At 32.6% G+C, this 272,700-nt stretch overlaps 13 protein-coding genes and 1 pseudogene across 16 annotated transcripts; 9 read left to right on the top strand and 5 right to left on the bottom strand.

Moving 5' to 3' along the window:
• Nucleotides 1-82,723: 82,723 nt before the first annotated feature.
• Nucleotides 82,724-87,473, top strand: LOC123710613. Its single transcript, XM_045662632.1, has 6 exons — nucleotides 82,724-82,774; nucleotides 82,973-83,092; nucleotides 84,267-84,417; nucleotides 84,814-84,935; nucleotides 85,264-85,442; nucleotides 87,470-87,473. The coding sequence occupies exons 1-6, from the start codon at nucleotides 82,724-82,726 to the stop codon at nucleotides 87,471-87,473; spliced, it is 627 nt and encodes a 208-aa protein (XP_045518588.1).
• Nucleotides 87,474-96,952: 9,479 nt separating this feature from the next.
• Nucleotides 96,953-105,285, bottom strand: LOC123711032. The gene is made up of 12 exons (XM_045663422.1): nucleotides 105,157-105,285; nucleotides 104,693-104,818; nucleotides 104,228-104,336; nucleotides 103,246-103,382; nucleotides 102,805-102,879; nucleotides 102,405-102,487; nucleotides 101,581-101,706; nucleotides 101,124-101,271; nucleotides 100,749-100,876; nucleotides 99,582-99,714; nucleotides 97,875-98,174; nucleotides 96,953-97,233 (listed from the first exon to the last, which is right to left on the bottom strand). Exons 1-12 carry the CDS (start codon nucleotides 105,200-105,202, stop codon nucleotides 96,983-96,985), a joined length of 1,662 nt encoding a protein of 553 aa, XP_045519378.1. The 5' UTR covers nucleotides 105,203-105,285; the 3' UTR covers nucleotides 96,953-96,982.
• Nucleotides 105,286-105,500: 215 nt separating this feature from the next.
• On the bottom strand, nucleotides 105,501-107,164 carry LOC123711180 (mediator of RNA polymerase II transcription subunit 20). Its single transcript, XM_045663629.1, has 4 exons — nucleotides 106,909-107,164; nucleotides 106,694-106,836; nucleotides 106,165-106,430; nucleotides 105,501-105,765 (listed from the first exon to the last, which is right to left on the bottom strand). The coding sequence occupies exons 1-4, from the start codon at nucleotides 106,920-106,922 to the stop codon at nucleotides 105,556-105,558; spliced, it is 633 nt and encodes a 210-aa protein (XP_045519585.1). The 5' UTR covers nucleotides 106,923-107,164; the 3' UTR covers nucleotides 105,501-105,555.
• Nucleotides 107,165-107,310: 146 nt separating this feature from the next.
• LOC123711179 (DNA polymerase epsilon subunit 2) lies at nucleotides 107,311-109,309 on the top strand. The gene has a single exon (XM_045663627.1). It carries the CDS (start codon nucleotides 107,591-107,593, stop codon nucleotides 109,163-109,165), a length of 1,575 nt encoding a protein of 524 aa, XP_045519583.1. The 5' UTR covers nucleotides 107,311-107,590; the 3' UTR covers nucleotides 109,166-109,309.
• Nucleotides 109,310-109,351: 42 nt separating this feature from the next.
• LOC123711071 (putative ferric-chelate reductase 1 homolog) lies at nucleotides 109,352-128,747 on the bottom strand. Of its 2 annotated transcripts, XM_045663475.1 has the most exons (13): nucleotides 128,488-128,747; nucleotides 118,679-118,779; nucleotides 117,888-118,070; nucleotides 117,636-117,808; nucleotides 116,886-117,039; nucleotides 115,594-116,068; nucleotides 115,126-115,297; nucleotides 114,468-114,525; nucleotides 113,777-113,930; nucleotides 112,446-112,538; nucleotides 111,797-111,909; nucleotides 111,361-111,480; nucleotides 109,352-110,648 (listed from the first exon to the last, which is right to left on the bottom strand). In XM_045663475.1, exons 2-13 carry the CDS (start codon nucleotides 118,772-118,774, stop codon nucleotides 110,541-110,543), a joined length of 1,899 nt encoding a protein of 632 aa, XP_045519431.1. In that variant the 5' UTR covers nucleotides 118,775-118,779; nucleotides 128,488-128,747; the 3' UTR covers nucleotides 109,352-110,540. The 2 variants fall into 2 exon arrangements, with proteins under 2 accessions (XP_045519431.1, XP_045519432.1); XM_045663476.1 differs by lacking the exon at nucleotides 111,361-111,480.
• Nucleotides 128,748-129,716: 969 nt separating this feature from the next.
• LOC123711127 (pikachurin-like) lies at nucleotides 129,717-218,154 on the bottom strand. The gene is made up of 18 exons (XM_045663543.1): nucleotides 218,007-218,154; nucleotides 181,461-181,602; nucleotides 165,178-165,294; nucleotides 161,764-162,089; nucleotides 161,036-161,144; nucleotides 154,513-154,714; nucleotides 151,132-151,276; nucleotides 148,967-149,144; nucleotides 141,190-141,569; nucleotides 138,615-138,692; nucleotides 136,682-136,827; nucleotides 136,297-136,537; nucleotides 135,490-135,584; nucleotides 134,684-135,025; nucleotides 133,933-134,076; nucleotides 133,539-133,625; nucleotides 132,532-132,635; nucleotides 129,717-132,106 (listed from the first exon to the last, which is right to left on the bottom strand). The coding sequence occupies exons 2-18, from the start codon at nucleotides 181,573-181,575 to the stop codon at nucleotides 131,946-131,948; spliced, it is 2,970 nt and encodes a 989-aa protein (XP_045519499.1). The 5' UTR covers nucleotides 181,576-181,602; nucleotides 218,007-218,154; the 3' UTR covers nucleotides 129,717-131,945.
• On the top strand, nucleotides 184,404-186,673 carry LOC123710612 (annotated as a pseudogene).
• Nucleotides 187,465-194,041, top strand: LOC123711128 (alpha-N-acetylgalactosaminidase-like). Of its 2 annotated transcripts, XM_045663544.1 has the most exons (9): nucleotides 187,469-188,059; nucleotides 188,424-188,598; nucleotides 189,315-189,489; nucleotides 190,107-190,204; nucleotides 191,329-191,490; nucleotides 191,872-192,066; nucleotides 192,644-192,808; nucleotides 193,118-193,190; nucleotides 193,974-194,041. In XM_045663544.1, the coding sequence occupies exons 1-9, from the start codon at nucleotides 187,902-187,904 to the stop codon at nucleotides 194,003-194,005; spliced, it is 1,233 nt and encodes a 410-aa protein (XP_045519500.1). In that variant the 5' UTR covers nucleotides 187,469-187,901; the 3' UTR covers nucleotides 194,006-194,041. The 2 variants fall into 2 exon arrangements, with proteins under 2 accessions (XP_045519501.1, XP_045519500.1); XM_045663545.1 differs by lacking the exon at nucleotides 191,872-192,066 and having other exon boundaries at nucleotides 187,465-188,059.
• Nucleotides 218,155-221,999: 3,845 nt separating the features above from the next.
• On the top strand, nucleotides 222,000-227,182 carry LOC123710611 (trichohyalin-like). The gene is made up of 10 exons (XM_045662631.1): nucleotides 222,000-222,076; nucleotides 222,318-222,345; nucleotides 222,388-222,575; nucleotides 222,782-222,932; nucleotides 223,204-223,387; nucleotides 223,579-223,757; nucleotides 224,031-224,207; nucleotides 224,592-224,804; nucleotides 225,115-225,218; nucleotides 227,113-227,182. Exons 1-10 carry the CDS (start codon nucleotides 222,000-222,002, stop codon nucleotides 227,180-227,182), a joined length of 1,371 nt encoding a protein of 456 aa, XP_045518587.1.
• LOC123711367 lies at nucleotides 227,140-236,656 on the top strand. Its single transcript, XM_045663923.1, has 11 exons — nucleotides 227,140-227,425; nucleotides 227,647-227,778; nucleotides 228,416-228,757; nucleotides 229,589-230,048; nucleotides 230,496-230,652; nucleotides 232,031-232,077; nucleotides 232,738-232,845; nucleotides 233,302-233,387; nucleotides 234,168-234,263; nucleotides 234,897-235,070; nucleotides 235,538-236,656. The coding sequence occupies exons 1-11, from the start codon at nucleotides 227,324-227,326 to the stop codon at nucleotides 235,781-235,783; spliced, it is 1,950 nt and encodes a 649-aa protein (XP_045519879.1). The 5' UTR covers nucleotides 227,140-227,323; the 3' UTR covers nucleotides 235,784-236,656.
• Nucleotides 236,657-238,053: 1,397 nt separating this feature from the next.
• LOC123710999 (meiosis-specific nuclear structural protein 1-like) lies at nucleotides 238,054-245,742 on the top strand. Its single transcript, XM_045663375.1, has 11 exons — nucleotides 238,054-238,192; nucleotides 240,136-240,287; nucleotides 240,374-240,454; nucleotides 240,861-241,025; nucleotides 241,383-241,545; nucleotides 241,743-241,923; nucleotides 242,041-242,228; nucleotides 242,543-242,707; nucleotides 243,399-243,611; nucleotides 244,647-244,738; nucleotides 245,596-245,742. Exons 1-11 carry the CDS (start codon nucleotides 238,124-238,126, stop codon nucleotides 245,696-245,698), a joined length of 1,572 nt encoding a protein of 523 aa, XP_045519331.1. The 5' UTR covers nucleotides 238,054-238,123; the 3' UTR covers nucleotides 245,699-245,742.
• Nucleotides 245,743-246,730: 988 nt separating this feature from the next.
• LOC123711055 lies at nucleotides 246,731-248,180 on the top strand. Its single transcript, XM_045663453.1, has one exon. It carries the CDS (start codon nucleotides 246,773-246,775, stop codon nucleotides 247,643-247,645), a length of 873 nt encoding a protein of 290 aa, XP_045519409.1. The 5' UTR covers nucleotides 246,731-246,772; the 3' UTR covers nucleotides 247,646-248,180.
• Nucleotides 248,181-248,277: 97 nt separating this feature from the next.
• Nucleotides 248,278-251,674, bottom strand: LOC123711056 (adenine phosphoribosyltransferase). The gene is made up of 3 exons (XM_045663455.1): nucleotides 251,297-251,674; nucleotides 250,445-250,682; nucleotides 248,278-249,976 (listed from the first exon to the last, which is right to left on the bottom strand). Exons 1-3 carry the CDS (start codon nucleotides 251,389-251,391, stop codon nucleotides 249,752-249,754), a joined length of 558 nt encoding a protein of 185 aa, XP_045519411.1. The 5' UTR covers nucleotides 251,392-251,674; the 3' UTR covers nucleotides 248,278-249,751.
• A 367-nt stretch (nucleotides 251,675-252,041) lies between these two features.
• LOC123711228 (trichohyalin-like) lies at nucleotides 252,042-271,468 on the top strand. 2 transcript variants are annotated; one of them, XM_045663715.1, is made up of 10 exons: nucleotides 252,042-252,290; nucleotides 253,512-253,652; nucleotides 262,203-262,376; nucleotides 263,849-264,045; nucleotides 265,183-265,282; nucleotides 266,682-266,820; nucleotides 267,236-267,327; nucleotides 268,635-268,729; nucleotides 269,175-269,277; nucleotides 269,551-271,468. In XM_045663715.1, the coding sequence occupies exons 1-10, from the start codon at nucleotides 252,183-252,185 to the stop codon at nucleotides 270,229-270,231; spliced, it is 1,830 nt and encodes a 609-aa protein (XP_045519671.1). In that variant the 5' UTR covers nucleotides 252,042-252,182; the 3' UTR covers nucleotides 270,232-271,468. The 2 variants fall into 2 exon arrangements, with proteins under 2 accessions (XP_045519671.1, XP_045519672.1); XM_045663716.1 differs by lacking the exon at nucleotides 252,042-252,290 and adding an exon at nucleotides 252,592-252,734.
• The last annotated feature ends 1,232 nt before the right edge of the window (nucleotides 271,469-272,700 follow it).

Below are 272,700 nucleotides of genomic sequence, written 5' to 3'. Positions count from 1 at the left end.
GTAAATTAATCAATAAAGCTTTTTATATTTTTGACGAAAATTTAAATTGGGATTGATTTGCTCTAGTTCAAACGATTAGTATGACTCAAAACTTAGCGATTAAAAAAAATGTCGTACAGAGAGTGTGTTCAGTTGCAAACTGGTAGTAAATGTAAATTTAGAATTAATTTAACGTCTTTTCGGACGTTCATAAGTGTAACTGTTTATATGAATGAAGTTATTTTGACTTTGACTAAGGTTTTTGTAAATTTGTTATCTTTACCAAATTAATAATATTTCAGAGTATAAAATATATGTATATATGTGTAGATAGACACTAGACGTAAATCATCATTCTTCATTTTGTTTTTATATCTTAGGACAAAAATGTCATTCGATTGTAAATTTAGTGCGTTAAACAATTTTGATTATCATTACTTATAAATATCTACAATTACATTAACTAAAATAAATTTTATTATTTTAACCTATTTATACTCCTATATATATATTAAAATTATAGTTTTCTAATAACCGACCTTATAATACAAAACAGATTTCAAATATTGTACCCAAATACCATTTACGATTGTATTGTATGACCCAGATTTCTCACAAATGTGGTTACAAAAAGACGTCCCGATATACATATTTTATCTCCCATAATAAGGGAATAGGAATCGTCGTATAATGCAAACATGAATATTACATTTTATATACCTTTATTTTATGTTTAAAGAAAATCGTTGTCTAACTATATTTTTTGTTTGAAGTCCCGTAGACAATTAAACATTAAGCTGTCCGTAGGAAAAGCTACTACTCTAAAATAGGTGCTCTTTTTCAGTCATTAGGCTTTCGAATGTTCCCGATACTTACTTACTTGGTATCAGATGTGTATTTATAGTCATTTACAAATGTAAGGGAATTGAGTATTTAACAGTGTTAGGTAACCGTATTTATACACTAGCTAAACATCAGCTATGGGTGCTATTCAATAAGGTGCCAATTGTCAGGACTATAAAACGCCGAAAGTCTATGGGGATCCAAGTCACATAGCTAAACAAAATCTACTGGAATCCGCAAGGAAGGAAGGAAAGAAAAGGAAATAGACCTGTCAACGAAGTATTATTGCATAGGCGAAAGAAGCAATGACCTGAAGTGAAATTAAGAGAGCTGGCTGCATATGCTAGTTGTTGCTATCTACTTTCTGGGGAACATGGTACCTTTAGTCGGTAAATGCGTCGAGCTTCGGTAAATTAAACACTCAATAATAAATACCCAAGACTGTAGCAAATGTTAACAATAAACCGCTTTGAAAGTGTGTTCAAGAGAGCAATTACGTGGTCGATAGACACAGGCTTAAACGTACCACAACCACACACAGCTTTATAACACTTACTGCTTATGACTGATTGTTTATGCTTCTTCCAACTACTACGTTCGTCTGTTAACGAACGATCTTTGAATAGTAATAATCCATACATATTATATCTAAAGAACGGTGCACAGCTTAGAATTTAATGCCGGATTAGTTAACGACTGATTTTTGGATGCAAGGGCCAATGAGCAGCAGACGTTTACCTATTTGCAGGTCGATTGGATAGCTTAATGAATTTTTGAGTAATGTTATTTTTCTGTTTGCACGAATAATATCACAATGCATACACTTTTAAGAACAATTTTCGTTCACTTTGCGTTATTTACTGTAATTTCATAAATAAATATAATAATAATTTTGCTGGTAATGTCTTGACATCTTTATGTGAAAAATTAAAAACCAATACTACATATTTGAATATTTTGAAAAACTTATTTATGTTTTCTTTTATCGTAGGAGCAGATATTAAATAGACTCAACAAATACATTAGTGAAAAGCTAGACTTAATACGCCCGACATTAGAAGTGTTGAGAGTCACCAAATCACTAGACTTTTTTTTAAATAACCCTAGCAATAGAATTTTCTTATTGCAGGCTGTTAATAAAATTGTGCCTTTTGTGATATGTAAATTGAATACTACAATAATAAAGGACTTAGTATAGGAAACGAATAAAAAACCCAAAGACATTTCCTAAAGCCGTATATAAAAGAACAAATGAAGAGCTGCAATAACACGACGAAACATCTTTATAAGCCTTCACTCACACTCGCGAGACCAATTTAATTTACATAAAATAAACCTTTTCTAAAGCACGTTCTCACAGTACCCACTGTGCACATGCTTCTATTATATCAATATATACTCGATTTCATTTTATGCATCACCAGCTTTTTTATAAATTATTCTGCACAAAGACATCATTTAACTAATATTAACTCGATCGATAACTTAAGACTAATAACTAATTTAATGCTCGTAGTTTACTTAAAAGGATATTTAATGTAAGAAAGTGTCAAATAACACCATTTCTTTTCACCAGTCTCTATTAAGGGGAAGACGCTCTGTTCTTGTGTACTATTTTTCACTCTTCAGATTCGGAAGTGCTAAATATTTTTTTTAATGCTCTTTATATAATATTTATTATAAGTATTTATAGTTTTATTAACCAATATAAACCTCGTTTCGAACGGGCATATATTTTTAAAAGGTTTTTATTCCAACTATATGACTACATCATTTTCCTCATTATACATATATATTAATTATATGTTATCTATGTCATGTTAATAATGATAGTTTAGTGTATTTTTTTGTGTTATTCTGTATGTTACTTTTGTTTTAGATTGTTCTTAAATTATCTTATTTTCGCCACATTCCTCGAATAATTTTATATAAACTACCGACACGAACAACCAAAAGTGTATGAAGTAGACGAAAAGTTTAAAGGTTAACTGGAAAAAGCTTAGTGTGTAAGCTCATCTTAAATAATTTATTATACTGTTTCCAGTTATAAAGGCGTTGACAGACATTTTTGTACAGTATTATTATATCAAATGTGTGATTGATTTCTTCGAAAATACATTTTTATTTGTATAAAATTTAAATTCTTCCCTTGATATAAAAGTAAATGGATCAAATACTTAATTGATTCCCTTACAATACTTTTTTGTTGTAAAAAGTATAATATTCTACGATGACAGTATTATTTTAATGGAAGGATATTTTTATTTTGGCTATATGAATAATAATATCATAATATAGAATGAAAATGTAGGAGAAAATTCTTGGAGGTTTCCTAATGAATTCATTCAACCAATTGGTTATAATTTATTTGAGTAGACGCAAGTGAAAGATAGATGGATGGATGGTGGCAATGTACTACATTGAAAATAATCATATAAAATTTGAAGCTTAAGAACAATTTGACTAAAATGACAAAAGAGCTGATTTAGTTTAGATAACAAATAGGAAAGTTTTTTAAAACTATACAGGAGTAAATCAATACATAGGACAGTGAATAGTATTTTGTCCTTATCACTCTTATTTCTCTTTACAAATGAATAAAACTGACATAACAAAACAATTAATGTTACTTTTGCGAGTATATTCCTTATATCAATTATATATTTTATACAGATTATATTATATCGACTCATGAAGTATGTATAACTATAATTTAATACGCAATATCAAAATATACGTAACTAATGTATTTCTCCTAATGAGGTGATTAATTTATGGGGTCTTCAATTAGGGGCGAAGGAAAGATCGATGGTGATAGGAAATGGCGTTGTAAATAGCCGTTTAATGTTAAATATAACTTTTCATTTCATTTACGAATGTGTTCCTGTGATTGGTTGTGTCATAGTTATTAAATAAACAAAACCTTTATTTACCTTGAAAGTAGCATTTTATGACGAATAAATGTGTACGTCTAGACATATATTAATTACGTATATTTTGATATTGCGTATTAAATTATAGTTATACTTAAAAGCCTTTTTTTAAATTTCAATATATTATTTATTTATAAAATTATTATACAATTTAACACTATTTACATTTTTTTTCACATACAAAGTAATAATTAAAATAATATTAAAAAGAAAATAAAAGCTTTGATTCCTGTAGCAGTGTACCTTTAACGCTATCAGCATTTCCAAGCTGTATTGCGATACTTATTCGTTGAGCTAGGAAAGCACCAGCTCTGGGGTCACCCGTACCATCTACCAGGCGCCAACTTAAAGCTTTAAAAATTAGCAATTAAATGAGTTATTTTGTCATATCACTATGTTAGTATCACAGAACTATCTAAAATCTACCTCACATCTTAGAAGCTCCATAAGAAGTTTTTTTTATGATTATTTTGATTGACCCAGTAGCTGTTGAACACAGTGATTTTTCTATTAAAGCACGACAAACTTCTTTAAAAAGAAAAAAAATAGACTTCGTTGAAATTTTAAATAGTAAACATACATACATAATTACAGGTCGCATTTTGATACATAAACCGTCGAATAAACCTTCACACGTACACGCATTTTCAATTATAAAAATAATAATAAAGAAAAGTCATCCCTTTAAAGATTCTGGGCAAAAAGCCTTATTAGCTTGTAAACTTAAAGACATTTGGAATAAAAGCTAGGCTTATCTTATCTTTTGGATTATCATATGCCTTCGCTATTCATTCCTAAAATGGCCTAATCACACACAAAGAGGTAGGTATGTATGAATTATACAATGTATCTTAAATTATTCTATAAGAACAAATAGTATTAAGCAATTAGGCTCAACTAGACTACAATTTTATACTATAATCGATACGATGTCCTTTAACTGCCCATAAACTTTTACAGCTCTTACAAACGTAATTCGGCTGGTACACAGGATGTCCTCCTTTGTTACATACAAGTTAAGACATCACCATCTCTAATCGTTCAAACAATACGAATAATTTACATCTTTTTTTCTCTATACATTTTATCCGTTCACTATTTATAAGTTAAATTGGATCAAGCTACCAAGTTAATAAAATATGGGAAAATATGTCCTGTCTTAAATGTACATGTAATTACAATATTAGGTCCTTAAATATGAAATTAGCGTTACAGTAGGAACAAAAAGTAGACTTAAAAAAAATCTAATGTATTTAATTAATAAAAGTATGTACCATTCCTATCCATGCACTGTTGTCATCTTACAGGTAGTTCATTGATCACTTTACTAAAGAAAAATTCGGACAGGAATAAGTAATTACACTTTATAAATATATTCACTATTCTTTCGAAAGCATTTCTTAAGACCTTTTGACCCTAATAATAACCAAGTCTTGCGGTTAGTCAAGGGCTGTAACTAGCCTGGACTTTAAGAGCTACACGGCTATATGATGTGTAATAAGGAAAGGTTGAGTTAGCAATAGCATTTAATGAGAATGGGTTTAACATTTATTCAAGATAAGATATGTTTCGTGTAACAAACAAAACAAACATATATCAAAATTGCCTTATTTAAAATTTATTTCAGTTATCGTTCTATAAACATTAACCTATTGACTTAATAAAATCAACCTGTATGCTAAAAGGACACCAGTGACCATAAAATAGTCCGGTAATGAAATTGGATCGGTCAAGTTTTTCATCTTACGATCGCTCTGTAGGTCTGTTCCTCGAAGATTTACCTATGGGCGATGGTCTAAGTGATAACAGAAGTATAAAAGTGCTGAATCATATCAAGATCTAAATTAATGCCGTTAATAGAAGGCTAGAGATCGGGCTATTCTTAAATTATTGATTGCAAATGCAGAAGAATCTCTTGGATCTGTCATATTATATCAAAATTATTACAAAGTAATTTCGATACTTCAATATAGCTGAATTTTAAACTATAGTCTGAGTTACTAAGGTTCCTTCAAGAAAAGAGCTTACCGATTCTTATAAAGCCGGCAACGCCCTTGCGACCCCTCTGGCAATGTCTATGGGCGGCGGTATTACTTAACTGCAGGTGAGTTACGTTCGTTTGTACCTGAGATATAAAACAAAAGAAGAAATAAAATGTCAGTACGGTACTTATGTACTTCTATGATTTTCAATCAAAATTTAAAACAAATAATTTTAATAAAAATTAACTTAAAGGAATAGAAATTTGACAACAATTATATAAATTCCTTGGACCACAACACAAAAGTGCCCGTAGTGGACGGCGCTTCTAAAAACTAAATTTTAACATAAATATTAACATATAGATGTGTTTTATAGCGTTGTGCATCTTCTTTGAGATTTGAGAAACTGGACCTGTTTATTAACTACCACCGTGAATGTTCTACCCCTCTTTACTTAGATAAATTTATTAAAATAGATATATTACACTAGAATTAAGGGTTAGTAAGTTATAGCTTTGGCGATTTTTGATAGATTATTGCAATATCATTACATAATAAAAATATTAGTATTTATTTTCAAAAATAGAACTCTGTCCGCTGAAAGTAAAAGAGTCTTAAACACAATTAAAACATGATCTTTTTATTAATTTAATAATTAAAAACATAATGTTTGTTTTTCTCAATTGTGTGTAGATTTGCGCCAGATTGTGTAACATTATTTTATATAGTCTGATTTAATTGAACGAAAACAGGGACTATAAAATAGAAACCACGAAATTCACATTGAAAAGAACAATTCTGAATTGTGAGGCGAACGCTCAAGTGCTTGATATTTGCCAGAAGGTTTATTCGCACTGAATATCTACTATTAAAAATGAAAAATAAGAATTTTGATACGTTTATAAATATATATGTAAATTTATTGTTTTTATCTCACTGTTTACCTCACTAGGGTCACTGTGCGTTGCGTTTTAGGAATTGCGATGCTTTATTTATGATTGAACCGGAAAGGTTCGGGTCCATGTTCGGTGCGTGGCAGAAAGGGCATTAAAATCGGTCAGGATGTTCCTGACCAGCATGTGCATATGATAAAATTATTTGATTTAATAATACAGTGAAAGAACGCCCTACGATTTTTTGAGAGGTCACTTGACACGGCATTTTGTGATTGTCTACTGTACACCTCGCAAGCCTCGCCCATTCCGAAGATTACATTTGAACATTGGTTTAAATTTTATTTTCATGTTTTCAAAGGTTATTTATTGGGAATCGAATTCATATGTGTTTTTGTACTCAAAATGTTTTTAATTAAAGATAAATAAATAGCATATTAAATTTTAAGATCTGCACTTTTCATTATTACTGCTTCTTTATTATGTTTTATAAATGTTATTATAGATATAAATAATAATGATTAATAATTGATGACTCTTAGTAAGTAATATAAATGTTTAAAAAAAATTAAATTAAATTCTCAAAATTATATATATTTATAACTAGACGATAGAATAGGTAATTAACCTGTCAGTTAGCGTCGCACAATAACGGCAACAAGCCTGACGTCAAAGTCGTTAACTTATCTAATAACTTCAAGGGCTAAGAAATATTCGATTGATTTAAATTTTCCAGGCCAGACTGCTATCGAGAAAACGATCCAACCAGATCATGCACTTACTATATGTTTGTATCGCTTACAGTGATGTAATGTACTCATAAAGTGTATAGTTAGTAAATACTGGACACTTACTGATGATTTATTCTGTCTGAATTAATAAACGGCCATGCAACAGATACAAAAATCTAAGGCCCAGACCTAAAAACCTTTTTTTATATAACATGCGAGCGTGGTCGTGGTCGATACTCGCTTTCCATTTCCATTGATTTCTTAATACATTTCAACTTACACAAAATAAGCACAAAGCAAAAGAACTCAAAGATTTAAAAGGAAAATGACTATAAAATATAAAAATTCCTTTACATATGTATATTGATAGTTGTATAGAAAATTATAATTGTTTAATATTATTAATCTACCTAGTATTATTTGCTCGCTGTATTGCGATACTTATTCGTTGAGCGAGGACCTCTGCCGTCATCGGTACTATCCACCAGGCGCCAACTTAAATCTTCAATTAAAATAATATTTGGACTTAATCACATTGATCAATATCAATATCACGTTTCCAGATAAACATTTAAAAACTTTTTATTATATATAAACGAATTATGCAAGAAAACAATTTTTTACCGGATTAAAGCTATTTGTTGTTGTATTATTATAAACTTATAATTATTTACATAATTTTAAATTTAATTTTTTCAGACGTTTCGCGTGCACAGTGTGTGTGGTCACGGAGCCTGAAGACAAAAGGTGTTGAATGTCAAAAGTATCACAGCTGCAGAGAAAGTTGTGTTATCTGTATTTATTTCCCCGGAGTTGGTATCGACTAAAAGATGACGGGTTTTTGCAGAAAAGCGGTGTCCTCTATTTTCGCGGATTGTTTGTCTTGGGGTTTTTAATTTGATATTATTGGATCCCAGGTGTTTGATAATTTTAGGCCGTATTCTCTATTGAAATTCATATGTAAGACAGGCCACAGTCGCAATCCAGTTTGTATATACCTGCATCTTGCCACGGGTTGTTACTTTTGATTGGTCTTAGGAATTGCTGAATTTTCTTGTGTGGCTAGAAAATTGTATTAATAGAAGCTCGTTTTAGGATCCGGCTAATTCTATCTGTAACTCCCTTGACATATGGCAGGTAGGCTGGCTGGCGGGGAACTGTTTGTGTTTTTGTTTCTGTGATGCAGCCGGAGGATACGCAGCTTGTTTCGGTGTAGCACCTGTTTTTCATGCTGTAGTTCCACCTCGAGGTGGGCAGCATCACAAAGACGTTGGGCAGAAGGCAGAAGAAAGACAGAAAGCAGTTGTGAAGGGTGGTGGTGGGATTCACCATCGGTGTGGGTTGCCTTTCTGTGTATTGTGTGACCTAGTGTGCCATCTGCTTTGCGTATAATTAAAATGTCCAAAAAGAGCAGATAGTTGTTGTTCTCTTGTTCAATAGTAAATTTAATGTTGTTGTGTATTGAATTTAAATGTGCTAGAAATGCAGATATTTTGTCATTGGGGAGTACTACAAATGTGTCATCGACATATCTCTTGACAGTCGAGGTTGAACCGGGGAATTGGCCAGAGCTCTCTTCTCAAAGTCCTCCATGAAGATGTCAGCGACTATAGGTGACACCGGAGAACCCATGGCTACTCCATCAACCTGCACATAGAACTCATCTTTCCACATTAACTATCCTGATGTGAGACAGCGTTTAACAATATCTACATAATCTGGTGATATGTTCTGTTCACTAAGTCTTTTTGCAATTATATCTAGGCAGACAGTATTTAGTGGTAAGTTTGTAAATAATGACTCAATGTCAAAACTCACCATGATTTCATTGTGGAGTAATCTGAGATCTCTCAATGTTTCCACAAAGTGGTAAGAGTCCTTAACATAAGCACTAGTGTGCCCCGTGAGGGGGGATAATATTGATACTAAGTATTTGGCTAATTATTATGTGGGTGAATCGATATGACTGACTATGGGTCTTAAAGGATTGTTGTGTTTGTGTATTTGTGGCAATCCATACATTTTTGGAGGTTTTACGCAGGCTGTTGTTAAAGATTTTAACGTCTAGTGACAGTGTTTTAGAATATTTAGTAAGGAGGCTAGATGTTTGTTTTATTACCTTCTTTGTAAGATTCCACAAATCGTGGTCACCGTGGCTACGCACACCACACACACCACACCACAACGTCGGAGAATTTAAAATTATGTAAATAATTATAAGTTTATAATAATACAAATAGCTTTAATCCGGTTAAAATTGTTTTCTTTCGATGTGTCAAAGCTATGTTAACCATTTTACCACACCACCTTACCTACCTACCTACCACCTACCATTTAATCACATTAGGAACCCTATTTACGATTTTTTTAAAGTAACGAAGCATATGGCCAATTTATCGTCCATTTTATTATCTTTTAGGACTGACGCGAACTCGACGCGGCGGCTTAATCCATGCCGCATTTTACTCTTTAACTTTTTACGTACAAATTTAATTCCCACTTGGATGTACCGTTAGCATACAATTTTTCAAAACAGAGATAATGTACAAGGGTACAGTCAAAAACACCTGGACGACATTTTTGTATTTGTATAAGCGAATGGTGACATTTTTTTCTAGGTTTACTCGGTCTGTAATTACTATAAACGCAGTAATGCCTCCAAGCAATTTCGACAGGATCGCAATATTGGAATTAATATTTATTCAAAATTTTGATGTTGGTCATGTACAATATACAATACACTTCTATTAAATGTCAGGTTAATATTTCATTAGATAGCTTTAAATAAAAATTGATGAATCAGTAAATAGTAATATTCAAAGAACTTATATATACCATCAACATACAATAATGTTCTATCTTTATCACTCTTCTTCTTGTATGAGAGACAAAGCATATTTAAGAGTACGTCAAATTTCGATGATAAATGAATAGTAGGTAATTTAAGATCAAATATATTTATGTTTGCAGCTTGTGTAATATGCTATCGCTACAGTTGTTGTGAGTTCTAAGCGGATAGCTTTAATTGTTCGGAAGACTGACAGCCACGGGCTTGGCCCAAAAAAAAATTACCATGACCGTATATATCAGTAAACAGGATGTTAATGTTTCAGAAAGTATCTACTTACCATAGAAAAATAACTTAATTATATTAAACTTATCAATAAGTATGCTTAATGCGCTTCTGCGCTAGTATTACGTAACAAGGATGGAGGTTCCATCCTCCAAATTTTACAATTATTTAATAAAATCTCGGTAATTACTCTATCGCTAAGGACTCACGAAGCGGTTTTCGACCGCGCCCGCCGTGGTTGTGGACCCGCAGCTTTTGTAGAATACAGATATTTATGTAAAAAAATTAAAGCATATTTCACCACGCGTTTTACGCCCACGGCGTGTTCGATTGTTGGCGGGTCCCGCTGTACCAGCGATCATCTTGTTGCGGCGGGTTCTGCGATCGGCGGAATCTGGCAGGCGATATGCTGTCGTTTTTTTCCATGAGGCGACGGTAAACAATTAACTTTAAGTAAACCGCCTGCTCGGTTGCCTCGGTCTTATAAAAAAGATATCGCAATACTTACCAAATTATACCACTATAACACCTTCAAATTGCTACACTGCAAGTGCTTTTTTATATATCCCAAGTTCACTTCAAACCTTAATATACGGATTAATTTCTTATTACCTTAATAAAGAATCAATTATTCCGAATACCTTATTTAAGATAAGTGCCTTAATTACTGTAATTTAAAATCATCTGGCCTCAAGTTTTTTCATCACTGCGTTAATACAATGAGTCTACAGTAAAAATATGAATTTAACTTGAGATACCATCCTCAAATTACTGTAATATAAGGTTCGTAATAGGTTTTCGTAGACTTGCTTCGTTTTCATTAAATTATCCAATTTAATCCAAATCGCGATTATAATAAACGAAGAACAAATTATCTCAAACGATATAAATTTAATGATATGTTTTTAGTTACTCTAGGTACTAGTTGAAAATTTTACTCAAACTAAATTTATTTTTATAGAATTTAACCGCATTTCTTAAATTTGAAACTTAATAAATACAAATAAATCAACATTTCCTCGTATTAACGTAAAACGTTTATTTTATGTTAAATTTTTTATATAATTGATATTTAAAGAATAATTTGTATTTTAAAGGACTGTTCTTTAGCTCGTGTATGTAAAATAAATGAAATAAATCAATGGCGCTACAACCTTCTTGGGTTTGGGCCTTAGATTTCGGTTTCTGTTTCAAGATCATTTGTTAATCAAATAAGCAAGTTGGTGATCAGCCTCCTGTGCCTGACGCACGCCTTCAACTTTTTGGGTCTGTGGTATGCGGGGTTCCTCACGATGTTTTCCTTCACAGTTTGAGCGAATGTTAAATGCGCACATAGAAGAAAAGTCCATTGGTGCACAGTCCGGGGATGAAACCTACGACCTCAGGGATGAGAGTCGCATGCTGAATCTACTAGGCCAACACTATTCGTGCTCGTGTATGTAAATTGCATAAAACTGTTGTAAACTTTTGAGCTCAAACTTTGCACAACAAATATAAAAAAATAAGAATAAACTATAAATAGAAATTTATACATGACATAATAGTAATAAGTATAAAGACTATATTATCTGTAATATTTTAAAATAAACAATTTAATTAAATTATATATAAATATATTTTAAGGAATGTATAATTAAGTTTGTTATGAAAGTGCTGGAAACCCTGACACAGGTATTTTTTACTTAAAAGACATACATGCATACTACATATGTAATTAAAATGAATAAATACATTTTTTTAAATGTTTTGCAGCTCATTAAAAAATCCCTTCCCCTAACATTTCAAGTTTAAATAAAAACGAAATTACAGACCATGAGAATGTATCAATTAGCTGTCCCCACGACTCAAGTAAATATTTGTTTACAATCATGCGATCATTAATCCGCTTACTTCTAATGCTTTTGAAGCTTTCGGAGCTTAGTTTAAGCCTATTTTATATGTTTTATTTATTGAGGATTTCCAAATACTGTATAATCAATACGAGGTAAATGACCGGCGGATTATTATGAACAGTTCACACAATTGCTTGTCATCTTTATTATTTTATATATTTTTTTATTCGAAACTATTTTTATTATTTCAACAATAGAAACACCAAGTAGCTTAGTTTGCTGAAAAAAATTGAATTTTTAAATCACATTGGTATCATAATAAATTCTAAAAATAAACGGTGTTTAAAAAACAAGCTCTTTGTTAAGAAATACATACAAATTGTAACGTGACGTTGCTTTAACCATTTACTTGCGACAGAATAGGCTTACGAACTATTTCAACCCAGCCTTGCTACGCCGTAATTAAAAAAAAATATCCAAACATTGATAAGAAATTATAGTTCTATTCAATACTAAATATATGAACATCATTCATCAATATATCAGCTGCGAAATTAGAAATAGCGCTGTTATAAATACCAGTTCTATTTCGGTGCACCAACGTACCTGTCTTTACGTGGGAACTGTCACCTGACGCGACCTATATTTTATTTATGAGTTCAGATCTAGCCCTGAGGGCTAGTGATGAGATCGATACGGTAGAATATCGATGATTTTAAATTTTAACAGCCAGAATGAAGTATGAATTGATTTTTGAAATATAGTAGATCAAACTAATTAAAGCCACGAAATAAACTATTATTAAACTAGCAATAATATCACTTTTCATTACAGTATAAACATAGATAGATAGAGATTTATCATTGTTTTAGTTAAAAGCATTGTAAGAATATATTTAAATTGAAATTAATGAGTTAAGTAGCTAAATTAATCTTAAAAAATATATTATTCAAAGAGAATACTGTTTTAATTAATTATTCAAGTTCTTATAATTAAAATATCACTACTTCAAATTGTGTCGGCTTTTTCAATCTTGAGAAGAGCCTAGGCCTTTTGTGTCAAGAAGTTGAATAGCCCAGACATTCTCGTGTTTGGCGTACAATTATACCGGAATTATTTTTATCGATATCGATAACGCTCATCCCTAAGCTACGCCTCTTAATGCTGAAGCGAGAACAACATAACTCCGTTCCAACCATTATTATATATGCATCACTAGATCTTGAAACGTCCAAAACTTTAAACGTGATAACTGAAGAAATATTTGAAATGTGCAGTTTGCTTTGAAATCTCAATTTGAGATTAAGTTTAAAAGCAAGTTTATAACATTATATTATTCCTCTAAATGCAGTATGCTATTAGACGGATGGAATTTCTGGCATTCTACTCACGGCACATAGCGTAGAAGAGTTCGATTTCCAAAGAAAACAAAAATACAAAAAATTGTTCCGTTTCTGATTTTGGTGTATTTGAAATTAAAAAGACATGGCATTTGACATTTTTAATAAAACAAAGGCCTCAAAATTTATTTGCATAACAATATAAGTAACACACATACGCATATAGACACTAAAATTTGGAATAGTGTTAATTTATCGAGTAATTTTATCTTATTTTTTTGAAGTGAAACTTCTTTATCGGCGTTGTTAAAAAAAATTACCGTCACATTTTTCGGTTCCGTGTCACATTATTTCGTTACGCGTCTCATTTTTCCGTTATGCGCCATCTTTTTCTTATCCCTACCACGGTTGATTCGAAGAGATTCGAAGCCTTTAATATCAAAAATATATAATAACGGTAAAAATCATACTAATAATTCTATTACAATTATTGAAATTCTGTAAGTCTTAGTAGTATTAAGGTAAAATGAAATAATTGTAATTATTTGTATAAACACTTAAAAGGTTTTTTGCGTAATGTTTAACTTTTTTTGACCTTGAAGTTTGTGTGTTTCGCCTACATGTTTGCTATTTGTCTTAAATATCTTAAGATAAATAGATAATTTGTTTTTTCGTAGTACAATCTACTTTAACATAACATAAACATATCGAAGAATGGGAAGAGAATGTTTGTTACTCAACGCAATTGTTTGAGTTTCTATCCATATCTTTTATTCACATTTCGTTCATACCTAATTAAAGTCTTAAACAGCTATTTTAAATGTATAGTTTAACTTATGACGCAGTAAGCGTATACTCCGTATCAAAGACCTCGTTTACTTCCCACAATGCAAGCATTTTTTATCCCGTTTCTAATTTTTTTATGAAGTAACTTAATGGAAGCTTCATGTAGTAAATTTATTAAAAAGCTAATGAAAAGTTCATACTGGAACTACTGATTAAGACGTGTGATGGAGAAGACACGATAAAATGTATTTGCATCGTATACTAGCGGCATACCACTTAAGTACTTCCGTATCAATTCCAATGAGGGTCCTTCAAGGAAAGAGCACACCAATTCTTATCTTCTTAACCGGCAACGAGTATCCATAGGCGTCGGTTTCACTTAACATCAGATGACCCTCCTGCCTATTAGCCACCTGTTATATAAAAAAAAACCATTTTCAAGGTTCATTTTGAGTTATCAAAGCTTTTTCTATCAAAAACCTGAATTGAAGCTGGAATCGGGACAGATTTTACGAATGCAAATAGGTGCAGCGAATATACGTACGAATATGAACTACATTTATATTTTGATTTTCATCTATGCTTTTCTAAAAGTTTGTAAGATAAATATTTACATACCTCGTTTCACAATAATTTGTTACATACAAAACAATAATACATCTGAATCGTTGTTTGTTATTAAACGTCAGATTCTGTTTTATGTTGTTTTTAATCAAAATAAAAGGAGAGAATGTTGGTTATTTCAAGGCAAAGAATTGTCACGGATAAAATGAGGTGGCAAAAGATAAGTAATGTCTAGAGGATGACCTGCTCGCCAACGTAGATTCTAATACCAGCGGTGTCCAAGATGCCTCGGTAACCGTCGCCTCGCAAGAAAGTGGGTGTAGGCGGTGGTGGGTGTATCTATTATACTGTAAAAAAGCCTAAACTTACGTGTTTTCATTCTTTCTTTTTAATAGGTCAATTTGCAAATAAAACCTATAATAGTTTTTACAATAAACTCTTTGGCAAAACGGACTCACACGGTAATTCTAAGTTTCAGTTAGCTAAATGAATTTTTTTCTTTGTCGTATACGCAGGAAGTGATTCCTGGATTTTTTTATGAATTCTGTAAAACAATACGAAGTTGTCGGAAATTACGACAAGCAAATTGTATTTAAATAAAGTTACGAATGTTAAATCTAATAACGAGTGTGACTCGCCAAAATCGCAGCTTGAATCCTTCTGCATATGCTTTTCACTATGTTTTAATAGATTTTCTGGAATACGTTCCCACTCTTCTGCAATGACTCTTTTCCCCGAGTCAGTTTCTTTCTTCTTGTGCCCAATTGTTTTGCAAACGAGTTTAAACTTGTTCACATTCACCGGATAATAGTGCTTCACCATTCGTTAAATTAAAATGTCTAGTCCAGCCATAAGTTGTGTTAACAGCATTAACAACCTTTGTAGTTCTCACAGCACCCGGCCGCCCCGATCTTTTCTGGTCTTCGGCAGACGAAGTGTTGTTGTATCGGTTGATAGTAGGGCAAAATTGAAAGAAGTTTTTAGAATAATATACGTGCCCTAAATTAAAAATAATTAAAAAGTTGAAAAAAAAAGTTCTATGAAACAGTATTTATGCCAGACTAGTTATATAAAAACTTCGACGTCATAGGCCGCACATTTAGTAACGATAAAAAAATAAATCAATGGCGCTACAACCTTTTTTAGGTCTGGGCCTCAAATTTTTGTATCTGTTTCATGATCATTGGTATATCGAATAGGCAAGTAGGTGATCAGCTTCTTTACCTGACACACGCCATCGACTTTTTTGGGTCTAAGGCAAGCCGGTTTTCTCACGATGCGCAAATAGAAAGAAAATCCATTGGTGCACAGCCGGGGATCGAACCTACGACCTCAGAGATGAGAGTCGCACGCTGGAGCCACTAGGCCAACACTGTTCTATTTTGTAACGATAATGATTAATAAATAATGAAGAGAAAGTATTTCATGCCACGTTTACAGTACTTTACCTGAAAGTTTGACAAAAAGACAACCAAGTTAGCAAGTTGGTAAGTTCTGCAATTAATCACTGACAAACGACGCTGTGACGCGAGCATCAAAATGTCGCGTGCTCAGTAATAAGTTTGCTTCAAGTGGGAAGTACTTGATAGGGAATTAATAACATATAGCGTCTGACCCGGATACCAATATGATCGTAACGCAACCACATTATTACAAAAGTCGAGGGTCAGCGCTCATGATATTATAATATACCCGTATGTTGTATTGCAAAAGTTCCAAATTGTTTATAGAATACCAAAATCATTAAGTACCTTGTAAGAAGTACTCGGTTTAGAGTGGAAACTTCTTTAATTATCTAATTACGCATGCATTTGGATGTCAACTGTTCCGAAGGACTTAAATTCGACAAGAGTTATTCAAATCATAAATTAGTGTTTATATCCGTGATTAATAGTTACCAGTAAGTAATGAGTGTGCATTTGACGACTAAGTAATCATTAAATTTATAAGTTACCTATATTATTAATATTTATCTAAAAATAGGAGGCTTGCGAGAGCGTTGCCTTTAAACAGTTCATGTACTCTTTTCTTGTAAGGAGTCTGAGTCAAATCCGATATATTATAATGGGCAGTTGGTTGTACAATGTATTAGTGCCCGGCAATTTGTTCCTTAAAAACGCTCAGTCGTGAAACGACGGACGTTGAGATACCGAAGGAATTACATGACTATTGACTTTAAATAAGAGAAAACAACCGCAAGCTACATAAATATTATTTGGAATAAAAATCTTTTTAACGGTTCAAGTTACATAAGAAGTTTTCACAACAAAGCCTAGCTGTTCAGTACAATTCAATTATAAAAGAACCTCATTAAAAAACAAACTGAAAATAGATGGTAAAACAGTGAGTGTCAAGTATTACGCAGGCAATTTATCTTGAATCACGCCAGTAGCCCTCACAATCTTTAGTGTGAAAGCAGAATCTGATCTAAGGAAGCCGCGTTCTTGCATTAATTTTTACAGAGAGTTTTAATATAGAGAAACTTTGTTTTTCCATTTCGAAGACGTTTTAATTAAAGTTTTATTTAAATATAAAGGGCTTTTTAGTAACTGTTTGTATGCGTGGAAACAAGATTTTTTTATTAATCATTAACGATTGATGTTGCTTTTTACTGATGAACTTATTTTCAAGAAACAAATTACAAACTTAGAAATTGTACCTTATACCTTTTTATATATATTTTTCTATAATTATTCAATTAATTAAAATAATTATATAAATGTGATTATGATGTATACATTACGGCTAATTAGACAATTACATAAAGTTATTTTTCAATTTAAAATAAAGTATTTTCATATTACAAACATCTACATTTACCAGTACATATACAACATACCAGTTGCAATGAGCTTTGATAGCGAAGGCTCTAATTTGCACGTTCATCAAACACGCGGCATAGAGATAAGTGCTTGAGTAATTAAATTAATGAGCAAGTTCTTCTAGTTATATTCAGAAGACTTCTCCCTTAATATAATTTGTGTTGAGACTATAGTCAATTTGCTCAATTTATTAGAAACCTTTTAAGACTGTGTAAGATATTTTACATAATAACATGAGTAACTGCTATTGCCTGAGTGCACATGTTGGGCTAATACTAGTTAATTTTAAAGTAAAAATATATTTCCGGGATTATCGAGAATCGCGTTCATTTTTTAATGTCAGTACCTTAGACAAAAGGCGTCAAATTCTAGACAGCATGTTCCTATATGATTTACTTAATAATAATTTGGATTGTACTCAATAACTGCGCTATATAACCTTTAATACGCCTCCAACCAGGCCTGGAAATACCTCCCTTCATTCAGATCCTCCTACACAAAGGCTTTTTGAAGTTATACTTCTTCTGGTGCGTTAGGGTTTTCCCTATCATTTTTATGATGAGAGTAATTTTTTACGATGCGCGCGCACACCCACACCCACACCCACCATACAAAAAGGGACACCCTGAAGTTAGCTATAGAAGACATTTTAGTTTTATTCTATTGATAGTGTCCTTTTTCTGCAAACGTAGAATACAATTGTTACTTCTAACGCATGTACATAAGTATAAACTAGACATATTCAATTCCCTTCGCAACTCTTTCACTGAATTAAGTTACAAACTTACTCTGAACTTACTGATGTAATTTAGTTACATACGCATGAATACACACCCACATATTACACGCATTATATCAGTAAATTATTTTGTATTATATTTAGTAAGTTGTGTTTTCAAAATAAATAAACACAGATTAGGTGTCCCGGCCGAATGGATCTAAAAAAAATTATATCTTACATGAACCTATACCTCATTCAGATATACATTGTCACGGGAGCAGACTATAGATAGTAATTTATAAACTCCAAAAAAGGCAAACCTAACGCTCAATTTAGTCTTACATATCAAATACCACAAGACTCAAATTTCACGCAATTTATCAAAGCGAGGCTCGCGTCTAGACATCTCATCTCTCTAATCTCATTTCTCAAGTATTTTGGCAATAATATAAATGCAAATTGAATTTTTTGCGAAGGGGGTTTTTGCGTTAGCGTGGTAATACATACGGAGCCCAGACTTTAGACAGTCGTTAGAAATTAATAATGATCACGAAACACACTCAAGTTGCGTAGTTCAGAATAATGTTTCAAATGTAATGTTTCAATATCAAATATAGATTTATCAACGAAACATATGATTGATCAGAATCTATATTTAAAGAATTTCAATATTAAACGTGGATAAGATCACAGGATTTTTTTCTTAATAATAATTAGATGGTGCAGACAATATTTTTACAGAATAAATTCTCTATAGTTCACTTGCTCTGTGACAGCTTTTACATTTTAAGTGAATAGCTTTGTATAGAACCTTTGAATGAACTACCCCAATGTTTTATATTATTTATGCAACTCACTCGATCAACGTAATAAAGAAGCTTCAAAAGCTTTTCAATAGCTAGAATCTATTTGAATCATTTCTGAAACTTACCCCTACTTATTAATGAAAAATTTGTATCAACCGTACTCAAAAATCATTATGTTTTTAGCTATTTGGTAAATATTTAAATAATATTACTATAGATTCAACTGAAGGCTTATAGGATAAGATACTTCTTGAGGTTCTTTAAAGCCCTATTTTTACTAACTCACCGTTACTGCTATAGATCCATACATCGCTATGATAATATTAATTTGCGTCTGCTATCCCTGAAAATCCAGCAACGCACTCTCGGATGATAATGCTTTGGGTGCATATTTACTTTATAAAAATTTCAAAGAAAATAATTTCTCTTTTGACTTTGCTTATTGAGATTTTCATTACTTAAAGTATAAACTACTTGATAAGGAAATAATTTCGTTTATATTTTTTGAATGGAATTTTGAGTCTACTGTCGTTGAAGAGCCGTAAACGCACCTACTATCGAATGCTTCAGGCGCCCATGCATTTAATAATAACTATATAAAATCTATTGTGGACCGAGTATGAAAAATATCAAAGAATATAACTTCTCTTTAGACTTTGCCTATTGAAATTTTTGTTACTTAAGTTTTCTCATTAAAAATATTACAACATGAGAAATTATACAAATACACAATATACAAACTAGTAATACATACATTAAGGTTGTATTGTCTTTTCTTAACATAGCTTTTTAAATTATGTAAATAATTATAAGTTTATAATAGTAATACATAGCTTCAATCCGTTTAAAAAGTGTTTTCTTAATACATTAAGGTTGCTTATTAACTATTTATAAAAAACGATAAACTGTAATTGTAGGTGAAAAACAGAAGACTTATTAAAGAGACTCACAATTAAAAAAAAATTAAAGTAAGATTTAGCAATCAGACATATGATGGTATTTTAAAATTTTATTATGCGCAAACAGAATATTATCGCCCACAACGCGACCATAAAATATAATACTTAAATAATATAATTTAAAAAAAATATACATACAATATAAATATTCTTACAAAACAATTATCAAAATTTCAATGTATACGTATAACTTAATATATACACTTGATAAACTTGAACGCACCGCGAATAATGTAGATATACTGAAATAGCCGATAAGTCTGCCGAACACTTTGGAATTATTTAGTACCATAGCTAACTGTTCCGTCTGTGATTGAGGGGGCACTCAGGGTTGTTAATTAAAATAAACCGTTACAAAGTTTACGTTTAATAAATATTCTTTAAGTATACATTTTAATAAATATGCATTTAAATAAATAATACTTAAAGTTCTATTCACTTATTATTACCGTGGGTCTACCAAGAGCTCTTGGAGCCTTCTGCACTGAATGAACTGCGACGCTTATTCATATCATGACGTCAATAAACCAGCCAGTTTAGGTTTCCATGTGACCTCAGCGGTAATCAGATTTCGTTCATTCAATTTTTTTAAAGATTCGTTCCATGAGCTCGCGAAATTGGAACGTTTAGCTGTCAAATTATGACAGAATAAGCAATTCCGAAAAGTTACTTTTTGTTCAAATTTGTTGCATCGAAGTGTCAAAATAATAGTTTAAAACGTATAAAATATATTTTTTTTAATTTAATTCGGATATCTCAGGGATTATTTTTTGTGTTAACTTTAAGTGTAGTAAGTGTGATAAAATTAACAAAAATCGACGTAGATAAGAAACAAGACGACGCCTGTTTGACAAGATGTCGAATTTATAATTAACTACGTTGATGCGTATTAAATTATAAACTAGGTAACAAAGGTACTTTATGGATATTCTGTAAAATAAGTGCCTAATAGTACGTTCGTAGCAATTTTTTATTGGAATAAGAGTTAAATTAAATGATTTGTATAACTAAATTATTAAGCTTCTATCAAAATTTGAAAACGCTCATATCTGTCAACATAGCAGTAACCAGCTTTAGGTATAAAATATATATTAAGTATAATTTTTATGAAATATTTATAGTATCCCAACTGGATCATTTTAATTCCCTAGAGGCCTACCTTTGTGAATGAATATGAATTTGAAGCTATTGGTTGATATTAGGCTCGCAATATGTGCTCATGGCCTACCTGTATATATTTGACTGCCTCATGTCATTGTGTCAGTGTCAGACACGAAACTGACAGTTTTGCTCATTTGATTGACAGAGATCATAGAATGTTTCAAATCATTTTACGGCCCGTAAAAACATCGATACGGGTGAATAATAAAAGATGTATTGGGCTCATAAATATAGTTTCACATTATGACGTCATACTAAAGTTTCACCCACAGAATACTTAATGCAAGGTATCGTGCCTTGCTAATTATTAATAGACTATTCATGAAGTCATGCTACTAGTGATCGTAAACTTCGAACCATCACTTGAAACTACCATAAAGATTACTCTTAACATCTTGTTATGATAGAGTGTTGTCTTTGCTAAGTGGAAGTCATATTTATAAAATCATAATCTTAAAGTAAAAAACGTTTTAACCTATTTATATCACATTATTTTTATTGAATTGTCTTAGTAATGGGTTTTTGTTTATAATTTGATGCCATCACTCTTGTAAAAATACTTGTACGAAATATTGTTTGCTACTAAGTAAATGATTACCTTGTGCTTATGATCTTTCTGTCTGAAAACTCTACAGTTTTTTGCAAGTTAGAATAAGAATACCTAAAGAAAACATCTTCATCTCTCCCATACACTAAAACACCCTGAGTGTGGAAGTCAAACTGTTTAGCCACGCTGTATTCAAAATAAAAGCTATTTGAGGTTGTACATAGAATTGATCCGCTATAACGCCGAAAAGCAGCAACGTTTGGACGGACGAGGAAAGGATCCATTTGGGATACTATAAATATTTCATAAAAATTATACTTAATATATATTTTATACCTAAAGCTGGTTACTGCTATGTTGACAGATATGAGCGTTTTCAAATTTTGATAGAATAATATACGCGAATAATATAATGATAAAACATGTGTTGTAGAGACTTCAGTCGTGGTTACAACGCAAGGAATAAAATCCGTACAAGCCTTGGTACATTTATACACATGAGTGTACACAAAATTACATTATTTACGATGTAGGTAACGTAGTACAATATAATAATGGAATAAAATATAGTACTTATGTACAATATTTTGCTGTTATATTTTGCAGCATAACTTTGTACAGCAGTAAACAATAATCTTGATTTTTCTTCTTTCTTATGATATAGTTTAAAAAAAATCAATGGCACTACAAGCATTTTAGGTCTGGGCCTCAGATTTCTGTATCTGTTTCGTGATCATTTTTGCAACGGAATAGGCAAGTAGGTGATCAGCCTTCTGTGCCTGACGCACGCCGTCGACTTTTTGGGTCTAAGGCAAGCCGGTTTCCTCACGATGTTTTCCTTCACCGTTCAAATGCCGTCGAATGGAACCAAACAATGGAAAGAACGCCGCCGCCGAAACAAAGCTGGAATAAAATGTATTTATTATCTTATTAATCTTATTAAGAAGAACAAAATTAGGGCTGCGTATCGTTAAAGATTGGATGGGTATGGTGACTGTGGATGAGTTGCTGCATTCGGCACAGGACAAGATACGGTTCGCGTGAGTAACTGACTAAGTCTTTTACGCGAGTAACACTATTTATTTATATAAATTATCTCTATATATCAAGCCTATAAAATATATTATTTGAATGATGTGTGTTTAAGCAGCCGTTTAGTTTCAAATCCGAAGCATTCAAGCTTTTCATAGTAAAATTTATCGTTACCTCAATTTCGGAAGGTATTCAAATTTACGTATTTTTCATACTGAAGTATCCGAAAACAAACTCAAACTCAATATGACTTTAACAATATAGTTAACAAGTACACTTATGAACGTCAACAGAAAATATATTAAATTGATTCTAAATTTATATTTACTACCAGTGCGCTACTCATAGAGCGGGCAAGAAGAGCTGACAAAAACTCTACGCCACTCTTTTTAATCGCCACGTTTCGAGTCCTTTATTTGAAGTGGAACATTAATCCCAAGGATTAGAATCATATCGTCAAATTTTTAAAACGCTTTATTGATTAATTAAGGAGAGATCTGAATTTATCCAGTGATAATTTTCTAATTTTGCTGTAAAAACGAAAACAATTTCCTATATATATTATGTTTATCGCCTGGATGGTCGGACCCTTTCATCGTTCTGTTCTGAGTATTATCGCTTGTATGTTTTGTACATGCAACAAGGCTTAAAGAATATATTGACCAGGCACCCTCTGGTATTTAATTCCTCAAACTTTAAGGTGCCTTAAACAAGGTTACACAATAGTATTCTTAATAATTTAAAGTTCCGACATAAGAGCGTAGTAATTTTAATAAGCAATTAAGATTTTTGGCAAAGGGAGTGTCTATGAGTTGTATCATTCAATATCAGCTGAGCTGTCCATTTGCCCCCTGTTTAATGGATTAGAAAAATTAAAAAATACCTGATATTTACCTAAAATTATTTTCCATTTCAAAATTAGTCGCAAAACAACACTTGCTATGTTTAATCATTAATTCCTAATACATAGTTTAATCCTAACCAAACTATATTCAAAGAGAATAAAATTAAGCGATAGAGCGATCAAAACCACAGCAGTATTCAATACGTATCTATTACTGTTGTATTGGTATACATCGCTTTGTGCTGAGCCGGCTTATAATACGTGTTCGGTTACCTTAATTCACTGTAAATGGGTATTTCACGAAATTACTGGCGTCATATTCCATATTGCTAGGGCCTGTCTCAATGTAACGCTAGAGTATCTAAGAAACCTAATTGGTTTGATTATATGGATAGAGTTTTACAAAAAACGATATAATTAAATAATTGATAAAATGAATCATGTGTTTATTAGAGATTTATTTAAGCAATAATGATACGTTTTGAAAGTTCATTTAAATTTTTCAAATTCAAATACAAAATCATTTATTCATTTAGGTAACACAGTGCAGACTTATGAACGTATATAAAGAAATACCTGTTAAATGCTTCTAATTTTACATTTACTGCTAGTTTTCAAATCGTAGGCGTAGAACGGACAAGAAGAACTGGCGATATAGAGTATATTCCCCCTCTTTTAAATCTCCAAGTTTATTGTTTTACACAATGTTTGTAAAGCAACCATTACAACATGTTTCACATGACATCCTAAGTAATTAATATTAAAAAATATATATTTGTCCTCTATCAGTAGTAGGCATGGTGAAATAGGAGCACGCACTTACATTTTCTTGGGAACAACACGCGATATTGTATTGTACCTAATCATAAAAATAATTAGAAACCCGAGTGCTCAAGGCTCAATAGGATATTTTAAATGTGTATTTTCTCCTTGTAAGTTTTGCAAAATAATTAAGAGTAGTCGTGCATTGCTTTATGTTCCTCGTATCAGCACTAACTATCCAAAAGACTTTGTATCGCGCGGCCCGGACTCACGACGAATATGCCTTGACTTGTTTAGCCTATCACGGAATATGGTTAGAATGAGTATTAAGAATATACATACACCCCTTCACGTGAATACTCTCACTTTAACACCACCACACATCATAGTCAAATCAGGTATAACTTAGTTAAACGTATTGGATAATTTTTATTGTTTTTTCCCTTTTGTAAATATTTGAACAATTTTGTAAATATTATGTATTTCATCTTTGGCTATATTTTTAGTTTAATTATTTGTTTTTATATACCTTATTGTAGTCGTAGGATTACGGAATAAATAAGACAGACAATGTGAAAACGATGTCCGTTTTCACAGTATTAGTCGATACATTTATCAGTCTTTATACATAAATATGACTTACTTGACTGACTTAAAGTCCTATCACCTGCTGGATGGGGGAAGTCCATAGTGAGTCTCTATCAACTTGTCTTGAGCCTCGTATTTAACCTCGTTCCAGTTACCGGGTCCGAGTCTTTCCGGCACCTTTGCCTCATCTGCAACTGTACGACGCCAGGTTTGCTAGAGACGGCCACACTTTCGCTTTCCTTGCAGTTTCCATTCAAGCACCTCCTTAGGGATTTTTTTGAAATCTGGCCTACCACTGGTGTCGCTTGATCTGCTAGCTAATCGGATTATCTTAACAGCGCTCACATAATTTCTCATTTGAGATCTTCTGGGGCCTGTGATCTGTGGGGGATACAAAGAATACGGCGAAGACAGCAGTTGACAAAGATATAGAGCCGGTGCGAGATGTCGTTAGTAACCTTCCACGTTTCGCACCCACAGATTTGACATTGGAATCTGATGCTTTAACCTTGATTCGACGCGAAAACTTTTGTGACTGTCATACCTCCATTTTCAGACAAATCATAGGTCAATTGATATTATAAACGCCACTGCAACATTTTGTTGTATTAATCTCTATATTTATATAATTCTGTATATAACATTGTGATGTTTGTTCCCATTGATTTTTTAATACAAATTCAGTAAGTCTGAGAATCGGCTACTGTCTATCTTTCAAACCCCTAAGTGATAAGGGGTGTCCACCCAAAAAAAAATATTTTTATTTTTAAGACATTTTTATTTTATTTTATTTTTTATGATACAACATACAAAATTACATACAACCCTTAATTGTCACCCCTTTACGATCAACCCTTATTTTTTATTGAACTAAAAAAAAATTCCTGGAACACACGCAAAACGACGTTTGCCGGGTCACCAATACATAATTTTGATGTAAATATAATACACTTTTATTTTCAAATATATTAGAATTAAAATTCTATCTGTAGCACAAGCGTAGCTACGAAATAACAACATAATTCATTCATTCGCTTCATTGTCTCGGCTAATTGCTCCACCTTACACGACGACAGTATTTGCTCTTGTGAATAACTTATTTACCAGTCTCCAACTTTGATGGAATCGTGGATTATACGGTGAGGTAAAGATCTGAAATTAAAAAACATATTTGTACTACTGCGTGAAGTTAGATAACCGCAAAATATAATATTAGGTCCTTACATATGAAATTGGCGTTTTGTATGGGAGAAACAAAAAGTCGAATATTTTTAAATATAATATATTTAATTAATCAAAGTATGAACCATTGTTTTCTATGCACTTTTGCCATCTCATAGGTAGTTCATTGATCCCTTTACTAAAAAAACCAGTCGGACGTGAATCAATAAAATCTGTGAAGGCGATTTGGACTGCCCCATCAGAGATAAATTTTTTCCCTTGCAAGAAGTTGTCCAAATTTCGAAAAAAATGGTAATCTGTTGAAGCAAGGTCCGGGGAGTATGGATGATGTCTTAGACATTCCAATTGAAGCTCTTCTAATTTGGTAGCCGTCTGTTGTGCAGTGTGTGGTGTAGCGTTGTCGTGAAGTAGTAGTGGCGTGGAGCGATTGACCAGCCGGTTGTTTAGCCGCTAGCTTTTCCATCATGGTTTGCAATTGCTGACAATAGACATCAGCCGTAATAGTCTGGCCAGATTTGAGAAAACTGCAATGAACAATACCGGCACTAGTCCACCAAACGCTTACAAGTAACTTTTTTGGGGTTCATTTTCGCTTGGGGCAGGATTTCGCTGGCTGGCCAGGATCCTACCATTGCGCTGAGCGCTTCCGATTATTGTAAAGAATCCATTTTTCATCACAGGTAATGATTCGGTTTAAAATACCTTCCTTATTGTGCCGGTTCAGTAATGTAACGCAGCAGTCGACGCGCGTTTGCCGGTTTGCTTCAGTCAATTCGTGAGGTACCCACCTTTCAAGCTTTTTAATCTTCCTAATCTGCTTCAAGTGAATTAAAACAGTTTTATCACTAACACCGCAGTCTGCAGCTAACTAAATAATGCGATACTTTAAGTTTTCCATTTTGTAATATGAGTGACGCAAACAGAAAAAAACAAATGAATGAAGGTCATCGAAGCACAAATAGCTGTACAAATTTGAATTTGAAATTCCTAACCAAAGAGGAGGTATTTGAGGTCAAAGTGGCCAGTACGACGAGACGCCAATTTCATATGTAAGGACCTAATATTTCGATTCAAAAGTCAAATATGTATAACTGTAAATTTTTTTTTGAATTAAAGTTGTTAAAAAGTCATTTAGAAAAATTAAACGGCTTCCAAATGCCCGTTAACATTATACATGTCTCCAAAAACGTTAAAACAGGACTGATTCGAATTTGATGACACTTGGATTGTTCTCTAGGTGTTTCTTCTTATGATTTGGTCCTAAATATGGACTACACGAAAACTAATAACACACACAAATACCCAACCACAGCGACCATAATTTTTAAATTTTTAATGAATACTATTTAGGTTCAGACTGTAGTTAATTTGTATATTTGTGTGTTAGAAATAATCTTTTATATAAAATAAATTGGTGAACATACATAAAAACATACGATATTTAGCATAAATAGGAACTTGATTATAAAATAATATGAACTACCCTAAATACATTACTAAATATGTCCTTAAAATTAATTTTAGACATAAAATACTATAGAAAAAAACAAAACGTTTTCGTATTCATAATATTAGTAAAATATTCAATAAAGGTCATTAGAAGCCTGTCAGACGCACGACAACTACTCGTAGTTGTTTAAATAACAAAATTTCATAAATACATTTATCAAAATAATCACCAGATAGACATTTAATTATATTAACGTAGTTTTACAGTTACATAAAAGATAATATAAATACCCAATTAGTGAATTGGGCTTTAAGCGGATCATCGATTCTGTTATGAAGATTATGAACATTATTACTAATGAATGTTAACTTCAATACATATAAATATAACCATGTAAGCTAATAATCAAAAACACCAATGGTGCTACAAACTTTTTGCATTTTAGGTGATCAGCCAAACGGCTAACTTATACCGTGATTTTTTTACTATGTTTGCCTCCATTACCATATAGCTTCAGCATGTCACTCTCATCGCAAACGTGTTAGATTCGGTACCCGCAACTTGACAGACACAAAAAGTCGACGGCATGTGTTTTTTGCAGAAGATCACTTGCATATAAGTAAACTTGCATTTTAGAAACAGAAATCTGGCCCAGACCTAGAAGGATGTATGTTTGTTTTTTTTTTCAAGTGCAAATATTAATTGCACTCATAGAAAGATCATCCGTAGGATAGGAATGCATTACGCTAGGCTTATACTGCGCAGTAAATTAAATAATGTCTATTTGTATATTACAAAATCATCGAAGTTAAAGTATTCCAAAATTTGCCATTCTTTATAATATTATATAAACAACACTTATGTTTGTGTTTAATGAATTGTTCTACTATTTGTATTATGCAGTGTGCACCTTATTTTAGGGCGTTTCCCTAAGCTAATCATTACAAACTACAACAAATATTCAGAACTTCAAAAATAAACCCTAAGTGAATATTAAAACAGATCAAAATGTCCAGTATGGCATGAAGCGCAACTTTCGCTAATTGGGCTAACTGAAAAACTAAGCTAATGGACAGAGCTATCTAGTGAATCGGAGCATCAACACCGTCATCGACGGAGCATGTTTCTACCTCAAACCCGTGAACACTGGAATCCCTCAAGGCTGTGAGAACTCCCGACCCTGTTTCTTCTGCATATCAATGACATACTACAATTTAGCAACATTCATCATTCACTCTTCATATTGACCGTTGTATTTCTCGGGCAGTTTTCCATCACTAGAGGAACAAAATTATATCTATAGTCGAAACTCTTCTACGTGAAGTCCCGCTCTGGGGTTGACAAATCTTGTCCAATTTAACCATAACTCCAAGAAGAACTATCAGCTAAAAATCACCATTTGCCGCTACTCTTCTTTTTGAAGACAGTCTTCTTAAAGTCACATCCAGCATCGGAATACTTGGCGTTGATATATCGATCGACGTTCAGTTATAGGGAAAGGCTAAATACCTTCCAAGAAGCTTGTTGCGCTCAGTTCCACAACTGAGCTTTTTTATGGCAGTTTCTGCCTCTACTTTGTGGAATCAGCTGCCCATTGAGGTATTTTTGAATTTCCGAATTAACTTGCGAACCTTCTGTAAAAGTTTCCTAGTCTCAGAGGCCAATGCACAATAGGTCGTTGCGTCAAAGAAAGTGTAAGTTAAATGGTTAAAAATTGTTTATTTAACAATATAACTCTAATTTTGCAGCAGTAAAATACGCACGCAATTATATTCAACTTATTAATGCCTCCATCCAAATAATATTGTCAACGTTGTGTGTACTGAAGGATCTATGTTATAATTTATATCCAATTTAGCGGAAGCTTGTAGGAAAAACTTTCCACTCTAAGTCAAAGGGACAAAGTTAATATCCTTATAGCAGGCGCCTCGACAATTCCGCAATAAATTTCATACAAAGACGTTATATGCAAGCGTAGGTACATAGATGAATTATGTGTAGATGCAACATCTTTAAGCGCGCTTGTTATTATGATAATACTATTTTGTATTACGTATTTAAAATTTCAAGTTTGAGTCTATGAATTTCTAATAATAGTAGTCAACAATATCTTATGCATATCGAGGCTAGCAGAGGATGCCCGCCTCTCTAGTAGTATTTAAAATATTACTTTACTAGCAATTAGTAAAATGAAGTCAACTTCATTACATTAGCAATGACGCACATCAACATTACAAGGAATTTCATTAAAAAAAATAGTTTACTTTAACTTGATTATTTATTTTACAAATATTGAGAAGACAATAAGACATTGTTTGTATATTTTTTTCTAAATCAAATTCACAGTAACACAGTTCTTACAAGCACAATCATACTTACTTTAGTGGGAATGTTTTATGTATACGTCGCTTTGTGTTGATTTTTGTTTTTTGCATTCATGTCTGCGCCATAATCTTTGCTTCCGGCTCCATGTGGGCGGCGGTTTCGCTTGAACTAGACATTTTGGGCCGTTTAATGCACAAGTTAGTGCTTTACAAGCAATTGTATTGGTTATGTAGTTAGACCAACTATTGAATTAGCCGCTAAATATAAGTAACAAGTTGTGCTGGGAAACTAGGGTAAATTTAACGAAGCGTAAATCGATTTTAACTTGTATTGGAGCAAAATTTTCCGCTTTATTTGCTGGTACATTTCCTATAAGGTCGTAAAAATTTAAATCTTAAAAACACAGTCTTAAAGTTACAAATGGTAAATTAACATTTCCGGTTGGTTATAATATTATACTTTCCATAAAATACTACCTTAATAGTTCACTTAGTCATGCATAAAGCATAAAAATATTTCCTGCATGTGTTTTAGGTAAACCATGATTCTTTCTTAAGCAAAAAAATATTTCGCTACCAACGTTGGATATTTTGAACCATTCCTGTATATTAACATTTCATGAACAGACAGCCTGTCAGGTACGTTTATTCATTAATTAGTGAATACAAGTTATACATTGTATTCATTATGCATCTTAATGAATCAAGGAATGCTGTTGACGTAGGCGTCTACGACGTAGCTTGGGGCGACAGATCTGTTGTACTTGTTAACGTAATGTGTATTTTTACTATAAATATTAAAAAATATCTATTTGTTTCAAAAATACAGTAATGTTTAAATAGTATTTCGGGATTATGGGCTAATACAGTATTGTAGGCTTGTAATTTTCAAGTGAGTATTCTAAAGATAGCAAAACCCACGTAGAAATATGTTTACCATATTTACCATACCATACCAATTTTCGAAAATTAAACACAAATCGAAAGAAGTATTGGGAGTGACGTGGCAGGTTTGAAAGTTGTCAATCAGAAATCGACCTAATTACTTGGTGAACGATGAAAAACAGGAGATAAGTTATCTATTAGGATTAGTTGATGTTTTTACATTGTACGATTTTTATTTTTTTGTTAGTAGTCATATTCTGTGTATTTTCATCTATTCACTATCACATAGTAAGTAACAACCTAAGTTTAGTTAACAACCGCCATAATAATGAAACATATGAGTAACGATATTATCAAAAAAAATCAATGGCGCTACAACCCTTTTTTTAGGCCTGGGCCTCAGATTTCTGTATCTGTTTCATGATCATTTGTAAATCGAATAGGCAAGTAGGCGATCAGCCTTCTGTGCCTGACACACGCCGTCGACTTTTTTGGGTCTAAGCCAAGCCGGTTTCCTCATGATGTTTTCCTTCATTCCGTTTCCGTTCCATTCAGGAAAATCCATCGGTGCACAGCCGGTGATCGAACCTATGACCTCAGAGATGAGAGTTGCACGATGTAGCCACTAGGTCAACACTGCTCTTAACGTATTATTATCAAAGCAATTTTTATTTTCATTATATTCATGTTATTAAAACACAAAATTACAAAAACCAAACGGTATAACAAACATATATTGTCTTGTAACTAATTACGAGATTAATTCAACTCTCATTATTTTGCAATTGCTAATTTAAAACTGAAGTGGCTTCAGAATTGATCTTTGGCTGTACAATTGACTTTATTTCTATGTTGCAGTTGATATTCGTTCGAACGACGAAGGAAAACATCGAGAGAAAGAAGAAGAAATCTACTTTTTTACCGGTTAGGCTTGGATTAGACCCAAAAAAGTAGACGGCGTGTGTCAGGCACAGAAGGCTTATCACCTACTTGTCTAGTAGATTGAAAAATGATCATGTAACGAATACAGAAATCTGAGGCTTAGATCTAAAAAGGTTGCTTCGATAATGTTTTATCGCATCGTATGTTATAAGGTAGATTTATATAATCTTACGAAAATTGCCTGCAAGACGAAAAACAGAAAAATTACCGACGTCCATTCATATGTCTCTGCTTAGTAATCACTTATGTTATTGCCATGGTCGGTTTGTTTTTCCAGGTATAGATTGTGAAGAGCATTTTCCGCCTGTGGCTTCTGGGGTGTTATTCACTATACGCATTTTTATAGTAAACATATCATTAGCGTTTAGTCCCTATTCCCTAGGCTTCAGTGCTTCGGAACGGCTATATTATTTTATTTTATTTAATCCTATCTGCCACGAATCTCGTTTTGCCTTAATATGATTTTTTTTACTTAGCTTACCTTTTAGTAGCTACATACCAGCATTTGGAATATTTTTCTATGCGACTCCATAGAGACTTTCCGCCTTCACAATAACAGAAAAAGAAAGAAAGGTTTTAAGGGATTTCCGTGGAATATTTCTCAACATATTATACCTTTTTGTAGATATTGATGTTTTCTATAAAACTGTACTACATTACTTTACTCTGTTGTCATTAGTTTCTGCCAGTTTCGCTATATAGGATTTTTTGGTATTATTTTACACCTTAAATACTTATTTTTTTAAATATTCTATAGTCTATGTTAATCAAGGATAACGTAGTAATTCTAATGATGGTTTCAATTTGGTGTTGTAGTCATGGAGCCTATGCTAACAAAAAATAAAATCTTTCCTCTTTATGTGTAGATCCCATAAATTGTCTCTGTACCCATATTATAAATCTAGGCCAGTAATTTTAAATGTAAGCATAGATGTAAAATTAAACTCCAAACTGAACAGTGACAAGGAGTAATAAAAACTTTTGGGTAGGTAATATTTCGCATCACAGAGAAAAAATGGGTGAGTGTACTAGTACATACGTAAGAATTGAAACTTCTTTATGACCTTATTTTTTGAAAAATGATCTACTATATGCAACTTTACAGAAATTGGTTACATAAAGTTATATAGGGTAAAGTAAAACTTTTACTATCATAGACATGAATGCAAATACTACAATAATTTCATTTTACCTTATTACTAGTAAGATTATTACAAAATTTCATTCGTTTTAATATAATTATTAGTATCATTTTCGTCGTTATTATATATTTGTGTTATTAATGGCTTTAAATCTTTCCGAATCAACAGTGGTAGGGACAAGAAAAATACCGATAATGAACTTTCACTTCAGAATATATGTGAGAAAAAACCCAAAAATGGATAAGTTTAATTGCAACCTTACCTGTCAGTTTTTTACTGTCTTGCTGTATGGATAGGAACGTGGACTATGTTGGCTCGAGAAAGGTAAAAGGCATAAACCTTTGAGGTATGGTGCTTGACGCGAATGTTAAGAATAGGTACCGTAGACTGCTAACCGCACCAATACATTGATCATAATTGAGGCGATAAAAACTTAGAGAAACTGATCGTAACACAGAAGGCAAAAGGTAATGTGGCCATTTACCAACCAGATGAACTGATCAAGTCAAAAACTCATGGACCTCAAAACTGTATACTGTAATAAGAGAGACGCTGGATAGATACCGGCAAAAACAGATTATCCGCTCCAGATGTTTTCTTGCGGACCACGATGCTCAGACATGAGCTACCGACTGAACAGAGAGAGAAGTTTTTGACAGTACTCACAAAATAACACACACATCTAGATCTAGATACAATCTAGATTGTAAGTTATTGAAGTATGTCATTACTAATTTCATAAAATCTATGATTAAATTGTTAAAGGCCTATATGAAAACTATTAAATCAGTAAGACGGTTATATAATTAATATTTGCAACAATAGTATCGATCGCGCCTGACTAATTCTACGTGTAGCGCATTTTAATTAGTTCTTCAGCATGCCCAATTAACTTTCTACCTTATGTTCAACAATTAAAGTTCAAAATAATTTGAATTTCGGCATTTCAGAGTGCAAGACATTGACATATATTTCAATCAGGATCTACTAAATGGTTCTAACCAGATGTTAAAGAAACTATTTATTTTGTCAAACCTGCATGGTTAATTATTTGTTTAATTCTTTTTTCTGCCTTTTTATAACAACAAAAAAAGGAAGAAATATATTTCTACCTACTAATTTTGTATGAATTTACATTACTTTACTTGTCCTTGACGGGCCCATGGGACTTTTTCGATACAAAGTCGTCACGAGATTTATATACTGAAATATAGCGATACGATTGTGAATAAGTTACATGCGAGTTGATTAGTGATTTGTAAGGGATTCAAGCTGTTTCTTACTTGAATCGCCAGGATTAATTCATACATTAATAAATTTTAATAATTATAATAATTTATAGCCAGAATATGGTACAAAAAGGTGGTACAATAATAATTTCGCATATTCTGCCACATACAATGGCGCGCAATTTTGTCTTTAAAGGAGTTTTACATTTTACATTATAATATTAAAATTAGTCAATTCTTATATTATTTGTATCGCACATATGTTATTAATTATTTATTGACTACTACATTCGACTTAAAAATTTGTATGTTTCTGTGCACGAATAAGGACTTTTCTAAAATATAAAGACTGTATACAATAATTTAGCTTATTTACTCCTGTACATGTATGATGATATAGTATGGTTTTACTTGACTACACATACATTACTATTACTATTTCATACAATACATAGTTTGAAATAGTAATATTTTAAAGTACCCTTGGGGTGGAAAGAGAAGAAAGGAAAGACAGGTAAGATGTTGGGTCGAAAGACTGAAATGGCGACATTTGGAGTCCAGAGACAAGCTGTTAATTAATTGTAATAATTACCTACATATACCTACGAAAATCTAGAATCATTTATAGTAATAAAAGCTTTATTACTATAACTGATTTTAGATATCTTTATTATTTATAATATTTAAAAAAATAATGTAATAAGAATAAATTCTGTTAATGGTTTTGGCGTTTCAAACATTATTTTCGTAGCTGTCTTTCATGTTAAGAAGCGTGTTTAATTTAGGTTAAAGTAACAATTTTGAAATCAATGGAGAGAATTTTATTCACTCCGAAGAGAGGTTCAGAGCGTGCCAACTGCATGTTTCGTTTTGTACGAATCCCGGGTTTGGCTTACTTTTTTATTCCATTAAAAAAGGAAGTTCTTTTTCCATTTCTAAACTGGTTTTGTCCTTTAGATATTTCACCTCTCTCACTTATGATGTATTTTTTCTTTATTTATAAACTTCCTTCATAAAAAGCAGTCCATTCACACACTTTCGACTATAGTCTATATTTGTCTCATTTCATTGCAGTAAAAAAGCAATTTGAAAGAAATAGACGATAGACTACTCAAGTCAAAATAAGTACAATAAGACTGTGTGTTTTTATGAATAAGAGATTATATATTAGTATTGGATGGACTGGACTTGGTTGTTATTTGTATCTTATCTTTTAGTAATTTTATTTTTGTTTAAGACAATCATTATTGATTTGTTGCCATGTGCAATAAATCGACGCGGCGTCAATACTCTATGCTAGTTATGGTGTATGATTTTCCGCTGCTTAAAAAGTATGTTAATTAATGCTTCTTTCAAGGGTTTCATTTTCAAACACATGTATAATACATTATTAGGTTAGCGACAAACATTAAGCATCTAATAAAACCTAATCTAACAAGCATCGGTTTGCTGGCTGAGAATGTTCTAAGGAAAACGTTTTTTGCTGCACTTTCCCTTTAAAGGCTATATGAAAATGGTATTCAATTATATTTTGAAATCCGAAAAGATTAAGGTGACGGATTTTGAGCGTACGGTATTTTTGCCGTAGTTCGAAATACGTAATTCCAGAAGCAGCCGTCACGGTTAGGTGAAAGTTTTCACCTGATATCGACAACCCGTTAACCGCATAGTATATAAACTTGGTTCCTTTGAATTTAATTATTAAATTACAATCGATTGAGAATTAATGAATAAATTGTTGGAATCGACATTAAAAATAGAAGCGGAAAAGAGTTTCGAATCAGTATTAAGTCAAGTTTGTAAATATATAGCGTAGATAGCAACTAAAACTTGATACATTTCCGACATGATAAAATATAAAAAAATAAAAATTTATTAATTATAAACAACGGAATATAATGTTTAAGATTTTGGTACTCTTTTAAGTAAATAATACCTGAGTCAGGGTTCCCAGCTCTTCCAAAATAAACTTAATAGTTAACTCTATAACAATTATGATCGATAAAAACTATATTTGTTAATCCCTTTACGTAAAAGTTAACATAAGATACAATTTACAATTTCATTTATATAACATTAAATTTAAAGTGTAATATTGATATTTGACTGACGTTCAACATTTTCGTGTCCCCTGAACTGAGACCGGGATAGGAAATTCCCATCGGATCCCGCTCGACGGCTGCCTTTATTATTTATTCTGAACTGATCTGCTCACCAATAAATTATATCAATTTATCGATTTACACTCTATATTTGACAGCTACCTTTGATACTATTTGCTTTGTGTCCTGATTTATTAGGATTAAACTCGATATTATAATCGTATTCTGGCGAAATTCTCCCTTAACTTGTAGAATGATTCATGTTTTAAGGGTTCTTGTTTCTAAGTTATGGTTTTGTAAGCACGTTGTAAGTTTACTTCACAATCCTTTAATCGACTTCAAATAAACCGAAGGTTATTAAAGGGTATTTAATCGACATGTATTTTTTAAATGTATTTTGTAAAATCGTCTGTTGACCAATCTGGATGACCGAGGTGTCAAATGATGGATTTGCAGCAAATAGCCCAATGATAGGGATCCAGCAGTCACCTCGACAGGATTTTGTAGTCAGACTGATAAGATATGTTTGCCGCTTCTTTACTCTATGATAAATCACTTCCGAATTCCAAATGTACTTACATTAAATTATTATGTATAACATTCTTAATACAAGACCAAGAGAATAAATATTGTTTTTTAATAAGTTTTACTCCATTTGGAAGGGCGTAAATATTGTTACAAGAATTGATTTCTCAACGTTAGGAAACCGATTAAAGCTCTTCATATAAAATCTGTTAAGAAGTTGAATATTATTAGAAGATAATTAAAAGGTAGTTAAAGTGTGGCGACCCAGATAAATAGGTCAATAAAGTACCCTTTACGTATACCCTGCTGTTACAAAAAGGTTGGATCTATTTTTTAATAGCTCTTAGGATCACCGCACACAACAATGTTACTCCAACGTAACCCAACTATAAATAAAAAGAGCCTATACTCAAGTACATACATACATACTTACACAGTATACGGATAACATTAAGTTTATATCTTTTGCTGGACCTCCTCTCTTTTTTCTTTCCACTGGGCCTTATCTCCAGTCGGCCCATTTCCACTTTAACTTGTGTGAGTGTGCTACAACGTCCGTTACTTTTGTGAGGCTTCGTGCTACACTGTTTTTTTACTATGTCACCCAAATATAATCTTAATAAGTGATTTAAGTAAGTATTCATAACCTAGATTTTGTGTTACAATTTTGTTACATCTATTCAAGTCTATTAAAATCATAACGGTTAATAGAAAATTAACCGTTTTTCTATGGACTCAAAGCTCTACGCCAATTAGCAGCGGCAACTGATACGCCTCATCAACAGCGTAAGTTACCAATTACTTAAGAAGGTTTTTGATGAATTTCAACGCCTTATATAAGCAGATCGGACTGTTTCGTTACACTGAAAACCCGTTCGTTTTTATTCATTGTTATAAAGTACACTATACATTACGTAAATTATATATACATAATTTACGTAATGTATAGTGAATTTGTTTTTAATTAAAAATTAAATTTTTTGCACGTATGCGGTGAGCCTTCAACTAAATATTTTCAAAGGTTATAGAATATCGAGTTTTGCCTAACGTCGATTAATTAATTTCCACTCTAAAAGGGTTAGGATAAAATCTGGTGAAATTATTAAAAGTAAATAGTTGAGCCGATTTGAAAAGGTAATGAAATACACTCGAATTTCTAAAAGAATTTGTTCGTAAATTTCTGCTATATTCATTTTTAGATCACCAAGTTAAACAAAAAATATATGCAGTAGTCTGTGGATTTGCTGTCTGTGGACCAATCTGAATGAGGTGTCAAATGATTAGGATTTAGATTGAGTTTTAAGGTGCATTTTGATGCTATGGCTAATCACTGGTCTACCTAAAAACATACATAAATTTAAGACCACAAATTGTAGAACCTGTGTTTTAATGGAAGGAGATTTTCATTAAAAAATAGTTATTTCATAAACATACACTGTACGCCTTTATGTATACTATATGTGTTTGTTAAAAAAAATTCACCTGTTGTTGTGTAGTAACCTCAACACAATACTTTTTTCTCTTGTGTAAAGCCCTGTAACAGATAATATGTAATAAATAAATAATAAAAGACATCGTTATTTTAGTTTTATGAAACAGCTTTACTTATTATTTGTATACTTTTGTTAAAGAGAAGTCCTCCGACCCGTCTATTTCTTATTCTGTCTGCGATAAACTCTAAAACTATTCCTCGGTATTTATTAGTTTTCACCAATATCTAAAATCTTTTATGAGGAACAACCAGTGGCGCTACAACCTTTAGGTCCGGGTCTCCAATTGATGAAGACTTATGACGTCAAATTTTAGGCTCTAAGGCATGCCGGTTTCTTAACGTTTTCCTTTACCATACGAGCGAGTGTTAAATGCACACGCACATAGGAATTATGACTTTAGAGATATGTCACACCCTGAAACCACTAGGTCAATACTGCTCTGCGCTTTCATGAAAATGATTTAAGTATATAATTTTTAAGGTTTATAGGTTGCTCGTGTGAAGTCGGAGCAGGCTTATTATTTTATAATAAGTGAAGCACTGATGTAGCGAAAATTTGAATCGCGAATATTAGAACGAATTCACTATACCATTCATTTATAATTAAAGTGAAAAATCTTCCTTTTAAATTACATCCATGCAAACTTCATCACGTCAACTTGACTATAAAGCTAGGTTGTTTGTACGAAACTTCCATAGGTTTGTCCGGAACTGGCAACTAATAACTATAATGACATGAGCCAACTAAACGTTGAACAATCAAACTGTGCACACAAGTTTAATGAGAGCTTGCGGCCGGCAGCGGACTGGGCTAGTCTGACTCAATTAAGTATCGAACCTCATTATATATTGGAACACAAGAGATTTAATCCAGTACAACCACTAACCAAGAACAAACACCTTTATTAAAATCCAGTACAAATTATATAAAACTATTCCAATTTTGAAATTCATTACCTTGGTAATCTATGTACTACAGATATTTGAGTTACGAATCAAAGGAGTTCATTTATTTTCTTGATATGTATTGAGTTGTTTGATTATACCACTACAGGGATGAAAGTCACCAAGACTTGGAGTTACGCTACCCAAGTTGGTAGATGACACGCTATCAATTTACTATACAAACAGAGTAACTCGTGGAAAAGAATGAAAACGTTTGGCGAGTTAAACTTTGTATTGGAATTTGATGACTGCTGTCTTTGAAAAAAGATTTTGTGACATAAATTCCGTTTTGATTAAATTTGAAATGTAATTATTTTACATTTGTAACACTAAATTATATATCGGTCCCTTTAGTTAACTGAAAATCGAACAAAGCAATTATGACAAATTGAGTTGTTTCACTATTAAGAAACCTTTAAACGGAACTGATTAAATATTTCTGTCGCTATCAGACTCTTAGAATATGTATATCGGTCTCGCTCCGTAATTAACCTTATCCCGTCTCCCGTCACTTGACATACGGAACTCACGCCAATTTAACAATACGTGTTTAGTGGTATATTATATATCAATAAAAAACACTACAACAATAATATTCTATATAATAAGCGGTAATAAATAATATTTTTATTTATTTTGTTTTCTGAACGTCTTGCTAATACATAGAAGTTAACATATTGGATTTTCTATCGACAAATAGACGATTAGAAAATTGTACAACATTTACATACATACGATCACCTTATTGCGCATCACGATGAATGCTAACATGGATGCCGACAATAACAAAAGTGCATCGTGAATCCATAGACTGTATTTCTCTTAACAAATAAAACCATCGAAAGAGGTTCCTATATAAATTGATATTAACAAAATACTAAATCATGTAATTATCTGTATAGGTCTGCCACAGACTTGCACAGATTTCATGTTAAAAAATTTAATTTAACTGTATATATTTATTGATGTAAACATAGCTAGTATTTATAAATATTATATCCCAACGACAGTAAATGCTGATTAGTCATTTAATATTTATTAGGCTTATCATTTTTTATTCACAACCTACTTTATTAAACTTCTTTGACTTGTAGTAATCGAGGCGCCATTTTATAATGTCAAGTCGTCAGTTGACAGCAAAGTTCAACAAATGAAACGATTCAATATTTATTTAATAAATATTCCAGACGGCAATCAGACAGCCCCGAGCGACCGCGGGAAACGTTGAGGTGGAAAATATGGATGCGGAAATAAATTCCTTGAAAATGTGGATTTATATTTAAAAAATTTCACTGTTGTCATTGAGTAATCATTACATTTCGACATTGCAAAATATGCGTACATATCACGGGATAGGAATATAAAACAGAATACGTTTTCTATGCTATTGCGAATAAATAATAACATTTTCTCATGAAAAGAATATGAATGTTCTATACTTTTACTTGTACTAAAAGGTGAAAGGACATACCGCTCTGGCACCTGGCAGACGCACGTCATAGGTGAAGAAACTTCAAAGCACCAGCCATGATGTTCGCAAGATTATTTTTATTGTTAAGAAGGAACTATAAGAAGACTTAGGAAGTACTTTTTTATGTTTATAAAGTCCCGTAGACGTAGCGGAGGTGAGAAAGTATATGTTTCCATTTTATTGATTTGTATTTTGCATTAAAGTAAGTTGTTCAGCTTTCTGTAGATACAATACATTTATGGCTTCTGTAGTCGATGCATTTCCGGTTAATATGGTCTATATATTACCGACTAAGACATGTTAATTCTCCTTAGTTCCATAACGAGCACATTAAATAATACATTATAAGTGTTTTAAAATTTCAATTATAATAAAATTAGATTAAAAGTGAAAATGAATGAATATTTATTATATTATATATAAAGGATTCAAAATGATACATCAGACGTTCAATGAAAAAAATAAGTTTGAGCTTAATCATCACGGGTGAACCTTTACTTAAGACAACTCCCTATTTTTTCTCACCGATAAACCGAAGCGTTGAGAAGGGTTTAAGCTTACGCTTGTATCCCAGACTATATTAGTATTATAAACTAGGTTATATATATAGCTTTCATTATTTTTATTTTCATTCGTTTTAGGGAATAGGATAAAGTAAGTCTAATAGTAAGAATCCTATACGTGGGTCCGATACGACAACCAAAATCTTTAAACGTTATTTAGAAGTTTAAATTCGGCAACTATTCTAGGCATTCCAATACTTTAAAGTATCTAATCTTGCTTCCAACTGATGGCCAAGAGCTTTTGAAAGCCCAGTGACGTTAAAATATATCACATCCATAAAAGCAAGAGTTTGAAGGTGAATGAAGAGATTCAAATTAGTAGAAGGCGATGTCTCGGAATCAAAATGCTTTGACAACTCCCTTCGTTCCATCCGGGCCTTTTGCCAAATTTGCAACACTTTAACAACTTATTTTTCTATCTGAGCAAATAGTTTACATTTGCATGATTTGAGAGCATTTTTATACGTATTTGAGTTATTGTTAATGCAAAATTTAACAAGTGTGCGCACATAGAAAGTTCATTGGAGCACAGCTGGGGTTCGAACCTACGACCACAGGAATAAGATTCGCACCCTTAGGCCAACACTACTCCGTTTGATTTGTTATATTTGATATTATTATTACACATTTTTTTTTGCTGGATTAAAACTTTAAATCACTGAATGTTTTCTTAATTTTTTAAAGAAAAAAAGATAGGTTAGCCAGTTATATTTGTATAGTGACCGAGACAAATAATAGTTTTAATATATGCCAACGTGAGTGGATCGCCTGTACCGGAAAATAGTTTAATCTAAAAGACTAGGAACGAAAGCTTCATCCCCGTTCCATAAATGGATGTTATCCAAACATAGAAAATGACTATAATATAACATTTTATTCTATACAAACTAAATATACGTTCTCTAGAAGATTGCCAATATGAAGATAAGAAAATATGTTAACCCAATTGCGATGGTAAAATTCCCAACGTACTCGATAAGTAAAGCCGATGACAAATGTATAGCAATATCTCAAAACAAGCAAAGTATAACTCCTTCTGAAACTTAACGAATGAAACGGGCATGTGTAAGAATTTTTGCCAATTTGTTAGCTTGGAAGAAGTATAGTTTAAGAGATAGTGTATTACAGTATTTTGACTGAACTTTTAAGGAGATGAATTATATTTATTTTGGAACGTGGATTCCGAAATTAATTAGTGCGAAATTGACTACCATACGCGGAAGCTGATGAGATTTATCCCTTTTATCTTATAATTCATTCATTGTTTCATTGTTTTCTGTACGCATTTTCTTTCATCTCATTTTGTTTTAGTTTCCTGTGCTAATTTCATAATACGTATTTAAGATCTTAAGAAGTTTTTCCTTCCTACTGCCTAGCCTAGAAACTTTTATTATAACTATAATTTATATTTTATGAACGTCTGGTATAATAATCAACTAGGTTTCGTATCATCTCGACGTATGCTGTTCCACAGCTGAGCGTTTTTCAAGGCATGTTTTGCCGCTACTGTGTGGTACCAGCTGCCCACTAAAGAATTTCCGAACCAATTCAACTTAGGGTCCTTCAAGAAACGACCGTAACCAAAAGTCGTCTATGAGCGGCGGTATCACTTAACATCAGGTGAGCCTCCTGCCCGTTTGCGATTCTATAAAAAAATTATAATTAAGAACAATTGTAGGAGTTTTATTTAATTTTTGTTATACAGATATATTAATTCGACGAAAAATAGTAGTAATTGATCTTAATAATATATAAATGTAATTTTGTATGTATGAATAATTTAGGCAAAATTTGTGTCTTAATCTTGGTCTATTTGGTGAAGGTTCAAACCCCAATGGGTGGGCTTGTTTCGGCCCGAGAGACTCGGATGTTTTCTGATAAATGCGACTTTATGCTACATTTCTGACACATTTCTTACGGAATGGTGTTTCAGGCAATTTCTTTGATACATCACTTTTACATTTTTATTACTACATATTTATCTAATCACTGTTTGGAATTGAGCAACTTGTTTTTAATACGCTGAGAATTGTTTTTATTTTAATGTAATTTGCTAAAAAATTAATAAATGCGACGATAAATCATTACTAATGACTTCGATTGATTTTAAGCCGGTACTAAATGCATGGACCTCAACATAAACAAAATTAGAAGAATTAATAAAAATATATAGTATAATAATCTATTATTAGATATGTTTATGGTTATACAGTATATGGCAAAACGTTTGTTTACGTGTAATGACGAAAATTTTCCTGAATAATAAATAACGAAGGCTGTCAGAATGATTGAACTTAAAGCTCGCTCAATCGCTAAAAGCTATATGCATTGAAGTATGTTGTACACCGCATGTGTGTTTATCAGAATTATTTTCAAAATGGTCTACCATTCGAAAATAGTTTCAGTACTTTGTTAGTATAGGAAACTCATTTAAGTAACTATACTATATAACTATGCACCGTATTATTACAAAATAATTAAAGTATATTTATAGAACAAATTTTACAATAAAAGAGACATTCAGAAGATAGCGACGTCAGTTGGGTTAAACTTTTAAAGTGAGCTTTGTATTACTCGGTATAAAAACAAAAGGGGATCAGTAACTTCATGTTTATACAGCCAATACAAAGCTGTATTCGAAAAGACTATAAAAAGAAAGAACCACATCCGATGAACGACGGTAAAAGACTTATAAAAACACAAAAAAAAGAAAGTAATCAAAACTACGTACGCTTTCACGATAAACGTATTTTGCAATCGCCTTTGTGATCACACTGCTTTGTTCGTATTTTGTTTTTCCATGGAAAAAAGTGAATTCAATCGCCGCACAGTGCCCTCTTTTACCGGTTTTTTCTGAATTTTTCACCGGTAAAGTCCGGTTTTTCCCTGTCACGTAATGCGGGCTGGCTTAATGAATTCCTGACCAACAAAGAGGTCGTCTTTAAATTGTAAATTTTTGAAGTTATAGGCTTCGCTTCAGTGTTTGCAAAAATCTGCTTACAGTTGAGGGAAATGTAAGATTTTACAGCATTAACATAACATATTTAGCTGCATTCACTTGGAGGTACTGAGTTTGATTCTAGGTGAAACAAAAATCGAATTGGTAAATAAAAGATAGGTAGACGTCAGACGTCATATATACCAAGCGTCTTTGAAAAAATATTAATGAAATAAGGACAAATGTGTCTGACTTATGCTACCATGCATGCTATATGCTTAGGGGATTACAGGACTTAAATACTAGGACAGTAGCATCAGACTGTACATTATGAACTTTCCCGATTCGTTCCGTCCATTTATTCTGAACGAGATCGTAATCGCAGTTATCTCTATGTATAAATGAATTGATGTTTGTTCTCTCTCTTTCTAAAACTCGAGAATGTCGCGAACGATTTGGCTAATTATGATCCTGAAATATTTGTAGATGTTTATGGAATGTTTATTACATTGGAAAACATTAATAATAAGTAAAGAAAAATTCTGAAAACGACAATTGACTTCCTCAATGAAAACTGTTCCTAGCTGGGAAATATTTGATGTCCTTTGTCTATTCAGAAACAAAAAATTGTCACTTGGTTGTCATATATTTATATGTCTTCAGAAATTTGTGTTGTAGCTGTAGAATGTGATGCATTCTCTTCGGTCTGTTTTAAAAATGTTATATTAAGTATTGTATTGTCTTTGGTTAACATAGCTTATACACATTGAAAGAAAACAATTTTTTAACCGGATTTCCTAGTGGGAGTGCCATGCTGTTGCTCCTAGTGGGAGTGCCATGCTGTTGCTTTCGGGCTTCAGCCAATCGGGCAGGCACGACCGGGGCAGTACCACTGTCTCACAGAAAACCGGCGTGAAGTGATGCAATAGGGTCATCTTATTGTACTCGCGTTTCGTGCGGTGAGTGAGACTCCCGGAGCCCATCAATTCCCCCCTCCCCCAGAATATGAAGATGCAGTTTAAACAGAGATTACCCCAGGGGGGTACCACACGTTTCCGCTGTGGAGAATCCCCCTCTGAGCGTCCATCATCGGAACAATCAGTATTCGGTGGTGGATGCACAGGCTGCCCTTCGTATTCTGGGGTGGGCAAAAACTGCTCAAAAAACTATAAGTTTCGATCTCGGGGCAAACGGAAGAATTTACCGAAGGCATCCCCTTCCACGCTCTCAGTGGACTTTACCAATGTTAGGGGGCTCAACTCTAATCTTAACGCGGTTCACTTTCACCTCGAAACTGCGAAGCCGGCCTTATTCTTCCTTACTGAGACTCAAATATCCTTCCCGGCTGATACTTCCTACCTCTCCTACCCGGGGTACAAATTGGAACATTCATTTGTGCCGCGGGCGGGAGTTTGCGTGTACGTCAGAGAGGATATCTGTTCTCGTCGCCTCGGGTCGCTTGAAGGAAGGGACCTATCTAGCCTCTGGCTGCGCGTAGACTGCGATGACCATCCGCGATTCTACGCATGCCTGTATAGGTCCCATAGCGGAAATACCGAAACTGAGCGACTCATTGAGCACATTCAAATGGCTACAGATTCCCTGCTCGAAGGGGTTCCTACCGCTGAAATCGTGATACTTGGCGATTTTAACGCTCACCATGCCATGTGACCTTCTAGTATACCTTACTCATAGATGGGCAGAGGCAATTGAGTCCATAGCGAAAGCCTTCGATCGGGTGTGGCACAGAGCACTGCTCTCGAAGCTACCAGCCTACGGGCTTCCTGAGAAATTATGCGACTGGATCTCCAGCTTTCTAGCCGATCGGAGCATCAAGGTCGTCGTCGACGGAGCATGTTCCGACCTTAAACCCGTGAATGCTGGGGTCCCACAAGGCTGTGTTCTGTCCCCGACCCTGTTTCTTCTGCATATCAATGACATGTTGCAACTTAGCAACATTCATTGCTATGCGGACGACAGCACTGGGGATACTCTTTACACTGGCCGGGCAGGTATTTCTCGGGCAGTTGTCGATGAGTACCGGAACAAACTTGTGTCTGAAGTCGAAACTCTTTTACGTGGAGACTCGGACTGGGGTAGACTAAACCTAGTCCAATTTAACCCCAAGAAGACACAAGTTTGCGCGTTTTCCGCGAAAAAAATACCCTTTGTCGCTACTCCTCTTTTCGAAAACACTCTTCTTGAAGCCACAGCCAGCATCGGAATACTTGGCGTTGACATATCGAACGACGTTCAGTTTCGCGGTCATTTGGAGGGAAAGGCTAAATTAGCCTCCAAAAAGCTTGGTGTGCTCAGCAAGGCGAGACGGTACTTCACTCCGGGCCACCGCTTGCAACTCTATAAAGCGCAAATACGGCCCCACATGGAATACTGTTCTCACCTCTGGGCGGGGGCTCCCCAGTACCAGCTCCTTCCACTTGACCGTATCCAACGAAGAGCGGTTCGAATCGTCGATGACCAATCCCTCTCCGAGCGGCTCGATCCTTTGGCGTTGCGTAGAGATGTGGGGTCACTCTGCATCTTCTACCGCATTTACCATGGAGAGTGTTCAGAGGAGTTGTTCGGATTAATACCTGCAGCTGAGTTTCAGCATCGGACGTCGAGGCAAAATACAAAATTCCACCCGTATCACCTCGACGTCCGACGTTCCACGACTGAGCGTTTCTCAAGGCAATTTTTGCCGCGCACCACCGCTATGTGGAACCAGCTGCCCACTGAAGTATTTCCGAACCAATTCGACTTAGGGTCCTTCAAGAAAAGAGCGTACAAATTCTTAAAAGGCCGGCAACGCACTCGCGAGCCCTCTGGCATTGAGAGTGTCCATGGGCGTCGGTATCACTTAACATCAGGTGAGCCTCCTGCCCGTTTGCCCCCTATTTTATAAAAAAAAAAAAAAAAGCTATTTGTATTATTATAAACTTATAATTATTTACATAATTTTAAATTTAAATTTTTCCGACGTTTCGATATTTTAATACAAATAGCTTTAATCCGGTTAAAAAATTGTTTTCTTTCAATGTTGTATTAAGTTTGGACACAAATATATGTAGGTGGTACGTAGTTGTGGGTGTTCTAGTTACTATAACTACTCAATAAATACATTCCGTGTATTAATATATTTAAAAACATTATAAATCAATGGCGCTACAACCTTTTTAGGTCTGGTCTTCAGATTTCTAAGGGGTCTTGGATCTAACGCTAGCCGGTTTCCTCACGATGTTTTCCTTCACCGTTCAAGCCATGTTAAATGCGCACATAGAAAGAAAATCCGTTGGTGCACAGCCGGGGATCAAACCTACGACCTCAGGGATGAGAGTCGCACGCTAAACCCACTAGGCTAACACTGCTCGATTTTATAATATTAATATATACAGTTATTTAAAAAAAGTAGTACTCATTATGACGCAATTATCTTCTATCAAATTTTACCTTTCAGGTATTCGAGATATTTATTATTTTTTATAAGTTCCAAGTTAAGTTATTTATTCAGAAGGGTATAGCAATGAAAAATATATTCGATGGAGGTAATTGATTATTCTCTATTACAATCTCTTAAACTATGTTTTATATAAGAACTAAATTAACGATTAAAAGTATTTTATTACTTAAATATCTGGAAGCTCTGTGGAATTCCAATCACATGAAATGAAATTAGCAATTAGGGATTTCGGTTAGGTTTAGTTGAATATTATTTGGGGATGCGGCCGCGTCACAGCCCCGTCCGGCTATCGTAATTTCATTATTTATGTCCGGAACGACCTTAATTGAATCATTTAATATACAATTTTCAAATTACACTCCAGTGGCCACTGTGCAGTTGCATAACTGTATAAAACAGTTTGTTAAAACTTAATATGTATTATTTGCGTCCGGTCGGTAGTTTATTTTTATTGGTTGCAAATGTGTGTTTGTTCTTGTGTTTTTTTATACAACTGGTAAAAGGCGGGTGGCTCATTTGAAGTGGTACCGTTACCCATGGATACACATGGTGCCAGAAGGCTCCCGAATCATTTCTTGAAATTTCCATAACACGAGCTTATAAGATAATTTTGGTGTCCCCCCCCCCCCCACTCCTTTAGTTTGGAACAGTGAAGGACTTTAGTGAACCTTAATCGTTCGTAACCCACGATGAGACCTGACACATGTCTGCGTATACATTATTAAGCATTTATTTATAGGCAGGTGATATACGTCATTGCAACTCCATCTAGGAAATACTGGTTACTTTACTAAGATTTCCTTCACCGTTTGAGTAGTTTTCAAGCGAACAGAACATGACCTCAGTATCAAAATCTTTTTTCCCTTCATAGTCTTAATTACTGAAGGTCGTGTCTGTCTTGAAAAGCCCTAACCGATACGTTACTTGCTGCCTTCACTGTACTCTGTCCTCCTTTTCTCTCAGGGTAGGATGTTGAGAACCATAATTGTCCTAATTTTTGAAAATGTTTAGAAAATTAAAAACGGCTTCATGCAGAAAGTTGCGAATACTTTTAATGTTTTTCGATGTAATCTCCGTTCCTCTCTACACATCGTCGCATTCGATGGAACCACTGAGAAAAGCAGTGGGCCCATTTTTCCTTATGGCATTTTCGTACGCTTTCACCGCACCTTCAGGGCTCGTAAAGCCTCGAATTTTATCTATACTTATTGGGAACATATGAAAGCCGCAAGGCGCCAGGTCAGGTCTGTATCGCGAATGACTCATTATCTCGACACCTGCCATAGTCAAATATTCAACAGTCCGTTTGCGGAGTGCCCTGAAGCATTGTCGTGGTGAAGGAAGATCCTGCTTCGAGGGTGCTGCTGCTGATTTTTTTCCAAGACACCAGGCAAACAGCGATTGAATTACTAGTTTGCAGTAACTGTCCTTTCATCTTCTAGCACAACTGTCGCGAACCTCTCCGACCAAAAAATAAGGCAATCATCTTTTTTCCTTGACTTATTCCTTTCTTTAACTTAGTTGGCCGATCCTCGAAAGGAAACGATATCCCACTGAGCTGATTGTCTTTTGTCTTTTCAATATATCAAGCTTTCGTCACCTATGACAATGTCAAATACAGCATTTGAGTCACCGCCGTTGAACTTATCTAACATTTGGCGTCACCAGACCATGCGAAGGTGTTTCTGGTCATCGGTTGAAGTATGGGGAATCCATCTGGTACAAAGCTTCCTGACGCCTAAATGTTCGTGTAAAATTGTTTGAACCTAACTCGCGTTAGGTGCATTTTCACGTGTAACAAGAGTTTTAGATTTGCCGCCAATTCACAAAAACAAATGACATATGAATGCAATATACATTAGGTTACCAAAGAGTTCTAAAATTGAAATTCGAAAAAGTTTTATTAGCAATGCTTTGTAACTGGCCAGTTCTAAACGTTTTCAGTGTTACGTACGTAGAGAATGGTGTTGTTTTTTTTTTGCATTCCATATTATCCGCAACATAGTGCTCTAAAACTACACGTCGAATGCATCAACAGTTTATCAGTCCGCTATATGAATTGACCACTACTCTGATTCTTACAAAAATACTAAAGTTCTAACTAGCCTGATCTTGGAAGATTACGACACGTTTCTGTTTGGTCAATTTGGTCATTGCTGAAGTAGGCACCTTTGCTTACGGATTTTCTTTTCACATCCTGGGTCCTTAATTAACTATTCGAATAACACGGCTCCTGAAACACTTGTATTTTATGTTCTGCAAGAAATATAAAAATCTCATATATAAGTTTTACTTCTGGTGTATACAAAAAATCTCATCACCTTTATGCATTGATGTTCTACAGTTTACTTAAAATTGTATAAATATTTCAGCTATAACACTCTAATTGGCCATTAAACCTTACTCATATTGAATACAACGTACAAGGCAGGTGTACAACTGATTAAGTGTCAGAATAGTGTTGTTGTGCAGTCATAGTTTGAAACAAATTGCTGTCAATTGCATGTTCGTTGACGTAGAGGTACAGTCAGGCAAATAATTTGGTTACCTAATATATTTCACGAAAGAACTTAATATTTAAGCTATATAACAGTATGCGAGGGGTATATTTCGTTTGTACATTAAATGAGGATGTGACGACTTACTATTAAATAAATATTCTGCGAAACACCGACAGGAAATGTCCGGGTGTAACCAAATTTCGAAGTATACCGGACACTTCCTATTAGTTACATAAATGAACACATTAAAGCCGTTCAAGTTGTCAATTATGATAAATGGGCTATTTGACAATTTTATAAACAATCTCAGATTATTTGACAATTTTATAAACAATCTCAGAATATTTGACAATTTTATAGAAATTGTTACTTTTAATTCGCTAAAAGGCAAGATGGCGTCGCAGCAGTCATGCAAGAAATAATTGATCAAAGATCACAAGAAGGTCACACAGAATGTGACCGTCAATTTTTAATATGGCTGTTGTCAAACATTTATTTTGGTTTATTTTGTTCCTATTTATTCATTTACGTGTTTAAATCTTAGTAAAACTATTAAAAGTGAAATTCGAGAGATATTGTTCTGCATGATATCCAAATTCCAAGAAAAAATTGAAGAAAAAGAAGCTGAATTGTACAAAAAACAAGATTGTTTACGTGTGGTGTTGAATTTCTTAGGTTAGTATGATTTATTGTCTTGATACTTCATTCAATTACTCATTTTTATTTCTATTATATATTTTTTCCCAATAGTTAACCGGTATAATAAACTTTACCTAAACTTTGTTGTATTTGATAGAATATTTCGTTTCTTTCGCAGAAAATCTGGAGGATGTAGAAGCAGTCGATGCAATAGTGAGAACTATTGGTAAGCTCACTGATTTAGAGCAGAAAGATAGAATAAAATCCCAGAACCAGTACTTTAAAGAAATCGCTTCCATCACTGGTAAAATTTGCAATACATTTCAAGTAAATTTGAAAAAAAAATTGTGTGGTAATAACCTTTTCATTGTTTTTCCCAGGTGTAAGTGTTATGTCAATACACAAAATAAAAATGGCTGATTATCACCATGATATGAATGCTGCCAACTTCAATAAGTGGTTAAAAGAAAAGCTACTCAATTTAAATGAGCCAAGTGTAATTGTTATGGACAACGCCAGTTACCATTCTGATATAGTAAATAAAGCCCATACGACACAGAATCGCAAACATGAGATAAGAGAATGGCTTACTTTAAATAATATTCAAATTGAAGAGACGATACGAAAGCAGAACTGCTATGTCTAGTAAAACCGTATAAACCAGAGCCAATATATGAAGCCGATGTAATTTGAAAGCACAGTGGTCATGAGGTATTGAGACTACCACTATAATGGTATGGAACCATTGTGATATCGATATCGATATCGAATTAAGTTGTGTTTTATAATAAATATAGTTTATTCGAAATAATCAAAATCAGAATCCAAAAAATCTGATGAATCTATGCAATACGCATTGTTGTTATCATTGTCTCTCACATTGATTATTAAACTTTCTAAATGTTCCTCTGTAGTCCCATCCCTTTCTTTATATTTATTTTTATATATCAGTCATTTTCTTCCACTCTTCTGCTGTTACATTTTCAAATGACTCTTTAATGGTTCTAACTGCTCTGTAGTCAATTTAATATTTTTATTTGCTTAAGTTTTCCATACGATGCTAGTCATTTTAAGTATTGACTTTATTTTACTATTGTAAAATAAAGTCAAGTATCAAGTAAGTTTAATCTACAAAATACATCAAACTTTTAGGGATACCCTACTATTTTTTTTTAATTTGCCGCACTTTTTCGTTATCTTCTTTCATTAGACAGATTTAATCGATTATTTTCTTAAATTACACTAATTCACATACATTATGTTTTGATTTGAAACAGTCTTCGATGAAATTTACCTCCACAATTATATTATGATTAGACAGGCAAAGACATTATTTAGTAGCCATAACGTAGCATACGTTATTATTGATTCGAATAATCACGTTATATGTCACGTGACTGATGTATAAAAATAATACTTTTCATTATAGATTTCTGTTTATTTACAATTTATTTTGCATTATAATACTTTAAAACCATGTTTTATATTGATTACTCTCGATAACACTTAATTTTCCATACTATCAACTAGTCCATTATACACAAATTGTCTATTGTTCTCAATGTACCTACATGTTGATATGCTCTTTCTCTAACAGTTTTTGAAGTCATGTATTTTGGTTATAATATCTGCTGTTGCACCTCATCTCGCTGAGCCTTGCTTGTGACGACGTCCGGTACATCTTTTTACGTGAGGAACTTCGATCTCAACCATGACCTGGAGCTCCCTACCATAGGCCAATGGATGAAGTTCCAGACGCCACTTCAACAAGACTAAACACCATCCCAGCCGGTATCATTGGCTAACTTATCTAGTACAATCTTAATAGAGTTTTCCACCGCAGCCAAATCCATCAGGAACTTATTTAAATATGGACTCCACAAAATTCAATGCAAAACTATAGAAGAAACTATTCAATAGCTACTTGAGACTTACAAATTAGGAGATATGTATAAATATTAAAGTTACCATATATGAACACATTATACCGTAAACGCCTGCGGGTGAAGCTTGTTTGTATTGTGGCTTCATTCTCCAAGTAATTATTTCGCTTTTACAGTACATGCTTTAGTTACAGTAAGTTTACCTAAAAATGTAAGGCTAAACTTATCTTGTAGAGTTGTGAATGTAAGAATTGTTAAAATGCTATAGAAAAAATACAAATGTAATGCTAACCGTGCTACAAAGGTTTATCTAATACCTAACTACAAGACTTCATACATGTTAGTACAAAACTTTTTAGAGTACTTTATCATAAAAAACAAAGAGAACTTCTAACCCTATCTAATAAATGTTATAATAATAGAATTCCTTATAAACTTGAATACGATACAAATACAATATTACAAAAGGTAACATTTAATATCAATGTCTCCCAAGAAATATGAGGGACACGTAGAAAAATATATTACTAATTCAGGTACATGAGTAATGAGTGAGAAAATAATAAATCTTATTGCACGTCACGGGAACGAATATTGATGAGGTGTTGCACAGGCGATAAATCTTTATGAGGTTAAACGTTAGCACGTTTTTTGTGATCATTGATTTTTTAGGTTAGAAATGACAAAGCAACAATAGGGAAATAAAAAGGCATGTATGGGAAAAATAGGCATGACATGGTAACAATTAATGTGTCATCGTTACCCGCTGATGCTAAGCGTGTGTTTCTTTATTATTATGAATATTGTATAAGTGTTAAATGCTATATTTGATAGCGTAATAGTTGCAGTTCCTTACAATTCCCTTTTATCAATACCTGGGGATTAAAAAGTGCTTAGGAGTTTCTTGCCAGTTTTTCGCCCTTGATTTGGTACATGGTAGTAAATATAAATTAGACCTTTGTTTTCTTTAAATATTGACTTTCATAAGTACTACAGTTAGTACATAGTTACTTATATGATTATAATAATAATCGTTTTTATGCAAAGATAGTGGTACAGTGTTTAAATCGATCAATTACAAATAGGCATGCAAATGTCATATGAATTTTTACAATGTCTTATTAATAAAATAAAATAATGTCAATGTTAAATGATTTACAATCGGTGTCAAATCTATGGTCCAAATACTCGCCTACACTATAAAGGCACTTTGTTTTAAAAATTTAATCACCTTCCCCTTGAAAGAATTACATGGCGGTGATTTATAACTTCTAGGATCAAACAGTTTTATAGCCATGGCGTAAGATTTTTTGTATTCATCGTAGTGGAGCATGCAGTCCATACAGCCGTGTTGGATCCCTCGGTGTATAAAGGAAATTGTATGTTTTGAACAATTTTGGATATTTTTTTACAGTCAACTGCTTCAAGAATATATAAACTGTCAAAATACCGAGTTCGTCAAAGAGTGGTCTACAGCTTACAAGGGGTCCAACGCCCATAATAGCCCTAATACATTTTTTTGAGTAATGAAAACTTTATTTACATCTACTGAGGCAACATAAATTTATGAGTAGTTAGTAATATAAATTATGAATGAGATTTATTTACGCTAATCTGTCAAAATTTTTGTTTTACATTTTAGTATGTACTTACGTTTGCCACGCGATTCTATTAAAAAAGGTTGATGAAAAATGTTTGTGGCAGACCCTTGCTGCAGTTGCTGGTACCGTACATTAGGTGGTATACTGTATAGTAGAGCTTTAAACAGCTATCTGGGCCCTTGTATCATTGCAGCCTGCAATTACTGCGACACGGGAAGACGGGTTTACTGCAACGTTTCTATGTTTCTAGATTTTTCCACTACTTAGAAAACTTTTCAGTAGGCTGAAATGTGGTTTCTGATACTAAAAATGTTTAGAACTGGCCAGTTAGAAACATTGCTAATGAAAACTTTTTTTTAATCTCAAATTTAGAAGTCTTTGGTAACCTAATGTAGTGTATTGCATTCATTTGTCATTTGTTTTTGTGAATTGGCGGCAAATCTAAAACTCTTATTACATGTAAAAATTAATCTAACGCGAGCATTGCAGTCTGAAATCATTGCGACACGCTATATGGGTGTCGCTAGTATTAACATATTGTTACGAAGACGGGTTGACTGCAATGTTTATATGTTTCTAGAATTATGCACTACTTAGAAAACTTTTCAGCAGGCTGAAATGTGTTTTCTGACCGTTTTAGAAGCGGGTCAATCACATATTAGAACATTTTAATTTTCATAATGTTACCCTAGTTTTCAGGAGGCTGAAATTTTTTTTACGCAGTTTCAGAGCATGTATATTCGATTGATACAGTTTTCAGGCCTAGGCCCTTTCTAGGCCTATTTATACCCCGTTGATGAAGGAATATTCTAGACCGAATTATATAGGTGTGGGTCAAGGACAGAATGATACGCGAGAAGACCTGAACCTTTTCGAAATCGACTGAGCACTCTAGAATGCCGTATGACAAGGACGGAACAATGTGCAAAAGAGACAATAAGTACAGATGTTCTAGAATTTTGCAATCGCTACTCAGTAGCAATCCTACCTAGAGAGTTCTCGAACATCGTTCATGACTCTTCCCAGGGATATATAACAGCAAATATTGGCTTATCGAATTGTCAGCTTGTCGGCTTGATTCTCTCTCTCTACGCAGAGACATTGCGTCTCTTTTCGTTTTCTATAAAGGGTACTACGGTGAGTGTTCTGAAGAATTGTTTGGGCTAATCTCTCCTGCCTCGTTTCAACACCGTACGAGCCGTATGAATTCCAAAGTTCATCAACATCACCTTGATGGCTGGAAATCTTTGACAGTCCGCTTCACAAGGCATTTTCTTTTGCGAACTTGCGAACTGTGGAATCGACTCCCGATGGGGGTATTCCCTGAGACATACGACCTCCAACTCTTCAAATTTCGAGTGTACTCCTCCCTCAAAGGCTTGCAACGCACCCACTAAAAATAAGAGTTTATGGCCTGTGATGACTGCCCTCTTTGGATGCCCCGCAGGCTCGTGCCCCCTAATATATAAAAAATAGTAAAGTGAAGACAAGTGATAAATTAAGTGTGAAGTGTGCGTAATTCAAGTAATTAGTGACTATATTTTGTGTTTGTAATTAGTGCATTTCTGCGAGTTATTTGTGTTAATACATTCCTCACTGATTTATTGAAAAATAAAGCCTATAAAAATCATGAAGATATCTACGGCATTTTCTATCCGATCCCCTAACTCATAACCATATTAAGAGAGTAGGCTGAAGCATCAGTATAAATTAATTAAATTTAACATGGGCTTCCTTAATATATATTATATTGAAAATTTATATTTTGAGTGCTTAATAAATATCTTAATATCCTTTATAACAATTTCAAGACTTGTTATAATTTAACACAAACAACTTACAATAGACAAAACTCGAGACTAAAGCGCGAAGAAACAAAGCCCTAAAGAAATTAAATCGGGATTTAAATAAGAACAGGCGCTTACGGAGTTTGAGCAATAAATTAATTTAGCATTGAACTGGCGCCATTGTGCTCCCGGTAATCATTTGTCAAATTCGAATTTCGAATGAATTTTCGTGGGAATGCTAATTAAAATGTCAATTGTAACATATCTTTGATATCTAATAACACGTACACATAACGTCACTTCCGCTAGCCCCGACGACATGCCAGATTTCTTAATGTGGTCACCTGCATGTGCAAAATGCGGACGTAAACAGAAATGTTCAAGGTAGCACAGCTGGGGCTGAATGCATTACTTCTGGGTCGGGAATATTCAACCGTACACTAGGAATAAAAGCAATGTTTTCACAAACTCGATCCGGCTGTCCCTCGAATTACCTAGATACCGCGAAACAATTAGATAATATTCTGTGTAATAAAAAAATAATTGCTATTCGAAGTCAAATATACTAAAATGTCAACTATAAACTCAAGAGTAATAGGCAAGGCCAAAAAACAACAATACAATTAGCATATTATGTATTGTAATTTTTTGTGAACGCCTACAGTGTAAATTTTATTTACGCTGTGATGAAAATAGAAGGATTTTAACATTATTAAAATCGATGTACTGCTTAATTATATTAAAAGCCCTCTAAGACAATTTTGTTCTTTTTCCATAGTTTTCGTATATTTAAAAGAAATTGTATTGTTGATTTCATAATGGGATAAGACTGACGATACTCCAGTTAAGACTGACGGAATGACATAACATGTGAGGCTGTATTCATCCCTTGTAGGGTAAGCAAAAATGTTTTGTTTGCGAATATGATTTTCTCAATATGGATAGGAAGAGATACATTACGTTTGCTTATTAGATCTTTTCCTGTACGTAACATTATTAGAGTGAACTTTTAATTCTTCATTTCAATATAGTGATTTGTTTTTACCAATTTTATTATTAAGTAATGTTTCTATCACTAACTAGGGAATGACACAGACACAGTTCTATTCTACTTTACTGATCAGTTTGCTTTAACGGTAAGAAGTGATCGTCCTGTGTAATCCAGAGCCTCCAGCTTAAGCTTATTAACAGGCTACAGGCTTGACAAACTAAAATAAGTAGGCAATATAGTCTGAATGTAATTTGCTGATAGTTTTACGTCATCAAGCATATCAAATGAATTCTGCGGTAACAAATCTTTGGCCTTTGGTAGTATGTATGATTCAACATTATTTAATAATTTATGCAGACCATACGAAGTATAGAAAAGTGCATTCAGCGTAGATACAGGACTGCTCAATAAGCGTACGCCAGCAAAATCATAATACTGCCGGAAACGATGTCTCAGCAGGTAACAAGGCATTGGCTTACAGCGAGATTTTTGTCAATTTTTATATCTATATATTGAAATTAGGAAATTTATATTGTTGTAGAATTTTCAGGAAAACTCTCAATCAAGATAAGGATACCTAGTATCATTTTAAAGTTAGAAAGAGAGAAAAATGTACAATATAAAAATAAGAAAAGAGAATACTTTTTTAAAATGTAACAAAACTTATTCGTCTTTGACCCGAATTTAATACTTTTTTTACATATTTACGTATGTTTAATAAAGTGTTTAAGGTCACAAAAAGATTTTGCACAGCTTCCAGCCTGTGGACTGTGAGATGTGTAATTAAATTTATATGTAATAAGTGTCAGGAGTATATGTATAGTATAAGTAGTGTATGTATTAGCAATCTGCACTAGGCATATGAGAGGGTGAGGACGAAAAACCCAACAACTCTATAGATCTCTTAGCCCTACAGTGGTACCTTAACTCATAAGTAGTGGATATATGAATATATAAATAAGTATGAAGTGTCTCCACCAAAAGACCTAAACAGTAACAGACGGAATCATATGGTTAGGTTCAAGGTGGTGGAATATTTTCCAAACTATAATTGAGGGCTTGAAGGAGTCTTCGTCAATATGCGAGGGTAGAAGAAATGAATAAATTTTCAGTATCCAGTAGTTTTTTATATGCCTTACAAGATAAGCTTTTAAGAATATAGAGTCTTATGTATACAATTTTACTCTAAAACGCTCTAGCTTATACCTGGAACATGTCAAAAGTTGAGCAATTTCACAAGGACCAATATAATGCAGCAAACATGCGGGCATTTGCATCGGAACGATCAACTTAGCAGCAATACCTACCATGTTTGTATGGAACTTAGCCCATTAGAGAGCCTTTTAGGACCTATTTATGAAGTATTTAGTTTCATAACTGCGACGAATAAATGATTATATAAGGAAACAACTTAAATTGGTCTTGTGCAATTTAGTAAATAATACAGACAAAGCGATGATATTTTGCGTTTAAATGTGATTGGTTAATATATCTTGTCCAATGATAAATCGTTTCATCTTTTGAGTTAAATTTATTTTATCAAAGAAGATATTGGTTAAGACTCTGATATTTCCAATTTTCTTTAATAGCCCTGAATCCAAGAGAATGCAAACATTTTAAAGGAGGAATATAAATGGTTTGGAATTGTTGTTGATAAAAGCGGATGCTTAGGATTTCCTGGACAGCTAAGAAAACTAATATGTGTGTGTCTTTTGACACTTTGTTACCAGCCAACCAAGCTTTTTTTGGTTTCTCACACGAAAGGTCCAGAAAATTTTGAAACAAAGAGAGCGACTGGAGAAGTTAGTAATAGTTAGATAGATTAACCAAACTAAAACAATTACAGCCATAATAACACGAAAATGAAAATATACCCCTCCAAGAGTCTCAATTTAATTTGCACATTTTTTAAATTATAATATAGTATTTCAATATCCATGTTTTTGCTTAGTAATTGTTTTGTTTTAAGCGAAACTTGATACTATCTAAGCTATTTTCAGACTTAGGGTTGTACATAAGTTTGAATAGAAGTTTAGAAAATAAAATGTACTTATAGAGAGTATAAATTGATTACATATCTATAAATTATGACTATAACTGAATAGTTCGCGAAACACCGAGTTACCAGTAAAAAGATATAGTTTTATCAAAGGATCATCAAACGATTACAAGATATAATAAATAATAAATATAATAAAAAAAGCCTTTTTATTTCTTGCAAAATAAAATAGTAATCTTAATCCTATTTACTATATGTATATATATTTTTAAGAAAATAAATTACACATTTTTTTCCTATTTTTATATGTATTCCCAATTATTTAGGCCTCCTCCAAGGATTTCCAGGTATCTCGGTTTTGAGTGAGTTGCATCCAACCAGCCGTGTTAGCAATGTCGTCCTCCTCTGTCTCTTGAGCCGTCTTCCTCTGTCTCGTTTCCCAATAGAATAAGATTGTTTAATAGTAATTAGTACCTAAGTACTTGCTTAATGACCTATGACGATATAAATAGGAATAATTAAGTTATTTATTATTTTATTGAGTTAAATACACGAAGGCACTCTCCTTAAAGCCTGAGCAAGCATCGTAATACTGGGCGTTGACATATCGAATGACGTTCAGTTTCGCGGTCATTTGACGGGAAGGTTAAATTAGCCTCTAAGAAGCTTGATGTGGTCAGCAAGGCACCCATTACAACTCTATAAAGCGCAAATTAGAATCCATATGGAGTACTGTTCTCCCGCTCAGTAGAGCTCCTTCCTCTTGACTATATTCTAGCGATTCGTCGACGACCAGTCTCTTACCGAGTGCCTTACACCCTTAGCCGCTTACCGTATAAATGTGGGGTCTCTCTGCATCTTCTACCACATTTACCATATTCAAAGGAGTTGTTCGGATTAATACCTACATCTAAGTATCATCATCGGATGACAAGGCAGAATACGAAATATCACCCGTTTTACCTCAACGTCCTTTGTTCCATAACTGAGCGTTTTTAAGACAGTTTTTGCCACGCACCAGCACTGAGTGGAACACTATATCCGGATCTATTCGATTTCAATAAAAGAGCATACCAATTCTTAAAAACCTGGCATTGCACTTGCGAGCCCTCTGGGATTGTAAGTGTCCATGGGCGGCGGTATCTCTTAACATCAGATGAGCCTCCTTCCCATTTCCCTCCTGTTAACATTGAAACCCGTTTATATCAAAAATTCTTTCCGGCCTCAAAACTCGAACTATTAGATGCACAAGAAATATTATTTAACACCATCGTTTGTGGTAGGACATAAATTAAATCGAATTGGTCGATGATTGAGATTCAAATAAATAGCTCAGATACTTACGGATGATCAAAGATGTATTTCTTTAAATCAAATCTTAATGTTTAATCTAATGGTTTCAAGACTTCTCTAAATATTCTCGTGCTGTCGAGGGATCAATCAATCTCGAGAAATACGTTATCAAATACTGTACATTCCATTCATTTTGATTATAATTCAATTTGTCCCATTTTACAAGTACATTGAGAAAATAAATTTAAATCTAGTAAAACATCAAAAATATTATTCCAAGTGGAAATAATTCGTTCATTCTAGTCTCGCTACTGAATCGCTCACTTCAGTATGCGTCACTTTACACCAAATTTTAATGAAATATTATACAATATTTTATAAATAGTTAACAGCCCTAAAAGTGTATTAAGTGAAGTTGAAGCCGTGCGATGAAGGATGGCGTTGACTACTCCATTTGCATAATTTCATCTTTTTGTTTATCAGTTCCGTTCAAAATTCATAAATTGTACTTTAACCCACGTTTTACTAACAAAAATATATGTAACGGCTTCAATCATTATGTTATGCGTCCGCAATTCGAATTAAAAATCTGAATTGTTAAAAGAAGACCAAATAGTAACCTAATATTCTTTCTCTGTCCAACACCCTGTATGCCCAGTACTGGGCTCCATTAAAGGTGAAATTGAAAGCAGAATCAAACCGTGAGCAACTATTATCCTAATCAGTGAAACATAAAACAGAAAATATTTATGTATTAATAAATAATATTCAACATTCAATTATTTATGAATAATTTTTTGGAAATTATTAACGTTAGAGCTCTGAAAAACCTTATCACTGATGAATTTAAATATGTATTATACCACTAATGTCCGTAACTTGTCATATTGGACACAATTGCCATATATATTAACATTTTATTTAAAAAGAATAAAATTCTCTACGCTTTCATACAAAGAAAGTTTGCATGTAGAATATAAAGCTACTTTAAATATGATTGAACAAGAATTGAGTTTGAAGTTTCTAGTTTTCTCAACACGTGTACATTCTCGCATTGTATCCACGCGATTTAAATATTTCTTTGTATTTTAAGTAGAATATTGTGAGGATATCATCAAACATGCTAAAGAAAAAGGAGGAGCGCCAAGTACTGACCATTGTAGTACACCAAATCTAATAGAAATCTATAGGGACAAGACGCCATAATATGCGAATGGTGAGTACAAAAATGGAGGGAAAAAAGTGTAATATGAACACGGCATGATCCGATTAGAGTATTCTTGTGAGAAAGACGTGTGAAGATCCGATTGGCTGTCTATTTGTGTTTTGATCCTTTGCGATATTTACCGTAAAGGTCTAGGTGTCTAAAGGTATGTTTCACAATGTACGGATAAGTTCTACATAAGGCCCAAATAAGCTATATATTACTTATTGGTAGGATAAATGCTATTGTTGCGTTTCACGACTATCAGATAGCGCTACTCGTCAAATAAAGTCCATCATAAGTTGTGAGTCCGATGACATGCGAAGTTTCTTATTCGGTACTTTTATCTTCCAAATAATTTATGTGTTGCATAGCTATGTGGTACTTTATCCATACATTGTAAAACAGACCCTAAATCTATGTAATAATGTTCCAAATAATAAAGCGTTTATTTTCAAAGAAAGTGGTTAATTCAGATTGATTAATGAAAACACCGTACAAACAGCTTAAATAAATAGGCATACCGATGTCATTTTCATTATCATAATAACAGTTAGGTTATTTTTTTTATGTGTCAAAACTTATGGCATAATTACTTTCCCACTCTATAAAGGCTCTGTAATGTTCAATGTAAGAGAAAATTTATGCGTCTAACTCTTGGAAAATATAAAAATCCTTGTGGTTAAAAGAGTTCGCAATAAGTCAAATCAAATACATAACCCGTTAAACGTACCGCAAAACTGTAGTGAAATCATTGAAATGGCATGAAAAGTACGGCACAAAGTATTGTATAACAAGATGGTGAAGTGGTTCCAGCCCAACTGTCGCGATCTGTTAACGAAGCTAACTCGGCCAGGGTTGTCACTTTTGTATTAATAAATTTGTATTTTAAAAATACGTATCATGATCGAAACCCGTGAGGTTGTTGAACCTTCCTCAATAATATGGCGTTTAAATGTCAGAGGATTCCGGTGATTTCATACTTAACTTACATAAACATTTAAAAAATGCTCTCTTAATCTTAAATATTCCGCTCCGTTCCGTAAAATTTTCAAAATTAACTTGTTTACAACTTCATACTAAGCAAATTTATGTTTTAAATAAAATAATGCATTTGAATTTCTCAGAATATGATTTCACCTTAAGTCTTAACTTAGTATGTTTCCGAGTCCTGTATTGTAGCCCTCCGTGTATAACGCCTATGTTATGCCCATTATTATAATGTTAATGTACATTAATGTATTGAGATACTCTCACGTACTATATATATATCTTTAGATATACTACAATATTTTGTAATGGTTAATTTTTCTCACGGTACAACCATTAAGGTTTCTAGTGGGGTAAATGTAGAACAATAAATCAGTGACAGCCCTGAGTCATTAGCGTGTTGAAAACCCTACCGATAGTTCACGTAACGACATTCCGACAAGGAAATACTTTCCTATCGACATTGATTCTGTCTTCATATAGAATATACCTCACTTTACAATTATATATATATAACAAGAAAAATTTAATATTACAAATGCAGAAATAAAAGAGGCTCTCTTTCGTTTTTGTGCGTGCAACGAATTATAGGTTCGGTTTTATAAGATGATTCAAGTACCGACTAATATATTGGACAACTATGTTTTTATAGAAAGGGAGCAAACAGGCTGAAAGCCCATCTGATATTAGTGCTCATGAACACTCTCAATACCAGGTGTCTGTGAAGTTATTAGTTATTATAGTTTTTCGATTATTTTAGAAAAATTCATTAAAAATTTAACTTTTGGGTCTAGACTTGAGAACTCTGCGGTTTCAATTAGATCCAATAGATTTCTAGGCAAAACAATGAAAGCCTAGGCCAGAACTCTTCGCTTTCTCTCAGCAGAGCATATCTCTATGACGAAAACTGGCAATTTTATCACTAATTTTAGAAAAATTAAAAAAAAACTCGTTTGGGTCTTGACACGGGAACTCTGCGGTTTCAATTAGATCCAATAGATTTCTAGGCAAAACAATGAAAGCCTAGGCCAGAACTCTTCCCTTTCTTTCAGCATAGCATATCTCTATGACGAAAACTGGCAATTTTATCACTAATTTTAAAAAAATTAAAATAAAATCACTTTTGGGTCTAGACTTGAGAACTCCACGGTTTCTATTAGATCTAATAGATTTCTAGGCAAAACAATGAAAGCCTAGGCCAGAACTCTTCGCTTTCTCTCAGCAGAGCATATCTCTATGACGAAAACTGGCAATTTTATCACTAATTTTAGAAAAATTAAAAAAAAACTCGTTTGGGTCTTGACACGGGAACTCTGCGGTTTCAATTAGATCCCATAGATTTCTAGGCAAAACAATGAAAGTCTAGGCCAGAACTCTTCCCTTTCTCTCAGCATAGCATACCTCTATGACGAAAATTGGCAATTTTATCACTAATTTTAGAAAAATTTAAATAAAACACTTTTGGGTCTAGACTTGAGAACTCCCCGGTTTCTATTAGATCTAATAGATTTCTAGGCAAAACAATGAAAGCCTAGGCCAGAACTCTTCGCTTTCTCTCAGCAGAGCATATCTCTATGACGAAAATTGGCAATTTTATCACTAATTTTAGAAAAATTAAAAAAAAAACACTTTTGGGTCTAGACTTGAGAGCTCCACGGTTTCTATTAGATCTAATAGATTTCTAGGCAAAACAATGAAAGCCTAGGCCAGAACTCTTCGCTTTCTCTCAGCAGAGCATATCTCTATGACGAAAACTGGCAATTTTATCACTAATTTTAGAAAAATTAAAAAAAAACTCGTTTGGGTCTTAACACGGGAACTCTGCGGTTTCAATTAGATCCAATAGATTTCTAGGCAAAACAATGAAAGTCTAGCCAGAACTCTTCCCTTTCTCTCAGCATAGCATACCTCTATGACGAAAATTGGCAATTTTATCACTAATTTTAGAAAAATTAAAAAAAAATCACTTTTGGGTCTAGACTTGAGAACTCCACGGTTTCTATTAGATCTAATAGATTTCTAGGCAAAACAATGAAAGCCTAGGCCAGAACTCTTCGCTTTCTCTCAGCAGAGCATATCTCTATGACGAAAACTGGCAATTTTATCACTAATTTTAGAAAAATTAAAAAAAAACTCGTTTGGGTCTTGACACGGGAACTCTGCGGTTTCAATTAGATCCCATAGATTTCTAGGCAAAACAATGAAAGTCTAGGCCAGAACTCTTCCCTTTCTCTCAGCATAGCATACCTCTATGACGAAAATTGGCAATTTTATCACTAATTTTAGAAAAATTAAAAAAAAAACACTTTTGGGTCTAGACTTGAGAACTCCACGGTTTCTATTAGATCTAATAGATTTCTAGGCAAAACAATGAAAGCCTAGGCCAGAACTCTTCGCTTTCTCTCAGCAGAGCATATCTCTATGACGAAAATTGGCAATTTTATCACTAATTTTAGAAAAATTAAAAAAAAAACACTTTTGGGTCTAGACTTGAGAGCTCCACGGTTTCTATTAGATCTAATAGATTTCTAGGCAAAACAATGAAAGCCTAGGCCAGAACTCTTCGCTTTCTCTCAGCAGAGCATATCTCTATGACGAAAACTGGCAATTTTATCACTAATTTTAGAAAAATTAAAAAAAAACTCGTTTGGGTCTTAACACGGGAACTCTGCGGTTTCAATTAGATCCAATAGATTTCTAGGAAAAACAATGAAAGTCTAGGCCAGAACTCTTCCCTTTCTCTCAGCATAGCATACCTCTATGACGAAAATTGGCAATTTTATCACTAATTTTAGAAAAATTAAAAAAAAATCACTTTTGGGTCTTGACACGGGAACTCTGCGGTTTCAATTAGATCCCATAGATTTCTAGGCAAAACAATGAAAGTCTAGGCCAGAACTCTTCCCTTTCTCTCAGCATAGCATACCTCTATGACGAAAATTGGCAATTTTATCACTAATTTTAGAAATATTAAAAAAAAAACACTTTTGGGTCTAGACTTGAGAACTCCACGGTTTCTATTAGATCTAATAGATTTCTAGGCAAAACAATGAAAGCCTAGGCCAGAACTCTTCGCTTTCTCTCAGCAGAGCATATCTCTGTGACGAAAACTGGCAATTTTATCACTAATTTTAGAAAAATTAAAAAAAAACTCGTTTGGGTCTTGACACGGGAACTCTGCGGTTTCAATTAGATCCAATAGATTTCTAGGAAAAACAATGAAAGTCTAGGCCAGAACTCTTCCCTTTCTCTCAGCATAGCATACCTCTATGACGAAAATTGGCAATTTTATCACTAATTTTAGAAAAATTTAAATAAAACACTTTTGGGTCTAGACTTGAGAACTCCCCGGTTTCTATTAGATCTAATAGATTTCTAGGCAAAACAATGAAAGCCTAGGCCAGAACTCTTCGCTTTCTCTCAGCAGAGCATATCTCTATGACGAAAACTGGCAATTTTATCACTAATTTTAGAAAAATTAAAAAAACACACTTTTGGGTCTAGACTTGAGAGCTCCACGGTTTCTATTAGATCTAATAGATTTCTAGGCAAAACAATGAAAGCCTAGGCCAGAACTCTTCGCTTTCTCTCAGCAGAGTATATCTCTATGACGAAAACTGGCAATTTTATCACTAATTTTAGAAAAATTAAAAAAAAATCACTTTTGGGTCTAGACTTGAGAACTCCACGGTTTCTATTAGATCTAATAGATTTCTAGGCAAAACAATGAAAGCCTAGGCCAGAACTCTTCGCTTTCTCTCAGCAGAGCATATCTCTATGACGAAAACTGGCAATTTTATCACTAATTTTAGAAAAATTAAAAAAAAACTCGTTTGGGTCTTGACACGGGAACTCTGCGGTTTCAATTAGATCCAATAGATTTCTAGGCAAAACAATGAAAGCCTAGGCCAGAACTCTTCCCTTTCTCTCAGCATAGCATACCTCTATGACGAAAACTGGCAATTTTATCACTAATTTTAGAAAAATTAAAAAAAAACTCGTTTGGGTCTTGACACGGGAACTCTGCGGTTTCAATTAGATCCAATAGATTTCTAGGCAAAACAATGAAAGTCTAGGCCAGAACTCTTCCCTTTCTCTCAGCATAGCATACCTCTATGACGAAAATTGGCAATTTTATCACTAATTTTAGAAAAATTAAAAAAAAATCACTTTTGGGTCTAGACTTGAGAACTCCACGGTTTCTATTAGATCTAATAGATTTCTAGGCAAAACAATGAAAGCCTAGGCCAGAACTCTTCGCTTTCTCTCAGCAGAGCATATCTCTATGACGAAAACTGGCAATTTTATCACTAATTTTAGAAAAATTAAAAAAAAACTCGTTTGGGTCTTGACACGGGAACTCTGCGGTTTCAATTAGATCCAATAGATTTCTAGGCAAAACAATGAAAGTCTAGCCAGAACTCTTCCCTTTCTCTCAGCATAGCATACCTCTATGACGAAAATTGGCAATTTTATCACTAATTTTAGAAAAATTAAAAAAAAAACACTTTTGGGTCTAGACTTGAGAACTCCACGGTTTCTATTAGATCTAATAGATTTCTAGGCAAAACAATGAAAGCCTAGGCCAGAACTCTTCGCTTTCTCTCAGCAGAGCATATCTCTATGACGACAACTGGCAATTTTATCACTAATTTTAGAAAAATTAAAAAAAAAACTCGTTTGGGTCTTGACACGGGAACTCTGCGGTTTCAATTAGATCCAATAGATTTCTAGGAAAAACAATGAAAGTCTAGGCCAGAACTCTTCCCTTTCTCTCAGCATAGCATACCTCTATGACGAAAATTGGCAATTTTATCACTAATTTTAGAAAAATTAAAAAAAAACTCGTTTGGGTCTTGACACGGGAACTCTGCGGTTTCAATTAGATCCAATAGATTTCTAGGCAAAACAATGAAAGTCTAGCCAGAACTCTTCCCTTTCTCTCAGCATAGCATACCTCTATGACGAAAATTGGCAATTTTATCACTAATTTTAGAAAAATTAAAAAAAAATCACTTTTGGGTCTAGACTTGAGAACTCCACGGTTTCTATTAGATCTAATAGATTTCTAGGCAAAACAATGAAAGTCTAGGCCAGAACTCTTCCCTTTCTCTCAGCATAGCATACCTCTATGACGAAAATTGGCAATTTTATCACTAATTTTAGAAAAATTTAAAAAAAATCACTTTTGGGTCTAGACTTGAGAACTCCACGGTTTCTATTAGATCTAATAGATTTCTAGGCAAAACAATGAAAGTCTAGGCCAGAACTCTTCCCTTTCTCTCAGCATAGCATACCTCTATGACGAAAATTGGCAATTTTATCACTAATTTTAGAAAAATTAAAAAAAAATCACTTTTGGGTCTAGACTTGAGAACTCCACGGTTTCTATTAGATCTAATAGATTTCTAGGCAAAACAATGAAAGCCTAGGCCAGAACTCTTCGCTTTCTCTCAGCAGAGCATATCTCTATGACGAAAATTGGCAATTTTATCACTAATTTTAGAAAAATTTAAAAAAAACACTTTTGGGTCTAGACTTGAGAGCTCCACGGTTTCTGTTAGATCTAATAGATTTCTAGGCAAAACAATGAAAGCCTAGGCCAGAACTCTTCGCTTTCTCTCAGCAGAGCATATCTCTATGACGAAAACTGGCAATTTTATCACTAATTTTAGAAAAATTAAAAAAAAACTCGTTTGGGTCTTGACACGGGAACTCTGCGGTTTCAATTAGATCCAATAGATTTCTAGGAAAAACAATGAAAGTCTAGGCCAGAACTCTTCCCTTTCTCTCAGCATAGCATACCTCTATGACGAAAACTGGCAATTTTATCACTAATTTTAGAAAAATTAAAAAAAAACTCGTTTGGGTCTTGACACGGGAACTCTGCGGTTTCAATTAGATCCAATAGATTTCTAGGCAAAACAATGAAAGCCTAGGCCAGAACTCTTCCCTTTCTCTCAGCATAGCATACCTCTATGACGAAAACTGGCAATTTTATCACTAATTTTAGAAAAATTAAAAAAAAACTCGTTTGGTTCTTGACACCGGAACTCTGCGGTTTCAATTAGATCCAATAGATTTCTAGGCAAAACATTGAAAGTCTAGCCAGAACTCTTCCCTTTCTCTCAGCATAGCATACCTCTATGACGAAAATTGGCAATTTTATCACTAATTTTAGAAAAATTAAAAAAAAAAACACTTTTGGGTCTAGACTTGAGAACTCCACGGTTTCTATTAGATCTAATAGATTTCTAGGCAAAACAATGAAAGCCTAGGCCAGAACTCTTCGCTTTCTCTCAGCAGAGCATATCTCTATGACGAAAACTGGCAATTTTATCACTATTTTAGAAAAATTAAAAAAAAACTCGTTTGGGTCTTGACACGGGAACTCTGCGGTTTCAATTAGATCCAATAGATTTCTAGGCAAAACAATGAAAGCCTAGGCTAGAACTCTCCCCTTTCTCTCAGCATAGCATATCTCTATGACGAAAACTGGCAATTTTATCACTAATTTTAGAAAAATTAAAAAAAAACTCGTTTGGGTCTTGACACGGGAACTCTGCGGTTTCAATTAGATCCAATAGATTTCTAGGCAAAACAATGAAAGCCTAGGCCAGAACTCTTCCCTTTCTCTCAGCATAGCATACCTCTATGACGAAAACTGGCAATTTTATCACTAATTTTAGAAAAATTAAAAAAAAACTCGTTTGGTTCTTGATACGGGAACTCTGCGCTTTCAATTAGATCCAATAGATTTCTAGGCAAAACAATGAAAGTCTAGGCCAGAACTCTTCCCTTTCTCTCAGCATAGCATACCTCTATGACGAAAATTGGCAATTTTATCACTAATTTTAGAAAAATTAAAAAAAAATCACTTTTGGGTCTAGACTTGAGAACTCCACGGTTTCTATTAGATCTAATAGATTTCTAGGCAAAACAATGAAAGCCTAGGCCAGAACTCTTCGCTTTCTCTCAGCAGAGCATATCTCTATGACGAAAACTGGCAATTTTATCACTAATTTTAGAAAAATTAAAAAAAAAACTCGTTTGGGTCTTGACACGGGAACTCTGCGGTTTCAATTAGATCCAATAGATTTCTAGGCAAAACAATGAAAGCCTAGGCCAGAACTCTTCCCTTTCTCTCAGCATAGCATACCTCTATGACGAAAACTGGCAATTTTATCACTAATTTTAGAAAAATTAAAAAAAAACTCGTTTGGTTCTTGACACCGGAACTCTGCGGTTTCAATTAGATCCAATAGATTTCTAGGCAAAACAATGAAAGTCTAGCCAGAACTCTTCCCTTTCTCTCAGCATAGCATACCTCTATGACGAAAATTGGCAATTTTATCACTAATTTTAGAAAAATTTAAATAAAACACTTTTGGGTCTAGACTTGAGAACTCCCCGGTTTCTATTAGATCTAATAGATTTCTAGGCAAAACAATGAAAGCCTAGGCCAGAACTCTTCGCTTTCTCTCAGCAGAGCATATCTCTATGACGAAAATTGGCAATTTTATCACTAATTTTAGAAAAATTAAAAAAAAAACACTTTTGGGTCTAGACTTGAGAGCTCCACGGTTTCTATTAGATCTAATAGATTTCTAGGCAAAACAATGAAAGCCTAGGCCAGAACTCTTCGCTTTCTCTCAGCAGAGCATATCTCTATGACGAAAACTGGCAATTTTATCACTAATTTTAGAAAAATTAAAAAAAAACTCGTTTGGGTCTTAACACGGGAACTCTGCGGTTTCAATTAGATCCAATAGATTTCTAGGCAAAACAATGAAAGTCTAGCCAGAACTCTTCCCTTTCTCTCAGCATAGCATACCTCTATGACGAAAATTGGCAATTTTATCACTAATTTTAGAAAAATTAAAAAAAAATCACTTTTGGGTCTAGACTTGAGAACTCCACGGTTTCTATTAGATCTAATAGATTTCTAGGCAAAACAATGAAAGCCTAGGCCAGAACTCTTCGCTTTCTCTCAGCAGAGCATATCTCTATGACGAAAACTGGCAATTTTATCACTAATTTTAGAAAAATTAAAAAAAAACTCGTTTGGGTCTTGACACGGGAACTCTGCGGTTTCAATTAGATCCCATAGATTTCTAGGCAAAACAATGAAAGTCTAGGCCAGAACTCTTCCCTTTCTCTCAGCATAGCATACCTCTATGACGAAAATTGGCAATTTTATCACTAATTTTAGAAAAATTAAAAAAAAAACACTTTTGGGTCTAGACTTGAGAACTCCACGGTTTCTATTAGATCTAATAGATTTCTAGGCAAAACAATGAAAGCCTAGGCCAGAACTCTTCGCTTTCTCTCAGCAGAGCATATCTCTATGACGAAAATTGGCAATTTTATCACTAATTTTAGAAAAATTAAAAAAAAAACACTTTTGGGTCTAGACTTGAGAGCTCCACGGTTTCTATTAGATCTAATAGATTTCTAGGCAAAACAATGAAAGCCTAGGCCAGAACTCTTCGCTTTCTCTCAGCAGAGCATATCTCTATGACGAAAACTGGCAATTTTATCACTAATTTTAGAAAAATTAAAAAAAAACTCGTTTGGGTCTTGACACGGGAACTCTGCGGTTTCAATTAGATCCAATAGATTTCTAGGCAAAACAATGAAAGCCTAGGCTAGAACTCTCCCCTTTCTCTCAGCATAGCATATCTCTATGACGAAAACTGGCAATTTTATCACTAATTTTAGAAAAATTAAAAAAAAACTCGTTTGGGTCTTGACACGGGAACTCTGCGGTTTCAATTAGATCCAATAGATTTCTAGGCAAAACAATGAAAGCCTAGGCCAGAACTCTTCCCTTTCTCTCAGCATAGCATACCTCTATGACGAAAACTGGCAATTTTATCACTAATTTTAGAAAAATTAAAAAAAAACTCGTTTGGTTCTTGACACGGGAACTCTGCGCTTTCAATTAGATCCAATAGATTTCTAGGCAAAACAATGAAAGTCTAGGCCAGAACTCTTCCCTTTCTCTCAGCATAGCATACCTCTATGACGAAAATTGGCAATTTTATCACTAATTTTAGAAAAATTAAAAAAAAATCACTTTTGGGTCTAGACTTGAGAACTCCACGGTTTCTATTAGATCTAATAGATTTCTAGGCAAAACAATGAAAGCCTAGGCCAGAACTCTTCGCTTTCTCTCAGCAGAGCATATCTCTATGACGAAAACTGGCAATTTTATCACTAATTTTAGAAAAATTAAAAAAAAAACTCGTTTGGGTCTTGACACGGGAACTCTGCGGTTTCAATTAGATCCAATAGATTTCTAGGCAAAACAATGAAAGCCTAGGCCAGAACTCTTCCCTTTCTCTCAGCATAGCATACCTCTATGACGAAAACTGGCAATTTTATCACTAATTTTAGAAAAATTAAAAAAAAACTCGTTTGGTTCTTGACACCGGAACTCTGCGGTTTCAATTAGATCCAATAGATTTCTAGGCAAAACAATGAAAGTCTAGCCAGAACTCTTCCCTTTCTCTCAGCATAGCATACCTCTATGACGAAAATTGGCAATTTTATCACTAATTTTAGAAAAATTTAAATAAAACACTTTTGGGTCTAGACTTGAGAACTCCCCGGTTTCTATTAGATCTAATAGATTTCTAGGCAAAACAATGAAAGCCTAGGCCAGAACTCTTCGCTTTCTCTCAGCAGAGCATATCTCTATGACGAAAATTGGCAATTTTATCACTAATTTTAGAAAAATTAAAAAAAAAACACTTTTGGGTCTAGACTTGAGAGCTCCACGGTTTCTATTAGATCTAATAGATTTCTAGGCAAAACAATGAAAGCCTAGGCCAGAACTCTTCGCTTTCTCTCAGCAGAGCATATCTCTATGACGAAAACTGGCAATTTTATCACTAATTTTAGAAAAATTAAAAAAAAACTCGTTTGGGTCTTAACACGGGAACTCTGCGGTTTCAATTAGATCCAATAGATTTCTAGGCAAAACAATGAAAGTCTAGCCAGAACTCTTCCCTTTCTCTCAGCATAGCATACCTCTATGACGAAAATTGGCAATTTTATCACTAATTTTAGAAAAATTAAAAAAAAATCACTTTTGGGTCTAGACTTGAGAACTCCACGGTTTCTATTAGATCTAATAGATTTCTAGGCAAAACAATGAAAGCCTAGGCCAGAACTCTTCGCTTTCTCTCAGCAGAGCATATCTCTATGACGAAAACTGGCAATTTTATCACTAATTTTAGAAAAATTAAAAAAAAACTCGTTTGGGTCTTGACACGGGAACTCTGCGGTTTCAATTAGATCCCATAGATTTCTAGGCAAAACAATGAAAGTCTAGGCCAGAACTCTTCCCTTTCTCTCAGCATAGCATACCTCTATGACGAAAATTGGCAATTTTATCACTAATTTTAGAAAAATTAAAAAAAAAACACTTTTGGGTCTAGACTTGAGAACTCCACGGTTTCTATTAGATCTAATAGATTTCTAGGCAAAACAATGAAAGCCTAGGCCAGAACTCTTCGCTTTCTCTCAGCAGAGCATATCTCTATGACGAAAATTGGCAATTTTATCACTAATTTTAGAAAAATTAAAAAAAAAACACTTTTGGGTCTAGACTTGAGAGCTCCACGGTTTCTATTAGATCTAATAGATTTCTAGGCAAAACAATGAAAGCCTAGGCCAGAACTCTTCGCTTTCTCTCAGCAGAGCATATCTCTATGACGAAAACTGGCAATTTTATCACTAATTTTAGAAAAATTAAAAAAAAACTCGTTTGGGTCTTAACACGGGAACTCTGCGGTTTCAATTAGATCCAATAGATTTCTAGGAAAAACAATGAAAGTCTAGGCCAGAACTCTTCCCTTTCTCTCAGCATAGCATACCTCTATGACGAAAATTGGCAATTTTATCACTAATTTTAGAAAAATTAAAAAAAAATCACTTTTGGGTCTTGACACGGGAACTCTGCGGTTTCAATTAGATCCCATAGATTTCTAGGCAAAACAATGAAAGTCTAGGCCAGAACTCTTCCCTTTCTCTCAGCATAGCATACCTCTATGACGAAAATTGGCAATTTTATCACTAATTTTAGAAATATTAAAAAAAAAACACTTTTGGGTCTAGACTTGAGAACTCCACGGTTTCTATTAGATCTAATAGATTTCTAGGCAAAACAATGAAAGCCTAGGCCAGAACTCTTCGCTTTCTCTCAGCAGAGCATATCTCTATGACGAAAATTGGCAATTTTATCACTAATTTTAGAAAAATTAAAAAAAAAACACTTTTGGGTCTAGACTTGAGAGCTCCACGGTTTCTGTTAGATCTAATAGATTTCTAGGCAAAACAATGAAAGCCTAGGCCAGAACTCTTCGCTTTCTCTCAGCAGAGCATATCTCTATGACGAAAACTGGCAATTTTATCACTAATTTTAGAAAAATTAAAAAAAAACTCGTTTGGGTCTTGACACGGGAACTCTGCGGTTTCAATTAGATCCAATAGATTTCTAGGCAAAACATTGAAAGTCTAGCCAGAACTCTTCCCTTTCTCTCAGCATAGCATACCTCTATGACGAAAATTGGCAATTTTATCACTAATTTTAGAAAAATTAAAAAAAAAACACTTTTGGGTCTAGACTTGAGAGCTCCACGGTTTCTATTAGATCTAATAGATTTCTAGGCAAAACAATGAAAGCCTAGGCCAGAACTCTTCGCTTTCTCTCAGCAGAGCATATCTCTATGACGAAAACTGGCAATTTTATCACTAATTTTAGAAAAATTAAAAAAAAACTCGTTTGGGTCTTGACACGGGAACTCTGCGGTTTCAATTAGATCCAATAGATTTCTAGGCAAAACAATGAAAGCCTAGGCCAGAACTCTTCCCTTTCTCTCAGCATAGCATACCTCTATGACGAAAACTGGCAATTTTATCACTAATTTTAGAAAAATTAAAAAAAAACTCGTTTGGTTCTTGACACCGGAACTCTGCGGTTTCAATTAGATCCAATAGATTTCTAGGCAAAACAATGAAAGTCTAGCCAGAACTCTTCCCTTTCTCTCAGCATAGCATACCTCTATGACGAAAATTGTCAATTTTATCACTAATTTTAGAAAAATTAAAAAAAAAACACTTTTGGGTCTAGACTTGAGAACTCCACGGTTTCTATTAGATCTAATAGATTTCTAGGCAAAACAATGAAAGCCTAGGCCAGAACTCTTCGCTTTCTCTCAGCAGAGCATATCTCTATGACGAAAACTGGCAATTTTATCACTATTTTAGAAAAATTAAAAAAAACTCGTTTGGGTCTGGACACGGGAACTCTGCGGTTTCAATTAGATCCAATAGATTTCTAGGCAAAACAATGAAAGCCTAGGCTAGAACTCTTCCCTTTCTCTCAGCATAGCATATCTCTATGACGAAAACTGGCAATTTTATCACTAATTTTAGAAAAATTAAAAAAAAACTCGTTTGGGTCTTGACACGGGAGCTCTGCGGTTTCAATTAGATCCAATAGATTTCTAGGCAAAACAATGAAAGCCTAGGCCAGAACTCTTCCCTTTCTCTCAGCATAGCATACCTCTATGACGAAAACTGGCAATTTTATCACTAATTTTAGAAAAATTAAAAAAAACTCGTTTGGGTCTTGACAAGGGAACTCTGCGGTTTCCATTAGATCCAATAGATTTCTAGGCAAAACTATGAAAGTCTAGGCCAAAACTCTTCCCTTTCTCTCAGCATAGCATACCTCTATGACGAAAATTGGCAATTTTATCACTAATTTTAGAAAAATTAAAAAAAAACTCGTTTGGGTCTTGACACGGGAACTCTGCGGTTTCAATTAGATCCAATAGATTTCTAGGCAAAACAATGAAAGCCTAGGCCAGAACTCTTCCCTTTCTTTCAGCATAGCATATCTCTATGAAGAAAACTGGCAATTTTATCACTAATTTTAGAAAAATTAAAAAAAAACACTTTTGGGTCTAGACTTCAGAACTCCACGGTTTCTATTAGATCCAATAGATTTCTAGGCAAAACAATGAAAGTCTAGCCAGAACTCTTCCCTTTCTCTCAGCATAGCATACCTCTATGACGAAAATTGGCAATTTTATCACTAATTTTAGAAAAATTAAAAAAAAATCACTTTTGGGTCTAGACTTGAGAACTCCACGGTTTCTATTAGATCTAATAGATTTCTAGGCAAAACAATGAAAGCCTAGGCCAGAACTCTTCGCTTTCTCTCAGCAGAGCATATCTCTATGACGAAAATTGGCAATTTTATCACTAATTTTAGAAAAATTAAAAAAAAAACACTTTTGGGTCTAGACTTGAGAGCTCCACGGTTTCTATTAGATCTAATAGATTTCTAGGCAAAACAATGAAAGCCTAGGCCAGAACTCTTCGCTTTCTCTCAGCAGAGCATATCTCTATGACGAAAACTGGCAATTTTATCACTAATTTTAGAAAAATTAAAAAAAATCACTTTTGGGTCTAGACTTGAGAACTCCACGGTTTCTATTAGATCTAATAGATTTCTAGGCAAAACAATGAAAGCCTAGGCCAGAACTCTTCGCTTTCTCTCAGCAGAGCATATCTCTATGACGAAAATTGGCAATTTTATCACTAATTTTAGAAAAATTAAAAAAAAAACACTTTTGGGTCTAGACTTGAGAGCTCCACGGTTTCTATTAGATCTAATAGATTTCTAGGCAAAACAATGAAAGCCTAGGCCAGAACTCTTCGCTTTCTCTCAGCAGAGCATATCTCTATGACGAAAACTGGCAATTTTATCACTAATTTTAGAAAAATTAAAAAAAAACTCGTTTGGGTCTTGACACGGGAACTCTGCGGTTTCAATTAGATCCAATAGATTTCTAGGCAAAACAACGAAAGCCTAGGCCAGAACTCTTCCCTTTCTCTCAGCATAGCATACCTCTATGACGAAAACTGGCAATTTTATCACTAATTTTAGAAAAATTAAAAAAAAACTCGTTTGGTTCTTGACACCGGAACTCTGCGGTTTCAATTAGATCCAATAGATTTCTAGGCAAAACAATGAAAGTCTAGCCAGAACTCTTCCCTTTCTCTCAGCATAGCATACCTCTATGACGAAAATTGTCAATTTTATCACTAATTTTAGAAAAATTAAAAAAAAAAACACTTTTGGGTCTAGACTTGAGAACTCCACGGTTTCTATTAGATCTAATAGATTTCTAGGCAAAACAATGAAAGCCTAGGCCAGAACTCTTCGCTTTCTCTCAGCAGAGCATATCTCTATGACGAAAACTGGCAATTTTATCACTATTTTAGAAAAATTAAAAAAAACTCGTTTGGGTCTTGACACGGGAACTCTGCGGTTTCAATTAGATCCAATAGATTTCTAGGCAAAACAATGAAAGCCTAGGCTAGAACTCTTCCCTTTCTCTCAGCATAGCATATCTCTATGACGAAAACTGGCAATTTTATCACTAATTTTAGAAAAATTAAAAAAAAACTCGTTTGGGTCTTGACACGGGAGCTCTGCGGTTTCAATTAGATCCAATAGATTTCTAGGCAAAACAATGAAAGCCTAGGCCAGAACTCTTCCCTTTCTCTCAGCATAGCATACCTCTATGACGAAAACTGGCAATTTTATCACTAATTTTAGAAAAATTAAAAAAAACTCGTTTGGGTCTTGACAAGGGAACTCTGCGGTTTCCATTAGATCCAATAGATTTCTAGGCAAAACTATGAAAGTCTAGGCCAAAACTCTTCCCTTTCTCTCAGCATAGCATACCTCTATGACGAAAATTGGCAATTTTATCACTAATTTTAGAAAAATTAAAAAAAAACTCGTTTGGGTCTTGACACGGGAACTCTGCGGTTTCAATTAGATCCAATAGATTTCTAGGCAAAACAATGAAAGCCTAGGCCAGAACTCTTCCCTTTCTTTCAGCATAGCATATCTCTATGAAGAAAACTGGCAATTTTATCACTAATTTTAGAAAAATTAAAAAAAAACACTTTTGGGTCTAGACTTCAGAACTCCACGGTTTCTATTAGATCTAATAGATTTCTAGGCAAAACAATGAAAGCCTAGGCCAGAACTCTTCGCTTTCTCTCAGCAGAGCATATCTCTATGACGAAAACTGGCAATTTTATCACTAATTTTAGAAAAATTAAAAAAAAATCACTTTTGGGTCTAGACTTGAGAACTCCACGGTTTCTATTAGATCTAATAGATTTCTAGGCAAAACAATGAAAGCCTGATAGATGAATTGCCAATTTTCGTCATACAGGTATGCTCTGCTGAGAGAAAGCGAAGAGTTCTGGCCTAGACTTTAAATGTTTTGCCTAGAAATTTATTGGATTTAATAGAAACCGCGGAGTTTTCATGTCTAGACAACATGCTTTTTTTTTAATTTAGTGAAAAGTTTGAAAAATGCTAATTATTTCGTTTTCTCTCACTCTTCTTTATTTTTTTTTAATAATCAAACCTTTTTATTTTTGTATTTAAATGATTAGGAACTATTACAATTAAATTGGTTGTTTTAATAAGACCTTTTTTTATCGAAATCTATAAGAAATGCTTTGCTGTGCCCGGTAAGCTGGCAGAGCATTTCACGATTTAAAAAAAATATATTTTCTGGACTTAAATGTGCAGAACTCTTTCTAAAAACTATCAGGAACTCTAGAACTATTATGTTTGCTGCCAGAACTCTAATTTTTTGTGCTCTGCTGGTAAGTGCTCTGCTAACTTTACAGACACCAATACCAGAGGGCTCCCGTTGCTGACTTTAAGGAATTACTACATTCTTTTCGTAAAGGATCCAAAGTCTAATTGGTTCGTAAATACTTGAGTGGGTTGCACATACTGTCTTAAATAACGCTCAGTTGTGGAACGACAGACGTTCAAATGATTAGGATGGAATTTCGTATTCCGATGACGTCGGATGACGAAACTCAGCTGCCTGTACTAGTCCAAACAAAATGAAGATGAAAATATAACGACCTGATTTAAGTAGCATTCTTTAATAGTTTACTTTTTACTTAAGAGACCATAAGATACTTGACAAAACCGTTTCCTGCGTATTTACTTGCATTTAAATTAATTTAGTGCTCGATCTGAACTTGTGTACTTTTATATTTTTAAAACGGGTAATTCCGCAGGCAAAGCAGAGAACTCATTTGTTTTACACTCATTCATAAATATTTACTTTGAAACAATAACAGTAATACATTCTTTATTCATTATCATAACCGTGAATGAGTGTAATTCTTAATAAAAACGAATTGCAATACTGAAACAGTAATGATAGCATTAATAATCCTTTCGGCTATAATGGAAACTGTTTCGGGAGGTAAATTAAGATATTTAACATTTATTAACTTCAGAATCCGTAAGTTTTATAATAATGGAATCATATAATCAATACGATTAAGTGTGTTCTATATGTTCCATGGTTTTTGGTTCATGGCCATAGATATTTTCTATGCAGGAATTAGACCTACATACGTAAATCGATGATACAGACACATTTCTTCTTCTATTTTGTTTATATTTTTTACGACTGTGATATCGCCGCGCAGGTATACTCCCAATGTCAAAAGGCTCGCGAGTGTTTTGACGGCCTTTTAAAATTTAGTTTCCTTAAGGAATCTACATTGAATTGGCTTAAAATCGTATACTTCAGTGGGCAGCTGATTCGACATAGTGGTGCTGCAAACTGCCTTGAAAAACGCTCGGTTTATATATTATGTATGTATGTACGAGGCAATAAACTTTCATTGACAGTCCCAAAATTCAACATATCAACTGCTAGACTGCGAGCACAGTGCGGAAAGGACAATTCACCAATATCTGTAGTTTACGAAGGCTTTGGTATAATCGAAACCTATCCCTGGCTGGGAACACTGGTTTATCCTCGAGGTATTTATTATATTTGCTTATATTTTGTTTTCATTGAAAAGAGGGAGGTGTGAAAATACATAAAAATATGATATTGTAATGATTTAAAAACTTTTCACTATGATGTTTTTCTTTGTCTCTTTAATAACTGAACTCTGGATCTTCGGATGCTGCGGAGTACACGCTGGAAGAGTCACTTACTGCTGCAGAATTATCAAAAATGTTATTTTGCGATTTTGTGTGACGAGATGAAATAAGGTCAATAATTATATTATTGCGCTTGAATAAATTTGAAGAAAACAATGAGAAATTAACAAAATCGCAAATAAGAATTCCTTTTGAACATATCATATTATGCTAGTTACGTATTTACAGGTGATAAATTACTATCGATAGCAGTGGTGTTGGTGTCAAAACAAATGGCTGTCGGACCCGCGATGGACATAGACAAAGTGCCTAAGATCGATTTCAGGTGACACACACTCTATTGTCTTTGTACACATGTATTTGATCATTTTAAAATAATGTTCCTATAACTACAATACTTTAGACAAATCATTAATTTTTATTTTTGAAACAAATTTTACTAAGATTTTTCCGAAATTATTTACCCACATTTAAACATGGCTATCTTCAGTTACGACTATTCAATCAATAAAACGGAGTTCTATTATAAAGTGTCCATGAGTTATGAGTTAACAAACTGAATAAAAAGAAGTTAATAGACTGTGGCGGCAGACTTAAGATATAAGCGCGAAAAATGTAAGTTTTGTAGTCAGTTGGAAATATACCACCTCTTAGAGCACACGCATTTAATTTTCAGCCATTCTTTTTTTAGATCAACTCCAAATAAGGTCGACAAAATATCTTAACTTGTAAAATGCATTCGTCACATTTTGAAATACTGTTCACAGATCGCGCTCAAGAGTCATACTGGGTACAAACTGCAGCGGTCCAGCATTTCGGGTAATCAATTATTCGTTTCATCCAGACTATGCTAAGTCTACCTTCAGTGCACCAACCATCATACAATTGGCCTTTAATCGTAGATTGGCAGGTAAATAATGTTACCAGATAATGATTTGAATATCCTTATTTTCTATGTCTTCAAATATCATCTTTATTTGTAAACAATAAGATGTTTTGTGCCTGTGTTTTAAAATTGTAGGGTACAATACTTGATTCATAAGATTTAAGCAAGCATTTGCGCACATCACACACGTAGCCACTAAGCTAGCATATCTTTCATGAGTAGGTAAATACTTCTGTTAAAGAAACTTATCATCTTTCTATACAGCCTTTTTTGGGCCCTCTATTTTTGAGTTTCAAACTTATAAATGTATTCAAACGCCTTATATACAATTCACATACAATCATTATAGTGTATTATGCATTATGCCAGCAGTTATTATCTTACTGCATTTCGGTATGGGGCGAAGCGGCGTCGCCTTCAATGCTGAAAATTTAACGTGCCCATCGCGCTATTCTTGCAATAACTAACTTCAAAACTGTACAATGGAACAAAGCCTCTAATGATTAGACAACTATACTTATAGGCAATATGCCGTTTTTTGGAAACAAACAAAACCACATCATACACAACGCAAACCTATATATAGTGCTAGTGCTCTTTCTCGTTTAATTAGACCCCCTTTTTATTATGTGTAATAAAGATTTTTTTCTATAGCAAAAGAATTTCTCTTTCACTAATTAATGTTCAAATAATATTTTGTATCAACGTTATTTTATTTTTGCATACATGAAGAGAAGTCATTACGGTTCAGTGAATTAATAACCCAAAATTGAAATATATTTTTCTTATAATCCTATAATTTCTTATTATACAAGAGAAATTTCATGTATTTTTCTTTCAAGATTTATATTCCTTTGTATATTTTAAATATTCAATTTAATATAAAGCGCTGTTTCTAATAACAGAATATCTTTAATATTAGGATACCCGTTCACTTCCGCTTTCTTCAACAAACATCGCAACTCATCGAATAACATTAAAATCGCTGAAATAGAGTGTAAAGCCAACAAATTAATGTACGTAATGCTATTTAATGCAAATTATACGTTTAATTCACAGGATTTCGACCAATATGCACACCGCCGGTCGCGTTAAATAATGCACAGTTCTACGCCATGACACTCTCAAATGGTAATTTCGCACCTAATTTTGTTCATACTGCGCTTTTAATCATATAATATATCATTTTGAATGAAGCTCTATTTGTGCTGCTCTAATTTATTATTTAGGGGGAAATGTTTTATAGAGCATAAGCGCTGAATGTAATTTGTATTATAATGATACATTTTTGTAATTAGTTTTGGATTTAATATACAGATACAAATATAGTTTTTCCATGAAATAAAAGTATGTAAATTAAATATACGTTTAGATAAAGATATAACCCTTACATTGAACTACATCATTTCATTATTTGGCGATTCCTTTAAGGTCTCTGCAGTTAGGCTATGGAATTCACTTCCCGTCCCTATTCGCTTAGCTCCTTCTCTATCTTCCTTTCAATTTCTTCTGTCCAAACATTACCTGTCCACATCGTATCCTTTCGTATAACTTTCTTACTAACTACTAACTTACGTGAGACTTATCTTAAATTATCGTGATTTATGTGTCTTTTTACTTTTTACTTTTTCTTTCTATTTTTAATGTATAATCTTTTTAGTTTAGTTTGTTTGTTTTGTTCCTGTTTAGTTTTGTCTTAATAACTGTGTATAATATGTATTTTTGCACTACTTGCCTATCTTATGTAATTTAATACATTGTTATTTATCTTTTTAGTTACTCAATATTTGCCTGGAAGAGATAGCTCGATGTAGTGTAACGAAGTGTTAATAAATAATTTGATATATTATGTAGTTGAATGTAAATTCAACTACAGCTAGTTTACAGATTTCTCGTATTTTTTTTATAAATTATCCGTGTCATTTTCAAGTATTTGTAACTTATCTATGCCATAGAAAAATACGGACTACAAATAAAAAAAATATCCGAAATAAGTGATTAAGAAATAATAATAATAATAGTGCCGAAGTTTTGTTTTAGATTGCCATAAGTCGAGAATAATGGTGTATAATATGGCGTACGTGAAACCGGAAGTATGTCAGGAGTTTTATACTAAATCAGAGGTAAATACCTAAAATAAGGTTTATACCAATCAAATTTTTCAATTGTGTTCTATGTACGACTTGTCATTAAATCGAATCAGTTAGTTATTGTTGGTATTTAAAACCAAAGCTGGTTTCGAGTACAAGCGTATTTTTTTTATCGAATTGTGTTTTAAATTAAGAAGTTATAAATTACGATTTTAATTTATGTCCTTTCAGTTAGACATAGACAGCATGTGGCCAAGTCACGTTCTTTGCGCTAGAGCGATGTCCGGTAAAGACTGCATATGGCATAGTGGCACTATATTGACTGTTCGACAAAACGGCCAATGGAGTTTGGTTAGATTTTTACAGTAAAATATTTGTTAATCTGTTTCGTTTATATCATACCTAGGTAACACTGAAAATGTTTAGAAAATGAAAAACAGTTTAATGTAGAAAGTTGCCAGTACCTTTCGAAGTAATCTCCGTTCCTCTCTACATATCGTCGCATTCGATGGAACTACTGAGAAAAGCAGTGTACCCATTCTTCCTTAGAGGTCTCTTCTATGGCATTTTCGTACGCTTTCACTGCATCTTCATGGCTCATAAAGCGAATACCTCGAATTTCATCTTTAGTTCTTGGTAATAAATGAAAGTCGCAGGGCGTCTGGTCATGACTATATGGCGGATGATCGACAACTGCCATAGTCAAATATTCAACAATCCGTTTTGCGGAGTGTTCTGAAGCATTATCGTGATGAAGGAGATCCTGCTTCGAGGGCACTGCTGTCGAATTTTTTCCAAGTCAACAGGTAAACAGCGATTGATATACCAGTCTTCAGTAACTGTCCTTCCATCTTCACACACATCAACAGAACTGTCGCGAAATGACCTTTCCGACCAAAAAATTAGACAATCATCTGTTTTCCTTCTTCCTTTCTTTTATCTTAGTTGGCCGATCCTCGGAAGGAACCACCACTGAGCTGATTGTCTTTTAGTTACGGGTTCGTAGCAACATATCCAGTTTTCATCCTACGCGGATCATCATTGGGATTGCTACGTCCACGCTTAAACTGGTTAACCAATTGTAAATAGTGGCACGAGATGGACCTTCATTAAGAAATGCTAATCACAGACTATCATAGCTTTGTGGTTGAATAAGCCCACAACGAAAGTCATAATAAATCATTGACCGAAAATTTTCTCGCGTAACAAGAGTTTTAGATTTGCCGCCAATTCACAAAAACAAACAACAAACGAATGAAATCTACTACATTAGGTTACTAAGGAGTTCTAAAATTGAAATTCAAAAAGACTTCATTAGCACTGTTTCTAACTTGCCTTGGGCACCATTTTCAGTGTTACCCACATACTAGCGGCGTGTCATGCCTTCGAGCGAGCGGCATTGTTAAAAATATTAATATTTGTTTTATAATTTGGAAATCAAACAAAATAATCAGCTGATTTCTCACATTCATGTATTAATTTTGTCTCTTTCTATTTTACTTTTGACTATATGTATATTATTTAGGTGGGTATCGGAGTAATGGGACCAGGTTGTACGGCACCATCAAGATTTATTGACTACACAGTGTATCATTTATGGGTAAGGAACAGTATCTTAAGAATCGGGAGACCAGCTGTCACCAAAATAGATGATAACAATATTGTATTAAGACGAAGTAAGTTTAATTTTTTTAATTTATTCATATAGTTGCCAATTCTTATACAGTTTAAATAAGCAGCATTTGTTGTAAACATACTAAACCCACATTCAGTTTAAAAATGTTGAATTGATATAATATATTTCATCACTTTATTTTTTCACAAAGTTAGAGTAATGAGGAAATATTAAATTTGAAGATTACTATTCTTTAGTGAGGTTAAATATATGTCAATAGATTTAGACAAGCATACTATATAATTTTAATAACAAGATGAAAATAAAAATATTTTTTTAATACGCTCGATATATACCACAGAAAATAAGCTATAATATACAGTAAATCTGGCAAGCATGTTTTAGCGTTGGCTAGAACAAGAAGATTTTTTTTTTGTTATCTGTAGAAATTTTCCAGGTGTGTCAAGTGTACAAAGATTCGGACCATGTGATCCAGAAGAAACTAAGGCTGTATTGTTTACTGATAAAACATCAATAGATCAATATATTCCCAGACAACAAAACAGAGTTAGTTATAACGTAAGTAGTTGTTCGTGTATCAAATTGGTTTTTAAACCTAAAAACCAAATCTGTTTTTTAAAGTGAGATGCAAGATAGCTAAGCGGCGGAAAACTTGACATTATAATAACGTTTTTCACTCAACTTCTTATCGATTTTATACGAATACAGTAAGTATATAATCAGGACGAGGTTTTGGTTGCCACGTGTTCATTGCCTAATTTTACTATTTCGTTACTTCGTCATAGAATAATACATCCCAATTTTGGATGTCATCTTTATATTACTAAAATTCACGCTACCTTTACTAACTTTGATGCATTATTTTGTTCTTTACTCGTATTTTCAGTTTACAGTATTCGCAAACGTTGACTATTCGTGCGTCGTGTTCTACGTACGAAACCGCACTCCAAAGAGGAAAGAAATGCCCAAAATATTTCTCCGCCGCTGGTGTACCTCCGAACGAGCAATATGCTACGGCATGAGCTTTTTACAAGTGGACTTTTATCTTGAAATATTTTTTATTGAGTCAATAGTTTATAATATTAAAGTTTATGGAAAGGAACTGAAGTTTTTGAATATAAAACGAACAATGGCGTATTTTAATGAAAAGAAGAAATCACCAGTGATAGCAACCTTAACTCCTGCCACTTCAAAATCACCGACCGTTTATAAATAACTATTTATTTAAGCCCCGTTGTATTACTATTTTTTTGTGAATATATTATAGTTAACCTTAAAGAAAACACTTTTTTACCGGATTGAAGCTATATATTATTATAAACTTATAATTATTTGACATAATTTTAAAATTATGTAAAATAATTATTATAAAATTATTATGAAATTTTGTCTATATAAAAATGTAATATAACAAGATATGTCATTACAAGTAAGTATAAGTTTGTTATGGAACTTTTTAAACCTCTTTACAACACTTAAGACTTTTGAAAATGTGTCTCATGAGCAAACTCAACGCACGTAACATAATTTGATAAGTTTCATGCGCTGCAACGGCTGCACAAAATTAAGGCGGAATTTTACAGAAGAATAAAGTGGTTGCCTGGAAGTGATCGCTCGAAAGCTACAAGGCCGCCAGTTTTCGTTTAATTATATCATTGTATTCTATATTTGTGTGCCACAAAGTGTTAATAAACATATGATTTTATTAATATTTATCAATTTCCAAGCCCTTTAGAAACGTCAAAAGTTCTGTTATAAATTGAGTTATGAAGATAGAAATATACTCCTTACGACATATGAGCTTTTCCTTTAAAGCATTGCCAGTGAAGTGTCATATTTCAAAGTGTATAAATTAGAATTTCTCGTACAAAGTATATTTACGTTTGAATGTCCTAATTTATTTTCCCTTCGCACCTTATGACTCGTGTTCGTTCAAATAAATTAATTTAATATTATTCCGAGTCTCATGTATTTTAATAAAAAAACATTTAAATTAATGTTTTTTAACGAATTCTATTTATATGCGCGGAATTACATTTTCCTATTATTCGATGTGTGCAGTATTAATCGAGGTTAGTCTATAAAAAACTAGTCTTAACTAAATCTAATATCATAATTTTTTATAAATACAAGAGTGAGCGTAAAAAATGCTTAGTAAGATTATAATAGTAATTTAAGTAATCGATTATTGGTTTAAACTTATATAAAATCACATAGCAACCTATTGACAGATAAAATGGTAAAAGTTTGTGTATGTGCATTTTTTTAAATATAGTTCTTGGACTAGGATTATATGGGCGTCATATGAAATTTAAGGGATGTCTACCGGAACTGAGACTTATGATATGTTAGATGATATAAAAAAATGCTCATTGCTCTCTTAAAGCGAACGAAATCTATGCGAATTTTATCACATATATAATATTTGAATTTGTTAAAGCATGTTCTGGGATCACATTTGAAATCCTTCAAACGTTTTATTATTTTCAATGACTTTGTAAAACTAACATTATAAATATATATTTAAAAACCGCTCCGCATCTGCATTCAAACCGGATTACTTTTTAAACAATTTTAAAAACATTTTCTTCTTTTTTGCGCTGGCAACTCCGTTTCTTTTAAACCAACCCTTTAGTTGAACGAAGTTCCGACCCATTTGCATAATTTCACGGACCACAGTTACGCTTCAACCACTACATAATAATTTAATAAGCAAAACTAACGTAAAACTTTGTCTTTGACCGCTTTGCCAATAAATAATTAGTTGGAAATGTTGATTTTAATATACCAATAGTTATTATACTAATAGTATTAGTTAATCAACTTATTTCTGTCTGTGTTGTGTTTATATATTATATATCTAAATTATTTCTACACAACGGCCTTATAAATATGAAAGTGTAAACAATCTTAGTATATAGAGAATATTTCATAATATTTAGGTAAAATATTACCTCAAGATGTAAAGGACGTAAATGAATTAATTTCAATATTTAATTCGACGACGAGAAAGACTGCTACACCATGATGAAATATAAATATCAAACTCAAAATAATTTTATTCATATAGGTAACCATATAAACGTCAACAGATAAGATGTTTAAGACGTTAAGATTTATCTAAAGGGATACCCGCGTAAATCAAATAATAATAATATAATTACTCCATACTAACAGCACGTTCAATATACATGATATTGCAGACGTGGGGTGAGTCGCCACCGAGGAGTAAAAAAAATCTAAAACATTTTATATTACGCGTATTATTATTTTCTATAACGAACAAAGGCTATATAAACCATTTGTTTTTAAAATCACAAAATATTTTTATCAATAATTCTCGGCTTTTAAATTAAATAAACTTGTTAAGCCCATAACTAAAGAAAGCAAAAAAGGTTTCATCTCATAATATTTTTAGTAATGTTTTATGTCAGATACGATGGACATCAGAAACACACATTTGTGAAATGATAGAAGTTAAATTTCTGTGCCTACTAAGCCAATAACCTAATAATTTAAGCCCCGAATAGACCATGTAATCCACAAAGAAGCGGCAAACGTTACAAATAGGAAGAGTTTAGGCCTATTAATAAAACGCAACATTTCACCACAAAGACGGTAGATTTTAAATTATTTATTACATATAAATTAGAACCTTTTCTTACGTATTATTTGACATACAAAATTCAATTACTTTTCAACATATACCTTTTATGTAAGTTTACTTTCAGGTTAACCATTTTGCTTTTATAACGTCGAAGCATGTTATTCAAGTAATTAATATTTTAGATCTGTAGAGTTCATCTATTCATCCTTTCACTTCAATTTGTAACTAACTTCATACATTGCATGAGCAAAACACATGCAAAAAATCTTTAATAAATAATAAAGTTTAAGGCTAGTCAATCAATGTAATATAAAATTATACTGGCTTTGTTATTTACTATAGAACTAACGTTTACACATCTAAATTTTGCATGAAATATCGCATGAATAGCTGAAAAATTCTACAACTTTTAATCAAACATTTTACGTAGATTGCTGAAAAAGGTGCACCAAAAACTAAACTGATAAAATACTCTAACGGACTTCCATTGTCACTAAGCTCTCCGACTTAGTTTAGTGATGTTCAGGTATCGATAAATTTGAAAAAAATAAATGTGTTAAATAAAGATAATTTAACCATTTTTCGCTACATTATATTATAACTTTATGTACGTAAATGTCTATGGTAAAAAAATCATTTTGATATTTTATGCTCTTTCTCACATTTGATTAAGTATCAATATACAATATTAATACAACCATTTTGTTGTTAAACTTTTCATGCGCTACTCAGTGGTTGCGTTCGATTATCGCTTTCAGGTTTTATGGCCCAGAAGACTAATCACCTACTTCCTACTAATTCTTAAACGCTTTCAAAAGGTCCATGGCCTCCCATGACATCCCAAGAAGTATCAGTTAACAACAACAAAGGGTCATGATCGTTTGCTGCAAAATAAATGAAATCAATTAAACAGATATAATAAAATATTTTACTGACAAATAAAAGCTTGAAGCCCTGGAGCGCACATAATATTGTTGTTAACATCTTTCGTTATAAAAATATAACTTTTAACACTCGAAGTTGTTTCCAACTAGACTGGAGTTCTAACCATTTAACACAGAAACTTCTCAAGTTAAGACTCTTGAGAAATGTCACTTACAACATTCAATTATACAGGCGAAGCGACAACGATATTATAACTTCTTGTATTTACGCTTTGAACGACGCCTTGAGTTATATAATTTGTTACATTTTTTCGCCGTTCTAATATTCTAGTTGCATTTAGCTTCTAATCATGTCTGTAATATTTGTTTGTTAGTTAAGATTATAACTTTCATTATAAATGTGTGTACAACAGATAATTAATTTAGATTGAATGACACTTAATTTCTATTACGTAAGTGATGTATTTAAATTTTAAAGTGTAGTATATACCTCCTGTATACTTTGACAAAAATGTTTTAAGTTATCGATATTATGACCGACACTAGTATTAGTAGATTGACTATAGGAAGCATTTCCAATAGATTAACTAGTTCATTCGCACAAGATTTCCCGATCCTATTTCATTCTTTTTAACTAATAACTAAAAATATTTTAAATCTCAAATGATTTTCTGCTGTTCATATGTTCTTTTGATTTGGTGTTTACGATTATTGTATTATTTATTATTAATTAAAAACAAACTTACGCTTATAGTTATTTTATTTATTTATATTATCAAGCCTTTTTTCCAAAGAGCAAAACCTACGGATCTCTATAACTTGGTAAAATATTTTTGAAACAAAAACTTTGCAGGTACATTTAGGTGTATATTTCCATAGATCAGGCATTTCAATTTCTAATCGTTAATTTACTTTCAGGTTTTCGCCCAATTCATTTATCTGATATACCACTCAATTAGTATTAGACAGGGATATAGTGACACAAAATATTGGGTCATATAACAAATAACATATATTAACATTTACTTGGATTTATAGTTATTTAAGCCTTTCCATAATGACAAATTCTCAAATTGAAAAGATTTATTTATTCAGGAAAAAATACTCACTGGTTGTATGTATGTATAGGTATTTTTAATGAAGTTAGTATACAACTTTAATTCATATTTATGTAAAGTTTTTGTCATAATTTCGGTATTTGTAATTATTACTAGTTGATACCTAATTAAGACTTTCAGCGATTAAATTAATAATAAATGCTTTATCAAAAATGCAAAACTGTTTAGCATTCAATGCGCATTGTATTGCGATTTGCCGCCAAATTGGCTCCGGAATAATCGTGAGATATGAGGCAGCAGATAAGCCAGACTTAACCAATATCCAACCTCCGACCAACGAACGATAATTAACGCATTTTCATTAAACTGATCGATTTATGATTCTATTAATCCTTTCTATACTGAAATTGAAGATGCATAAAGGTATTGTTAAAAACAACATATCTCGCATTGCAATGTATGCCCATTACATAGACAAAATTATGTGACAATAAATTGAATTGAATTGAAAGACTGTCGAATAACAAACGACAAGTGAGGCGTATTCTAGTTTTTGTGTTGAACTGAATTCTGACCGTACGCGACGTCTTCGTGGTTAAATATGCAAATCGCTGGCAAATAGGTAACAATTTACGAATGGTAACTAGAATAAACATTTTTTTTCCTCGATGTCATTTCAGCAGTTGCTAATTTAAATTTAAAAAAAATATTTAAAGTCTAGGGTAGATTTAACGAATAGCAGAAAAGGAAAAAAACGATTCATCTCTACTTTATTAAAATTGTTACCGTTACAGTTCGCTGTTCTTTTTATCAAGACTTGATTTCCATGAATAGTGCTATACAGTACTGTATACTTACGAATTTGTAAAATTATTATATCAACCATTTTTAAATATATCATTTTTATCATCGATGAATGATCAGTATCCTATCATGGATATTCTTATAATGCATATATAATGCCTCCGAGGCAACAAACAAATTAATTGAGCAGGCACAAAGCGCTAGACTTGGCATTGTTCGGGCGTGCTATTGTAGGCCTATACAGGGACGTATTATAAATATTGTATTTTAAAGTTAGATATCGACTCAACGTCTAAATCTTTGTCGAGCAGTTAGCCTGATCGTTTTAGTAAGTTCGAATCGTGGCTGTGCAGTAATGAAAGCTTCCATGTGATTAATTGTTGCTTGTACTGTAAAAACGGCCGCGAGGAGATCAGAAGCCAAGTTAAGCCAAGAAATCAAGGATGTTATAACAAATATGTTTACCATAAATATAATAAACACTTTTAAATCATAAACGATCTAGGACCGAGAGGCCCAAACCTATAAATTGTTTTCGTTAGATTATTCTTGTCAGAGTTATTTGTAAAATATTACATCATGTGAACTGATTCAATGAATACAGTGTGTGTTAAAATAATTTAAATAGAAGCCTTTGAATATATGTAAAATACATAATATTGTCTCTTGTTAACATAGCTTTTACACATTAAGAAAAACACTTTTTGAACGGATTAAAGCTATGTATTATTATTAAAAACTAATAATTATTTACATAATTCTAAATTTAAAAATTCCGACGTTTCGCGTGCTTTTCAGCGTGCGTCACCGTAACCGCGTTATTAATATATTTTGGTACTTGAGAAGTCTAACAAAAGATTAACCTTTGTACTGAGTGTAACATAAACGCCTAAGTAAGACTCTTCAATAATAGCTTTTACAGTTTCGATAGATTTGATTGTTGGCCTAGGCCAGATATAATATACAACTGGTATTTTAGGAGATTTCATCCCTGTACATCAAACAGAGCATTTACTAGATTGTGCAATTACTAGAGCTAAACACGTCCGATGTTTTAGGCTAGATTTCATTGAGATAAGGCTCTTTAGATCCCATTAAATTAACAAAGTAAAAACCTTTAAAATTACACTATGTAAAAATAATGTGGATAAATACAGATAGTCCTATTAAAAACATAAAATCTACATCCAACAGTTCCGCACAACTTGTCATATATTTTATTTAAGATCTCCTCATCATTCTAGTGAAAAGTAATTTTGTAAGCAGGTACACTAGGTTTATAAAGCATTTTTATTTTTATGGCAATAGTAACTTTATGCCAGTTTCAAGTAATAGATAGGTAGAGTGGACTCAATTTCCGCACTTAGACGCGTAATTGGTCCGTTGTGCGTATAAACAAGTAAAACATAGGGAAACTACACGCAAAAAATATCAAAGACATCAAATAAACGAAACAAACAAACAAAAAAGACACAAAGAGGTAGTCAAAACAAAATATGAACGTAATATTTTTAATATTAATATTGATTATGAAAGAAGATAATACATTATAATACAATAAAGGATTTATCCTTCCTAAAGCAAAAGACCGGAGATTTTAGTCGGAAACGGAACAAGTAGTAATTGTAAGGAATTCCGAAAGGTACAAGAAAAGAAAATATGATCGAGGTCACCTACATCTTCTCCACAATCCCAAATATATTTTAGATTTTAAAAATAACTAGTTCTAAAGCTTTTAAAAGAACCAAACACTCTTCAGTAAAATCCGAGGATTCAGGAGGAAGTTTAATCTTTTGTATTATTCTTTAGGTTGTTTTGGTTTAAGTTGATTGGTCCTTATTTGGTTAAAATAAAACTTCCTAATAATTCGTTGAGAAGAGGTGAAGATGGAATGTGGAATGTGTTTAATTTTTAAAAACTGTAGATTTATATACAAAAGTTATCCTACACTGGCCACTAGTGGTAACATGTGGTACCAAGATGCGAAGGGTGCGTAGACGATAAAATCGAGGCGCGGCAAAAGTTGTCCTTTTCTGCGCGCAACCGTCGAAGGGTACGAACGTGTTCTTCTCAGAACAGTTCGATATCGTGGTCTAACGATAACGCCAATTAACTGTTCTTTTCAGAACATATTTTTGTTTCATGACGATAACGTTTACAACTGTCCTTGTCAGGACACATCACTGTTTCATTACGACACGTACACGACACGTAATCACCTACAGGATTCCCCCTCTAGCGAAGCGTACCGGCAGGTGTATAACGCGGCCTCGGCGAGTTGTTCTTGTAGGTATTGAGGTGTTCCCAGTGTCTTGTTGTTTCAGGTTGTTGTCATTTTGATGTTTCAGGCTGTTGTCATTTTGATGTTTCAGGCTATTCGATGGTTCATGTAGTTCGCTCGGACTTGATGTGATTTGCTTGTTGCAGGTACTCGTTGTTGTATCAGTAGACACATCTTGCTCGGCGATAGTGTAGGCAGGTTTGAGTCTGTCGATAGAGATATTCATTTCACGGTTAGGTAACTGCAGCGTGAATATCTTGCTGTCTCGTTTCAGCACGCGATAGGGTCCGTCGTAAGGTGTTTGTAATCGCCAGAGACCTTCGCATAGAGGATTTGCACACACACATACAACGCCTGTCCAGGGGCATGTTCGACAGAGCGGACCACTCCCTAGTGACGCACCTAGCCGACATTGCTCCACACCACACCCGTCCACCCGACCACAAGCGCCGTTTCCCGCGGAAAATCTTCAGCGCGGTACCGCAGGCGACCAACACCCAAACCAGCGCCCATCACACCCTACCGGTTGTTTAAAAACACAAAAAAAAATATAAAAGCAACCGGCTCAACCTGGGCCCCGCCCAACCCCGACACCACCTCATCTTAGTGAGGTGCGAAAAAAATGAAACCCCGCGAAAGGAGGCAACTTCCACGCGGCACCCCGTGCAAACTACGACGCGGGATTGATATCCAATAGTAGTTGTCCTTTTCTGCGCGCAACCGTCGAAGGGTACGAACGTTTTCTTCTCAGAACAGTTCGATATCGTGGTCTAACGATAACGCCAATTAACTGTTCTTTTCAGAACTTATTGTTGTTTCATGACGATAACGTTTTCAACTGTCCTTGTCAGGACACATCACTGTTTCATTACGACACGTACTAATCACCTACAATTCTATATTGCCAATGAACTATCAACAGAGATTTTAGAGGCATCTCTAAAAATATAATGCCTCCTAATTTAGTTACTCTACACTACTCATGAAACAATTATTTGTCTCCAGAATATTATCTTGCTTACGTCTATATCATATCTTATATCCGTAGCTAGAATTAAATAATTGAATTGTGTCATAAATCTGTGTAATTATAAGACATGGTAATGATTTGTGACGCCAGTAATGGGATGTTTAAAAAACTGCATATAGTTGAACATGAATCGATCACATAGAAATTTGCCTTCTTTAATCTTAATGGAGGATTGCAGCATTCTACTTGTCTTCTACCTACCATGGAGGAAAAGGAATCTTATTAGATGGATTTCGTTTGACAGAACACATCTGATCGGCCGATTCTATTAAACTGCTTTAAAAAAATTGCCAAAAGAAAAATGTAGAAAGTGACGAAAATCTATAAAACCAAAACACTAAGTGAAATCACGGGCCAACATAAAATTAAACCTTACGAAGCACCTCGACGTTAAATATTCATAGGACGACGTGGCACGCGGCCAATTTAAGATGAATTATTTAGAACTTCGCTCAAACATGGAGAATGGACTAAGCATTTCTTAACCAACTGAAGAGAAAATATACAAAACATTTGATGTTTTTTATTACGAAGTTTGTTTTTTTATTATTGGATTACTTTTATTGTAGAAAAATTAGTACGTGCGTATATTTGGCATGTAACCCGTACAAGAATAACATAATACTTAATAAACAAGAATAATACTTAATGATGTAATAATTATTAAATATATCAACTACGTAATTCATAAATTTACCAAATTATGGCGACAAATTTACACGTCACTTTGGCAGAATAGGCAAGTAAAAAAAATATTGTACCATGTTTTATACGTTATGGCATTCCATTTAAAGGATATTAGTGCCAATATGCATATTAATGTAAAATTAGAAGGTAAATGTAATGAGTTGCGAAACCCATTTTTACATACAAACAAATTTAGGTAAAATGAGTTAATAAAAATAACTCTTGCAAATTTGTTCATATAGACATCAGTGAAAAACGCCAACGCCGCGCATTTGCGTACTAGTAGGATCAAAAGAATACATACAACTGGGACGTAAATATTATAATAGATATACTTCACTACACTTGTGTCGAAATTATATTAGATGTTCAGAAGTTTGATATGAATATTTCTGTATTTCAATGTTCCGTGTAGCCTACAATAAATGTATCTTTGTAATAAATTCAATAGGTTCACGATTGATTAAATGATTAGCATCATATGATTTTGATCTTACATTCCTAGATGTAAAGTGCAAAGCAGGAAGCTGCGCGCAACAAGACGACGGCGACATCAAAGAACTTTGTGCATTGTTCAAAATTTGTTATAACAGTATCATAATAATAAGTCGATCTACTTGATGTTGCATGTACGAAAATTATTTTGTGTATGGAAATTATTATTAAATGGCACACGAGTTCTTGTAAAATGAAACGAAATCGTCTTTAGAATAAAATCAAATAGTAAGGAAGAATCTTACTGGTGTTTCCGAGGTGTTACTTTTTTCGGTAATTCATTTTAACGGTTAATTTTTAGTGATGTCAAAGAAAATTATATTTGTTGTTTGCAAATATTCATTCACATTTATTTGTACCTTACCTAGTTAATTGGTGTTTCTACCAGTTCATTGGTGGTTCTTCTCTTACTAGCCATAATATCTGTTACCAATGAAAATGCTAGTTTTTAAATGTTGTAATGTAATATTATTAACATTTATTACTACATATTTAGTAAAGTCTCAGCAAAAAATATATGGATATATGAATATATATTTTATGGATCTATGGATTTACGCACTTTTTCCACGAGAAATTACACCACTGCTTGCTACAAAGATTATTTTAAGACTCAGTGTAGCAGGTCATGTCCTCTAAAACTAACCATAATTTGGAGTCTCAAGAGTTAGAAGTCTGGGCTAGATGAGGGCCAGCTCTGATAAAGTCCCGAACGTATGTCCAAGCCAGGCTTGGATAGTTCGTGACCGGATGCAGAATCCTGCTGAATTGTCAATGGCAACTATCCATGGCACTTTTACTACATACAATAATATGTTGTTTGTTGTAAAGAACGAAAAAACATTATTGTGACCAAACGTCTTAACAGATTTAATTCGAATTTTGAAAATCGTTTAAGATCGTTGAGCTTTTGTGCGTTGTCATGGTAACGTCATTACTTACGAAACGCATTGTATATTATCGTACCAACACCATATTCGTGCAAATAAAGGATTATATTAATTCTACGAGCAAATACTTTCGAATAAGAAAAATGTTACCTTAGCAACTAGATGCGCGATCGTCAATGGAATTTAATTTTGTATCCAGGTGCACGATAAATACTTATTTGTATTTGGAATTTCTTGAGAAATCTAATATGTAGAAAATCTAGAAATCTATCTAATATCATTTCCCTGTATTTTAAATATTAAATTATTTGTCAAAGTGAAAAATATGAATAAACGATTTTTGACTTTCTTACTTAGGTAAACAAAATGTACATTTATGAACGTCAATAAAAAATATATATACATTAAATTCTTCAATTTTACATTTACTGCCAGTTCTCAAATCAAGGGCGTAGAACGGAAGAGAAGAACTGGCAATAAACTCTCCGCTACTATTTTTAATCGCCAAGTTTTTTTTGTATTACAAAACGTTTATAAGGAGCTGCAACCATTACACCATGTTCCACATGACATCAGCAGGAGGCATGGTGAAATAGGAGCACGCACTTACATTCTCATGGGAACAACACGCAAATACATAGTCGAAATAACTAACGTCACCGCATACACGAACTCAAGTCCGACCAGTCACCACAATTGTTATTGATACTCACGTTCTAAACCTTTACATTTATGTCAAATAATTGGGAAAAATAGACATAATAAAACTAGATATTTTTACAATTAAAATATTTATAAAAATAGGTTTTCGTTATGATTTCTCACGATTATACATGATTCATATTTTTAGTACTCAAATGTTTAAGATTTTAATAATTCTTTGAAATTGTCGCGTTTTGTCCTTGAAGATTGTTCTTCTTATCTCTCTTTATTTGAGGTTTTTTCTTCGTCGGCTCAGTGGCGAGAACCTTATATCGGTCGGGGTTGCCAGTTTGCAAAAGCTCTATTATGTCTAACACAATGGGTTCTATAGTAGTAGGAGGAATGTATTCGACTCTAACTGTCGTGGCTTTTGGTATAAATGCTTCCGGTTCATCTGGCAAGGCCGCCCCCTCTTCCTCTGTAAAAAATATTCAATCATCAAAACAGACACGAAAATATACTGGTTTTATTAAATGGTGGCAATAAGTACTTAAAATAATACTAATACTAATTTCTCGAAAGCACAGGAGAGTGTTGTCTGTTTTAATATCAATTAGCTTTGAATATAAACTTGATGAGTAACCAAAATGTATTCAATAATACTGGTGTAGTTGGTCTAGTGGCTTTATCATGCGACTCTCATCCCTGAGATTGTGGCCTTGATCACCGACAATGCGTTTATGTTTTTGTGCGCATATAAAATCCACTCGAACGGTGAAGGAAAACAACGTGAGGAAACTGTCATGTTTTGTAATGCAATGCCATGAAACAGTCAGGCATGGTTTATCACCCACTTATCTAGATTATTTTATCACGAAATAAATCCTAGGCACGGGACTAAAAGTACTACTTTTTTTACAAAACATTAAAATGTTTGTTTTTATTTGACTATGTTTTAGTGATATTTATTTAAAACAACCAAACCAAAATAGTATCGTAGTAAGCATCGTTCAATTAGACTTACGAAACGCTTCGAATTTGTATGCTCACGTGGCCATGCGTTATTGACATACAATCCCTTATCAATCAAAAGACTTAATTTAACTATAATTTACGCACCATCATTTATTTCCTTGCCCGATTCTGTGGTCGTTACATTAGAAAAAGGTGTTGTGGACCAAATATCATACGCCGGCACCCACACAGACACCTCTAAGGGCTCGAAGCCGAAAGTTGTCATGTGTGTAGGACCTCTATACTCCACAGGCTGCATGGTAAAGTCCTCGTAATAGGATCCTTCTTCCCATTTCCAGTGCTGAATATCGAGCAAGGTCATGTTCTTCTGGAATCCCCATGCGAACATCTCGAATCGACATGTATCGGAGAACATTAGGTATACGGAAATTTCGAAGACCGAACCTGTAATATATCGATAATATATTTAAAAAGTATAATTTATTCATATAGATAACTTATCATGGGCTTAAGGCCGTTAAATTAAATACTCAAAATTTCAATTGACCTCTAGCGTCCATGAGCGTAGGCCAAGAAGAACTGTCAAACATATCTCTGACACTTTTTAGCCGGTAAGTATTGCTTACCAAGACAATTACGCTTTTAACGCACTTACTCAGACACTACTAGTTCGAATTGAATTTTTTTTTATTGGATATATGAGATATATATAGATAGCTTTGTATATATACAGATAAGCAATTTATAGATAAACGCTAAAGGCTATATAATATTGCGTTAAGAAGGTTTTTTTTCAAACGCAGGGAAATCCATAGGACACAGGTAGCACTAAAATATCATTTACGATATAAAATGACCAAACTTCCTAACTTTTTACGCTGTTAAAACTTTCCGTCTTACAGTCTGTAAAGTTAGAAAAGGCCATCAAGGTAAGGGAGGTATAGGAAAACCACCGACTCGATGCGAAGACGAGGTCGAATGCTGGTCCAAAATGTAACCGAAATCAAAATGTAACTCCAGTGAGCTTCCGTTCTGCCCTTCGTGCGATTGACCACCCCGCGACGGCCCAAGCCGAGGTTCGAGTCTCACAGGAGACGCCTTTGCGCTAGCCGCGGCATAAAACGCTATTCATAACTAATTTAAAATAAACTTAATAGAATGATGTCAAACATTACTGTTACTATATCCGGATTGATAAAAACGTGCATTTCAAACATTTTGAACCTTACTTAGTAGAATGCTAAGCAAGTTTTTAGATAATTCGGAACTAGAATTACGTAAGTGACTATAACTACAACATAATGACGAGAAGAGAGCAGTTGATTGAGTTCCACAGACTATCAAAGTGATTACACATCATCTTATATCTACAGTTTTTTTAATGGGGTAATTTATCATTTTTTATATCTTTTTAATTTGTTGCTTTTGAAATCCTTGTTTTTTAGTTTTAATAGAATAAAACTTTGTAAATAAAGTATATATCTCATCCCTGAGATCGTAGGTTCGATCCCCGGCTGTGCACCAATCGACTATATGTGCGCATTTAACATTAGCTCGAACGGTGAAGGAAAACATCGTGAGGAAGTCGACTTGTCTTAGACCCATAAATGCAACGGCGTGCGTCAGGCACAGAATCCTGATCACCTACTTGCCTATTCGATTTACAAATAATCAAGAACAGATACAGAAATCTGAGGTCAAGACCTATAAAGGTTGTAGTGCCATTGATTTATATTTTATTAAATAAAGTATAAAAAAGCATTTATATTGCAGCTACCTATAAATGTACTATTATTAATTATAATGCCAATTGGAATCGTAAGCAAAGACAGTAGGTAAATTTGCACGTACCTTTGTATGCATAGCAAGGCGGTCCATACGAAAATCTCGGACAGAAATGTTTGACTCGCATCTCAGAGGCCGCTGACGCGTTTACTAACTCAAGAGTGAGACAGGTATACTCCACATTGTCATAAATAGACATCTGAAAAAAATATTCTTATTAATAACAAGTAATGATCCAATTGCTATCAAAAGCATTCGAAATCGCGTTTATATTTGTGATAGTTTAGTTTACACAAGACTACATATTTAACTTAAAGTCAATATTAATATAAAACTTAATATATATTGTTTAAGGTAATTTTTTCTGGTCTACCCAAGTAGTGTTAAACTGTCTGTCTCTGTGGGATAGAATTTAATTTTAAAATAAATAAACATTTAACTTTTAACTAAATTTATGCAACTTTCAGTTTTGTTATAATTATAATACAGAAAAAAATACCTGTACTAGTTTTCAAATCAAAGAAGAGTGGAGTGGAGGAAGTGAGAGAAGACAAGACAAACGCTTCTCTTTTTAAGGATAAAGATGGTGTAAGTGTAAGGATGGTTATTCTAGGTAAAAGGTATGCTAAGGTGACGGTCCTCTCTTCGTACGGTCCGTCGGACGTACGTCTTCTACGTCTACGACGTACGTACGTTTAGAATATGTAACGTTAAGATTGCCTATACCCATCAAATAGGAAAAAAAATACACCTTAAATAATCAAAATAAGAAAGGAAAACCCAAAAAAAAAATCATCTAAAAAATGCCTTCGTCTCACTGTTACCTAAAATTTTATTGTATTATCATATGTATGAAAGTTGGAGTATAAATCATTTATATTTAATTATTTACATAACTCGAAGTTTTGATTTACAGCGGTCGTAATAATAGGACCGGGTTTAGAGGTCTCAAGGCCTTGACAACACCTTGGTTTTTAACACTCAAGGTTTTCAATCAATAATGTATTATGAAAGTAAGTAAGAAGTAGATTATTTTAGTATTTAACAAACATATAAAAATATATTTAAAAAAAAGTCGTTTACTAGTCGGAATTTAAAAAAAAAAATTCTGAAGTTGCTCTTGCCCTGCAATACGTGGTCCTGCTTAGTCAGTAGGGGATTGCCACAAGTTGTCAGATAACAGAGAAATATTAGTAATACAATAAAGAAACACAAATAAACAATACTACTTACATTATATGTGAGGAACTGGTACTGATTATTGTCAGTACGCAGTGAGATCATTTCACGGTAAATCAGATTTATTTTCTCTTCTTCGTCGCAAGCGCCAAAACGTTGATATGCGTGGAAGGCGTTACCACCTGAAATTTAACATTGTATTTTTAAGATAATTTCGTATGAAAATATACTTCAAAATTGACTAAAAGTAAAAACAACTTGACTGGGTAAAAAGTAAATTACAGTAGACGTAAAAAAAGACCTCGAAGAAATTAAAGACCCCCCTCTATAGTGCTTACGTAATACTTGTTAGGCAAGAACCACATTTTAAGAGATGACTGGATCTAATATAAATACTGTATTCATAAAAATAGATTAATAATATCTTACTTCTAAGTATAAATTTGTGTTTGGATATCTTGGAGATGGTGATTCTTCGGAACTTAGCAAGACTGCTTTCGATCCATGGGAAGTAGCTCATGATGTCCAGATACCGGGAGGGCGCACCACACCCAGGGCCTCGGACTCCTACACCTAACTATAATATTTTTAATTCAGCGTCAGCTCGTAACGATGTATAGAAACTTTATTAAAATTATTTATTTCTGTGGCAAATTGTTAAACGTAACATAGGCATATACGTATTTTTGTTGTCAACGCCATCTAGTGGCGAATGATTAAAATCATGTTTAAATACTGTTTTTTTTTAATTACAGCGCTATCTAAAAGCGAATTCAAATAATTAAAATGTCAGTAAACAAATACAAATCTCTTATTTTATTGTACGAAAGTGTATCTCGGCCTGAAAGTGTAGTATATATTTAGATAATGAATATATAATATATACCATTAGCCAACGTCCCCAAACGTCTCGTGAGACAAGCATACCCCCCGCGTCCCATACACAGACGTCATTGTTGTCTAATGACACTGCGCACGCTACATGAGGTGGACGCAACTTTTTTGCGTATAACTGTAAAATCAAATATTTCTACAATTAGGAAAAGCTCACATTAGCTGGAATACAAGAAGATTTCGATTTATAAAAGACGTACATAATATTACGTTAACATTTTTACATCAAACATTAATTTGTCAAATTTTACGATTTGTTTGCAGATAGATATCTCACATTATCTTTATATATATAAAATTCTCGTGTCACGATGTTTGTGTCCATACTCCTCCGAAACGATTCGAACGATGCTTATGAATCTTTTTCTGTATATTCAGTAAGTCTGAGAATCGGCTACTATCTATCTTTCAAACCCCTAAGTGATAAGAGTGTCCACCCCAATTTTTAGTTTTTTTTAATGTTAAAATACATACAACCCTTAATTGTCATCCCTCTACGATCAACCCCTATTTTTATTATAGTAGATAGGTAATGTTTATTTTCTATTGAACCAAAAAAAATGTTTCTAGGAAATAATATACACGACGTTTGCCGGGTTAGCTAGTTATTTGTAAAATTGCTATGTTTTAAAGTCCTGTACTGCCAAATAGGGCAGTGCCATTGAGGCAGACAGACATTACTGCGTCTATTTAATTGATTATTAATTGGCAGGCATCTCTGTGCGTACCAACTCGAAACGATGTTTTGTTCTCACACGCGGTTAAATTATTAAATCCTAAGTAAATACTCCTTAAAATACTATTAAAAAAACTTACATTAGCTTTAACATAGAACTCCCGACACATATTGCCTGGTATGTGAGAAACCGGAATCACTTGTTTCTGTAGTCTATCGTAATCTACAAATAATTTTTAATTTTCTTTTCATTAACAATAATCATTAAATAGAAATATATTCCAAACTAGTGTTAAAAAGATCTAAGCGTATATGCGACATATTAGCGATAGTAGGATGCGTTCCTTTATATTATTAGGATTTAGCAAATCTACTCTAAATAATTTACCGAAATTGGATCAGCCACTATGTGACAAAGTAATAATTATTGTATTTGTGTGAAATTTTGTAATTCGATGTCAGCATTTAAGTAAATTTTATATTATTTTCGTTCAAAGCAAAAAAATTAACTAAAGAGACGTATAGAAACTCGAAACTTACTGTTCGCGAACTTTATGACGTAAAGGTCAGGACTGCGTAAGATCTCCGGTGGCGGACATAGAGGTTTTATATTTACTGAAAAAAATTTTTTAGTGATCATTAAAAATGAATTCTATATTTTTTCGAGATGACATGAAAAATCGAGTTGAGCATGACGTTCGGCTTTGTACTTCAAGAGCAAATAACGTCTACAGTGAAATAACGTTGAAGTATTTACTGCCGCGGCTAAAGAATGGACTACACGGTTAGTTATTAGATAGCTTAACGTTAACCAACATCAAGAAGTTAAAGAATTATTTTCATATACAATTGACAAGACTGCTATTGTTACATTAAAACAAACCACAGTGGTATTCAAATGTAATATACCATCGTTTACTTAAAGAAAAGTTATGATAAAAATTAGAAACATTTACACAACTTTTGATTATAAAAACTTACCATTCCTGACGGGAGTCCTCAGTTGCACTAGTGCGATAGTGTTATATGTCTGATCGTATTCAGGGTGCATTAGGTAGCTGCGCACGCGCCGCCCTACTCGAGTCCAATCCTCCCCAAGGAGGACACGGGCGTTTGCCCTGAAATGGATTTTTATATATACTTTTTTATCAATCAAAAAGACACGCGTAACGACTTTGATAATTTGGTTAAATTTAATATAGGCGCTATTACGATTACATCATACAGTTTCCATGCAATTTACTACCACTTAAAAAACAGAAAACAACAATATGCACGAAAATGTAAACACAGCAATGACAAAACAATTGCAACAATGATTGTAAAGGGCGCTTGCGAGCGGTAGGCGAGCACGAAGACATCAACTTTGAAAAAGTTATATGAATTACATATTCAGTAAAAGTGACTCAGTGTGATCACTTGGGCAGCGCTACGTGGGAAATAGACGGAAGCACAATATGTGTGATGTAGTAAGAGAATAAAATAAAAATAAAAATTTATCTTGTATATACAGTCAAACCTATATATGTGAGAGGTCAAGGGCCGCGATATCATTTTCTCTTAGAGGTTTTTAAGTCACTAACCCGACTTTCTAGTTTACAGAGTTACAGAAGGGGTGTCTCACATATGGAGGTATATAGGAAACATTAACGCACATTTGGTTTGTATTAAATAAGAGCCCCTCGAACTTTAAAAAGTCATAAATAGCAAATGTTAAATGCGTTTAACTGTCACTTATAGAGGTATATGGAAGTAATCTCACTTAGAGAGGTTCACACGTGAAAAATGACTCACTTATACAGATTTCATGTTTACCACTTATAACAGGTTTTAGGAGGGCAAAATGACGGGACCCAGTCGTCACTAACTCAGGTTTGACTGTATTTTGATATCTTGTATTTGTGATGTGTCTTTCATGTTTCCTTATGAATGAATAAATAAACTATTAAATTTTTCATCACACCGAAAGTCGGTCTTAGGCATCGGTCCGATATCAGCAGCGGGCGCGATCACAAACTCCGCCTGTATAAGCGCCACCGTAGTTACCGCACGAGTTTCCCCTATTTCACCAACTGGAACATGGAAATATCGTAGTTACATTCTTACTTCATTCTTTAATTTAAAATAAAATATTTGTAAATCTTATATTAAAATTGCATAAATTAATATATTTTTATTATCACTTACTCCACGTAATAATAGCAGTAGTAGCAAAGACAGGGGGGTCGAGAGAAGAGGCCGGCGTAAAAAACTCTCGGTACTCTTTTAAAATATCAAATCATCTAAAAGCTTATTAAGAAGACCGCTTAGAATAAGTATGGTTTTTGAACATTTGTCATCTCAATTATTAATTATTCAGAATGCCATAAGGAACAGCAGGACACTGAGATACAAATCATTTGAGCCCTTCAATATCTAATGAACTTACAGTATGAATAATACAGTACACCAAGCCAAGGGTACTGAGTGATGTCAACATCGCCCATGCTTACGTCCAATTCATGATCTATCCCGCAGTCAATTAAATCTAAAGATACGCCATGAGTACGGTTCACTGAAACATATTAACAACATAATATGCCTATAAATAATTCATACCGGGAGTTGAATATAATTTAAATTTAAAAATTATATCAACTTACTTTAAGTGTTGCTTCTAAAGATTTCATCTAAAATCAGCAACTATCTAATGGTGTTAAAACTGTGTAGTTTTATTTTATTTTAACAAGATGGATCATGGAACCAAAGTTAGTAAGAAGAAAACGACTTAACGCGAACTCCTGTATGTCAAATCCCAATACGTCTTTGACTGACTGGAGTCACACTTACAACGCTAAATCTGTAACCGTCTCTCTTGAATTCAAAATAATTAAATCAAAAATAAATATTCACCTGATAATATAAAAATAAAAATAAATACGGGCTTGTGGCACTTCATTTTAAATTACCTCTACACATTACTAAAATATGTACTTTCAGCTCTAAGGTGTGTTATTAATTGAGTTTAATAATTTGTTTATTCAATTCTGTTTTCATCACATAAGGATGTTGTTATCATATTATTTTCGTAAATCTTTCAATGTTTACATTTTTCATGTATAAATGATAATAACCAATGTATAGTAACAGTGGTTATAATCATGGTCTGAAAAAGTGTTTTTATTACATTACATAAAAAAATAAAATCAAACCTGGTTGTCGAAAATATATTACAATTAAAAATACGAAAGTTTATATGACATAATTTATTCTTATAAATAGTATAAAAATAACTTTAATCCCTAACCTAAACTATGAACTTCTTAGACCAGTGACTTTTCTGTAGGCACTAAAATGTTCTAAATACTGGTATATTGTGTCTATTGGAGTATAAATCTCATTCATTCTGCTCACAAGGTGTTGGGGAGGTTGTATATTTATTGTGGGACCTAAAAGACCCTGGAGAAATTCTCGGAGAAGACCCCATACAGCATTTGCCATGACACAGGGTCGATATTCCACCTAAAGGATGAATGTTTTATTGAGGTTCAAACAGAATTGTTTCTTTATCTGTGTTGCTGATAATTTTTAAGTTTACACACATTTACAACTTGATACAATTATTGTTTTCCAATAATCCAGTCTTTGCCAACTGTTACAGAGGTAATGTTATCTTTAAATATTTTAGCTGATCTGTATAAAGTCATTGATGATGTTAAAGCTGAAGTATCTAGTTTGGATGATGAACTTCATATCAAATTAATATTTCAGCTGGTATCAATATTGTTTATTGATGGCCTATATTTAACACACCTGTTATTAAAATAGAAGTGTTTCAAAGTCTTAGTTGTTCCCAAGACTGTTACAATTTTGGAAAACATACAAAAATATAAATAAAAAAAAGCATAACAAAAAATATACCTCTATCAACACTCCTTTGAAACTTTGGTTCATAGTCACAGAGCCAATTTTTACACAAAAATCTCCAAGTTCAAATCTTGGACCTTTGCTTTCAATTTTTGTTTGTTTTTTGGATGTATAATGTTGTGACAGTTTCATCATTAACAAATCAAACAACCCATCTGCTATTACATGAATATTTTTTGTTCCACTTTCTAAAATTGAGAAAACGGAAGCTGGCTGCTCAGAGTTATGAAGAATGTGAACAGTTTTAGTTGTTCCTGCAACTGATAAACAAATAATTTGAAGGTTCATGTTTAAGAAATAAAATTAGTTTCAATTTATATGTTTTAGTCATAACATCATTTAATATATTGTTTATATAGTTGATCTGCAGTTATAAACATTGTTAACAAACATCTTATATAATTCTTTTTAATAAATGGAACTTATTTAAAACATACTATGGATGAAATTATGATACTAGTATACCCTAAAATGATAAAAAAATCACACCTAGATATTTTTATGTCCTAGATTTCTGACTTACCCATTTGAGGATGGGACAAATAACTTTCGCAGTCCACTAGAAATTGACCTTGTTGTGTAGCTCCAAGCGCTAATAATCGTTTAGTTAACAGCTCTATAACATATGTACCAGTTTTATTTTCGGGAACTGGATATTGTTGTAACCTGAATGAAAATGTTTCCTAACAATTCGTGGATATGGCAGTATATTAATTAAGTGAAATATTAAATACTTACACTGTGACTCCCATAATATTAGCGTTTAATGATATTAAGATTTTATTAACCGGCAAATTGATACGTTCTCGAGATATTTATAAGTATATCAATTATTTGTTGCTGAATATGAAGTTAATATAAATTTTGAAAATATTGTAAATGTAGTATGTTTTACACGGCCTCAGTATTAGTGTAAAGATTTGAAAAAATAATAACTAATTTACAATTTCAAAACAAACTTGATGTTGGATGCACAGATTAGACGACGATGACACAGATATAGTCAAAAATTCGGTCCCTTTAAGTTTGAGTACTTTAAGTATGTATTTCATACAAAAGCCTTATTTCTATGAAAAACTGTATTAATAAGTATTATCGTTTTACGTGTTTATTATTTAGATTTCTTTAATTATTATGTTACATAGTAATGTCAATCTGTTGTTGTCACTCAATTCAATAGTCATCAGATTTCGCGGGTAATTGTAATTGATTATTGATAAAACATTTTATTCTCGAATCAGTAAACTATATAATGTATAGTGTAATAACACGGATGAATTGGAGACAACTTTTGTTGTTTTGAAAATTTTGTTATGTTTTATTTTATTATGATTATGTATAGTAATTAGTAACATTTTTACAACAGTCTTACCATTAACACTGCCGATTTTTAAAGAAAAAAACAGAGATTTAAGAAGATATGTCTGATTCGAAAGAAGTGCGTTTGGAAATAAACAATGCTTTTAAACTTAGTGGTTTTACTATACGAAGAGAGGCAAGTAGTTTTCTAGCTGAGCAATTGTCCGGTTTATCCAACAAGGATCGAATAAAAGTCATTGATAAAATTACCGCTCACATATTGCACCAGTGTCTATCACAACCTGTATTGGAAAAGGAACATTTAGAAGTAGCATACAGGGAATGCAGTTCGGCAGGTCTTGAAGAAGCTGAGACAGTTCTTAATGTAATTGATGCATTTAATGTGCCGAAAATATCATATGATAATGAAAAAAAAAAATTCTCTATAGATATTTCAAAAAATAACATATATGCAGCTCCCAAATGTAAAGCTCAATTTTTAATAGACAGGTACACCATGATTTGGCAAAGGACTAATAGAAATAAATTATTTGCTAAAGAAATGTTACCTTCTATGAAAAATGAAAATCGTTTTCAGCTAAGAAAAATTGAAGTCTTACTAAGTACATCTCGTAAAGTGGATGATGTTGTAGTGCTCGGGCTTTTGACACAGCTGACAGAGGGGAAATATTATCTAGAAGATCCTACAGGTAGTGTCCTTCTTAACATGTCTCAAACTCGGTATCATTCTGGCTTGTTTACTGAAAACAGTTATGTACTTGTTGAAGGATACTTTGAAGACAAAACACTTCATGTAATGGGACTTGTTTTACCACCATCAGAAACTAGAGCTATAACCTTACCATACTTTGGCAACTTAAATACATTTGGAGGTAAATCTAAAACATTATTGAAAAACTCACAGAATTTATTAAAAATTGAACAGGAAAATGAAGATGGGATGATAATTTTCTTATCTGATGTATGGTTTGACAACTTAAAGGTAATGTCTAAACTGAAAACTTTGTTTGCTGGTTATGATGACTTTCCACCAATAGCAATAGTTTTTATGGGTGAATTTCTATCGTGTCCATATGGATATGAGCATAGCACCCAGTTAAATGCTGCTTTAATAAATTTGGCAGACATAATTATGCCATTTGCAAAGTTGAGAGATTCATGCAAGTTTATATTTGTTCCTGGAAGGGGAGACCCAGCTGCTGCAAATATTTTACCAAGGCCTCCCATACCCAACACAATAACAAAACAAATTTGTGAAAAATTAGGAGATTCTGTCATATTTACCACTAATCCATGTAGATTGCAGTATTGTACCCAAGAAATTGTAGTTTTAAGACAAGACTTGGTAACAAAAATGTGTCGGAATGCAATACATTTTCCAGACGCAGGAGACATACCAGATCATTTAACCAAAACCTTACTTAGTCAGTGTACATTATCCCCACTATCCCTAGGTGTTCAACCAGTATTTTGGAAACATGCTGATGCATTAAGCTTATATCCAATGCCAGATTTGGTGGTTGTGGGTGATAACTTTCCTCCCTATTCAAGATCATATCAAAATTGCCTAGTGGTTAATCCTGGTTCATTTCCAAGAACTCAATTTTCATTTAAAGTGTATGTTCCAGCTTCAAGAACCATAGAAGATTCACAAATACCTAATGAGGATGCCTAATATGATTTGGTGCTATACAGGATTAAATAAATAATGTAAAAAATTGTTTGTTTTAAATCTCATATTAAATAAAATTAAGGAAAATGCACTGTAAGTTTAAAGATATAATGCATATCTAAAGTAATAAAACAATAATGAACCATATACTAACTTTATTTACAAAATACTTTTTGCTTATAATATTAATATAAGAAACATGTGTTTTTAAATAGAATAAATAAGGGTTTACAACCTTCATATTAAATTTTAAATGATGCTCATAATTGTAACTTGTACAGAATCACAGAAATTATGGACGGACAAGTACTGGTATATTCATTTAGCTTTTCAAGCTAAACTGTAAATACCTAGTAAGTATTAAAAAGTAAGTAAAGTACCTTACAAAATTATAAATTTTAACAAAATGAAATTCTTAGTTTATTAAAGAGCTCATACACTTAAGTAAATGTGTCCAAACATGCTTATAATAAGTATGAAAATTAACAATAGACGACAATTTCATTGTTATATTGATAATAGTTGATTACAATCGTTGTCGTCGCGGTTCTGCTTCGTACTGAGTCCGAAACTTATTTAAACAATCATGAACTCCTGATTCGCTAAACCAACAATTAAAAAAATGCTTTTTTAATGCAACTATCGCCCAAAGAATAGTCGATCTAACGAAATGCTTTATGATTAAGATATATAAATTGGTGGATTGGGTGGGTTTGTATACAATCATACCGATATTTTCTTAATAAAACCGTTCTTCACATATATAGTATTTGAAAAATTTGATCAATTTTAGTAACTTTATAGTATAATTTTTCGAACGAGAACGACAAGATTTCATTGTGCTAAAGATTTAAATACAGTTATTGGATGTGCTTAACTTAACATAAGAACTTATTATTAGGTCTTCAAGCATTAGAAGCATATAAACATATTGAATGTTAATACATTCCTGTTCCATTGGAAAGTAAATTGAAAACTAACCGATAAATATAATATAATTAAAACTTATTAATAAAGTATTTGTGAATTCCAAGAAAAGCCTCCGCCTGGAATTAAGATTAAAATCACCAACGTAAACGTCAAATACGTAGTTTCCAAGGTAATTCTCTGTAATCGATTCCAAAATCCACAAACAAGATTGATATTTTAACATGTTTTTTTTTTAATACACAATCTCTATTGCTTCATACAATAAGACAAATAATCAATATTTGTTATATTAATTTATCTCAATAATGCTAGTACTCAAGCCAATTGATAACATAATTTCTTACTGTTTAGTATTTTGTAAGGTTTAATTGTTGTATTAAGAATTCTATATCGAGACGACACACAAACCCACTCGTTATGCATGCATAATTAAGCACCCGTTATAGAACTATAAATCTCCTACCGGAGATAAAGCTACTAAACAAACAACGGCTACAACAAAAATTAAAATTATTGGCGCGTAAACTCCAAGAAGATGTTTTCTGAAGCCGGCAAACTGAAAGAAGAATTCATCATTAGTGTGACATAAATAAATACACTTCGGTTATCCATTTAACAAAAAAGTTTATCAGCATCAGACGCGTATAGACAAAATATCAGTAATTTCAACAGGAACTCTCTTCCGTATTACGTGATATTAAATTGCAACATCACGGCTAAATCGAAATTGGATATCGCCATTACATGACGTCATAATAATTGCTAACGAAATTGTTATAATGCCAATATCATCAAATTTTTGAGCCAATCACTGGGAACTGGTTTTAGAGAGTCGATCAGCTGAAAAAGGTAGGCCTCCGTCATCTGGTAACGACACATATCTCATAATAAATACTAGTTTGTAAATCTTATAAGCAGTACTCACACTAAATTTAGTTTAAAGTTCTTTTTAGTAATAGAAAGTTAACTTTTCGTGCTACATTAAATAGTGAATGAAAGTGATTAGAAGGAATATGATATGCATGCAAATTATTCAGAAAAAGCATAGATGGCTTAAATATTAATTGCATAAGAAAACCAACCCTATTTTATTATGTAGATATTTATGTTTAGATTTGTTTAAGACCGCGGCAAGGTAGAGCTAATACAACGCGTTTCAGTTTTGTTTTATGGTAATTATTCCAATCCTTATTATAAAATTAATCTAGTAAGTATTAAAAAAGGTTAAACACAGATGAGAAATAAAGGCATGCGTCATAACGTCTCACCGGCGCGTCAGAGCTTCGGTCGACCGCACTGACTTGTCTGGAATGCCCTAACATGTCTTTCATTGGGAACGAGTTAACACGGCCGTTGCTGATACGGCCTTCAGATACGCACACCGTTAACTGAAAAAGGTATGTGTTCAATTTGGAAAAGTTTTTATCTCAAAAGGCTAAACTGTCAACTTTTAATAAATGATAGATGTCACTTTTTAAATTGTTATTTGTTTATGGCTAAAAGCAACATGGCGTCTTTAATTCTCGACGAGTATCCTATTTAAATAAAGCGTATGTGACAGCAGTTGATTTCAGTTTTTGGCAACCTAAGCAAGCGATAAACAAAGTTCTGCAAAAAAAGGAATTATTTTTTGTACAGCTTGTGAGAAAATTAATGTAAAACTTGGTTGAAATTTTAAAACATTTGACTTATTGAAATACTTACCGAGAGTATTATATGCATAATGACATGGAAAACAACAAACGCAGCTAAAATAAAAACTGTCCACGGCGGCAACTCAGCCTTCTGAAGGTACACGGCGAAGAATATTGTTGTTACTGTAATAAAAGTATTATTTGTTACTCTTATAAAGAAATATAAGTTTACTGTCGTTTCTTTAAACTCTAAAACTACTAATCCGATTTCAAATAACATTTCACTAATATAACGCTACATTATTGGTGTACTCACCAATAGCGACGTAAGGCGTATATCATCTATTAGAGAGTATCTATGAAAAATGTTACTAATAAAACTAATATCAATCGTAACGTAACTGTCAATAACCTATATTATGCAACTACAAACACAAAAAGAATCACACGACTGTTTATTACCTTCATACTAAAGTCATCATTTGGAATATTAATAAACGAATGAAATAAAACTATAAATGGCGCCAAGGTTATAATATGGCATAGAGTATAGAATATAGTAACTGTGCTTTTGATTAAAATTGAACATTAGTTCCTTTGAGCAATCATGTTATTTTAAATTTCGAGCTACAGTTTATAAATAACTATATGAAATATTACGTCGTTTTTACGTTATTAATTCGAATATTTCTATACAAGATTAAATAAATTATACTAACTTCCTAAAATATGAGCAGCATTGCCAAGCAGCCAGTGTGCCCAGTTGAATATTGGACGTTTCTGCGTACCCGGGTGAGGTCTGAAGTATGCACCTTTAATAAATATTTTTTATTAATATGTTTGATTGAAGTCCCGAACAGTATTTCTAAGGATATTATCTTAATTATTTCTAAGCAAAATCTTAGTAAGCTTTAGCTAGAAACAAGTTTTGTTGTATACAACAACTTACAAGTTGACAGAAATAAATTTAATTCCTAGGTAACACTGAAAATGTTTAGAAAATGGATATCGGCGTAATGTAGAAAGTTGCCAACACTGCTGCTGTTTTTCGAAGTAATCTCCGTTCCTCTCTACACATCGTCACATTCGATGGAAACACTGAGAAAGCAGCAAAGCAGTGGGACTATTCTTCGTTAGGCCTCTCTTCTATGGCATTTTCGTACGCTTTCACCGCATCTTCAGGGCTCATAATGCGAATACCTCGAATTTTATCTTTAGTTCTTGGGTATAAATGAAAGTCGCAGGGCGCCACTCATTATCTCGACACCTGCTTTAGTCACAAATTCCATGCGAAGGTGTTTCTGGTCGTCGTTTAAAGTATGGGGAATTTATCTGGTACAAAGCTTTCTGACGACTAAATGTACGTGTAATATTTTTGAACTTGACTCATACCAATGCCTAGGCTTGTCGGTATCTGCTGATATGTCACTCTCTTATCTTCCTATATCACGGCAGTGATGTTATTTTGACGTCCGTCACGCGGATCATCCTTGATATTGCTACGTCCACGCTTAAACTCGTTAAACCAATTATAAACAGTGGCACGAGATGGGCCTTCATTAAGAAATGCTAATCGCTGCCTATCATAGCTTTGTGGTTGAGTAAGCCCACAACGAAAGTCATAATAAATCATTGACCGAAAATTTTATCGCGGTAGGTTCATTTTCACGTCTATCAAGAGTTTTAGATTTGCTGCCAATTCAGAAAAACAAATGACAAATGAATGCAATATACTACATACGGTTACCAAAGAGTTCAAAAATTTAAATTCAAAAAAAGTTTTCATTAGCAATGTTTCTAGCAGGCCAGTTCTAAACATTTTCAGTGTTACCCACGTAAATATTATATTCGTCTACTTGTCACAATTTCGAATTTATTTTTATTAACGATTAGCAATAAGTATTTATTCGATTAATCCAAGATTATTTGGAATTTAACAATTGATTTTACTATGGACTAAATATTAATTTCATGTTTACATAGTTTCATAAGTTGGTGTTCTTGTAAAATACTGGTTATAAGCATGAAAAAGATTAATCTAAGATCTCACCAATTGGTTGTAGGAAGCACAGTATGACAGTGATGAGTCCAGTGATAGCGTGAGGGTTATCTCCGGTGGTTGCGAACCCTCCCACCTCCACAAGGATCAGTATAAAGCCAACCACTGTTAGTAACCAAGTCGCCACCATAAGTATTCTGTGATACTGAAAAGTCATTTCTAATATGTATTGATTTTACCATTTGAATTAACGATATTACTAATATTAAAAGAACCATCGGCGCAACTATTATTACTTACGTATTTTTTTTAAAACATATATATAGACATAGTGACATCAAGCGATTAGGATATTAAACAGAACTATGAAAGTACCGACTGCAGCCGTTTAAGAGGAGTTCAGTGACATATACACGTACAGTAGAATTATATATATATATATAAAGATATGCAAATAGGCCTACGTTGACAACTATTTGGGTTTAAGGCCTGAAGTATTTCCTTACGATGTTTTCCTTCGCAGTACGAGCGAGTGCCAACATAGAAAGTGCGTTGCACACGCAGGTGTCACCTACGACCTCAGTGACGAAAGATGAACCCTTAATCCAAGCTTTATACTGCTTTTCCAATGATTCTAGTATTACTTTACCATAAGTATATCTTATAATGATACGAAGCACGACTAAATGTTCATTTATAGTTAGTACCGTAATATCTAATATAATACTGGTTTAATACTTACAGCGAACCAGATATCCTTTCCACCCAATGTTTTTCCCACCCAAGTTTTTCTGAAATACCTGTAATTAAAATAACATATACAAAAAATTAAGATATGCATTTGTCTATATCTTATGTCTTTGGACAGAAAAAAGAAGTTCATATTTGTATGCAGAAACCAAAAGTTTGGGACTTAATTCCATTTTGTATCGTATTTATACTATGGTACCTATATGTGACTCAGGTTGTCTAGAACATCGTTTCTCAACTATTTTTGAGAAACCCACAAAAAAGCCAAAAATTAAAGTTAAACAATCTTGCGACTACGTCACTGTAAAATTATAATTTAGTTTTATAACACTACACTATAATTATCCATTGCTTTAATAAACGAATCTTTTGTATGTATATGTAGTTTGTGTTTATTATTTTTCAACAGACTGCGACCCCCTTTTGAAACAACGTGGACCCCCGCTTGAGAAACGATGGTCTAGAAAAAATTTCTTATCAGCACCAAAGTTGTCCATAACAGTATATTATTTATTTATGTATGCAGTGTGAGTAAGTATTATCATAAATTGTAAAATAATTCCGTCGCAAGGGAAACATGTTTTTATTATTTAAGAATTTTGCTATACAGTTTCTGTAATTATATAATTGTTTATGCATTCGTGTTATACCTTGCCAAAACAATTCCCAGTGAGGCAGTACCAATCCAAGCGATCAACATAAAGGAACCGTGTAACTTCAGCAATAGCTTTGACGATCCAGCCGCAGCTCCTACACTAGCTAGTGAGAGAGGCTCGCCAGTTGACTCGTAAGCTAAAGTATGGAAGCCTACGCGTTCGGCATCTGAAAAATATAGAAAAGCAGTCAGCAATAACTAATTAAAGGAATTTACATAGTGATAAAATGTATAAAACGATTTCTTATAACTAATTCGAATTACAGTCATATGAAACTATAATTGAGCCTGGAATCACCCAGAAATCGGAAAGTCAAATGACATAACTTTAAAACTACGTACAATTATATGAAGTATTATGAAAATCACTTAAAATACTTTATATAGGCTTTACATTATAAAGACATATATCGAATTCAGATACCGTAATGGTCATGCATTATGGATGTAATTAAAAACATACCTTTCATAGAAGCACCGGAAACCGCCATCAAGTAGTACTTATTATTCGCCAAATCGAAGGTCTGCCCTTTAACCACAGAGACTACGTCCCGTTTAAACTTGCAATACAACTTCCCATCTATTGTCGATGACTCTAGTAATTGCACTATATCCTGTGACGAGTCGGACCTTTTGACGTATGGCTCTTCTTTCGGATACGTCCATGATGTGTATAAATTAACTCGCCCATTTTCATTTCTTACGCACTCCATTGCACTGTCATCGCCCATTTTATTATCCGTACTCAGACCAGCGGCAACATATTTGGGATTATCTGTGCCCTGAATTTCGAATGTGTAGACGTCACCAGCGACAAACACTGAGACGATTGCTTTGCAGTTCCCAGCTGAAATACAGTTTTGAGGTACGCCGAAGCATAATTTTGTGTCTGCGCAGCCTTGGTAGATTAGATCTAGAGGGGGTGGAGTTGTCTTTGGCTGTAAATAAAAAAAAAACAATTTAAAAAGGAAGAAACAAACTCCGTAATATACCTTTAAAAATACGAAAGTTAATTAAACTAAAATTTCCATTTCGTGCGTGATATAATTATTACATTTATAACATACTCTAATCAGTATATTTTGTTGTTGTTATATGTAAAGTGGAGTTGTCACTGCGACCTCAATGCAAACCAGTTGTGTTATCAAGAGCTACTATTTGGGGGCTTTCCTTCAATAAAACGTGTATTTTTAATTATATTTGGGAACCTCATTTACCAAAATATGTATTCGAAAGGAAAGTTAAAGTAAATATTTTATTCATTTCTTTAAAAACTGATAGAATATATGCAAAATCGCGAGTGTCGTAACTGATTTTGTGATAATGTTACTTTGAAGTCTTATCTTTATAAATAAGTAACAAAGATCTCACGATAACAAAACTATATTTAACAGTATATTTAAACTGTAACTTATTTATATGTTTACAAAGTTCAAAACAAATTATAAATGTATTAATTGAAAAATTATTATTTAACACTTAGAACTAATTCACATTCATAATTTGAGACATCTTTCAAACAAATATGTGTTTAGGAAAAAATATTATTGAACCGATAAAAGACGGAAAGTTACTTAAAATTTATCTTTTATTTTCGTTCTTAGATTACTTCATGACACCTTGGACACATTCAGATATAACAGTCTTCGAGAATTCGAGAATTCATACTTGCTATACGTCATTTTAAAGTTTTTAGGAAGGAAATTTGTATTAGCTATGTAATTAATTTTGGTTCTATTAATGATAAAAATATACCTTCGACTCCATAATAACAGGGGGTTCTTGTGTGGTTTTCTGGGTGCTGGAAGCTGGAGAAGAAGTGGTGATCTCCGTGTCAGGTCTTACCACTTCTACTAATGACGACTCGACATTACGCCAAAATGTTGCATAGCTCTGGGCGACTGTAGCACTATAACACGAATTAACATTTAGTTAGAGTCTTAGCTATCACTTGTTTTAAAAAAATATATGTGAACAAATCATATATTTAATCATTTATAAATACTCTACACTTTTGTGTCTTTCTATGAATTTTTATAATGGGACAGGAGGTAAATGAGCAGGCTTATTTAAAGTTAAGTGTTTACCGCTGCAGGACGCCCGCAATACCAGGTATGCAAGTGCGTTGCAGGCATTTAACGTAGAAATGCGTAATTTCTATTATATTGTTTGGATGAAAAGAGACAGATGAATATTAGATAAAACGATGCAATACGGAGGCAGATATTTGTATTGGGAGTGGAATAATAATTTTGATTGATTCTCAATATCTAGTAGGTGTCGTAAAACGTATCAGTATATTGCTACAATACTAGAACACCATAGACTAAACATATATTTTATACAAATATTACGGAACAGACTCTGCTATGTATTTGAAAAAGAAAAGTATTTAACGTATGAAATACTTGTATTCAATCTATGTCTTGTCTTTGTTTGACAGAGGTATCAGCACTACTTTGTCAGTCGTGCTACAGGCTAAAGTAAATGATTAATGCATCTTACCGAAATTCGACACCACCCAAGAAGTCAGCAGGTGCTTCCCAGGTAAAAGAAAGCGGTGGTTTATCTTCTGGCGTTGAATGAGTCGCCGTGTCGTTGTTGCCGCGACAGCTTATAATCTGTGTTGTCTCAGGAAGTGGGACTGATGTGAACTTGCCTATTATTTGTTCTGTATTCTGGAAAAATCATATATTACATTAAAATTAAAATATAAGAAATTAAACGATTTTATAAACCTACAGACACTACATATACCTGTATAGCCCTAGCCTGCAATATAAACCCGCCAATAGGGACTGGAGCCCCGAAAGGACTTCCAATTGTAACATTGATGCTGTCACCCTGCCTCACTTGGGCAGAAGACGTCGAAATCGCGTATGGAGGCACCGATGACTGAGGTAGTATGTTGCTGTGTCGTGGCATTTGATCCAAACAAGCCTGAAAATGTATGCATTTTTATAACTTCTAGTTATACGAATAATGAATTAAGTATGTAAAACTGAAACGTATATTAAGATCTCCCTTAAGATGCAGAAGATACTTCAATGCACAAGTGCGCGGAAGGATCTTGATTCTATATTTCACTATTCTCACTCTCCGACAGGACAACGGAAGGCAGAGACAAACTATAGACGCCTTCCCGCTTAACAAGCGTTTAATATGTTTTCGTTTTGCTCATTATTTATCTTTAAATTAAAATGTAGCGTTATTTATTACGCATTTATGGCGTTTGTCGTCTTTGATAGAGTAAGCTAATTTTTTCCAGCAACACTGTATTGCTTACTTATATGTTGACGTAAATAAATGATTAAGTTAAAGGATTATTTATATTTAAAAATATCAAATATATTGAAAATATAAACACCTTTTATTATAGTAGAATAGTAAATATGGCCTTTATTATATAATCTAAATCTTAAGCAAATACCATGATTTATTACGTTGGGTTGGTATAAAAGACAAATACTATAACGATCTATAGAGAACGCCTGTCATACTGATACTTTTTTTTACAATTTAAATACAAACTTCTTAATATTACTTACTCCAGGTGGAGCCCCGGATCCATGTTGCAACGAAGTTTTGACTAGACATAATACTGTTATAATTATCCACTTCATTTCCTTTTTCCTCGGTAGCATTTTATCTGAAATAATAATTACGTATATATCATTCCGGCACGTAAATTTACCAAATTAGACGCGCAGTACCAAATTATTGGCTGACATCTCTGTAGTCATAATGACATTTAACGACAATGAGACAAATCTCAAGCCATTTGTCTAATAGCCTTCTTGCGATTTCGAAACATCACACTTTTCCTGCATTTCATATCAAAGAAATAAATTCTTAGTCACAGGAACTTTGGTTGAATAAAACATTTGAACAAAGCTATTAGCTAAATATATAAATATAGGAAAAATTGGACACAAAAGCGTGGATGTGTCAGGATACAGGAGTATTGTATGCTCAAATTACCTGTATTTAAACGTATATAAATAGGAACGTGTCATAGCTATTGTTAACGTTTTCGAAGTATATTGACCTCAGAAACCCGGTTTACGGAAATTATGACCGGAATTCCATAGTACTTGTTATCGTGAAAGTTTAAATATATATTGGCTGTAAAATCTGTGAGCTGGATGTGTAAGTAGTAGCTTAAACATAAAGCAAAAAAATACGTTATATCACTATCTCAAAGTATATTCTAGGTACTTTACATAGACTATGTAAATTTAAATACAATTAATGACGATTTCCGCAAATGTTTCTCAATATAATTGCATTCTGAATCAATTATATGAAGAAATTATTTTCGTCATTGTGTGTCATTGCTTGCTGTCATAAATTTACAAGTCCAATAGTAAATTTTACGATACAATTGTTATTTAAAGTTTGTTAAAAATCCTTTATTATGTTATTCCCAATCATTTTTATATTTAGTAACAAAATTACTCTTACTTCTTGTAGCATATTATAAATCACACCGATATATATCGGCGGCATCGGTATCGGCGATGTTTTAATTGCCGATACAATTATACCTTTCATATTTCGGGCTTTAAAAAAGTAATGTAAACGCGCATCTTGTTTGATCCAATTCCTTGCAAACGAGGCACGTACTATGCCCGGGGAATCCCCGCGTTTTATTCAGTTTGTTGTGCCTCTCACTCGCTTTGTCCCCGAGCATTTTGGTAGACATTTTAGTTGGCTTTTAACTGCTATCACACGTAGTATTTTTTCGATCCCAAATTAAATAAAATACAGAATTACAAAAATCTTACCAATGTTTATTTTAATTATTAACACCTAATTATTTTAATTATTTCTCTTAATTCCTTATTTTAATACAATATTTAAGCATAAGCATAAGCATTGGTATCGTTATCGATGATATTTCTATAAGAATATCGGCAAAAAGGCGTATCGATGCATGCGTATCATAAGATTAATTCTTATTTATTTTGTAAGAGTAAAAAATATAATTGTACTTATCAGCTTAACGTACATGTTACAGATGTAGGCTTTTAAAGAAAAAAAATGATCTTCTATACAACTAAATGGTATCAGAGATAAAGAAAAAAATGCTTCATACATTTGTATTCTTGGATATAACTCCCAACATTCTTAATAAGCCAAATTCTAAGGATTCTAAATTGAATCAAGCTCAACGCTAATTGACCTTCAAGTGTTTCTCATTACAGTTTAGATTGTCAAAGAATGATTTTGACAGTTTAAATACGATAACGTCGCCAAACCGAAATAGAGAACGCTGTTATTTATTTTAAGAATGTGTGGGAGTTTTACCGTTCACTTTTTCGATGTGGGGCTTAGCTCATTCAATGCCAAGGTTTGCGGAAAACATTGGCAAAAACTAATGTACTACATTCCTTTGTTGATTGTTTAAGAATTATGCAAAATCTTTTTTGATATCATTGTTCAAATAAAACGAGTATGTACATAAAACGGTTAACAAGACTAATTCTATCTGTATTAACATGATTCCCGCCAAAACTGTGGAAGGTTTTTTGCACTGAATTATTGAGCAGTGTAGGCTTCAGCGTGCGACTCTCATCCCTGAGGTCGTAGGTTCGATCCCCAGCTGTACACCAATGGACTTATACTTACTTATTCTAACATTCGCTTGAACGGTGGAGGAAAACATCCCGAGGGAACCGGCTTGCCCTAGACTCCAAAAATTAACGGCGTGTGTCAGGCACAGAAGGCTGATCACCTACTTGTCTATTAGATTAACAAATGCTCATAAAACAGACCTAAAAAGGTTGTAGCTCCATTGGTTTTTTTTCATAGATTATTGTCGTTTATTTCAAGTCGCTTTTAATAACACATTTGTAAAAATCTAAAAGAAATTTCAAACGTCAAGACAACTGTGAATCTATTATCATTTATTAAATGGACTTAAGGGGTATTAAGGGTGTTTGTTTTTTTCTGACGGTTGGCTGGAATTATAACAATAACATTAAAAGTTGTATGATTGTTCTAACAATTCTATGAGAATGTTTTCATTAACTTTCGCTTAACTTGACAGAACGTGAAACTAAATTTTATTTACAGTAGACCTGGGATCAACCTCAATATGTTAATTAACTGTAGCTAATTAATTCTTAAAAGTTTTATTAAAACAAGTGTATTTTTAATTCAGTGGAATTTAAATGCAGTAAAATTGAAAATATTAAAAAAAAAACTTTCCTGACGTTTCGCGATTATTATTTGTATTTTTCTTTTTTTAATTTATTCAGAGAACGTGTTTGATCGAGAAATAACAAATGTGTATTGTGTAATTTAAGAACAATTAAAAAAACTTGATGTTTGTTTATATTTTACAGATTTTTATTGCCAAAAAGGCTTTTTGCCGGATTCTTAAAATAAAGAATGTTTTTTGGAATAATAACCGGTGTATGGGCGTTTATTAAACGATTTTAAATATTTTTTATTCCTCAAGATTAGCGTATTTATTTTGAGAGTACATATTTCGAAGAAAACAAAGTAAAGTAACGCAAATAAAATTTGTAAATACAATCTTTTGAATAGCTAATAAGGAAACTACATTAGCAGGAAACACAAGCTTGTGTCCCCAGTAAAAAAATTGGCCCATATTAAACCAAATTATTTGCCAACAGAGCTAAGTCAACCAACGTACCTATTCTGTAAGTATAATTCAAATGTTACATGACGCACTAAACGACTTATGCCAATAGTAGCGAGGTCAAATTGCAGTCGGCCTTTCTCAGCAAGGTATTTCATTAGATGCCGCCATGATCTACAAGCACTGTGCAATTTATCACACTGTATCTGTATTATATGTATGATTTTAAAACCTCGTCTGAACGTACTGAAATAATTTACGGTCTGATTCGTATAAGCATAAATAATTTATATATAATGAGTATAAAACATTTAAAAGGTGTTTAAATCTGATAGTACGAATAAAGACAAGTAATATTAAATCAATTTAAACAAAATATTCTACATTTGTACATCGAGAGCCAACGACGTATATGGCGACAGAACGTTGAGGTTTTTGTAATATTAAAAGTAAATTGAAAAACTACTTTTATATGCTTTTGTCGCATTTTTAAATAAGACTGCTGAGGTTATATATAGACAAACCACAGTGGTTTACTAAAGTTACATATTATGCTGTAAAATAATAAACTAAAAACAACAAAAAATATAAATGTTTTTTTTTGCTTTTTTAATTAATGCCTTACACAGCTTTATATTTAACGTAATAATAAATTATTACTTTATACCTACAAACTTATTTATTTACATGATAAACTTGCATTTGATTGTTGGCTTATCATGTCAGTGTCATCATCCCCAAAGTTTCGAATCCCTGTTGTTACATATTATCAACGGCGTGTGTCAGGCACAGAAGGCTGATCACCTACTTGCCTATTAGATTAACAAATGCTCATAAAACAGACCTAAAAAGGTTGTAGCTCCATTGGTTTTTTTTTCATTGATTATTGTCGTTTATTTCAAGTCGCTTTTAATAACACATTTGTAAAAATCTAAAAGAAATTTCAAACGTCAAGACAACTGTGAATCTATTATCATTTATTAAATGTACTTAAGGGGTATTAAGGGTTAACCAATGGACTTTATCTCTATAATGATAATATAACAAATGATCATAAAACAAATTGTTTTTTTTAATATAGTTACAATTTCATATCTAATCATTACTAAAATAACCTACTTAAGATCTTAAATACAATACAAAATAATTGTTATTTATAAAATATAACGTCCGATTAAATTTCTGAAGCCAAACTGGGTCAAGACAAAATAATTTCGTGATATCGTGTTTATATTTATCTAACTATATATCTAAAGAAACGTAAACGTAAAGTTTTCTGTAACCTCTTAATTACTTCATATATCTGCTGTCCAATTTAAATACGTGCTTTTATTTCTTTTTTGAATTTATAGTCAAGTATTTTTATAGATCATGGGGCAAACGGGCCGGAGGTTTTACTAACCTGATGGTAGTAATAAAAAATTATGGTAGTAAATACCGCCCATGAACACTCACACTGTCAGAAAGCTCGCAAGTGCGTTGGCAACCTTAAGAATTGGTACGCTCTTATCAAAAAACTTTCTTCATACCAAGTCGTGTTATGTGCCTCCGTACTCCATATAAAGATACAAAAAATGTTCTACTTATTACTTGTTTTATTTTTTATATATTGCTTATGCATAAAGACATTTAATATTACGATCTAGCCTAACTTAAGACTAACTAATTTAAAACTAACCTAATTCACTAAAAAGTATTAACACAATAAAGTGTCCAATAACGCTACTTACAGTATGTAACAAGGTGAAGATACTCTGTTCTTGTGTACTATTTTTTCACTTACTACTGCTTAGAACTTATATTAATAAATAAATTTATTTCAGTCACGTATACAATGTCGGAACGCTAGTAACAAACATTGTATAGGGCGAAAAATTGGGTCACCTTTTCACTTTCGTAGGGTATTAATTATTCAACGGGTCTTAAATGAGGTTAGGGGTTAAGAAACTGGTGTTTCGTGAGTTAAGGAAATTATTATTTCCGAAAACTTAGACGGCTTAAATGCCAATCGTGGGGCGGAACGACCCATTTCTTAAATTTTATTATTTGTTATTCCGTGTCAGAATGATTTCATCAAATGATTAAATAAAATGTAAAAACGAATATAATTTCATTTTATTGACATTAAAATACTGAATATGATACATGGCTCTCGGTCAAATTTGATTTCACATTCGTTTGGTGCCAATGCGACAGTACATTGTTCAATAATAAATAATCAAACTTTTAATATCTATTATACATAAGTAATAGACTAAAAAAATATAGACTATGGTTTTGTTATCGTTATGTATAAAAGACTTCATTCAAACACAAAATGATCATATGGTAAGCAGGCGAAAATGACAATTCTGATCTGAGCCGATTCCATGAAATATAAAAACTCGTAAGACTTTTTTCCCTTTAATTATTATATTTATAATTAAAACTTAATATTGGCTTTAGTTTGCGCGAGTACTAAAGTTAAAAAAAACTAATTTTTAATTAGAATGATTAATTTGGCTGTATTACAACAAAACATAAAAATAACATAAATCATTATATTGGCATTAGAACTAAAATGTTAATTAAAACACAATAAAGCTGAGTAATGCAAAGGGTGAAAAATATACACACCTAGCTGACCCGACAGACTAAAACATGTCTTAATGATAAATATTGAGTTCGAATTGGTATAATTAATTTAAAAAAAATATTCATCAAACATTTGGGTTTATTTTCTTATCCCGTCAAAAGCTGATAACAACGTTCTCCCGGCAGTGATAAACGACAGAAAAATTCGAAATTGTTCCAATAATGAGAATTTATATATGTGTAACGCCGAAAGGTCATAAAATTATTTATTGCTTCCGTCAACTTCATTTATGTAGTAAATTACTCAATACGATAATTAAACTATAGTTATAAATTAATAACTATATTTTATCAACAAGATAAATTTCTTTCTGATCTGAATTTAATTATTTCATCTGACCTAACATTAAGATCCTTATTATTAAAAAAAATCTTAGTAAAATCCCTAAAAACAAATACTTGTCATGTAACAGTAACCAAAGTGCAGACACCTGTCCGAGGCCGGACGAGTCGCGAGTCTGTCCTACATTTAAACGTGTTGCATACAAACTGCATAACACCAGGTAGGTCAGTGACCTTAATATCGATTTCATCAACTATACGATATGTATTTTACTATATTTGTTACTAAAAACTTTTATTAGGATTGTGGCAACTTGTTAACAATGTGTTATTCGATTCTAGATGTGTGATACTTGTATGTAATAATTACAAGCTTTTCTGGCTTCATTTAGTTTTTAAGAACATCACGAATATGATTTAGTATATTTTAAGTGTTATGCATCGGTTTGACCAATTAAAACTAAGATTGCCTAAGTACATTTTACTGATTGATTTTATGACATCTTCTGCGTTTTCTAAGTTTTCAGATTTTACAAGAATAAGATGGTACTTCCAAGTATGGCCAATCCGTTACACCATCAAGAGAAGAGACTTCCCTAAAAGGATGGATAAAGGTATAGTAGACGTGTTTGTCAGTAGAAAAAAACAGAATACTAAACGCGTTGAATTCTTTTCTTCTGCTATTTCTGTTACGTATTACTCCAAAATGGACGGTGAATCATATGAATCAATGGTTTTCAGTAGTTAATTATCATAATAATATACTTATCAGTGAAAATTTAGATATTGTGAACGTACGTACTGTTAATGGGCAGAAAGTTTTAGAAATTTTCCATAACTTTTGTAATCGGTATCTCTGGATATATGGAGAGACTAAGGTCTAAAATGTCATGTAATATTTAAAGAAAATATTCTAATATAAATTATTGTGTATGTGTTGCAAATGTAATATTCTTGTATTTTTAAACATGCATATTGATATAGAAACTAATAAAAAATAATGTCTACAAAAATCACTTTCGTAGTTTGTGTTTAAATTAAATAAAACCAACATTCATTGTATTACATTAACTAGAATAGCTTTTGTTGTATCGATCATTTCATTTTCAAAGAAATATTTTATCTCTATAATTTTCGTGTCACTTTGCAAATAAATAAACGTACTATGCGCAGTGGCAGGAAATTACTTTCACATTCAGGTAAATACATAGTTAGATTGCATCAATGAACACTTCATGTTAAACGATATTTATGGGCCGGCAGTTTTGACACACCAATGTCATAACTCTTGCTTAAGGCCCTGCCGGTGACGTCATTGGACCGTGGCCGAGATTCGTCTAATGGGTAATTGACTTGTGCGACAGAAATAATTCTGCCGGTTATTGTTATTTTTAAAACAAATAATTGTCAAAATACAAATTCCTAAAGCTCAGGAAGGAAAAGTAACTAAGAGGATAATTATATATACATATTTTTGATTAATAGAACGAAATCAATTGTAATGGGCCGACAACATTGATAGAAGTTATTATAAACAATTAAAATACAGTTTTTACATAGGCGAAATTTTAGTTTTTTTTTAAATTATTTAGCTAGTCAACAGTTATTATAAAAATAAAAAATAACAAATGTATGTGTTAACAAAGGATTACCATGAACGTCATACCCTAGTAAAATATAATATTTACATATAAATATTGGTTGTCTGTCGTAAGTGTTTCTGTGTGTGTGTTTGTCGGAGGGTGTGTGACTATTAATATTACTCATATTAAAAATATTCATCATTTGCCCTATACCCGATCCCAATAAGGCGTGGAGCAATCACATATTTAGTTCTTTTTTCGTGATGTTAACGGGTTTCATCAGATTCAATGAAGACATAAATAGAAAGATATAAGGAAAAGATTTATATAAAATGAAACTGGGGATTTCCCTAATATTATTGAACTTTTTGTTTTGATGGTCATTGGTACATAAAAAAATATTATCTGTACAATATTGAGTTAATTACTACACAATTTCCAAATAAAATAAAATATTTAACAATTACTAAACCATTAAAAATGTATATTATAAAATATTTAGCGCATTTTTGAATACGTGATTTGAGATTAGACAAGACTTATGAAACTCATAGTAGTTAATATGAAAATTCTTAAAATATTTTAATTAAAATTAAATATAACCTTCAAATGTTTTAACTCAAGGTTTAAATATTATTACCACAAGCCGTTACCAACTAATTTGCATTAAGAAGACAACCTTGTTGGATTTATGACACAATTTTTGTATGGGACAGGAGGTAAATAAGCAGGCACTTAGAGGTAAGTGTTCATGGGCCTGGTCAGGCAACACCAGGATGTTTTAGTGCGTTGGCGGCTTTTTAGGTGGTATGCTTCTTCTCTTAAAAGCCATTAGTTCCAAAAGGGATTTTCCATATATTTTATAGGAATTATTATGAACATAATAAGATTTTTATATGTTTTTTTAAATAATAATTAGATGTGAATAAATAGTTTCGGTTTAGTGTAACTTTGCTTCAATATTTGCAAATGTTTGTACGCGAACCCAAGGGCGGAAACTAGTCGCTTTAGTCACGGTATTCGTTGAAGCGATCGGAATAAAAAATATAGCAAGGTCACATTTTTTATGACAATACTGACCTTAAGCGTTTCACGTTCAGGTTTGTAAAACATTTCTTTTTACTTGTTGTAAGGCCACATGAGTTCCACTTAATTTTATTATCTAAATCATCCGTAAGTTGCTAAGGCACAGATAAAAAATACACTAATATTGGACACTAGATTTGCGCACCAGTAATATGCCGAGCGAGGTTTTCTATGCCACTAAAAAGAATTGAGGTACGTTTTAGTTAAAATACGTTTATAGGTAGGAAATATCGCCGACAATATGCAACTCTGTCTTATTCAAAACTTAGACAAAGATTCTTAGTTTAGTTAAAAAGTTTAGGTATAAGAAGTAAAATTGTCGATTTCCTCAATTACAAAATCCTTGTGTTCGTATCCCACGGTGCATGAATGGCTGACTTAAACTTTCATGGTCACGCGCACACGATAAAGTATGAGCAATCGTTAGATATATTTATTAAGACTACTGTCACTTGTACATAAAATTCGAACATAGAGATTTGTTAGTGATAATCTATGGTATAAATTTACTTATTTACTGTATTTATTTTAATCGTCAAAGTTCAACGACATAAGTTGTAAAGTAAGTATTTACACATAAATGTAATCATTTAGGTGTATTATGAGTAAATACTTTAGCATAACAAATATTTTTAGGACGACAAAATAAAGAGTTACCGGTAGGCTTAAAACACTTAATTCATGTCGTGAAGTTGAAAATGTTAAAAATTATTGTGTTTTGTCACCCTTTATTATTTATTAGAATGATAAAATCTATCAATTTTAGCAACTACGTAAATATAAAACCCAAAAGGAAAAGTAGTACCAGTTTTAAATAAAGTCTAAGCATTATCCTTGTTTATTTAAATTCAATCGTAGCTTTATTTATTTTTTTAAATATTACAGATAGTATAACTAATGTAATTATCTATAAGTAAAGTGAGTTGTTTGCTTTTCAGTAGAGATCTCGGGTGATTTTTTTAGTGATATGAATGGTGTTGGATAAAATGCTTCAAATGCTTATTTTCATCAAAAACACATCACGGAATCTGATTTTTTTAATAATAAACGAATATTCCTACTTAGTTAAATTTTTTCAGAAGAATTCAACTTAGGTATACATATTTAATTATTATGTTACGCATATTATTAACTTACAACATAAAGTACAATAATAACTTACATGGCAGATTCGTTACCAAGTTTTCAACTCTCACGGTCCACAAGTTTTCACGATACACAAGGAATGTAAAACGACAAATTATTGTACAATTAGTTTAAAATTACAATATAACCCAGAAATGTTCTCACTACAATTAATGACTGGACAAAAATTAATTCCACAAAGTACAACGATAGTTGAGAATTGTTATCGAAGTATTTTCTGAAATTTGCGGCACAACAAATCCACTACGAAAGCAAATCCGAACTGACTACAGAATACTTAATACGACTGTCACTTACGAGTAAACTGACAAGACACGAGTTTTATGAAAAGCGCTGACTTTGACAGTTGTTAATAGTCAATGTATGTATAATATGATTTGTCATTTGCCAAAAAACCTAATGCCTATTTACTATTATCTAATTCATATATGCGTTAACTCTTATGCTAAGTTAAGACTACATAATTATTCAAATTTAAATACAAGTTTGATGACTTTTTTTTTTAAATGTACTGAATTTGAGTAAATGTTAATACATATGAAGAAATAGAAAGTTACTTTATACGCGGCAAAACACAATGTAAAGTTTGCAAGATAAACTTGTAAAATATATATTAAACATATTTATATACTCATATTTTTTTATAATAAATAATTATTATTACAGTGTAGAGTAAGAAATTACCAAATAATTACTAAATTATAATAGACAACTACTTTTGTGTGGACACGTTAGCCCCGTATCACCTACCTCAGCCAAGTACAAAAGATGGCGTGGCCGCGAGCAGGCGGAAAATAATAAAATTTAAATTGGCGCCTGTTAGTACCGGCGAGCTCAGAGGCCGCTTGCTTTTCTCTCTAAGTATTGCAAGACCAATGTTGCCTGCAAAGGTTCACTGCCATAGGCATCAAACTTTTAAAATTTATTTTAGTTTTCTAACTATACAATTTTCATTATTAATTTGAAAATATCAGCGTTTTAAAAGGCTAATATTATACTCTTACGAATTTAAGTATATTAAGGTTCAGTTAGGGATATAATAGCAAAACACATTTCTGGACATCTTAAATTAAATATCTGGATTATTTTATAGAAAAAAATATCAGAGATTGCATTCTTCTATTGCCTAACAAACCTTTTGTCACTTTAGAACTTGAAATCTCTGACTAGCGAAACCATAGAGGCGGTCATACATGTTATTTATTATAAAATAAAACACGTGGTATTTTTAGTGTTATAATTTTGTACAAATAACGGCGTATAATACATCGGACAGGTTCACATACAAAACTAAGTCTACGAAGCTATTTGTTACTCCTACTTCGCTGGTAACCTGCTTTACATTGCTCAGTGGTATAATAACATGTAATATATGAGGCCATGATCGAAGGAGAGGCAATGCCCATTGCGTACAACTAAGAGTGGTGCTAATATGCAAACCATTTTTTTTTTGTATAAATTGAGATATTTTTTTAGGGTCCATACAAAAGAAGTGTAACTGTTTATGGTTATTTAATTTTAAATATAAATATTTTTTATTAAGTACTGATACATTTATAGGTTTATATAGTATTTAAAAAGCAAACTTATACCTTATTTATAAATATAGATATTTCAGGCATTTCCAATTATTTATAATAGCCAGAAACATTATTGTACTATGGGGTTTGAAACTAAAACATATAAAATAAAAAATCCGGGAAGTTGATAAGCTGTGCATATAAAACTTACCAAAATGCAATGAAAAGCAGGTATTGCATTATTGAGATTTATCCTAACATAACGCCTGATAAAAAAAATAAGCAAAATTAGGTAAAAACACCAATGTGAGAATATGCAAATTTTAAAGGAAAATGTGACTACATTATGCAAGTAAAAATCTCAATAACCCTACAGACCTGTGAAAATATAACACTCAAAACATCTATTAAATAATATTACAATTTGTATGAGATCATATTTCTATAATTTATAGTATTAAACAAAGTGGACTAGTTTCATATTTGGTTAAGTGTATTCAACATATTTTATAAACATTTAAGTAGGTAATAAAAAAATTTGGTCGATTTGCATTTTTATCATTTATTTTAGAGCAAGATTTATGCAAAGAAAGATATGTTTTATATATTTAACCCTGTGGATTAGTTAATTGACAAAATTATTAGTGTTAACCCAAATGGGACTTGCTTACGAAGCTATGCAAAATTAGCTGTGGGTAAATGTTGGCTGTTTTACTAGGTTGTATGGCAAATAATACTACTAAATGATACAGAAGCTAAGCAAACATAAGCCTAAATATAAAAGCTCAAATCCAATTACTATTTATCTACTACTCACTCCTAGTAAACGTTTATATGCAAAATTCGATACAAACGCTATTACGTGTTATATACTAATTTATACATAACCTAAGATGACTTAAGATTCCACCAAAACTCCATCAAGAAATTCAAGGTTAAAACTTAAGTCCGCTCTTAAGTAGGGTCGTAAAGCGTGCGAATTTTCTGTCTCGCTCTTGCCATGTGAAACGCGAGGATGAGAGCGAGAAAAACACTGAATTCGCACTAACAAATCGTGTTATGAAACTAAATTGCGTGCAAATCACTTGTACGACTATAATTTATTTAATTACAAATAGTATTTTTCATATCTACTAGATAGTAAAGCACTTCGAAAAGTTTTAAATTGTACGAAAAAGGTTAAGTTTTACTGTGATTAAAACAAATACAAACTCTTGATACTATAGTGAATATTGAAAATCTTGTAACTTTTTTAATAATTGTCTACCATAAAATTACGTTCTAAATTCATATGCAAGATGACAACACATTACCATTAAATTAAACCAAAAAGTACCAAAAAAACTAAAATGTTTTGACGGAAGATTGCAAAGACGATAGTTTTTGTACCTTCGCTATTTCGACTTTAATATTAGATCTCGTTTAATTAGCATCATATACTCAATAATGTTCAAGTATTTGTTTTAATCAAAGTTATTAAGAAAATTTTCGGCCACAAACACAGCTCATTCTAAATTGACTAAATTGGATACAGATTCAAACCAAAAACTGGGACTTTTTCGAGCAAACTAGCAAATTCTATCAAACTTGGGTTTATTTCGTAATACTTTTAATATATTTATACTATATATAAATTGTTTTATAGTTACCTGAGTATAACAAATAATTTTATTGGATTTACATTTTTTCGTCCGTTTATGTTTTTCAATTATTTTAAAACTGTGATTGAAAACAGATAAATATACGCTGATAATGATATTAGACTATTAAAGTATTCAATATATTAAAAAAAACTCATTCACTAAGCTTAAGTGAATTTGTTAGATAACTCGAAGCTAAAAGTACCCACATTGATGCATTATTGCCGATGTTCTCTGATATGTATGTAAGGAGTAGGCTCCATATGCAAAATGAAATAAATTTATTTGCGTTTTTGTTTCTGACAAAACTTTTGTTATGGTGTACATCGACCGACATTGTTAGTTATAGTGTGGGGTAGTTTTGATAAAGTTAAGGGGATGTCGAAATCTCCACTTAGCGATATTTGTGAGACGCACCCAACGAGACCGCTCTTGTATTTTCCATTTGTGTTTATTTCTATTGAGGGTAGACCACCTGGAACGTAAACGTTTAATTTAGAAACACATTTAATATAGTCTGCACACGGGTACTATGCTTTTAAATATATTGTAACAGAATTAAATGCTTTGTTGATTATATACATAATTTGACGTTTCGAGTCTTATACTCATATTCTGAGACTGTCATGTTAACAGATAATTAGTATAGAAATGTTGCCCTTATATTTACGTAATTAACTAAAATGTTTGGCTGAATACCAAAATAAATATCAAGAAAAATACTAAAAACATGTTTTATTTATGAATAAAAATAATTTACGGATTAAATGACGAAAACTTCTTTCGTCATTTGTCAATTGTCAATATCATGATCATTCAACCGACAACAGAGATTATAGAAATTCTACACCATAATATAATTAACAAAAAATACTATAAGTTAAAAAGTTTTAAACTTACCTATATATAATCCGTTTTCAGAGTTCAGTTGTTTGAGTTTTCCCGGAGATATTTTCCCGACTGAACCCAGCCCATCCACTTCTAGAACACCTGCTTGTCGATTCCTGAAATTTAAATTCAATGTCTTATAGAAACCATAGTATGTAAACGAAGAAGGCAAAGGAAAAAAATAACATATTTATTACTAAAAGCTTTAAACCGATATGAACCCGTCATTGAGTCCACGTTATTCTTATACTAGCCAATAATAAAACAAAAAACCTCTATCCTACAAGATTTCATTCAGATCGTTTTACTATTATTCTATCAATAAATACAGCTGCAATAAAAGAACAAGAATCGAAATCATACAACTGTCCTCCATTTTTTCTTTCTCGAATAAGTAAGCTAATTGATTTCCAAATGGGATTTGGAATGGGGACAGTCAAACTGGCTTCCAAAAAGCTGGGTGTTTTGGATAGGGCTAAGCAGTATTTCACTGAGGTACTACGTATGCAGCTCTACAAGGCTCAAGTACGACCTCATAAGGAGTACTGCTCACATCTCTGGGCTGGAGCTCCCAAATACAAGCTTCTTCCTTTTGACCGAATTCAGCGAAGGGCTTGTCGAATTGTCAAGCTCCAATGTTAAAGTGTACTACGGTGAGTGTTCTGAAGAATTGTTTGGGCTGATCCCTCCTGCCTCGTTTCAGCACCGTACGAGCCGTATTCATTCTAAATTTCACCAACATCACCTTGATAGCTAGAAATCTTCCACAGTCCGATTCACAAGGCATTTTCTTTTGCGAACAAGCGAATTGTGGAATCCACTCTCGACGGGGAACTTCCCTGAGAGATACGACCTCCAACTCTTCAAAATTCGAGCGTACTCCACCCTCAAAGACCGGCAAAAATGCACCCACTAAAAATGGGTGTGTATGGGCTGCGATGACTGCCCTTTTTGGGCGTTCCGTGGGCTCGTTTGCCCCCTTATTATTAAAAAAAATGTTAAATCAGTCGCAGTCTTACCTAGTAGCTCTTGCTCTGTGCCATAATCCGTCGTCTACTTTAGTATGATTTGCTATTATAACGACTTCTCCACTACCAAGATCATATCTGAAAATAATTTCAAACTTTTATTAATACAGCATGTCCGCTTTGAATAACAATTGAATATTTCAATGTTTTAAATTAAATTTCTTTAACCGACGATTCTTTATTTAGACATTGTATTAGTAAAATGCAATGTAGATGTATGTCTAAAGACAAATACATTTCAGAAACTAAAGAAATAAATTTGTGAAAAGCACACATCGCGAATTTGTTTGGTGAATAAAATCCAACAAAAACGCGACATAGTTTCTTCCTTCTTTACATTCATAGCGTTATACAATTGAGAAATATTCCACGATAATTATCTCACCTAAACACAAGTACAGAGTTCTCAACGGCAAGTGAAAGAAAGTCTGTTCTTGGAGATAAAGGAGCGCGGCCACTCCATACTAACAGGCCATGGGGTGACACTGACCGGAAACGGATGTTTATGTCCAGGGTGTAACTTAGCAATCTGTAGAAATTATAAATACGGATTAATAATCATCTTGAATTTGAGAGTGCTTTTATAAATAAAACAAAATGTTCACTTATTATTTATGCCCATATTTATAGAAAAATGACTTTTATAATTAAGAGAGGATTGAGCTTTTCTGTGTAGTTGTTGTGGAGGGTTGGTCTGATAATTAAATGTTTTTTTTTTAATTGCTTGGAAAAACTAGAAAACAACATGAAATATCAATTAAGGCAAAACGGAGTTCGCGGGAGCAGCTTAAATAAATATTAATAAAATAATTTTTACTAGTATTGTCTTTGGTTAACATAGCTTTTACACATTGAAAGAAAATAATTTTTTTAACCGGTTTCTGCAAAAGCCCGTCATCTTTTAGTCGATACCAACTCCAGGGAAATAAATACAGATAACACAACTTTATCTATAGCTGTGATACTTTTGACATTCGACACCTTTTGTCTTCAGTCACCGTGACCACGCACGCTGTAAAACACGCAAAACGTCGGAAAATTTTAAAATTAAAATTATGTAAATAATTATAAGTTTATAATTATACAAATAGCTTTAATCCGGTTAAAGAAATAGTTTTCTTTTAATTTTTACTTACCTTTTCATAGTCTCCTCATCATCGATGTGAATAAAGCTGTCAGTTCCCGTAAAACTCGGATAACTATTAGTATCGCCCCAGTTAATTTCGTTACTACTCATATACTTCATTTGTATGTACGTCTGTCCGTCGTACACCGGTCCTTCTGTCATTATTTCGTTTTCAAATCGTTTTTTGAAAAAGCCTTTCCGCTTATACTTTTCCATGCGTGCGCGCTTCTTTTGCTTCGATTTGTGGTTTTTTAATTTGAATCCCTTTTTTGCTACGATGGTATGATGGGTTTTGTCTGTTAGATTTTTTGGGTATGATACAGGTTCAAGTCTTTCTCTGCAAATGTTGTTACTGTAAAAAAAAGTAATTTATTTTTAGTACAACATTAAAGCAAGGAAACATATATGAACTCTTTTGCAAAAAAAACAGGTACCTAAGGAATTTTATTTATTTATTTACCTAAGGTCAATTTCATTTAGTTAAATGATATTTAATTGACTGATGCTGTATACTTATAATCGTGTAAATTAATACGCGTAAATTGAATTCCAGCAATTCTTTAAATGAAATCTTTAAAACCGATGTAAACACCCAAACAATAAGAAGTGAACTGCAAAAAAGACCAGATTTTGTTTCCGTTTTTTATTAAATAGGTTCACAAAAGATAATAACGAGTGGGACCTACTTACTCGCGAAGAATGGACAGACTAATGTGTAAATAATGTATTTAACAATAAAATTAATGCACATTTTTTCCGTTCTTTGCGAATTAAAAATGTACCTAAAGGAAATCCTAAACTATGGTCAATACGTACTAGCAAGAATCGTTTCTTGGATCATCGCAATTATCCACGTTGACGCCTCCCAGCGCTGACGACACCACAGACAGTTCTTCATCATTGATTATTAACTGTTAATCATTAATTATTAGTTTAAAAAATAAAGAAATAATAAATAATTGATGTAAAGCTTTATTTTCGTCCAATGATTTTTTTCAGTAACTCGTTTTTTTGTTTTTTAACCGTAATTTGTGTCATATTTTTAAAATATTAATAACTATGTGTTATGGTTGTTTTAAAAAGTGAATACCATTTATGGTAAACATATATTGTGTAATTACATAGTGACTACTAATAAAGTAATACTAATAATAAATAGAAAAACAATAAGCGGGAATTCGAAAAGTTTAGTGGTGTGCGACTCAATCCTGAGGTCGTACGTTCTATCCTTACTGCATCAATAGATTTCCAGTTTGGTCATACGATATTTGCCATCACCGTTAAAAAGAATCCTCACAACATCTTCAAAATTACATACATAACTAGGGAATGACAATTATTTAATTACATATTCTAAAAGTGAGTAGTATTCGTCTGGAGGCTTTAGCGTGCGACTCTCACCGACGAGGTGAGGCCAGGTCGTAGGTTCGCACATCGATTGTCCATCAACGGATTTTCTATGTGCGCATTAACACTCAATCGTACGGTGAATGAAAACATCGTAAGATCACAAAACTGATACAGAAATCTAAGGCTTTAATAGTTTGCTCTATTGTTTTTTTCTAAATGTTAAAACTAGGAACCATTTAAAACTTCCAATTCGATTGTAATTATAGTATTTACCTGTCCAACACAGCCACTATACGAATTCTTAAGCGCTAATCTAGCTGGCAACGGTTGTGGGGCTCCTCCTAGCATCAAGGGCTGTCGAAGCTCCAAGTATTTACCAACACCCCGTGACGTAACGGATCGTGACGCGTCATGTGTCGTATCTGTGTCGTAGCGTATACGCAAGGAGGCGCGACGACCCGACCGATTCACTGATATTCGGTGCCATTCGTTTTGTTTTAAGGGGTATGCTGATCTGTAATAATTAGATTTTTTATTTTTATTTTACAGATTACTACATCTACAATCTAAATTATATATTACATATGAAAACCTATGTGGTTTGTAGGAAAGAGTACGAGATTTCGTAATATATCCATAAAATAAAGATATATCATACCTCACAAGCGCAATACCGGAACCCAAATCGAAGGCAAACTCCACGAAGTAGTCCCTGAGGTGAAGTGAAAAGAAGTCACCGTCGCCACTTGGATCCTCAGCGTTGTATAGAAGAAGACCGTCACCACTCGTTGGTTTCACTGTTATCTATTGATAAAGATATGTTAAAGAGTATTCTTTATTGTTTTAAATAGCAGCGTCCTAAAGAGAATTGTAGATTTGCTACTATTTATGGAAGCACTGTGGCTCATCACATTACTTAAACACAGTGAACTCCTTTTAACCCGAAATCTGAAATGTAATGTACTCTATATCTAAAATATTCGCATTTCAGTACGTAGTTAAGGAGATTAATGTGAAGCATGAAATCTGTCAAATTCTGGAATTAATCAAGTAAAACGTTATATCAGTTTTAACTTTCGCTCGGCCGTAGCTTAATTAATTAAAATTTCTGCAAATTTTGTCGTACCAGTGGCATAATTGGTAAGAACCTAATATATAAATTCGTACGTAACGTTTAGTAACATTGTAAAATTGTATCCTAAATGCAGTATCATCAATCTCTTTAATTGAAAAACTTATTTTCATATAAATTCAAAAATTATAGGTCAAGCTTTTCAAAAACACTATCTGCCATACTCAGAGAGAATTCCTTTCTGTGCGTTGTAAACATTTTCCAACAACATTTATATTCCAACAACCGCCCGATACACTATTTCTAGGAACTCGTTATACTCGTATAAACTAGCCACTGTTATGCCAAAACTTAGTACTACTTAACGTATTTGAATTGCTTCGATCACGAAACTTCCATTTAACTTAGGCATTTAATTCCAATACTTTGAAAGGAAAACAGGAATGAATAAAGTTCGATACGACAAATACGAACTCGAATACGAGTTGCAATACTGTAATTAAAATTGCGCCATGCTTAAGTTTCGCCACTAGAATTTAATAAATGTTACGAAACTTATACTGCCGTAACTATTATCGAGGTTTTACGATATTGATAATGTCCGCTATGTCTTTATAATGATTAGTGAAAGATTATAGTATATAGCTGCTACAAAGTTTTGAATTTAATGAGCTGCTGTTAAATTCTATTCTTGGTACTTGGTTTTTAGAATGTTAAAATATTGATTACTTTTATAGCTTTAAAAATATATGGTATATTTAAAAATTATTGATATTTTAAAAGGACAAAGACATCTACAAAACATTAGGATATTTTTCTATAACTTTGAATTTTATAAACTCCTTGCTATCCAAAAATGATTTCAAATTTTTGGGAGCCCATAACTATAGCTTACGCTCTTCCGAAAACTATACCCTTGAAATACCATCTCATAACTCCTCCTTTCTTGGCGATTCCTTTAAGGACTCTGCAGTTGGGCTATGGAATTCACTTCCCGTCCCTATTCGTTTAGCTCCTTCTCTATCTTCCTTTATTACATTACCTGTCCACATCGTATCCCTAGCTTTCTTACTAACTACTTACTGACGTGAGACTTATCTTAAATTATCGTGATTTATGTGTCTTTTTGCTTTTTATTTTTAATGTATCATCTTTTTAGTTTAGTTTTTTTTGTTTGTTCCTATTTAGTATTGTCTTAATAACTGTGTATAACATGTATTCTTGCACTTCTTGCCTATCTTATGTAATTTAAACCTTTTTTTTACTCACAGTGGTTGCCTGGAAGAGATCGCTCGAAAGCGACGAGGCCGCTAGTTACCCTCCTTTTGATTTAATTATGTTCATTTTTTTTATATATTGTAATGTAACGAAGTATTAATAAATATTTTTATATATATTTTCATTTTATAATAGTGGTTAGTTAATTTATTGATTAAGTCTTATTCTAAATAAAAGTAACCCAGCTAATTTAGTTAGATTGTATAGACTGTAGGTTTAGGCATAGTATAAAGTTTAATACCTGTATATCTAACCATGACTGTGCCGAATTGCCAAGCCCGGGTAACCGTAGGTACGAGGACCCGTTGAATCGAGGTACCTGAAAACGTAACAGCAAAATTTATAATATAGTAGATACTAATGTAAAGTTTATTTAAAGGTATTTAGTCTGAGAGCAGTGTTGACCAAAGCAGTGTTGTTGTGTTAGACCAAAACAGGCGACGGCGTGCGTCAGGCACAGAAGGCTGATCACCTACTTGCCTATCCGTTTAACAAATGATCATGAAACAGATACAGAAACTGAGGCCCAGACCTAAAAAGGTTGTAGCGCCATTGATTTATTTTTAATCTTTTTATTTAGTCTGAGATATGATGCATAAAATATATAGCACTAGGCCATAGTTGGTTTCAGTGTGCGACTCTCATCCCTCCTTTGCACCCACTGACACACAGAGCAAATGTGCGCGTTTAACAATCGCTCGGTCAAGAGAAATGTCGTTAGGTAACCGGTATGTCTTGTACCCAATTAGTCGGCGTGTATCAGGCTGATCACCTACTGGCCCAAAAAATAAAACCACGAAACAGATACAGAAATCTGGAGTCCAGACCTAAAAGGTCACTGGTCGTGTTAAATATGTATGTAATTGAAAACAGCAATGTATTACAAATTTACCCTAAAAATATTTGTATCCTTCATGTACGTCCATACTAGATACATATAAAAGTACTGTAAGTGTTGTTTTTGTATGAGTCTATATCACATTTCACAACTCTGGAGTGGAACCGTAACAAACAAACTAAATTTTTTGCATTTATATTACATTGAATGCCTTAAATACTCAAAACTCACAAACTGGAAATGTTTATCTTCCATCTTAATATTCAAATTGGATCTCCTAGAGACTTATTAACGTCTCGCAACTTTGTGATTGATATCCTCAAAGTTATGTGTTGTTGTTAACATATGAGATAAATATTATAGGAAATGTGCCATTGATTTTGAAAAAAATAATACTATGACGCATCAGTTCTAGATGAAAGATATAGAAATATTTTGATGAAAGCGGAACTAAAGAATCGAATTGTAAAATTATTATAGTCGATTTAAAGATTAAGGCAGACGAAGTCTCGAATTCCTTCATTCTCTGACCTGTTTAACTTACATGCTATTCTTATAACATAGTCGTATTTTTAAATCTAATTCACGCAGCAAAATAATAAATTCATTAGGAACCACTCCGATCAGGTTGTCTGTCCCACCAATTGTTTCCACGTCTCTCTATCCTTGGCAGACCTTCTTCATCTTTTTGGTAGATCATCCTCCCATCTTTTAATTTGACCTCCTCGTTTTCTTTTCCCGTCCCTCGGGTACCACTCTATTACATCCTTTGTCCATTTTTCTTTGTTAGTCCTCATTATATGTCCAGTCCAGTTCCATTTATGTTTTCTTATTATTTGTTAAACGTCATTGACGTTTGTTTTTTTTTCTTATTTTTGAAGTCGTCCCGTCCTCGATCCCGTAGTCCTATTACGCATGCTTCTTTCCATGCTGCGTTGGCAAACTACTAGTTTATGGTTGTTTTTGCTCATTGTAGGCCAAGTTTGACATGCATAAGTAAGACAGGTGAATACATGTATTATATATTTTAGTTTTCATTGCCATGGGAATTGTATCATTTTTAAATATTTCTTTTAGAGACCAGTACCGTTTCTACGTGTCTTTCTTCTACCTATCTATTTCCTTAGAATACTGGTCTTTTATTGAAATAACTTGTCCTATATATTCATCGAATAGCTATTAAATTACACTACTATGTCCTTAACAATACATTATTTAAGTAAGTGTACCTACTCTGAAACTAAACCTATACAACAATTACTTATAATTATGTTGTTTCACGTAATGAAACATTGAAATTTTTAAACAAACTGGAAATAAATGACAGGAAATTCTTATAATAAAACTCACAAAGACCATGAGCATTGTTTGAAGACAAAATATAAACGTATTTCCATTAAAATGAAGAGGTATTTAAGACAATGATAATTAGTTTAACGGCGAAGTGTTATTCTACGCATTAGAGCTTTAATTTTCCTTTTGAATTTATCTTGACTAAGTGCTCATTCATAACTTAAGACTAAGGAAAAAGTACGATAAATGTATATTACGCCTTGTTCAAGCTTTTACATGTTCAACGTCAGGGTCAAAAGGTCATTTTGGAGACGTAAATTGAATCTTTTCTTTTACATATATTAAAATATACTATTAATCTAATACTCCAACTCAAACTAAGATAATCTTTGTGTGCTGTAGTATAATATTATGTTCACTTTTACGCCAGGGACTCAACATGATCATTTTGGAATCATGTAGTTTTGACTGGTCATATGGTTAATCTTTGTAAACTCCTTTAATAGAACCAATAAAAGTTACGTAAAGAGATAGAGAAATAGACACCACATTCAAAAACTATTTTGTTGAAACAGTTAGCCGTTATATAAATTTATTGGTTAAAAATAATGAAATATTTTAACAAACACAACGTAATTATTTACGTTGTGTTTGTTAAAATACACAACGTTATTATTAATAATACCTTTAAATCCAGCGTTATCTCGCATTTGTCTCCAGCGTAGCCCAGCGGACACAAGCAGACGGTTCCCACACAGCCACCCCCATGTTGACACTGGCAATCCTTTACTTCGCTTTTCAAATCATTATCAATATCATTAACAAATTTGACGTCCCGTTTATCATTGTCGAATTTCATTTTCTTTAAATCATTATATTTCATTACAAAGTTGTCCATTTTGTTTTGGTCCTTCGAGTCGCGCATAACAATATCGTTGTCCTCAAAATGTACGATATCATTAATGTCGTATATTGCGTGATCTAAGTCATTGTGTCTGTGTGGGATTATTTCGCTCGTGACTTCATTCAATGGTCGCCAAGGAGCGAGGGTTGGGGCACATTCACCTGTAAATGGAAGACGTTATATTCATTATGCAGTATATTATTTAATTTCGTATCGTCTAAGATTCCTACTATAAATTTACAGCCGTTTATAAGGTAAACCTTTTAGAAAGCATTTTTTAAGTTCAAAGCGTGACTTTAATCTATAATGACATGGTCTAATGGTATCAAGAGATGGTCTATGTTTTCTTTAAAAAGTCGTTAATTTATGTCCTTAAGGCTAAGATAATCAAATTATACATAGAAAACAATTATGAAAGTTATTGAAAATGTGTTTGCATTTGAACCCATTTATATGTGTTGAAGCAAAGGAAATTTCTAAGTAATATCCTCTAATACCAGCTTAAGCTCGAAATATTAAAGTACTTCGATAAACCTTTTTTTATATACGAGTAAAAAGTCAATGCTGGCTTCTTCAGTACGTATGAAAATCCAGTGCTACAACCCTTTATGGAATCTAGTCATATATTGCACTCGTTACTTTGATAATTCTGTGCCTGGCACAATGTGTTGTCATTTTTCTGATTTGAAACCGGATTTCTCACGATGTTTCCGCCCCCCCTCAAGTAAGCGAAAGTAAGGAAAACTCTCAAAAAAAAAATATATATACATAAATGTATTATTTTTGTGTAGCAATTCTCTGTTATTCTCAATTACTGTTGACGTAATTAACAAATAAAAAAATCAAAGATAACTTACAAAATATAGTGCTTATTTACGTAACGAACGTACTTGAACGGACCCTAAACCAATGTTACTCGATATATTTTAATTACCAAATGTTGACTATTTTTATTCGTCGTTAAAAGTCCGTAAACCTAGCTGAGAGAGAAAATAAAGGGAGCTATTTATATCATTTTACCTCAAAGCGTTTAGGGGAGTTTGTAAATTGTAGGAACAATTTTTTATCGTTAAACATAAGGAATATTATTTCAGTTATTTTTATCTATTTTGAGAGTAGTTTAAGTTTATGCGTTTGCAAGGCTGAATAATGAATTTATCGTTACCGTAAAAAAATTTAACAACTTTATAAAAGTTTAATAATCAAGCTGTAATTCATACTTGTCTACTACTGGTTGTTAAAAGGTTTAGGTTAACTAGTTAATATCTATTGAATTAGTGTTAAGTTATTGTAATGGCAAGAATAGGTTTAAATATAAAAAAATCTTATGGCAATACAATGATCCTACGTTTTTAAGAATTTCGCATTTTATACCATTTTCCTATCAACCACTGAGTATAAGGGATTACCGAAGTTACTTTTACATTATTATCAGGCTAAATCTTAATGAAGTCTCGAAAGTTTAGGATCGAAAGTTTTCCTCCTCAATAGATGAACTTGTTCAAGTGGAAGAACGTAGGAAGTTCTAATTTTTATAGTTACTCGTCAACTTTGTTAAAGCTTTCAGTTACAGTGAAAAGGAGTAAATCTTATTTAGCTTCGAAAGATCCACACATATTATGACGTAGTTAAAATAATGATGATCTAACTTCTCATAAACATATATTAATTATATATACATGGGCCCAATACAATTGCTATGTTTCATAATTACGTAATAAAACAGACTACAAAAGGTCCTTTACTACATGTTTCAATTTGAGTTCCACCAGTTCATATTGTTTTGTTTTTCAAGATTAAAAACCCGTTTCAGGTTTTACATAATTATTATCTCGGTCTTTCTGCTTTTTTCTTGAAAAAGGAAATTTTGACAACAAATATTCAAAATAATTTAGGTTAATACGAAATAAAAGATTCTAGATTGGAGGATTTTTTGTAATTTGTAATTAGATAGGCTCGCGAAAAGCGTAATTAATTTTGCGTATCGTCAGCATATTCCGCACACGTTCATATAATGACGGAAAAGAACGATGGTGGTATGGTCTATGTTATAAAAGATTATTTATAAACGATAACAAGAGTTGGTCTATATATTGCTCAATGCGATAATCTGACGAATGAAACGAACGAAGACTGGTGCGGGTTTAAAAATAGTTTGTTTGTCCATTTATCGACGAAGGCTAAATATATATCATCACGACCAAATTAACGTGGATTACCGCGCCCCACTTGTATTAGATACGTGGGTAACACTGAAAATGTTTAGAACGGGGCAGTTAGAATCATTGCTAGTGAAAACTTTTTTTATAATTTGAATTTTAGAACTCTTTGGTAACCTAATGTAGTATTGCATTCATTTGTCATTTGTTTTCGTGAATTGGTGGCAAATTTACAACTCTTGTTACACGTGAAAATTAACCTAACGCGAGAAAATTTTCGGTCAATGGTTTATTATGACTTTCGTTGTGGGTTTCTTACCAACAAAGCTATGATAGGCTGCGATTAGCATTTCTCATTTCTGGTTTAACGAGTGTAAGCGTGGATGTAGAAATCTCAATGATGATCCGCGTAAGGTACGTCTTTTAACAGCGACTATTGAAGATAACATCAGTGCTGTGCGACGCATGATAGAGGAAGTAAAGAAAGTGACCTAAAAAAAGTGAAAGCGTACTAAAATGCCATGGTCCACTGCGTTTCTCAGTGGTTCCATCGGATGTGACGATGAACGGAGATTACTTCGAAAAACAATAAAAGTATTGGCAACTTTCGACATAAAGCCCTTTTACAGCATTCTGTAAATTTGTTAAAAAAAAATTCTTGTTTCTTGTAAAAGAAGATTTTAGGTTAGGTTAGAAGAAACAAAAATGTATACCAAATACTTGATATGAAGACTAAGTAACAGCTATTGTGTTATTTTCAAAGATTCATGTATTTTCACACAAAATTAAAAACAAAGTATTTATATAATCATAAAATGTAACATTTTCTCTTATAATTACGCACATAATTATATCACGCGCACGCTTATGACTTTTAACCCTAAGTGTGAAGTGTGTAAATCAAAGGACGTGTAGGGATCAGAGAGCTCGTAAATAACGCTGCGACGAACGTAATATTAAAATTAGAGCCTACGTAGTCCTGCGTTTTATAAAACTTGGAAGTCAAACGTTTCAAATATATTAAACGTGTCTACATAATAATGTATGTGTGTATAAATAATTTATATAGAACATTGGATTAACTAGGAATCTTGAGTTTATATTATTGTAGAGGAAAGAAGCTGCTCTTTCGATTTAGAAGAAGTCTTCGATCACTCTAACCACTGACTTGCGGGCACGAACGACTTAGCGGCTGTTTTTTTAATGAAATCTCGCTATTGACCAGAATGACCTTGAGTTTATCTCGAATTGTTTTGGCGAGCCGGGCGACTAACAAAAGGGCTCCGCCTGCGAGTCTCATGCCAGCCATGGTTGAAAATGGAATTGTATATATTCTAAGCGGGAAATACTTTGTGAGCGCGTTTAGGTTAGGATATGACGGCAATTGTAGTGCTTGTAGCCGTAGACTGTAAGTATGATTGCCGTTTTAAGTCATAGGACTACATGCAGTACATTTCAATTTTTACGTTAAGAAAAGATTCAATGTTTTTCCCTATCACAAATAATTCACGATGAATATAGTCCTGGTTACATCATTCACTCAATGTAGGGCACTCATAAAGCACTTTCATCCCTAAAATCGTTTCAATCTATCACTCCCTTATAGAAAATGGTCGATTTCCGATAGAAATTGTCGGTTCATATTTCTATGCGGTAGCAAAGTTATTTCTGCGATGCTCGGACAAAATGTATTATTGTAGTGGACTTTGATTGAATATATTGATTTTCCTGGATATCTTTTATTGATACACGTAATACTATACTCAAAGTAAAGTAATCTAACGTAATGTAACCACAATCTCGTTTTTAATTCAAAAGCAATTCAAGAATATATGCAATTGAAATATATTACCGGCGAGCACTCTGGTATTGATGGGACGTATAAAATTTTATTCACATATACAAACATTCCACGTCGTCTTTTATAAACCTGACGTTTTATAAAAGACGACGTTTATAAGTCAACACAGCTGGGAAAAATTAGAGTTAAGGTCCATCATCAAGTACCAAGTCTTTAAAGGCCGACAACGCACTTGTCTTCCGGCAGTGACCATGGACGGTATCACTTTACATGAGGTAAGACTCTTGGCCATTTATCTATATAGTTTTCCATAAAAACGTGTCAAATTGTAAGAGATAAAAACACGGTAAAATTACGATCGAAATATATATGAGGAAAATTTATTTTACTATAAATATATACAGTTAAACATATACTTATATAAGTACAATCTATCCTTAAAAAATTGAAAATGGAACATACTACTTCAATTTTGTATTAGCTTATCAAAGTATCTTTGAATAAGTATCAATAAAGTCCTTTGTAATATGGGTAGGGAAAAAACTTTTGTATTTCGACAATATATATTGAGAGGATATTACTCTAGCCTGTATTGACCCGATATAGTTATATTTGTACAGGAACTCCTAATTTTAACTTATAAATCGAAATTTGTTACGCTTAAGCCAATTTCTATATTGATTTTTGTTCTGGGAACGATTATAAACAATTTTATTTGGGTTTTATAAATTCTAAATCACTGAGAACGATTTGCGTTCTTTACAGGCTGATACACTTTGAATGGTGTAAAAGTGTAAAACTAAATAAATGCTTAAAGTGTCCGTTATACTAATTGCTTGAAAAGTCACGGGCTAGTGTCGAAGCAAGACTGATACATCATAACTTTGTGAATATATGTATATACATAAGCATTCACGAATGAAAAGAAAAAAAAATACATTTCAATACTTATAAAATCTATTTAAAAATTAATAAATGCTCAGACTGTTTAATTCTGTATGAATAATTAAAATCTGAGCATCATGTATGGTGCTTTATGAAAGCTTATGTCATGTAAAACTAAGAGCTTACTTGCGAGCTTAAAATTGCGAAATATCTACTTCGGAAACTGTGTAAAGTTGAGCCGGATTCAGTATATGGAATAGTTGATAAGGGAAGAGATCAATAAGTATTATTGATTGTTCTCTTAGTTACGTCATGCGTTAAACTTAAATATTGTTTAAACAGTGATATTTGTAACTATTTGTGTCTTATCAGCACAGCCTAAACACAATTTGTGAGAAAAAAACAAAATATCTTTCAACGTTTAAAAAAACAATGTTGCAAACGAAATTTTAAAAGTTGACTTAAAAGATGCAATATTTCATTATAAAGCACTCCCATTATTTCATAAACTTGACTAGAGTGTTTTAATAACTGTTTTAACATATTTTTCAGAAAATGGCGTGTATATTTTTACATAATAAACGAGGAATTCTCTCTACAATGTACGGCTTTAATGAGAGAAGTTGAATATGTGTATTTATGTTTTGAAATGCAATTTGTGGTAGTTTTGGAATTAAGTAATTATCGCTGTTATAAAATTTACAGTTACTAATGCAATACGTGCGGTACGTGGGTAACACTGAAAATGTTTAGAATCCCTGTTAGAAACATTGCTAATGAAAACTTTTTCTGAATTTAAACTTCTGAACTCTTTGGTAACCTAATGTTGTATATTGAATTAATTTGTCATATGTTTTGTGAATTGGCGGCAAATCTAAAACTCTTGTTACACGTGAAAATGAACCTAACGCGAGAAAATTTTCGCTCAATGATTTATTATGACTTTCGTTGTGGTTTTACTCAACAACAAAGCTATGATAGGCTGCGATTAGCATTTCTTAATGAAGCCCATCTCGTGCTACTAATTTCAATTGGTTTAACGAGTTTAAGGGTGGACGTAGCAATCTCAATGATGATCCGCGTGAGGGACGTCCTTTAACAGCGACTACTGAAGATAACATCAGTGCTGTGCGACGCATGATAGAGGAAGATAAGAGAGTGCAATGGTATGAGTCAAGTTCAAAAAATATTACACGTACATTTAGGCGTCAGGAAGCTTTGTACCAGATGGATTCTTCATACTTTAACCGAAGACCAGAAACACCTTCGCATGGACTGGTGAATATTTGACTATGGCAGGTGTCGAGATAATGAGTCATCCGTCATACAGTCCTGACCTGGCACCCCGTGACTTTCATGTATACCCAAGAATTAAAAATAAAATTCGAGGTATTCGCTTTACGAGCCCTGCAGATGCGGTGAAAACGTACTAAAATGCCATAGAAGATACCCCTAAGGAAACGTGCGCCTACTGCTTTTTTCAGTGGTTCCATCGAATGCGACGATGTGTAGAGAGGAACGGAGATTACTTCGAAAAACAATAAAAGTATTGGCAATTTTCTACATTTAGCCGTTTTTCATTTTCTAAACATTTTCATTGTAACCTAGGTATTAAGAAAAAAACAACCATGCACTAAACTGAATTATGGATCTTGCTCTCAAAAAGTATATATTTTGATCAGTTTTTACATATTTTTTAAAGCACACAAATTAGGGAAATATAATTTATTTTACTTTAAAAACAAAAATTGATATATAAAATAACTGTACAATATTAATGACTTGGCCATTGATTTAACACTATGCACATCTCAACAGTTACGCGCTGGTTGGTATTAGGATAATCTTAATAGGATATGACGTTTAAAAAAACACTGAAGAAGTAAAAGCCATATGAACATTCAATAATAAATATGTGTTTTTTAAGCGGTAAGAAAACCTACACACCTAACCACATTATTATTAACGCATGCAAGGTCCATTAGAAGCTAGCTAAAATAGTTGTAATTCTAAAAACATTATTTGAATAAAGAACTCACTGCTTAGAGTCGTAATAATTTTATCCAATTAAAGAGTGCTCGCTTTTAAAAGTAAGTCCCCAGGTGATTCGCAAAGGGTTTCAAAGGACATAGTCTGATTTATATTTTCTTTAAACTTTCCCAAGATAATTTCCCAGCAAAGTTTCTTTTCGCCTTGTGAATTTAATTTTCTAATTTCTTTTTTGATGGATTGCTATTAGGTTATTTTGAAATTGATCCATCGTAAATGTGGTTAACTCTGATCAAACAAATCTTATTTATTGTTTAACCCACGGTCTTGAGTTTTGTATATCTTATTTCACTTGGTAGATTCGTTTAATATTGTAAATCTCGTATAGTGATTACTAACTACAAAAAAACATTCTTATTTACATACATTATAACAGAAATTTTACTTGACCAGTTCCTGACTTTGACGCCATTTTCAGCCACTAATTCACTATAGCAATCGAATGAAATTTATAATCACAAAAAAAACCCGCACAAACCCCCTCGCGCTAAACATACGTCACGAAGAAAATTCATTTTCTTTCAATTACTATATAGTATTGTTCGTACATATCTAGTTATCTGTTTTAGTTATATTTGTTTAAGAAATCACATATTATTTTTAAAAAAAGCTGTGGATTATTAATAAACTGTTAATGAAAATAATTTAAATTCTCTTAACTTACTGATATCAAGAGTAGATACAGCATCCTTCACTAGTCGGTATGTATCACCGTTGATTCTAAGGAAGTCCACACAGCCAAGAAGACCTTCCGTAAGACCCAATTTGCTCTGCAGTCCTGTGGTATTGCCAGCACCGCCCACCCATACTGGCTCTCTAAAAGTCATCCTGGAGAAGAGGCCCTGGGAAAAATAAGGCAAGTTATATTATTATTTTTGATAAGCTAAATCTTATGCTTGCGCTAATAATACTATTTTACTTACTCCACAAATGACGTGAAATAAAGTTTATTAATGAAATTTCGCGCCAACTATTAATATGTAGATTTATTTGTTCATGATACAGAAGCTTACGAGTAGACATGAAATTAGAAGCGATATTGAAATCGTTTTATCTCGAAATCACGTTTCGCAAAGTTCGGCTGTTTAACGGGAATTTTTATGAACCTGCATGCAGAATGAGAATTACTTATAAAGTTATTTGAATTGCGCAAGTTCTATGGATGTTCTGAGTTCTCACTTTAGAGGCTTGTTAGAACTCAGGGCTGTAAAACCGGGATATATTTTAACTTAAGATTTCTTATATTATTCGAATTCTAGTGACGCATAACCAAATAACTTCATGAAAATAATTAAAGGCTATAACACTAATTTATCGCAACAACATACTCTACTAATTAAATTAAATTATCTAACGACTGCCACATGTCCCACAACTATTTTCCGATCTTTGCTCGCTTTATTTTATTTAACCTTTCCACCAGAGGGGTGGGCGTCCTCTCCATTTTCTTCCCACTGGACCATTCCAAGAAGGCATTTTTTTGACCCATCTGTCACCACGAACGCGGGCAATGACCGGCCGGAATTTTCACGTCAACTTAACTTACCAATATTAAATAAAATAATAACAAAACATAATGTAATCCTTACTAAAGTACTCGAATTATAACTAAGCTTATTTTATTTTTATTATTTATGTATATTCTCTAACCACTACTAAACTTAGTATTCTAATTAAAGTAATACAGTCTTAATATGGTTGTTTTAATTAATTGGTGGCAATCACGCTACATTTCGCACACAAAAAGCTACCACGACTAAAAGTATAATATCATATAGAAGAAAAAACCGACTATTACGTGTTCGAGACAAATTCCGTCAGTAGCTATTATAGTGGTATGTTAATAAGTTATTAAGCATAAACCCAAAGGAAGCCGCGCAATATAGCTTCCTCTTAAAACTCTCAGGGGAATCAGGCTTAATTAATTCTAGGTATTAGTACAGTAATGCATCTCCTTTTTAATTAAACGTTTGTTTGAACTGAAATCTCATAGCAGCCGTAATTTCTCCTTTACTTTGATGTTTTCTTAGTGCCTGAAGCGCGTAGGATATAAGCACTTAATATTAGAGTTATAAGGTCAAGCAAGCGAAAGTTTTATGTTTAAAAAATGATTTACCGAAATGTTAATTCAAGGTTTTAGTTCTGCACGAAATTCTGTAAACCAATTGGGCACAGAACAACACTTCTAACCGTGTTTCATTTATTTCATCATCACCTACTCTACGTCATTATATTATTACGATATTATAGATATCATACCAAGCGAAACGTCGGTTTGATCAACGAACAGGACGACTACTTACTTTCGTTTCCTTATAAATCGTTTATGTTATATTCCAGTCAAGTTGCGGATATCAGCGCTATTTAAGTGTCATTATAATAATTGATATTAATAATTCAAAGTTAAACCAATACGGTGAAATTATAAGCAATTAAGCCGAGCGCTCATGACGTCTTCATTATCATTTCTGTAATGTTCAGCATAATTTGCCAGCAATTGAAATGCCGTTTCAGGCTTTTAACTTTAATTATTATGTAAGATATAAAGTATTATATTTATGTTATAAATACATCTTATGCGTAAGATCTGATATTTTTATAGTATAGTATTAACTGCAATATTGAAATGTATTATATTAAATTCATTTTACAGATTTTTTTTCTGAAAGGGTCAATTTAATTTTGCGTTTTAGAAGTATAGGAATAGCTGAGGTAACTTTGTAAGGACTATTACACAGACACGCTTTAATGATTATGAAACAGATGTTATAGGAGACAAGTTTGGTATTGCGTAGAGAGCAGTATGGCGCGTAGCCATAGAGTATTTACCTTAGATCTCCCCCGCACGCGTTTCCCAGTATTCAAGCGAAGCCAAGCGTCCCACCGATGTCGGTACACAGATACTGTATTCCACCTTCCCAGACGCACCGGTTCTGGAGAACGAAGCACACCAGCTCCACTGCCGCAGTCGAATCTGTGGAAACATCTTTTTAAACTAAATATTCTATTTATACTCTACTATGATGGTAAAAAAAGATTTTACGTCCAATATATTATATTTACTAATTGAATCGCAAAGACACAAGAAATAAACACATAACTAGCTCATATAAAAATATATTTTCGGACTAATAAAAAAAGTAAATCAAACTCAGTTTAAGTTGGCACATGGTAAAAAGTAGCACGTGAGTGATAAGACATATATAAAGACAGAAAATAGCTAAAGTACAACTTTTGTAAATGAAATCTTTATTATGAATTACTCACTTGCATACATGTCTTTCATTAAGCCTTTGTGCTAAAGTACCTGCCTAAGTCTTATGAAATGTATATTATATATTATTATATTATCTATTTAAACATTAATTCACATAGTTTCATAATTTGAAAGCTCCATAAGGCTAAACTGTCCGTATAATAAATGTAAAATGAATAAGCCTAATTACTCCGTAACAACTATGTACATACGTATTTGACTTGAAAAAAATAATATGAGCGTAAGGCACTTATTGCCGCGCACCACTATTTTGTTGAACAGGCTGACCACTGAAGTAATTCCAAACCAATTCGACTTAGAGTCCTTCAAGATCACAGCGTACCAATTCTTAGAAGGCTAGCAAGTGCCATCTGGCAGTGTCAAAAAAAAACACTTTTTTTCTTCCTTAGTTGTAAGGACCTCTTCACGCATAGACCACTCCATTTTTTCTATTCCTAAGTCTTTCCAAGATTTGTTCTTTTTTTATTATATCAGACCAGCTCTGTAGTCGTCTACCTGTCATTCTTTTTCCGGGCGGACCAGGACAATTTATTTTCTTCGTGGCGTCGAACCGTGTTCTTATGTACGTATTGTTTCCTATCTCTTGAAATATACTTAACAATATTAAAAAAGTGTCTATGAAAAGCATTAATTAGGCCTGGCCTCTCCATCAACCGTTATCAGCCGGACGGTAATACTAGTCAGACATGAATAATCAGATAAATTATTCCTCAAAAGCCTCGTCGATTATTATCGATTATGCATTTAGGCTTTGTCCGTTTTGAAATTTTAATTAAGCGTGCTCTATCTATTGTCTATGCTAATGTTATCGTTTAGGTAAAAGAGGAAATTATGTAGATGTACACGCTTACTTTTTCTGAGAGAATTTTTGTGATTTATAAGTGTCTCTTGACGTTTATTGTAGGGTTTTGAGATAGTTCCCTTGAAGACTTTATTATCATTATTTATAGATTACATTACCATCAACGGCATTACATTTTTCTTTAAAAATATTTTATATGCATAAGAGAAAACATTTTAACCTTATGGCTGAGATAATGAATGAAAAATAAGAAATATTGGTGAGATAATCTGTAAATTTGAAGAGGTTTTTTGTATAACATTTACAGCAAATTCCAGAAAGATGCCTCTTAACCTATTGTTGAACATAATTGCTTTTAAGTTCATCTCTGTTACTTTTATTACCATAGCTTGTTCAGTGTCATATCTGTCGTATCCAAACATTGGACAGTCGGTCAGGACTTGTAACACCGTCTCTTCCGCTGTATTGCTACAAGGACAGGCAGCACTTTGTCTAACCCTTAAAATACTTTGCAAAGCTTGAAATTAAGAAAACACTTTTTAAACGGATGGAAGCTATGTATTATTATTATAAACTTATAATTATTTTTATACGTGCTTTACAAAGTGCGTGGTCACCGTTTTCTTAATGTGTAAAAGCTATGTTAACAAAAGACAATACTAAGCTTGAAATTGAAAAAAATCAGTGGAAATTGAAATTTGTCTTTTGATAACGTCATTAGTATCCTTTCTTTGGGAGAAAAGTGTAGTAAGCTTGCTGTGTAAATACGTAATAACATCTATATACAACAGTTATTGCGGTAACTGACCGCTAAATGGCGTATATCATTATTTTTAACACAAACGCTTTTGGCAATACACTGGTTTTATTACTCATAACGCGAACGATGTTGAGCTGTAAAATGAAATTCATAAGTGGTTTTATATGTCTGCTATATTATGCACGCGATATCGTCTGTGGAAAAAATACTATTAAGAAAAATAGTTAAACAGTTAACATTTTTAAGGAAAATTGTAATAAGTCAACGAAATAAATAGTTTTTGCAAATAAAAATGCCGTCTCGCCTACTCGTAGATAGTGAAGAATTTTAATACAAATTCTTCAAAATGTTTAAGGGTGATATGATATTTTATTGGTAAACAAGTTTCTCAAATTAGGTTTAGAACCAAAAGAACTGGCACATTTTTGGTTAAAGCCAGTATGTGTAAAGAAAAGTCTGAGGTGTTTTCAAAAGATGTGTTAATGCGCTGCGTTTCTTATTCAATTAAGTTTGTGTTAAATTGTTAAACTTTCTTTTTAAGTCAAGAGCCACTTTTCATAAGAAAAAAATACAAGATTTTTATGATATTATACCAAACAGAAAATAACATACTTGACGTTTTTTATTTATAGACCCTGACAGAGGTCCTGATTTTTCCATTGCAGTTTTTTTCTTTTATAATAAAATCAATTAATTTTAGATTTTATAAGACAGTGGTCAGTTAGTACAGAAACTATGTGTATACTACACATAGTTTTGTTGAGGTAAAAATACACCTTGTTACATTGAAGAAAATAGAAATAAATTTCCTATGTAAGAAATTTATTTCTAGCACACACCGTTCTTTAAAACATAAACAATGTTACCTTCTCTTAGTAATGCGTAAATTTTTATATATAAAATATATTTTTATTAATATAAACTAACTAACTAAACTAACATTAGGAAGGTTATGTTTTATTCCTTGTAAAATTTTATCGCTGACCTAATACGTTTAAGTCTAATGTTAATATTAGACTTAACCAACCCGAAAAAGCAAAAAAGTTATTTAATAACGCACCAACAAAACCACACATAAGAAAAAAAAGCATAGAAAAAAATTACATAAAGAACCAATGTGTGGCCTAGATATTACGGCGTACACACACATAAAGTTTACGAGTATAATTAATGTAGTTTATAAGTTAAAATAAATAAAAATGATCAAAAAAGGACTTATTATATATACAAAGAAATATTATAAAGATAAAATAATAATCCTGTTAAAATCAAATGTAGGCGTAACATGACCACTTACCCGTATAAAGGGACTGAGATCATAAAAGCTGCATTAACATCACTTAAATTTATATAATAGTCTACATTACTTGCCTCAATTCCACATGCCCGTTTCTTAAAATCAGTGCCAAATAATCTCCAGATAGGTCATCGTGCTCCCCTGTCAATAGTAGAACTCCCCTGGTCCGCTCCGGTCGCACACGTATACGTAATCGTACGCGCTTGTACGCCCCTCGTAGTGCGTGTAAAGCTATCCACGATGAACCGGAAAAACGTGGTATTGATATCTTTTGATCTGCGGATGGATATTTTTTTTTATTAATTTGTCAAATCTTGAATGAACGTTTAAGGAACATGACGACAAAAAGTAACTGTAACTGAAAAATGAGGCAAAACGAAGCTCGGGGCAGGGGGATTTGTGTGATGATTTGACTGGTGAGCACAACAGAGTCTAACACATTTAAAAGAGTACCGAGAATTTTTACGCCGGCTTTTTCTCTCGGCCCTCTGTCTTCTTTGCCTGCGATATAGATTTTATGATTAAGTCATACCTGTATTTTATATTCCATAATAAACATTTTTTTCACAGCATCATTGGTACATCCCTGTGTAGATATAGACTAAAACGAGGAGGAGACACAAGTATGTGAACATTGCAAATCAGATTTAAATCTGTTCTCGTTATACTTATTTTGCCCCGATCATAGACCAAGGCTGGTATATGCCATATACAATTTAGATACTATTTTCCAAAATAGAGCCATAAAACATTGAAATTATATTACTTAGAACTAAAAGTATTTTTAATAAATAAGTTGATTTATGATATTATATCTTGCTCCAGTGTTATTCATATACAGGATATAAAAGTTTTGTATTGTTGTGTGTAAGTATATTACAAGAGAAAATATATTCTGAAAACAATGTGTGAATTCTTTATGGACGCGTAATGAAACAATACTAGGGCGGATACTTTTCTGTAATAACCATTCCGTAACATTTCCGTACAGTGTCAAACTGAACGAATTGAGTTCAAAAATTATTTAATAAGACTTTTTAATTTGGAAATTCATTCTTAAAAAAGAAATTTAAAATGAAAGCGTGTGTATTACTAGGGTTTCAGAGCGTAATGAAGTTACCATTTAATTTTCTTGTGAACAAGACGCATGTAAAGGTTTAATTACGCTTGTTAGAGTGCCTTTTAACTATTTTTATTTTTGTATTTAATTAATTTGATATCTCAGTTTGATCTTTATTTTAAGTATGTCGTATAACAGTATATGAGATATAATCGTATGGCAGAGTGGAATAAATACTTTTATCTAACTGAAGATTTTTGAAGATAATTAACCGTTCAAAGGTCCGTATTGATTTCCGTACCCTCACCCTTATCACGAAACTTCTCAATGATCTGACCCACTTCTGCTACCATTAGAAGCTATTCCGACTATTCACATTTATCACAAATTAAAAATTCCTACAAATTTCATTTCCATTGTGCAAAGGCTATGGAAATTTATAAAAATTAAAAAAACAATATATATTAATATACTTTTATTGTAATTGAGCAATATTATATTCTCAGCGTTGAGGTCGTTCGTTCAAATCTGGATGTGCGCTATAATGAATACTTGCTTATATTGTGAAATACAAGAGCGGGAATGCAGAATTGATACCATAGAAACAGAATCAAAGACAAGAGTCACTTTTTTTTAAATTTCCTTTGTGGAAAATCCATAAAAATTGACCAGATCGTAAACCACCTATTTATCGTAAACTGGTTATCCTTATAGAAACGAGACAATTGGAATTTAACGATTATATCGTCCTTATGAAACTAACTTGAAGCGTATTCATAATGTTCCTTTCTTATTTTCCCAACGTTAGCATTACAAAATAACAGCATACTTATTGACTAGACTAGTATAATAGAACAATAGAACTCCCAAAAAATATTAATACACTGGTGCTAGTCTATGCCTTAAATTATATTCTTTGGATATTTTTGTCTATCCCTTACCGAATTTCTCATGATATTTATTTTACCGATCGACAGATTTTTTTTTAAATTGTCTGTTGCTTCGACATTACCATCTAGGCTAACTTGAGACAAATAAGTTATTTAAGTCTAACTTATTTTACTAATTAAAATAAATAAATAATGAATTTGACACATCTGGCCTTTGATCGCACGACCTCAGGATTGAGCTAATACAGCTTGCTTTGAATTACCTAGTTGAGCTAATACGTGGGTAACACTGAAAATGTTTAGAACCGACCAGTAAAAAACATTGCTGTTGAAAACTTTTTTGAATTTCATTAATTGTATTTGGTAACATAATGAAGTATTTGTTTTTCTGAATTGGCAGCAAATCTAAAACTCTTCTTACAAGTGAATCATTTTCACCAAACGCGAGAAAATTTTTGGTCAATGATTTATTATCACTTTCGTTGTGGGCTTTCTAAGCGACTACTGAAGACAAAATCAGTGCTGCGCGACCCATGATAGACGAAGATAAGAGAGTGACCTCCCAGCAAATACGGGCAAGCCTAGGTATTGGTATGAGTCAAGTTCAAGAAATATTACACGAACAAAGCTTACGCCTAAATAGGCGTCAGGAAGCTTTGTACCAGATGGATTCCCCATACTTTAACCGACGACCAGAAACACCTTCGCATGGACTGGTGTCGCCAAATGTTAGATAAGTTCAACGGCGGTGACTCAAATGCTATATTTGACATCGTCACAGGTGATGAAATCTGGATATATTGCTACGAACCTGAAACGAACAGACGATCAGCTCAGTGGATGTTTCCTTTCGAGGATTGGCCAAGTAAGGTAAAGAAAGGAAAAAGATGATTGCCTTATTCTTTGATTGGAAAAGTCATTTCGCGACATTTGTACTAGAAGGTGGAAGGACAGTTACTGCAGACTGGTATGTCAATCGCTGTTTGCCTGTTGTCTTGGAAGAAATTCGTCAGCAGCGCCGTCAAAGCAGGATCCTTCTTCATCACGACAATGCTTCAGCGACCTCCGCAAAACGGACTGTGGAATATTTGACTATGGGAGGTGTCGAGATAATGAGTCATCCGCCATACAGTCCTGACCTGGCCACCTGCCACCTCTTTCATTTATACCCAAGAACTAAAGATAAAATTCGAGGTATTCGTTTTACGAGCCCTGAAGATGCGGTGAAAGTGTACGAAAATGCCATAGAAGTGACCACTAAGGACCCCTGCTTTTCTCAGTGGTTCCATCGAATGCGACGATGTGAAGAAAGTAACGGAGATTATTTCAAAAACAATAAAAGTATTGGCAACATTTCTACATTAGGCCGTGTTTCATTTTCTAAACATTTTCAGTGTTACGTAGGTATATGCTGAAAATAGCCCGGTATCAGTTCAAGATACATAAAACTTTAAACTAGTACGGGACCGTGAGCAATACTAATTGTTAGAATTTCAACAGCACTGAGCAATAAGTCCGTGTTATCTCCAGGCGTACATTAGAGCTAAGTTTTATCGTGGCAGGATTTAGGTGCAAGTTACGACGGCTCATTGTTACTTAAGTACCTACTACGTGACACAAGTGCCTTCTCCAAACCTCTACAACTCAGAAGTAAGGAATTGTACGTGAAATACTATTTCTGTTTAAGTTTTTGCGGTTACAAAATTTTTAAGCTCGCTTACAAAAATTCCTTATAGTTAGTTTTAATATATAATTTATAAAAAGAAGCTTGTATTGTATGTCGTCTTTTTTATTAATTCTTGACTGGGTTTTAAGTGTAAGGGAAATATATTTTAAAACAATCGAATTCGTGTTTAGTTTGTGCGAATTAAGTCGCGGGTCGGACGTTACAATATTTATGAATAGTGTATATCAAAATAACATATGTTTTGTAAATTGTTGAGAGCGGAAGCATTACATGCATAACGACTTTCCGGCGCTTCCGGTTAACATCGGGTTTCCGGCATTATCTGCCTAATACTCTGTTTTTTGTAAAATCATTTCAATAAATTATTTACTTATAGGCGAAGTTTTACAAAATAATTGATTATATATCGTATGTTACAGTCACTTATGATGTAACTTGTAATATGATGATGATGGGACTATTTAACTAAATATCTAAGCAACTAGGTTAAAGGAAATCTCAAGAGGCGAATCACGAACTAAATTTTGGATGTGATAATTTTATTTGGTCAATGAAATTAAGAAAAAACAGACTCTTATAATCCTTATAATAATGAGAAAGATTGTTAGAAATACCTAAATCACGAAACACGCGATTTCAGCATTTAACAACGCGATATAAGTTCACGAAATACCAAGTCTTACAAGGAAAATTCTTACATAATTTTGTTACTAGTTAGTATATTTTTTAAAATTCTTTAGTCATAATTTAATTTTCGAAGTTTCGTTTAGAATGATAATTTCATAAAAAGTATACTAAAGTTTTGATATAAGCGATACATCATTTTATACCACACATAAATGAAACTAAAAACCTAACGATCTGAGTGCTAATCAATCAATTATTGATGATTATAGAATTTTTTAAATAATTTTAATCTTTGTTATTCTATACTATATGACGTTTCTAAGATGCCGTTACGTAGGTAATGTATTATGTAAGTTACTTTACAAAGACCCTTTGCAATCTTTCCATAGAGGTGTAATTCAGAAGGGTCCTATAAGAGGGGTCTTTGGGTTCAATAAATTGTAACTTCGAAGTTCTAAGGTGATGAAATTTATTTATGTTCTTAAGGCTAAAGAAAAATGTACGTAATTTCTTACAGACATTTTGTCTAATAATATATATCTACACTAACATTTTAAATTCAACATATTTGACTGTTTGCTGCTTAGAATCTTATATTTACATATCCAAATAAAAATCTATAGCTAGTCCAGCCATAAGTTCTGTTACAAATGAAAATGCATTTTATTTTAAAGGCGTTATTGTAATAATATTACATTACTGCATTACTTTTAATATTATTAAAATTTATACCTACATATTTATTAAAGTCTCAGCACAAACTAAATATATATTCTGTTCGAAATGCCACCTTTGGCTTTTATACAGGCCTTTAATCTGTTTAGCCAGGTATCTATGAATTTAAGCACTGTTTACGCACGTATAAACCCTACACTACGTGCTACTTTATTTATTTATTTCGTAATTATTGTATTATTATTTATTTCGTATGTTAACAAAAATTATATATAGAAATAAACAATTACATTAAAAATATAGCCATTTACAAAAGGAAAAAACAATAAATAATATTCAACACCTTCAACTAAGTAATACCTAATGTTGTGTGATAGTGTATGCTCATGATGCAGGTGATTTTGGTCTATAGATATTCTTAATACACCTTTTAACCTTATTCCGCGACGGCTTATACAAACCTAGGCTTAAATACTAGTCGTAAGTCCGAGTTATATATTATTATGTGTGTCCGGCCTGCGCAACACAAAACTAATAGAATAATTGATGTCACTATTTTCATCGACAAAAAAGTCCTATTACTTATTTAGCAAATTAATTATACAGACGAGCGAAATATTCAAAGAACCTCAAAGTCTATAGGAATATAAAGAACGAAACGACCGCGTACTTATATTAAAAGTCCTCTCGTCTCAAAGTAAAAGTAATTATAAAAGTTAACTACAACTTAGGCTTACTATAATAGGCTGATATCGGTATTATGCGAAAATAGCTTTTAAACTTTTCAGTCGGGTAAGGCCACTTCACACAGACATTTCAATGATAAGCTTGCACTTCAGTCTATTGACTATGCGTCGGGTGCAGGGATATGTTAAATTTTATCTAGCACTCAGCTACATTATTTATTGCATAAACAATACATACAATCTAATAGTTTGGTAATTTTAGTATGGATTGACTAGCACTCCATAGGCATATGTAGAAGTAAAAGGGAACAAGAGCACACGAATAGTCTTCATAAAGCCACATGAGTTATGGTTATTTATAACACATAAATTACAGATTATGATTAAAAAAACTGATAGTAACGTAAGAATTTGAAGCTGTATATTTATGTATTTGAAGTATGTATATGGAGTTTAAAGAGAGTAAGGGTTGCGTCTACTCATAAATTAATCAAACTTTTGTTGATAATTGTGATAAACAAACACAAAGTTTTGTTTCAAATTGTTCCAAACTTGCAACTGATAAACTTAAAACTTGATACGTACCTTAATATGTATAATACTAATGTTAGGCAATGTATTAAGAAGCGAAAAAGCTTATTTCTAAAATATATTAGTTTTCCAATAGTTGTTTGATAATTTGATTTAAGCAATGAAAACAAAGTTTTGTTGAAACAATACGTATACGCTAAACAAGTTTAGGCCATTTGCTTTTACATTAATATTGATCGGGTAAGTTACATGCTCGGAAACCTGTTTTCCTTGGAGAATACTTAGGGTCGTGTGGGTAAACACTTAATAACGCTGTTTCACATCCGATTTGTGGTTAAAACTCAACACATTTAAAAATTTATTATGTTAAACAGAGAAAAAAAGATTATCGTAGTCTGTGATCAAAATTATAATTTATTCTAAATGAGAAAAGTATATTACCAGTTTTACATTTCCGTAGCATACACGTACACCTGGGGTCTGTACAAGGGTCGCATTTACAACCTTCCACTGCTGTAGTTTGCTTTGGCGATGACGTTCCACCTGGCACCTGGTTTAACAAAAACATTAAAAATTATTTGAATAAGGCTTAGCTAGGCTTACAAATCTGTGGTACATATCTCTAACATAAGAGGACACAGGTTCATAAGTTGCGATATTTTAATGTAATGCGTAACTGCGAAGAGACATTTTAATGTAATGAAATTAGTATCAAAATTTAAAATATCACTTAATCGTCGTAAGTTCGCGACACATTTGCCTGCTCAATGACTCGTCGTCTGCATCATGTGGGAATTTTAATGGATTCAATAGTAATTACAGCACGGGCTTTCTATGAGTTAATTTATTGCAAGATACATTTAGACCGTGGTTCTAGTTCTGGATAAAACGTGTATGAAAACTTTTTGTTGCAGTTTCAGTCATTATTTATCGGACTAACATACAATCAGAAATATCCATATTAGCTACAGCAGATTAGGTATCTCTTTCTTAAAAGAACTTCGGTTTATTTACTTACGAAACTATAAATCTTATTTTTAAAAGGCCTAAAATCTTATTTTTATTGGAATAAGGTCACCATTGTTAATATTAATGACTATTCATATAAAACTCCATCTTATACCTACTTCAAAACCTACGTTAATCAATAGTAAAGCCAAAGGACTTACTTTCTGTTCCAAGCTCGGCCCCAGAGTAGTAATTTTCATCTTATCAATATCACTTGCCCCATCTGATATGATATTCAAGTCTGCTTTGCTAACGCCATCTTCTATCAAACTCTTAAGGCCATCTAGTTCTTTACTCTTTTCTCCTGTGAATGAATAGTTTTCTCTTTTCTCCTCTTTACTAGGTTGATGTGTGGTATCGATATGTTTAATATTATTACTAAATCTAGTGGACGGGGCAACTTCTAGCTCCGCGGAGAAGGAGACGTCCTTTTGATAGAGGACATCTTCTTTCACAGGCGCCTCAGTGGCCTTTGTGGAGTTGATTTCTGTGAAAATAAAATATTATGTTTAGGAGAAGAATCTTAATCTAGTTCATATGGCTCCGAGAATAAACTTATGTAGTACTTTCCAAAACCAGAGGAAGACAAAAACACTACGTAAGGATGATATACCAAAGGCAACGCTTGCTACAGATGTCGTAAATCTTATAAAAAACGACGACGAAAAACGTAAACTTGTTTTATGTTCACATTTAGTTTAATGTTAAATTAAGTATCAGTGAACAAATGTATGTAAATCCCTATTTTAATTTATTTCTTTCTTTCAGGTTTAAACGACAAGCAAAGCCTTAAGAAAGATATCATTACAAAAAGTTACAGCGCATACATGTTTGAAAACTGTCGCCCAACTTAAAGTCAGTAAGCTATTAATGTAAGCAGTAACGTGTACTCGTATTAGCATTTAGTTGAAAGACTTTGCCCGTGTAGTTCAGTGGTTTCAAGTAATTCCATACGAAATTATGGTAACGTCATATTACAAAAAAAATCTTTTAATACATGTTTTAAAAAATATTGAAGGTCTTGTATTTTCTGTTTATAGAAATTGCGGTTTCACGATCACGCCTTGAAACTTTTGCATGCAAAAATTAACTCCTGCACGTTTTTAGGTTAAAAGGTGCACAAGGTTTTGTCTATTTCTATACTAAACTCACCCAACACAAACACAATCGATTTTACGGTGTAAGCGTGAGAGCGTAACAAACTAGCGTATAACTAGAAGTACGCAACATTATTTTTCGTCTCAATAAAGAATAATTCTTTCTCATTTGTAGGGTCGATGACCCAAGTTTTAAAAGCAAAAATCATAAGTATTAACTTTCATCCCAAGCCTAAAAGGGCTACATGAATTTTTGCACCGTTTTATTTCTAAACATTTATTTAAGCTCGCAAAAGATCAAAGAACGTGTTGTTGAATATCTTAGAAAAGCTAAGGATTGTTGCTCCACAGATATTAAGTAATAAAATTTACATGTCACATCTTGAAACCTACGTGAGCATTTAATATGGTATATATAAAAATATATTATATTTAAAACAAACATAGTTGTATTAAAGCGACAGTTCTTAATGAAATATAACCTGAATTTATTTAGGTATTTATATTTTATTTATTCCTTGACTGCCTATTAAAAAATAAACAACATTCGTCCTGTTAAAATCTATGAAATCATATTTATTATATTTTCTAAGAAACCTATCATAATGACACATTTTTTCTAGCTATACGCCCTATTATTATGATCGCTGTAACAGCTTTTAGATACAATCGGTAACAACGCCGAAACAAAACCTAATATTTAATAACTGTTCGTGATTATATGCGCTTGTACGGCAGTTTGTATCAAGCAATGGCCCCAAACATTAGCTGAAAATGCATTAAATTGCATAAAACCGACAAAATTCACTTCATAATCGCAATGCAGCCATCGACTTAAGCCGAGTGCATACAATCAGCACGTTCACGTTCTCGACGTTTCCAGCGACGAATTCAAGTACTATTATCGTCAGAATGGCAGTCAAGACGCGGATTCGTTAGCACTTTTAACTGGGCTTACAGGCATTTTGTATTTACACTATTTTAAACGAAATTAGCCTCGACACTTCTTGACACATTTTTACGTTTTTGTTATCTAGATTGGTCGGTCGGTTGGTAGATTTTGTATTATTGATTTTACATTCAATTTCAACATATTCAGGCATTAATAAATAAGTAGTCGTAGTAAAAATTACAGGCACTTGCAAAGTGTCTAGAATAGTTTTCGAAATCTTAATTATTGTGAAATATTAGCATTATTAACAAGCCGTAAAAGTGAGTGAATGTTGTGGTTCCATTGGCACAAGATGCCAAGAGGTCAAGCCTCCAAGAGCTGAACGGCGTAAAGGCGTTTATCCCTTAGCTTGAATGCATTAAACACTATCGATAAAGCGCTGACAATTCACTATTTATGCAGAATATTCTTCAATGCGAATGAAATTGCATTTCTGCAATATATTCTCCATTGTAATACTAGGCTTACTCTCGGTTTGATATTTCTTGTATTCTCATAGTATATATATATATTGTGATATTAGGTTTTTAAGTTAAGTAATTTTGTATAGTCAAACGTGATCTTTAACGAAAAGAATCAATAAGTGCCAAGATGTAGAAGTCTCTGCTAATATTATTTAGATATTTATGTTTGTGTTTTGTTCTGCTAGGAGATTATTTAAACTAAAAAAATATTGAAATGATTTCAAAACTAGAAACCCTATTTATTTTCAAAATGCTGCTGATCTTGTATGTACTTAAAAAGGGTTAAACATGCGAAGTTCATTAAACTTTTTACGCTACGAACTCATAAAAATACACCACAGCCTGCAATATACTGATTTGCTCGATAATAGAACATGCCTGAAGTTCTATTTATAACAAATGAAAGAGGCATTTACATTTCTGGATACCCTATCAGCGGCCTTCAAACATTTTTGTTAGCGATAATTGAACCCAATTCTTAACAATTAAAAATAAGTGTTAGTTATCGGTTATTTGCGTTACCAGCTAGGTCTTCGTTAAACTCGGAATAACACGAGCCCATGTCTGGAGTATTGGAAAAATGTCTGTCATTAATAACGTGTGGCTGTGATTAACGACTAGTCATATCGTTAACTGGCATCTTTCATTTTTAAGATATTTTTACAAATATGGAAAGGGACGAGCGTCTTTTGTTATATTTTTAGTTGTAATAACAGATCTGCCATTTCAAGATAGAGCTTAACCATTTAAAGCTCAAAAGTAATAGCAAAATAACTATATTCTAATATATTTAAGTTTCAGATTAATACTTTCTAACCCATGAGCAGCCAAAACACATTTCGAGAGGCGTTAACCACTAAGGCTTATCGAATAAAAACGTGACGAGTCTTAGCTAACATCTATAATGTTTCATACAATGTTATCTACGATACCAAGTTTGGCAAAGGATTTTTGATTAAAGTGATTGTGTTTGTCTTTCTTTTACATGTGTGTGTGTGCTTCAATCAATTAAATATTTTTCTTCTTTCTTTCAAAGTATTTTTGAAGATATTTATATTTTACCTAAACAGCCGTAGCCGTCTACGTGTAGCACGTAGCCGGGACCACACCCGCATTCGTAGGTGCCGTCGTGTAACTCGCTGCAGAGTTGCTCGCATGGGCTACCCTCGCCGCACCTTCCTGTAACAATATAACAATACTTAGCCTCGTTCCACAACGTAGCAAAACAACTACATTCTTTTCAAATTTATCAATTGCTTTAATTTGCTTTAATTATATTCATATATATTCTGTGTTTGTATATTTTTTAAAACAGATGGCCATTGGAGCAGTGCTTTTTCAGAAGGAAGGCTTTAATCGGATGTTTAGGAATACATATCAGTAGGTGGACGGAAAGTGCTAGAAGGTGCAGATCAAGGTAAATCCAGGGAACCCATCCTTTAAATCCCTTTTGTAAATCAGGAGAAAGGCCTGTCCTGCCTGTCCTGTGAACTTCGACAGACCCAAGACTACGGCACAGTGCAAAGAACCACAAAAAAATAAATATATTTGAAACAGCCCAATTTAATAGCAAAATACATAGACATTCCACCTGAACCACATAATACAAATAAAAAACGTATTTTAAAATAGACAAAATCAAACAAAGATTTTGACACAACATCGATAAAAGTCCCGTATGTACTGTATCAGCGATTATACAAAAAAACAGTCGGTAGCATTCGTGCCAAAAGCTGCAAAAAGGTGCATGACCTAAAGCTATGATAAACGATCGTAAACGAGAATTGTCGAATTCTATGTTTTTGTACTTTGTACGAATTGGTTGTAGCCGGCGCAAGAAAATAATCATTGATTTCGACATTGGAGATTTCAAAATAGATGATATTTCCGGCATGTTTAATGCTGTTTCAAAATTCACTTTTCCCTTTTCGAATTCATTTGTTTCATCTCATATACGTAATAGCATGTAGTTTTTTTTTTAAATGTAATTGTCTGTAGTCTGTTGAATATGTTCATATTATATCATTATTTTATTCTTTGGTTAATACACCTATCTTTCTATTAAATTAATGCTATACATATACATATTCAGCAATAAAACATATATATACATATTACGTTTCCATTATATTCATAGTAGGTCTTCAAATAAATGTCGTTTACGTGGCTAGGTTGGTTTAAACAGTTCCACAACTATTAGACAGGAATATTCGTCTTCGTTCTGTATAATAGAGCTGTCACCGAGACACGGGTTGCACAATTAAACTTTCATGTTTAATGATATTTTAGTAAACGCTTTTCACACGAGAATACTTTTGCCATAACCTTAAATATATGAAGTATGCAGGAACCCAAGAATAAGAGTAGGTAACCGTAAGATATTGCGGTTAGCTGCTTCATGCAGTCCCCGACCACATGCCGGCAGCGTTAAAGTAAATAAGCATTATCCTTCTTAAACTACGAGCAGCTGCGCAGGTGCGACTGAATGAGTAAGTGCTTAGTAAGCCTGTACAGTCGTCACTCATATTGTTAGGATCAGGAAACAGCGATGTGAAAGACTTCGGAAAACCACCACATTATTTTTACCAGGATATCATTGTAGCTGAGAAAGTAGCCATTATGATTCAGCAACGCATTCGCAACCCCTCTGGCATTAATTTTGTTTTTGGCGATTAACATCAGGTGAGCTTCCTGCTCGTTACCTGTTTTATAAAAATATATGATCGCCAACCTTTGGATTTTAATGGCACTATAAAGACAAATAATAAAATAAATAAATCAATCTGTTTCATGATCATTTGTTACTCTAATAGGCAAGTAGGAGATCAGCCTTCTGTGCCTGACGCACGCCGTCGACTTTTTGAGTCTAAGGCAATGGATTCCTCACGATGTATTCCTTCACCGTTCGAGCGAATGGTAAATGCGCACATTGAAAGAAATTCTATTGCTGCACAGTCGCGGATCGAACCTACGACCTCAGGGCTGAAAGTCGTACGCTGAAGCCACTAAGCCAACACTGCTCACAAAAAACATAGAATAATAAATAAATTATCTTTATTTTTTGCCTACTAACTTAGATAAGAAATAAGTTCACATAGATCATAAATATACAATTTTTTTTTTTTTCTAAACCGTTGTATATCACTGCACAATAAAGCACAATAAAGAATCGGTAATCATAAATCATATAATTACCAACTTATTCCTGTAAATATATCACAATACAGCCGACAACTATACATAATAGGTTAAACAAACACTATACAAATTGAAATTGTAATAAGGCAATTCGAACGTGCCTATAATTTACGTTAGTAAACAAATTAGGCATTTCGGCTCCCGAATTACGAAGCACAAAGCAATCAGTCTGCGCCTTCCTTTGAATATTTTAGCTAGTATTTATCTTCACATGTTAGGATTACGTATGAGAAAGGACCATTTCTCTTGTGCTAATTAAGGGGCTAATTTCGTATGACAAATTTGGGGTACGTTTAAGTTTGTAGTAATGAATCTCATTCCCAATTTTTTATTCAATAACATCATCGTACAGTACGAAATTAACTACCAAACGCAGAAGCTGTGCTCGCAAATACGATTTATCCTTCTATCCTATAATTCATTCATTGTTTTCTTTACGCATTTTCTTTTCGTATTTGCTTTCATTCTATTGCGTTCTTAACTTCGTTTTTTTCTGTGATAATTTCAATATAAGTGTTTAGGACTCTATCAAGTTTATTTTTCCTTCGTACTGTCTAGCCTAGAAACTCTAATACGTAAGGTGCTCGCCTCACGCGCACTTATAACGTCATCAGAAGTCTGTAATTGCAAAAACCAATTATTTAGTTACCGCCATCTAAATCTTTTAAATACACTCAACGTTCTCAGACTAAGCAATGCCCTGTGAGTCTATAATTAACAATATTTATCATTTGTTACATATAATGTATGCTTAAAGCTATTTGTTTGACGGATCCTGTTTAATGTGGCATATATAGCTTATACAGGCCTCGGTTGAGGCAAACTCATCGAACATTAATCAAGCGATTAGGACTAATTAATATGTGCTGACATATTAATGAGTTAATTAGCAACTTTGAGTTATAATTAATCTTTAAAGTTGAGTGAAGTTATAGCGCTTTGATATTTCCGATAAATAATATAAAACTTAAAAACATTGCAGCCATTTATGGGTCTTGGGTTATTATAGGTCTCACGTCGAAGACGAAGTAGCGTGTTTTTGGGTACAATCCATATAAAGCTTCAAACGCACAATGAGAAATGTAATCAACTGCTCTATTTTATCGCATTATATCTGCAACCAACATCCACAAGAAGCGAAATGGACTTAAATTAACTCTCAGATATTATTCATTATTTACGTATATTGATGTTTCAAACGGTTTCCCGTAAGAGAGATTACCATGATATGGTTTTCAAGTTGACAGCTACAGTAATAATAATTTCGCCTTAATGTTTTGAGTCCAGGTTAATTTAACGTCTGCCTGGATTCTAAGCCAACCCTGCCGGAAGCGTTTTTGTTTTGAAATTCGTTTGATCAATATCGTTATGTCAGACTAAGCGTGTTACTTGATTCATTGAGCGAGCTGATTTCATTACAGGCCTATTGAGTATACGACGTACTTAGATTTAGTAAATTAGATTTATATCTGATGTTTCACAAAGAGGTGAATTCCTTTTTCCTATTTTTAATATGCCTGCAAAGCCTTGTAACCTAATCATATATTTATTTTAACTATATGCTTCATCAGTAAAGGGCAACGTTAATGTTTCATCAAAAGTAAAGATTTGCGTCAGATAACAATGTAAAAAATGTAAAAGGCTTCTTAAACGTTTTGTTTTATGTCGTCAATAAGGAAACTGTTGACTTACAACACGTCCGTCTGCATTACCAGCGACTTGCTTATTTACTTAAAAGCAATATTTCAGATGTGAGTCGTTTGAAACAAGTAATCATCGTAAGTTGACAGATTTAACATTAAAGATAAAAACAATCCAAAATATCCAAATTGTTTCCGATGTGCCTTTACGTTCATGAAGTCTAAGTAGATATTATAAAAAAGTGAAGCTATTTCCTTAAACCTTATGGTCGGTATAACAATAAAAAAATCTTAGCAAACCATCAAATATTTTTTTAGGAAATTCATAACTTAATGGCTTCAATATGAATTCTTCACAGCAATAGTAATAAATGTAGCGGTCGGCTACACAGTCTACGGCAACGGTTCTACGATTGATTTTATGAGTGCTACAGCGTAGCTGTAGCTACCACTTGAGGTATGATTCGAATTTCGAATAGATAAGCCTTCGCGTCGAATGGAAGTTATATTGTATCTGGGTAATATTTAGCGGTATTGGTTTACGTTTTCGTAGCAGTTTCAAAATAGCTTAGAGATATAATATGGATAAGCTAAGTTTTGATACATACTTTAGGTAGTAAGTATGTTACTTTAGTTTGTTCAACGTAAAGTAACATACCTATAGGTAAAACAGAAACCATGTACTATAAAATCCTATACTAGATGGAGCTAGCAGCCAACGCGGTTGGCAAAGCAGTTGGCCGTTGACACAAATGACAGAAGTCACCGTTAATCGTTATTATGTATTCAACATTCAATATTGTTTAATTATCATATAATTATAAAAAGCCTAAAAAGGAATTGATTATTAAAATAATAGACTTCACATTTCATTTCTTTGTTTTAAGGTAGGATAGTGAGATTTAAGTTTAATAGTGTAATTAGTATAGTGTGTTTGTAAGTACTAACATAAAAAAATGGTTTTCATTGAATTATAAAATCATAATGTAATATATTTAAAATATTTCCGAGTTATAATAATGAAGCAGTGTCGGTGTAAGTGGAGTTGCTGTTTGGACTGTCTACTAGTTTGGATTAATGAAGTTTGTTAACAAACAAAAAGTTATGATTGTTCGCACGGTACACTTCTCTAGAATACCACGGACGTTTAGCGAAATTAAAATGAAATAGTTTTTATATAGAAATTATCTTAACCATGTCTAAATTTAGAATATCATATAAAGATTCGCGTTATCTTGTCTTTATGTATTTTTCTCCTAATGCCAAGGAATGAAACAGATCCTGCGCTTCTTCAGGTAAATACTACTTACATTACGCTGTTTATGATAAGAACAAAAATAATGTTAAGGCAACCATAACTTAGCGATTTCCTAAGTATGCTTAGAAAACTGCTTAACTAGTATAGAAATAAACATAAATATAATCAGTGACACTATCATTTTAGAAATCTTTATTACATAGCAGTTAGTACATTAAAAATACATATGCTTGATTTGCTTTGGCAAGTAGGCGATTATTTAAACTAAAACTGGGGTTAGTTTAAGAGCGATACCAAGAGAAAATACAAGTTATTAGCCATTGTGCATCCAACTAAGTAAAAAATATGAGTAGTATTGGTAAAAATCTTGTTTTACTTCCTCCGTAACAAAGCAAATCAATGTTGACATATTTTAAATGAAATTAAGGACGAACTTTGTCCTAATAAAAATAACAGAGATCGCAGGAACTGTAAGGGAGACACAGTTCAGAGTTCAGACTCAGTGCTAAATCGCGACTCTGAATATACACTAACAAAGCTTTTTAGAAAGAATGTTCTAATTATTGTTATTTCAGGCGAAAGTAAATTAAGTTTCAACCCCGAAAAACTTCTGTAAAAAATAAACCGCCGTTGCCTATATAGTGCAACAGTTTACATACGTAATAAATATATTTAATAAAAGTATTTTCTTTGCCAAAGCGAGAAAATTATATCCCTAAAAACTGATATAGCTCTATAGTTTCTAACGTTATTAACAATTACTCAGCCGACCTGATTAATTTGTAAAAGGGTGAAACACAAATTGGGGAACTTAAATAAAAATATATTTAAACAATAGAATTTTTAAGAAAGGGATATAATTAACGCTCCAAGCTAAAATATGTCTAAGTAACCTGATAACCTGAGACTTTGGATTTTATATTTGTATATGGCTCTACGTAATAATTATTTTAAGCTATATGTATCACTTTAAACACATGTTTTCTTCAGATATCTTTCTGACCAAAGGTTGGCTGTTAACAACTTGAATTGCAAGTATCCAGCGCTAGTCGAAACAGTTCATTGGCGGATGTGACGCTGGTCCACTTCCGAACGTCAACCACGACTTCCGTCAACGTCACGTCAACCCGTGTATTGTGCAGATTTTATCCCGTCATATCATGTTATACACAGTTAGAACACGTCTTATCATGGATGACACAAAATGTGTCACTGATGAGACTTTCCACGTTTGAACAGTTTTAACCCACTTTTTCATTTACCTTAAAATGCAAATCATTACATAAATTTTGATAATGATAAGTATATAACATTAAGAGAACTGTCGTGAATGACATTGAAGAGACCAAAACGAACTGTATGTACAGAAGCAGATCGAGGTATATATAATGTTTATTAATGACTCATAGACCTACAATGTTCATAGTTGCCTCGTTGTAATGATGTACGCTTCATTTTTAAAACCTCGTCATTAACACCCAATTGGTACTATCGCATCAAAGCGTTAGGTTCTATTTTAAAGTTACACCGAAACCCTACTCATCGTTGGTCGCAAATAAGGAAATAACTTACAACAGCACCTGTTGTCGAATTTTGTATTGGAGTCAGTGTAGCTGTAACTTGAACATTTGCTTATTAATATTACTTGACACGCTCTATAACTATACATTTGGCAAGTTGGCGGTGTCTTACTTTTCATACATATCCTTAATCATTTTGTGACGATTATTAATACGTTGGCTATTATGAGCCTATATGTATATAAGTTTTAAGTTACGGCTTCGATACTAGTATGAATTTAGTCTTATATACCCTTTTCACTTTAAACAATACTGAATATAAACAGGTAGGTTTTCAGTAAGGAATAGTCGGGCTATAAATCTGTCTCGCTTATTGATTTATGTACGAACAAATGTGCACAGATTTCCAACTAAAGTTCGCAGTTGTTGCAATACGGAGTATATACGTATAGATATTTATAGTTCAATCAGTTTAAAGCTATCATAATCTATTGCATTTTGGTGTTCACGTTCAATAATTTCCAACGGTCTACAGTCCTGTAGTGATGGCTTTTAATAAGGTATTTTTTAAACCATTTCAGACAATTTATTAGAAACCATATAACCTACAATCGTTTAAAAATTCAATAAAACTCCTCATACTTTCAAGAACCTGCCAAAACGCTTCTCTAGGCAAGATGGCGTCACACTAGGCCCTTTGACGTACTATGCTTATAAACATCTAAACTTCAAGTTGTTACATTCTAAGATAACACAAATATTTTCTATCAATCTAAAATAGTCACAGAAAAATTAAACTCCATGTCTATATCATTAATCTTAAATTATCGTGATTTATGTGTCTTTTTTACTTTTTACTTTCTATTTTTAATGTATCATCTTTTTAGTTTAGTTTTTTTTATTTTTGTTATTCCTGTTTTTGTCTTAATAACTGTGTATAACATGTATTTTTGTACTATTTGCCTATCTTATGTAATTTAATACATTTTTATTTTATTTTTTTCTTTACTCACAGTGGTTGCCTGGAAGACATCGCTCGAAAGCGTTATCCTCCATTTGATATAATTATGTGTATTTTTTTATTTTCTGTAGTGTTAATAAATAAATAAATATATTTGGAGTAGGATGGATTCGAATAATCTGTGATCATGTTTAGATAGATGGATAAAAATCAAAATACTTATTGAATTTTTTGAAACATACTTATTATTTTTATATATTATATATTAATAGATATTAATTACTCCATAACGCTATTTAAAGCCATATTCTCAATATAACTTTTTTTTCATACTATCAAATAGCCGTTTATTGATTCAGAATTTTGCATATTTATAAGGTAATCGAAGCGTGATATAAAAATAAATTTATATTGATAGTGACGTAGAGTTTTGGCTAAAATCTTCACGAACCGTATAAAAATTATTGTGCTTTACCCAGTTATACTATGCACATTTTTAACATTTTAAAAGCCAGTTATTTATTATAGAAAACCCTAAAAACGCTGGTAAGAATAAAAAATGCACGACATTACTTTATCAATAGCATTGATAAATATAATGTTTTTATATAGACTAATAAGGAAGCACCGATATTTCCTCATCGTTCCCACAAGCTTCTTAGGTATAATCGGCTTAGCATATACAAGCTTAAGTGATCAACAATCATATTAACATATGCTATTTATGCTAAGAACTCATAGTTTAATACGTGTACAATATTTTTTGTATTCCTACTTAAAATATTTTAGCTAAATTATTTTCATTCAAGTATTTTTTCTGTACTAAATTTTATTCATGAGAAACAACACATATTCCCTTAGGAGTATTACACTAACGTGTGATTTGTTTAATCACATTTTTGCTTCTCTTTCAAAGGGCGTATGGTAAACACGAGTGACATGCTATCGGATATTTAAATTATAATAATACCTTAACACGTGCTTATCTATAATGAGTTTCATATCAATGTTTTCTTTAAATACGAATCAATCAATTTTAATGAAAGATAAATACACTTAGACAATGCGCATAGTAAATATCCGTTCTACTCAAAAAACCTTTGCGTTTATAATATCAAATGGCATCGTTTTAAAAAAAATACGGCAAATAGTTTAGAAAGCGATTTTCATTCACCGAGCGCAGGTGTCCATTCGAATTAAACGCAGCCATTGCGATTTTATAGTCATTGGACGGTGTTTGGTTGTTGTTCAGTAATAAAGTTATTTAACTCATACCAGCTCCATAAATAAGAAAACCTTAATTTTTTTTTACAGTTTTTGACAATGATATTTCAATATTTGTAAAAGTCTTATATTAGTATTTCAATATGTCTGAGGCATGCCGCATAACTTTAAATACGATAAAAATTATGGCATTTATAAGAATCTAGAAAATTTTATACCTATTCGAATGCAAATGTATATGCAAAGATATATAATATATATAGTAAAAGAGGCATCAGAAAAACTTATTAGAAATATAAAAATTTGCCCCGTGTTCGGGATTTAGCCATATGTTTTAGAGATAAGAATTTAGCATATTTATTATAATTATTGTTTGGAATCTATGCTGTAAATAAATAAATCAACGTAGACTTCCGTATGACCAAATCTAATATAAGGGACCCATACTTAGCTGGATTTGCCCAATGACTTTATAATACCAAATGCCTTTTCCAAATAAATCTACTTCAAAGTCTCAAATTTGAATATCACAGCTGTTTTCATAATTTATGCACGGTTTAGAAAACGCGTTTGCACAAATTTTCTGGAGTTGAATCCATTAAACATTTATAAAATTAATTATTCACGACCAAGAGGCAGGTAATACTTTGAATAGTTCTGCTAGGTTTTAAACCAGTGAGTACATGCAAATTCGAATGTGGTTTGGTGGAGTTTTGTGTTATTTTTTTCAAAAATAATTTTTCATGAAATACTATATATAAGTACGGAAATTTAATTAGTTCTACGGTTTACATAAAGTAACGTAGTAACTATTTCATTGAATAGTAAATGTTAAGCTGATTTTTTATTGTCGATCGTTCAATGTGTTCATGGGCGGTATCAGATAGGATCACATGAGCCTGTCTCCAGATACGTCAAAATAAAACGTTATTTGGGTTTACAGAAAATATAAAAGACACTGTTATGGTCATATATCGTACCCATGTTGGCATCATTGCGTGTCGTCATCACGGCAGTCACTTACCTAATCACTATAAAGCGGAACGTGACATAGTATCGTTGTTCGTTTCACATTCTCACTCCCTGACATAGTCTTCTGTTGATAAGGGTAGATAATAGACTTATAATACTAGCAGAATGTAGATTATGCTAAACATTATGTAAATAGTTTGTAAGAACTACTTAAAATGTATTCACACTGATGTTTGTCAACTGACTTGTAAAAACGATTACTATTGTAATACTGCTATACTTATAAAATCGATTGATCATCTCATTCCAATAAATTGTGGTTACCATTACATGGTTCATTTTAGCGATATAATTAAGCGTTTTATAAATGATTTTAATTAGAAATTATTAATTTAAAGACTTCCTAACGCTTGGCTACATTACTCTGCATATTCTACCGCATTTTCCATGGAGAGTATTCAGAGGAGTTGTTTGGATTAAGGCATAATACGAAACCACTACCACCCGTATCACCTCGACGTCCGTCGTTCCACAACTGAGCATTTTTAAGGCAGTTCTTGTCGCGAACCTCTACGATGTGGAAACAGCTGCCCACTGAAATATTTCCTAACCAATTCGACTTCGAGGGTCCCTCAAGAAAAGAGCAAACTAATTCTTAAAAGGCCGGCAACGTACTCGCGAACTCTCTGGCTTTAATAGTGTCGTTTAGTTTAGTGTTATTTAGTAGTTCATTGTTTGTGATCGACTTCGTAATTTTAATTGTGTAATTAGGTTGCATTCCTGAATCAATAAGTGTTATGTATAAGAAGGCCAGACATAGACAAAGAGAAGACCTTTGTTTTTATTTGTCAGGCCTCATTTTGAGTATGGCAATGATACGTTTGCCGCTTAAATTATAATATAGATGTAAGAAAACAATTTTAGGGACACATTTTCAATACAGGTAAGGACATAAACATTTTTATGGAGACACTTTTAATAACCCCATATAATTTTGTTACAGCTACTTTTGAGACAGATATAGCGCCATTAAGTACATTATATACCCATTCCTGAAAGCTTCCTTTATCGCTAAATCATGTATAACGACCTGAATTTCCGTCATTGTGTTAAAATTATACAATTAATAATATACTTATAAGAATATGTATTTACAAAGACAATTACATTTCTAAGTTTGCTACCCGAAAAACAAGGTTTAACAACCGGCGAAAGAATATTTGTTTAGGATTGTTAGGCTTCTCTGCCTGCTAGATCACTGACCTAATAAAAATATATCAAATAACAGACGTCAGACAAATGCGTCGGTCCGCATATTCTACAGAAAGGTAATTGATTTATTTTATTTTCTTACAGTTTATTTTCTTTATTATTACTTCTATAAGGCTTAATTTAATCACCAATAAGGAAACATTTTATTTCGCACTAGTAACTTTAATTAAAAGGAGTGAAAAATAAAAAGGTTCACAGTTTGCGCTCGAACTTTTACAATATATCCCAATTTCCACTCTATAATTGAAATTTATACCGAGTTTTAGTAATTAAAAGAAGTTTTGTTAAAACTATTTAGATTTTGTTTGTATTTATTGACATGAAGAGAAGTAATTTTTTAGTTTATTTTAGGTTGTTCACCTTGATACTACGTATTTGCGTGTTGTTCCTACATAAATGGAAGTGCATGCTCCGCCACGCCTTACTGATAGAGGTGAAACGTTATATATTTTTATTTATTAACAATAATTAACTGCTTCAACATGTGATAAGAAGCATGGCGGTTTTTAAGTATAATTTTTTATACCTCAGACACTTGACTGTGACAACAGAAAAGCGTTGCAATAACTTAATCCTCTTTCATCAGAACATAAACCGCTTTTCTGGCATAATACTTGATATAGAATTACTAGTTGATAGATATTCAGTAGATATAATATGTTTCTGTGAGACATGGTTAAAGCCTGACAAAATGTCATTTAATGTTAATAATTTTATGGTTGCCAGTGTGTTCAACAGAGTTTCAGCAGAGGGTGGAGGTACAATAATATTATCTAAAAACAACTTAAAATTTAAAGATAGAATAGACATTACTTCCGGCTCTGTTGATCACTTATGTGAGGTAGCATGTGCAGAGATAGAAAGCCATATAATACTATGTGTTTACAGACCACCAGCTTCAAACTTTTCCTCATTTTTAATAAATATGGAAGATAATCTAATTAAAGTTCTTAAATCCAATAAGTTAGTTTATGTTTGTGGTGATTTCAACATTGATATACTCATTAAATCACCTGAGAAAATAAAGCTCTTAGCATTCTTTAATTCATATAATTTAAAATATTTATTTAGTGAACCCACGAGAATAACAGCTTTCTCTAGTACATGTATAGATAATATTTTCACTAACTGTAGCATTGAACAGTCTTACATAATACCTGGTGTAAGGTCAGACCACAAGAGACAGCTTGTTAGTTTTAAATTAAATAAAATAAATCTGCCAAATAAAAAAATTACACTTAGACCATTAAATGAAGAAAAAAATTTACAAAAATGTAAAAATAATGTTTTAAATAAACTATGCTCTTCTAGCTTAAATATCAAAAATCCAAATAGAAAATTTGATAATCTATTTAGTATAATCTGCCATGAATTTAATAAGGCATGTCCAAAAAAGAGTATAAAAATAACTCACAAGTTTAAATTTAATGAATGGTCTACTAAAGGGATAAGGATAAGCAGAGATGTCTTATATAACTTGTACCATGAAAAGTCACTGACATCTGATCTATCATTTCACACTTATGTAAGAAACTACTCGAAGATATTCAAAAGGGTATGTATTCTTGCCAAATCGAAATCAATTAGTAATAAAATTGCTAAATCCGATAATAAAGTAAAACATTTTGGAATATTATTAACTGCGAAACTGGTTAGACTAAAATGAGAGATGCTGACCCGCGGCTACTTATTGATAATGTTATCATCTCGGATACGGTAGAGGTAGCCAACGCATTCGACACCTTTTTCTCAAACATCCCTGTAGAGGTTACCAAAACACTTCATTCATCCTCTGCACAAGCAGTATCATTACTAAAAGAGAATTTCAGTAGAGAAATACCTCATTTTAAATTTCAATATATAAATGCTTTTACTATTAAAAGATCATTTAAGACTCTAAATCTTAAGAACACAGAGGATTTATGGGGCTTTTCTGTTAAAGTCATTGAATCCATTATAGAGTATGTCGCCCCCATACTTAGAGAAATATTTAACCTCTGTATCGACAACGGTGTCTTCCCTGACTTGATGGAACACAGCAAAGTTATTACCATCTTTAAATCAGGTTGTAAGAAGAACCCTTCATACTATAGACCCATCTCAAGTCTTCCAGCCTTCAGTAAAATCTTCGAAAGAATCATCCTAGATCAGATGCTAAGACACTTTTATATTACCAACATATTACATGACCGTCAGTTCGGCTTTACAAAGGGTAGGTCACTGACGCAAGTGCAAGATTGATTACCCAAATCATAGACGCCTGGGAGGACTCGCAGGATGCCGTAGGCATTTTCTGCGACCTATCCAAGGCGTTTGACTGCGTTGACCACGATACTCTCATTTGTAAGTTGAGCCACTATGGTATTCGTGGTAAAGCTCTCGCGCTTGTCCTTTCCTATCTTTCAAATAGGTTGTTTTGAGATCATCAGTCAATTGTGTCAGATTCTACAACAGGCTACCGAAGTGTGTAACTAATCTTACGACTAAAAAGTTCAAAAACGTCATCAAAGGAATCCTAGTTAAAAAAGCGTATTATAAAATCCAAGACTATGTTGACGATAAAGATGTATGGCGCTAATTCATCTCTGCATGTGCGGCTTCCCTGGCAACTTGCGCTGTGCAAGTGTGTGTGTCTCATTTTACACTAATAGTAAAAACTCAATTTTCTTTTGCATTGTATAGAATCTCTGTATACCTCGCATTATATAAACTTCTCAGCCGATTATTACTATTGTAACCGAGTCTTTGTAAGCTAAACCATTGTTGAAAAGAGTGTCCATGGAGTTTCTTGCCGGTTCTTCTCCATGAGACCCACTTTTTGGAACCGTGCAACTAGACGTTTCATAAGAGCCTGCAAAGGCCTATTTGAAATAAAAAACTTTTGATTTTGATTTTGACACGGCCACAGATTATACAAATAAGTGTTTTAGATTGAAAAGTAAAATAACGTTAATAAAATAAAGTTTTTTTGTCAAAAAACCCAGTAATATAAATTATGCATGAAAGATGCCTGCTATTCAAAGTCCATAGTGTTATACTTTTAAAGGATTTACAAAAAAGTCTATGTTATTAACAAATATTAATTTGTCTATTTTTATACGTGTACGGCAGCAGTGTCATACTTATTTGAGACAATTATTAGTGGATATATGGATTATCCAAGACAAAAATAATAACTGTACCAGTAATTCAGATTACCATTTATCAAAACACTTCTGCTTAATTTAGATTATCAAACTATTATATAATAAATAGAGCCATAAACTCTGTTCAGCTTCATGTCAACAAACGAGATTACATAACACTTATTAGTGGCAACACTATCATCGTGTTAATGGCTGTAATTATCTTTAAGTATATACGCAAATCTACTATTATTATATAGAAAATATTAGTTTTTTAGTATGTTTGTAATAAAGTAACTAAAACAGTAGTGTACCGATTTCTTATTCTTGTTACAACTGTATTTATTTTTTAAAAATTAATTTTGAATAATTAAAATATTTTTTATTGTACAGGAGCAGGCTTAGTGTTTAGCACCGCTCACCGATAACTGCAACATTAGGAAGTTTGCAAATGTGTTGCCGGTGTGTGTATTAGTGGTAGGTATATAGGTATCTTTTGAAGGCTCTTAAGTCGTAATGGCCCGGTAAATAAATAAAAAATATTAGGATAAATGTTTTTAAGATACACATATCTGCAACTTTAAGACTAAAAACCGGAGGCAAGACTTAGGGTAAACCATGACTCCCGTTTGTCAAAATCCAATAACTTTTTGTCTACTTAACGTGTCAAAAATGCAAAAAATATCGGAGCACTTATGTCACGCTGACAGAAGTACGTTTCTACGTTTTCGTAATTGTTGACTGAATTCTTTATAATAATTTAAACCTTGTTGTTTTGACTTGTTTGTTTACAATATCTGTGCAGTGTGTATTGTTGAAAGGAATTCAAATCTCTTTAAAGTCAATTGCCTGGATGATATAACCTGTCTTTTGAAGCATTTAATAAACCACCGCGTGCCAAGTCATCCGCGGAGTTCATTGTTAGTGTGAAATAAAAAGGTAACTGTTTTCGGTAAACAAATATAGCTCGACACAAAGACATCCAATCGTTGTTATCAAAGGATCCTATTATGATAATTTTTTGTATCATTTTATTGTGTAAAGCAGTTATTGTTTGTAACCTAAACAAATATTGTTTCACAATCTCGTAAGTATTTATTACCGTTTTTGTAAATGAGATAATTGAATTTGGTATATGAATAAAGGCGTATTCATTGAAAATTATTTTCTTTCCTAAGCATAAAAAAACATATCTCTGCGTTTCGTAAGCGGCTAGGCTGGTTACCGATTCGTCAGCGACGTGATGCTCATGTTCTCCATCTCCTATATTCCATCCTGTTCCACCCTAAAACTCCTTCCTATCTCAAAAACGATTTCAATTTTTTGGGAGCCCATAACTATAGTTTACGCTCTTCCGAAAACTATACCCTTGAAATCCCATCTCATAACTCCTCCTTTCTTGGCGATTCCTTTAAGGTCCTTAAGGATTCCTCTGCAGTTAGGCTATGGAATTCACTTCCCGTCCCCATTCGCTTAGATCCTTCTCTATCTTCCTTTAAATTTCTTCTGTACAAACATTACCTGTCCATATCGCATCCCTAACTTTCTTTCCAACTACTAACTGACGTGAGACTTAACTTAAATTATCGTGATTTATGTGTCTTTTTACTTTCAATTTTTATCATCTTTTTAGTTTAGTTTATTTTTGTTTTGTTCCTGTTTAGTTTTGTCTTAATAAATTTGTATAACATGTATTTTTGTACTACTTGCCTATCTTATGTAATTTAATACATTTTTATTTTTTCTTTACTCACAGTGGTTGCCTGGAAGAGATCGCTCGTAAGCGATAAGGCCGCCAGTGACCCTTCTTTTGATTTAATTATGTTCAATTTTTTTATATTGTAGTGTAACGAAGTGTAAATAAATAAAAGTATAAACTTTTACGGTTATCTGATAAGGTGTACAGACTTATAGCTTAATTCAAAATTTAGTGCCAGTTTTCAAATCAAGGACGTAGAACGAAAGAGAAAAACTGGTAATAAAGTCTTCGCCACTCTTTTTTAATGCCAAGTTTTTGTTTTACATAACATTCATTTGACAAGTTAGGGCTCTAGAGTAAACAAAGGCCTCATGAGGCTCTATGTTTCATGGTGATGCTAAAGTGTGTCTACTTCTCGAGTCAGCATGGTAACAATAGAACGAGATATTAAAATACAGAAGATGATGAGAACCTACCTTGAAAAGCGGCTTCGAATAGCACGGGCTCCTGCGTGGGCACGCGCGAGGCGGCGTTAGCAAGCGCGGCGAGTAGGGCGGCGAGCCAGAGCCACGCCATCTCACTCCATGCCATTTCCGCCCATGCTCCGTGCTGCACCCGCTAGAATGAAAAAGTTATATATTATAGACAACTAGAATACAAGACAAAAGTTATGTAAATGTAGTGCAATCAATATTACTATTTGCGGTCCCGTAATTGTTATAAAAAAATGTGTTTGTTATCATTTATTCAATGCATAGCAAAATTCCTAATAAATTCGGACTATACAATTACCAGCCACTTATAACCGACTCTTTAGTAACACAACGTAATACTTTAAAAAAAATATGTTTATTTTGGAACATAAGATCTGTACAGGTATCACTTATTCCACGTCATTAAATTTGAATCCCTATATATATAATAGACATCCCTACTCATCGGCAAAGCAGATAGATGGTGTAAGCCGAGAGAAAAAGCTGGCGTTAAATACTCTCGGTACTCTTTTAAAATAGCAAATCATCATACAAAATGACTATGGTAAACAAAACTTATTTTAAAACAAATATTGCAAATTAATTAGAAGTAGCCTGTCTAGCACTTTAATCAACTAGCTAAGCCTTAACTTTATAGCCTTTTTACACAGCTTTTCTTTAATACATTTCTTAAATTTATAAAAAGCAGAGATAAAAGAGCCTCTGGTATTTTATTAAAGAAAAATATCCTTGAGCATTAACATTGTGCGTATATTCTATTCTAGTAAACTTAAAGCATTATTTTTGTATACATACATAATATTTTCATATATATATTACGATGGATTATATATTAATTTCCTTGAATTTATTTCTCAGAGATTCCCTACATTTTAAATTATAGATTGCACGAAAAAGGAGAGATAAATAGAGATCGTTTTAAAAGGATAATTTCTAGTTTAAAAAAAAATTGTTAAAGGGGAATATGTATAAATCTCGATATGTTTTTATCAGGTTCGGCTTTCCAATCGAATTCTCATGATCAACGATTTATTTATAAAATATGTAGATACGTCAATAAGCTATGCATACAGTTAACCTGTATATATAGCTTATTAACTTTATGAGTTGCTGCTTCAGATTTTTTGCATTTTTTATCGAGCTCTTTGATTGTTTTATTCCTTCATCGAGCAAAAGTAGACTATGCATGCATTAGGCAAATATTGTTATCTTTCATTATTCAAAACAAAAAGAATAACAAAAGAAATAAAACTGCTATTTTATTAGCAAAATTTTACTAGTTCTGTTTTTATTCCTACTTCCACATAATGTAAGGCAATCTCAACGAGTTCTTATATCGCGAGTTTTCTTCAGTTTGTTGAACGACTATTACACGCAGACCCCGTTTGACCCTTGAAATAACCTGAAGCATTCAGTTACTTTTTATGTTTTGCTCTACCCTTTTACGTGACGCGTACAAGATTGAATATAATTCATTCGCAAATTAATTTCTCACTTTTCTCAAAAAGTGATTTATTAAGCAATTTTAGTACAAAAACGTGAATTTTAAAAACACATACAATTAAAAAGAACATGAATGCATAAAGTTTGGTAAGAAATACAAAGTATTGTCTTTTGTTAAAATAGCTTAATAAGAAAAACACTTTTTGAAAATTTAAAATTTAGAATTATGTAAATAACTATAAGTTTTAATAATAATACATAGCTTTAATCCGTGCAAAAAGTGTTTTTCTTAAGGAAATACAAAGTCAATATGTTTTGTATATGTAACGTAATCTGTATATATTACTTAAATTTAACTTTACATATTTATTTTATTTGTGCCTCATATTTAACAATCAAAGAATATTTTGCTAAACTTTTGTAAATGTTTGAAATTTTAATTCAACGTTCCAAGGTCGATTTCAGTTAGTTAAATGAAAATTAATGTATTGTCTTGTCGTGAAGTGAATTTTTTTTAAATTATTTCCTTAATTGTTTGGTTGGCTTCTTGAAGTGGTCGGCAATAAAGACATTTTTTACTGTTTAAATGGATTGAAGTTACAAATGCAAGAACCTAATAATGAGTGTGACAAGATTACCTAAGAACTTGCCAAAATCACTGCTTGAATCCTTATATGCTCTCTTCGATGTTTTTATTAACGTTTTGAGAAATACGTTCTCAGTCTTTTGCAATTACTTTTTTAGCTCCCTGCTTTTTGTCGACGAGATTAGACTGATCTTAGTCGTTTCCTAATTGAGCATGTGCTCAATTAGAGTGACTTCGAGCTGGCCGAAAATGGATCCCAATTTCTGGCATGTTCCACGTCGCCAGAACGGTACGGGCAAGTAGTGTCGTGTATAAAAAAAGAATCTTCCTCTTCAAGAGCAGTTATTGTGAGTTGTTCATGTAGAATTGGAACTTTTATTATGTACTGATTTGCAAATAGTTAATGATCCATTTTCTACAAAAACTAACACCGTCGAATTAATGAATACCCAAAATCATAACGGTCAAATTATTAAAACCTCTTTGTTGTAATGTAGACGTAGAGAACAAAATTTAAAGTGACAGTTTTATTGCAACAATGTAATTCTCTCTTAATTTATATTACTGTATTTTTCATTTTCTACAACAACTATATTAGAGTATAACCCGACTTTTATTAAATATACCGGAAACAGTTTTTTTAATAAATCTATGTTATTTTTTATTCTTGTTTTTTGTTTTTTTCGCTATGGGATGCAATGGTATGAATTATAGTTATAATTAATGAATTATAGCGAAAATTTGTCAGGACAATAACTTTAAAATACTAATTATGAGTAATAACATACCGTTTACACACGTTATTGTAGTAAAATATGTAGGACTTTACTTTATTAGTTTAAGCTTTTCGAAGTTTGAATATTAAATCAAAGTGTGAAATTAGTGCATTGTGAATTTCACCTGGAGGTAAAACCAAAAACCAGATCGACTACATACTGATAAGATCACGTTGGCGCAGCTTCTTGGGGCCGATTATGGTTCCGATCACGCACTCGTCATCGCAAACAAGAGGTTGAAGCTCAAAGCCACTAGATCCTCCAAGAAGAAAAGACGGATTGAAGTGGCAGATATCGAGAAATTCAATACAGCATTTGAGTGGAATTGGAATGATAGGACAGTTGTGACCCACAACGAATACACTAGACATGTTATGGAATAAGGCTAAACAACTCATCCAAAATGCAATGACAGAGTCCATTTCGAGATCAGAAAGGCGCAAACGTCAACACTGTATGACGGAGAGTAAGTACACTTGCCCTTATAGAAGAGAGGCGCCTTTAAAAACGCCGCAGGAGCAGAGATAAAAGAGCTGAATCAGCTGCCTGCTAACATCCACGCCTGCTGCAGGCGAGACCACAATTCCCAATGCTTCTCTACCTCCCCTACTCAATAGTAACTGAAAAAGTGTAAAAAAGAAAATCTTTATATATAGTTTATTAACTTGAGATATATACTTTAATAACTTGAGATATAAACTTTATTAATTTGAGAAATAAAGGTTATTGACTTAAGATATAAACTTTATTAACTTGAGATATAAACTTTATTAATTTGAGAAATAAAGGTTATTGACTTAAGATATATACTTTAATAACTTGATAGATAAACTTTATTAATTAGAGAAATAAAGGTTATTGACTTAAGATATAAACTTTATTAACTTGAGATATAAACTTTATTGGTTTGAGATATAAATTGTATTAATCTGAGATATAAACTTTCTTACAAAGATAAACGTTATAAGTAAAATGTGGCAAAGCAAAACCAAACCAACAAATTGGCTCGATAATCATCGAGAAAATGGTTTTCAGTCATCTCTTGTTACAGCGAGAGAAATAGCCGAGGAAAATGATATTGACAGACAGTTCAAAGAAGTCAGAAGATAACGTAAAAAAGGCATTTTGATTATGAGGGGGAAGATCAAGCTCAAGAAATTTTCAAAATAAACTATTTTTATGTCATAGTCGACAATGTGACTAGGTTAAAGGCTTTTCAACATCATGAGAGCATATTTGGTTTCAAATAAAAAAAATAAAGGAAATTAGTGCATGGGCTTATTGAAATCATAGAGAATTCAATAAGCCCATGTTCATCTGCTTTGTTGATTTCTCTAAAGCATTCGACTCTGTGAGATGGCCATTGTTGTGGAAGACCCTGCTAGATATGGTCACACCAAAACATCTTATGCACCTTTTAAGATAGCTTTAAGAAGAAGGCACAGCTTCAGTGGGCACAGATGATGTCCTATCAGGTGATTTTGATCCTAGTGTCGGAGTACGCCAGGGCAAATAATGTCACCGCTCCTATTCAACGTGTACACAGAGTTAATAATACCCATCAATTTGGAAGACTGGACACACGATGCAACAATTGGTGGATACCGGACTACGAACTTGTGTTACGCGGATGACACCACTCTGCATCCAGTTCGCAACGCTTGGTATAGCTTCTGTCAAGGATGGAACGAGTGAGCCATGAGTTTGACTTAAGAAAAATCGCAGCAAAACCAAGGATTACCAAGGTAATCAGATTGTTGACCGTGCCAGAAATAATTCGCCTCAAGTGACTCAAATCGCGAATTGCAACGTGGTCCAATCTTATACTTATCTTGGGGCTCAGATTTCAAGCAATAGCGGATGTATCAATGAGGTCAAATGACGTATGGGCATCACAAGAACGGTTATGGACAAGATGCAAAAAATATGGAGAAACAGAAACATATCAAAAGCCACGAAGACCAGGCTTGTGAAGACACTTATGTTCCCCATATTTCTGTACGCGGCTGAAACGTGGACCTCGCAAGATGTGGAAAGGCAGAAAATAGACGCTCTGGAGTGTGGTGCTGGAGGAGAATACTTGGGGTTTCGTGGAACGAGTTTCGTATTAAGCAGCGTCTGTCAGCTAACAGTACAATCTCCCATGCTTACATTCTTCGGCCACGTATCTCGGCGTAGTGTTCAGTCCATAGAACGCCTTGTTGTCCAGGGAAAAGGTGGAAGGCACTAGACCGCGCCGAAGGTCACCTACGCATTGTACTGACCAGATCAAGTCTGCCGTAGGAGGTTCACTCAATGAGTGCAGCTGGGTGACCTTTAATAGGCAACAATGGCGAAACGTCGTAAAGCGCATCACATCTGCCTCATCTAATACCCCTACTAGTTACTAAATAGCTATTACGACCGCTATGTCAACAGAGTACCGAATAAGAAGTAGAACTTCTTAACTTAAAGTTTAATTTGTGGAATGTGTTACATTAGTATCTAAACTTAAAATAGACTTATCCACAGATGCTATAGTTAGCATCTGTGGATAAGAATAAGTCTAATAAGTCTTCTAGTTTCATCTATTTAAGCTCGTATAGTATTTTTATTCTATGGTTATCAGTAACAAATACGGAATAATATATTTGTTACTAATTTTCTTAATTTTAACAGACAGTTTAAGTATGGTCCAAAGTTTAACCAATTTCAGATTTGACTATAAAAAAAACTATTCTTCGTATAACATTAAAAAAACTGTTATTTAATTTAAAGGGTATACAGGTCTCTTTCATGTGGATTCCATCACATAGGGGCATAACAGGAAATGAGATAGTAGATAAAATTGCATGTGATGGAACCATCATATTGGATGTTGTCTCCATACTAAAAGTACCTTTGACCGACTGTTATCAATCTATTGACAACCATGTCAATAGTTTATGGGTCGAATTTTGGAAACAAGACCAAGAACAGAAGGCTAAATGGTATGGAAATGTTCAAGCAAACCTACCTGTAGCACTATGGTATAACAAACTGAAAATAGCCAGTCGGGACTTTACTACGACTATAAACAGACTGCGTTTTGGTCACTCCACTGTCCCGGCCGACCTGGCTCTGTTGGGCATAGTGGAGAGCAACTACTGTAACTTCTGCAACAATTCCGTTGGTGATATCGAACATTTCATATTTAAATGCGAGTGCTTTTCATTTGACATATTGATTCTTGTCAGTGGAATTAGTGACATAGTGCAAAATCAAGTGATAGTGCAAGATCCCTCCCGCCGCCTGAGTGATATGTTAAAACTTAAAAGATAGATCCTATTACGTGCCTCTATATAAATTCATCAAAAATACAGATAATAAAAATACTGAAGACTTGGCCTAAAGGTCTAGATACCAGGCCATAAACTACAAAAAAAACGGAATAGCGGTTATGTTATGTATACGTATAAATTGAAATAAGTATATTTTAATAAATAATGTCTCTCTGAGTAATAATTTAAAAAGTTTTTGATTTTGGAATTGGTGTGAACTCTTCTTAGTTTCGGCCTTGGCTCACAAATGTTATAAGTTTTCTTTGTGAGTTAATACTTAAAGAGTAATAGAGAAGCCTACTCGGTATTTGAGATTAAAATGTGTAAATTAGAATCTTTGTTTATCCTTCTTCTTTTATTTGGTAAAGCATCTCTTCTGAATAATGGATTGGCGCGTAAGCCCCCCATGGGGTGGATGTCTTGGGGGTACTACCTGTGTAGTGTTGACTGCGAAAAATATCCACGAAAATGTCTAAAGCAAGTACCGGCTCTGTTATTTCCTTTTGTGTTGTGGTTTTTCATTAAAAATTCTGTTATTCAATACTTTGTACCATTTTTAAAATGATATATTGTTCACTGTATGGTATAGTTTTTTTTATGTTGCCATTTATTGTCAACTAAAGGTAGCCTTTACTTAACTTTAGTTAAGTATAAGTTTATTGTTAGTAAACATTTTAATTAATTTCTGTTATTAAAAAAAAGCCATAATCTAGAAACAAATCCCTAGAAGTTGAAACATTTATATCCTTCCTATTTTAAAGTTTAACATTTGTTCATGTTCTCTTTGTGTCACCAAATTTTTTGAACTTTCAAATAAAATACATAATAAACTGTTTTTCAGTGAAAAACTACTTCTCTCTGTAGCAGATATGTTCTACAACAGAGGTTATCAGGAGGCTGGCTATGAATACATTGTCATAGATGACTGTTGGTCTGAGAAGCGAAGGAGTGTCAATGGAAGATTAGTCCCGGATAGAAAAAGATTCCCCAAAGGAATGGAGGCTATTGCTGAGTATGTTAGTATATCATTTTATTTTTGTGTGGTTTATATTTTTATTATTATGATGTCCATAGATGATTTGGTTCTATTCTTTGTTTAAACAATTCTAAGTAAAAATAATATTTGTTGCTGCCATATTCTTACCTTGTTGTAACCAAAGTACCTGGTGATTAAGACTGACATACTAATTTTGTGTAAAACTTAAATACAAATAAACAATTTGTAAGTAAATATAAACATGTTTTATTTAACTGTGGCACTTAATATAGACATTTTTTTTTAGTTGTTTAATAATTTACATTTGGTTCTTAATATGATTTTCTGATAACAAACAAATTACCAATTCTGGTTAATCAACGTCACAGGAGTTTTCAAACACAAGTGTGCATTGCTCTTAATAGTTTCTTTTTGCTAGTAATTGTATAAAAGTATTAATTAATTAAATAATAGGTTAAAATCCTTTAAATTAAGCTTGAATAACTTTTATTCACTTTTTAAAAGAAATGAGAAAAAAAGTTTATTCTTATACAGACTGAAACTATTTATGCATACCTACAAATGATGCAAGTATATATTGTCTGTAGTATTAATATTAATTTGACTAAAACTTACAGCTTAATACTCTCTAATAAAAATATATAATAATTCTGTCTTTGACCATTTACTTCTTCATGAAGGCCGTATTTTGTTAGTTGCACAAATATGAAACCTTATTCAAAGTGTCTATTGCAGATTCATGCAAGAGGTCTTAAATTCGGTATCTATACAAACATAGCAGATATAACATGCATGCATTACCCTGGTAGTAAGGGCCATTTTATTGAGGACGCAAAGATGTTTGCGGAGTGGGGTGTGGACTACATTAAGGTAGACGGATGTTTTGTTGGAGAAGCCTATTTGAATACAGGTCTGTATATCAATGGCGTATTTGTTTGGTAGTTTGAGGTCGGGTTAATAACCATTATACCAAATGGTGGTAATAAGTTTGTATAACCTATTTTTAATCATACTATTGTCAAATCCAACCTGAAATAGTTGATGATTGACAATTCTCGATACTATATTACATAGGTAATCCTTTTACAATATAAAAAAATATGAAGTTACTAGGCTACGAAATCTACTGTAGCATTATCTACAGCTCATCGAAAACAAATAGAGCAAGCATGCAACAGCCTCCTTTATCAGTTGACCAGCAAGATTAGCCCTGTCTCTTACATAAAAAAATAAAAACATATTTGTTCTTGATAAGGTAAAGGATGGTACCTATATAGGTATGTTTGGTTTGAAGCTTTGTTTGCATATAAAAGTAACAGGCTTCTTTTTCGTAACATTATTAAAAAGTCCTGCAAGATATCCAGTATTATAAGGTCTCATTATGTGAGGTCTAGAAATATCGACATTCATCTATTTTTGAATGCTATACGCCATGTCAACGTCACGTCAAGTCACCAGTATTGTCTTAAAATCACATTAAACCACTATTAAAACTATTTAGTCTAGTTATCTTCCTTTGTATTTCAGCTTACATGAGATTTGGTCAGCAATTGAATAATACAGGCCGCCCAATGGTATATTCTTGTAGTTGGCCTTATTATATAGAATTTATACATAAGAAAACTGTAAGTAATTATACTATATTACGCCTAAATAAAACTAAACCTAATAAAATTGTTTGAACATATTAAACAAATTGATGTACATAAACTACTTACATACATATAAATTATACTATTGTACCTATCAATACTAATTTGATTTTGGTAATTTGGCTTTGGGTAACATATTACTGAAACTGCTATACCTTCTTAATGAAAGTCTTCAGAGCGCTTCAATGACTAGTTAATAACCGCAAGCGAATTTAATCTGGGGGTTCTGGGTTCTATGTTTGGTGAAACAATTTTAAATTCCAATTTAATGCATACGGGTAAACAGCTGTTTTTGATGTGCGTGATTCAATGTGAGGATAGTAATTATATTTATAGAATAACATCTAAGAAAATACGATTAAATGGTGAAATAAATTGGTAGGAAACTATGTACTTATTCAAGAAAATTAACCGATCTCAATTAACCTGGGGAAACAAAATAATATTGTATAAAACTAATAGTAGTAACATGATATCGACAAATTCTATACGAGTAGGTAATTTTAAAGTTGCAGTTACGCTTTTAGGTGATTTTTCATACGCATGGCGCAATCGTTACGGTTTCACATTTTGTCAGACTCAGAGATACAATGCTCTATTTATCATAATATTTATGCGAATAAATATCCTTTAAATATTTCTTCATTGGCAAATATACAATATCAGGCAAATCTAAATGCCCGAATATATTTACATAATATATGCGTAATACTTTATGAGGAGCTGAGAAATATTTCTAGCCTGATGAGGCTAAAGTATTCTGAAATGTGTCGTCATTTATTAAGATCTTCGATATAAATTCTTAAGCATTGGCATACTTAATTATATGAAATAACAAAACGTAATATTTAATATTACATAGGCAGATATTTCTAAGAAAATCAAATATAGATGTCTTCTCGGCGTTTTAAACAATATTACAACGCTCTATAGGTCGAAATAGGAATAAAAGTGTGGCACGTCTCATTTCGAAGCTAAAAAAGACTGGCTCAACTATTAGATACGTATACGTACGATTACGTAGATCCGTATTGCTACCTTCACATAACTTGCCTTACTCTAACAACTTCATGTAATCGGTCTTATATAAAATTTAGCCAGATTACGCAACAATATCTCGCCACTGCAATATGTGGCGGAATTATCACGATGTGGTGACGTCATGGGATTCAATTAAAGACATTATAAGGCATTACCAGTCTTCCTACGACCAATTAAGTCCTTACCACGGACCAGGACATTGGAATGATATGGACATGGTGAGTTCTGTCAATGAGTTTATGATACAGATTCTAATTCCTATCTATCTTGTATGCTGTTCATTACACCAAACAAAAAAAAGATTTGATAGCTCTTGAAATTCTATTTAAGTTAACGTTCTAAATTTTTTAAAATCCTATTTCACAGATGTGATTAAAAAACGACTCGTAGCGATAACGATATGTTATATTGAAACTTGCTTATATTTTGATAAAACGTCATTAAAGTGACGCTGATTATGGCAGTTTTACCGTAACCCAGAATAGGAAATATCTCACAACCCGCATCAGTTAAATTGGTGTAATGCCTAGTAGACAACTGGATCTGGATAGGTGACCATGTGCGGTCACCAGTATGTCAATTGTCATAGTAACTTTCAGTTAATATTCGGTACAGACTCCCTAACAGAGAGTCAAAGTCGCGTCCATATAGCAGTATACGCAATGATGTCTTCGCCACTTCTGCTGAGCTGTGATATGGAGAAAATAACTGAGTACGAGAGGGAATTATTATTGAATTTAGAATTGTTGGCAATAGCTCAAGATCCTTTGGGCATTATGGCAAAGCCCTATGAGGTAACCTATCCGTTTGCGAATTTCTTTAAAAGCCTAAATTTTAACACAATACAAATCTTAAATAATTAAACCGTTATAATTCTAACGTTATTTATCCTATTTTACAGTTAATTTAACCAATTTTGTTTTTGCTATCTTCAATAATAATATAAATATCGGGTAATTAAATGAATGAATAAACCTTGACCTTTATGATTCTCTATTGTGAATCGTACAAAAATCCGTCCGTACATTTTGACTTGATCTCCTTCATTCAGGCGAAACTTCATTTAATTATTAGATATATATAAAGATTTTTGTCGTTATGGGTATATTTTGCTATCCGGTAATATATGGTATATTTATTATAATGATAAAAAATTGTTTTGTTTTAATTTCATCAAAAATAATATACAAATTTTGTACACAATTCTTTCACTCTATGTCCAGTACCATATAGATTTGTCTCTTTCTGTCAAATTGTATTTATGCTGTGAGAGAAAGAGACATGTACAATACTTTGGTTATAACGTTGCAATTTGTTTTTTTAATGAATAATGCTAAATTTGGTTAAGCATATATTATTCCGTACTTTCAGTTAGATAATTCAATAACACTCTGGATGAAGCCCCATTTACCGCGAAAGGGTAATCAGTATCATGCCGTCTCTTTCGCACTAGTCAATTTGGAGGATAGATCATCTTCTATCACTTTCATACCGGGGTTGTATGGACTTAATTCGACCGAAGAATATACAGTTATGGTAATATTTTTATAGCTTAAATATTTCTGCTTTATTATTGGCACTCTGTAGTTCAATGGCTAACGCACAACGTGGCTTTGATTCCCGGAGAAATATTGCTTAATATTTGTAGAAATGTTTGTCCCGAATCCCACGGGGACTATGAAATTTCACAAAACAAGTTTGCATTTGCAAATACAATATATTTAATTATTTACAGAATGTCACAAAAACCATTATTGTTTTATTTAGTATGCTTCGGAGAATCATTTCAGAACTTAAATACATTCTATCATTCACTTTTGTTTCTTTTCATTTAATTAATTTCAGGATGTCTTTACAAAAATATTTATAAGAAATGTGACGTTAAATGACTCAATCTCCGTTACTGTGCCATCAGAAGGTAAGTTATATTTTACTAAATACGTCTGCGTAAAATATTTGTATGAAAAATCTTAGTTTTAGTAAAAGAACTTAGGAATTATCAACCATTTCATATACTTAGTAATTATCTATATCTAAATAGTTTTCATAATTTAAATTAAATATTCACAATTTCAAGAACCCGCCAAAACGCCTCTCAAAACAAGATGGCGCCACACCAGTTCCTTGACGGACATACGTCAAGTATTTTACATATTATTCATCATATTTAAATAACACATATATAATTTTTCGATCGGAAACAGTCTCCGGCGCAGTCGATGACTATATTACGATTAGATAGGCGAAATGATATTATTTATAAGCATTCGTGAATTTTATTTATCTGTGTCCAATTATTGGTATATCACATGGTGTATCAAAATTTAATTAATTTTTATGTTTTTTATCGATACATGATTTATACATGTTATGTTATTCCATAACGCCTTTTAAAAGGACCACTCTCACTTCATACTGTCAAATACCCCATTGTAATTTTATGATTTCCATAGACTAGAAGTAGACTAGCATACTAAGTAGCAACTAGTAAAAAATATTGAAACTCTTTAATTACAAACTTCGTGGAATCGAATAGTGAATATTATAACAGTGATTTCTTAATTTTAATTTAAACAAAAGAATAATGTATATAACACCATTATTATGTAATTGAAATTACAATTACTTTACCTTGCGATTAGGCTAATAAAAAAAACTGTTCTTATGCTATCCCCTAAACCCACCTTTATATTTGTTTCAGATGTCATCCTATATACGCTATTTCCTTTATAATTAATTATCAAAATTACTTAATAAATTATTTAAAACAATGTTGTTTCATTATTATTTGCATTCGTGATTAAACTTTACAGTCTATACAAATAGGACAATTTTGGACTTAAAATGTTCTTACAGCTATACATCTATTACTACACGAATGTGGGCAAAATGGTCTCTTATACTTTACTTATATATTCTGTAAGTTATATGTTGTATATCAAAGACAAATCCCACAGGTTGTAGACAATAAATTCCACGGGCAACATCTGTGTCTTTTCATCACAGCGTGAATACGATTTGACAGTAAGAGACGGCAATCAGTTAAAAGAGTGCAATTACACAGATTTTTATGAATAAAAGGGTTAGTTTATACGTCTATGTACGGAGATGCGCAATTCTCTTTTTTTTGGAATAGATTCTCGCTGTTGGCCTTAAGGGCACCTCTTTTATGCCGCGGCTAGCGCAAAGGCGTCTCCTGTGAGACTCGGACCTCGGCTTGGGTCGTCGCGGGGTCATTCGCCTGAAGGGCAGGACGGAAGCTCACTGGAGTGAGCGAAGTACGCTGTGAAGGTCCTCGCTTCCCCGGTGAAGGCAGTTTTTGCCCTTATCTGATTCTGGCTATCTTTATTATTATTGGCGGCGTGGGTGGCTGGCACAATTCTCGACAACTTGTTGGGCCTATTAACTTAGCGCAGCTTTCAAGTATTTGACATATAACAATAGAGACTTGACGTTGATGTACCGTACTGATTTTCGATGTCGTCACCCTTCAACGTAGCGTTATCATCATCTGGAAATCGGTCGAAATCATTAGATTGTTTTTAATATTTTTTGTTTTTACCAGTAAAAAGAAAATACTCGCTTCAGACCTAAACTTCCGAATTTGAAGGTTCAAGCAGATTTTGATAAGTTTTATTGGTCGTTATAATAAGTGCTAGGAAATTTGGCTCCCGATGAAGCGCCAAGAGTCTTGGCAGTGCTTTAATCTTAAAATTATATTCTGAAAACATTCAGTGCCAAGTATTACTTGTTTTAAATTATACGAAACGGCCTAGTGTCGCATTCATGTTTAAACTGTGTGATATATTGCATCATATTCATCTTAATCCAAATACACCTAAAAAGGAATGATTATTATTGAGCCTTTGCCTGAGATTACAAATTATAATGATAATTAAAATGATTGAATTATGTTGTTTACACTAAAAGAAATACAGAACCAATTTCAACAAAATTGCGCCCTACACAGGTTTTCAGCAAAATGATTTTCAGTGGCCCCATACTATACTGTCTTGGAGGTTCACCCATTTAACAATACAAACTAAACAAATCAATAATAAAACTATTCGTAATAAAGTAATATTCATTTCAAAAATAGAACATAAACATTAGAAAATTCCATTATTTACTTTAATATATAAATGTCGTCAATTTAGAAGGCTAATGTAATATTCTAATTTATTTGAAAACGTATAATAAACTGATAACTCATATACATAATTTACGTATCCACTGTAACTAAGCATTAGCTATTAATTGTCTCAAGTAATAAAACCCCTTAATTAAAATTTTTATTTGTAGTTAAAACGAACTTCGTTATAAACTATAACAAAGCTTATTATTTTAAAATGACAATTCAATAATACCTTCGAATCACAAACCCGTAATCGTACCTTGTTCACAAACGTCCCAAGTTCGCCCTCTAAAAACCCTGTTACCATGGGTGTGCATTCAGATCTTATCTCAAAGGCGTTGTCAAAGGGCGCACTGCGGCTGACAGCAACGTTGTTAGGCCTTAGTTGATTTACAGCTTTGTTATTAACTTAATATGTCGTTATTACATAAAGGATCTTTGTTTGATCAAAAACCTTCCATCTGTTGCATGTCCCGATAGATTTGGATATATTAAAAGAAGAATATTATATTCAATGTATTGTGTTTGCGCATATTATTGCACACATTTTAGTTTCATTTTAGCTGTTTTTTTCCTTCAAAAGAGGACTTGGTACTGGCTAGATAAATAAAGAAATCATCCAACGTAAAGCTGTGTTTACATTCAAGTGTCCTGAAAGTAAGGCTAGAATTTTACTCATAGAAATATACTACGTTGAATCCGTTAGATGGCGTTGTATTTATGCAGTCTATTACAATTACAAAGCAGTGTTAGTCAAGTGGCTTTTACGAGCGACTCTCACCCTGAGGTCGTCGTTTCGATCCTCGAATGGCACCAATGGACTTTCTGTCAAAATGTGCGCACTCGCTTGTACGGTGAAGTAAAACATCGCGAGGAAAAAAAGGTATATTTTTTTTTCAAATTTATTCCGCTAGTATATTATTGTTCGTAAAGGGTTCGCAGTAAGCAACAAAAAAAAACTCCATTCAGCACATAAGAATATTTTTCTGCTAAATTATATATGCGTACAATTTTCCCTAATACGCCTACAACTCCGAAATTGAGATTTTACAAGCGTAATCCCTCGCTTGAATTTTGTTTCCACACTTACCTTGCTTATGTGTTTACCAGAGGCGAATTTAATACTCCAACTTTAGGCTGTGTCTGATCGAGATACGAACTCAGACTTTTCTTGATTAAATTTATTTGTTTCATTAATTTTGTTTGTTTCTATGGCCACGCAAATCAATCAATCCCGTACTGATTGAAGTCTATTCCTTTCTATATTAAGTTTGCCTGTAATACATATATTATAAAGCTGCACTAAATTGCGCCTGCATTGGAATATAATTTCCACCTACCCAAATGTTCTTGTAACTCTGTGTATTTAATAAATAAATTTGAATTATTTAAAATTAAGAATACATTTATTATAACCTATAAAGAATGCTATAAATCTCACAACATATCGATCTGACCTATACTAGTACTTTATATATTTATTTGACACCTAAGTGTCTAAATAAAGATCCCAGGGCCTCACAAAAGCCAATAATACGCATCTGCACATAAGCCCTAGTCAACTCACGTATAACTCTAGTTGGTCGGGAACTTGTTCAAATATTGTTGTCAGTTGACATGTCTCATATGAATTCTTATTATGGAGATATATTAACTCTGCTGATACAGATCACGTACTGTGCGTGTCTTGTTTGATAAATATTTGTCGCTTTTATTAATAAAGCGTTGAATTGTGAATTGAAAGTTCTGTATTATATTGTATTTTTCAACATTTTCTTAACGACTTTCTTGGGATGAGACTATAAACGACAGACACAAATAATTAACTACGAAGATACCCAGGCGGTATTCTTAAACTACAAACTTAAATCGGTTAAACTATATTATTCCTATAGGTATAGATCTATAGAGACCTGCCGCGAGTTTTAAAGTATTATGAACAAAAATGTTGTATGTAACATTAAATGTAAGGTTTTTATAGCTATTGTGTTGCGATGGTTTCCGCGTATCATAAAACAAAGTAATTTCCCTCAAAGTCCATTAAGGCATTTAGCTAAAATCGTCATGCAACTCGACTGGTAATCTCCACGTTGAGAGCACTTTATACCGTACAGATACGAGCTATTGAGGCTTCATTTCATTCTAGATTCTAACTGGATTCTAGACTATTTTAACCTGGAAATTTCAATTATTAACTGTAGAATTTTTTTAAACACGTTATAACCTTTCAAGTAGGTGATCAGACTTGCACCTAATATTTTTTTATAAACGAAAATCCAGTCCACTAATGGTACAAACATGTATGTTTTCACTACATGAACACCAATTATAATTGTTACTAGTTACAAGTCGACTGTTCAATTGAGGCTTCTATTGAGAATGAGTTTACCACTGAACTTTAAAGCGAAAGTTAAGTTAGCAAAAATAGCTACGAAGCAAAGCAAATAAAGGCAAGATTAAATAAGACAATTTCAGACTTAACACGATGAAATTATAATAACATCATTTTATCTCTCTATTCAAATTATATTTAAGAGTAATTGCATAAAATCTCTTTGAAGTACCGACACCCCAAAAAGGACTCTGTCTTTGTCACTCCCTATTCAAATGAATGATCTGGCGACATTTGAATACAAGTGTTCATAAGCATATATCAAGAGTATATGACAAAAGGTTTACCTAAATTGCGAAATAAAGCGACACCTATGAATATTTTTAAATATTTGCTCATTTTGTTAATATTTCAAAGAATGCGGGAATAATGATAAAGTATTAAAAAATATTCAATTATTTTAAATAGAAAAAAATGAGCATTGTGTACACAAATGCTATGCAAAGGTTTATAAAATAGTTATTTAAAGACAGAGTTGACTGATCTTTATATAAAGGAAATTTACATTACTCATATAATTATATTAAGATTATAGCTGTTAAAAAGATTAGATTACAGTAGATTAAAAAAAACAAAAAAATGTTCACCTTTAATATATGTAATATAAAATTATCCAAGCCTAGATGCAATGTTATTAAAACTTGAAGGCATCGTAAGGAAAAGTCTTATACCCAAAAAACCAATGACAGACGTGAAAGCATACAATGTATCATCATTCACCTACTTGTGAGGAAAATTATTGAAGAAACAGATGTATTCTTAAGTTATACATACAGTTGTCACACTACTAAACCATTATTATTTCAATGGTTTTTTTTAATATAAACAATGTCTCTTACAACAAAATATACATGAAATGGTATTCCTCATATTGGTTAAGTTTGCTAGCAGATACTCGTAGATTATATTGGGGACTTACCTATCATTATATGTTATTAATAGAAATCAAGGAATACATATATCGTAATAGTGAGAATTAGTTTAAAACAGTTTAAAAATATTCTTGTTGTAACTTTAATGATTTGAGAATTTATATATATTTTGTTAATTCGTTTTCCACACAGCTATTTCGAGAACAGATTAATTATTTGCTCAAAGAACCTTCACAAATATATTTGAAATATGGTACGAAGATGCAATAAAACTTTCCCAGAACAAAATTATCCCCTTCGTACAGAAGATCGATTGCTAACACATGGTGCGCCGCATCTAGGAACAAATATTAGATATATTAGAAATTAACCACTCTTGTAACATGAGAAAATATACACTATATGATGAAACATTCGTGTTGTTTTTAAATTAACAAAAACTATTTATAATTAATGAATACTATAAATGCAACTCAAACGTTGTGCTCTCATTAAATTAAAATCCAGCGTAAACAACCCTTTAGATCTCGGTAGCAGATTTGTATCTATTTTTGATAAAACGTTTTTCTAATAGACAAGCAAGGGATCAGTTTTCTGTTGTTAACATGCCGTTTGAAGCCTATTACCTCACGACGTCCCTCACCGTACGACCGAGTGTTAAATGAGTACATAGACAGAACGTCCATTCGTGCACAGCCATAGATTGAACCTCAGTGATTTGAGGCGAATGCTGAAGCCACTAGGGCAACACTGCCTTTATAAAAAGTGTACATTAAAAACAAGATATATTGTATCCATATAGAGACGTTTTCCAATATCAGCGCCTAGACGCAGATAGCTACAAACACTTTACACTTTATTTAAAATCGAATGAATGTAATATTTTTGTATAAACTACAAATGTATCTTTCTTTTTGTTTATTATTCTCATCATCTACTCTGACATTAGTATGACACGCAAAAGCGCTACGCTGTCGGCTACGACGTAGCCTTTTTACAATGTATAGTGTTGCAAAAATTTAATTACAGTATGTAATTTAAAAGAAAATTACGTCGTATAAAGAAATATAATTTACTGAATTAAAATAGTTTTATTTTTCCTTTATCCTTTGCTTATTTCAGGCACCGTAGTTGAAATTTAATAGTGGGGAGCGTAATATTGTTTGACAATTGTAATATCTCTTGAATCTTCTTGAGGTATTTTAGAACTAAAAATTTTACGTAACAGATTTAGCCATTCGTAAAGCAAAAACCCCTAACAGAAATAACAAAGGATAGAGTAATATGCGAGTTTTTCATAACGAAAGGGGACCGAATGATATCACTGTTGCAAAGGGATTTACTTAAACCCTTCCTCGGATGTAGTGCTTTGCTATTTGTTGGCATTTTAATTGTTCTAATATAAATACATATGATCTCATAAAAAACTCTTCTTTTAAGTGTTTACCACGTTTACTTGCATACAACAGTAAAAGATATTAAATAGTTAATAAATTGAATACGTTCTTCCTGTCACCCTCGTCTTATATTGAGAATAAATTCGTGCTCTTAAAAAAATAGTTTAATATAATAAGATAAATAATGAATAGGGAAAAATAATGAAAATCCTTTAGCTATTTTTAAAATTTAATAAGCTTTCAATCTTTTGCTATTTCTTGCTTTTGCTGTTAACAATAGAAGCCAAGGCTATTGTTAAATTGCCTGGTCGTCGCATCAGACTATTCTCCGTCTGGTAAAAGCAATACCTATCGTATAAATGATATAATAAAAAGATTCATTATATTGTGAAAGAAACTAACTTTGATTTTTTTCATTTGATTCTTAAATAATGTCACTTAAGTAAGGAGAACTGCAAAAGCTCATATTTATTCAGAACGTGTTTGAAAAGAAATATTTTACACAACATTTTGAACTGGGGCAAACCATATTTAATGTCACAAAGCGTTTGTGACATTCAAATAAACTACTGTTGTAATTTGCTTCGGTAATTAACATTCGTGAATAAAAATTTCACATTTGTTTGAAATTTCATATGGCTGTTTGACATAAAAGTTTTACCACAGCTAAAACAAAATGTAAATTTTAACGAATAGTAACAATCGAAAATCACGAAAGCTGTATTTGAACATGAATTTTGTATCCTATAATTTAATTGGTACTCATTAATGTTTACAAAGATTTTTTAAAATTAAAATAATATTATATTATACAGATAAGCTATTAAAATCATTCTGCGGCCTACAGACGAAGACCAATACATACCCGTTATATTAATTCTAATTCAATATAATGTTGTGGTTTTGGAAGCCCTATAACTAGGTGATCGGTGAATGTACTAGAAAGCTGCTCATCTATACATCGATACACTCTTCTGTCTATATATGCCGATATCAACTTGTCAGTCAGCACCAAAGCGTTTAATACAGTCAAAGAATACCCATTTATATACTTATGGTATCTAAAATTTTTATATAATGCTGTCATTCGCCAACCTAAGTTTTGCACTGTAAGAATATGTTAGAGGCGTATGATTGAAATACATAGATAATAAATTATACAATGCTGACGTTATGTACTTACGAAAATTAATAGACTACAGCACTCTCTCAAATATAAAATGTGTCTTGGTAGCCGATACTAACAATTTCCGTCGGCTCTTTTCTGCTTCGCTCAATGCCGTAGCAAAATACAGGGTTGCATATTTAGTTTAGAAAAGTATATTCGAACCGTCATGTGTGTGACCGGCTTAACGTAGGAAAGTAATTAGACCATTGTAATTATCATTCGATACTAGTAATTGAATTTAGAACATTGGTATATTAGACTTCAAAGGAATTCCTAATAGAATGAGGCTTTAGTAGTCAGAAACTTGTATAAGGAATATACGAAATGTCACTCGTATTTTACAGATTATCGGTATAGTATCGGTGAACCCACTAGGCCAACACTTCTTCTATTGCTATAATAAGTCTTCTAAATACCTTTCAATCATGTGCTTTTTTCTGTACGATCTGCATTTTCACGGTCAGAGTACAACTTGTATCAATGAGTTTTTCTGAGGGTGAGATTCAGAAACGAGACTTAACGAGAACTATGACTCCCGTATGTCAAAACCAAATACATTTTTGACGCATGGGAGGCGTCAGGCTGAAGTGTAAATCTATTCAAAACATATAAAATATATATTAACTGATATCAAAATTTCAAATGTATATGCGCAAATGGTATCAGTGCCTTTGTTGGCAAAGTAAACAAAGAGAAATAGATTTTTCCGAATCATATCTGCCACCAATAAATACATTTTAAAGTTAAAATATGCACCTATTTTATCAAAAGCGTATTATAAAATAAATATTTTAGGATAATATTAACTGTAAATACAAACTCAATCTATTTTTATTGTTCCAAATTGAAATTAAGTGAAAATTGTAAAGTCATTCGTGTTTCATTAAGGAAAAGTTTAGAAGTGGAAAACGGAGAGCACTGAATTGAAAACTTGAATTTCACTGTTGTACAACTGTTGAATCCAGAGGTTTTCTTTTTACTACATAAGTTTATCTATGGCTTCCGGCTGCTTTGTATATTGGTAACTAATTATTATCTAAATCACTAACGGCTTTGGAAGTCATACGTTATATATAACGACTGGTTTTAGGAAACATAAGGCAGTGAAAAGTCTTTTTAATTGTAAGCTTATTTAAATCTTTACTTAATATATCAACTATCTATACCTAATGAACGATTCTGATTACGGTATAGTCTATATTTAATATTGCGTACACGTACGTATGCCTTATTGTAAAATAATGTGACTTTTACAGCTCTAAAGTTATTTTCTCTTTACCATATATTTTTTAGATATTGATTAATTAAGGAAGAATGCACTAGTTGGAAATATAAACAAGTGGCGTTACAACCTTTTACATCCGGGCCTCGTTATACTGTATGTGTTTGATGACCCTTGTTTTTCTAATAGGCAAGTTGATTGTCAGCCCTCTGTGCCTGCCACGCGTCGTTGACTATGTGTCTAAGGCATCGGCACGGTATCCTGACGATGATTTCCGAGCGAGGCGATTTTAACGTAATAAGAGGCAAACTGTAACCTGACGTTACGCGATACCGCCGCAAGTGCGATAGCGACCTTTTAAGAATTGGCAGGCTCTTTTTTTGAAGGGCACTAAGTCGAATTTGTTCGGTAATACTTCAGTGGGTAGCAGACAGACGTCGAGGTGATACGGATGTTATTTGGTATTCTACCTTAACGACCGATAATGAAACTCAGCTACACTATTACATTAGTAATAACCAAATAATTTAATTTGAATATTAGAAACGAAAATTAACTAAATTTGACATTAATGAAGGAATAATCAGAATGCATAATGCAGCAGCCTTAATAACATACTTAATCAGCAAACGTAAATAAAGTCAATCAACAAACATTTTAATTCCATCAACGTTTCACCTTCGAGCGAGCTCTGTCGTGTTTCGCTGATCTCAATTCATGAAAAGTTAGGGTTACCATCGCGTAGTCACTCATTAATTCGAGCAATTTTGGGTAATTTCGTCATAGCATGATGCTGTTGATTTTCAATATAATTTCGCTAAAGTAATATATGCAAATAGAATCACAAAATGTATCCATTCATACTTTTTTCCAAGTTGTTACGAAGGTATAAGTGTCATGAAAATACTATAAAGAGTGTTAACAACCTTTTCAATAGGTATATTTATTATATTTCACGTACAAAGTTTACACAAAGTATTTATCTGAACAACAATTGAATTTTTTAGACGACTATTGTTAGTATCTACATAGGATGCCTCTGGAAAGATCCTAAGTCCCGATATATCAATCGAATGTCGAAAATGGAAATAGATTGAGCAGTTGCTCCAATGTTGATACAGGTCACAACGCAAATTATAGATTGCTATCGAGTCAAAGGAATCGTGGTAGCCTTAAACAAAGGGTATGAACGTATGGAATATTGACTCAATGCTCTGCCCAGTGATAACTATAAGAAAAGAGTATCTATAAAACTATAGAATAATTTGGAAACTGGGATTTAGATAAACTTACACCACCTTAACTTTATATTTCTATGTTTGTACATTTAATTTAGTTGCTGACTAAAAAAACATTTTTATACTTTTATTTAATTATAATACTTTAGTTAATAAGCGTCAATTTGCCGTGTAAGTCACATAACCAATTGCAGTTTTTTTTTACACATAGACCTTTGTTTATTTATTTACTATACTAGTAGTACTAGCAGTGCCAAATGTGAGATTGAAAAAAAAACGAATGTGATACTGATTCTGTAAAAAAAATATTAATTATAACTTAAGACTTGTGTTTTGAGACGACAAGTAATGTAACAAGTTTTTTTTTTAATCAATTAGTTCTTGTCATTTTGTGTCTGCAAATGAATTTATGACTATTATCAAATAACATTTAAAACAGTTTTATTGTGTGCGGAAAAAGATTAAATAAAAAACTTTTTTCTTCACATTTACTTTATAATTACTTAAAATTTGATTGATAACATTAGTATGAGTAACTTGTAATTAAATCTATTGCTAGACACGTCTACAATACTTGTATCAACCCTATGCATGTTCAGTTTAATTTGCAGCTACGAACCCTAGAGCAGGCAATCAACGGTTTGAGTTGACGCCCACCAGCCATCCACTATATCTGTTATACAGATTATGACGTCATGTCACGACACTCAGGCACTCTATGACCTTGAGTGTAAATATGGTGTGGTGTATTTATTATTTAATTTTTGGTGAAAGTTTAAGGTAGGTGTAAAAAAGAATTTGCCACGTAGCTTTTAGCCGTATCGCTAAAACCAACCGATGTGAGACTGATCTAAAATTATCGTGATTCATGTGCACTTCTTCCTTTTCATATTGCGTCCTCCCTAGTATTTTTTTTCTTTTTTTTTGTTCCTATTTTAGTTATGTCTAAATAACTTTATGTATTATGTATTTCACTTTTTGCTTGCCTTATCTAATTCATTTTATTTTTCCCTTTTTTAACCTGCCTGCCTGGAAGAAATCGCTCGAAAGCGACAAGGCCACCAGTTTTCATTAAATTATGTCAATTGTATTATGTTTCGGCTACAAAGTATTAATAATATACGTAGCTTAGTTAATGACACCACTGTTTGATTGATGTTGTTTACGTGTATGTTCACGTCTGTTGACAGATTTTGGTGATTGATGTATTAAAAATCGGATTAAAATTATGGTAACTGAAACAGCCTGATCCTCTGCCTGAGGTGAGCCTCACGCGTAACGTCAGCTATCTACGCTACAATCACTGAGATGACGTTATCCGTATGATGACGGCCGCTAAAGATAAATACAATTCGGATATATCATATACTCTTCTTTTATTTTATCATTTTGATTATATTAAAGTTATGTATGTGATTGTTTTTTCATAATAAAATATATAAATAACTTCCTCGACCGTAGGGATAGCGATACGTATCGTCCTTCACACACGCATTTATATAAACTAATCAAAAGTTTGTATTTAACTGTCACTGGAGTGTTAAATTTAACTCACAGTGTTTGTAAATTAGGTTATGTATTTACATAATTCATTAAATATTTGAGGAGATGTAAGTTAATGCGCTTTAGAAATTTCAGTTATATATTATGAGCGAACATGGCAGAACCAAACCAATTAAATTTAATCAACCTTTTAATATGTTTAGTAAAATAAAGCCTCAAATTAAAACACTTGTGTCATAGGGTATTATATGCGGTTTGCGCCTGATTTGCGGTATACGATTGGTTATATCCGCGTCGGTAACTGATTTGAAATTGGAACGCCAGCAAGTGTTTCATGTGGTTTTAATGGTTACCTCTTTTGATAATGATTTTCAATGCGTAAATTACTTGTATAAAACATCATTACTGTATAACTTCTTTTGCTTTGCACAGGTGTACAGCGGAGCCCTCAGAATATAGAAAGAACCTTTTACGACTCTGTATTAAAACTTTTATAATCAGCTTATTTATAAACGTATTGTAAGGCTGTATCGATTGCTTAGTCCTCTTACTTTGATATTATATTTAGCGACAAAAAAGACTACATTCATTATATTTATGGAGAAAGACAAAAAGGTTTTATTACTAAAACTTATGAAATATATAAACACTGTAGTTATTGTATTTGTATTTTATTATTACAATAGAATTGTGTACATAAATAAACAACTTATGTACCAACAAATAACGTAATTCGTATTTAAATCAATTTAAATCGAAATGCAAGTTATATTCGCATAACTAGCATAAACTACTAGAAGTTTACACAGAGTTAAGCTGCATTTCTCGCAGTGAATTTGCTATTAAGCCGTGGGAGCCATCTCTGAGCTCCTAATGAATAATTATATTTGTTTCTTCAATTGTTAACTCAATTTGATATAATGAGACTGGAGCCTAAAATATTTCGACACTAAAATTCTTTCTGTATAAAATTATGGAACTATTTTATACAAAATTATACTTAAATTAAATGTTGTAGAATCAACGCGATTGTCACTTCGTTATAAATATCAATTTATTCCATCCTTTGAATTTTAATGCGAGGCATCTATATAAATATATATATATATATATATATATATATATATGTATATATTAATTGCTATTAGTTTGTATCGCTTAACCTCGGGAGTGGCAGAATCGATTTCGCTAATTTCGATCTTGAAATATTTACGGAAGATCAGGTTTTAACTGAGTATAAATCTTCAAATTGATTGAGACTAAAACTGTATTGCACTTCATAATGTTGTACTAAAGTTTGATCACATTTTGCAGAAATAGATGTAGGTGATATGATTCACCGGGTCATCTAGTATTACAATGTTTTGAAAGTTCTACATAATCAACCTATATTTTTAATTAAATAAATTATCTTTGAAGTAATTTCACTAAAGTTATAAAGCGTACTTAATCTATTAATCAGTAAATATAGTTATTACGAGCCTAATGTATCTAAAATCCGCACATTAAATACTCACGCACGAGTCATATGCTATAGCATTTTATAGTATCTTTTTCATTTTATTTTCTTATTTTTTTTAATTATTCTTTAAAGACTGTACTTTGTATGTAGGATGGCGTGTTTGGGGTAAAATACAAGATTTTTATTTTACGTACTTACGCATTACAACGACTAAAATGCTTTAAGAAACTTTCGAGAAGAATTGCTATACTATATCACCCTTATTCTTCGCACAAACTTGCGGGAGTAAGTAAGTATCACAAAAGAGAACAGCAATTCATAGTACACGATTTGTCATGCGTAAAAAAAGTACATTCATAATACAAAAAGCACAAAGCATCTATTCACGACTCCCCTTTAATTTGGCGCCATTCCATGTTGTCTACGTAGCTCTATAGTCTATGCTTATAGTTAGATATAGACAAACCGAGCGCGGTTTTGGGGGATGTTACTCTGCGCGATTAATGTATCAATGAGTAGATATCTATAGCTACGATTTAGGTATATATTTTGTTTTAGTTAAAATGTTCTATTTTTATCTTTATGTAAAATAAATATAGAAACGTATAATAAACCATATGCAAATCTATTGATGATAACAGTACGAAAGTCGAAGTCGAATATGGAACAATTAGTATTGAATATACTATGAAGTAACTATTTAGTTAGCTTAAAATTTCAATCAACTCAATATCTTTAACTCTATATTAGTTGAAAATATAAGAATTAGTCAAACAAATAACTATAAACTATGAAAGCATCAAAGCTGACTTTAGTAAAACCGCTTTCAATCTGCACATCCTATACGACCGACAGGCCCGAGACTTTGTAGCAAATAGCATCACTTATCGGAGGCCTCTCTACCCCCTATTCTTTTGGAACCCTTCCCTTGGATTCCCATAAAAGACTTGATTTTCTATCCCCTTTTGAACAAGCCGTTCAAACAAAGTCGTTGACCGGTATCAATTGCTTTTCTCTCCAAGTTTTGTATTGTCTTTTTCTGGGAAAAACCGAGAAAGTTGGATAGTGAAATACTATGAAACAATCAGATCCAAAAGAACAAGAAACTTGCTTCATTCTAAGAGCTTCTTTTGAATAGTAATGATGTTTTACGGTCACTAAATAATAGAAAGTACGGATTCGTAAACACAATACTTTTAGTGCTTAAAATATTCGTAACTTGAAGAGCACTGTTCTTCTACATCGAGTTGACTGTGACTTTGAAATATTATGTTTTTCTAAATTATTATTTCCTTTCTATTCCAATGATACAAAGCGAGGAGAGAATTAAAGTATAATGTTCCATGCAATGAATAAAATGGAATACTCAGTATCCTTTTCAAGTCATATGTATATATTTTAAAATGTAATCTACTTCATACGTATTAAAAACCTCGTAAAGCCAAAATAGCTTCCGGCTAAATAATCTTTCTGTTTTCGTTCCGAAATTAATTTCGGCAATGTGTATACGATCTTTGTGGTTCCCCTTATTTCACTCCCTTTTGCCATAAACAATTGAGCACAGCTTGTAAAATGCATAAATTAAACCACAATAGAAATATCTCTTATATTAGAGTAGTGTTCGCTCGGTTTCACTTTGTAAGAAAAAATACTTTCACGAGACAGATACTTAATTTATCAACTTATTTCGTTTTTTTTAAATTCTTTGAGTCATTATAAAGAAAACTTAACAAAGCATTGATTTTTTTATGGGACAGGAGCCACATAAATTCGGAAACATTTCTGATAGCTGGATCCACAAAGAGATGGTGCGTGGCAGAAAGAGCCTTAAAAAGGACTGTGTTGTGGAGCGACAGCATGAAAATCTAATTTTGCATTCTGCCTCGACGTCCGATGTTGGAATTAAGGAGCCGTAAGGGGCGGTAGAAGATGCTGTGAAAACCAACATCAAAGCAAAAGGATCGAGCCGATTGGAATCAGCTGCGTCGTCGACAATTCGAGTAGCCCTGCGTTGGATGCGATCAAATGGAAGAAGTTGGTACAGGGAGCTCCCGCCCAAAGGTGAATTCCATGTGGGGCTAAATTTGCGCTCTATACAGTTGCAAGTGGTGACCCGGAATAAAGTACGGTTTCGCCTTCCTGGGTACACCAAGCTCATTAAGGGCTAATCTAGCCATAGTCTCACAGCGACACTGAACGTGGATCGATAATATTTCAACACCGAGAATTCTGATACTGGCTTAAGATTTAATGGGAGTGTCTTCAAATAATGGTGGTACGACGAAGGGATCCTTTTCGAAACGCCAGAAACTTGTCTTCGTTGGGTTATATTCGAACAAATCAAGTCCACCCCAAACATTGTACAATCACAGAAGTTTTATGTTAATAAAATTAATCTAAGAACTTATTTAATAAAAGCTCCGTATATTTTCACATTTAAAGTGTACTTAAGTGCGTTTTTTTTGTAATATGACAGCAATTTTAATTAACACAAACTTGTTACAATTTGTGCCAGCACCGCCTTTAGAACAATAAATGTCTGCCTGGGACACGGTAAAAGCCTTTTACCTGAGTTTTTCCAAGTCTTATTTATGAGCTAATTATTTTAAGATTGCGTTCATTAAGATATACTTTGTATTTATCCACTTAATTATTTAAATCTTTGGGACGATGCTTGAACGGGAACTTGTCAAATAAACGTCATTCTTCAATCAATCCATGACGTACAGAAGTGAGAACTCAATTATAATTACTAGAAATTAAAATTTAAAATTATAAATATCCTGAATCTGTCGTAGTTTTATTACACCAATTATTTCAATTATTGGAATTATTTCAATTATTAGAATTAGTACAGTCTACACTTGGCAAAAATCAATGGTTGTAGCGCCATTTAGGTCTTGGCCTCAGATTTCTGTGTCTGTTTCATGATCTTTGTTAAACTTATAGGCAAGTAGCTGATCAGCCTTCTGTGCCTGACGCATACCGTCGACTCTTTGTTGTTGTCGTCACGATGTTTTCCTTCACCGTTCGAGCTAATGTTAAATGCGCATATAGAAAGAAAATCCATTGGTGCAAAGCCGGGGATCGAACGTACGACCTCAGGGATGAGAGTCGCACGCTGAAGCCACTAGGACAACACTGCACAGTCTATATATATAGTCAATATAGAAACAGAGATTACATACAATATGTGCAATTTCGTGCCTATATTGGCACTACTCTCTCTAGAAGAAGTCTGAAGTAAGTTGCTAGTAAAAGTAATAATAAATTCTCAAACTTCAGACTTACACTTTCTGGCAATCCTTATTTATCCCCTGCGTGATACAAACCGAGGTTACAAATTACAATTGCCCAAGTTATATGTCCTAACCACAAACTAACATTGGCCAAATTGCTAACTGTCCAACTTGTAACCTGTTCCGTTCGTTATAATAGTGAATAAGCGAGATGGAAGTTTGCTTGTCAATGAGTTTGAAAGCTGAGTTCTAGAAACTCCATAGCTGGGAGAATGTACAAAAAATTCAAAACTTGATGTCGAAATAAAAATTATTGTCATATCATTAGAGTATTTATTTGTAACTGAGACATAATCTACATGAAAAGAAAACACATGTATAAGATATAAGCTATATACATTTATGCAATGCATGTGTTCGTTTATCTATGAAAACAACATTCCTTTTCTAACCGACTTCCGAATTTGAATTAGTTTACATTCAAAATTAAAGTTGTATTTTAACTGTTTGATTCCAGCTGATCCCAAAAGTTAAGCTATCAAAGCTCACAGTTGGAAAAGCCGAAGCTTTCAGACGCATTGCTCAGATCGAGCTGTTTGAAATAGTTTTCTAAATTGAGGTTCTTTCAATTAAAAATGCCTTGTAACCAGAGGCTTCGTTATATAAATATATGTGTGTCACTTTCTGTCGTAAAAGCCAGTCACAAGCCTGCGGGCAAACCCTATACCCCTTGCTTTTTATTTGTGCATCAGAAGTTGAATTGCGGCGGACACGCTTCCGTATCCTGTTAATTGGTATTCTTTACACGATTAGTCTTGTGAATCAACCTGTACAAATGATCGACCCTTAAAAACAATTGTGTTGAGCACATAGATTCATTTAATAGTAAAAAATCATCGTTAATACGTGTATTACAAAACTTTCCCATCTATTATGTTCGTCGTGTTTGCTAATAATTAAAAACATTTGACCTTTACCAAGACATTAACAAGAACCTTGTTCAAAGATCTAATTAGTGAGATTGGCTGTCGGATTTCCGAAGAGATTTTTGCTCATTTCGTTTTGAGATCATCGCTGGGTTACGAAGATTTTAGTAACTTTCTGTGTATCGTTATACATATACATCAATTGGAAACTAGTACAAGAAATTGATACAAGATTGACAGAAATTGGTACAAGCTATGTTTGTATCTATTCTAGGTGATGCTGATTTATTATCATCTAAATAATTGTAAAATAATAAAGAATCCGAAGCACATAACTACAAGTATATTCAAGTGAATGACGAATTCCCTAGAGTTACAGTGTGTTCTTAGGAACTTCGGAGTTGCTCTCCATAGTTTTTTCGTCATATGTTTTATACGCTAACAATTAATAAATAATTAATTAATTCTTTTATGATTAGTTTCAACAGAAGTATACATGTTTATATTTCTCTCACAATCATATAGAACGATTGCTAAATATAACGTAAGTGAAATAGTTAATAAAAATAAAACAGTGCATAATGGCAAGAAAAGAAAGGTAGAAATAAAAATTTAATACCTGTCTTTTTTATTGTGAGTTATGTTACGCTACAAGAAACTACTTAGTAGAAATGTATGAATAATCGATAAAACGTTTGGCGCTAAATTCGTCACATTAAAAGCGTTTCCTGACATAATAATTTTGGTAAGCCATCCCTTGTTGACAGAGGCAGATGAAATTTCTCGGGGGGATAAAATGGGGTGCAGTATGGATTACTGGCAAACTGAGGGGTGGTCAGGGGTAGAAAAGGGCATTTTCAATATATTACCTGCATAGAATATGTTTTGCCGACATGATCATTCACGGTATAAGAATCATTCTCGAAGGAAAATAGTGAAATCTATAGAATATCTTGGCTATGGCAATTATAATGCGGTTTATGCGTTTTAGGCTTTTTCTAACGAACAATCCTCATCATCAACAAACATCCTTAAAATATTAATTTATTATTTTTATTAATATAATATTATTGCAATGAATGACGGCACTTCGGTGGACGGAGAAATTGCTAATTGACGGACCAATTTGTGTTCCGGCGAATAATATTTTTTTATTTATTAAAAATAAATAAATATATTGAAATAAGTCTTAACTGTGCAGTTCATGAATAGTTTAAATCGTAAAGATAACGTTACTTATAAAGTTCCAATGGATACCGTGAAATCTGAATTAATATCCAAAATCGGAAAGCCGTTGAATAAATTTTCGATTATGTTATTGCTTAGCCTCTATCGATTTCGGATTCGATTAGAGCCCAATCGGAGCTTAGATACAGCCTAGACTCGATTGCCAACTGAATTGCCAATTACTTCCATAGTGGAAAGTCAGTGTTTGTGATCGAAATCAAAAATATCTGCGGTTTACTATGAACTTTAGATATTTTTATTTAAAGTACACACATAAGATAATTTTGGGTATTAATTCTGATAATTAGAGTCTTAGAGTAAGATACATAAACGAGACTTGGTGGGAAATATGACTTTTGTATGTCAAAATCCAATACATTTTTGACATTTGGGCCTGATACTTAGCGTTAAATATCGTTTCTGAATCAGGGTCAGATTCAATAATTTAGAGTCGAGGTACCAATTATGACTTCTTTTAGCATACTAATTATTACATAATAATCATTATCTGTAGTTTCCTTTAGTAATATCACATCAATATCTTCTTAAAGAACTTAAATGATATTCGATAAATAAATTAACTTTTATAATAAAACGGAAGCTCCATTGCATGTACTACTGTACAAACACACTTAGATTTTAACATTCTATTTCGCTTTCATAAACATCTCAAAGCTTTAGTAGGGAAGCCATAAGCATAGCTTTTGTAAGACTATGCTTGAGGGAAAAACTCAGCATTTTCTTGTAAAATAAGACGCGATTTGTTGAAGGATGCTGTCTCCTTAAGGATGTGACCTACATAAGGCCAGGTACTAGGATACACTAATTGCATGTAAATGTCATGCTTTCCATGTTAAAATTTAGGATACCTAGCAACCAGCATATCATGTTTTCGTAGCACGTAATTCCAAGTTTACGACATCAGCTCTATAGATATTGAAATAATTATGTATAATCTGGGAATTTCAATTGTTATATTAAAACTTCAAATGTGTAAATATTTTATGATATAAATATAGTATGTGGTTAGATTGTATATAACCATAAATCATCAAATATGTTTTTGTAAAATCGAGTTGAGATGCAATTCAATAATCACAAGTCATAAAATATAACGATTTCACTAAATGAACGACAAAGAAAAAAATCAGTGGCGCTACAACCTTTTTAGGTCTGGGTTTCAGATTTCTCTATCTGTTTCATGATCATTTGTCAATCTAATACCTAGGTAACACTGAAAATGTTTAGAAAATGAAAAATGGCTTAATGTAGGAAGTTGCTTTTATTGTTTTTCGAAGTGATCTCGTCCGAATCGTCGCATTCGATGGAACCACTGAGAAAAGCCTGACGACTAAATGTTCAAGTAATATTTTTGAACTTGACTCATACGAATGCCTAGGCTTACCCGTATCTGCTGATAGGTTATCTTCCTCTATCATGCGTTGCACAGTACTAATGTCTTGTCTCTATCTTCAGTAGTCGCTGTTAAGGACGTCCCTCACAAGGATCATCATTGAGATTGCTACATCCACGCTTAAACACGTTAAACCAATTATAAATAATGGCACGAGATGGGACTTCATTAAGAAATGCTAATCGCAGCCAATCATAGCTTTGTTGTTGAGTAAGCCCACAACGAAAGTCATAATAAATCATTGACCGAAAATTTCGTTCGTTAGGTTCGTTTTCAGGTGTAACAAGAGTTTTAGATTTGCCGGCAATTCACAAAAACATATGACAAATGAAAGAGTTCTAAAATTGAAATTCAAAAAAAGATTTCATTAGCAATGTTTCTAACTGGCCCGTTCTAAACATTTTCAGTGTTACCCACGTAGGCAAGTAGGTGATTAGCCACCTGAGACAAGCCGTTAACTTTTTAGGTGTAGGTAAGGCAAGCCGGTTTCCTCACGATGATTTTCTTCACCGTTCGAGCGAATGTTAAATGAGCACATTTAAAAAATCCATTGATGCAACACTGCTCGAGAATAACTATCATTAATTGATTAATAATAATCAGATACATCAAAACGCACTTCATATGAGTCTGATCACAAACACAATTTTTTGCGTATGGATTCTGTTTGTTTCTATGTATGATCGATTCATTTTAGTTATGAAATAAGTTTTAGGGTCGTTACATCGTTTGGGATGCAAGGCGTGTAATTTAAGACGTTTACCAATATTTTCCACTCAATCATTATTTATCTATTGTATTTGGTTTACACGAGTATTACACAACACAATATGTGGAAAGCTATCAAGTTAAGTAATATGAAAAATTCACGTACATATTAGTCAAAAAAGTTTTATTTAAAATTATTATTTTTGTATAAATTATGATGACTTTTACAGTTTTGACTGAATATCTTAAATTTAACACTACTGCGTAATCTCGCTTTATCAAGACGCTTTATCGAAGAGAGCTATTCGTGCAATATATAATCTAAAATGTAGGGAATCTCTGAGAGATAAATTCATGGAAATTAATATATAATCCATCGTAATATATATATGAAAATATTATTTATGTATACAAAAATAGTCATAAGTTTACTAGATCTATTCAACATACGCATAATGTTAATACTCGGAACAAACGCAGGCTGCAATTTCCGCGTACTAGATCTAAAGTTAATATTTATCTTTTGGGAAATGGGAAACTTTTCTTTAATAAAATACCAAAGGCTCTTTTCTCTCTGCTTTTTAACAAATTTAAAAAATGTATTAAAGAAAAGCTGTGTTAAATGGCTTACGATAATGTTAATTATTTAGTTGATAAAAGGGCCTGGGACTAGTGCTAGACAGGCTACTTCTAATTAATTTGCAATATTTCTTTTAAAATAAGTTTTGTTTACAATAGTCTATGATGATTTGATATTTTAAAAGAGTACCGAGAGTTCTTTATGCCGACTTTTTTTCTCGGCCTCTGTCGTCTTTGCCGATGAGTAGGGATGTCTACCGATTCACATTTAATAACGTGGAATAAGTGACACCTATATCTTATATTCCATAATATAAAAAATATCAATTTTATTTTATTCAAAGATAGTTGTTTTCTTTATAATTTGCCGAAATTCCTTGGTTTTAAACGTGAATATGCTATAATGGTTTTAAACGTAATGTCTGAGCAACTGCTCTCAGTCATAAAATCGTTAATATATAAATGAAAGAATTGTTTCAAAATTCAAAATAACACCTGTTCGTGCATATCTTACACACAAAAATCGACGACATGACATAAAAACTGATACTTTCGTTGAAAAATATAGCTTCGATTGCAGAAACCTGACTTCAAGAGCAGCTGTATCATATAGAAACAAAAAGGCAATGTAACAAAATAAATATTTCTAATTCTTCTGCTTCTTTCTGAGCTTCTGAAATATTTTACTTAGATTTCCATATATATATAGAAAAACTGCAAACATATCAAATACCGCTGGAGCTGTTTTCTCTGTATGAACGCGCTAAGCACAAAAAATAACCAACGTTTTTGTTTAGTCACCGATAGAAAGTGTCACTCCTGATTTATAAGAAAGGTTTAGGTATATTATTCGTTATGGCTGTATATAAATTTACTAAAAATATAATGATTATGGTTAAAGAGATCAAATCAAATCTTAACAAAATCCACGCGGGCTAAGCTTCAAACGGCAGTTAGTAAAACATATTGTACAGCTTGCTAGCTAGTGGACTGTGAAATGTGTGTTTTATCTTACATGTATATTCAATACATATACAAGAGTATCTGTATAGTATATGTTATGTATATATAAGCAAGCTGCACTAGATAACTAAATATATAAGAGGTATAAAGGTAGAAACCTAACAACCCTACGGATCAGTAAGCCCTACAGATGTACCCTAACACATAAATAGTTAATATATAAATAAGTACGGGATGTCTGTAACAAGAGACCTAAGGTAACAGACGGAGCCCTACGGGTAGGATCAATCAATGGTTCGAGGTGGTGGGATTATCTCAAAGCTATCGGGCAGGCTCACCACGATAATTAAGGGCTTGAAGTAGTCTTCGCTCCTTTGAGAGGAAGCGAGAAATGAATACGACGGAGCAATGTTCAAATCTGATTTATTGTTTAAAGTACTACTTAAATACTACTTACACCTATTCACCTATACATGATATTATTTAAGTGAGCTGTTGGTGTATTGCGCACCTTCAGCTATTAATCGTGAGTCGTGTCAGCAATTGATTAATATTCGAATTAAATATAATTCAAAATTACTTTTCATCTGATAATGTTTGTAACACACGTGAGCCGTGTCAGCAGTTGGTCAATGTTGGAATGAAATCTGAACATATATAATAAATTGTAGTTATGTACAGTTTGTTTAATTCCTGTTATAAGCTGTGGTTCAATATCCCTTTGCGTTATTAATAGGCCGATGAGCGTGACGTTAATAGCAGTGTTAGAATAAATCATGTCGGCATTAGTTGGGTCAAGAGAATTTGATCTTAGGCCTCGAAATATGTCGTTAAACATCTATGTTAGTATATCTCTATGTTACTATATATGAATAAGTAATACTAATTATAGACTTCAATGAGCAGTGTTAGCCTAGTGTATTCAGCGTGCAACACTCATCCGTCATATGTTCGATTCCCGTGCATCAATGTTACCTGTCTATGTGCGCATTTAACATTCGCTCGAACGGTGAAGGAAAACATCATGAAGAAAACCGGCTTGCCTTAGACCCAAAAAGTCGATGGTGTGTGACAGGAAGCTGATCATTTACTTGTCTATTAGATTGACAAATGATCATGATAAAGATATAGAAATCTGAGGCGTAGACCTAAAAATAGAAATCTCAAATTATGTATTAGCACTATTGCCATTCAGTGATCTATTACATTCAACCTAAGGTATTTGAGCGTTAAGTTATGCTGTTATTTTCAATAAATTAAATAGAAATTAATGAATAAGTTCTGTATGTTTTCTTTTAAGCACAACTTATAAGTCATATATTTAATATATACTAAAAAACTACTGTTATAACGCCCCGAAGTTTATGGCTAGTTTTTACATTACTCAGAGTTTTGTTTAACTGCTCAAAATAGATTTTTTAAATTTAAGGTATTAAAACACTTAGTAATAATTGAATCTTGCCTCCAACTTTAATTTTGTTTCCTTTTGAGTGTAAACTCTTGGAGCGTGGGACAAGTATAAGGGCGCTAATTAAAGTTTTAAGTTGGCGCCTGGTAGATAGATGGTGTCCCCAGAGCTGGTGCTTTTCACGCTCAACGAATAAGTATCACAATATTGTTTTATTTGGGGAAATTTATTTTAATTATCCATTTATTCTTTTTTATTGTTATTATTATTACTGTATAGGTTAAGAATATTGTAAATACTGTATATATGTGTATATATATACTTTATTATATTGGAACATTTATAGTGATATCTTCGATTTCATATGATAAAAACTACGTTTTATATACGGAACAAGCCACTATGAAGTCATCAAACTCAGCTCATCTGTTTAAAGGGTATCAAACAAACATGAAGATTGTAAAACTATTAGGATTTCTCAACACATTTGTCCTAATCATATATAGAATAGAAATTCCTTCAAACGTTTCGTATGCATACAAATAGTACCTATTATGTATCAGCTACTTACACCTAAACTGGTAAGACAAACCTGCTCTATATAGGAATATAACGAGTTTTTGAAAAGGATACTCCACTTTTAAACAAAACACTACTGTGACGAATTTTCGGCCACGAGCTATTGTCTGATGAAATTGTGGTTCCATTTACGAATCAAAATGGAATTCATCGAAGCCAATGAGGCATACGCATTAACTTAACAAAATCGATAAAGCGTGTAAACATTCCAACGCTAATGTTTCTTTCACTCACACAAAGTCTCACAAAAAGCATACTACCAAAATACTCTACGCGTTTATCGTGAAAAATGTACTACTTACAACTTGCTCGAACTGGATTCGCCTGGACGAAACCGGATTGAGCCGCTCTCAACCGGACACGGCACTGTCACAAGCACAAGCACAAAAAATGTAATTAATGTTTTAATTAACAATAATTTGGGTAGGGCGGTGAAAAGCGCGCGGCGCTTCAACGTCAATACGAAGACTGATCCGCCATGACACTCCTGGGCCCTACGCATGCGCCCTCCGGCTTCTTAAGGTCGTTTTCCATTGTTCATCGTATCAAATTGGAAACGAAGAAACCTTTTTGAATTGCCTATATCCGAAATTGCCAACCGATATGTTTTATAGTTTTTGGTACTTAAGATTGGTTTTCTAGACGTGTTTTTAATTAGGCCAAATTTTTATGTATTAAATTAAATTCCGGAGATTTTCCTGGACGTGTTGAGTTTTCAAGATTCATATGTTTGTAACCGAATACCCCTTAAACGACACAACCGTTATTCAAAGTAAACTTTGTGAAGATAATTGGGGTAAACCTTGCCAAAAAGTACTTAATTAAATGCTGCATCTTATTAATCTAGAATATGAAGTACTCATCGAGCACTGATATTTCTGTTAATGGGACCAACCAGAACATATGTTTGTACGTACGTACTTATTCAGAAACATTTTTTATAACAAATATCACGTTATTACATCAACATCAATTCATTAATAAATAATTACCAGTGTGTACAAAGCTTTACGCCACTCCGGCACTTGTAAGGCACCGGACATATGTGTAATGTGACTAATGTAATTAACTATACTTCCGATTATTTTAATACCATTTTAATAGATGCGGTAACGTATTTTTAGATAGCAAGATAAAGGATTATTTTCAAAGATTCAACTTTTTAAACTTTAAGCGGTTTAAGGCTTTAACAAACTGCTTTGGCCCATTAATAGGTTTGAAGTTCCAACAATCTACAATTCAGGCACTGCTGGTACAATGGCATTTCAAAAGTCACTCTGTAGTGTCCTTCGGAAACTATTTTTGGTTTGGAAGAACCCTAGACTTCCGTCTTAAACACGTGAGTTAACTTCTAACGTAATTATTAAGGCGACATATGCAAGGGTTATTTCTACATATACAAAATATCAAAGCAAGAAATCAAATATAATGTACAAAGGTACAAAAAAGTGTAATGTTTAATGGACTATATAATGTTCCCGTAGTGGTCACTCGTAAATACAATGTGACCCAACTGATTTCAGTGTGCTCTGAAGTAAAATAAAATTTATATTATACGACCATCGCGCGTATAATACTTGATACTGAGATAAACAAATTTAACTCGTAACAATAATGTATTGTCTTGGACGATGGTAAGAACGAAACGTTTAACAAATAAATAGTTGTGGCTTCTATCGTTATGAATTAGAGACTGTACCTTCTATTATTTAAGCTAAAAATATATATGTAACATTTAAAATTTGTTAGAGCAGTACTGGATAAATGGCATAAGTGTTCGACTCTAATCCCTAAGGCTCGATCCCCGGCTGTGAACAAATCAAATTAAAAACATCATGGGAAACTAGCATGCCTTAGAACCTTTTTTAATTAGATTAAGGTTTAGAATGCGGTTCTGCGACTTCAACTGTTACATACTATCACTTATTTGCACTTAACAATATAGTAATTGCTGCGGATGGTCTTGTCAGTTTAAGTCTTCCAGGCGACGCGAGTAAAACAAGGGCAAAATACAGAAAATAAACTTATTGCATGCATGTTCTTTTCTGAAGATAGTTAAGAGTCGCCGCAAAATTTACCCCCCCCCCCCCCCCCCCACCTGTCTTGCGCTAGCGTCAGCGTCTGGTTCCACACTGCCAATAAAATTTATTTATAGTTGACCATACATTATTTTTCAATTAATTTAATTACTATAATCTGTGTAGTAGCAAGCAGTAGGAGTATAAAATAGTAGAAGTGCTAAGGAGGTTTTTAAAGAGTTCTATAGCAAGACTTGTCAAAAAGATACCGATGAGAAGCAAATTGGAATTTATACGTGTTCTATAGATTTCATGTATTTATTAAATAATTGGGAAACAAGGAGGTTTATAATATTAGAGTCTTACTCTATGTTCCCTATCTTATTGTATTATCTTACTGTATGGAGTAGATACCTGGACTATCTTGGCTCGAGAAAGGCAAAGGATTGATGCCTTTGAGATGTGGTGCTGGAGCCGAATGTTAATGGACTGCGAAGCGCACCAATACATCGATCCTGACCCAACTCCGCATACGGACCCGCCCGTCTACCATATGTCGAATTATATTTCGGTCATGCAATGCGTAGAGGCGATGAGAACATGGAGGAACTGGTCGTTCACTAATCAGATAGACCGATCAACTGAGAGACTTATCGTCCTCAAAACTATACACTGTATTAGAAAGACAAAAACGGGTGAAAACAGGTTGTCCGCTCCAGATGTTTCCTGGATGACCACGACACTCAGAGCTTCCAACTAAAGAGAGAGACTCCATCTTGCACCCATAGAATTGTTTTAAAATTTCTGATAACGTTTAAAAACTTATTTTTTTATTATCAACTAGGAAAATCCCAAACATGAGTCACTCCGATCCCCTATAAAATATATTCATTTATTGACAGCTAAATAAATTAAGTAAATATATGAAGCACAGTGTGACATAATTCACGGTTAACGTAAATAATGTCCATTCTACGGTTTTAAACGAAAAACACGAATTTTGTAATTAAAGTACAATCACAGTATTAACAATTTTAAAGTGCACTTTAAAATTCATATGAATCTTGTTACGTTGTGGCTTGATTTATGCGAAATATGTGCAGTGAAAACTGAAGTATATAGCCGTAGTGACAGAAGCAGTTTTGCGTCATTTTTACATATAATATTTTTAACAGATAGCAATGCTTTCGAAACCTTAAAATAACGAATACGAGTATTACTCGTAAACCGAACCGATTTTTTCTATATTAATAACGTAAACTACTGTAAGAACTGAAAGCATTTCTTAATTATTATGTTTTTTTTAAAATAAATAGATAGAAGCTATATATTACTTTACAGTAAAAGGAACGAAAGTACCACCACACCCTTTCTAATGTAATTCAAGTAATTGAGACATAAATCTGTCTGCCCTAAAGGGGTCAACAAACTTAGGTGAATTACGAGTGGTTGCACTTATGGCCTCGCATGCCTCACCATACTAAGAAATTATGCCAAACAAAATCAGTTATCGCACAAAAAAATAAAAGATTTCTCTTTGATATTATTATATTTTATTTACTTAGAAAAAAACACCGTTTTGCAAACACTGATGCCTTACTTAAATATTATAATTCTGACTCAAACCTTCTATCGTTACGGGTTTTACTACTCTGATATTGTTGCTTAGTAACTTACACTTTTAAACGTTGGATCAATACTTTATAAGCTGCAGTTGTGTAATCATGGTCAGTTTAAACAAATTAAAAGCCCATCAAAATAATGTCTATCTTGGCCATCCACATCAATTTTGGAGGGTAAGTATATATAAAGCTTGTCGTTATGATTGTATACCACTCTTCAGGGCAGCCGAGCCAAGACAAGCCTTTAACAACTCGCGCGTTTATTCACTTTGCGAAATTGTCTGCTACTGTAACTTTATTAAGAACAGTGTTGGCCTAGTGGCTTCAGCGTACGACGCTCATCCCTGAGGTCGTAGATTCGATCCCCGGCTGTGCACCAATGGATTTTCCTTCGATGTGCGCATTTAACATTAGTTCGAACGGTGAAGGAAAACATCGTGAGGAAAGCGATTTGCCTTAGACCCAAAAAGTCAACGGCGTGCGTCAGGCACAGAAGGCTGATCACCTACTTGCCTATTCAATTTAAAAAATGAACATGAAACAGATACAGAGATCTGAGGCCCAGACCTGAAAAGGTTGTAGCGCTATTGATTTTTTTTAACTTTATTATTGACAAAGTATTTGCAAACAATTACAGCTGCGTCATCGTAGTGACATGGAGACCCTGATAAACGTAGCTGACCTAAAGACGGGTTTGGACAAAGTTTCTTATGATGCTCTGCACTTACAAAAGTAAGATGTTTTTAAATAAATACAACCAGTATTAAAGATTATCATTAGTATATGCCAAAGGTGATATATGCAGTTTGAGTGCGGAATAGCACAAGGCCGAAATAAGATTAAAGACAATAATAATATCGCAGTTATTGCCTTAAAAAAAAAACAATTTGTTTTTTCCAAAAACGTTTTATTACTTACCTAAAGCTCAACTTGCAACATGAGCCTCATACAAAATAATTTGTTTATATTTTAGGGCTATCATAAATAGGACAAGTGAAAAGGTTAGTAAACTTTTGAATCAAGAAGAAACAAGACTTTGACAGAGAAGGGAGAAGCTTCGATGTCTTCTTGGTGAAGAAGAAAGGCAATTAGCTTCAGAACTCTTAAGAAGAAAACAATTAGAAGAGTGTAAATACTGTGTTGCTCGAAAGAGTAAACTAGAGCAATATGAAGAAGAATTGGAACATGAGAAAATAATGGAGTGTCAAAAAGCGATGGAAAGAGAAAAAATGTGAGTATAAATTAATTAGAACATAAAATTGACTGCCCCAGTGAAAGTTTACCTGACGTCATTATGAAAAAAGTATTTATTTCAAAAGAAGTGTCTTATTCTTATGATCTATGATCATTAATTCATTATGTATAGACTATTCTTATATTATTCCTAGAAAATCTGACGATACTGAATTATTAACTATCATTCCTTATTAGTTACAGGGCAAAAGGCATGCAATGCAGAAGAGAAGATGAAAGACAGCTGCGAAAAATGCTCAAGATGCAAATGCAAGAGAAGGAATATATAGCATCAATGAATTCAGAAATCGATGAAATGTGGCATCGAGTATTATTGGATGATGTTAAACAAAAGGTAATTTAAATGACTGAAAGATGGCAAGAGGTAAAAAAATAGTGTTTTAGATTTTCTTGGAGCAGGCAAAAATAACTTTTATTTTTATTACGTACTATTAATGTTGTGTATATACGACACAGACATTAATAGTACGTAATTGGAGTTTGTAGTTTAATGGAACTACATAGAGCTATATTGTTGTTAATAACACAATATCATAATCAATTTTATTTTACTGAGAACCACGCCCTCAAAGACTTTAATAGTACAACATTTTCTTTACTTCTAGGAAGAGAGAGAAAGATTGAAAGCTGAACATCTTAAGCGTGAAATGCAAGATCGAAGGCAAGCCTACGATGAACAAATTGCCAGCGCCAATAGAAAGGCAAGATATGCTCTTAAAATGCAGAGAGAAGAAGAGAATAGAATAACAGAGAAAATAAAAAAGAGGATGGAAGATGAATATTGTGATAGTAAGCTTTAACTTTTGTCATTCTTGCCTTAAAGTATATTTTGTTATGACACATACACAGACCCAATATAGTGATGACATGACTGTTTTTGTTTCTAACATAACTCCATGAGTACTAGGTAGCCCGCTTTTATTAATTGAATAATTTAGACCACCACTTAATTATTTTTAATATTCTTTACAATATTATAGCAATCAAAAAGAAAAAAGAACAACAAAGTAAAAATAGAATGAACTACATAGAGGGCCATGAACAGAAGATGTCAGAACTCAGGAACAGAACATTAGAAGAGAGATCAATTGATCAAAGAACAATTGAAGTGGCTTTAAAAGAATTGTGTAAGGAGAGGCACAAGAAAATGGCTGAAATCGTAAGATTGATCTCATTTCTTTTATTAGGTGAAAACATCCTTAGCAGCTTGCACTCCAGGTTCGAGGAGTATGAACATCTTCTTACACATAGGAAGAGTCCTTATTTGGGTGATGAACATTATATTTGCATCCAGTGTATATATAAATTATATTATTATTTATTGGTTTCTATTTTTACAGTGATTTGGTTTTGCTCATGGCATCATTTGCGATGGCAACGAATCCATTTATTTATTATATGTATAAGGAAGACCTATTACTTATTTTTTCAGCAATCATTTCATAGAGAACAACAATTATGTATTGAAAATATGGAAAAGGAAAGAAAATTTATTAAAAATTTAGAATTCGAATGTGATAATATGGTAGGCGAATGGAAAACAGAGAGCGAAAGGGACAACGATACAAAAATACAAATGTTCGAAAAGGAGAAACGAAGTAAAAAAGAGGTATATTAAAAGTAATTTTTTTACCAAGCTATCAGATAAAATCTAGACCGACCATTCATTCAACATTATCATTCAATACTTTAAGTTCATTTATAATGTGTATGTAAGAATAAAATACAATACGTTTTTAGAGTTCGTACTACTTTAAAACTTATGTAGGAAATAATAATTAACTTAACAAGTATAACAGTATAAATTACTTTTAGAAAATATCGGCGACACCTATATTGGTATAATATCTAGCAATGATAATTACTTACTATGTGTATGTATGTAAGGGGTATATCTATGGTCTGTTTTTAATTTCATTTTTAAAACACATGTTCATTGGTAGTTTTTTATCTAAGGTTTGGTCTAATTAAGGCTTAACCATTTTGATTACAGAAAAGTGCCAGTGAGTACAGAAAATACTTAAAAGAAAAGAAAATAGAACTCGAAAATAAAAGAAAAGAAAGAAGAAACACTAAAGAAGACGTAAACAAAGCTGCCTTGAGAGAGGTTGAGTTAAAGTTGATGAGGGCTAAAGAAGAATTACGGGAACAAGAGGAGTATAAGAGAAGCTTAGAAAATCAAATACAAAATAACCAGAGAGCAATGGTATGGAATGTGTCTGCTTGCAATTTTGTTCACTTTTTTCTACCATAATAATAGGTAGCGAACATGTTTATGTATTTATTAAAGTATACTGCATCATATATCATTTTCTATAGCATAACTTCGATCTAATGTTTGTGCAATACAGTTTAAACTAGTTAAAACTACCGTATAAGCGCTATCCTGGAATTATTTTAAACGAAAATATGTTCATGCCAAATTATTTATTTCTCGTGTATATATGCCACTTACAATTTTAAATACATAGATACATTAAAATAGTATAAGAAAAACTATGATTAACTTTTCGCAGGAGACCGAATCATTAAATATGGAGATGAAACAAAAACCTTTTACACGTCCAGCGATTATGTTTAAAGATGCGATGAAAGACAAAATAAATAAGGCAAGAACAAGGTATATGGGCTACAATTTAATGTAATTTATATTCCATATATGTTCAATTAATTCTAAATAAAATACTGTCAAATTTGAATTTTCACAATATGTGACGATGAAAAGATGTGCGCCTAAATTGAAGACAAGAAAATCTGCCAAGTGGTCTATCCGCCGCTTCACCCTCCGTGAAGCTGTAGCACATTTTTGTCTGTCTGTCTATTTTGCTGAATATTTTTTTACACTACACATTGTTTTTATAGGTATGAGATTTATACATTATGAGTGTGCCTTCTTGGAACAATTATTATTGTGTTGTATTTGGCAGCCTAATGATATTTTTTATATGTTGCCTATGGGCCCTGTAATATAATTGAATAGAATAATATAGAGAAGTTACCAACTTTATTATGTTGCAGTACAAATCCGGTACATCCATTTAGAAGATTATATTTACAAGCAAATGAGAGCCGCTCTTCAATTTCTCTACCTTATATATTTAAATAAAAGATTATGTAAACATCAATTGTATTTTGTTAATACATGAATATATATATACCTACTTTTATACAGCAATCTCTACCGAAATTTGCAAATAAAAACATTCTATTCCATTTCCCTGCAAAATATCTATGAATTCTACGAACGTACAATAATCGTTAAGATTCAATTATTACAGTCGAGTTACATTGGCTGTTAGTATTTTCCTGAAACATATAATTTCGAGGTCCGCTTCATGTTTTAAAATAAGAGTCAATTAATAATGTTTAATAGTATTGCAGTTCGAGTGAATTATTTGTTAATAAACGCCAATTTTATACCTGCATGAAATGCAGATGTATGTCGATTTTATTTTTTATTAAACCTATGACATGTACATACATAATTTGGATATTTCTTTAAGATAATAAAGGTACTTACTCTAGTATAATATTTTCAAGAAAGATTTTCATACTTTAAACTCCAATAGCAATGGCGCCATACCCAGCACATCACCACGCATGCGCTAAAGGCAGCGGTGCCACAGATAAGAAGGGAAATTAATAAAATCAAATCCATCAAAATTTGTTTCATCGTATTGGTAACTTCATCTGTCATAATTCACGTTCGTTATGAACGTCCATATTTTGAAAAATTATATGCTAATATCACGACTCTTATTAATTCATAGAAAACAATATTTTCAAGTTCACTAAATTGCATAGATATTTAGTTATTTAAAAGAATGCGCTAATTACGTGATCGTGAAATCAGTTAGTTATGTTTATAATATCCGGTATATTTAATTAACTTTCTTTGATGATTAAAGATATAATTTTTAGTTTTTCTAACGAAAGCATCATCGTACTGCAGGTAGGACTCTACGATCAGACGTTCAGTCTACTTTGTTAACCAACCGAAATAAAATATATGTATATCTATTGTTCGTATTGTTGTATTGCTTCGTCAGGAGTGGAAGAGAACACACATCCGCTATGCCATAACTACTCCTATAAGGGCTGCATTACAATGCCTTTTCTATTTGACTTTAGCCTTCTTAATTAAATGTATTTTATAAATTAATTCAATGACTTTATATACGTTCGTTAGTCAAAGAGTTTGTAATCTCTTAACTTGTGGTGTGTCACCTTCGTAATATATTGCAAACCATAGAATAAAATACTCTTACTAGTTGCAGACTTAAGACGTAAGACATACGTACGCTTTTTATATAATATTCCACAAAGCGGCTAGATAATATTATTATTATACGCCAATACGAAAATTAATCTAAGTAGAATTGATAAATTCTGCTTATTCTAAATGGATTAAATCTATAAACATTAAAGTTATTCGTAGGTTACAACAATTTATACAACTGAAAATGTAGGTAGTTACATGTAATTAGTAAACACGAGTTGAACTTTGATGACAGGCATAATTTTGAAGCGAGTAGCGAGACTACACACTACACAGAGCACCGAGTACCGGAAGCTAGGAAGTAGTTGAAAATTAGAATTTAGAATGAAAGTGCGAAACTAAGATGAACAACTTATATTAAATAGTGCCTATAAAAGACAAAACATATTTATTTAACATTAGTTACGGTTGCTTTCTAACACGTTTTAATTGTTTCGTTAAGAAATATGGAGAACGACAGTCATAAAATTACAGACGAATTACAGAAATGTAGTTATCGGGATTTACAACTACTATCGAAACATTATGGCTTACCTTCTAATTACAAAGTAAGGATTTACCCTATTCAAATTAAATGTAGACTAATTACGACTTATCTTGTCCCTTGCCCAATTTAAGCTTGATTCCATTTAAAAAAGTGTATATAAAGACTGATAAATGCTCAACAATTGTATTCTTGCTTTGTTCAAAATTCTGCTTTCTTTGACTTGTTATTTAGACATTTGAAATGTATACTTCATGTCTTAGGTAATTAAAACTTTATTTTTAGAAATTGTATCTTATACAATTGATAATTGCAAGAAAAATGGGTTTAGAGGAGTCAGTAACAACTATCATTGAAAAAGTCAGAAAGGAACGTCAAAGAATGAAACACTCTAAAAATAGAACTCGGAAATCACAGGTATGTTTTTATCATATCTCCCTATTTTTATAGAATCTGAGAAAAGCTTATCTGATATTAAATGAGAGAAATCTGTGGTAAATGTTATATTCAGGTGATGTTTGGTTACAGGACATTGGGGTAAATGTCCTGTATGTCAAAAATCTGTTCTGAATTACTTCTGTTCACTGCCAGGAAGCAAGTGGAAAAGTCACCAAATTTTGGTATTAAAGTATTTTAAGATATACTTAATTCCTGGCATAGCGACTCATGCATTATCATTGATAAAATCAATAATAGTTAAATATGAAATTTATTTTTGTAACAATACTTGGCAGAGGATTTACGAATTGAAAATAAATTAATAAATTTTTTGTGATATTTGCTAGGCCACTTCAAATGTAATTTTAAGTTGATTATGTATTTTTGTTGTGTTACAATACAGCAACATAGCAATGAATATGTCTATATAAGATGCCCTCTTTCTAAGTAACACATTATTAAAATAGGAAAATAACTTTATTTGTAAAATATAGATTACTGTTTTTTCTTAAATATATGTTGAATAGTTTACATTGTAGGAACATATTTTATTTACAATAGATTTGTAGATGCTTCAAATGAGAATTCAAACTAACATTTATTTTGGTATTTTTAGATGAAAACTAAAAAGTTACAAACATTTTCTCCACCAATAACTGCAACTCCAAAACTTAAATTGGCCAGGAATGTGATAGAAAATCATATTTCAAAATATAATACTCGTCAGAGCCTCCTTGCAAGATTAATGAATGCTGATACCCCAAAAAACATAGATGCCCATAAGACTTTGAAGCAATATGAAAATCTGAGTGTGAGAAATTTCCAAAGGAAAACAAATCAATTGGTTGGTGAACAAATTCACAAGGTTAAGCTAACTTCACAATGTATCATGAAACGTCAAGTGAATTCAGATATTATTATGAGGAAGGATAATGTGAAAGTGATGTATAATACCAGTGTAAGTATTGATATTTCTACAATTACAGCTGCATACCATACATTATGTTGTAACTGTTTGTTTTGTAAACATATCTTTTTGTTACTCAATTTCCATTTTTAGTTAAAGTTATCCTTCACAGTAAAGTTTTAATAAGTGATTTTAGTTCATATAGAATTAATAAAAACTGATTTTAATATGGCCAATAGAATAAATAATTTATAAGAAAATATTTCGAATTGAATTCTTTTAAGTATCTACAGGCATAAGTCCTACTTAATTTAATTTTGTTCATACATATTATTGTTCATTTACTTATTTAATTTGTATTTTTTCTTTAGGTTTTAATCATAGGTAGGTATGTTATAGTTTTCTTTTAAATTATTTATGCACTTCTTGTAATTTACCCTCTGTACCTTTATTTTAGTTGTTCCAAATTAGGGGTGTCTGGAAGAAATGGCTTGTTACCGATAAGGCCGCCAGTTGCCTAATAACTTGTATAACCTGCTTTTTTATATGTATATTTTTGTATAAGGTAGCGAAGTGTAAATGAATAAATATATCATATCACAAAACGGTCAAATTTTACTGACCAAAACTTTATATATGGATGAATACTTTAACATAATACGTTTAAAATTAAAATGGTGGCTAACGCATCGTTCGAATTTGATCGCCTTTGTGGATTTAAATTCTAGGTGTAGTTTTTGCCTTAATTCAAGCATGTTATTTCTGGGCTATATATACTAAGAAAACGTTACGTAAATTCCCCGTGCCTTATATATAGTGATACATTTATTAGCACACTAATAAATAAAACATATAGTAACTACTTTTATTAATGTGTTCAAGGCTACTCAAACTATTGCACCTCTACCGGCGAAACGACAGAGAATCCTGAGTGGTATATATCCAATAAATCCCAATCCCATAGTAAGGCTTCAAAAAGGTGATCTGACACTTCGCAGAAATGATGGAACGGTCTCCAAAGTTAACGCCTTTATCCAGGAGAAACCTCCACCGACCAGTGAAATAATAAGGGATGTCTTACAAGACTTAGAGAGAAACAACTCGGAAAATAATTTAATACATAGAAATATGTCCATTGATTCGGCATATTGTGAAGCGAACACGTCAATCGAAACAAACGATGGAATAGAAATTCTGTATTATGAAAAACGCGTTGAACAAACGAAGTATGAAACGTATAAAGAGGACCGTTTGCCGAAAATTGCGGACGTGTTCAGCAAATTCAATAATCGGGATTATGGGCAACAATTATTTGTCCAAGTTAGCGCCGAGTCTGAAGAGGGTATGTTTTCATTTAAAATATTTATTCTGTAATTTTTGTAACTAAATTCATATAACAATTTAACTTAATTAAAAATTTGTTATATATTTAATAAAATATTTTGAATAAGGCTTTCGAGAACTAGATTATAGATAAAAATTGTTTACTTCTTACGCTAGATTTAATCTTTGGCGTATAAATTAATTCAACAAATAGTTTTAAGATTCTTAAATATAATTCTATAGTAACAAACTATATAATTTAACTAGTAGACGGTAAAAATAACTAGTATAGCTATATTTTACTACTTTAGAAATGTATGTACAAATTACTATGTTTAACAATTATCTAAAATAAAAACTTTATTAATGACAGAGATATAGTTGTGAAAAAATTATCTATTGCTAGTTTCCACACAGTACTGTGGGACTCATCTCACTTTTATATATAAATGTTCTTTCGTTTCAGGTTCATATTCCACATACATGCCTCAAACCATCGTTCAGACAATCCAATTGGAGACAATATATAACTTCAAGTCACTGTTTACAAATTCTTCACTCTTACAAATAAGTACGAAGAGTAAAACCACATGCACAAACAGCACAGTGACTATTATGTCCACGTAAGTTGTATACCACGACTTTAATTTGCAAATTCGTCTTTAATGCTTTATGTTACGGTGTATTTTACAATGTAAATACGGAGGTAAGATTCAGACGCGAGACTTGTCTCCCGTACGTCAAGAATGTTTTACATTTTAACCTTTTCAGTCCTCATGGTCACGTGACCACTAATTTTTACCTACCAATGCAAATTTAAAGTAAACGAAGTATCGAACAACTTATTCACATTAATTGTAATTGCGACTTTATCTCATTCTTTCAAGTCTATTTTAAATTGCACAAAAGAGGGTAATCCTTCCAGAGCCTTCTACCAGGAGGCCTTAGCAAGATTCATTATTTTATAAAATTTGTCCGTCGTTTCGTCTTTGCCGCGTCTAAAGTTCTTGCTTTAGCGGTCTAAACATTTAATAATTTTAACAAGAGATTAATGAGTCTTGCTTCGATGGCTTTAAAAAAACCCATTTACCAAGATCGCTATTAGCGAGATTGTTTCATTATTATTTTAAATTTGTGAATGTTATCGTGTCTTTCATACAAATGATACAGAAGAATTTTATGTTAGCTTTAAATGCTTTGTTAAACTTATGATAGAGCTGGTACTATATTATTAATTAGTAACTTCGCATGAGTTCTTCATACCTGGTAGGTACTCAACTAGTGGTGGACGTTGAAATGAACAGTTTTTTTATAAACTGGGTTTTGACGTAAACGAAACGGAAAGACACGTTTTTTTTAAACTAGTTTACTGTCAACAGAAAACGGTTTCGTTTCGTTGACGTTAAAAACGCAAACAGCACCAACTCAAACAATCCCAGGCATAATGCTTCATACACTATGGCTGAGATCCAGAGACAAGCCTGCAAACTCGATTTGTCATCTGTCAAAAAGTTATGAAACATGGCAGATATCAAATCTGTCTTTGAATGATGGTATTTGGCCATTGGCTTACTAATGCATCAGCACACTAAATGCCTACATAAAATTTTGTTTTAAAATAATGTTTGTTATCGTATATTTACTGACTAGATGCACTCATTCCTTAAAAAATATTTACAGTACATTTACCAACCCAGGCATTGACATCTTACTGTTTTCCAAAACCTATTAGTAATAGTTACGAATCATAGATTTACCTATAAAAAATATGAATAGCTCTTTTTATAAGAACAATACGATTCGTAGCGATTACTCATGGGTTGACATTAAAACCCGGCCAAACTTGGTGTATTTTTGTCTGTCTTTCAAATTTTTGCTGTGAATGAATGTTCTTCACGTTGGAAATCTTATATTCTAAAACTTAAGACCACTTAATGCTAGATTGGCGCATTTTGTAATGGCTTTGTTCACTGCTATTTGTATATAACGCATGGCTTTCAGGAAGGTGTACCCAACATCCACAGTTATATCGCACAATGCTTATCCTAGTGAGTGTCTATGGTTTTTTCATCTATTCTTTTAATTTCTTTGCACGTGACGTCATAACGCTAGATAAATGGAATTTATGTTTAAAAATGTAGCGTAAAATGAGTTTTCTTTCGAAGATTTTATGGCCTAATGTAAAAAAGTAATAATGAGTCAAAAACGAACAGTACCAGTTGCAAAGCATTTTTTTTTAAAATCTGTATTGAAAAAGTTGCCAGTTTAAAAATAATAATAAAAACAAATCACAGAAACGATAACTATTAGATATTGTTTTGTTTACATTTTTTATTTTAAATTCCATTTTAAATAGTATATAGTAAGGAACTAGATATCTATCTTACTCTTACCACGTCTGGAAAGAGGTAACACTGACTTATATGTTTCTTTGGAATAATTAAAAAAAATATTTATATTTATTCTATAGTTTATTAAAAGCTAAAACCACCTGACCGAATTTTCGACCTTTTTTACCGATCATATAAACATAATATACTACTAACTAATAACTGATCCAAAAAAATGACCTAGAAAATTCAGCCTCCTCACAGCGCTTTGTCAATGTATCATTAATCATTTGTCATTGAAAAATAACCCTTAAGTAAATAAAGCTCAAACTAATCCTGGCATGAGAGCTATATACTAATATATACGTTTGAATATAGGGTACGATGTAAATTACGCAAACGGAAGGGATCATGTCGATATGTTACTTTGCAAGGAACCAATGCAGCAGCCGGATAATTCAGATTATTTAAATAATAATATCGCAGGTAAAATATTTATTTAACAGAACAGGAGGCAAACGATTTTTTTTATAGGATTTTTCGAACTGAAACGAGAAAGTCTAGAGCTGGCCTTTCGCGTGATTGAAATCGTTTCGTCTTCAATCTTATATTTTCGCCTCCCACGACCAAGAGCACTAATGCAAGTCAAATCAGGAAATAAGTAAAAGTCGCACCAATTCTTAAAAGACCGGTAACGCACTTGCGAGCCTTCTGGCAATGTGGGCGGCAGTGTCACTTAACATCAGATGAGCCTGCCGATTGCCCCCTGTTATGGACAATTAATTTTAAGCATTATTGTTGTTGTTGTTGTTTTTTTTAGTTATTTTAACAAGTTATCGTGCGTATAATGGTACTTTCAGGGTTAGGAACTCACCGCGTGAAGGCTTTATGTAGTTTATTTTATTTATTATCACATGTTTATATTTTTATCTATGCTTTCAGAATCCACTTCGTTTGACAGAAATGGTGGAAATGTTACCATACCAGAAATGGTTGAAGACGCTTTAGAAGTTATAAGTCAGGATGAGGTAAAGTATTTTATAAGAATTCATTGGTGCTACTAACTTTTATGTATGGGCCTCAGAAGTTTGTAAGTGACGTAGGTGATCAGATTCGCGATGTTCTTCACCGTACGATTTAAATCGTGTTTAAATATTATCTACTTATAATATAATATAAGTAGCAATTTGACCCAGATTTTGTCACTCAGGATAATGTAAGGTTTCATTATAGGTAGAATTTTTGCACTCTATAAAGTGAAATATGTTTTCTTAGGAATCGAATCTAAGATGGGCATTAGGATTTTATTCAGTATGAATCTAATTTCTTTTATCATATTCATCGATTAGTATGAAAAAATAATTTGTATTACATAATTTTTTACTTTTAATAAACTTAATGGGTTGAACAGTGGCCAAGTGGCTTCAGCGTGCGACTCTCATCCCTGAGGTCGTAGGTTCGATCCCTGGCTGTGCACCAATGGACTTCCTTTTTATGTGCGTATTTAACATTAGCTCAAAAGGTGAAGGAAAAAATCGTGAGGAAACCGGCTTGCCTTAACCCATAAAGTCGACGGCGTGCGTCAGGCACAGAACCAGATCACCTACTTGCCTATTCGATTAACAAATGATCATGAAACAGATACAGAAATCTGAGGCCCAGACCTAAAAATATTTATGAATAATATAATAAATAATAATTATGAATGGTATGGCTTTAATAATGAAATCTTTTCTTACGACGTATTGTATTGACTTATTAACAACTTATTTTGTGTCTCTATTGATAAGGAAATTCAATTATTTCAGGAATACATGAAGTGTGTAGACATCGATACAAAAATTAACTGTGTGTTGTGCAACTGGTGCGGACCAGGTATTGTCGTGGACTATCATATACAAAAGGTATATATTTTTCTTAAACAAATATAAGAAAATGATTCACCTCGTAGTTCGACCTCGATCAGCAGTTCCACGATTTTTTCTTTACATCGTAAAACGAAAGAAATACAAAATTTAATTTAAACAAAAAATGTTTAAAAATATATATTTTTTCCTTACCGTGTTAGTCGTTTCACGAATTGGTACTTAAAATTAATTTTGAAAGTAAATGTTTTTTTTTTATATAAACGAAAATGTTTATTCTTAGTAAGTGTTCATCGTAGGCCGTCTTGAGGTCGGTTTTTCTCTGCTTCATCTGCAACTAAACGACGCTGTCAGCTTCCAATGTCATATGTGACAGAGCTTATAAATTACCTTGAATAATAATTTCTATTCTTATATACTACTATCCGCATCACTTAGGTGGCTATAAGTCCAGTTCCACGGTCCGCTTCTCAAGACATTTTCTTTTGAGATACGCCAAAATCGTCGTTGTAGATCTAGCAAACTATTATTACCGGGTTTGAGCCGATGTGACATAATGACAGCCGACAATAATGCCATTGATCTGACATTAGAAATTAAAAATGTTTTTACTATTCCGAATGTTAAAATATTATTGTTAGCCGGTATTAAATAATAAAAAAAATGTTACAGATACACGAAAATGAAATTATGAAGCAATTAACGAATGATTGGAACATTACATTCACATTGGGAGCGTTGGTACAGGAACCTCTTTGGTGCAGCCGTGTTTTGGAATATGAATCCATTTTCTATGTTCTGAGTGCGAAATACGAAGAGCCAGACGTGTTCATGGCTACTCTGACGGTGAGGTTGCTTTCTTTTAGCGAGTACTATCAACAAAAAAAATATGGGCATTCAAATCGATGGTCCATACTGGAAAAATTATCGTCGATACCTGAGTAGTATCGATACTTTCAAATTTTTCGGAACCCTACATTAATTGAAACGTGAAGTGATTGACGTTTGACATCAATTTTTTTGTCATATATGTTTTGTAATTGCTTGTTATTTACCAATTTGTATGAAAAGTGAAAAAAAATGTATCTCATGAACCGTAAGTTTGCGCAACCTAAAACTTTGCTAAATGTTTTCTTTTAGTGAGTACTATCTACAAAAAAAAATTGGGCATTTAAATCGATGGTCCATATTGGAAAGTTTAGCCCTAAATATTCTCGAATCCACTTGAACACACAAGAACATCATCAAAATCGGTCTAGTATATATAACGATTTTGAATCATCTATATTGACAGTTGAACATTTTTCTTGCAGTCGCATTCCACGGATTTTACATTCAAAACCGGTTCAATTACGGTTTTCAATAAAACAACAGGTGAACCGTTCACGTGGGAGGGGGAGATAAAATGCTTATCTCCGGATTGGCCATATACAAAAAATATAAGCGGACTGAAAATAAATCTATCAAAACTGGACTTGATGCCTCAAATATACCCCATTGCCGGTCAACCGGGGTTAAATGATGTACATATTATATTGTTCGCTAGGTTATATAACTAAAACGGTAATTTAAATGCGTTCAATTGTCGCTAATCACTGTATTTAGTATGGAAGAATATTTAATATATAAACTTTTGAATTAATATAATTTAAAAGTTCGTAGTTAATATCGTTGAAATTAGGTAAGTATTTAATTTTAAGTACAAAATTCTTATGATGCAATATCAGAAAGTAAACTTAAAGAAGAACTGTTATTGTTAAATTGTTTTGTTTTTAATTAAAAAATCGTCGTGAGTTAATTGTATGGTTTGATAATAATGCTCTTCAAACAATTTTTTTTACTTGCTCTTAATTTTTTTTAATAACTACCACCCATATATGTCCCATGAACCCAATATTATCTGAATAATTCTCTCGTATATAATACTTTGAATTCTCGTAAATAGATCCCTTATTCCGAGTGTACCGTTTTAAAGTACTAGTCGTCTCTTTTCCTTACAGTGTAAAAGCAATTTACAGAAAGAGAGGAAAGAGTGCTATTAGTATGCTATTTTAATACTTTCTGTCAGCTTATCATTGACACTCGGAAAAAATTAAAGTTATTTTTATAAAACTCATTAGACGCTTAAATTACAAAAATGCTTGCCACAAGCGTTATTTATTTAACAATACGTGTAAACAAAAATATCTATCACATATTCTTTGACGTTTATAAACTGATGGAAGACGGAAGACTGTAACTTTTAAAACAGTTTTTTTTTTAATTTAAGTAGCTTCCACTTAAAGATCTCATATTTAAACTTTTATGTTCCTATTAATAATAAGATTCCTATAAGTGTCATAGACAAACAATGTTTATCTGTGTTATTACAAGTACCAGTACGAATTAAGGTCTATGGTAATAGAGTATAAATTTAACTTATGGGAAGTAGAGGCTCATAACAAAAAAGTATTTAAAATGAATGATTCTAAAATTTGAATATTTATAAATGGTCACGAGACTAGTATTTTCTTTAAAACGTGATCAGAATTTATACACGTTTATACATATATAATTTTTTTGTACAATTTTGTATAAAATAATCTCGTGACAATTTGATAAAAATCATACATGAGTTCTTTCACCTATTAGTATGGGATCGTCAGTATTTACTACTACTATCTGACATTTGTTGGAACTCTTTAATAGACTTTAATCATGTTGATTTTTTTACTATGAGCGTTTACCTTGTGGGTTAAAATTTTATAACTTAAAAGAGCATCCTGGGTATGTGTAGCATTGTATACGAGATAAGTCGTAAATATGTACGAAAATTCAGCTATTATGTTTTCTATAGAAAACAAGTTTACACATCTACGACTTCCTTGGGCTGTAAATTTTTCATTTCGGTAAACGGCCATCGATATTTGTTGATTTTTTATATTATTTAATGTATTGTAGCAATTCTGTTGTTTATAACTTGTATTTAAGATTATTTTTTATCGGTGATGAGCTGTATTATCATTCTTGAGCCATCAAATAAACAATTCGGTTTGGAATATATATTAAAATGACATATGTAAAGGAAATTTAAGGTGATTACTGGCGTGATGTTCGCTAATATGGTGTCAAAATCGAATATTTTCTATTTTCCTTTTTGCTTCTACAAAATCAACAGAATTGGCTCGAAATTATATATATATATTTGATTAAATACTGTTTTTATACTTGTTTGATAGAAACTAAAATTACTTTGACATTGTTTGTGCGCTTGCGTTTGCACATGGGTTAATTCTTATCTGCTTAGTTTTGATTCTATTAAAGTGATCTAAATCATATGATGAAATAAGACCATATAAATTCCTTTGATATATTTTCACTTAAACAAGTAAAGCATTCAATTATCAAGATTTATTTCAGAATTTCAATCAATAAAAACAGTATTTTATATTTTTTTTTATAAAAACTTACTTTTCTAAGACATGTAATGATCATTTTTTGTTAAAGGTATATTGTGTCACAAACACATCTAATCTGTTAGTGGCCCTCAACAGTTTCAAGTTTTGTTTTCGCTTACATCGGGTCTAATATGATTATGACACTATATACTCTGTACTAAACGTACTTTTCTAATCAAGAAACGTTTTTATATGATTTTTTTAAGTTGATTAATAAATCCAAAATTCCATACATGCTTTTTTATTTATTATTCTAATCTGAAATGTACTGAATCTACTTCATACCATAAAGATAACATTAATGGGTTCAATTTTAGTAGTTAACTTGGAAAAGCTTATTTTATAAAAACTACTTACGTTTGAAGAATAAAAAAATACTCGTTTTGACATCTTGTCAATAATGGTTTTCAGTATTCAATATCAATATACAATTTGAATTAACTTTCTGATCAATTTATAACGATGGAACCGCCCAAACAAAATGCGCCTAAAGACGGACCGGGACCAAGAGGCGCCCCGGAAGTCTACTATGTGAGTTATTGTTTAATAACCATGATACAAGTTATTGTCAAGCAAGCGTAGACAGTCGAACAGTAGTATGTATACTTATGATCGTGTAAATAAATACGTGTGACGTGAATTCTGGATTTTTTTGGTAAATGCTTTTATTAAATAAAGTTAAAAAAAAACAGTGGCGCTACAACCTTTTTGGGTCTGGGCCTCAGATTTCTGTATCTGTTTCATGATCATTTGTAAATCGAATAGGCAAGTAGGTGATCAGACTTCTGTGCCTGACACACGCCGACGACTTTTTAGGTCTAAGGCAAGGTTTCCTCACGATGTTTTCCTTCAACGTTTGAGCTAATCTATCACTATAATTCTTTGACTTAACTGACTTTACATAAACTGTATAACTTCAAATTTAAATAAAGGAATGCCCGTGCGCAGGTGCCACAACTTGTTTTATAATACCTTCCCTACTCCAACTCGACCATTCCACTTCGGGCAGAAGTTTGAAATCGATTCGTAGACAATCGAACGAGTCGAAGCAACTATGGACATGCTTGTAGGAAGATTCTTAAAAATATGTTTACATATTTCATAAAAATCTTTAATATTTGACCTCTTGTCAAATCACAGCTCGCTTCTGGACATGCTGTCTACTATATTATTAATAACGTTTTGAGGAATACGTTCCCACTCTTCTATAATGACTCTTTCTAGCTCTCTAACTCACTTTAGTGGACGAGGTTTCACTGATATTACTCGTTATAATTTTTTTTTCATACCCTTTAAATGCGGCAGGGACATCTCTGTCTCTGCTTGATAGATATTAAAGCCATCATACACGTTATCAGGCTTCCGTAGTTCCGTTGGTAGTCCAACTAGGAACAATTGTTGTTTTCCTAACGCATTGAGTACATTTGACGGTGGACACTAAAATTAAAATACATAATTTGATATTGTGCACGTTAATAGTTGGTAATTAATAATAATTAGACGGTGTATAACGACGGCCAAGTAACACAATTCATAAAAATCAATCAACAGATTTTCATCGAGATTCTTATACTTATTCTAAGGATTTTGTTTAATAAATAGTGATAATTCAAAACATTCTCCTTGGCACAAAAAATACGGGCAGGCCCTGTCATTAGAGATAATAATAAAAAAGGAATCACTTTTCTTTTATTAAATTAAAGTTAGCATGATATTAAAATATCTCTGCTTGAAAAACTACAGCGCTGCTAAGACTTAAGAGGAACATTAGGGGTTGGTGCTTCTTCATATTCTTCGGTTGCGCGTTGGTGTTTTGAATAGCGATTTAAAACTTCCACTAACGACGACCCTGCACTGGATCCCCTACATCGGTAGCGACTGAACAAATGATTAAAGAAGTTGCTAACATTGTCTTGGCGGGTCTAAACGTATTACAACCGAAAAAATTAAGAATTCTATAGGTATGAAAAAGGTGTCAGCGATCTGGATGCCCAAAATGGTATATAACGTGCAGAAACAAACGAAATTAAGAATTTCACAGAGCTCTTTGGTTTGTTACAAAAAATCGTGACCAATGGCACGTTTTTAAACTAACAGTTTTTTCTGGGATAGCCAAGCAGTGGTAATGATTAAAGAGATTATTACGGGTATTTTAAACGCAGGGCAAATAACAAAGTTGTGTGAGAAAATACGCAAGCAACCCCGTGGCAAACTCGCTAAAGTTGTTTTGTTTCACCAATGTAACGTCCTCGTCACACAACTCCAGGGGGATGATGATTTTTTTTATAAAGGGAATTTTAACTTTACAAGTAGATTAAAAAAATATAATTATTATATATTTTTTGGTATGATGATAATCGCTTCATTATTACTTTTTATTGAACATTCATTTGTATTTATATGAATATACTTACAATGATCTTAGACGGAGTGCTTTGTACTCAATGAAAAAAGATCTTTTTATTTATTTACAGACATCTCGAGTATTAAACTCAACCTTTCGTTATGTCAAATTTATCAAAAAACTACGGGCTGAAGAAGAAGAGCAACGGAAGGGCGCCGAGACCAAACTCAAGGAACTAAAAGACAAACAGACGTGTGATTTCTTTATACGTTGTGATAGAAGGTTTTGACATTCGTTATTCACCTATTTCATTACTTTTGAAAATATTAAAATATCATATGAAAGTATAATATTTAATTTCTTTTCAGGTCTCTTATAAATAACGTAGCACGACGAGTCGATTTATGCATGGAGTCATATGAAGAAGATTTAAATAGGAAAAGGCAAAGGTATATTAATTAAATTTATTTTATATTAAAAATATTGGTAAGATTTTACTTTAAATGAGCTAGAGGCTCTTGTCAGAATTTTACACAGCCGAAATAGATGCGACTTGTAACATTGACTATACAGTACGCAGAGGCGATAATGACTGGGAGAAACTGATCGTGTTTAGTAACACAGAAGGCAAAAGATTACGTGGCCGTTCACCAACCAGATGGACCAATCAAGTAAAGGACTCCTCGTTCTCAAAACTGTTCAGTGTCATAAAGGAGGCGCTGGACAGAAACCGGTGAAAACAGGTAGTCCGCTCTAGATGCTTCGTTGCTGACCACGACGCTCAGACACAAGCTGCCGATTACAGAGTGAGGGTGACTAACATTGAAATGATAATATATTTATTTTTATATTTAGATTAATAGGGCTATATGGGGTTGAGGAAGAAGAAAATATACGTAAATTCGTTGAACAAGCGCAGGCTGGCGCTGTTGCTTTGTGGGAGGATAAGATGAAAAGACTTGAGTACCTCTTGGCGAAGAGAAAGAAAGAACACGAAGAGAAATATAAAGATACTCCTTTGTAAGTATATTGATATTAATTCATTCCAATGTAATTAGGTTGTGGAGATAGGTGGACCTCCAAGTATGTCATCATCGAAGTGAGTGTTAGTGTCATTACAATGTATTTAAAAATGTTAAGACATTTTTCCAGACTCTTTTTAGTTAACTTTAACCACGCCTAAAGTGACAAATTTGTAATATTTATAGCTTAAGTCTTAAGTACAATTCTTAACTAAAGGTAGGTATGTATCTTGTCACAATGCAAACAAAAGAAGGAGGCGTTTGAATACAAAAAAAAACGTGTATTTTAAAGTATCCAACTTTAATGTATTTCTAGTATGAGCTATTCGTAATAATATTTATGTTTAATATTTAGGTCCAAATGCGTACACGTCCTGCCCTGTATCTACAAGCTGCGTGCGAAAGAGACGCAAGAGATTCAACTCTACCAAATGAAAGAAAAGGAAGCACGCAAGACGGCAGAAAAAGAATTCGATAAAATGTGGTATGAAGTGGCGATGAAGGAGTCGGATGCATTGGTGAATATTTTTATTGTTAGCTAAGTTACTCCTATAGTTAAATAATGTTTTGTTTTGTTTACTTATTCTTAAAGAACGCTCGAGGGATAAGCACAATATTCAATATTAATTTAGTACATGTACCTAGTACATGGTTCAAAGAAAGGCTAATTTATTTATTTTCTCTGGTATAACGCTTATATAATGAGTTTAAATAGGCGGCGCGTATGGAGCAAGACGCCATTGAACGTGTACGAAGAGACTATGAATGCAAAAAATACACGGACTATCAGCTTGAACAGAGAAAACTGCAGAAAGAGAAAGAAAGAGAGATGCTGAAGGAAGAGTCAAGAAGATTCAAGGCGATATGGGATGCAGATATTAAGAAGGAGCAAGAAGGTACTAAAATAACTTATTAGCTGGTAACCAAATCATTAGTAAATTTAGTGATTTAACTGGAACGAACAATTGAATTCTCGTTTATCACAAGGGAATGAAGAAAAAATATCGTTTCAGCTGAAAATCAACGCGCGGAACAAAGAAAAGAGACAGCCAGAGAGAGGAAAATGATGATAGAAGAGAGACAAGAAACTGTTCAAAAACAAAACGCTGCCGCTAAACTGATCGCTGACACTTGGGACTCGCTCGCTGGCCAGGGATTAGCCGATGAAAAAGCCAAGCTAATGCTCATGAGGAGAAAGGAAGTAAGATAATAAATAAATACTTTTTTATAACTCGCTGCTGCAAATAGCTTCATACATAAGTCGTTATTGTACTCGTAATTGCTTAAAAAATAATAGGCGTACAAATTGGTAAAAATAATACAGGAGATAGATCATGGCATGGCTATATAGATTATGGCTTGTGAAAATAAAGCGCTTCAATAATGTCCTTAGTATAGATTAGTCATTAGATGGATTGAACCAGAAAATTCCTGAACATTTTTCCAAAATATCCGAAAATGTATTTACAAAATGGTTATTCGTAACCCTTATTGACTTAAAATATGTATCTGTAGCAAGAGTTGGATGAGTGCAACAAGAAGCTTTTGGAAATAAAGAAGCAGTACGAAGACTTGGAGACAATAATCGAAGGTCCCTTGGCGGAAGAGGCTCAGAGGAGACAAGAGTACATTGACAAGAAGAGATGCGAATATCTTGCGTGGGCGCAGAAAACTAATAGGGTGAGTGATAACTAAAAGATAATTCATTAAATATCTGCCCTGTTAACCTTTGTGAGGTGTTTGTAGTTTAAAGTTTAATGTTTAATTAATTCCTAAAATAATACTATATTTAAGCCTTATATAATAAACCATGTTTAAAACTATTTCGTATAGACTTATTATGATTACCTATCTTCATGAGGTGACTAATAAAATATTATCTAATTATTACACAATTTATTAACTTTTGATCAGTCCAATACCTTTAAGTTTATTTATTACAAATTCTCTTCATAATATTAGGATATATCATCATCTTTATCTTCTACCGCATTTACCATTTAGCTGCAGTTACACCTGCAAATTGAACACTTTCCAAAAAATTTCGTCTGATTCATCGTCAGACGTCGAGGCAGAATACGAAATCCACCCCTATCACCTCGACGTCGTTCCACAACTGAGCGTTTTTTTAAGGCAGTGGAACCAGATGCCCACTAAAGTATTTCGAAACCAATTCGACTTAGAGTTATTTAAGCAAAGAGCGTACCAATTCTTTATAGGGCGGCAAAGCACTTACGAGCCCACTGGCATTAAGAGTGTCAATGGGCGGCGGAAATAATGCTTTCGATGATTCAAATGGTCGCATCAGGTCAATTATATTCAGGAAAACTTAAATGTATAAATATGAAATAATATTAAACTATATTTATAGGAAGTACGTCAAGCTATGGTGGAGCAAATAAAAGATCGTCAAAAAGCAAGAGAGAATCTTAAACAGAAACTGGAAGAGCAAGATGAATACCAAAGACAATTGTTTGAGCAGCTTGAGAAACTTGTGGACCATAAACAGTTTACAGATGCCCAGAAACGGAAATTGCACCAACGACAACTGTTAGAACAGATTGAATATAACAAGCTGTTAAAGGTAATTTCACTTTTTATGTCTAGATTTGAAAATTTATTATATTTTCTTGTCATACTATATCTTATAACGTATACAGGCTGTCATAAATGAACGTCAAGTTGAAAGCGGGTGAAAGGGTAGGTGTTGGTTAAGTCCAGAAAATTAAATGAACTATGTCCGATATTTTAATATTACTAAGACTTTTTTTTTACTTTTACCTTGAGTTCTGAAAACCACAGAACATACTTCACTGGCCTGGTTTTAAGTCAAACTATGTACTAAAAAATATTATAACATCCAAATTAGGACGACTGAGTTTAAAAACGTTTACGCAATGTTTGCAAGTGACATTATTTACCCTACCCAACCTCAGATAACCGGGACATGTATGTAGGTTAAAAATCAGTTTTTCATTTATCTTAAATATTTCTATCGTGTCTCCTACATTGCGTAAAAACTATAAAAGTTCCGTAGTGTAAAGTTATTTAATTTCTACATTTTTATTTTATTGTGTGTCAACGCCCCAATGAAGCAGACATATTTCTGCATTATAATGCCATATATATATATATATATATATATATATATATATATATATATATATATAATATCAAAACTATGCACCGATGCGCGGGATCAGACTTCACGACATAAACTTGGCTAAGATTGATTTTAAAAAACTTTAACTTTGACTGTGTCCAGTTTGTGTGTTTGGGACTGGGACACAGTCAAAGTTAAAGTTGTAAACCCCTTTTTTCTCTTTCTGTTTAGGTGTAGGTATATATACAATAAAAAAATACTATAATTATAATTTTACTTAAGTGCGGAAAGAGAATTAACATGCCGGTTATGTTAACCAATAAATACTTATTTAATTTATTCACAAAAATAACACATTTTTTTTTCATATTAAGTATCAACATTACTATCGAACTATACTGACGTAACAGTCTCGTCAACATAACATAAAAGATAAATTGAGCGCCACAGCGACAAATCCCACGAAGGTTCTCTTTCCGTAAAAAACTTTTATTAACTTAATCGCAATGATTCTAGGAACGAGCACGTCAAGAAGAGTTGGATCAAATCAAGAAGTGTCAGTTGGCAACTGAGGAGTACCAGAGAGAGATAGAAAAGATGCTGCGACGGTTTGTTTCTTTATGTTTCACTGTGTAATATTGCAATCAAAATTTAGAATAAAACTGGTTTAAGTTGATTTTATAGGAACTGCTAAGGACGTAATCGTAAGCGGGTATTTGAATAGACTATAGGCGTGTTATGACGGGTTAAGGTGCACTGAATATTTATGTATTTTTATATGCACGACAGTAAGCGCTAATCTGTAATTGATGAAAATACTTATAGCTATAGTAACGAGTAAATACTGCAAAAAAAGAAATTTTAAGTACAATAAAAATACCTCGGGAATTATTTTCATAGTCGTGAATAAAAAAAACACTTCATTACTTCATCTACAAACTTGCTAGCTTAAATACCTTAAACCTCGTTTTAATATTAGATTTATGGATCCTACAAGTTAGATAGTAGACTGCAATATTTTTTTATTAATTTAATTAAACCTTGAACGACAAAATCTTGTCACATTTATCTCATTGTTCGAGATATGAATCAAACCGGAACTTCCTAAATGAACAAGGTTTTATGAAGGAAAATCGTGATTATTATAATATTGTTTAAAAATCGGAATCTCTAAAAGTCTCGTAAACCTTGTAGAATTTATACGCAATTTTTGCGTATAATTTTGTTTTGACGCGAGTATCATAATTAAGGGAAATCGCTACCGAATTCAAACGCGTTAGTTATTTATGTTTATAAGTAGGATGCCTATACCTTGTCAAGAGGTATCTGGAATAAAAATTAAACAATAATATTACTATCATAAAATTTAGCACATACATTATTATTACTTGTAAAAAATATCGGAAGATAAAATGGTATTATTGCTTATCGTACAAAACTATATACTGTCATGAATTCATTTCAGACCATTCTTCAGTGACGAAGTACATCCATTTACGAAGCAACTCGCAAAAGGTTTAAAAATTCCAGAGAAGTGCCCCTGTTCTAAACCTAATTATTGTAAATAACATATAATATTTTTTTGCAAAATATACTTGAACATACAACTTTCTTTATATTGTATATTATTTAGTAATTCACTAACGGACGAATTTGTGTAAATACAAAACTATGCTAAAAATTGCATTCCTTCATCAGTTCAACAATCATATTTCTTACAGGCTTGTTTGGTTCTTGGTTTCTCACCAGTACTACTGGGGCTAGTACAGTAGTTCTGTTGACATTCATAAATACATAGCAGCACATTTAATAGATATCGCTATACCCAACAACCACAACTTTTAAATTATAATACCGCATAAAATGACGAGAATAAAGCTTAAAAAAGAAATTTACGCTCCAAAAGCCGTTTATTAATTACAGCACGAATAAAACGAACTTTTGGAAACAATAACAATAAAGCATAATAAGCAAATTATTGTGCTCGGCTTAAGCTCATCTGCAACAGTTCAATCAGATTCATACGATATTAAACTTATAAAAAAGTAATTAGCACAGTAAATAATTAATAATTAATTGGTACTGAGGAGCCTTGACATTGTATCAAAGTGTATCGCGATGTCGGAAGCGTTTCCTATTCTTATTCTAAACACGTCTATGATGGTCGTGTTGATAAGATGCACGTATAGTACTTGCAAGGTGACAAGTTTTTATTTACTTCGCCATCATTATACTCTTTGTATATTCAAAACATATTAGCTTATTACATAACTAACGATAATAATATGAAAATATTATCCTGAGCTTAGAATAATCTGCGTTGAAAACCAAAGGTGTGAATAAAATCGAGATATTATTTTATATTATTACGTAAAACTTATTTGAAGCCAATCGTACATGTCAAATTGCGGAATAGGTATTTGACATAAAATAATACCGTTTTCAACTAAATTATGTGCGTGAATGTACCGACTAAAGACAATTTTCCTGTAGGAAGGGCGGCTAATACATATAAAAAATACTTATTACGAAGGCAACTCATAACGCCATGATTTCATTCTTAAATTTTCCTTAAACAAGTCATATCTATATAAACTCGCGAGCTTTGGTCTGAATACGCAGTAACAGGTTGGACTTAGAACATGTACACTAAATGTATATTTCTCGCCTTAGTGGCAGTGGCTTCATGCCATGATTTAGCTATAGGATTCAATACAAATGGAAAGAAAATATTTGATGAAACGAAACAAGCCAACCCTGCAATTTGGAGACAGGCGAATAACGTAACTGTAACAGCCAGTGACAATGAAGTGATAAGTCGTGTAGTTGTAAAAGATCTGAGGCCAGAAAAAGATGGAGATGTGAAAATTGTTGAAGGAGGCGAAGGACAGAATAATGTTACCATTGAACTCAAAAGTCCAACTGCTTTACGAGGATATGATTTCCAGATTGAAGTATATGCCGTTCCAGATATTACAGCCCAAAAGGATATAAATTTAAAAGAACAAAAATCAAAACCTACGGAAAACACTGAGTCTAAAGACACCCCTACAATTGTCTCAAAAGATGAAACTGCGAGGCCAGCGCGCAACTCAATGAAAGACACTGAAGCGAGTTCAACAGTGCTACCAGAAGATTGTGTAACAGATGTACTCGTCGAAGATTTTAATAAAGAAAGCATGAAAATATCAAAAGACTCTCAGGATCATGAAACAGTAGAATTTATTTTAGACACGAATGATTCTGCTAAGGAAGCCTTAAAAGCTGAAAGTATGACTGTAGACCTACCGATTGAAGTAAACGAGAACAATAAAGATATTTTTACTAGCACAACAGAAAGCGATGAAACAACTACTATTTTTGAGTCAACCACAATACCTGACAATAATAAATATGATAAAGAGCCAATGAGTGATGACGGTCCGAGGTGGAATTGGCAAAGTGTTCAAGATTTCAAGCCCATAGTTGAAATGAAAGAAAACACAACAGAACAAACCGACAAAAATAAGTTTTAGTACTTTTATGTTTGCTGTGATAATCTTATTTGTTTAACAGTATATTGAATTATACAAATTAGCGCCACTGTACAATATTTTAAAGGTAAAAGGCAAGCTCAGTCTGCCAACTTTAACCTTTTTTAAAGTAAGAGTTTCTATAAGAAATGCGTAATTTTTTACCATCCTTTAAGAACTTTATGAATTGTAATATTCTCATTTCCCAGTATTTTATATTTTATTTATCTATATACTTTAAAAGTGTCTATTAATGTTAAATATGGGTCAAATAATACAAGTTGTTGTTATTTTCGTTTATTATTTATAAAAATAATCACAAATGCTTTATCGTGGAATAATTCTTAACAACGAATCAAATATGTATACACAATTTGAATCAAGTTATTTTTGTTTTATAATATAATATCATGCAATATATGTAGAACTAATTAAAACTATTATAGCTATTTCATTAAGATAAAACACATAAACCAGTAGAAACGCTATATGTGTTATTAAATGATACACTTTTAATTAAAAAATATTACTAATTGTTTTTTACGTATTAAGTAAACCATCATTCTTTGCACTCTCTGTAATTAAATTAACCAACGCAGTTAAATGTCGCGACAGTTGAATTTTTTATACTTAATCTATTCACTATGACATTATTTTGGTTTGAAGATCACATATGCTTTTGATGAAGCAAATGATCACAGCCTATAAAAATATTGCTTTTCTGCATATTTAATAATTGGATAAAGTATTAGGTCCTGAAATATGACTCTATTGATGCACTGAACACAGCATAGATATGATGTTTATTGAATAAATTCAAATATATCGAAGCTCATGTATTTTATCAACGTATTTCATTTGTTTCCGCGTCAATAAATTTTTCTTTCACATATAAACTGGAAATATCTAATAATACGCGATCTTGTTCATCAGAAGAAATAATGAACTTACAAAATAACGTTAATTCATAATACAAATTTAGACGAAAAATATTTCAATTAGTTGTTTTGTTTCCACTTTTAAATGGTAAATCTCTATGCATATAGACCTAATACATGAATCAAAAATATAAAATATGTATTTCATATAACATTCGCCTGTTGAAGGCGCCATAGTCAGTACTTATTTATAAATTATAGTACAATGTTAGATTTTAATATCAAAATTGTTTACTGTTTTTTTAAGTAAGATTGGATTTACTTTACTAAGAAAAATATTATTTATCCTAATAAAATATGCTACAAACTAATAGCCAAAACTATAAGCCACAACGAATATTATTGCCATAAACAATTACAGTTTGTATGACATTATATATAACTAAATATTTGGCGTGCTTTACAGTAAAAGTAAAAGTGCATTATGACACTTTATAGGAACATATGGTTTTAAAATGCTCTTTATTATATTAAAAGTTTAGTATTGCCTATTTAAATAATACTAAAATTTCCATTTTTCAAATATATTGTGCAAGAAGATTTAATGTTTATTAACACAGAATAACACCATTATTTTTATGTCTTTCTATTATAGTATCAGTATACAAGAAACTGAATTTAAAAAAATAACTATAATTCAATACTGGGTCATAGATCAATATAGTGTTTTTATTTCAACCACAATTATTGACAAACTCTCATTTACATTGTGGTCTATTACAGAAAATTACATTTGAATCAATATCTAAAACAATATGCAATATGCATACATTTATGGATATATATATATATAATTAATTTTTTTCTAACATACTTAAGCTGATGATTAAGTAAATCAACAACAATGTATATAATTATCAAAGATGAACTTAATGGCCTGCCCTTTAATGAAAGATAACCTTTAAACAAAGTAATACAATGAAGTATAAATGAATACAATAAAATTACAACAAGCATAATTATACTAAATAGCTTAGTTAATTACTAAAATTTAAAAATTTAAAATTATTAATTACTAAACATTCCAGAATACATTTAATCCAGTTACAGATTTGTTTCCAGAACATTATATAGAGATTATAAAAAAATTATCTATTGAATTAACCAAAATGATTGTGAGAAAATAATCCTAAATAGGTGACATCTTGTTTACTTTGTACATAGAGATCAATTAGTCATATTTGATCATGGAATGAACAGGTATATTTTTTGATATGTTCTTACGTCCATTTAAAGATTCTAGTTCAATTATTACCAGACAACCAAGGACCTCAGCTCCACTATTTTGTAACAACTGTATAGCTGCATTCAGAGAACCACCTGTAGCTATTAAATCGTCAATAATAACACATTTTAGCCCAGGTTTCATTGAGTTTTTCTGGATCTCCAATGTGTCCTGAAAATTTATAGAAATTATATAAGTACCACATACTTTTTAGATTCATTTAATTAATTGATGATTAAGGCAATTCATTTCTAAGATATCATAGTACCTATACTTTACAATCATGAATATATTGCCATATCTTGATAAAGTTAACCTTGACTATTGTTACTTGATCCGACATTAACCTTGAGAATTGATATTGCATGTTTATACAAATCTGGAATATACTAGCGTAACACCATGTAATTACACATAAACATTTACATTTATTGCATATTAAAAATAATATCTTATTTTGTTAGGCAATATATATACAGTCAACATTAATTGTATATAAGGGTAAAAAATGAGCATTGCCAAAATATATAAAAAATAATAATGCAAATGTATTGTGTATATGTATGTTTATGTCGAGAGCAAGTATTACTTAAAAGTAATATGATGAATATTGGCTAACACATATATAAAGATTCTCACCGATCCATACTCTAAATCATATTTATATGATATAACTTCTCCAGGCAGTTTTCCTTTTTTCCGTACTGGTAGGCATCCTATTCCCATCTCTGCTGCTATTGAGAATGAAAAAAGGAAGCCTCTTGACTCCAGGCCAACTACAGCTTCCACATCAGGATATTTATAATGTATTGTCTCAATTAAAAGTCCTTGTAGAAGTTTACATGCTGCGCCATCTGATATTGCTGAGAAAATATCCCTAAAAAATTTATAATATAAACTAATTATAATATGTTGAGGGTATTTCATTAAAGAGAAGGGACAGGTGGTGTTTGCTGTGCATGATATGGTCAGTAAAGAGTTATTTCATGATTAATTTAGTAATTTATAAGTCAATAGAAACACCTTCCAAATACGGAGTACAGATGATAAACAATTTATATATTTATTATATTAGAAATAGATCTAATTTAATAAAATGACTAAGTAATAACATAGGTTAGTTAGTTTAGGTTACAAAAAATCAAACTCAATATAGCATTTTAAATATTATAATCGGTTTATGTTAAATTGCCTCTATAGTTAAGTGGTTAACCCATATTTGGTAGATTTTTTAATGAAATAGATACTGAAGAATAACTGTCTCATGTCTATTATCTTTTAGATAGAAGATATAAAAGAAACTGAGATATATTTTAAATATCTAGCAAGATCTCTGAAGATCATACTTTAGTATGAGATGTTGCAAGCTTGTTGCTTGATAACCTTTGATTAAATCTTTATAATGTATTTAACTTTTATGTGACCTTTGGATTGATTTTACTAAAAGAAAATTAAAGACAAAAATATGTTAGGCATGAAGTTTTCACTTACCAAAATAAAATTCCTTGTTTAGGAAAATTTGGGAAATTCTTAATTTTTTTTTCAAGTTCAGCGATTTTTTTTTCATATTCTGTACCCATAGTCATTTTTTTTAAAGATAGGTAAAATTTATAAAATATTATCACAGTTGTTTGCTTTTTAGTACATTAGATCAATTTTACCCAATTTACTTATTAATTATTTATAATATTTATTAATTGGTAATAACGGCTATTACGAAGTCTATACAATTATTCCGTTTTGAATACCAAACTGACACAACTAGAAACAGCAAATGATAGTAATGAGTTATAACACCAATAGAAAAGTCTAGGAAGTAGGTGAAGACTTAACAAGTCAGCAGTCAACAGTCAAAACAATGTTAACAGCCAGCATGGTATGTGAATGATCAACACACTTGACAAACCTAAGTGCATCATTGACAATTTACGTATAGATTATAGGGCAGACTTCACATTTCACAGATCAAGCAGAGGTCACTTGAGACTTGATCTATTGGTATGGATACGATGTAATTCTGAAATAATTAAAGTACTTATTTATAACCTTTTAATCTATATGTAGTAAATTAAATAAATAATGATTAATCACGAACATTGCAGTTACAATTTGCCACACTCCGACACTTGAAAGTAAGTGGCAGCATACTGACGAGTGCGGAGTGACGCAGGGTTATTTAACATCTGATAATTTAAAATAACCGTAACCGTTTTCTTCTGTATACATTCGTTAGGCATTTGTCATTACAATGTTTACAATTAAAAGTAGTAACTCGTGTCTTTTAAATAAATCATAACTACTGAACTCAAATTGTTTTTCAACGACTTCATTTATAGTTGCAATTGAAACAACAGTGCTTTGTGCGCTGAATTAAACAATGTTATCAGATGATATAGATAAATTAATTGAAGAGAAACGGCGGGAATTAGAAAACGAAAAAGCTATCTTAGGGTTATCGCAGGAAAACGATCTCTTAAACAGCAAGGTATATATCAGCATTAAATTAAACATTCATGCACTTTCTAATAAACTTAAAATTTTGTCAATTAATAAGAAATTCTTATAATCGTTACATATATTACGCATCTCTTAAAGTATTATTCGTATTTATGTATTGCCTAGCTAGCCTAGATAGTTAACACAAGACAATTTATGGATTTATACTAATTTTAAAGGTTTATACTTGGGATCTTTATAAAGATCGAGTATATAAAATATGCGTACTGTGGCATGGCAATTTGATGCTTATTGCTTATAGACGGCGCGGCATAACCGGTGTATTGATCTACAGCGCAGACGTTTCGCTCTCTGAAAAACCTAGACTTGTAAAATATAACATAGCTCAGTGAACTGCAATAGTCTTTCAGGGCTGAAAGCCTGTCTTGCTCCCAAAAAAATCTGCAACATCTACTTGATGCAGCTCTAAAGGGTAATTTTTAGTTTGAGAAAATATCTGTGTAATGTGTATATTTGAGTGCCTAAATGGCATCAGTGGATAATAATGTTTTCTTAAAACAATCTGATTATTTTAATTGCCTGAGATTAAAATATTTTTTTAAAGTACATAATTTTCATTTAGGCATGAAAATAATTTTCTTACCATCACATGTTATTATAAAATCTTACATTTTTCTTATTCAGTTTTTGATAATTGTATGTTATAAATGTTTCTCACAAGTGGAATTTTGATTGTTAATATTGATATGCTTCTTTTATAACAATCTAGACTTTCAACTATTAAAAGCTGTCTTTATTTAATAAATCATCCTTTTAAAAACAAATGAATATATATTTAGACATTCAAAATTTTAACTAGCTTTAAAATCTCAACCGTTTATCAAATTTGTAATGTAGGCCATATAATGATTTTAAATATGGGACTATTAATATTTTATTGCTTATAGACCTAGATACCACTAACCTTTCATATAGCCCCTTACCTTGTTATTTATTGATTACACATTATGACATTCGTAATGATGAAACTTTATGAGAATTTCTGTTATTCAGTATTGTAGAGTGGGTCAAAGCTTTTAATGATATATACTTTTATTTTAATATTACTTTAGTGATGGTTATTTACATTTAGCATATTGTAGAACTAAATATATTGACTTAGCTGATTCTACTCATGTTCAGAGAAATGTATTTATGAAAAATCCTTCAACTATTTCACTATGTTTGTTATACTCAATAATTTTTACAGAATGAGGAAAACAAAGAGAACATAAAATCACCACATACTGTGAAGTTTTGCAGAAGGAGAGCTCTGTCAGAGAACAATGAAACAACTGAAGACGAAAGTGAAGAAAAAGATATTTCACCTGACTTAGAGCGATACATACGGGTAAGCTAAATTGTTTGACTGGATTCTATAAAATTTTATTTGTTTCTTTGCATTATTTTTCCTGGTTAAAGAATTTATCATGAAAAAGATGGATATCTTATAGACATTTAAAATAGAAATAAACATTCTATATATAACTAGATTTCATCGAGTTATTTGAGATTATTCAAATATACAAAAATTAAATATATTCTCTTCATTAAATTAGCGTCGATGATTAAACTAAACCTAGAGAAGACTTGAGGTCGAATAAGGATGAATTCATTAATGGCAATGCCATATCAACTAAACTGAGATAAATCTGCGCCTACGCCACTTGAAAAAGCATGTGTATATTTTGTTACCAATCTCAATTCCTATGTAACGTAAGATGGAATCGTTTTAGAGTTAATAAATAAAAGTCAATTTTATTTTAAACTTTTTTAGTTCAAAGAGATGAAACCTATTATTGACCTAAACAACAGTGGCGGTACAACGTTTTTATCTCTGGTTCTCAGATTTCTGTTCTGTTATCATTTGTAATAGTAGGTAGGTGCAGGCAAGTTGGTGATCAACCTGTGCTTGACTCACCGTCGACTTTGGGTCTAAAGCATGCGTGTTTTCTCACGATGTTTTCCTTCACCGTTCTAGCGAGTGTTAAACGCGCACTAAGACACAAAGTCCAGCCGGGAATCGAACCTGCGACCTCAGGGATGAGAGTTGCACGCTAAAGCTGTTAGGCTTGTTGTTAAATTGTTTACCTTATAATGAAAAAAAAACTGTATAAAAATGTGTCATATTACGTTCATCGAATTTGTAATCGAGATTTAACCGTTATTCCGGAATTAAAAACTTATGTTCATGAAAACTAACAATTTAATGACTTGTCATATCATATAATTTTCTTTTTCCAAAAAGTTTACTATTCCATTTTTTTTACGTAATACCTTCTCTTATCTTGTGACTCAAATTTGTTTATTAGACTAAGACCATTTTTAATGTCTAAGATTCGTATGTAGACCCGTTTCAATTTTATTATCTATGTATAACCATCATTATTTACCTACTATATTCGAGTTAACTGTTTAAAATGGTTTTAGCTATTATTATAAAACTGTGATTTAATAGGAGGTTTTGTACTGTGTTCAACATACTTATGGTACTTTTCCGCAGCACCAAAACACCAATTCTTCAAAGACCGGCAACGCACTCGCGAGCCTTATCACTTAACATCTGGTGAGCCTTCTGCCCGTTCGCCCTCTGTTCTATAAAAAAATGTAATAATCTAATGCATTTTTGACGTAAATCGTGTTAGTGTTAGCGTCATTTCTGAATCTAATATTTAAAGTAGATTGCATTACCCTAAGATTGTCTTAATACAAATTCGATGAGCGGCAGCGAAATCTACTGATTAGTGTGTTTCAAATTGTAATCTTATATTTATTTAATTTGCCAAATAAAATTGACCCTTAAATGTAAACTAAATGATAAAAACTAGAGAACTGAAATACGTAGAAACGGAAATACTATACTATTCTGAATAAATTTAAATTAATAATACAATTTTTTTTGTCGATGTCGTATTTATCTATTGAGTTCTTACTATTGCTGTTTACAAGTTACTAAGACGAGAAGGTTTATATATGAAAATTCCTTTTCATAACATCGTTTCAAATCATGTAATTAATATTGTCTAGTGCCTGCAGATGTAGATATTACCGCTAATAGCATAAGAATACAATGCTTTGTTTGACCAAGGACACGAGCTGTGATGTTCATTATATATAATCAAATACTAACATTAAACGGAAATGTAATAGGATACTGAGACCTTTTTTTCACTTAAACGAATTTTTATATTTTAACCCCAAAAAATATCTTCGCTGTTTATAGTTTGACCGTTTAAAGATAAATATATCTAGACAGCCTCGATAATAAAATATATTAAAAAAACTAGTTTAGGTTACTTATTATTACGAAGCTAGATACACAATTACGCACTTCAAAGTTTTTTGTGTCGATGTTTAAAAAAGTATTGTATTTTTATACAAAACAACGTTGTTGATACATTAAAGACTGCTTTTTAAATATTTTTAATGTAAATGTTATGACCTACGCAAAATGGCCTATCTAATAACAAAGTTCGGCAAGTAGTTTCAGGAGTAGATCGGATACTGTGGAACAATTTTAACGAGGCCTAGAAAAAACTGTTAATAATTGAGTGCTACCTATTTATTGTACCATTCCAATATTTGTCGGTCCAAGCTCGGACCTTTCGCTATCCCCCTCTTACCGTTAATCTATTATATACTTACAATATTGGAGGACAACTCGCCAGTTTTTATTAGCTTCTATTAGCTAGAAGAAGAGAAGGCTTTTCTTCTTTTCTGCTATAAAAAATAATATATGTGGCATGGCAAGTTTAGGAGCAGGGCCTCGTTACAAACTCGTTGCCTTCATATTAATAGTACATATTAGAATTGGGGACGATTCTCAATATTATAGGTAACATATTCTAGAGAAGTTTCAGGGTAATTGATGACGCATGTCAGGCGTAGAAGGCTGATCTACATGCTTTAAGAAACATACTCAATGTAATAGTTATAAAATGCATCTACCTCATTGGCAGTATACAAGAGGTTCCAAGCTGCTATTGTGAGAGTAATCTACGTAACTTATAATACCAAGTGAGTTTAAAACTCAATGCGAACAGCGAAACCATTAAGTGATGCAAGCATGCACAAAATATGGCACCGGGCATTGTTTTGCTGAATGGCTTGGAATGGAATGAGTGTTCTTGGCACGAACATTCCTTTAAGTCTTAACCTTTACATAGATTGAATTTAAATTTAACTCTGTTGAATTTAGGAATTAATTCGATACCAGAACTATTTTGTTAAACGTATATTCCAACAAGATAAAAAAAATGTTTATCTTGAACTAAATACAACTTATTACGAATTGGGTGGTAAAGAGTTTCACATAATACGGGAAATATGTACATATAAGTCATACACTACTCGACAGCCCCAAAGGACCAATCACGATCAAGCGATATTGTGGGTAGTTTGATTTTCACGTATGAATTGCACTGTTAACTAATTTCGATAAGCCTGCCGAACACTCCAATATATATACAATTTTTGAGGAATTGGAAAAAAAACGGAAATCGGAAAGTACGATAAACATAATACAATATATCTAGTAATGTATTACTTTCTTTCGAATCTAGTACTTTCTAACCCATTTACGGTTTTATTGTGATAATAAAAGAATTATTTATAAACTCGGTAACATCTATATTGCCAATAATTGAATATTCATTGCAATAACTCGTAGTGTGAAAACGTTTACTGCATAGCACTTTCGCACCGAAGCGTACAGTTTCAAAGGAAGCGCCGATGGTTATGGTGCTATTGTTGTAATTTCTACATGAGTGTACCCATTGTGTGAATTAGTTTTTTAGTGTAATGTTATAATAGAATTGGTGAATTTTATTAAAAAATCATGCATAGATCGGAGGTAAGGGTTTTCATATTAAGAGAGTTGTCTGCAGCAATATAATTTGCGTGCTTAGGATAAAATATAAAAGAGCCATTATTCCTTCAATATACGAGGAACTTACAAAAATATTTTTAGCAATTTCCATATAAAAACGTAATAGTTTTTACATTATAAGTATTTTGTAGTAAGTTACGTATAAGTATTTTAATGCATTTTTGTAGTTTTAGAATTAATGAAGGATTCACCCGGAACAATGTAATATTTGTAAACTTGTTTATATGCTTAAACTAAACTTAACAACATTAATCATATAACTTTAAGCTTCAAAGTAAAAGTTACACCACACTTGCTGGATCGAATCTGATGTGTGATCGTTAAATTGAACGTTACCTAATAATTCTTATTAGACTTAGAAGAAATTATAATATGCTAGAGTGAAGTAGAAATTATTAAGAACATAGGATATAATTATACGTTAGTGGCCGCGTGTGTTCGCTCAGTCGAGAAATTCATTGCCATTAATCTGAATTCGAAATTCGAATTTCAATTTCGAAGTTTGAATTACGTATTAAGAGTGGATATGCCTGCAGCGAGATAAATAAAATATAAGCTCTGCAGCAATTTCAGTGAATTTCTGATAGTACTAAAGTTATGTAATTTAGATTCCAATATAGATTGTATGAAACTGGTTTTGATTGATTTTACTACTAGTGATTATTTTATTTTATCGTAACTTTAAAAATCTTGAATATCTTTTTAACAATTTCATTCGTTTTGACAACACATGATTTGATTGATACATAAGAGTTTTTCGCGCCCGATAACTAAACATAACCGCACCTTTTAACCCTGTCACACCCTAGGAAACACCCTAAAATGTCCACACCCATTGTTAAAATGACCCAAAAGCGTTTATATGAAATAAGTTAAGGTTTTTTCAATATTCTTAGGATTTAGATTAACTTTTTCTAATTATGAAGCTCAAATCTTTCAGTCTCATAAGTGTAAAGCAACATCTTTCATCTTGATATCGAAATTTTGAATTTATAAATAATTTGCAGGTCAATACAAATTATTTTACATTTATCCATTACATTTAATTGTTTCTGGGTCAGAACTAGCTACTAATTCTCGTCAAATCAATGTACTACCCTCTGCGCAAAAACATTTTAGATATTTACTGGAATCATAGTTCGCACTAAGTCTTGACTCTGAGGGTGAGATTCAGAAACTTGTCAGCCTTTAGTTACCCCAAAACCTAAGTAACATCTAAAGTAATAGAGCAGACATTTATACGTTTTGATTAATTGACCAAGCATTGAGCTTTAACACTCTGTGCCAATAATACCGAAACTATTACCGTTTCATAGATAATATAACCCTTGACTTATATGTCTTGCGTTTCCACTGAGGTAAATGCTACAATATTCGTAACTATAAAAGACTTAAATAATGATCGAATTTTTTAATCTCCTTAAGTAAACTTATGTAAGCTGCTCTGTGATCACGTCATGCCGGAAAATAGTCAAGGGCGAACAGTGGTGCCAGCCTTCGATAGTGTAACCTTCACAGTTTAATTACGTCATTTAATTCGATATTTTTAACAATTTTATTTGTTGGCGCCTATTTGTATTATGTCAATAACCTGATAGGGTGGAAGATATTTTGTTTAACTTCTCTTGTTTAGTGGTTGACTTTTTTCTCATACACGTCGTTAATTTATGGATCTAAAACATGCCGGTTTTGTTATATTTCTCCTTTCTTTCATAAGTACAAACAAAGTCATAATATATTTATTAAAACGTAACTTTTCCACAGATATGAACGCCAAATTGTTTTATATTTACAGCTAAATCTCTAATCAAGTGAGAACGAACTGATAAAATCTCACTGACAAAAAAAACTCTCCTATCCTTTTTAATTGCAGTTTACGACATATTTGGAGCTGCAACTATAACACCTTGCTCCTCATGGCATGGCAACACAAGAAAATGCGCGTTAAGAGCGCGTCGTAGCCTAGCAAAATTTATGATTTCACCCACTTTAGTGACAAATGCAATCGCGATCGCGCAATTATAGGACAGAACCAAAGGGCGTTGAATTTAGTAACGAATGCGTAATATATGCAATACAGTTAGATAAAAGATTGCTATGTGGCTTACATAACGAGTGTGATTAACCACTCGGACAGAGTAGCTCCATACCAAAGGAAGCACCGCGTATGCAACCCTACTCACCTGGCCCAAATTATATTTATTTGTAATTGTCAGAGCCGAAAATTATCTATACTCGTTAATATCATAAAAACTTAACACTTATATATTTCTTAGTTGGTTTGTAATCTCTATAAATACTAAACCGATTCTAAAAATTATTTCGATAGTGATGGCTCTGGCTGTGTTGTATATGTTAACAAAAATTATAAGAACGAGTTTTTTTCGTCTATTATTTTTAACCATTGTTAGTATTAGTTGATTTGTTTCATTTATTTACTGACACCTAGTTAAATTATACAGGTATCACGCAAAATAAATCATATATTTTTCATTTACAGTAAATTCATAAAGTAGCATCTGTTGAGTTTACATGTAATTCGCGGTTAAATTTGAAATTTTATTCAATCTTTTTTTTAATTTAATAATGAGGGTTGGCGCTAAGAAGCGTAGTGTTTCATGTCAATGGTGCGAGGGCGACTGAACAGGAGAAACAAACGTATGCTCGAAGTTCGAGTGAGATGTTACATTGTTTTGCGGAACAAAAATTAAGTAAACGCTAATTGATTCTTATTTAAATGCCACTACAATACAATAAAATACGCATTAGCTATTAGATAGTTATTACTATCTCGGCCAAACTAATGTGCAGCCATTCAAATTGGTCTCCATAATACTCGCCATGATTGAAGAAAACGAAATTAGACAGAAATTAGAGTTGACTTATGTCTTTAATAAGAGTCAAGCATCACAATATAGATAAGGTTATAGCTCGCTCTTAATTGCGCACTATATGTGTTTACCTAAAACTGGTCTTTATTCTATGAGACTTTGTATACACATATATGTATTATATATATACAAAACATTTGTAAAAGACATAGGACACATATGTGTAATCACAGAGCACTGACCCTTTAATATACATATGGCGTGACCGGGCAATTTTAAGTACCATGAAAACATGTTCAAAACAATTCATGGATTTGTCCAAACAATTACAAAAAAAAACAAAACCTCTGTACCTAACCTATCCACAATTCGTTAATTACAAATCATTAAGCTTTCACATTTTACATACTAAGTATTTACTTTCAACTGCGTCTTTTAGTAGTGTTAAAAAGATAAAAGTTAATGATTTTTTTTATTTATATACAAATAATACTGTTGCTTTATCTATGTTTAAAAAAATAGAGAAACCGTTTAAAGGGTTTAATATTTTTTATCAACCATAGAGATAGAATCATTTAGCAATCTATTTCATATGATATTTACGTGTTAGTTTTGCCTATTATAAATCCGTCGAGCGTAGAAAGTACAGGCTCGGCTTTAATTTCCATATAATATTAATTTCCAATTTCTTTTGGCATCCGTTTCCGCTAGTTAGTGGATCTCTCCAATTATCCGTAATGCGTTTGTTGCAAATGAATTAAATCATTGGAGCGTGTTAATGCGACACTGAATATTAATGCAATCTGTTCCGGCTTAATTAAGTTGTACAAAGAATTTTAGGCCGTATTTCAGTATTTCACGACCTGAAAATCGTCTTGTTATATGATTCGTTATACCATTCTAACAGTGCTTAGTCAAAAGCTTGGCTATTTATAGGAGTGCCGGAGAGTTTATTACCAGTTCCTCTCGCCCGTTCTACGCCCTTAATTTGAGAACTGGCCGTGAATGTAAATTTAATACATTATATTTTTATGTTTGACGTGAAGTGCTCATTAAGGTTAACTGATTTTTATTTGACTTCATTTAAGATGTCTTTTAGTATTTAGTGTGTTTTTCTGTGTAATACATTGGCTGGTCTTAGGGTAAGATTCAGAAATGAATCTTAGCGCTAAATCTGGCTTCTGTACGTGAAACCTATTGGATTTTCGCATATGGAAGTCAAAGTTCGTCATGCACATATTTACTTTAGTGATCATTCTTTTATAGGTTTCTTTGGAAAAAATTGTTTCGAGAAATAGAAAAAATCGTTCATAAAGATTTTACGCCCTAACAAATATGTGATAAAACATATGTTTTGTTAGTATTAAATGTTATGTTTATGTCTAAAACCGTAATATGGCATAATGATTAAAACGTCAATATGGTCACACCCTGATATCGTCGGGACTACTTGAATGTGGAACTAACACGCCACAATTATAAAGCAGAACATTGCATGTTACGCGCGATGCGCCACGTAAAATCAGGATCAAATAGGATTTCATGATTGCAATAATAATATTGCGGCTAGGAATTCTTTTGTTTCTTTATTTAAATACAGTCTATTTTACTTATTCAAGTACGGAAAGAAAAGTTACAACTTTTTGTAGTAAAAATCGGCGACCTGTATCGGAATGACCTTAACTCACGCGTTGTCACGTGACCATTTTCATACGCCTTGAAAAGCCCTTTATCTGAAGCCCCTGTTCAGCAATTCCGTGGGATGAAAAGATGTAACTGATGTTTCATGTCGCGGAGTGGGGATTATAACCAATCCTTATGATTGTCGGAACGAGTGTTTCGTCTTTCGTTCTCACCAGGTTATTTTTTATTTGTTTTTAACAAGCATAAAAGCAAAAACCACTCAAACCTCCATACATGGCGTCATGCGTTAATATTTGTTTTACTCGTGTCAGACTAAGATGTCTTTAAAGTGCAGTTTTAAAATAAAACAAACTATTGAAAGAAAACAATTTTTAACCGGATTAAAGCTATCTGTAATCATAAATGATAAATAATAAACAAATAGCTTTAATCCGGTAAAAATTTTTTTCTTTCAATGTGTAAAAGCTATGTTAACCAAAGATTACTAAAATAAACTAGATGAGAAAGTATCTTAATCTTATTATTTTTATAATTCCAGCGCTACCTCGGTCTTCCAGTTATGTTAAAGGCAGGTGAGTATTCGCCCAACAACCCGCTGATACGAGGAGAGCGGTCAACCGGCGATGTTCTTCTTGGTTTGGGGGAGTATGAGCGACGAAGGAATACGCTGCGCAAGATACGACAGAGGCAGTATAAGGAGTATCTTGATGAGGTACTTTTGGACTTTACATAATGAGCACTTAAAATATCGGGTTTTGTGTATTTATATTTATGTCACAGCCAACTAGCTTAATCAGCCGTTCAATTAACTGCCTAGCCCTTTAACTAAACGACGCCGTTTAACTAGCGGCCTGAAAGATGTTTATCAAGTTCACCAAACAGCTAGGCAAATGACTTGGATCGATGACGTTTCATTACTTGCCTAGCCTGTTGACTGTTAATTCCACTTTCTGCCACTCTCAAACTCGAAACGAAACTCTTTTAACTGTCAATATGGCGTCGGCAAACCACAACTTTGATGGCTGTGCATATTCAAAATTAACTTAATTATTATTTTTACCGATCAATCTCCTTCGTGTCTTCTCCATCTACACGACACTGACGAAGTAACTTGTGCCCAGTTGGCATAAATAAAAGCCATAAACAAGAAAAAAAAACTTTGATGGTGTTTCAAAGTTTCATGAAAAACAACAAGAACAATGGAAGAGTGTAGTGAAAATAATAATGTGAATTTGACTTAAGCAATTTAATTTCAAAAGAAATATATTTTATGTCATATGTTTTACCTTTTTTATTTCTGCCATATAATGACTCTGTCGTACGAATGGCCCAAGGGTTAGCCAGCCAGTCTATTAAATGTTGTAACAAACGCTACGGCTGAATATCTTTCAGGCCGTTAGTTAAACGGCACCGTTTAGTTAAAAGGCTAGGCTGTTAATTGAACGGCTAATTAAACTAGTCGGCTGCGACATTTATAGAGCATTTAAATTAACCCAGCAGTGTTGGCCTAGTTGCTTCAGCGTGCGGTTCCCTGAGGTCGTAGGTTCGATCCTCGGCTGTAACCTAGACTTTCTTTCTATGTGCGCATTAAACATTCGCTCGAACAGTGAAGGAAACCATCGTGAGGAAACCGGCTTGCTTTAAATCCAAAAAGTCAGTGCGTCAGGCACAGGAGGCTGATTACCTACGTGCTTATTATATTATGATGAAACAGATACAGAAATCTGAGGGCCAGACCTAAAAAGCATGTGCGCCACAGATTTTTTTTATTTAAAATTTTGAATATATATTAGATGTGATAGAGAAAGATGGACAGTGTTGGTCTAGTGATTTTAGCGAGTGACTCATCTCGTAGATCGTAGATTCCGGCTATGGACCAATTAACTTTGTGAGCAATTATCACTCGCTCGTACGGCGCTGGAAAACGTCGTGAGAAATTCGGCATACCCCAGGCTCAAAAAGACGACCTCAGTGTATGACAGATACAGAAATATGAGGCACAGGCCTAAAAAGTTGTTGAGCTACTGATTTTCCATTAGGTATCTCAAAATCACCCTGTAATAACAAAAAATATGAATGTAACGGTAGATATTTGAAACAAAACTTTAGACATGCGTTAGTTATAATACGTTTATGAATAAAGGCGTATAACTTAATTCTTACTTTAATTCCATGTCGACTTAGCAAGCGAAAATAAAACAAGAAGAGCGAGAAAAGGCAGAACGTGAGAAAAAGGAGAGAGAAGAAAAAGAAAGACTGGCGGAGGAAAGAGAAAGAGAGCGCGAACGGCTGGAGTTGGAGAGAGACAGATATAGTCCAGAAAGACGACGAGCCAGCTTCACTTGCAGCAACGTTTCTGGTGCTAATAATGTGTATAATAGGTAATGTGGCAGCTATGTATATTATCAATTAATAAAGTATTCTATCAAGTAAATACTGTAAAATAATACGAATTAATGTACTTAAAATACAAATTAAATCAATTAAATTACACTGCCAGATGAACTGCATTCATTTAGATTTGCATATAATTAAAAAAAACAAATGAATATTTAAACATTTAACATTAAAAACACAAAAAATCGGCTTAGTGTACCTACACTGTTTTTATTCAATTGTTTTGAAATGTTTATTTTTTCGAGTAGTTCATTTACAACAACAAATTTACACTTACTAAATTAATAAGATACAAGTCAAATTGAAAACTTTTTTAAATTGGGAAAAATGCTAAAATATGGCTTATAAAAAACAACAAGACAAATAATAGAAGAATCCTTTTACTTGAATTGGTAGGTAGCTCTGTTGCTTTAGCGTTGACCAGTTGACTCGGTCTCTATCAACCTATTAATTATACTTGCTACAAGTACTTGAATTCTATTTTATTAAGAACCCTTTAAAAGTACAGTTTAATATAATATTCCTATTATTATTACTAGAGCTTTATTCATGAACTCCATACAAATATTGGTTATATTTGTATGGAGTTGTAGTTAGTTAGTTAGTTAGTTAACTAGACTAGATTTTTTATATTTAGTGGTCTAGTGGCCCCTTTTCGGGTAAAAGCCTCCTCCATATTTTTCCATTTCTCTCTTTTTTCTGTCATTTTTCGTAGGGATCTTACGTTGAAAGTGCATAATTTTAATTTTGACGTGGAGCCCCTTTTTTGTTGCTCTTGAAGCCCTGTTCTTGCCTTTTTGCATATGTAATAGAGTGATGGACTCTAATAATATATCTATATTTGTAAGGTAATAAAATAATAAACAAAAGAGTTGAGACTACTAGTGGAAAGTACTAACGAAGTTTGTTTGTAGTCAGTAGTTCTGGCAGATCACTCAGTAGTGCCAGTTGTGGCGGATACATATAATTTTGTTTTATATAAAACCTATGAATCTATATAATATATACTAGACTTGCTATCGTATTAAATTCAAGACCCCTTCTGACCCCCGAACATTAAGACAAGACGTTGATAAAATCTATTTTGTATCTTGCCTTAACGAAAAATATGAATATTTCAGTAAAGTGGATACAGCAGTTCAAGTAGAAAGACATACGCCGCTGTCCGTTGCCGTGCAGACGGACGACGATGATTTATATCCCACAAGAACAGGAATATCGGTATGAATTATATTATTTTACCCTAATACATCTTTGCCGTTAAAGACATCAATTTACTAAAATAAACTCCCTTTTAAATCTTCTTATGATAACGTGGAACCCGAATATATTACTGGTGTTTGGACTAATCGACCGTCAATTGTTTTAAGATTATTATATACATATATTATTTTATTGCACTTTGCTTACAAAAATAATAAGCATAATATATGTAAGGCGTTCAGGCTCTGCTCATTCGAATTATTCGCGATTATAACGGATTAAATAGTACTTATCAGCTGGATATATTCGGTAGTGGGCTGATGATTTTAAAGAAAGCATTGCAAGCGCTGTGGAACAACTGCTCCTCAGCATAATGCTGAGCCAGTGCCAATTACAACCACAACACACACGCATTAAACAATTAAACCCTTTTCTTTAAAAAAATTGTTATCTTTCATTCTTCATCTTATTTTTATGTGTTTCTGTGTGTGTGTTTTGTTAGTAATAAATGTTATGTCTATGTCATTGTTATGTGCCTATCTCATATCTAATCCGCTGTTATGCTCGTATTTTATTTTATTGTATATATATATATATATATATACATACTATATATACTATATATTTTAATATATATATTTTTGTAACATTTATCTTTACCAAAGTGTTTTATATTTTAGAAAAAATCGCTTGTAACATACTGTAGATATATCATTATTTATTCGGTTAAGTTTAATAAATAAATAGTATGTTGAGTGCAACGGGCGGTCTTGTAGCTTACAAGGGCTAAGAGTAACACAACATGTACTATCTGTATATATTATATATGTGTACTATGGAGAGTGTTCTGAAGAATGATTTGGGTAGCTCCCTCCTGTCTCGCTTGAATACCGTACGAGCCGTAATAATTCAAAGTTTCATCAGCATTATCTTGATCGCTGGAAGTATTCCACATCAACAAAACGTTAAATAAATAAGAAGAAAATAATATTTGTGGGTTCTGCGTTTAATTCCATTCTGTTCTGGATATATATCAGGAATAATTAAAGTCTAAGTCTGTAATATGGTCCTTAGTTCGAAGATCCACCATAGATTATATTTTATTGTTATTATCGTGTAAGAGCTGTGTTGACCTTGCGCCAACGGATGCCGGTATCTCTTAGACCCAAAAAGTCGACAGCGAGTATTAAGTACATAAGTAGTTCAGTTCACCTACTTGGTTATTAACAAAAATAAATCATCACGGAACACATAGAAATTTGAGGGCCAGAGGTTGTAGCCCTACTATTTTTTTATTGTAACCGGTTTTAAACAGCCGGGGTTAAAACGCATGATGTAAATGTAGAGAAGCGCGCATTTGTCCGCCTAATACTGATCTAAAATTTGTTATTATACCTGAACATTAAATATTTTTCAGCTACCCTCAAAACAACTGCTAACAGAAGCGGAACGAGAGTTGTCCCCTCGCACAGTAGGTGTCAAACCGGCCACTTGGCATTGGTCGAGTAACTATGAAGATAGAGGCCGGAGAAGAAGGAGTTATGGCGATTTTGATGGTTTGTTTAATAAGGATTAAATTATATCCAACTTAAGCCGCCAACGCACGCGCGAGCCCTCTGGCATTGAGAGTGTCCATGGGCGGCGGTATCACTTAACATCAGATGAGCCTCCTGCCCGTTTACCCCCTGTTCTTTAAAAACAAAACCAATACATAAGAAAGACCGTCCTTATAACTATTTGTAACTTTATTGTATTACATAGCAATAAATAAGAATAAATAATTTAAACAAAATATATTTGATGTAATCGCTCTAAATTAACTGAGGTAACTCAAGTTACAAATTTTAAATTAACTTAACTTTTTGAACGAGGGGTTAACCTGTGACCGTATAAATTCAAATAATTGTGTTACGTATGTCATTTAAAAGCATTTAACCTATATTCGCATATATAATAAAAATGTGATTGCAGCTCGGACGTCGTCCAACACAGACAAACAGACATACAGGCCGTCTATATTGGATGCCGATGTTATATCATTGAGGAACTTGCAAGCTGAAAAGGTAAAAGTACAAATATAAATTCTCATAGAAATGTTGTATTAATTAATTAAAAAAAACAGACAGCGTAGGACCAATTTGATATGTCATCAAAATTTAACAATGTTACCTTACCATTAAGGGAGCGTTCACGCAATTTTTGAAGATTCTTGACTCCCTCCCATGAAACGCGCCGTAACGTTTCTGTATCCAATAGTAAAACGTTTCGTGACCAACCCCAGTGACCTTCCTAAGTAATGGCGGATATAATTAATTATTAATTTTTTAGAAGTTGGAATTGAACTATCATGGTAAACCATATTCGCGCAACGCCTGTTTCAGAAACCTTTTCGTCTTTAACCAGTTTCATAAAAACTAAATAAATGTTCACTGTCGATTCGATCGATCGATGTCGATCTAAACCTGTTATAAGTAAAACACGTTGCGTGGTAACAACTAACTATTAAATAAAGACTAAAAAGCACTTGACATTGACAGTTTTAAACTAACTGTCAATGTCAAGTCCGATAATTATCAAAAGATATCTCTATGTACTATTTTGACATTCTTTGCAACACGTCTTATGCTCAAACCTATACTTGTTGTGCAACAGTACCCATATTATTACCTTATATATTTTCATGTCAAATGGAAGAGATTAGCCTGTGACACAGGGAATATTACTTTACTTCTCATTTTTATTGTGTACGTTTTTTTTTTGACAATGTTTTAACTTCTACATTCCGATAACACATTTATTGTACTTAAGAACATAATTTTATGATTTACTTTCTCTACCACTCTAAACAATTTCTCTTCTAAAGAGAACGGAACATTTTAATGTTGCGTCAGTGAAACTGTTTTCTTTTTAAACTAAAGGAACTAACATGCCTAATGTTACCTTAAGATTCGAATGCAATGTGGTCTATTATCGTACCTTAAACCTACGATAGAAATATCTATAAGTATTTTATGTACACTATAACTGAATTCGATTCACATATCTTGGAACTCTGGACCAATTCATTTGCATTAATTGATGTTTGAAGCTAGTCATCTCACTATGGAGCTATAACTGATGTATATGAGATGTAATCTATTAAATTGGCCATACAAAAATATTTACTCTAAATGTAAAGAAAATAAACTTAAGCATTCTTCTTTAGTTATTACTAAACTTTTTTTAATTTGGTTTAACAATATTAACTTATTATTTAAGATTTATGAATTCTTATTAATTTATGTAAATTTAATTCTTTATGATATAGTAAACAAATGAGAGCGACCCCAGAATCTCTGACAGATAGTAATTTGTTGTGTACTATATTCAGGAGGCTGCAGCGCGACGTCAGTTCTATCAGCAAGAGTTACGTAATCAAATAGAAGAACAGCAAAGAATAAGAGAAGAGAGGAGAAATAGAGAAAAGTAAGTTAAGATACTCAAATTTTAGATTTCTTACAGATTAGATTACAAAAGAGGGCTTTTTAAGAGACTTCATGAAATCAGCTGCCATTCCAAATATTTCTGAATTGATACGATGTAGAGATTTGCAAAAGAAGAACGTTCCACTACCTTAAAGGTCGGCAAAGCACTTGCAATGCTTGGATGCAGGTGTCCACTGTAGCACTCAATTCTAAGTGGCATCTCGTATTCTTCGTCTCATAAAAAATGTACATATCATAAAAATTACTGAGCTGATTTTGATGAAACTTGAGACTGTTTCTGTCTGTTAAGTCATTATTTTAGGTTCTCAAAGATTTGTGGCCAAATATTTTAACGAAATGTTACGTGAAAGCCTAAAAAACAGGTTAAACTGATAATCTCCTTTTTTGAAGTTAGTTAAAAATCAAAATTTCAATTTTTTTTTCAGAATGTTGGAACAAGCCGAAATGAGGCGGCTCGAACAACAACTTCGTTCGTTAAAAATGGCACAAGAAAGTGAAATTGATAGACATAGAGATGTCAATAAAAAGGTAAGAATTATAAAATGATGAAATTAAAAATAAATAAGTACACAATATTATTATATATACTACGGTATTTACTAAAAGTGATTAGGAATTCAATTCAGAGTCAAAGCCAATGTCAATGAACTCACGTATGTCAAAAATGTAACGTTCTTGACGTACGCGAGTTTCGCTTAGTGTAGTATAGACTCTGAATCGACTCAAATCTCGCATTTTTTAGATAAAATAAGAGATTTTTCAATATGTGGTTAAATGAAGATTTATTTGATTCCTTCTCAGATGCAGAGAAATTCAGCGGAATATGAAATTCAGAGGGCATCACTACAGCAGGAAATAGACGAAGAAAGATCTCAAATGAAACGTCACACAGATACAAATAGCTATTTCGAAAAGCCTTACACCGTCAATGTACCAGATACAGCAATATTTTCACCGAATTACGATCTTGAAAATTACTTAAGAAAAAATCTGAATCCAACCAAAGAGAGCCTCCATCTCGGTAATAAAATACATGAGAACTGGAAGGAAAGAGAAAATTGGTATGAGGCAACACCATACCGTCAAGAAGTTTATAATTATAAAGATCTTAATGAAAACTGGCAAAAGGCAGATGAAAAAATTAAAAGTTCCAGAGAGACTGAAAGTGAGAAATATAGGGTAGATAATAGATATAGGCAAGAAAGTTATAGAAGCGAATTCGATACTCTGCCCATACCAGTTTTACGGCATTCGCCAAAACACAAAGTGGAAAAGGAGGAAAAGTGTGAGAAAAACGAATTAAGCGAGGAGATGCAACTTGTAGATGACAAGTGGAAAGTACCCGCAGTTCAAAAGAATATTTTGAAAAATTTGAAAAGTGAGGGTAGGAATATAAATATTTTGACCCAATTGGGTTCCATACGACGCCAACTTCAACTGGAACAAATGAAGTTAGATAAAATTAAACAAACCGATTTTTAGGTATATAATTAAAAAATTTAATCGAATTTTAATTTTTTATGATTATAATACAACGGTTAGTTAATTATTATTCATGTTAAATGACAAATAGACTGATTGTCAAACAAAAGTCTAAGTGTTAGTGATAATGTTAGACCGTTGACATTTTACAATAACGTCACATGATGCATGTCACAATACTTTGACAATTTACATTAGTAAGCGCAAAAAGGGATGTTATAATTTGTAATCTTAATCATTAAGGAATATAAATTAAGATTACAACTTATAAGTTCGTGTTATTAATTTCGATTTAAAAATATATTAATAACAATTAAATGTGTCGTTTTGAATCTATGATCAGTCTATTTATCTTTAAATATATAAGATTTAAATTTTCAATAAATCACCGTCCGTGAAGCTTACTATATAAAATATTTTTGCTGAATTTTAAATATATTTTTATGAACATTTATTATGAATATTCGTTACTTTGTTCGCTAATTTTGATGATGTCAAAATTAATTCGAGCAATATTTAATTTAAAAAATTGTTCTAAAATTAGAGTTGTGTTTTATCGGTGTTGCTATTTTTTAATTTGGATCATCTCTATTTTTATTTGTAAGTTTTTATTACAAACATTTTTCGTCATAGTTCAAATAAAATTGAGACGAACGAGTTGCATACTCCGGAAAATATAAACAATCCGAAATTCCTATTAATCTGTAGATTTTGAAAATCAGTTTAGTTTTAAAAGATTTCCTTGGGTACATATTATCGTCTAAATTAAACACGGTAACTTCGTTCGTGTTTAAATTAAATTTGAGTGCTACTTGTAAACTAAATGTTTCTCCTTAATTCATACTTCGACTAGACAGTAGAGCATAGCCAAAAAGTTATTCCGTAGTGTAGTGCCAAAAAAGTTTTTGATTTTTACAATTTTATCCTTGTCTTCGAATCTTGATTATTCTAACAGACATTTTTATTTAAGGTATGAAAATTGTAATGTTAAGTCACCCTTATAGAAAATAAATCCGTTTCATTGCACTCTTTAACTATCATCTGTTTCGTCTCATCGACATACAATTTGACAGAAAAAGACGAAAGAGTTTTAGAGTGACTGAGACGTAGATCGTTGGACATACTTGGGTTTGTTCAAGAAAAAAATATTTTGTTGTTAAGAACTTGATCGTAATTCTAATCTACGGTAAGTTACTAGTTTTGTGTGGCTTTCAAACGTAGATTAAATCAAAAACGTAGGTACTCTTAAATAAAAATGTTTAACAACAATACGTTTATACCTAATATATCAGTAGAAAAGTCAAAATAAATGTTAAGTTTACTATGTTATCTGCGTTACAATTTTCTATTAATATTCGTAGTAAGTAGTGTTATTTAGTAACTGTGTAATCCAAAAATTATCGCTACCGCGTATCGATTAAATCGCAAAGATGTGTTAATAAAATTGGCAATACTCATTTTGGCAAAAAAATATTTGTCTTACAGGTAATGCCAGCGGTTTAATCTAGTTTTCCGAGGTTTTGTCTTTAAATCTCAGCAGAGCGTAACTATTAGCAACTCGATGTTGTTTGTATGTTTGAGAGGCCTTTAATATTGTCGTGAATTGCCTTAGTTTTGTGTTAGTTCGCGGAATATTGTCATTAAAAGACTGGTGTAGATTAAGAACTCGAGCTTGATAGAGAAAGTGATAGGTTCAGCTATTGTGAAGTAAAATTAGATGTCACATCCATTTTGAAACCTAGTGAAAAACAGTAAATGAAGAATGAATGTAGATTTTTCTAACATCACGTATAAAAAGGAGAGGATAGAGCTGTAATTAGGGACTAAGAGCAACAGATCTCTTACTGGCGTTTAATATGATGCTTTTACTCATTTTAATATAGCGCCATCTATATTTAAAATAAATTGAATATTAAGCTTTGTATGATTTTGAATCTGTTGCTAAGTAATAATTATTAAAATTAAATAATGTTTTAATCGAACTTCGTGTTTTACTTAAAATCATAACATTTTTGTTACTCTATGAATGAATTTGAAACTCCGACACAACCATTGGATTAACAAAATTTTATTTATTTCGTAATTTTCCCGATTTATAAGTCTATTTTATTGATATGTATTCTAATAACGCTATAAATGGCTGAAAATTATATGAATAATAATAAAAGCCTTTTATTTCAGATACTTTACATTTTTATTTGTCATCTAATTATTACCTGAGTGCTCTTTTTTGGCAAAGGTCCTAAAGTCCTGCCATTGTTGTCTGAACTGTACCACTCTGCCATGTCACATCTGCTGCTTCCATAATCTGTTCTATCCACCTTCTAATTTCTCTTGCGTTTATTGTACTTAGGGCATCAGTTAAATACTTCTTATTCCAATTTTTGTAAGGTGGCCCATTCCCACTTCACCTAAGTTTATTTTAATTGTGGCATCTGATACCTTCGTAATTCGTCTTAGTGATGTATT

This window comes from Pieris brassicae, chromosome 6 (genome assembly GCF_905147105.1).
Source record: "Pieris brassicae chromosome 6, ilPieBrab1.1, whole genome shotgun sequence".
Lineage (NCBI taxonomy): Eukaryota > Metazoa > Arthropoda > Insecta > Lepidoptera > Pieridae > Pieris > Pieris brassicae.
This window is presented reverse-complemented; position numbering and strand designations above follow the sequence as displayed.

What these genes read in the sequence shown, in the direction of transcription:
- LOC123710613 (XM_045662632.1), top strand. Translation starts at nt 82,724, where the DNA reads ATGGCGTACGTGAAACCGGAAGTATGTCAGGAGTTTTATACTAAATCA. An exon ending in CAATATTGTATTAAGACGAA is followed by an intron (nt 84,418 to 84,813) that starts GTAAGTTTAATT and finishes GAAATTTTCCAG; the next exon opens with GTGTGTCAAGTGTACAAAGA. An exon ending in AAAACAGAGTTAGTTATAAC is followed by an intron (nt 84,936 to 85,263) that starts GTAAGTAGTTGT and finishes TCGTATTTTCAG; the next exon opens with TTTACAGTATTCGCAAACGT.
- LOC123711032 (XM_045663422.1), bottom strand. Translation starts at nt 105,202, where the DNA reads ATGAAGTGCCACAAGCCCGTATTTATTTTTATTTTTATATTATCAG. An exon ending in TGTACTGTATTATTCATACT is followed by an intron (nt 104,337 to 104,692) that starts GTAAGTTCATTA and finishes TCCATGTTCCAG; the next exon opens with TTGGTGAAATAGGGGAAACT. An exon ending in ACACAAATTTATACTTAGAA is followed by an intron (nt 100,877 to 101,123) that starts GTAAGATATTAT and finishes GTTAAATTTCAG; the next exon opens with GTGGTAACGCCTTCCACGCA.
- LOC123711180 (XM_045663629.1), bottom strand. An exon ending in TTTGTCCCATCCTCAAATGG is followed by an intron (nt 106,431 to 106,693) that starts GTAAGTCAGAAA and finishes TTTGTTTATCAG; the next exon opens with TTGCAGGAACAACTAAAACT. An exon ending in TCAAAGGAGTGTTGATAGAG is followed by an intron (nt 105,766 to 106,164) that starts GTATATTTTTTG and finishes TTCATCCTTTAG; the next exon opens with GTGGAATATCGACCCTGTGT.
- LOC123711179 (XM_045663627.1), top strand. Translation starts at nt 107,591, where the DNA reads ATGTCTGATTCGAAAGAAGTGCGTTTGGAAATAAACAATGCTTTTAAA.
- LOC123711071 (XM_045663475.1), bottom strand. Translation starts at nt 118,774, where the DNA reads ATGCTACCGAGGAAAAAGGAAATGAAGTGGATAATTATAACAGTATTA. An exon ending in GATCCGGGGCTCCACCTGGA is followed by an intron (nt 118,071 to 118,678) that starts GTAAGTAATATT and finishes ATACATTTTCAG; the next exon opens with GCTTGTTTGGATCAAATGCC. An exon ending in TGCTGCTCATATTTTAGGAA is followed by an intron (nt 111,910 to 112,445) that starts GTTAGTATAATT and finishes CTTTTATTACAG; the next exon opens with TAACAACAATATTCTTCGCC.
- LOC123711127 (XM_045663543.1), bottom strand. Translation starts at nt 181,575, where the DNA reads ATGGCATGGAGTGAGATGGCGTGGCTCTGGCTCGCCGCCCTACTCGCC. An exon ending in AACGGGCATGTGGAATTGAG is followed by an intron (nt 151,277 to 154,512) that starts GCAAGTAATGTA and finishes ATGTTTCCACAG; the next exon opens with ATTCGACTGCGGCAGTGGAG. An exon ending in CACAGAGCAAGAGCTACTAG is followed by an intron (nt 132,636 to 133,538) that starts GTAAGACTGCGA and finishes TTTAAATTTCAG; the next exon opens with GAATCGACAAGCAGGTGTTC.
- LOC123711128 (XM_045663544.1), top strand. Translation starts at nt 187,902, where the DNA reads ATGTGTAAATTAGAATCTTTGTTTATCCTTCTTCTTTTATTTGGTAAA. An exon ending in TGGAGGCTATTGCTGAGTAT is followed by an intron (nt 188,599 to 189,314) that starts GTTAGTATATCA and finishes TGTCTATTGCAG; the next exon opens with ATTCATGCAAGAGGTCTTAA. An exon ending in CGTTACTGTGCCATCAGAAG is followed by an intron (nt 193,191 to 193,973) that starts GTAAGTTATATT and finishes TATTTGTTTCAG; the next exon opens with ATGTCATCCTATATACGCTA.
- LOC123710611 (XM_045662631.1), top strand. Translation starts at nt 222,000, where the DNA reads ATGGAGACCCTGATAAACGTAGCTGACCTAAAGACGGGTTTGGACAAA. An exon ending in ACAAGAAAATGGCTGAAATC is followed by an intron (nt 223,758 to 224,030) that starts GTAAGATTGATC and finishes TTATTTTTTCAG; the next exon opens with CAATCATTTCATAGAGAACA. An exon ending in ATAAATAAGGCAAGAACAAG is followed by an intron (nt 225,219 to 227,112) that starts GTATATGGGCTA and finishes CTTTGATGACAG; the next exon opens with GCATAATTTTGAAGCGAGTA.
- LOC123711367 (XM_045663923.1), top strand. Translation starts at nt 227,324, where the DNA reads ATGGAGAACGACAGTCATAAAATTACAGACGAATTACAGAAATGTAGT. An exon ending in TAGCGCCGAGTCTGAAGAGG is followed by an intron (nt 230,049 to 230,495) that starts GTATGTTTTCAT and finishes CTTTCGTTTCAG; the next exon opens with GTTCATATTCCACATACATG. An exon ending in TGTTCATGGCTACTCTGACG is followed by an intron (nt 235,071 to 235,537) that starts GTGAGGTTGCTT and finishes TTTTTCTTGCAG; the next exon opens with TCGCATTCCACGGATTTTAC.
- LOC123710999 (XM_045663375.1), top strand. Translation starts at nt 238,124, where the DNA reads ATGGAACCGCCCAAACAAAATGCGCCTAAAGACGGACCGGGACCAAGA. An exon ending in TGAAGGAGTCGGATGCATTG is followed by an intron (nt 241,546 to 241,742) that starts GTGAATATTTTT and finishes GAGTTTAAATAG; the next exon opens with GCGGCGCGTATGGAGCAAGA. An exon ending in TGCTCATGAGGAGAAAGGAA is followed by an intron (nt 242,229 to 242,542) that starts GTAAGATAATAA and finishes ATGTATCTGTAG; the next exon opens with CAAGAGTTGGATGAGTGCAA.
- LOC123711055 (XM_045663453.1), top strand. Translation starts at nt 246,773, where the DNA reads ATGTACACTAAATGTATATTTCTCGCCTTAGTGGCAGTGGCTTCATGC.
- LOC123711056 (XM_045663455.1), bottom strand. Translation starts at nt 251,391, where the DNA reads ATGACTATGGGTACAGAATATGAAAAAAAAATCGCTGAACTTGAAAAA. An exon ending in AAACAAGGAATTTTATTTTG is followed by an intron (nt 250,683 to 251,296) that starts GTAAGTGAAAAC and finishes TAAATTTTTTAG; the next exon opens with GGATATTTTCTCAGCAATAT. An exon ending in ATGATTTAGAGTATGGATCG is followed by an intron (nt 249,977 to 250,444) that starts GTGAGAATCTTT and finishes ATAAATTTTCAG; the next exon opens with GACACATTGGAGATCCAGAA.
- LOC123711228 (XM_045663715.1), top strand. Translation starts at nt 252,183, where the DNA reads ATGTTATCAGATGATATAGATAAATTAATTGAAGAGAAACGGCGGGAA. An exon ending in ACGATCTCTTAAACAGCAAG is followed by an intron (nt 252,291 to 253,511) that starts GTATATATCAGC and finishes TAATTTTTACAG; the next exon opens with AATGAGGAAAACAAAGAGAA. An exon ending in GAGTTATGGCGATTTTGATG is followed by an intron (nt 266,821 to 267,235) that starts GTTTGTTTAATA and finishes ATGTGATTGCAG; the next exon opens with CTCGGACGTCGTCCAACACA.